General features: G+C 40.3%; 3 protein-coding genes across 9 annotated transcripts; all 3 read right to left on the bottom strand.

The window, feature by feature from the left end:
- Positions 1 to 445: 445 nt before the first annotated feature.
- LOC134353707 (uncharacterized) lies at positions 446 to 32,614 on the bottom strand. The gene is made up of 10 exons (XM_063061993.1): positions 32,131 to 32,614; positions 24,195 to 24,548; positions 22,533 to 22,859; positions 21,302 to 21,418; positions 17,993 to 18,406; positions 16,003 to 16,359; positions 14,468 to 14,779; positions 10,918 to 11,244; positions 8,238 to 8,546; positions 446 to 5,354 (listed from the first exon to the last, which is right to left on the bottom strand). Exons 1-10 carry the CDS (start codon positions 32,201 to 32,203, stop codon positions 5,047 to 5,049), a joined length of 2,898 nt encoding a protein of 965 aa, XP_062918063.1. The 5' UTR covers positions 32,204 to 32,614; the 3' UTR covers positions 446 to 5,046.
- Positions 32,615 to 46,967: 14,353 nt separating this feature from the next.
- Positions 46,968 to 98,351, bottom strand: LOC134353706 (uncharacterized). The gene is made up of 11 exons (XM_063061991.1): positions 97,312 to 98,351; positions 88,451 to 88,807; positions 86,925 to 87,245; positions 85,288 to 85,404; positions 78,101 to 78,523; positions 72,462 to 72,839; positions 69,848 to 70,159; positions 67,200 to 67,523; positions 63,741 to 64,052; positions 55,638 to 55,952; positions 46,968 to 51,407 (listed from the first exon to the last, which is right to left on the bottom strand). Exons 1-10 carry the CDS (start codon positions 97,406 to 97,408, stop codon positions 55,639 to 55,641), a joined length of 2,955 nt encoding a protein of 984 aa, XP_062918061.1. The 5' UTR covers positions 97,409 to 98,351; the 3' UTR covers positions 46,968 to 51,407; position 55,638.
- A 13,260-nt stretch (positions 98,352 to 111,611) lies between these two features.
- LOC134353705 (uncharacterized) lies at positions 111,612 to 178,491 on the bottom strand. 7 transcript variants are annotated; one of them, XM_063061988.1, is made up of 18 exons: positions 178,154 to 178,491; positions 151,209 to 151,550; positions 149,576 to 149,896; positions 148,641 to 148,757; positions 146,471 to 146,911; positions 145,672 to 146,052; positions 143,502 to 143,831; positions 141,080 to 141,409; positions 138,613 to 138,942; positions 136,146 to 136,475; positions 133,679 to 134,008; positions 128,977 to 129,306; positions 127,226 to 127,270; positions 125,364 to 125,414; positions 122,986 to 123,030; positions 121,109 to 121,159; positions 117,850 to 117,880; positions 115,460 to 115,559 (listed from the first exon to the last, which is right to left on the bottom strand). In XM_063061988.1, the coding sequence occupies exons 1-17, from the start codon at positions 178,275 to 178,277 to the stop codon at positions 117,873 to 117,875; spliced, it is 3,906 nt and encodes a 1,301-aa protein (XP_062918058.1). In that variant the 5' UTR covers positions 178,278 to 178,491; the 3' UTR covers positions 115,460 to 115,559; positions 117,850 to 117,872. The 7 variants fall into 7 exon arrangements, with proteins under 7 accessions (XP_062918054.1, XP_062918055.1, XP_062918056.1 ...); XM_063061987.1 differs by having other exon boundaries at positions 115,463 to 115,562; XM_063061984.1 differs by lacking the exon at positions 117,850 to 117,880 and having other exon boundaries at positions 111,612 to 115,562.
- Between the last annotated feature and the right edge of the window lie 59,907 nt (positions 178,492 to 238,398).

The raw sequence follows: 238,398 nt of genomic DNA, 5'->3' as shown, positions 1-238,398 counted from the left end.
ATAGTGGATGCATTAGTGATAATTTTTCAAAACTCGTTAGATTCTGGACTAGTTCCTGAGGATTGGAGGGTGGCTAATGTAACCCCAATTTTTAAAAAAGGAGGGAGAGAGAAACCGGGGAATTATAGACCGGTTAGCCTAACGTCGGTGGTGGGGAAACTGCTGGAGTCAGTTATCAAGGATGTGATAACAGCACATTTGGAAAGCGGTGAAATGATCGGACAAAGTCAGCATGGATTTGTGAAAGGAAAATCATGTCTGACGAATCTCATAGAATTTTTTGAGGATGTAACTAGTAGAGTGGATAGGGGAGAACCAGTGGATGTGGTATATTTGGATTTTCAAAAGGCTTTTGACAAGGTCCCACACAGGAGATTAGTGTGCAAACTTAAAGCACACGGTATTGGGGGTAAGGTATTGGTGTGGGTGGAGAATTGGTTAGCAGACAGGAAGCAAAGAGTGGGAATAAACGGGACCTTTTCAGAATGGCAGGCGGTGACTAGTGGGGTACCGCAAGGCTCAGTGCTGGGACCCCAGTTGTTTACAATATATATTAATGACTTGGATGAGGGAATTAAATGCAGCATCTCCAAGTTTGCGGATGACACGAAGCTGGGTGGCAGTGTTAGCAGTGAGGAGGATGCTAAGAGGATGCAGGGTGACTTGGATAGGTTGGGTGAGTGGGCAAATTCAGGGCAGATGCAATTTAATGTGGATAAATGTGAAGCTATCCACTTTGGTGGCAAAAATAGGAAAACAGATTATTATCTGAATGGTGGCCGATTAGGAAAAGGGGAGGTGCAATGAGACCTGGGTGTCATTATACACCAGTCATTGAAAGTGGGCATGCAGGTACAGCAGGCGGTGAAAAAGGCAAATGGTATGCTGGCATTTATAGCGAGAGGATTTGAATACAGGAGCAGGGAGGTACTACTGCAGTTGTACAAGGCCTTGGTGAGACCACATCTGGAGTATTGTGTGCAGTTTTGGTCCCCTAATCTGAGGAAAGACATCTTTGCCATAGAGGGAGTACAAAGAAGGTTCACCAGATTGATTCCTGGGATGGCAGGACTTTCATATGAAGAAAGACTGGATGAACTGGGCTTGTACTCGTTGGAATTTAGAAGATTGAGGGGGGATCTGATTGAAATGTATAAGATCCTAAAGGGATTGGACAGGCTCGATGCAGGAAGATTGTTCCCGATGTCGGGGAAGTCCAGAACGAGGGGCCACAGTTTGAGGATAGAGGGGAAGCCTTTTAGGACCGAGATTAGGAAAAACTTCTTCACACAGAGAGTGGTGAATCTGTGGAATTCTCTGCCACAGGAAACTGTTGAGGCCAGTTCATTGGCTATATTTAAGAGGGAGTTAGATATGGCCCTTGTGGCTACGGGGGTTAGGGGGTATGGAGGGAAGGCTGGGGCGGGGTTCTGAGTTGGATGATCAGCCATGATCATAATAAATGGCGGTGCAGGCTCGAAGGGCCGAATGGCCTACTCCTGCACCTAGTTTCTATGTTTCTATACCATATTCCTAAAAAAACACTTTTAAAATATTTGCAACTGAAATATTTTATACTATCAAAATATAAGCATTTAATATCTGAACCACCACTATCACATCTTGAAAATCTCATTCTAAACATAAAGGGGAGGAGTCAGATTTCTTTATTCTATACAGCTTTGATGTCATATCATAAGAAGTCCACCATTGACAGGCTAGAGGCATGGAGACTGGATGTTCAAGAGGACATACAAGAAACTGAGTGGGAAATGGCATGCTTACAAGCCCAAAAACAATCTATTAACACAAGAATGAAGTTATTACAATACAAATGGTTAATGAGAACTTATATTATCCTGGTCAAACTGATCTGTTGGTCCCGACATCCCGGACACGTGTTAAATGTTTAGAAGGAAAGAGTACTCTGTTTCACTGTGTGTGGAACTGTCCAAAATTTTTTTAAAAACTGGAAAACAGTTGTTCACACTATATCTGAGATTGTTGGAGTAAAGGTGCCTCACATAGCAAAAATGTGTGTACTACGTATATATCCGCAGAACTTTACTGTTAGTTCAAAACAGTCTATTTTAATTGACTTTGGACTCCTGCAGGCCAGCAGGATGATGGCTTTATGTTGGAACAAAATGGAAAGACCTTCGATACATGTATGGGTGAAGGAGATGGCATCTTGTATTGGAGAGATTGACTTACATAATCAGAGGAAGGGTAGGAGAATTTGAAAATATTTGGAAACCTTTATTGTAGTTTCTTGGACGTCCCGGTGCAGTCATTTTCAAATAGCTGTGTGTTCTTGAGTGCTTCTACGGTTTTTTTTCCTGATGTGTTTTTATTTTATTTCTTTGTTAAATATGTGAAATGTTATATTTCTTTTCCTTTGATGATTGTGAAAAACATGATGATATGTTTCAGTATTTAGTTTATTATTATTGTTTATTTGTATATGTGAAATGTATGTAAAATTCAATAAAAATATTGTTTAAAAAATCAATAGCATTGTATGAAGGTGTGTGTCTCTGCTAATTTTGTTCATTGTGTACACTGGATGAATTCCTCCTTTGATAACTATTAGGAACTAATATACAGTTTTATATTTCTGTAGCACTATTGGTAGATTTTTAATTCTGTATTTCATTTGAATACATAATTTGTTTTTCAGTTTATCTTTTTTTATACCTTTATCTATTTCCATGAAACTTCAGCTAATTGGGGCAGCCACTGAATAGTGCTATATGTACTGTTTTCAATCTGTCCCAATTAACCAAAATCCACTGTGCATAGATGGGTGGGTTATGGAGGGCTATGGTCCCAATGCAGGTCGATTGCAGATTAATAGTCCAGCACAAACTAGATGGGCCAAAGGGTCTGTGCCTGTGTAATAATATTTTATGACCCTATTATTCCATGACATGGGAATATCTGGCCAGCGATTTCTCGAAAGGGAAAGTCTTAAGTATCTGGGATGACAATGAGAACCTCAAAGCCTGATGTATGGAAAATATGGAAATCTGCAGAAGTACAGACAACCTCACAGAATACCTATCCATGCACACAGTGAGCCACCATCTATTGAGTCCGAAATTTGCACAGTGATCTCACTAGCAAACTCAGAACCTGCAAGATTGCAATGGGAGTAGGCACACTTAAACCTAAGGGACTAGCTAGAAGAATAATTTCAGTATGTCATAAAGCATTGTCACTGCATAATACCCTGAAATTTAACTAATTAAACAAAATAAACAATTTCCATTTAAAATTACAACTGTATTTTGATGAGTCCTGTATTACTTATTTCCCTGGATTTAAAAAGAAACTGCTCATCTGTATTCAGACCATAAATACATACTGTATTTTGTACTGCAAGAACTATTCAGTACAGTATATAGACATAGTATTTTAAAACCTTTTCAGTAGATAAACTTTTCCAGATACAAATACTTAGTGTGAAAGGTTAGTTTACATTTTCTATTGGAAAAAAAAAGTGAGACTAAACATGTTCATTGTTAAATCATTGTAAATCGCACTGTGATTTCCAGAAACTGTACCGGAAATCAAACATCAAAAAGAGAAAGCTACAATCCAGATTCCACCATTAATCTAGAATTGTGCTAAATGACTGACAGACTTACGAATCAAATAGCTAAACTAGTATTATTTACATGATAGATACAAATTAAACTAGTAAGATAAAACTTTATCTCCTCTGGAAAGATAGCATTATCTAATTCTTCCCACGTAAGCTTTCTAGCATGAAAATTAATTTTCTAGGGCAGAATTTCATTCCTTCAAACTTGTTAATGGTAAGTTAGAGAATAGCCTTTCTGTTAAATTTAGATTTTTAAGTCTTTTTTTTGTTTTGATACCTCTGTTTTATTTGCTGTGCACAATTGCAAGTTCAATTACAATTTTTTATTTTGATTGTGTAGGGAATACACAGTGTATGCTATATTCATACAGGCCTAAGATCCCTGCACAGTGTGCTTTAATCAATTAAAGATGCTCGTGAGTGGTAAATATTCTCAAGGGTTTCTCCCTGTTTATAAGCTAGCTTAAAAGCATGTTTCATCTGCACACATAACCTGGTCTCTTTGTAAACGACCCCTAAATGAGTCAATTTCATGACACCAAAGTAAATGATGATCTTTCCAGAAGCTTCTATATTGATTGTATTCACTAAAAATCAATGAATGGTTAATACTGTACAACTGAAATGTTGCCAAACATCCATGTGGCACTCACCCACTTCAAGCTCTTGACACTTGGATTTGCACATCAATTTTTTTCTCAATACCTTTGACATAATATTCATATAACTTCCCGACTCTCTTCCAGAAACTATGTATTCAAGTAGTCAAAAAGGACTGTCTCTCTAATGAGCATATGAATTACCTGTAAATAAAAAATTTTACTTAAGTTTCATTTGCCAAGTAACCATTATGTGCTGCCTCTCATTGACTGAGCATTTGACTAGGTTTTGTACCAATGATGAATACAATCTCATAGCTGGAGCAAGTTGGATCTTCAACGAGTTATGCAAACCCACTTGGCAAAACCAGTAAGTGGTTAAAGGAAAAAAGTACGGGAGTCTCAGGACTACACTTGCTCCATCATCGAACAGTTCCCACAACCTATGAACTCACTTCCAAGGGCTTGTCATCTCAAGTTCTCGAGATTCATTGCTTATTTATTATTATTATTCCTTATTTTTCTTTTGTATATCCACAGTTTGTTGTATTTTACACACTGGTTGTCTGTCCTGTTGGGTGCAGTCGTTCATTGATTCTATTATGGTTATTGGATTTATTGAGAATGCCCACAGAAAATGAATCTCAGAGCTGTAAATAGTGACATATTTGTACTTTGATAATAAATTTGCTTTTCAACTTTGAACTGAAAACACTTTAAAGAAGCTTCTAATATAAATTCACAAAGAACTCTGCTCTGCCTCACCACTTACTGTAAGAATTCTGCACTGGAGGTGGTGAAATTATGAACACTGCAAAGTTGTGAAATTACAAAACATACTTAAATCTGTAATGTGAATGTCTTTTCTACAATATCATCGGACGGTGCATGTCGAATTTCACAAATATAAGTTTTTGAATCTCCTGTTAATACAATTGGCAGTTCTGTAATTGTGGAGTACAGTCCATTTTCATTCATTTCCGGTACTTCTACCACTTGCTGATCCTTCAATGTCTTTGATCCTTGTGTCCACACTACATCTATATCCACTGGGCAAAAGTGTTCAATCCTGCAAGTAAGAGTGGCATTTCCACCCATTTTCGGCTGAACAGGAGTACACTTGATTTCTGATACTTCAGGAGGCACAGCTATGGAAATAAGACACAAATATGGAATACAATTAACTGTTCAATAGCTTCATTAATAAGCAGCTAAAATACAGTGGAATCTTGTTAATTGGGTCAACAGTTAATTGGGGCAGCCACATATTTGGGACAAATCTTAAAGAATAAAAACTAAATCCGGAAAATAACCAGGATTCCCTTCATTAACTTGGGACACTATGCTGCTTAACTGGGGCAGGAGACTATTGCTGGACAGTGTCTAAATAATGTCAATCGCGTGCACTGAGTGACCTTTAAACATTACACTGTGCTTAGAGTAAACAGGTTTTAAGTAGAATCAGTTATATATTCTTGTGTTCAAAAAGCAGTGATTTTTGGCACTTACAGTCAACAAGAAATAACCAGCAAAACACTCAGAACTGTTTTGCTCACTGTGGTTTCAAGTATTCAGGCTTGGAGATGCCAGAAACAGCTGGGAGTGAAAATGAAATGATTTCACTTCTTCAACAAGGTACAAATTACAAAGGTATCCACAATCTTCTTGAATGTTACAATGAAAATGAAGATGTGATGGATGCAGTTATCTAAAGCATTGTAGGAAGGCAATCCATTATCTGCACTAGGTGTCAGTGCTGATTTTGTTCATTTACAATCAAGAGAACATGGCAAATGAATTCCTCCATTGATAAATATTTGGAATTGATACTCTGTATATTACTGTACAGGTGTTGGTAGTATTCTAATTTGTTCTGTATTTCATTTAAATACATACATTGTTATTCAGTTAAATGGTAGTTTGTCATTTTTATACTTTGTAACTATTTCCATGAAACTTCAGCTAATTGGGGCAACCGCTTAATTGCACCAAAATGTACTGGTCCCAATGTGTCCCAATTAACTGGAATCCATTGTACTTAATTTATATTAAGAAACTGTACAAACAAAATAAATTAGCTGTATGCAATATCTACTGAAATGAACAAGTCATTCAGCAACCTCTGGCATTCACAATATATCTGACCAAGAATTTCTTAATGTATATGCAATGATACTCTTTCACTTCAAAGTCTGTATTTCTATAGTCTGTGACAATGGAATCTGTACGCAAGCTACAAAATCAGGCTAACTACTAACTACCAAACTTAGAAACTGCCAGCAAATCATTAAAAAGTATAGCTAGTTTATAACATCCTCATAGGACTTGAAAGTTTAATTTGAGAAATATTAAGTTTCCAATAAAAATTAATAAAACAAGTTTTTTCGTATTTTTCTTCCTTTAGGTACTTCCCTTAATCCAAAATGTACAAATTAATCTGCACAGAGGCTGCCTTATATCTGGAATCTGCTGCCACAGAAGGTGGTGGAATCAAACAGGCAAGGCAAAGGAGGATTATATGGTCATAATGTGTGCATACGTAGTCAGTATAGAGAGGCAAAATAGTCGACATGGTTTGTGCATAGTAGGTCATGTCTAAACAGTCTTATAGAAATTTTTGAGGCAGTTACCAGGAAATTTGGTGAATGAAAGTCAAAGGATGTTGTCAACACATACTTTAGCAAGGCCTTTAACAGGATCCCACATGGAAAGTTGGTCAAGAAGGTTCTGGTAGTAGATGTTTGCCTCTCTGAATGGAGGACTGTGCCTTATGGTGTGCCGCTGGGTCTGTTGTTGTTCGATATCTATATTAATGTTTTGAATGATAATGTGGGAAACTAGTTCAGCAATCTTACAGATGACACCAAAACTGGGGTGTAGGAAGGAAGGCTCTTAAGGTTATCAGTGAGATCTAGAACAGCTGAAAAATGGCAAATTGAATTTAATGCAGACAAGTGTGAAGTGCTGCACATTGGGAGGACAAACCAGATTAGGACTTGCACAGTGAATGGTAGGGCAATGAGGAATGCAGCAAAACAAAAGAGATTTGGAAATGGCCTTCATAAATAAGTGTATTGAGTGCAAGAGTTGGGATGTTACAATGAAGTTGTATAAGACACTAGTGAGGCCTAATTTGAAGTATTGTGTGCAGTTCTGGTCACCTATCTACAGGAAAGATATTAATAAGATTGGAAGATTACAAGGATTTTGCCAAAACATGAGCACCTGAATTATAGAGAAAGGTTAAATAGATTAGGACATCATTCCTTGGAGCGTAGGAGAAAGAAGGGAGATTTGGTAGAGGTATACAAAATTATGAGGGGCATAGATAGGGCAGGCTTTTATTCCCTGCTGAGTTTGGATGAGACTAGAACTAGAGGTCATAGATTAAAGGTGAAAGTTTAAATATGTACTAGGACCATGGGGGGGCACTCCTTCACTCAGAGGGTGGTGAAAGTATAGAATGAGCTGCCAGCAGAAGTAGTGTATCCGGGTTTGATTTTATTATTTAACATGCTTGGATAAATATATGGATAGGAGGGCGATGGTCCAGGTACAGGTCAATGGGATTAGGCAGAATAATAGTTCATACTGACTAAATAGGCCAAAGAGCCTGTTTATGTGCTAAAGTGCTCTTTGACTCTAAAAGAATCTGCATGGATGTGGTCAGAAAATGGGCTTACTTGTGTGCTGTACAACTCCATGACAACAATGATTATTATACTTTCTACACAATATATATTTTTACCCTTTACTGAGCAAATGAGTGTGTGTGAAGATTCTTTCATCTGACTAGGCAGACAACTTCTCTGTTGGTTTCTCTGTTCTTGGTTGTCACAGATCTCCACGTGAAGAGCCTCACATTGGATTAGACATTCAAAGACAAGAAGTTTCTTCTAAAAACCCATGAACCGTGATGAACAAAAAAAAACATTCTTCTGAACTTTTTGCAAAAATCCTTATCATCTTCAATGCCTGTTATATGCAATTTTAAAAATATTATTAAAACAGCATTTCTGCAATTCACTCACCTTTCAGGGGAAGTTGCATGTGTTTTTTGAATTCATTTTTAGAATGGTCTTTACACAGAAAGACTAACTCTTTTCCAAAGTCTTCTGCGATCACTACAAAATTAAGGCAACTCTCTATATTGTAAGTCTTCTGAGGGGTACATACAAAATCTGAATGAGTTACTCCTATTTTCACAGGCTCAGCTCCTTTGTACCACTCAAAAGTAAAATCTTTACTTGGAAGATCATACACCCTATAAGACACAGATAAATGATGACCATACGATGGAATCTTTGGCTCGATGTTGAAGTCTGAAAATCTCGGTGCACCTACAATGAAAAGAAATCATATTTAATAGCTACAGAAGACTTGATATGGGCATAATATATTTCCAAGCCTTTTCTTAAGCAATTCTTTGACATTAGGTGTTGGTGACAATGGTAGCAGTTTTGTCTATTTCCACCCATCCTTGAAAAACTGAAGAAAAGTATTAATGCTTTCTCATCATGCCGCTACGTGAAAAGGTAACAGAATTTTGGCTCCACTATAACTGTCTAAACCAAACTTAGCAACAATTAGTGTCTCCATTGGGAACACCAGCTATCAGACTACAAGGAAATCCTAGAATTCTGAGATGCCCTGAAGCCTGATGTTAACATATATAATTGCTGGCTTCATCACTGGGCACACAACTGACTCAAATAGTGGAATAGTGATGAGGGGCAGGTAAGGTCTAATTCATGTCACATTGGTAATGACATACCCATGGAATCAATTGAAAGAAATCAACCAGTGGAAAAAGGCAAAGATTGAATCATTCCATTTAATATCAGCGAATGTATACAGTTTACAGCCTGAAATTCTTACTCTTCACAGACATCCACAAAACAGAAGAAAACATCAAAGAATGAATGACAGAAAAGTGTTAGAACCACAAAGCCCCCTCCCTCCTAATGGCAGCAGCAAAGCATCAACCCTCCCCTTCCCCGTCTTCTCCAGCAGGAAGCATCAGCCCCACCGCCCACCATGCAAGCAACAGCAAGCCCCCAGAGAGACCATGATCTAGAGTTTATCAAAAACTACAGTCCATGACCCAGCACTTCAACATGCCACAGGCTCTCTCTCTCTCACCAACAAGGGAGGAAGAGGTATCACTCCTGTCACAGCAAGAGGTCAGACTAACAGCTCGCTGTTTCGATGTTGCAGTCCCCAGTGCTGTTTATTCGAGCTCACCCAACTTGAGAACCAGCAGACTCTTCCCCCACCACCCCCCCATCAAAAGAGAAAGAGCGAGACAGAAAGAGAAAGACAGGCAGAGTCAGACACAGACAGATAGATAGATCACTCAAGTGCAGTAGCCTCCGACAGCCCTGCTGTCTCTATGTTCTCATCCGTAAAATAAAAATAGACTTAATTTTAGCATAATTATTTGTTAGTATTTTAATATGATTTTTAATGGCCTGCCTCTTTAATTATACTCTATTTATAACTGTTCCCTACTTCAGACAAATTTGACATCATTCAAACTGTCATCAGCTGCCAAGATGGCCTGAGATGTCAAGTACTCGAAATCTGAGACCTGCGTGCAAAATTAAACCCACTGCCTTCTCTGGACAACAACTGGGTGCAGCCAAGTGGGTCCTACAGATGGCAAATTTAGACAGCATGGTCCATGTGAGTGAAAGAAATACATGTTCAAGTCATGTGGCTTCAATATGGTCCCATGCACCTGGTGTGGTCATTTCTAAGCAGTGGAGGTTTAGGAGGTGTAATTAAAGTATTACCAACACTTTATGTGCGTTATTCACATGGGAAGCAGCATTTGCAGGTAGCTAATGATGAAGACAATGGATATTTGTATTGGGTGCCTTGCCTGCAATATCCTGGCTAGTTAGCACAGCACTAATACATCCAGAGAACAATGTTCAATTATACTCCAGACCCAGTCTTGTCAGTGAAGTAGACACCGTATAGAGTCAGATGTACAAATCACCACCGGATATCCAGCTTCTGATTTGCTCTGGTATGCTATTGTATGTACACGCCCAGTTTGGTTGTTTCTGATCAGTAGTGATTCCAGGGTATGAATGGTGGGGCAGATTGTCAATGGTCAGTGAACATCAGAAGGAAGTAGTTAGGTCTTTTTCTTCATCTTCAGTGCTTATATGTATTCAATTTACTCAGACTAAGAGAAAGCAGGAATATAGCATATAGCTGCATATCAACAACTAATTAGGTTTTAATCTTCACAAAAAAACTGAACCATCCCTTTTCAGAATGAAAGGAAAGCAAAGGAAGTACAAAATTGGATAATCACAAGTGACCCTCCCCCCATGTTACAGAATTCACCAATTACTGTTCTGAAACCTGAGATTTGAATTAAAATTTAATCTTAGAATTTACGTGAACAAAATAAGTACTTTTTTCAACTCAAATTTCTTGATGCATGTACAGATAGTGTGGCTATGAATCCTGGACGAACATGATACGCACCCTTCCCTAAGAATAGTGACCCTCCTGTACCATCCTCTTCCACCCCCAGCCCCTGTAGAATGGTGGTTGCACATGTGACATTATAATACTCAAATAGTTCTCAATTAACATTCTCAGAGCAGGTCTTGCAATAAACTCTGGCTGCTACTCTCAATAAAAATCTTCTTTCCGATACCACACTTCAATATACAGAAAATTTTAACTCACCTTTAAGAAACAATTGAAAGCATTGGTTCTGGGGTTTTGCAGACAAATTTGAATGATAAGCTTCAACTCTGAATTCAGCTTGATGATCAGCAGAGCTTGAAATCAACATTAATTTGGTGACTTTGTTGTATAAACCATTTTCACTTTTTAATTCTTCATTAATGATTCCATATTTTGTATTTTCATTTATTCTCACGTTATCTTTGAACCAATCAATTTGAATTTCCTCTGGATAAAACTCCTTTATTTCACAGGCCAAGGTCAATGCCTTCCCAATTTCAGGGTTGACAGGATCACAGGTAATTTCATTTATTTTGGGCGAACATACTATAAAGAGAAATAAGAAAAGCTAAAATACAGCTTAAATTTTGTTTGAGGTAGATGTTCCACAAACTTTTTGGTAACATGTATTTTGAATAGAATTAGTGTTTATAAATTAACAGAATGCCACAGCATGGACTATCAACATTTAGCGATCAATTTAAATGTTCACTCAGGTCTCCCGGTATACCAGAAATTGTCACTTAATATTAACTCCGCAAAGAATGAGAAGTAGTTTCATTCCTTCTTGTTACATTTTAACCATAGAACCATAGAAACTACAGCACAGAAACAGGTCTTTTGGCCCTTCTTGGCTGTGCCGAACCATTTTCTGCCTAGTCCCACTGACATGCACACGGACCATATCCCTCCATACATGGATGGGAGGTGTATCTGTCCAATTTATTCTTAAATGTTAAAAAAGAACCCGCATTTACCACCTCGTTTGGCTGCTCATTCCATACTCCCAACACTCTCTGTGTGAAGAAGCCCCCACTAATGTTCCCTTTAAACTTTTCCCCCCTCACCCTTAACCCATGTCCTCTGGTTTTTTTCTCCCCATGCCTCAGTGGAAAAAGCCTGCTTGCATTCACTCTATCAATACCCATCATAATTTTATATACCTCTATCAAAAATCCCCTCATTCTTCCACGCTCCAGGGAATAAAGTCCTAACCTATTCAACCTTTCTCTGTAACTGAGTTTCTCAAGTCCCGGCAACATCCTTCTCTGCACTCTTTCAACCTTATTTATATTCTTCCTGTAATTTGGTGACCAAAACTGAACACAATACTCCAGATTCGGCCTCACCAATGCCTTATACAACCTCATCATAACATTCCAGCTCTTACACTCAATACTTTGATTAATAAAGGCCAATGTACCAAAAGCTCTCTTTACGACCCTATCTACCTGTGATGCCACTTTTAGGGAATTTTGTATCTGTATTCCCAGATCCCTCTGTTCCACTGCACTCCTCAGTGCCTTACCATTAACCCTGTATGTTCTACCTTGGTTTGTCCTTCCAACATGCAATACCTCACCTCTGTATTAAACTCCATCTGCCATTTTTCAGCCTATTTTTCCAGCTGGTCCAAGTCCCTCTGCAGGCTCTGAAAACCTTCCTCACTGTCTACTACACCTCCAATCTTTGTATCATCAGCAAACTTGCTGATCCAATTTACCACATTATCATCCAGATCATTGATATAGATGACAAATAACAATGGACCCAGCACTGATCCCTGTGGCACACCACTAGTCACAGGCCTCCACTCTGAGAAGCAATTCTCTACTACCACTCTTTGGCTTCTTCCATTGAGCCAATGTCTAATCCAATTTACCACCTCTCCATGTATACCTAGTGACTGAATTTTCCTAACTAACCTCCCATGTGGGACCTTGTCAAACGCCTTTCTGAAGTCCATGTAGACAATACCTAGTGCCTTCCCCTCATCCACTTTCCTGGTTACCTCCTCCAAAAACTCCAATAGATTGGCCAAACATGACCTACCACGCACAAAGCCATGTTGACTCTCCCTAATTAGTCCCTGTCTATCCAAATGCTTGTAGATTCTGTCTCTTAGTACTCCCTCCAATAACTTACCTACTACCGACGTTAAACTTACTGGCCTATAACTTCCCGGATTACTTTTCGATCCTTTTTTAAACAACGGAACAACATGAGCCACTCTCCAATCCTCCGGCACCTCACCTGTAGACAGCAACATTTTAAATATTTCTGCCAGGGCCCCCGCAATTTCAACACTAGTCTCCTTCAAGGTCCGAGGGAACACTCTGTCAAGTCCCGGGGATTTATCCACTTTAATTTTCCTCAAGACAGCAAGGACCTCCTCCTTTTCGATCTGAACAGTTTCCATGATCTCACTACTTGTTTCCCTTAATTCCATAGACTTCATGCCAGTTTCCTTAGTAAATACAGACACAAAAAACCTATTCAAGATCTCCCCCATTTCCTTTGGTTCCGCACATAGCCGACCACTCTGATCTTCAAGAGAACCAATTTTATCCCTTACAATCCTTTTGCTCTTAATATACCTGTAAAAGCTCTTTGGATTATCCTTCACTTTGACTGCCAAGGCAACCTCATATCTTCTTTTAGCCCTCCTGATTTCTTTCTTAAGTATTTTCTTGCACTTCTTATACTCCTCAAGCACCTTATTTACTCCCTGCTTCCTATACATGTCATACAATTCCCTCTTCTTCTTTATCAGAGTTGCAATATCCCTTGAGAACCAAGGTTCCTTATTCCTATTCACTTTGCCTTTAATCCTGACAGGCACATACAAATTCTGCACTCTCAAAATTTCTCCTTTGAAGGCTTCCCACCTACCAGTCACATCCTTGCCAGAGAACAACCTGTCCCAATCCACGCTTTTTAGATCCTTTCTCATTTCTTCAGATTTGGCCTTCTTCCAGTTAAGAACCTCAACCCTAGGACCAGATCTATCTTTGTCCATGATCAAGTTGAAACTAATGTAATCTTTCTAATCAAAAGCCCCATGAGATGTATTTTACAGATCTTTTCAAAAAATAACAAGAATTAATCCAGAATGAATGGGTGCACTACCGTAGGGTGGTTATCAAGACTTTGGAACATTACCTAGCATTATACATCATCAACCAGAATTGCATCTTTAAGATTTTTCAGAAATAGTTAATGCTCAGTCAGGCGATACATACTGAATATCATTATTCGTGTTTTTCAGAAATAGGATTTTTAATATTCCTCGTAATTTTATCATTACCCCGTCCACTTTGAAATTGATCAGTAACAAGTCATTCAGTATTAAGCATTGCTCTTCAATGTAATCTAATTATTTAACAGCAAGATTATTTTTCCATGGCCAAAGGTTCCTACATTGCAAAAGGAACCCGAAATCAAGAGGTACTCCAGAATCTTCAAGAGTCTCTAAGGCACGAAAGAGGCAAGTAAGTGTAAACAGAGTCCTGGCAAGCAGTCTAGCTATATAATTACATCTACTAATTACACTTACTTATTGTCCTACTGTGTTTAGAGTACTATTGTGTTCCCAAGTGTGAGGAACTGGAGCATCTACTTTTCTGACTAGACTCATTGTGCAGGAAAAAGGAATGTTGACTGAAAACTGTGTGAATGCAATGTACAGAATTAAAACATAGATAACTTATAACAAAAAGCTTTATATTGTTTAAATATAGTTAAGTTCATGACAAGAAAATAAACATACCTAAACTTTCAGGAATATATTCCACAAACTTTGGAAGTAAAAGGGTTTTGTGATTAACCTGACATCGGTATTTACTCTCTAAGTCCAATAACGTTGGAGTTACTGTGCAAGTAGTGGTTAATTCATACAATTCGTTGCCAGGATTCTCAATTATTTCAGATGTTTCAAAGTCCATTATCGCCTTCTTATCTTTGAACCACTGGACAGTAATTTCTTTAGGATAAAATGAATGCACGTTGCAAGAAAGAGTCAACTCTTTGTCTATTCTAGGGTTCACTGGGTCACACAGGATGGGATTAAGTGAAGGAAATGCTGCAAAACAGAAATAATTAAAGTTTTTCTAAGTTCATATGTATATTTCATATTCCTGACAAACACACTCAGAATTCAAAACATTTTAACTAAAAAGCACAATGTGCCAGATTATTTTTCAAAATTGTACCAGAGAATCTATAACATCCACTTGAACTGTGAGATCAGTAATGTGCTTAACAGCACAGTCAAAATATGACACTTTCAACTGTATTACTCGTATGTATTTGAATGGTACATGGTAATCTTGAATGTAATTCTAAGGATAGGATATCCTAAACTTTAGAAAAAAATGTGATGGTGTTCAAAAGTGCTAATTAACATATCTTATACATAGTTCAACCAATAAGCAATCTGAATCTGCTTGTAGTGAGCGGCATTAAATTATATCAGAATAAGTAATGAAATAAAACACAAAGAAGGAAGAAATAAACATCCCTGGCATTGCTCCTGCATTTTCTACATTACAATAATTTGTAATGTAGAAAATGCAGGGGCAATTTTGCACATTAATATCCAAGGAATTACAACTGAAAGTAGAGCATACTTAATAATAAAAAAACTAGTTCACTGGAAGGAAGTTAAAGCAGAAAATTCCTGAAATCAAAACCTTCACCTGTTCTATCAGCTAGCTCTTGAGACAGAGATGTTAGAACAGAACTATCTCACAAACTACTGTATGTTCACTACCAGTATCAAGTATTCTTATTTCAGATGTAGAATACACTAGCTGTAGAATACAAAACTAAGGATTTTCCCTATCACAAATCTATAAAATGTGAAATTTGCTTGTGTTTTGTTTATAAGGGCTGAATCAGTGGAACTTGAATCATATGGCGTAATAAAACACACATACAGAATCATGGAAGATTCAGTTAGATTGACATCACAACTTAGCACTTTATTATTTCACCATTTGTCTCTCTTAAATATATTCTAAAGGACTGACGATGTTCTCCCTTTTTAAAAACATAATAAGAATCCCATACAAAGAAAGCTGGAATCACAGGAACACAATTTATAATAACTGGGATTTACACGGATGCCACAGAGATACAAGTAATAAATGATTAAAGTTGAAAGTATTAGTCAGTAAAAAAATACCTCAGTGAAATATCATTTATTGTCTCTGGTTGAAATATCTCGTAGTAATGTTAACAAAGGATAGATGACTATGCATTTTAACAAAAAGTGTACTATCAAGAACTTAGAATCCGAGTTACCTTTTACATCCAGCTTAATACATTTTTCTTCTGGATGTTTCAAACTCACGTGATCCACTTCACAGAAATACTCATCACCATCATCTTCTTGTACTGTTGCTTTAAAGGTCAACATGCTGTAGACACTGTAAGTGTTGCCAGGAAAACTAAACTCTTTCACATTATGAGAATATCGGCCAACAGAGGAAGTTACTTCATCTTCGGTGTCCATCAGGAGTGATTTCTCCCCTTTTATGTTTCTATACCATTTGATTACTAAAGGACGGGGCTTGAAAAAATTTATTGGACATGTCAGCATCACTAAACTGTTATGCTGCACAACATGAGGTATAATTATGTCGGACAATTTAGGAGCAACTAAAGAGAAAAAGAAAGTAAAATCAGTTTAACTTGTATATAACCTCTTTCAGAAAATGTTATAGTATATTTATATCAAATTCATAAAATGAAAAGTCATTTACAATACAGAAATTAAACTGCACATATACTTCAGGCTTGAAATACTTTAACTTTCTTTGCAACATGTCTAGTCCCCATCCAATTTTCCCATTCTAATTTATTCCTATCTTATAAACACAAGATGCTGAAAATCCAGAGAAACACACACAGAACACTGGAGGAACTCAGCAGGTCAGGTAGCATCTATGGAGAGGAATAAAGAGTCGACGTTTTGGACTGAGACCCTTCATCAGGACAGGAAAGAAAGGAGAAAGAAACCAGAATCAGAACCTGACTTTTTCCCCCTTCCTTTACAGTCCTGATGAGGAGTCCCAGTGTGAAACATTGACTGTTTATTCCTCGTTATAGATGCTGCCTGACTTGCTGAGCTCCTCTGACATCCTGTATGCTTCATGCAGTATCTCTAATTTCTCTTTCACATGCCGCAATTTTCAGACTCAGTGGTGCAGCTCTGCATTTCAGGGCAAATTAGCAAAATGATCATCTCATCAAGGACAGTCAAGCAAAAGATTGGTCGTTCAGCCCACAAACCAGTCCCGATGTTCAACTAGTCCTTGAAGTTCACTTTATCTTAGTTTCCAATAATTTACCTTGGTTCCACAACCTGTTCCCAATTTTGTAACTAACTAAATTTCAAAAGTTTTCCTTTGGCTGTAAAATGCTATGACGTTTCCTAACACTGAGAAAATACAGAAATCCTGACAAAATTCTTTAAATTTTAGTTTAACTTTTCAAATTGATCTAGTCCTGACAGCAACTTTTGGAGTGGAAGTGCTTTATGGACTTCAATAGAGGTACTATCTCAGTCCCTATCTAAGGCATTGCTACAATACTTCCTTCATCCTTCTGAGCTTATAGTCCTAGACACATGAAATACTGCAGATGCTGGAGATCTAGAGCAACACACACAATGTGCTGGTGGAGTCAGCATTTATGGATGGGAATAAACAGTCGACATCTCAGCCTGAAACGTTAACTGTTTATTCCCATCCATAGACACTGCCTGACCTGCTGAGGTCCTCCAGCACATTGAGCCTATAGTCCTGGTTCCAGATCCATTTTCGTATATTGTACATTTTAAAAAGTGGAGTAAATTTATTTCCTTATATTATATTTCTTGGTGGCACATATATTATCTATAACTGTGTAAGAATGCCTTTAAATAAATTATTTTACTATACTGGATGTACGTACATAAAACTAATCCATCTGCTAGGCAGAAGATCTATTCTCACATAACTTAATAATACATCATAGCAACTTTCAACAGTAAAAATGTCAACTTTCAAACTCTTTTGAAAGCAGAGTATGCAATTAAAAATGAATAACATGAACTCCATAAGAAAAGTAAAGAACATCAACACAGTAAATTGGAAAATCCAAGATTGTAAATTCCGGGCTCTACAAACAGGTACTTATTGATTTTAATCATAAATGGTAATGGAGATCTAACATTTGCACAAATTAAATATGACATGCCCACAGTCTCCCAATACAGCAATGACTTTATATTGATTCAAAAAATGCTTACTTCCATCAACACGTAAGCAGATATGTTTTTCCTCTGTTCCAGTCGGATGCCACACTCTACATATGACTTCTACTCTGTCATCCATTGTTAGATCAGGATAAACTTCAACAGTGCTAGAAAGGCTGTATGTTCCATCATCATTGTCCTGGAAATTTGGTGTGCGGTGTTTCCAATTAACCAGAGTTTTATTTCCTAGCTCTATTTCTTGTATCCTGTTTTTTCCCCAAAACCTTCCTATCATCTGATATCTTTTGAATTCGCCAATTAATTTCTCCCTAGCGTCACTTTGTGTCTTCAAATACCACCAAACATGAATCTTATTAGGTCGGAATCCAGACACATGGCAAGTGATCTCTGCAAGTTCTTGGTGTATAATTCGAGCTGGCAACTGAATATCTGATAACTTGGGTGGAACTGAGAGAGAAAAAAAAAGAAATATAAACCTGGATTAATCAAAATTATCTTTGACCTCTCTTGAAAATTAATATCAGTTAGGATGAACAAGCTTTAGTGAAGACTCAAGTTTGATTGTCAAATACTATTATTTGATTTCAATCATATTTCATGTTTGCCATCCAGAAGTCAATATTACATGAGGTTGTTAAACAAAATAGGAGCCCATGGTATTACAGAAAAGATGCCAGCATGGATAGAATTTTGACTGGTTGACAGGAGACAAAGAGGAGGAATAAAGGGGCGCCTTCTCTGGTTGGCTGCCAGTGGGAGACTAGTGGTGTTCCACAGGGGTCAGTATTGGGACTGCTTCTTTTCATGTTATATGTCAATGACCTGGATGATAGGATTGATGGCTTAGTAACCAGGTTTGTGAATGATATGAAGGTACATTGAGAGGTAGTGTTGAGAAAGCAGGGAGTTTACAGAAAGACTTAGGCAGATTAGGAGAATGGGCAAAGATGTGGCAGACAGAGCACAGTGCCGAGAAGTCTATTTTGGCAGAAGGATAAAGGCATAGACTATTTTCTAACTGGTGAGCAATTTCAGAAATCAGAGATATAAAGGGACTTGGGAGTCCACATGCAGCACTCCTTAAAGGTTAACTTGCAAGTTGCGTCAACAGTAAAGAAGGCAAATGCAATGTTAACGTTCATTTTGAGAGGGCTAGAATATAAAAAGGAGGATGTAATGCTGAGCCTTTATACAGCAATGGTCTGACTGCATTTGGAGTATTGTGAGAAATTTTAGGCCCCCTATCTAAGGAGTTACTGGTATTGGAAAGGGTCCAGAGGAGGTTTATAAGAATGATCCTGCGAATGAAAAGGATCCCATATGAGGAGCAGATGCTGGCTCTGGGCCTATACCCACTTAGTTTAGAAGAATGAGGGAGATCTCATTGAAACCTATTGAATATTGAAAGGCCTAGACAGAGTGCACATGGAGAGGATGTTTCCTGTAGTGGGGGAGTCGAAGGCCAGAGAACACAGCCTCAGAATACAAGGAATCTCTTTAGAACAGAGATAAGAAAGAATTTCTTTAGCCAGAAGGTGGTGAATCTGTGGAATTCTTCATCAGTGATGGCCATGGAGGCCAAGTTATAGGCTATATTTAAAATAGAATTTGACAGGTTCTCAACTAGTCAGGGCATCAAAGTTCATGGGGAGAAGGCAGGGGAATGGGGTTGAGAAAGATAATATATCAGCCATGATGGAATAGTGAAGCAGACTCAATGGGATGAATGGCTTAATTCTGTTCCTCTGTCTAATGGTCTTAGTTAAATTAGATCAATGCTAGGTGAACTGCAGCCTTATTATGGCTCATTCTGCTAGGATGAGCTTAAAGACAATGCTTAATGATTACAAGCTGCTGTTACATTCCCATGACACCAAATACATAAATGACAATTCCTAAGGTGGCATCAGCATTTCTGACAGATAACGACCAAATCAAGGCCACGTAAAAGGAACATAAATGTATAAACTTAGTGCAAATTTAAATTATGTAGAAAAACAAACACCCTGTAAAAGTGGGACCAAATATAGGGCAATAGCAATGTTCAATAGGGTTCATCAGCCTTGGACGGCAGCCCACTAGGAGAAGGAAAACTCTGATTTTAAACCTCCACTGCCTTGCAGCCATACCCACCCATGGGAAAGGTTTCGGGAGTAAACCCTGAGGAAGAAATCCGGAGCCCTAAGGCAGTTTGATGCTGTCTACAATTTCACTCTGGCAGCCTCCGCGATGACACTGGTGCCAAGCTGTATCAGCACTTGCCCTTCCCTTGAACTACATCAGTGACGTGGAGAGGGGGAACCCACTGCATAGGCAACAGCCGGTTCTTCAAATCTTCCTGCCCAGGCCTGCTCCCTGGAGAGGACACAGTCCACCAGAGGCGCAAACCCATGATCCCCTGGGATCAACGGCTGCCTACTAGCATTGTTCAAAGTTCTGCTGCAGTTCTAAGGTGTGGAAAAAGCATAAAATGTGCCACACAGAAGTGAGGTAACAAAACACAAAATATGAGAAGAGTTCAAAATATGTTTGCTGTTTTAAAATATACATGTGAAATAAAAATAACGCATCTACTGTACATTCACATTCTGCAGTACAGTTTAGAGACAGCACATTGCGCCAGTCTACACAAAGGTTTTTTTGAAGCGTACTTTGTCCAGTTTACATTGGAAGCACTTTGAAACACACTGGTGGCTTTTCCAACTGATCAAAAGGACTGCTCAAAGATCTAAAAAAACTAAGACTTCCTTGTGCTACCAGCAAAATATAAATTCGGCACTAAATAGTAAATTTAAAAACAATAAATCAACATCATTTTCCTCAATGCAGCAGTTAACAAATTAATTTAACAAATAGCAATTTCCTCAATTAACAACTTAATCCTTAGAATTTCCTTCCCATGTAAGTGTTACTCAATTCACATAAGTTCCAAAAGAACTAAGCAGTGGTTATTGGTAACCTCGCTGAATCAGTGAAATAAATTAATTGTACAACAATAAAATGCAAAAGCAACAGTGACATTATGCAGCTTTATAAAGCAAACTATTAGAGTTCAAGAAAAGATTCTACACAAGAAGTTCATGAAAATTATTCAAACTATGAAATAAACTTACAGTAACATTTCACAATTAATTTCAATTCAAAGACTAAACATTCACATTTAGTAATACCAAATGAAATAAATGAAAATCTCAAAACTGTAGCAAGTTCTGTGCAGCACTGGTTAACCAGAAAATTATAAAATCTAGCATAAAAGCATTGTTTTTATTGTGTCCCATCCCAATAATTTAAGTTTCCTCTGAGTCAGTAACTACAAATTCATTACTGATACACAGACATTACCTTTGTACATGTACCACATGTAAAGAAAAATTCCTATTCCTAGTAGCAATACAGAGATGATAATGCTTGCAGTGACGCTTCCAACTATTGCTCTTTTGGATATTCGAATTTCTGCTTCTGTTAAAAAGAAGTGCAAAAGAATTTACAAGATGGTCACTTCAAAGTCTTTTCCTAGCAGCTGTAATCTTTTGTTGAGTATCTAGTCATTAAGGAACAATTTTGAAACATGGAATAATTTAAAGTCCATTAATAAAAGGAAATACCCACAGGAAATAAAGAGAAAGAAAGAAATTTTGTTACTTTCTACCTATGATTCAACTGACAACCCAAGAGCATCTTTCCACCGTTGCCAACTTCCACAATATTTATGAAAGTGAAAGTATTTTGAAATCGAGTAAAATTAACTCTGAAGTTACACAATTGTCAAAAAACTTAATGCCTGATTAAAAAGGATAGTGAAGTTATGGGATGAAAGAAGCAACTGTGAGAAACTTCCCATAAAATGCACAACACTTTGGCAAAATAACTATCAACAATACACATGTATTTAAATTTACTTGCACCTGCGCAAGAGTTCATGGATACATGTAAGCATAAAGATCCACCAAAATAATCTGTGTTAATATTCAGTTTAATCAATGCTATAAAAGCCTTTGAAAATTTTACGTGAAAAGAAATTTTCTTTAAAAAAAAATCAGACTTGTTTTCCAAGTAAATTTTACAACTACAACTACAACCCCAGCCCCAACCTCATTCTGGTCTCACACATAAAACAGACATTCCATTTCAAGATGCCATGAGACAAATTTACCGGGTGGACAACAGAAAATATTCAAGGTTACTGTCAAAGTCTCGAGAAAAAAATGCAATGGCATTTTCTGGAATCTCTGCCCACGATTCCCCAAAGTGGAGAAAGAGCATTCTAGGTGGAAATGAGAACCTTGAACCAGAAGATCATATGAAAATCCAGTACAAATGATGGCAAAGCGTATCTTCTCTCCCCCACAGTGGAAAGTACCTATCCATCCCAATAAGGCAACAAATCCCAAGTTGGCTTATCAGTCACCTAATGAGCTACAGAATCAGAGCCAAGCCAAGACTTCTTGGATCCCAAGAGATGGCCTAAAACAGACAGCAGCAATCCACCAAGGTTACTCTCAATGGGAACTTAACTAAAAGTTCCAAACTTCAAATTTTAATTTTAAAAAAAAGCAAGTGTACTACAGCTAACCTTTCAAAGTCACTGCAGCATTCACAGTGTATGGTTCTGCAAAAGTCTTATGTGTCACACGACATCCGAAACTGCTGCCAATGTCTTCTTTCTGAGGTTCAAACCGAACTTCAGCGGTTACTTTGCATGTTCCATCAGGATTTTTGACTGGTGGGGTAATGCATAGATCTGTTAACAGTTTTGTTTTACTTTGTGATGGACTTGACTGAAACCATTCCACGTTGCTTTCACAAGGATAATATCCATTCAAATGACAACCCAAGAACATCTCGCCACCATTGCCAACTTCCACAACCTTTCTGGAAACAACAGTCACCGTGGGTTGTGCTGTAACACAAAAATTGTACATTAATCTTACAATAGTTCTTCAAAGCTACTGTATACAATAAAAATGGCATTGAACTGTAAGGAAATAAGTTGGAAATCAGTGATTACATCAAACATATATGCCTGGATACACATAGACACCATCAACAAATAGTAGAATTGAGAGGCTAAAATCATTATGAAAGACTTAAGTCTGAAGCTGAGAAATGATTTGATAGGAGAAGGACAAAAGAATGAATGGGTTATATAGAAGAACAATGCAGAAGACAGCTTAGATTAAAACCAGCATCATAGCTATAGCTGGGTCAATAATAATTTGGACACTAACGGTAGCCAATTAATCTCCCTACCAGCATACGACTGAGATGTGGGAGGAAACAAGAGCACCTGGAAGGACCTCTTAGTGTCACAGGGAATACGTGCAATTCCGCAGGATTGAACCCAAGTCACTGTAGCTGTGAGCTGCAGCTCCACTAGATACATGCACCTTTGACAATATAAAATTTCATGACTGCTAATATGCAGGTTTTTAATCTATCCCAATTGCACAGCAAAAAAAGGATTTTTTTTAGCACCTAATTCCGTATCATGTAAAGAAGCAGCTAACATTGCACATTTACTCATAGGTTACATTATCCTTACTCGAGTTGTGTAATTTCTGAATTCCGCACATCTCTTTGGAAATGCTCCCTTCCATGATTGACACTTTTAATGCAGAATTGACTGACACAATAATGAACAGTGCACTATTTGACATATTGTTGCTAATGGAACACATTCTGATGAAAGAGCATTAGTCCAAAACATTTGTTGTTTCTCTCTTCATAAATGCTGTTTTACTGCTTCAACTTTGCTGTTTTGTGGCAGATTTCCAACATCTATATCATTGCTTTTCCATGACTGAAATCCATGACCACATTGATCATATTTTATTTTAAACTTGAATTCATTTGAAATGATGAATGCAAAGATTTTGAACTACTGCAAGTTTGCATTTGAAGTAACTCGATCATTTGCACAAATATGTTGTGTAAAGGATCATCAGCATGTGAGACAACATTTACGTTCAGACCATTATGAAAAATGAGATTAGAAAACACAAGCACAAATTATTCTGCAAAATCAAACTAAGACATCGGCTGTCTTTCAGTTCATAGCTTCTACCTGATATTATTTCCAATAATTTTTGTCCTTAATTAGGATCGCCAATAAATGTAGAACTTTGCTTTCATACTCAGGCAAAACATTGTTTCCAAAAATATTTTCACTAAAATACAAACTTACATATAAGATGCCACTGTATAATTTACAGTTATGTGAAATAAATCAACTTACCTAAAACTTCAAGCTTCATCATCACGAATTCTTTATAATCTGGTGGAATAACAACCTCACACTTGTACTCTCCACTATGTTTCAATGTAACATTTCTCAGTAAAAGTGACATGCTTCCATTTTGAATGGCGTTTGCAGACAGCTCAGCTTCTTCCCATTGAGATGTTATGTTGCCATTAGAATACATAAGGATATTTACTCTTTCAGTACCCTGACTGAAAACCCATAAGATGCCTAAATTCTTTGGGTTCAATGAGATCCCAGCCAGGTTGGCAATTTCACACTGCAGAAGGCTATTTTTGTGAAGGATTACTTCCACTGGACCTTTATTCGTTTTCAGCTTCAAATTTCCTTCTATAAATTTAAGACAAAATATATAACTGAGTGAATTGGACAAAATTGTGCATACATTTATCTTAGCTATTATAGAAAACATTATAGACCATTTATCCAACTATTCCAATATTTAAGTTAATATTTTTGTTATGAAATACTTGTTTTCACATCATGCCTCAGTCCCCAACTTAACTCTGAGTTCCTTCCCATTGTCACATGCCAGTGATAATAAACCGGGTTCTTTTCTTTTGGCGCGTGCGTGTGCGTGTCGGTGCATGATTATGTTTCTTTCATGCCTTTACAAGGCACAGAGAGAGAGAGACTGTGTGGCTCGCCACTCCTCACACAGACATTTCGCAGTATTTTCCCTTTATTTTACAAGGTTGAGTTGCGATCTCAACACACAACCCAGCACGGATGGAAAGCATACTCGGGAGCGGCCCCGACAGGATTTGAACCCGGGAACCTCCATTCCAGGGTCCGGCGCTGATGTCATTGCGCCACCAGCTGGCCAATAATAAACCTGGTTCTAATTCTGATTCGTACAACCAGCTAAGATTCCTGCATTCCTCACTTTCTAGAATCTTGCACTTCTCAATTATAATTCCTCCACTGCTGACAATTGTACCTTAAGCTTCCTATGATCCAAGCTTTGGAAGTCCAAACACAAACATCTCCTTTCTTACCTGAAGACACCTTTTAAAATGGCTTGTGGCTGTTGCACAATAAAAAGACTGAGGCGCTTCTCAAAGCACAATTTGTTTGCTAACACTTTTCTGAGCTGTGCCTTAAAATATTTTACCGCGTATAATTGCAAGATGTTATTTCCCCCTATCCTATCTCTTTTTAACTTCACTATTAATTAGGTCATCACAGTTTCTGATCCAACTCTGAACTCAGGTGAGATTCCAAAGAGTCATTGCAAATCATAAACTAAAGAAAATGGAAGTAACATGACAATGATCATTTCAGGTTATTTTCCACATTAAGGGTGTCAATAAAGTAGATGAGAAGAGGGAAACACAATTTGTGAGCACTGCATCTCAGTACAGCCACTACAAAGGCATTACAATGAAATACCACAGTCTAAAGTCCTGTCAAGAACACAAAAAACAGGAGTTGGAGTTGGCCACCAGTCCCCTCAAAAGTTCCCCTTTTAATATGATCTGGGCAAATCTATGCTGGCCTCAACTCCACTCCCTTGCAAGCTTTCCATAGCCCTCATATACTCAAATGTTTCAGATATTTACATATCTCCACTATATATGATCTGGCCTCTACCACCTTCTGAGTTTCAGAGATTCATTTCACTCAGAAATATCTACACACCTTAATCTGCATACCAACCTCCCCTCAACAGACTATCTGCACTTTTTGCTACCTTGGTAAAGCAGCCAATATAACCAAATACCCCACTCATTCTGAACATTCTCTCTTCTTGCCCCTCCTATCTGACAGAAGCTACAAAAGCCTGAAAGTATGTACCACAAGGTTCAAGGACAGCTTCTATCAGACTAGTACAATGAGATGGAGGTTTGATCTCACAACTGACCTCACCATGGCCTTGCACCATATTGTCTACACTGCACTTTCTTTGTAACTGCAACACTATATTCTCCAGTCTGATACTGCTTTCCCCTTGTACTTTCTTGATGTGCTGATTTGATGTGATGAAACGTGTTGGATGGGATGCAAAACAAAGTTTTTCAGTGTAATTCGGTACACGCAATAATAATAAACCAATTTACCAACAAATCAATGTAAATAACCAACCCCTTATCTTGTACCTCTACCCACTTGTCCATGCACTTCCACAAGTGGAAATGTCTTAACATCCACCCCGTCAAGCACGCCCCCCCAGGATTTTATTCATAAATCTAAGAGCCACATTTCTTTTTTCAAAACTCTAAGGAATACAGACACAAACTGCCCCTCTTCATAGACCACTAAAAGTCTGTGTAACAGCCCTTCAAACACTTCAAGTGGTGGGCTGTTTTAAGAAGAAACATGAGTGACATTGCTACTTTCTTAAAAGAAAATAATATATTGGGTTGAACTCACAATGCATGTATAGAAAAAAAATGTACTGATTATGGCATATTTCCTGTCTATATTTTTATGAATAATTTCTCAAAGTAAAGAAAGCTACAAAGCACAACCTGGCAGTGCTGATCGCTCAGTGCATCATAGATCACCTGCTGGGAAGATAAAATGAACTGTGAGAGGCAACTGCGTAGGCTGGGGCTGCTGGCTGGGTGTAGTGGAGGGGTCGAGTATTGGAGAGACGACTGGAGTTCCGCCTGCAGTGTTTTGCTTTGGATTTTTGCTGGTTTTTCGGAAGACGAAGGCAGTTGGCTAAACAACTAGACTGTGAATGGACGGAGGATGGCAGGAGGAAGTGACAATTTGGGAAGTGAGTTAGAGATGGAAGATGGCGGGAAAGAGGAATGGAGTGTAAAGAGTAAGAAAAGAAAACAGAGGTATGAGCAGTCAAATTCTGAGGGGTCGAGGATGATCGAAAAAGGATAGTAAAAGAATGGAAAGAAGATTAGATTAAAGCAATTATAAAACTGAGCAAATACGGGGCATCTTTCGGGAACTGGAACCTGATTCATGTGACGAAGGTAATTAACAAACTTATAGGCAAAGTCAAAAGAACCAAGGTATTACGAAATGGATCGCTATTAGTGATATGTCGAGATAGTGCTCAGCAAGGCAAAGTGATAAGACTAAATAAAATAGATGGCAAAAAGTACCATGCTCAATACTCGACAATAGAAAGTGGACAAGAGGAGTTATTTCAGGGATACCAACAAAAGTTACTATGGATGAGATTAAACAGAACATAAAAGAAGCAAAGATTATTGAGGCCAAACGTTTGACAGTTACAAGAGAAGGAAAAAAGTACGATAGTTTATCGGTAATGATCAACTTTGATGAAGTGAGATTGCCGACTAAAGTTTATTTAGGGTATATGTGTTATGAAGTCAGAATATATATACCACCGCCTTTAAGATGTTTTAAATGTCAGAAATTTGGGCATATTGCGGCGGTCTGCAGAGGGAAACAAAGATGTGGGAGATGCGCTGGAGAACATGAATACGGGATGTGAGGCGGGAGCTAGGCTGAAATGTTGCAATTGTAGCGAGGAATACAGTTATTAGCAAGAAGGCAGCTGAGATACAATATGTTAAAGTAACTCAAGGGATTAGTTACGCTGAGGCAGTGAAAGGTTTCGCTGAAAAGGAGAAAGTTATTAAGCAAACAAATACAGGGAATAACAGTGAACTGTGAGGGCTGTAATATGATAAATAAGGACACACTGACAATGAATAGAAAAGATTTCATACTGCTTATGGTAGATGCAATTAACTGTTCAGTGCAAACAGACAAAAGAACAGAAAAAATTAAAATTATAGTCAAGTCTGCAGAAAAATATCTTGGTATTACAGGGCTTAGGTGGGAAGCAGTTGAAAAAATGCTGAATGGAGGATCAAACAGATCACAGGCAGGGGAGGCGGGATCTTAATGGCAATATATATTTTGCAATGGAATGCAAGGAGTCTTATGGTAAATGGTCAAGAATTTTAAAAAATGTATCAGAACTTAAGGAAAAACCTCAGATTCTATGTATACAAGAAACATGGTTGAAGCCACAATTAGATTTTGTTTTACAAGGATATACAGCAATTAGGAGGGATAGAAGCAATGGCAATGGTGGAGGAGTAGCAATTATTTATAGCCAGATATAATATAGTCAACACAGGGCAGAAGTACGAATCAATAATAATCAAAATATGGATAGGCAGAGAAAACTTGGTAATAATAAATTATTATAATCCATGTAGAAGACTAAGCAAAGATACATTAAACAAAGTGGGTGGTATAATGCAAGGGAAAATAATAAGGTGTGGGGATTTCAAAGGACACAGTACACTATGGGGATGTAAAAATGTGGATGAAAACAGATTAATGATAGAAGAATTTCTCGATGATGAAAAACTGGCATGTATAAATAATGGAGAAGGTACAAGATATAATATATCCCAAAACACAGAAACTGCAATAGACTTAACATTTATAAGTAGAGAATTAACAGGAATCAGTACTTGGAATGTATTAAAACCAACTACAGTAGGAAGTGATCACTATCCCTTACTCACAAGGATTCAGGTTAAAATAGAACAAAATGTAGGATTTAAGAGTGTAAAGCTGGAAACTGAATGGGAGTGGGAGATATTTCAAAAAAGAAGCGAAGTAAGATGCACAAAGATTTTAGATGAAAATATATCAGATATAGAAGAAATGAATGACAAATTGGTCACAGCAATTATAAATTCGGCAGAAGAAACAATTCCGAAAAGTAAAGGTACAGGAAAGAGGGAAAATGTTCCATGGTGGAATTGTGAATGTAGTAGAAGTATAAAAGCAAGAAATAAAGCATTTAAAATGTTAAAAAGACAACATTCGGTAGAAATATTAATACAATATAAAAGAGCACAAGCAGAAGTTCGGAAAACAATCAGACAAGCAAAGCAAGCATTTCGGAGACAGTATTGTACCAAAATTGGAAGAGAAACTCAACTGTCCGAAATATGGGGCATGATAAGGGATAAGGAAAGTGAATGGTATAAGAAGTAGTAAAGAGATCCTGTGCTAAAAAGTAAGGACAAAATGGCAATTAACAATGTAGAAAAAGCAGCAATATTGGCAAAAGCTTTTGTAAACCTACATAGCTTAGAGAATTTGATGGTCGAGGCTAGACAGCAAAGGGAGAAGAGGCTTAAGCAAAATTCAGAATGACGGACAAAAGAGCAACATCTGAAGAAGTGCTGGATACACCTATTAGCATAACAGAAATAGAAAGAGCCATTACGAATGCACGGCCAACTTCTCCTGGGAAGGATCAAGTATGGGGTATAATGCTGAAGCATTTATCAAGAAGTGCATTTCTAGTTCTACAGAGACTGTTTAATAAAATATGGGAAATAGGTAAACTACCAACTGCATGGAAACATTCTGTTAGTGTTCCAGTATTAAAACCTGGTAAAGATTCATCAGACCCAACAAATTATAGACCAATTGCACTAACTTCACAGCTAGGTAAACTTATGGAACGAATAATAACTGATAGGCTTACATACTTTCTAGAAAAAAGAAATCTTATTTCTCCCTACCAAAGCAGTTTTCGTAAAGGAAGAACTGCAATAGATTCAATAATTAGCTTGGAATCTGAAATTCGGAAGGCTCAAACAAATAAAGAAATGGTCTTGGCGGTATTTTTTGACATAGAAAAGGCATACGATATGCTCTGGAAAGAGGGAGTGTTAATTAAATTGAAAGAACTAGAGGTGGAAGGAAAATTATATAATTGGGTTCTAGACTTTCTTTTTGGTCGAACAAATCAAGTCAAGGTAGAAACAGAATACTCCAGGACATACTTGGTTGAAAATGGAACACCACAAGGTAGTGTCTGCAGTCCATTACAATTTTCCATAGTGATAAATGACATATTTGCACAAGTTGAACATAGTGTAGGGAAATCCGTATATGCAGATGACGGGGCTTTATGGACGAGGGGAAGAAATTAAATTTATATACAAAGGAAAATGCAAGATGCAATAAATAAAGTGGAAGAGTGGGAAAATAAATGGGGTTTCAAATTGGCTACAAGTAAGTCACAAGTGATATGTTTCTCAAGAAGTCACAAACCAGTTTCCGTGAAATTATATGAACAAAAATTAGAGCAGGTAAAGGTGATTCGGTTCCTTCATTTGTTATTTGATGAGAAACTTACATGGAAAAAGCAAATCGAGAATATTACAAACAAATGTAAAAAAATAAATAACTTATTGAGGGGTCTTGCCCGACAGGACTGGGTGCGAGCAGTATATCGCTATTAAATATTTATCAAGCCTTAATGAGGGCTACATTGGATTATGGAATTGTAGCATACATGTCAGCTGCAGAAAGTAATTTAAAAATGCTGGATATGTAGTGGTGCATTCAGAACATCACCTATATCAGCTCTTCAAGTCGAAATGGGGGAAATGCCATTAAGACTTAGAAGAATAAAGCTAATGCTAAATTACTGTGTTAACATCATGGGACATAACTACTCACATCCAGCTAAAGCTATATTGAAAGACTCCTGGGAACATAATAAGTCAAGTTATAATAGCTTTGGATGGATCGGGGGTGCAGCAGCACAAAACTATGGTCTACAGGAAATGGAATATAGCCCTACAGTTCCAGTATCTGATGTTCCTCCATGGCTCTTTACAATGCATACAGGTTTTTATCTGTAAAGAGTCTAACTATGGAATCAAACAGATAGCACACGAATATATAGACTTGCATTTTAGAAATGAACTTGTAATATTTATGTATGGATGGATCAAAAGACCCTCGATCTGGCCACACAGGTATTGCAGTCTACATTCCTCAGTGCAAAACTAATATCAGGAAAAGAACATCAAAACCACTTATCAGTGTATACAACAGAATTAATGGCAATTTTGAGTGCATAATCTTGGATAGAAGAAAATAATATCAAAAAGGCTGTAACCTGTGCAGACGGTTTATCTGCATTAACCTCAATCAAATCAAGAAAATCAGAAAGTAGACAGGATATTTTATGCAAGTTATATACACTGACCAAAACTGGGGTAGAAGTAAGCTTTCTTTGGGTTCCTGCTCATTGTTGAGTGGAGGGTGATGAAAAGGTGGATAATATAGCTAAACAATTGCTCAAATCGTCTATAATAGAGGTCCAGATCCATCTCAGCAAAGCTAAGTCAAGAGCATTATCAAAACACCTATTGAGGAGACATGGCAGAAGCATTGGGAAAGAGTGAAACAGGGAGACAACTGTACAAAATACAGAGGCAAGTCAGATACAAAAGATTGTCAAGTGGATATAGAAAGACAGAAGTGATCATCAGTTGTTTGAGAGTTGGACACACTAGTCTTAATTACACATTACACAAAATGGGGAAACATCCAACTGGGTTGTGTGAACACTGTAATCAACCAGAAACAGTTGAATATGTATTGATAAAATGTAAGAAGTATCAAAAAGAAAGTGAAGATGATAGGAGCGCTTAAGATAACAAAAAAAACTGATGTGGGTATAGAAGACATTTTAAGTGAAAATTCAAGAGAAATCCAGATCTGTATCATGAAGTATCTGAAAGACAGGTTTATTAAATAGAATATAATATAGAATAGAATATGCAATTCTGTTCCCTTCCTGTTTATCCAACGATTGACACTCCAGTCTAGCAGGTGGCGGTAATGCACCTTAAAACTGGTTTGCCAACCACCATAAAACAACACAAGAAGAAGAAGAACTGCGCGGGTTGAAGCGCAGCATAACGAAACACGGTTCTGGGTTCCAGCTCACCGACTCCCCGGCCTCGATTCGGCTCGATTCGGCTCGGCTCGGCTCGGCTCGGCTCGGCTCGGCTCGGCTCGGCTCGGCTCGGCTCGGCTCGGCTCGGCTCGGCCCGGCCCGGCCCGGCCCGGCCTAGCCTGGCCTGCCAGTCATCTCTCTTCCTTCGGCACTCCCCCCACCCCCCCAGCGCAATCCGGTTTTCACCTGAAAGCGGCACCAGGACCATCAGCGCGATCACCGCCGACACGATCCACAATGAACTCCCCGTCCGGCCCATGACCCTCGGTCTTCTACCGTCGGCTGGTTAGCCTTCCTCCCTTCTGCGTTCGTTTCACTTTCGCTCCGGAAAGGGCGGGGGAATCTGCGCCCACAGCGAGAACAGCAGAACCTTCCGTTGAAGGGCAAGCTTTCTCTTCAGAGAGATGGAGTCGTCACCTTTCCGAGAGGGGAGAAAAAGATGCAAAACTTCCTTTCTCAGACACACACACGACCTCCTTTCCTTGGAGAAAGAGACCTTCATCCCAGAGACCAGGTGTCTCCGAAGACACCGAGTGACAACTCTTTTCTTTCCAAAGAGACAGCGAAAAGCAGAGACAATCCTTCTCTCCAGGCTGAAAGAGAGAGGCAATTTCTCTCACTAGATAAAGATAGCTCACCAGCCCAACAGTGAAAAAGTACTGTATAACCCTCCCTGAGACGAAGGAGGGGAGAGGAGGGGGAGGGGGGAGGGGAGAGGAGGGGGAGGGGGGAGGGGAGAGGAGGGGGAGGGGAGAGGAGGGGAGGGGGAGGGGAGAGGAGGGGGAGGGGGGAGGGGAGAAGAGGAGGGGGGAGGGGAGAGGAGGAGGGGAGGGGGAGGGGAGGGGGAGGGGAGAGGAGGGGGAGAGGAGGGGGGGAGGAGGGGGAGAGGAGGGGGGGAGGGGAGAGGGGGGGAGAGGAGGGGGGAGGGGGGGAGGGGAGAGGAGGGGGAGGGGAGAGGAGGGGGAGGGGAGAGGAGGGGCAGGGGAGAGGGGAGAGGAGGGGGGAGGGGGGGAGGGAGGGAGGAGGGGGAGAGGAGGGGGAGGGGGAGCATGGGGGAGGGGAGAGGAGGGAGAAGGAGTGGGAGAGGGGGGAGAGGGGACTGGGAGAGGGGGGAGGAGGGGAGGGGGGAGAGGGGACGGGGAGAGGGGACGGGGAGAGGGAGGAGGGGGAGGGCGAGGGGAGGGAAGAGAGGGGAGGGGGAGAGGGAAGGGAGGGGGAGAAGGGGGGAGGGGGAGGGGAAGAGGAGGGGGGAGGGAGAGAGGAGGGGAGGGGGGGGAGCAGGAGGGAAGAGAGGGGGAGGGGGAGAGGGAGGAGGGAGGGGGAGAAGGAGGGAGGGGGAGAGGGAGGGAGAGGGGAAGGGAGGGGGAGAGGGAGGGGAGGGGTGGAGGGAGAAGGAGGGGAGGGGTGGAGGGAGAAGGAGGGGAGGGGTGGAGGGGGAGGGGGAGCGGGAGGGAAGAGAGGGAGGGGGAGGGGGAGAGGGAGGGGAGGGGGTGAGGGGGGGAGAGGGAGGGGAGGGGGAGAGGTAGGGGAGGGGGAGAGGAGGAGGGAGGGAGAGGGGAAGGGAGGGGGAGGGGAGAGGGAGGGGGAGAAGGAGGGGGGAGGGGGAGAGGGAGGGGAGGGGTGGAGGGGGAGAGGGAGGGGAGGGGTGGAGGGAGAGAGGGAGGGGGAGGGGAGGAGGGAGTGGAGGGGAGAGGGGAGGGGAGAGGGAGGGAGGGGTGGAGGGGGAGAGGGAGGGGAGGGGGAGAGGGAGGGGAGGGGGAGGGGAGGGGGAGAGGGAGAGGGGGAGGGGGAGCGGGAGGGAAGAGAGGGAGGGGGAGGGGGAGAGGGAGGGGAGGGGGAGAGGAGGAGGGGGGAGAGGGAAGGGAGGGGGGAGAGGGAGGGGAGGGGGAGAAGAGGGGGAGGGGAGGGGGGAGAGGGAGGGGAGGGGGAGAGGGAGAGGAGGAGGGAGGGGGAGAGGGAAGGGAGAGGGAGGGGAGGGGTGGAGAGGAAGAGGGAGGGGGGAGGGGAGAGGGAGGGGAGGGGGGAGAGGGGGAGGGGAGGGGGAGAGGAGAGAGGGAGGGAGGGGAGGGGGAGTAGAGGGGGGAGGGGAGGAGGGAGTAGAGGGGGGAGGGGAGGGGGAGAGGGAGGGGAGGAGGGAGTGGAGGGGGAGAGGGAGGGGAGGGGGGAAGCAGAGAGAGAGGGGAGAGGAAGGGAGGGAGAGGGGATGAGATAGAGAGAACATCCTTCCTAAGACAAAGATAGATTTAGTTTTCCTGTACATCTCTGACCCCTCTCTGTAGAGAAAGAGACAGACATTACCGAAAACATCTATCCTGATTCTGATCTTTTCACCAATAGAGAGAGCAAGAGATTTAGATAGATCCCTGGAGAAACAACTTTCCCCAAACAACAAGCATCCTGTCATGAGGTTCTCTGAAGAGAATAAATGTCTCCTTTGGTACATCACCCACTGCACATTAATACAGATATTCATCCTCAGTTGTGACTGACTGATGAAGAGGTATGCACTTCCTAAGTGGTGACTAGCCGTGTACCAATACCAGTGATACCAAACTACCCAGAATCAACTGGTAGCTGATACCCATAGGCACACAATTACATTTGCATCTATCTCCATGATAAATCACAAATCACAAACCTAGGTTGTCAGCTTAATCAGTGATAAATTTTGTACTGAATCTGAAAGAATCCACCTTACCATATGTATGATAAGGAGTTGTTTCTCTGCCTGTGGTAGAAATGGTTAAAACTAGTATCTGATGGGATACTTGACCATTCTGGAACAGCTGGGCTTAAGACTGTTGATGCGTGTTGAGAATAACCTTGGATGATAAGCACAATGCCAGGAACTCCAATTAATAAGATACTAGGCCCCTGGAACCAGGAGGGAGGATGCGTCTGGGGGTAAATTTTGAGCCCTGATAACAGGGAACAAAGAGGACTGTTATACTCGCGCTGAGAGAATAATTGACATGTCTTTTAAGCGATTGATATTGTACTGACCGTGGGATGCTAAACAAAGTTATGTGAAGTTGTTTGTCTTGCTGTATAAATATGAGCTCTGTATAACCTAGAATTCAGAGTTCTGGTGGTGGTGGAGACTTCTGCAGACTCTCCATGATATCATGTTAATAAACTCTTAAAAAGAAACTCGAAGTTCTTTGTTAGTGTTTCCACGACAGAATCGGGTGACAAAAATGGGATCTACATTGAGCAAGATCCGAAGAAAGGCTAACTTAGAGGGCCGAGTTAAATAAGGGACTGCCCTAGCTGAAGTGGGGGTAGAGTCCGGATTAAATTAAGGGGCTGCCCTTGCTGAAAGGGGGGTAGTGCCTGAATGGAACTGTCATGGTCCGGTCCGTGAAGTCTGTATTCCGGTTCACGGTCCAGTCCATAGTCCCTTATTCCAGGGTTTCTGGTTTTCCCCAGTTTCTGTTGTAGGCACATGATTCTCGTTTTGGGGCTGAGACATAAATACCTCTGCAAACCAGGGATTCCCTGCTGGACTGTTCTGCTCCCCTCCTTGTCTTTCCCCCCTTGCTTGACTCTCTGCCTGGATACCCTGCCTGTATACCCCACCTGTATCCCTAAAGTTTTACCGCCGGAACAAGACCGGAGCCTTGTTAGGTCAAGATAAGGAACTGTCTTTCGTTGTGTGGAATTGTCTCTCTGTGTCCACGCCTTCGCTAGGTAGGTCCGGCCATTTGCCATTACCTAGTGTTGGGAACTGTCTCTGTGTCTTCGCCTTCACTAGGTGGGTCCGGCCATTTGCCGCCACCTTGTGTTGAGATCTGTCTTCATGTTCAGCGTTCTGTGTATGAGTCCCGGCCCTATGTCCTGTTCCCAAGGAGGGGTCCCGGCTCTGTGTTCTGTGCTCCCGTCTCTTCTAGCCCAAGGCTCCGTGCTCCTGAAGGCCCTCGTCCAGTCCAGTCCTCTCCGAGTCCTGTCCATGTGCCTTTAACTGTCCTCGTGTCTTGCCCTACTCAGGAGTTCCTCACCCAAGCCATGTCCAGTCCTGTAGCCTTGTCTTGTCCTCACCTAGTTCTGGAGTCCGAGCCCGAGTCAAGTCCCAGATTCTGGGTCCTTGCCCAGTCTCTGGCTCGGAGTCCATACCTCAAGCCTCAAGACCCCAAGCCTGTCTCCGAGCCCCCAGCTTCAAGACCCCAAGCCTCCAGCCTCAAGACCCCAGCCTGTCTCGAAGCCTCAAGACCCCAGCCACGTCCTGTCCTGCAGCCATGTAACGTCTTTGCCTAGTTCGTGCACCCAGTCAGAGACATCCCAGACCCTGGCACCTGGGAGGCAACAAACCATGCGGGTGTCCTTCTCACGTCCACAAAATCTCCTGTCTGCTCCCCTGACTATAGAGTCTCCAATGACAACAGCTCTCTTCTTCTCCGTCCCACCCTTCTTCACCACAGGGTCAGACTCAGTGCCAGAGGCCCTGCCACCGTGGCTCACACCTAGTCGGTCATCCAGGACGATAAACTTATTATTCAGGGGAATGGCTACAGGAGTGCACTGCGCTACCTGTGTACTCACTGTTACGTACCCCGTAAATGGGTTGCCAAACCAGCAGAAATGGACCACTTAGTTGGGAGTCTGGATTACTGGAACTAAGAAAGTTTTATTAAAGAAATAAGTAACACAGTACTCTAATCGTAAGGATATAAATGCAACAGGTTAGCAATGATAAAACACACACGTACACAGAACTAGGGTAGTAGGAATCAAACAAGCTCTATCGCAGTCTAGGGGTAAAATGATCAGTCTCAAGTGACGCAGAGTTCAGTTCAGCTTAGTACAGTTCGCAGTAATCGCTGTTGTGCCGTTGGAGAGAGAGAGGATGATATGCAAATCTGATTCAGACAGACCTTGATGTTCTTCTCAGTTAGATTTCGGGTGAACCCTTTTATGTCTTCTGTGGTCACCGACTGTGACCCCTCCGTTCCGGATACGACCGTTCTTCCGCAGTGAAGCCGGCACCCAGGCAAGGGCGGACACACACACCAGGTTCCCGCCGATCGTACCTTTTCACTCTGTGCATCTATGGTCGGTTCCCGCGACCAGACCTCCAAACTTCCACCAACTTGTGGGGGCACACCGCTGTTCCAGGGTCTTGTTATCTCGTGATCTCGTGGTGTGTGTCTTGCCTTAGCAAACCTGTTCTTTTTATCCTCCTGCTGGGGTATCGCCTGTCCATCAAACTTCAAACAGTTCAGGTTCAAAGCAACCGGTCTGTCAATACTCTTAATTGTGTTTCTCTTCCGTTATCTCTCTCTCCTCTCTCATTAACATTTTGAACGCTTCTCCATTGTCTCCCTTATCTCTCTCATCAGTATCAATCTTCTCATAACTTGGTTTGTTGTCACATCACCTTCACTTTCCCCCCTCTGACTGTCACCCAACCACCTGCTTCTGGCAGCCTAGGTGTGACTACCTCCCTGTAGCTCTCATCTATGACTGCCTCATTCTCCCTTATGAGTTGAAGGTCATCCAGCTGCTGCTCCATATTCCTTACACGGTCTTCCAGATCGCCCAGCCGCATGCACTTCTGGCAGATATGTCTCTGTGGGAGAGGGGAGTTCCCCCAAGACTGCCACATCTCACATGAGAGGCACATCACCGTCTCAGGAGGCATTGTAAAGACTAATTGGGAGCAAGCTCGTCCGCCGCCTCTTTTCGTCAAATCCTCTCGAGTCAAAGCCTCAAATCACTACTCCTTCACTGGCCCACTCACTCACTGGCCGCTTTCAGTATTCTCTCTGATCCTGGAGACGTGCATGTCTCTCCTCCTCTGTCTCTTCTTCTCTCATCTTTTTTTGTCCTGACTCTTTGATCCTGGAGTCATGCATCCCTGGCCTCATCCGATTCTTGTTTTCTCTTCCCGACAACGTTTGGGGTCATCTCTTGACCATAATGTCACCCTTCCCTTTTCACGTGGCATAATTAGGTTGACCATTATTTTACCCTAATGCTGGATAGAAGATACGAAGCAGTAATACCAAAGGATGCTGATTATTCTTGATGATTTGGTTGGCGCTCTCCTAAATGGATGTGATATAGTCACCACTGTCCTTTGACTGCAGCAAAGGATTTTATGAGTGACTCGAAGTACGTCATTACAATAAGATTTAATTATCTCATATTGATGGGTGGCAATTAGATCTGTCCCAATCCAGCACATGCTGATGGTGATTAGCAGAATGTGACCCCTTGAAATAGAGCTGCCCTGCCCTTTTGCTCCGGTAGGTGTTGCTGCTGAGGCTGGCCGTGCGCATGCGTCAGGCTGTCGCGTCCTGATTTCGGTGATGGCTGATTGGGTGTCGCGTGAAAGCTAGCCTGTTGATTTTTGGGGAATGAGCGATTTTATGTGAATATATGTCCCTGAACTTTGCCTGCATTTTGTAAGTTAGCACATTTTAATTCGATTTAGCCAAAAGAAATGCCGCTGTAATGCACTGTTTGCGCTAACTGGAGGTCACAGACAGAGCATGAGAGTTTTAGTATTATGCAGTATAGATTAAGTGCGACGCACACACCTCAACCGAGTATGAGGTCTCCAATGGAATTCGGTTTGCAGACATTGGTAGCAAAACAGGTGGGTCTTCAGCGACAACCTGTGCTACAGACCCCTCGAATTGAATCAGGAGGGAAGAAGCTCCCTGTGTGTATTGATGTTCAGCAGCTGCAGGAAGCCCAAAATCTTGCCTCACAGCAAGAGAAATGTGCGTGGAGCAAATCTGCATGTTACCAGAATACCGGGCTATGGCGTCACCGAGACGCCCGAGAAGTGTGCCCGCATAGTTTATTTTTGCCCCGGCTCACCTGGCATATGGCCAGGCTCACATGGGCAGAGGAGGATGCAGCACGCCATCACTCAACAACGGTATGCCCCAGGAATAACAGTAACTATCGAGAAGATAGCACGAACTTGTTTAGTTTGCCAGCAAAACAATAGAGGAAAGGCGCCCGCTAGATTTGATCACCTGCCACAACCGGAAATGCCTTTTGAAAACCTGCAATTGACTTTGTACATATGCCTGCTGAAAGAGGGTTTTAAGTATTGTGACGGGGTCCTGAATTACCCCTATGAACTGTGCTTTTGAAAGAGAGAGAGAGTATTCTGGAACACAGATACCTTGTTAAAAAGAGAGAGAGAGGCAAAGACTGTTCACAGTTTGTTTACAATTTTGCAAGGGCACTAGCAGCTTCCAAGTTCTTACAGAGAGAGAAGGGAGGAGCTGCTTGATGGACAGTTGGTGTTCAACATACTCGACCAAAACGTTTCCATAAAGGGCTTCCAGACCGTTCGGGCTGACCGGAAGTGCACTGAGAGCGGTAAGCATAAAGGAGGGGGGCTTGCTGTGCTGGTTAATAACAGATGGTGCAATCCTCATCATATTACGATCAAGGAACGTGTTTGTAGCCCGGATATTGAACTTTTTGCTGTTGCACTCCGGCCATATTATTTGCCAAGGGAAATCTCACATGCAATTGTGGTTGTTGTGTACATCCCTCCCTCTGCTAACCCGATGTCGGCATGTAACATCATTTATACCATTGGGCACAGGAGTACATTCAGCCAGAGACTCATTCCATCAGGATGCAGCACTGAGCAACATGGGAAGTCATTCCTGCCTGTAGCCATCAAACGTTGCAGCTCCTCTCACCCTGGGCCACTGGGCTGGTCCTGGACATATTTCTGTCTGGCATGGTTTACATATTATTATTTGATTATTTGTGGTTTTTGTATTGCTATGTTTGTACTCTGTTCTTGGTTGGTGCAACTGTAATGAAACATAATTTCTCTCGGGATCAATAAAGTATGTCTATCTATCTATCTATCTATCTAACATGGTGAGATAAATAGAAGGTCAGTTGTTAGACCTATAGACACATGGTTTTGGACACTGAATGAGCTTTGTTGTGCCCCCAGAAAAGGTGGGTTTTGGAGGATTAATCAGTGGCTCTCGCAGTGTGAAAAGGGTGTGACCGGTGGGGAGTTATTCGTGTGTCCAAACTTCTCCTGGGTTGATAATTCCACCACAGAAGAACGGTCCCCTTTGTGGTAGTCACAGTTGGTGACTTCTAGAGGATTTTGGAGGACATCGGGAAGATTGACGGCGTCAGCTCATCTGAAGACTCAGACCTCTCCCCCTCTCCCTCTTCCTCCATCACTACTCAATACCACGAACTGAACTGAACTTTACTCATCATCGTAAGACTACCTATTTACCATAGACTTGAAGAAGCTTAGTTTTCATATATTTCCACACTTACTTATATATAATCATTGCTGACCTGTTTGATTTATTTGCATTCATATTACTGTATTCCGTAGTTACTAATAAATACCATTAGTTAATAGCAATACTGGTCTCCAAAGTGTTTTCCATTTCTGCTAGTTCTTTAACCCGTCATGGGGTATGTGACAGTATATATTAGCAATAGTAAACGTGTTTTCCAGATGGGCGGAGTCCTATCCAACTAGGAGAGATGATGCAAGAACTGTGGTGAACATATTGATGAAAGAAATTATACCTAGGTTTGGAATTCCCCAAGGGATGAATAGTGACAGGGGAACCCATTTTACAAATAAATTAGTACAGGGACTGAAGGAAGCCTTGGGGTTCCATATGAAATTGTGTATCCGTTACCAGCCTCAGTCCTCGGGTATGGTGAAAAGAGCAAACGGGGGAATAAAAGCAACTTTGACAAAAGTTTGTCAGCAAAACGGTCTCGGATGGCCAGAGGCACTGCCCTCAGTAATGTACACTCTGCAAAATCAGAAGAATAGAAATACAGGACTTAACCCTCATGAAATTTTGATGGGGCGGTCTATGACAACAGGAACTAAGCCTCCCATGACCCCAGAAAAGGCAGCGTTAATATGGAATGATGAGAAGACACTGAAATACGCACAAGCATTGTGTCAGGAGGCGGGGAAATTGTATGAGAGGGTGCGGCAAGTCCAGGCACCTTTAACTGAAGGTAACGTGCATCCATTTAAGCCGGGTGATAAAATATATGTGAGATCAATGAATAAAGATTCTTTCTCTCCCAGGCCCCTACCAAGTGCTCCTGACGACAGCCCGTACAGCCGTTAAGGTGAAGGGGAAACCTGACTGAATACGTGCCAGCAGGTGCAAGTTGCACCACAACGAGGACGAATTAACGCTGAACAAGTGACATCATCCCCGAGAGAAAGGAATGGCGCTGAGAACTGGGAACTAAGTGTTATTGAGAGACTGGAAAAGAAATCTATTCTAACCTGTAGCTCATGTTATATACATAGTGACTGATTATTAACGAAATATATACTCAATAGAGGACTAACATGAAGGAAACAGTGGTAATAATCATATTGGGGGTAGGATTGATTAAGTGCCCAACAGTGCCTGAGGGCAAATACAAAAAATTAGGCAAGTGGAGAAGAAGTTTTGAGCATGTGAAGGAAGGACAGGGTCACCCACACTTATACAATACATAGTGGCAGTTTGCTAATTATACGGCCAACCGCGCAAATTTAACAAACTGTTACGTTTGTATGGCAGTTCCCCATTCTGCACAGAGTCCTGCATATCTAAAACCCCTGCTGGTTGGAAGAGAATCCTCGCTGTGTATATTGGTAGGATTATGGGCCTATACCTTTTCAGGGAGCGAGTCTGCTCGAAATTCTCACAACTCTGTAAAGTATCTGGTCTTGAATAGTCTTGTTATGGGGTAGTACCACCACTAACTTTACAGCACTGCGCTCCCCCTATTGTCTCCAAGCTCTAGCCTCAGATAGTAGGTCCAACACTAGCACTTTGCCAAGAGAGGTATATGTAAAAACACGCGTAGCCCCGGCTCTGGTCCATTTGTGTTCAGGACCAGGGTTAGGATTGTCCTTGAGTGATACCTCCTTCGCACCCCTAATGTAATGGCCCGATCAACCCGACAATGTGACCAGCAGAGTACAGGACAGGTAAAAATTGGACCAACATTACTGTTCACCACCTCTATAGTATATGAATGGCAAAGGGAACATACGGGGTGCCCGGGGTAAGCTGGATTTGTGGGTCTTCTCATTGGCTAGCTATTCTAGTTCTGAACTTATATTGTCTATTATATGGGCATTATTTACTGTAAACTACCAAGGGAGAAATTCTGCTAAAATCTTATTCCACGCAGAAATCCGAAGACCAAGACTAGTTCGTGAGTGTAGGTGGCCTGAGTGAGAAACATTGAGTGGCAGGACTACAGTTTTAACAGAAGTAGACACTCTTCCCAATAGCAGCAGCCAGCCCATTGCCTAGGGAGCCACGGGTACGGCCTAGACCAGATACTGTATGGCCAACCTATGGCGCATTACACCCCAGTGCTAATAATAAAAAAATAAGCCTACTCGTGCGAAAAGTATTAACCAAAAACCAATTTGTAGAAAAAAAATCTAACAGGAATTCAAGTAGCTTAGAGCTAGAAATGGGTTTTACTGAGAATAAATCTAACACTTAGCAATTATTTTTAGTAATTTTATTATTTCATGCACATCTTTTGGCTAATGTTATCTTCCTTCACATTAATTTATTTTCAATTAAAAATGTTCAATGAGTCAAAGTAGGAAAAAAGGACTTTTGTTCTGCAGTCGTTCTATAACTGTTCCATACACGTTTGATACTTGTTTGGGAGCTCAATGTTCAGGGATATTCAATATTCAGGAGGGATAGACATGAAGGAAGGGGAGGTGGGGTGGCATTGCTGGTTAAAGAAGAAATTAACGCAATAGAAGGGAAGGACATAAGCCGGGAAGATGTGGAATCGATATGGGTAGAGCTGCGTAACACTAAGGGGCAGAAGATGCTGGTGGGAGTTGTGTACAGGCCACTTAACAGTAGTAGCGAGGTCGGAGATGGTATTAAACAGGAAATTAGAAATGTGTGCAATAAAGGAACAGCAGTTATAATGGGTGACTTCAATCTACATGTAGATTGGGTGAACCAAATTGGTAAAGGTGCTGAGGAAGAGGATTTCTTGGAATGTATGCGGGATGGTTTTTTGAACCAACATGTCGAGGAACCAACTAGAGAGCAGGCTATTCTGGACTGGGTTTTGAGCAATGAGGAAGGGTTAATTAGCAATCTTGTCGTGAGAGGCCCATTGGGTAAGAGTGACCATAATATGGTGGAATTCTTCATTAAGATGGGGAGTGACATAGTTAATTCAGAAACAAAGGTTCTGAACTTAAAGAAGGGTAAATTTGAAGGTATGAGACATGAATTAGCTAAGATAGACTGGCAAATGACACTTAAAGGATTGACGGTGGATATGCAATGGCAAGCATTTAAAGGTTGCATGGATGAACTACAACAATTGTTCATCCCAGTTTGGCAAAAGAATAAATCAAGGAAGGTAGTGCACCCGTGGCTGACAAGAGAAATTAGGGATAGTATCAATTCCAAAGAAGAAGCATACAAATTAGCCAGAGAAAGTGGCCCACCTGAGGACTGGGAGAAATTCAGAGTTCAGCAGAGGAGGACAAAGGGCTTAATTAGGAAGGGGAAATAAGATTATGAGAGAAAACTGGCAGGGAACATAAAAATGGACTGTAAAAGCTTTTATAGATATGTAAAAAGGAAAAGACTGGTAAAGACAAATGTAGGTCCCCTGCAGACAGAAACAGGTGAATTGATTATGGGGCGCAAGGACATGGCAGACCAATTGAATAATTACTTTGGTTCTGTCTTCACTAAGGAGGACATAAATAATCTTCCAGAAATAGTAGGGGACAGAGGGTCCAGTGAGATGGAGGAATTGAGCGAAATACATGTTAGTAGGGAAGTGGTGTTAGGTAAATTGAAGGGATTGAAGGCAGATAAATCCCCAGGGCCAGATGGTCTGCATCCCAGAGTGCTTAAGGAAGTAGCCCAAGAAATAGTGGATGCAGTAGTGATAATTTTTCAAAACTCGTTAGATTCTGGACTAGTTCCTGAGGATTGGAGGGTGGCTAATGTAACCCCACTTTTTAAAAAAGGAGGGAGAGAGAAACCGGGGAATTATAGACCGGTTAGCCTAACGTCGATGGTGGGGAAACTACTGGAGTCAGTTATCAAGGATGTAATAACAGCGCATTTGGAAAGCGGTGAAATGATCGGACAAAGTCAGCATGGATTTGTGAAAGGAAAATCATGTCTGACGAATCTCATAGAATTTTTTGAGGATGTAACTAGTAGAGTGGATAGGGGAGAACCGGTGGATGTGGTATATTTGGATTTTCAAGAGGCTTTTGACAAGGTCCCACACAAGAGATTAGTGTGCAAACTTAAAGCACACGGTATTGGGGGTAAGGTATTGATGTGGGTGGAAAATTGGTTAGCAGACAGGAAGCAAAGAGTGGGAATAAACGGGACCTTTTCAGAATGGCAGGCGGTGACTAGTGGGGTACCGCAAGGCTCAGTGCTGGGACCCCAGTTGTTTACAATATATATTAATGACTTGGATGAGGGAATTAAATGCAGCATCTCCAAGTTTGCAGATGACACGAAGCTGGATGGCAGTGTTAGCTGTGAGGAGGATGCTAAGAGGATGCAGGGTGACTTGGATAGGTTGGGTGAGTGGGCAAATTCATGGCAGATGCAATTTAATGTGGATAAATGTGAAGTTATCCACTTTGGTGGCAAAAATAGGAAAACAGATTATTATCTGAATGGTGGCCGATTAGGAAAAGGGAAGGTGCAACAAGACCTGGGTGTCATTATACACCAGTCATTGAAAGTGGGCATGCAGGTACAGCAGGCGGTGAAAAAGGCGAATGGTATGCTGGCATTTATAGTGAGAGGATTCGAGTACAGGAGCAGGGAGGTACTACTGCAGTTGTACAAGGCCTTGGTGAGACCACACCTGGAGTATTGTGTGCAGTTTTGGTCCCCTAATCTGAGGAAAGACATCCTTGCCATAGAGGGAGTACAAAGAAGGTTCACCAGATTGATTCCTGGGATGGCAGGACTTTCATATGAAGAAAGACTGGATGAACTGGGCTTGTACTCGTTGGAATTTAGAAGATTGAGGGAGAATCTGATTGAAACGTATAAAATCCTAAAGGGATTGGACAGGCTAGATGCAGGAAGATTGTTCCCGATGTTGGGGAAGTCCAGAACGAGGGGCCACAGTTTAAGGATAGAGGGGAAGCCTTTTAGGACCGAGATTAGGAAAAACTTCTTCACACAGAGAGTGGTGGATCTGTGGAATTCTCTGCCACAGGAAACAGTTGAGGCCAGTTCATTGGCTGTATTTAAGAGGGAGTTAGATATGGCCCTTGTGGCTACGGGGGTCAGGGGGTATGGAGGGAAGGCTGGGGCGGGGATCTGAGTTGGATGATCAGCCATGATCATAATAAATGGCGGTGCAGGCTCGAAGGGCCGAATGGCCTACTCCTGCACCTATTTTCTATGTTTCTATGTTTGATTCTGAAGCACTAGTCGTCTGCACCAGCGGTGCATCACAGGTTTTTGCCAGTTAGTTTACAATTGACATTCTTTCGCTACGGAGTTGTGCTTTGTTCGTCCTTTGTGAACATTTGCAGTTTTGCACTTCTTCGAAAATTAAGCCTTCTTTTTACATTCAGTTACCCATCACAGTGCAAAAGAATAGCAAAAAGTGATTGTAAGCGTGAATTCAATGAACAGGGGAAAATAAGTTCTTATTAATAGCGGGTCTGTCAGGAAAACCGTTGAGTATTGTTTGTGAAAACACTTTTTCACATAATAGAAGACATGATCTTAATAGACACTATAAAACACAACATCAGTCTGAGATAGAAGGAAAACTGAAGCTAGTGCTTGGGTCTGAGTTACGGAAAGAATATGTGATTAAGAAAAAGGAAGAAATCAAAAGAAGACAAAATATATTTGTTAGAAGTTGTTGTGAAAGTTTAGCGATGACAGAAGCGTCCTACGAAATTGCTTTAGCGTTGACCAAAAAATGAAAGTCTTTCTCTGATGGAGAAAAAATTGTTAAGCCTTGTCTCCAAATATTTGCAAGATGTCTTGGTGATAAAAATATCAAAAGGAAGGTAGACGAAATTGCTCTGTCAAAGCAAACAGTTACGAGACGCACCGAAGAACTCTGTCATGATGTATCTGAGCAACTGAAAGACCTTGTCCATGCTTGTACTTCCTTTCCTTTAGCTTTGGACGAATCTGCTGAACTATGTGATGTAGCATAATTAAGCATTTTTATAAGAGGAATTGATGATAATTTTATCGTCTTTGAAGAATTTATCGGTCTTGATTCGCTTCATGGAAAAACAAGAGAATCAGACATTTTTGACAAAGTAAAATCATGCCTAGAAAATCTAGAACTTGATTCTAGTAAACTCAACGGTGTTTGTCATGACGGAGCGCCGTCAATGATAGGTAAAGCCGCTGGGACAACTTTGCTTGACAACTTTTTAGGTCATCTGCTACTAAAATATCACTGCATTACACACTAAGAGCCACTGTGCGGAAAAAACTTTAAATTTGCAGCATGTTATGTTACTGGTTGTGAAATGCATGAATAAAATTAGAGCAAAAGGATTAAACAGACGAGAATTCAGAGAATATTGTGAAATGTTAGGTTTGGAATATGGCGATCTCGTCCTTTGTTGTGAGGTGCTCTGGCTTTCTAGAGGACAGGCTCTGAGTAGATTTTGGAAACTGAAAAATACTGTTCATAATTTTCTAGACGAGAAAAATGAGCTGCCTGAGGAAAGAGCCCTTTTATGTGTTAACAATTGGCTATTTGATTTAGCATTTTTAGTTGATGTTGCCAGCCATCTCAGTGATCTAAATTTGAAACTCCAGGGCAAGAACAAATTGTTTCCTAGCTTAGTAAATGATATCAATGCATTCAAGATAAACTTAAAACTGTTCACCTCTCGGTTAGAAAATGAGGATTTGAGCTAGTTTCCGCACTTAAAAGAGAGCAGAGTGAATGTGCTGAAGATAATGGCAATTTTACAAAATATATTGAAAAAAATCAGTTTATTGCAAGTCATTTTCGTGATTTTGCTAAAGACTGCATACTTGCATTTATAAACCCATTTTCACTTAGTGAACAAAAAATCATGAAGATGCCTAGTAACATACAAATGGAACTTATTTTCTTGAAAACAAATTAATTATTGAACATGAAATTTGATGAGCTTCCCTCAGTCCCAAATGCTTCTGACATGATTAATTTCAGGCGATCATTACCCTGTGAACATTTTCCAGAACAAAATTTGCCCAGAGTTATATCTGTTGTTTCAGAACGATGTACAGATGTGAACAAGCATTTTCAGCCATGAAATTGATTAAAAACAAAACGAGGTTGAGATTGACTGATTCAAACTTGAAGAATTCTCTGTTGCTCTCAGTAACTAATTTAACTCCAAACATTAAAAGCTTGGCAAAATCAAAACAAACTCAAAAATCTCATTAAGTAATGTTTATCTTGTCTTTATATTCAATCAATATGTCATATAAAAATGCTAAATATGTCTATATTAACATTTTTACAAGAATTGAATAGGGGTACAAGAGTTGTATGGCGCATCTGTAGTCGTGTGGAAAAATTGATGCATCGAATGTAAACAGTTGGCCACCCCTGTTCTAGTCCTGTTATAGTCCTACCATCTGATTAAAGACTCATGTAGAATCCAAAAGGGGTAAACATTCACAGTTCATCAAAAAAGAAATATTAGTATTTATAATAAGTTCTCTCAATGACAGATTTAACAATTAGTCATAGATCTGTAAAGCTCAGATTCAGCCACTGAGAATCTGGAGTACTTTCAATTAGCACCATTCTTCTTCTCAGTACTTACATGGGTTGTGTTGCACACAAAGGGAAGGCTCTGGTTTTACAGACACTGTAGAAGACAAGACAGATTTTTGATTTTGTTCTGTACTCTCTTCTAAATACTGCCAAGAGAGTTAATGCACTGCATCAGAGAAATATTGCAACCAATAGGTTGTGGGCTGGACATCGTCCCATATGATTGCTTGATGTGAACTAAGTTAAAACATCAAAAACATACAAATATGTAGCAAAGATTTCAAATAATACAAACATGATGCAATACTTAATTTTAAGTTTAATAATCAAAAGTATATAGCTTTACATGTTGCTGCCCTGAGGATACAACATCCAACTCCATCTATTCTCAGTTCTTCATATAATTCACCAAACAGAAATTTTTCAAAATATTCGTCATCCTTCAGCACCAAATGCATCTGTCCTGAAGAAAGGTCTTGGCCCAAAACTTTGACTGTTTGTTTATTTCCATGGATGTTGCCTGACCTTCTGAGTTCTTCTAGCATTTTCTGTCAGTTGCTTTAGCTCTTAATCATAGTGCATGCATTCTTATGTCTGGCAGGACACTAGTCTGGCTTATATTGGTATTATTATGAATGATGAGCACTGCTCCTAAAAGAGTCAAACTTGATTTCTGGCTGCAAACAAATGAAAATCTAGATTTCCCAAGTGAATTTTAGTAGTTTTAAGGCTTGAACATTACAGTTTTCAGAGATTTCAGGTTCGTGGTTTTTCCCCAGCCTTCCCCTTTGGGTTCATAACAGGAACCCCAACAATGTAACTATGCTGTTTTAGGTCAGGCCCAGGATTTCAAAAGAGTGAAGGATGCAAGGTCTTTCCTCTTATATATTCTCAGGAACCATGTCATTGTTACAGTAGCTGTCCACAACATCCACCAGATTCACTTCCTTTCCTTTCTTGAATATTGGATCAGGCCCTAATGCATGATTCCTTCACTGCCTCACCTCCAATCCTGGTTCCCTCTGCCTTTTACCTCTCCCCTCATGGTTCCCATGATCATCCTCCTTCCTTATCAGATTCCAGCACTGGTAGCCTTTGTGTTCCTACTTATCATTCTCCAGCAACTGTATCCACCTTCACACTCCACACCTCCCTCTTAGCTGTCTGCCTCCATCAATCATGTCTGTCCACTCCACCTTCCCCTTCCTCTACCTGGTTCAATCTGCTTGTCATCTTGATTTTTTTTTGTAATTTATTTTTTAATTAAATTCCATCATCAAACAAACATTTCCATAAGATGTATTTCAGATACTGTACATATATATCATATAATCATATTTGTCACAAATCTCCACATAATATTTATCTGAGGTATACACTTATAAGAAAGGAGAGGAAAGAAAGAACAATCAAAAGATGAAAACTATGTACAGAGTAGGGAGTGATTTTTTTTTAACAACATATTGACTTGTGAGAATAAAAATCAGGCCTATGAGGCGTTATGTAGTTAAACCATATTCTTCAGTATGAATAAAATTGCTCCAAGTTAGGATTAACAGATGCTGTTATCTTCCCCATTTTGTAAATTTCCATTGTAATTTCCATCCATACATTTAAAGTTGGGCTCTCCTGTGACAACCATTTCCTGGTAAGGGTCTTTTTACCAGCCACCAGCAGTACATTAAATATTTATCTCTTTTCAACCATTCTTGAGGTATATACCCAAAGTATATGGTCTTACCCTCTAAGGGTATTTCACATTTAAAGATGTCTTGTAGGGCATTAAGTATCCCAGTCCAATAGTCTTTGATAATGGGGCTTTCCCAGAAAATATGATAATAGTTTTCATTTTGATTTCCACAATTTCTCCAGCAAGCAGGGTGGTTACTATCATAATGAGATTTCTGAGAGGGTGTAATAAACTGCCTGTCATCTTTCAACTCCTTTCTCCCCAGTCAACCAGTCACTTGCCGTTTTCTTACACTGGCATTTCCTCTCTCAGTCCTGATGGAGCGTTCAATAATAAATATCAACAATACAATTCCCTCATCAGATGCTGCTCAACTGACTAGACTCATTCAGCAGTTTGTTTGTTTTTTTTTGCCTCAGTCTTTATTCTTTTGAGTGCCATTTCCATCCTTTTGCAGTGCTTCTGAAGGACCAGTGTATGCAGCCAACACATTAGTTGTAAGATGATTAGCTGTACTGATCTAGAACATTTACAGGTCAGTATCAAAAGTGGATTGAACCTACCCACTGTTTGCTGAAATATTTTAAAAATCTCTCTTTAGACAATTTCTTTCAACTCTGGAACCTGTAATTTTACAAAACAGCTTCTTCTGTTCTGATACATAGTCTCTGTTGTAGTGTCATGGAGAGCCATAGAAAAGTACAGCACAGAAGCAGGCTCTTTGGCCCATCTATTCCATGCTAAACCATCTAAATTGCCTACTGCCATTGACCTGCACTGGGACAATAGCCTTTCATACCGCTCCCATCCATGTACCTATCCAAACTTCTCGTAAATGTTGAAATCAACCTCACATGCACCACTTGTACTAGCAACGTATTCCACACTCTGAGTGAAGAAGTTCCCCCAATAGTCCCCTTAAACTTTTCACCTTTCACTCCCAACCCATGACCTCTAGTTGTTGTCCTACTCAGCATCAGTAGAAAAAAAGCCTGCTTGCATTTACCCTATCTATATGCCTCATAATTTAGTATACCTCAATCAAATCTCTCAATCTTCCATACCTGAAGAAATAAATCCTATCCCATTTAATCTTCCCATATAACTCAGGTCTTCCAGATCCAGCAATGTCCTTGTAAATTTTCTCCGTACTCATTTCAACCTTATTTACAACTTTTCTGTAGGTAAATAACCAAAACTGCACACAGTACCCCAAATTAGCCCTCAACAACTTCAACATATCATCTCATCAGCCGTACTCGGTACTTTGATTTATGAAGGCCGATGTGCCAAAAGCTTTCTTTACAGACCTAGTAACCTGTGATGCCACTTTTAATAAACTATAGACCTGTACAATGGCTTTCTTAGCTACCCCTCTCCCTTGATTTATACCCCTCCAATAGTTTAATCTTTTTCAACTTTACAAAAATAGGGAAAGATTTCTATGATATTTTCAACTTTTATCTTCTCTTTGTAGCCTGGTCTTTATTTTGGGGTCTGTATTAAGTGTTCAAAGTCAGAGCTATCTTTAACATTCAACAACACTGACATTTTTTGAATAAGCTGAACAATCAAGTTAAATACTGTTTTAGAGAATTCTTCCAACAGATTCAACTACATTGCTGAGGATCTTGAGAAACAGCCACTAGCCAAGCCGAGCAAGGACAGCAGATATTAGTATCACAAACATGAGAAAATCTGTAGATATTGGAAATTCAGAGCAATATACATTTCTCCTCTTCATTCCCAGTCCTGATGAAGAGTCTCAGCCTGAAACGTAGACTGTTTACATGCCCGAGTTCCTCCAGCATTTTGTGGGTGTTGCAGCAGATATTAGCAGTGGGGGTTTTTGTGACTGTTCTAAAGTTTCACACCCACATCATGTATATCCACTTTTTAACTCAAGGCTTATTTAATCATCCTAAAAAGGTTCACTGCTTCCATTTATATAGTATTAGATAAACTCTCTGCAAATAATCAATAGATCCGACAGCACCTGTAGAGAAAGAAACAGAGTTAACCTTTCCATTTAATATCCCTTCATCAAAACACAATAAGATTTCCACATCAGTTGACGTGGACAGGCTTCCATTGCGAGTGGGGGAGATTCAAACAAGAGGACATGAGTTAAGAGTTAAAGGGCAAAAGTTTAGGGGTAACATGAGGGGGAACTTCCTTACTCAGAGGGTGGTAGCTGTGTGGAACGAGCTTCCAGCAGAAGTTGAGGCAGGTTCGATGGTGTCACTTAAGGTTAAATTGGATAGCTATATGGACAGGAAAGGAATGGAGGATTACGGGTTGATGCAGGTTGGTGGGACTGGGTAAGAGTAAGAGTTCGGCACGGACTAGAAGGGCCGAGATGGCCTGTTTCCGTGCTGTAATTGTTATATAGTTATGGTTATCATACACTTGTTATCTGGGTTTCTCCCAAAATTCCAAAGCTTTCCTTGTCTGCTTGCCATGCATCAAAACACAAGGTTACTTTTCTTATCTCCAAGCTTTTCTGTTATCATTACATTCAGGATCAAAATCTGGTAAGTTTTCTTGCAGTTAGGACACTACGTGTGAATTATGGGGCCATAGGTAATAGTGACAGCAACAGCCAGCCAGATGAAAACATTAGGACTCAGGACGTTAGGATTCAAGCTTGATAGGGTTCAACCCCATCTCCAGCTTTGGAAGAGTTGCTGCTATCTGTTTTACTTCAATTATATTAAAAAGACCAACTGATGATCTATTATATCCCAAGTTGCCCTAGCTGCCCAAAACAAGAAGGGTGAAACATTCAGTGCTGCATGGGTGTCATAGGTGGGTGTTCCCCAGGAGCTGGCTTATGATCTGACTCCCAATTTACTAGTCTAATTGTACTTTTGTCTTCCATCTTACACCCCACCAATATTTACATCCTTGGTTCATGTTGAGGAAATGCTTACAATTGACTTTAGTTTAAACTTAATGAAAACAGAACGATGGGCAGAATTGTTGTGTGTCCAGGTTGCATTTTTCAGGGATTGCTTGGCACCTAGTTTGTGCTGTGTTAACTAAGTGGTTATCTTTAACTTGAATCTCACTGGTATAGAATCAGCAGGGTGCATTCTTACACAAGAGGAAGAAGGTAGTCATGAGAGACTTATATATGCCTTCCCCTACAACTAATCCCCCCAATCTGCTCTTTGTTGAACTACTTAGCACATCATTGTTACCATTATACTTGCATTAACTATTTTAATATATTCCTAGCTGATTGCTGTTATAACATTCATATCTTCGAAAACTCTGCCATCCTTGCCCTTACTCTTGTCTATCCCGCACTGCCACACTTGCCCATTGTAGAGCCATTCTCCTTTAAAATATTGTGGAATATTGGTAGCTCCAGTTGGCTATTTGGATGTTTGGTCAATTGCTGAGCTTGGCAAATTGTTTGCAAACGTTGTGACTCCGATCGAGAAGCCATCATCAGTGCGCAGTTAAGGGTGTTGTCTCCTCAGAATGCCACCTTATATACTCATCTGGGGCCCAAATGGATCTTGATTAGACGCCATGATCTGGTTGGCTGGTTCAAAACACAGTGAACGGTTTTGCAGTGGAAGATCCTGATTGGCTGGCTAGCTTCAAGGGAGGTCCATTGGAAGTGTTTGCTTCACTGTCCAGATCCCCAGTTTACTGGCAATTCATTAATTGTTGATGTCGTTGTTTCTCTTTTCTCCGTAAGGGTTTATGTACTGGATCTATGCTGATGTCTTTGTTAAACCATAAAACATAGGAGCAGAATTAGGCTATTTGGCCCATAGAGCCGGCTCCACCATTCAATCATTGCTGACCCTTTCTTTTCTCCTCCTCAGCCCCACTCCCTGGCCTTCTCCCCATAACCTTTGATGCCGTGGCCAATCAAGAACCCATCAATTGCCACCATAAATACACCCAAAAACCTGGCCTCTACAGCTGCCTGTAGTAACAAATTCACCACCCTGCAGCTAAAAAAAATTCTCCATATCTCTGTTTTAAATGGGCACCCCTTTATCCTGAGGCTGTGCCCTCTTGTCCTAGACTCCCCCACCATGGGAAACATTGTTTCCTCATCTACTTTGTCTAGGCCTTTCAACATGTGAAAAGTTTCAATGAGATCACCCCTCATCCTTCTAAATTCCAGCGAGTACAGGACCAGATCTATCAAATGTTCCTCATGTGATAACCCCTTGATTTCCGAAATCATCCTTGTGAACCTCCTCTGAATGTTCTCCAATGCCAGCACATTTTTACTTCGATGAGGAGCCCAAAACTGTTCACAATACTGAGGGTGAGGCCTCACCAGTGCCTTATATGGCCTAAGCATCAGATCCCTGCTCTTGTATTCTAGACCTCATGAAATGAATGCTAACATTGCATTTGCCTTCCTCACCACTGACTTAACCTGTAAGTTAATCTTTAGGGTGTTCTGCACAAGGACTCCAAAGTTCCTTTGCATCTCAGATTTTTAGATTTTCTCTGTACTTAGAAAATAGTCTGCACATTTACTTCTTCTATTAAAGTGCATAACCATGCATTTTCCAGCATTGTATTTTATTTGCCACTTTCTTGTCCATGCTCCTAATCTGTCTATGTCCTTCTGCAGCCTTCCTGTTTCCTCAAACTCCTCCACCAATCTTAGTATCATCTGTAAACGTGGCAACAAAGCTATCTATTCCATCATCTAAACCATTGATTAAAATATAAAAAGAAATGGTCCCAACACCAACCCCTGCAGAACACCACTAGTCACTGGCACTCAACCAAAAAAGGATCCTTTTCTTCCCACTTGCTGCCTCTGGCCAATCAGACAATGCTCTAACCATACTAGCAACTTTCTTGTAATACCATGGGCTCTCAATTTGGTAAGCAAGTTTATGTGTGGCACTTTGTCAAAGGCCTTCTGAAAATCCAAATATACAACATCTACAGCATCCCCTTTATCCATCCTACTTGCAATCTCCTCAAAGAATTCCAACAGGTTTGTCAGGCAGGATTTTCCCTCAAGAAAATCATGCTGACTTTGTCCTATCTTGTGCTGTGTCACCAAATACCCCATAACCTCATCTTGAGCAATTGACTCCAACATCTTCCCAGCCCCTGAGGTCATGTTAATGGTCTATAATTTCCCTTCTGTTGCCTCTCTCCTTTCTTAAAGAATGGAGCTGTTGATAGATTCTTCTGTACATAACCACGCTTCAAGAAATACTCATTCTTGTCTTGTTCTTGCTTGAGTCAAGAGTCTGGCTTGGAATGGTATCCATTTTCATTTTCATGAGATGATACTAGCTGGAGTGGGTCATGACTTCTGCTCGCTAGCTGCTGCTTGTGTATCCTTGTCAACAGTTTTCTTCCCGTTTAGCCAGCATAGTACTTGTTGGAGTCAATACACAACATTTGTTCTGTTCGTCACATTTTGTTGCTCTTTGAGTTTGATAGTTTCATCCTCAAAGTTGCAGTCGACAAAGACATTGACATAGATCCAGTATATGAACCCTTACGGAGAAATGAATTGCTAGTAATCTCGGTATCTGGACAGCGAAGCAAACACCTCTAATGGACCTCCCTTGAAGCTAACCAAGCAGAATCTTCTAAACTGTTCACAGGGTTGAACCAGCCAACCAGATCATGACGTCTAATCAATATCCATTCGGACCCCTGAGGAGTACATAAGCCAGCATTCTGAAAAGACAACACCCTAAACTGTGCATTGATGATGGCTTCTCGATTGGAGTCGAAACGTCTATAAACACCTTGTCAAGCTTAGCTATCAAACAATCTTCCAAACAGCCATTCTCATGTTTAATAATCAAATCCTCCAAATTCACTTCCTATTATATAGCACTACCACCTTCAGTTCTGTTCCCCCACTCTGAACTCCTGGTATTCTTTCAATAATAATACTATTAATATTCAAAATCTACATTGGCTACCAACTGCTTCTCAGTCTGGAATTCAGTTTTTACATTTTTGTTACTCTTCTCCATTTTTCAAAATGTCTATTAAAACCATCACTTTTATTCAATTTATGGTCATCTGTCCTTGCATCTCATAATGGGCTTTGGTTAAAATTTAATTTGCTAACACACTTATGAAGGGCCTTGAGACATCTTTGTCCCAAATGGCCTGTATATGCCACTGATGTACTGTTGTTTGGGGAGCTATTTTAGAAGTTGGACTTGATCCTTGGAGGCAACAAGTGGAACAAAATCACATTTACCTCAAAATGTTAAATGAAACTTTTGTTCTATTCTTTTGCTTGTCTCTGAGTGAAATATCGTACATCTGACTTCCAAGTCCTGATCAGATCGTTCTGGAGCAAATTCTATGCTGGTTGTTGAAGAAAAAAGACCACTTGCAGTAATCTGAGGTTGACTATTATTCACAGGTCCTGTGAAGGGTTGTTCTCCTTTGAACCACTTCACTTCAATTTCCAGTGGTACATAATTGGTCAGTGAAACTGTGAAAGTAGCCATTCTGTTTTCCTCCAGATGTGTTGGGTTGCACTTGATTTCAGACACAGTGGGGAAATGTCCTTAAAGTGGAACACAACATGCAAATATAGTCAGTCCCATTGACTAGAGCTGATTGTTCAAATTCTGACAAATAAATTTTCCAAAGTTAAGATAAATATGTTGAATGTAGAAATTTCAAATACTAAAGCTTATACAGTAGACAAGACCGCTATAGATTAAAGCATCTGAGAAAATGATATATCACATATATCCAAGTAAACATTCAAAACGGCACCGTTTGTAGGCTAAATAAATGTCAGCAGGCCTACATAAATCCTTAATCAGGAAGGAATATAGGAGTAGAAAGTGGAAACAACAAAATTTATTCGGTAAAGATATTTTCTAGAGTTTAATAAAAAATTATACACTTTCAGGATGGGCACATAAAAGCATGAATTACTGAGCAGTTGGAAAAGATGTTAACAGTTTACATGGGAAACGAGGTTGGTTGTATTTCTGATGAATAGCCAATAACAAGTGTTAAGAAACATAACTTTTACAATGTAGTATTGAGATGCCTTGAGCAACTCTTATTAGTGATTCTAAATATGACATCTGGACCCTTGTTTCCAATGACATCATACATTTACTGAGAGGAGTAAATGTGGGTAATTGAACAAACTCCAATCCTCAAACGGAATATTTGATCCTATTATACCCAGTAATCTCATAGATGAGGATTTATAAAAGGCAGCTAAGAGTTAACATATTGCTTTGGTTCTGGAGTGTGTATAAGCCAGGTTTGCCAAAATAGCACTCTTCCACCTCCAAGCCCATTAGTAAATCAGATAGGTTTAAAAATGGTCCCATAATTTTTTTTTAAAAGTCCTAAAATTGCTAAGGTGTACTTTGTTCTCAAGGCTACAATAACGTCCCATCTAATTCGTATGTTGGAAGGTTCAAAATTTGAAATGTTGAAAAATTAAGTGAAATATGACACTGATTCAGTCACATGCTCAGCTTTTAACATGGATGTAAAAGTGGACTTGGTTTATTGAGTTATCGGATAATCGGAGCAGCCACTTAGAATCACAGAGCCACAGAACACTACAGCATAGAACCAGGCCCTTCGGCTCATCTAGACCATGCTGATCCATTGATCTGCTTAGTCCCATCGACCTGCACCTGGACCATAACCCTCCATTCCTCTCCCATCCACATACCTATCCAAATTTCTCTTAAATGTTGAAATCGAACCCGCATCCACCACTTGTGCTGACAGCTCATTCCACATTCTCACCACCCTCTCAGTGAAGAAGTTTCACCTTGTGTTCCCCTTAAAAATTTCACCTTTCACCCTTAGCCAATTACCACTAGTTCTAGTCTCACCTAACATCACTGCAAAAAGCCTGCTTGTATTTGCACTATCAATACTACTCATAAATTTTGTATGTCTATCAAATCTCCCCTCAATTTTCTACGTTCTCGGGAATAAAGTCTTAACCTATTTAACCTTCTCCTATAACTCAGGTCCTCAAGTGTTGGCAGTATCCTTGTAAATTTTCTTTGCACTCTTTCAACCTTATTGGGCAGGTGGCCAAGTGGTTAAGGAGTTCGTCAAGGAGTTCTCTCAAGGTTGCTAGTTCGAGCCTCAGCTGTGGTGGTGTGTTTGTGCCCTTGAGCAAGGCACTTAATCACACATTGCTCTAGTCTGTGTGAGCAGTGGCGCCCCGCACTTCTAATCTGCACCTTGTAAGGCATGAAAATGCCTGACGCAGGCCTCTCATGGTCTGAGTCGACGTTCCCCCCAATCTTATTTACATCTTTCCTGTAGGTAGGTGACCAAAACTGCACACAATACTCCAAATTAGACCTCACACTGACATCTTATACAATTTCAACATAATATCCCAATTCCTATACTCAATACATTGATTAATGAAGGCCAATGCTCCAAAAGCTTTCTTTTAAGACTATCTAAATGTGATGCCATTTGCAGGAATTTATGGATCTGTATTCCCAGATTCCTCTGTTCTACTACACTCTTCAGTGCCCTACCGCTCTTCATGTAAGACCGGGTTGGTGCATTCCATTTTTTTCATTCCATTTGCCAGCTGGTCCAGATCCTGCTACATGCTTTGATAGTCTTCCTTGCTGTCCACTACACCCCCTAATCATGGTGTCATCAGCAAAGTGGCTGATCCAGTTTACTGCATTATTATACAGATCATTGATGTAGATGACAAACAACAATAGACCCAGCACTAATCCCTGTGGCACACTACTAGTCAGAGGCTTCCAGTCAGAGAAGCAACCATTTACTACCTCATCATGAATGCCAAGTGACTGAGCCTTCTTGACCAACCTCCCATGCAGCACTTCATCAAAGGCCTCACTAAAGTCCATGTGGACAACGTCCACTGTCTTGCCTTAATCAACTTTACTGGCTTGTTCCTCGAAAAACTCTATAAGATTTGTTAGACACGACCTACCATGCACAAAGCCAGGTTAACTATCCCTAATCAATCCCTATCTATCCAAATACTTATATATCTGGACCTTTAGACCACCTTCCAATAACATTCCCACTACTGATTTTGTGGCGTATTCATAGAGCCTTTCGTAAACAATGGAACAACATTAGCTATCCTCCAATTCTCTGGAACCTCACCCATACCTAAGGATGTTTTAAATATCTCTCCTAGGGTCCCTACAATTTCTGCTCTAGCCTCCCACAGGGTCCAGGGAAATACCTTGTTAGGCCCTGGGGATTTATCCATCCTAACTCGCCTCAAGATAGCAAATACGTCTTCCTCTGTAATCTGTATAGGGTCCAAGACCTCACTGCTGCCTTGCTTCACATCCATAGACTATGCGTCCATCTTCCAATTAAATACAAATGTAAAAAAATATCCATTCAAGATCTCCCCCATCTCTTTTGGTTTCACTTATAGATTACCACTTTCATCCTCCAGAGGACCAGTGTTGGTCCTTTGCTATCCTTTTGGTTTTAATATATCTGAGAAGACCTTAGGATTCTCCTTCACCTTGTCTGCTAGAGAAACCTCGTGCCTTCTTTTAGCCCTCCTGATTTTCTTCTTAAGTGTTCTCTTGCATTTCTTCTACTCCTCAAGAACCTCATTTGTTCCTGCCTGTCTATAACATACCTGCTATGCTCTTCCATTTTTGTCTTAACCAGCACCTGATTATCTTTCGAAAACTGAAGGTTACTAAACCTGTTATCCTTGCCTTTTATTCTGACAGGAACATACAAACTCTGTACTTCCAAAGTTTCACTTTTGAAAGCCTCCCACTTACCAAGTACACCGCAGTCAGAAATAGTCTGTCCCAATTCACACTTGCCAGATCCTCTCTGATACCATCAGAATAGACCTTGCTCCAAATTAGAATCTCAACCTATGGACCAGATCTATCTTTTTGCATATTTATTTTGAAAGCAATGGCATTGTGGTCGCTGGATGCAAAGTGTTCTCGTACACAAACTTCTGTCACCTGCCCTGTCTCATTCCCTAATAGCAAATCAAATATTGCCCACACTCTCATTGGGACTTCTATGTACTAATTAAGGAAACTTTCCTGAACACATTTGACAAATTCTATCCCATCAAGCCTTTATGGAAGTCCCAGTCAATATGTGGAAGGTTAAAATCACCTATTACAACCTCATGTTTCCTGAAAGAGTCAGCAATCTCTCTACAAATTTGCTCTTCTTAAATCCTGTGGAGTGTTGGGTGGTCCATAATATAATCCCATTAATGTGCTCATGCCTTTCTTAATCTTCAGTTCTACGTATAAAGCCTTAGTGACCAAGATCTCCTGTCTGAGCACTACCACGACACCCCTCCCTCCTCTAATCCCTCCTGCTCTATCACATCTGAAACAACTTAACTCCAGAACTGCCAGTCCTGCCCCTCCTGCAACAAAGTCTCACTAATAGCTACAATGTCATAATTCCATGTGCTGATCCATGCCCTAAATTCATCCGCTTTTCTACAATACTCCTTGCATTGAAATATACGCAGATCAGAACATTAGTCCCACCATGTTCAAACTACTGATTCCCAATTTTGTATGTAGGATTTGGAAACTGTTTATTTTAATGCTAGGAGCATTGTAAAAAAGGTGAATGAGCTTGGAGCATGGATTGATACCTGGAAGTATGATGTTGTAGCTATTAGTGAAACATGGTTGCAGGAGGGTGTGATAGAATCAGAGGGACAAGAGGGGGAGGTGTTGCATTGCTTGTCAGAGAGAATATTACAGCGGTGCTCTGGCAGGATAGATTACAGGGCTTGTCTAGGGAGGATTTGGGTGGAATTGAGGAATGGGAAAGGTGTAGTAACACATAGGGGTGTATTATAGACCACCTAATGGGGAGCGAGAATTGGAGGAGCAAATTTGTAAGGAGATAGCAGATATCTGTAGTAAGCACAAGGGTGTCATTGTGGGAGATTTTAATTTTCCACACATAGATTGGGAGCCCATACTGTAAAAGGGCTGGATGGTTTGGAGTTTGTAAAATGTGTGCAGGGTAGTTTTTGGCAACAATACATAGAGGTACCAACTAGAGAATGGGCAGTGTTGGATCTCCTATTAGGGAATGAGATAGGTCAGGTGACGGAATTATATGTTGGGGAGCACTTCGGGTCCAGTGACCACAATGCCATTAGTTTCAATATAGTTATGGAGAAGGATAAGTCTGGACCCAGGTTGAGATTTTTGAGCAGAGAAAGGCTAACTATAAGGAGATGCGAAAGGATTTAGAAGGAGTGGATTAGGACAATTTGTTTTATGGTAAAGATGTAATAGAGAAATGGAGGTCATTGAGGTGAAAGTTTGAGGGTACAGAATCTTTATGTTCCTGTTAGGTTGGAAGGAAAGGTTAAAAGTTTGAGAGAGCCATGGTTTTCAAGGGATATTGGAAACTTGGTTCGGAAAAAGAGAGATATCTACAATAAATATAGGCAGCATGGAGTAAATGAGGTGCTCGAGGAATATAAAGAATGTAAAAAGTATCTTAAGAAAGAAATTCGAAAAGCTAAAAGAAGAGGCGAGGTTGCTTTAGCAAGTAAGGTGAAAATAAATCCAAAGGGTTTCTACAGTTATATTAATAGCAAAAGGATAGTGAGGGATAAAATTGGTCCCTTAGAGAATCGGAATGGACAGCTATGTGTGGAACCAAAAGAGATGGGGGAGATTTTGAACAATTTCTTTTCTTCGGTATTCACTCAGGAGAAGGATATTGAATTGTGTAAGGTAAAGGAAACAGGTAGGGATGTTTTGGAAACTATGATGATTAAAGAAGAGGAAGTATTGGCGCGTTTAAGGAATATAAAAGTTGTAAGTCTCCGGGTCCTGACAGGATATTCCCCAGGACCTTGAGGGAAGTTAGTGTCGAAATAGCAGGGGCTCTGACTGAAATATTTCAGATGTCATTAGAAACGGGAATGGTGCTGGAGGATTGGCGTATTGCTCATGTTGTTCCATTGCTTAAAAAGGGTTCAAAGAGTAAATCTAGCAATTATCCGCCTGTAAGTTTGACAACAGTGGTGGGTAAATTAATGGAAGGTATTCTTAGAGATGGTATATATAACTATCCGGATAGTCAGGGTCTGATTAGGAACAGTCAACATGGATTTGTGCGTGGAAGGTCATGTTTGACAAATTGAATTTTTTGAAGAGGTTACTAGGAAAGTTAACGAGGGTAACGCAGTGGATGTTATCTATATGGACTTCAGTAAGGCCTTTGACAAGGTTCCACATGGAAGGTTAGTTAGGAAGATTCAAATGTTAGGTATTAATATTGAAGTAGTAAAATGGATTCAACATTGGCAGGATGGGAGAGGCCAGAGAGTAGTGGTGGATAACTGCTTGTCAGGTTGGAGGCCGGTGACTGATGGGGTGGTAAATTGGATTAGTAAGAATGCAGATGATACCAAGATAGGTGGCATTGTGGATAATGAAGGAGGCTTTCAAAGCTTGCAGAGAAATTTAGGCCAGTTAGAATAGTGGGCTGAAAGATGGCAAATGGAGTTTAATACTGATGAGTGTGAGGTGCTACATTTTGGGAGGACTAATCAAAATGGGACATACATGGTAAATGATAGGGCATTGAAGAATGCAGTAGAACAGAGTGATCTAGTAATAATGGTGCATAGTTCCCTGAAGATGGAATCTCATGTGGATAGGGTGGTGAAGAAAGCTTTTGATATGCTGGCCTTTATAAATCAGAGCATTGAGTATAGGAGTTGGGATGTAATGTTAAAATTGTACAAGGCATTGGTAAGGCCAAATTTGGAGTACTGTCTACAGTTCTGGTCACCGAATTATAGAAAAGATGTCAACAAAATAGAAAGAGTATAGAGAAGATTTACTATAATGTTACCTGGGTTTCAGCACCTAAATTACAGAGAAAGGTTGAACAAGTTGGGTCTTTATTCTTTGGAGCGTAGAAGGTTGAGGGGGGTGGATAGAGTTGACGTGGATAGGCTTTTTCCATTGAGAGTAGGGGAGATTCAAACAAGAGGACATGAGTTGAGAGGGGGCAAAAGTTTAGGGGTAATGTGAGGGGAAACTTCTTTACTCAGAGAGTGGTAGCTGTGTGGAACGAGCTTCCAGTAAAAGTGGTGGAGGCAGGCTTGATATTGTCATTTAACGTAAAATTGGGAAGGAATGGAAGGTTATGGGCTGAGTGCAGGTCGGTGGGACTAGGTGAGAGTAGGCTTTTGGCACGGACTAGAAAGGCCGAGAAGGCATGTTTCCATGCTGTAATTGTTATATGGTTATATATGATTTACATTTTTCTTCATAACCACTCCACGAACTGTTCTGTGCACCCTGCAACTCTAGTTTAAACCATGCCCCCACCCCCCTGTGCAACATTTGCAAATCTTCCCACTATTTTGGACACTTTCAAAGAACAAAACTCATCAAGAAAAAAGCCAGGAACTTCTTCCTTTATTCGGGGGCACTACGCCACTTATTTGGGGCAGGAGAATGTTGTGGAAGTTTCTAACTGGCGTCAAATGCATGCACTTGTGTGACCATTAGAAGTTACACTGTGCTTGGAGTGAGCTGTTTTTAAGGAGCATCAGTTGAATGTGCTTGTGTTTATAGAGCACTGATTTTTGTCACTGATCATTGGTGAGAAACAAGCAGTAAGACGATTCAGAACCGCTTTGCTTGCTGTGGTTTCGAGTATTCAGGCTTGGAGATACTAGGAACAGCTAGGAGTGAAAATGAAATGATTACACCACTTAACCAAGTTAAGAAAGAAAAAGAGTTTGAAGGTATTGACAATCGTATAACGATAATGAAGATTTGGTGATTGCAGTCATCAATAGCATTGTATGAAGGCAGCCCATTGTCTGCACTGATTTTGTTCATTTATAATCAATCAAAAGAAGCAGCAATGTACACTGGATGAACTACTAGGAACTAATACAGTTTTATAGCACTGTAGTGGTATTGATAGTGTTCTAATTTGTTCTGTATTTCATTTAAATACATAATTTGTTATTCAGTTAAATGGTAGTTTGTCTCTTACTATTTCCATGAAACTTAGGCTAATTGGGCAGCCACTTAACTGGACCAAAATGTACAGGTCTGATGTGTCCCAATTAACTGGACTCAATTGTACTTCAATTCAAAGTCCTTTCTTTTCTGCTATTAATACCTTTACTCAAGTAAAGGTTTATAAACTCACCTGGGCCCATGCTGGAAACAAATATATGAAAACAAATTATGTTATTCAAAAACAATTAGCAGTTGGTTTTTTTACTCTGACAAATTCAGTTCTTGCTAACAAAATTAATAAACGTATAGGGTTTTGCACCAGTTTAACTTACCTGGAAGCGGTAAACGAAACTGCTTTTTAATACCATCAGATGAAAGTCCATTTTTCACCACAATGGCAAATTTCTTATTATAATGCAATGCTGTTGGTATAAACTCCAGACAGGAGGACAAATGATAAGATCCATCCTTTCCCATTATGGGGCTTGAATTTTTTACTCCTTTTAAGAAGGGTTCCTCATCCATTAGCCATTGGGTGGAAATTTCATTGTGAGAAAAACTGGTTACATTACATTTAAGAACAAGAGGCTGGCCATATAATGGATTTTCTGGCTCGAGAATGACATCAGAAAGCTTTGGAATTCCTATTTGAAGAAAAAGCAGACACCGTTTCCAAAAGAACTGACTAAATTTAAAACTAATCAACTGACAATATATAAAAACACTTCAAAACAGCTTTTCTATGTGTTTCAGTCTTACTAAATTGTACTTACTTAATTAGCTGGTAACCAAGAAATGGCTCCCACTTACCAAAGAAATATTTGGAAAGCAAATAAAAATGCAAATGTTGGAATCTGAGAAAAGAATGGAACTGCAGGAAGAACTCAGTTGTCAAGCAGCATGTGCGGAAAGAGAAAATGGTTAACGCTGCAGATGGACAACCCTTCAACAGAACGAAGAAGTAAACAAAGTGGACGTTAGTTGAAACAGCAGAGGAGATGAGGAAGGACAATGGGTGGAACAAACGGGGTGTAATGTTATTACTATTGAATGAATATATGTGTAACACATTGCTAACATTTTGCAGTCTTGGTCCTGTTGATTCATCTGGCTTTCATGCTCAGCAGGCCAGAAAAGAAAATGAAAGAAAGGAAAGGAGTGGGTGAGAGGATGAAGCAGTATTGAAATTACAAATGGCAAGTCCAGATAAAAACAGAAAGAAAAAACAAGTTGACAAAAGTTGGTGGCCAGCCATTTCAATTCTACTTCCCATTCCCATACCTACATGTCAGACCATGGCCTCCTCTACTGCCAGAATGAGATCACACTCAGGCTGGAGGAGCAACATCTTATATTCCGTCTGGGTAACCTCCAACCTGATGGCATGAACATTGAGTTCTCTAACTTATGTTAATTGTCCCCCTTCACCATTCCCCAATCCCGTTTCCCTCTTTCACCTCGTCTCTTTACCTGTTCATCATCTCCCTCTGTGCTCCTCCCCTTTGCCTTTCTTCCATGGTCTTCCAGTATCTATCAGATTCCCCCTTCTCCAGCCTTTTATTTATTTTTTAATCAATCAACTTCCCAACTCTTTACTTTACCCCGCCCCCCCGGCCCCCGGTTTCACCTATCACCTTGTACTTCTTCCTCTCCTCCTCTCCCCCCACCTTCTTGCTCTGACTTCTCATCTTTTTACCAGTTCTGATGTCCCAAAACATTGACTGCTTTCTCTTTTCCATAGACGCTGCCTGGCCTATTGGATGTGGAGGTAGATTGGCCTTCTACATCTGGCCCTTTTATATTGTACATCCAATAGTCCAGCTGAGTTCCTCCACCATTTTGTGTGTGCTAACTAGAGTTGGACAATTCAATATTGAGATTCAACTTGGGTTAGATAGCTGAAACATCTAACGTATTGTCACATGACAAAATTCAGTTCACCTCATTGATGCATACTTATTTTTATCACTGTGTAATGTTCTTTGAATAATATAAAAGGGCCAGACATTGCAGAGAAGTCTTCATACCCAGAATTATGGTTTGAACTTGTCCCACACATTTGTTTATTTTATCCAGATGTAGAAGGCCAATCTACCTCCACATCCAATAGTCCAGCAGCAACGGTAACTGTACCAGGTCCCAAATCTAAAGTAACCCAACCATCTAGCACAGGCACAAATGGAGGCAGAATTTTTACAGGCAGTAAAAACATAAAATTTCTTAAACTTTTTAATGTTTCTAACACCCAGAGTTAATTTAAAAAACTTAATTATACAACATCAAGAATATGAACATAAAACAGTTTAAAGCTTTAAATGGATAATAATTAATAATAGTGTCAAAATGGTTGTTGTGATGCATCTAGTGTGGTAGTGTTTGTCACTCTTACTTTCAGCTTCCACCGCTGGCTCGCAGTCTCGCGAAAAGGATACCCAAATGTGTAAATCTCTCCCTGCCAGTACATGGCCTCTCCAACAGCAAGCCCCAAGCAGTGCCTCCTCATTGCAAACACATGGAAACTGAATTCCTTTTGGACTCGGGCTGAACTACAGAGGATGGGGAGGAGGTCTGGTCCCTGCACACATAGCACGCAGGCCCAGCAGCAAATAGACACGCCTTGGTGCTTGTGAACCAGATCCCCAGCTATAAGTAAATAGCCCCATTGCCTTGTGGGCAGCCTTAGGAGAGACAAAGGCTATGGGAGTAAACCCAGACAGCAAATCCGGAGTGGAGCCCTTAAGGTGGTTGGACAATATTGAACATTCATCCGGCAGCTCCTGCAGCCATACTTGTACAAAATGTATTGTTTCATCGGCTTTCCTTTGGACTACACTGGTGAGGCCAAGAGAGGGATCTTGATGACTGGGCATCTCAGGATCTCCATTATCTTCTGTCCAGGCTTGTGATGATGGTCATCACTCTTTTCCTTCAACAGATGGATGCCAACCAATAACATAAAAAGAAAATAATTGATAGAAGTTCCTTGCCTGCTCTTTAACCCACTTTAAAAAGAATGTGATCTCAGATGCTGAAGCAGGTTGGATCTGACACAGGATTCAAGTGGCAATCCCGTATAATAATGCTAGCGAATCTGAAGCAGTGGCTTGAGTCTCTATTCAAACTCCATGGAGAGATCAGTGATGCAGCAAACTATTCCCCAAAATAGCACCAGGGAACCCTAGCAACACTGAGTTCCACCACAGGAATCTAGCAATAAGGTGAAGCAATTTCCCAGAAAGATGCCAAGGAATCCATGTAACCTCTAAGTTACATCACTGGATTCCATTTGGGGCGCAGTTAAAGAGCAAATCAAATCCCCAGAATAACTGCAGGGTATCATCCTGGGCCCTATTAATAATTCTAAAGCGTCTGCAGCAGCTGGCTAAACTTGTGGTCTTCAAATCAGCCAGTGACTCTTCACCTTCCATTTTTACAATGTGCACTGAATGTTGTTATTTCCAAACAAAACAGCAAACAGTCAACTGGATCAGGGCATCTCTCTTTTGTTTTTACTTAATTACAGAAATTTTTTAATAAATTCTAATTTCTAATAGTTTAAATGCAATTTCTTTCCCAAAATTTGACTGACAAGTAGGAAATTTTACCATAAAGTTTGTATAGCATGATTTACTACATGTGTATTTGTAGTCTTTTAATAAAAACACACACATTTCAGTGTAACAATTTTGTGTTATTAAATGTGTGAAATTTTGACATGTTGATAGCTATAGAAATATGTAGCTCTCTAAAACAGTTTAAATGTAGAAATTAAGAATACATTGAATTCATACCTCCAAGGTGCAAGGTGTGAAAAATCCTTGTAGGTCTGTGAGAAGTTGGAAAATGAAGAGCCTCAACTTTGAAATCAATTTGACGATCTTTTACTGAAATTATGTATTTATATCGACTCTCGCTGTAGAAGAAGCCGGTATTTTTATCTATCTCTGGGGTGGTAGAAATTATTTCATTATCATCAATCCTCTTATCATTTTTGAACCACATAAACATGACATTCTCTGGAAAGAAGCCATAAGCAACGCATAGGAATGTTGCTTCGTTTCCTGGCTCTGGGTATTGTGGTTCAACTGTCATCTTGTCCATTAATGGAGAAGATACTGTAAATATCAAAATAAATTGTTAAGTGAAGTGGTTTTACAACCTACTTAAATAACCCAAACAAAATTATACAAGAAAACAGTCACAATTATCTTGAATTTGAGCTACCAAGATTAGCATTTCAGCATGAAAAAGTATTGGACTTGCATTACTGAGAAACCTTTGGGCTGAGATGAGTCTGTAGCCAGACAAGAGATAGGGAACATGGCAGCTCCATCACATCCATCAGAAGGTGCAGAGTGCAGAATGACATCACATAGAGCCGCTGCCCCTTCTCCCCAGCAATGTCTCTTACTGGCCATAACATTCAGAATGCAACCTTAAGCCACATAATTCAGTGCTAGACAATCATATAGCTGCTGCACATTCCCTAGGTGTCTCTCTCCAGGTAGCTATGAGACCATTTCAACTATTTTAATGCTGCTGCAAAAGTCTAGTTTCTCAAACAGATTTCAAGCACAGCTGAAATTGGGTGTGTGAAGAGTGGGTGCAAGGGTTTTCTCTGTGTCTCACAGAATGGAGCTGCCAATAACACATCCATATACATTCCTACAAACCCATTTTAACTATAATTATTCTACTCGTATTCTCATTCTTGAGAATGTATTGACTCATAAAGCAAGGTGGCAGTGTAGTTTCTCAGTCCACCTCAATCCTAACTCTCTTCTCATATTTTGCCCTGATCAATGTCTCAATCACAAAGCTTAGCTTTTTTTTCTCTGATCCGTTTAAAAAACTCTAATAACGTCTGACAATCTCCTTGTCCCTTTGTATATCACTCCGTACACTTTCACTCTGCTTTACAGACTTGAATTTTCTCCCGGTGCTAAATATTTCCTTTCCCCACTTCCTCTTTTAATTAGAATAAATATATCCCATTTGTCAGTAGAGTGCTTGCTCACTCAATTTAAGTGTACCATGTCTCAACAGAACAATCTCAAAAGAATGCTAAATCCTATGAATCAAGGCCCTTGCTGCCCATACAACTTAAATCATAGATTTAATATGTTATTTGCTTGTACCTGTATCAATTTGATCAAGGATAATATAGAGAACTCAGCTCAAGTATTTAATACCGATAGATTTACATCTAAGTCTAACTGCTTCAATTTTCTCAGCAGAACCACATTCTAAACATATTTCATGTTTGATAAAACCAACAAAGAAAACTGAGCATTCATCCTCCAGTTTTGCCAGCAGTGAATCCAGAACTTAGTATGCATCTGTGCATCAATCTAATAGGTTACCCATTATACTAACAGTAATTGAATTAACAGTTAACTAATTTGTGTTCTACAAGGGTTACTGAAATTTTGCAAACTAAAGATTTTTAAAATTTGTATCAAACAAACCAATGTGCTTGTGAAGCAATAACATTTTACCACATTGCAGATTACCATTATTATGCACTATACCACTCTATACAGGTAGTGGACATCATGTGACTTTCCCTAATCACACAGAAAAAAAATTCACTCCTAAAACTATGCACCTTCAGACAGGGAAGTTATAAATAAAGCCAGCATGGAAGATTCAAGAAGCAAACAAGTCTTCACCCAACTCACATGGTCTTATTGAAACTGGATACAAATCAGAAAAAAAATTGCATTTACGGTCAATCGACTTATAAGCCACCCTAACAAGCTGATAGATCCATAGGGTTAAAGATCAGCTGGATAAAAATGAGGGAGAAAAAAATGGAAGGATATACTATTTTAGATTTAGTGGTAGTGTGTCTGTGTGGATACTCACATGGTATGTTACCAATGGCAAAGGGCCACTGGGCTGATTGCTCCAATTCTACCATGTAGAAGTTTTACTTTATTCTGTAATTGTGATTTTTTAAATTGGCGTAGCTTTAAAAGTTGAAGAGTTAAGTTCCTCATATACCTTTTCCAATTTTGTGTCTACAGTAACATCTAATTATCAAACTTATTCTAGCCAACAACCGAGCAGCCTGCCCGGGATTGGATTTTGACCCTCAAAGATTGCATCCATATCCATATACCTTTCTGCTTTCTTCAAGAAAAAACTCACTGAGATATCTGACTAGATTTCAAGTTGTGAAAATAAAAACTTCGAGTGAAAAGATAATTTTCTGGTCCCATAACAAGTGGCCAATGTTAAACTGTCCAAAGTTAGCTTTTCCAGTTTGACCAGCCATGAAGCTGAAACTAGAACGTATATCGGAATGAACCTGATAGATTATCCATACCACCAACAATAATTTAACAAAAGCTCCTGCATGTATCCATTTATGTTCTCTAATGGCTATTGGAATATTGCAAAATAAAAAGTGTTAATAAATAAAACATTTACTCACTCAATTTAAACAATTTACAGCTAGTTTTCTTGGTGTCTGTCATACTTTCATGCTGGAATTCACACGTCAATAACTTTCCCAAATCTTCTCTTTCGGGAATAAATTTCAAATGACTTGTGCAGCTATAACGGCCATCCTTTCCCAAGATAGCTTCAGATTCAGCATTCATTTCCTCCATTATATTATTATCCATTTTCCAGATAACTTTGATGTTTTTTGGGAAGAAGGAATATATTCGACATGATGCAAAACCAAATTCTTCTACAATTGGGACTTCAGGAACGATTTTTATATCATCACATTTTGGGATTGCTAAGCAGCAAAGAAAGGGAAAAATAAACTGTAAAAGATTGCGACAAACTGCAGGTTTTGTTTAAGAACCAGATTTAGATGGAATCATTAAAAAGAGGATACTGATATACAGTTTGATGGGGCTTTTGTAGCACATTCAATAGATCACTGAATTATTATAGATAGCTGGAGAAATCTGAAGACTCAAGTCCAAACCCTTCATGATACTAGGGAAAATTAAACTCAGGTAATTAAATAAATCTATACTAACCATAAACAGTACAGAATAGGAACATGCCTTTCACTCCACAATCTTGTGCCAATCAAATTTCATAGTCAAATGCCTAACAAAACTAATCCATTCTAACATCATGCCAACCACTGAAGTTAGGCTTACTGGCCTATAATTTCACAGTTTTACCTCTCTCCTTTTTAAAATGTGGAGCGACATTTATGATTTTCCAGTGCTCCAGCACCACTCCAGAAGGGTCTTGCTATTAACAGTGCCCTGTCCCTTTGCATTTGAATTTTCAAATTGAAACACTTCACATTTGGCCAAAGATAAACTCCATCTGCAACTGATCTATATCCCACTGCATCCTTTGCTAGTCAACTATTTTAACCAAAACACTGCCAATTTGCATATCATCTACAAACTTCCTAACCCACCCATCTACGTTTTCATCCAGGTCATTTAGTTATTTGGCCAATAACAGAGGTCTCAGTATGGATCCACACGAATACCAGTCACAGACATTCAGCAAGAATAGGTCCTGTCTACCACTATCCTCTCTCTTCTAGGGGCACATAAATTCAGAATCCAAATGACCAATTCACCATGAATCCCACATATTTATATCTCTTCAATGAACCTCCTCTGAGGGACCTTATCAAATGTCTAAGTAAAATCCATGTAAACAACATCCACAGCTCTATCTTCATCATTTCCTCAAAAAGACTTAATTGAGCTAGTTAGACACAACTTGCACTGCACAAAGCTGTGCTGATTATCCCTCAATATGGTTTTCCAAATGCTCATAAATCCCATCCCTAAGAATCCTCATCAGCAAGTTCTCTATCAGTGATGTGAAATTCTCCTGTCTATTGTTAGCAGGATGATTCCCATTTCCTTTCTTAAATAATGGAACCACATGAGCTACTTGACAATTCTCTGGGACTTCACATGTGGCTAGAGAGGACATGGTCAAGATCCCAGCAATCTCATTGCTTGCCTTCCTTAATAATCTGAGGCATATCCCATCGGGACCTGGGGATTTATCCACCTTAATGTTCTTTGAGAGAACCAATAAACACTTGTTCTTTATCTCAACATGCCCTAGTAAATTAGCATGCTCCACACTGGTGTCCCTACCCTCCTTGTCCTAAAGCTTTGGTATTCCACCTGAACCTAAGATGAATACCTGGATCCATGGAAATAGACAAGCTTTCTTTCAGCCTTATATCATCCAATTCCTTGACTCAGCCCAATTTAGGCTTAAACTTTCACTGAGAGACAATAATTCTAGCCTCAACTACTGCAATGATTTGTGGCCTACCTCTGATTCCTGCATTCAGTAAATATTAGCTTATTTAAAACTATTTCCTGCACCTTAACTCTTGTTCCTTCACCAATAATAATTACTTTTCATTTCCAGACAGCAGTGTCATTGGCAGTCAGGACTTCAGCCACTTAACTTATATACGTTATGGAACTTGCTTCAGAAGCTTCTGAGGCTCTGTGTCATCTTGGTGCTTTACAATTCACCATAAAACCTATCAGATCTTTAGCTTACTCTAGTTATGGAACAATTAAAAGCCTTTGGAAGCATTTCTCTGCAACTCACACATTCCAACAGTTCTGTTAATGTAACAACAAGGGTGGCAAATGACAAGAAGATCAGAAACACAGTAGAATAAAAGTGAAGATGAATTTTCCATTAAAACAGAGGGCACGCTAAAACATTGGTCAGAAATAATCAATAAATTAATAACTGATATAATTATTTCATATTTTAATTATTACCAAGTTAATACTTTATCCCCACACCTTCATCGAGATCTTAAAATATAGATTTATGTTTTTGTTAGCACAAATTAGAGGTCATTGCACGTGACATCTACCTTAATATCTTAAAAAAAATCATACCACAAGAACAATAAATTATTTGGCTATAAAACAAGGAATTTGGTGTTAGTGCTTAAATTAATATGTTTAAACCTCTAGAAGTTCTTTCTGGGCTGATTCCAAGATAACCTAAATATCGTAGTTAAAACAATAGTAAAACATGATACGCAAATATGAACTAATACATTCTGACTGTACCTTTTACGCTTAGTGTAACACCCTTCTGTATTTCTGAACCTGTGGACAGATGTTCAGCTTCACAAATATACTCTGTGTCATGGTCATCCTGAATGGTTGGTATAAAAGCAAGAACACTTAAGATACTGTAAGTATGGTCTTCGTATGTCACCTCATGTAAGGTGTGGGAATACTTGGGAAGATTTGTTTCATTCCCAGCAAAAGATTCTTGAACTCGTGGCACATATTTCACAATTTCTTTCAATTTGTTGTTCTGCTTCTGGTACCAAGTGATAGCCAGTGGTCTTGGTTTAAATCCATCAATTGGACAGGACAATGCAATCAATTCTTCATGAATGATGCAAGGAGGTACTAGAATGTCTGTCATCTTTGGTGCAACTTTTTTTATTGAGAAGGAAAAAAAAGGATAGAATATTTAATGTCATCAGCACACAACATTGTCTTATTTTGCAAAAGATAAAATAAACTGAGAGGTTTATTTATTAATTAGATAAATAAACCTTCAGTTTTTTAAAATCTGTTGCAAATAGAGTATAAATAAAAATACAGCAATTTTAACAGAAGCTGCACCTTTCTGTTAAAATTTACTGCCGAGTACTTCAGGCTTATAAGATTTAACTACAAAAAAGACTGCAAATTTTAAAAAAGATATAGTAATACAAAAAAGTCAAAAGACAAAGAGAAAACATGAGTGAAGATCCAACAACTTCAAAAAATCTGTTACTCTAAGACACTGTATGTGGGGTGATTGATAAGTTTGTGGCCTGAGGTAGAAGGAGTCAATTTTAGAAAACATTGCACTTTTTCAACATAGTCCCCTCCTAAGGTAGAAGGAGATGAGTTATACAGCTCTCGTTACCTGCACATGCAGTTCAACTCTTTGAGTGAAAATGCAGAAAGTTTGGTTAATAACTCATCTCCTTCTACCTTAGGCCATGAACTTATCAATCACTCCTGCTGTGGACACTTTCTGAAGGTCCAGGATTCATATGCTCCACGACCGCTGGACTAAGTGTATAAATGTAGGAGGGGACTATGTTGAAAAATAAATGTGCTAGGTTTTCTAAAATTGATTCCTTCTACCTTAAGCCACGAACTTATCAATCACCCCTCGTACATGGCCATAAATATAGGGCTAAGAAGTTACTGCTAACTTACTTATACAAAACCTGTATTCAACATTATAGCTCTTTTACTATATCTCTTACAAACTTCTACTCTCCAGGGCCTACAATCAAATTGTCATACACAACTGAAACTGCCGCTCTTAAAAAGGATTCATCCAATTATCATCTTCTCCTACCTACTTGCAAACTAAAAGTGTGATACTATCCTGCACAAAAGGTCATGAGAAAGATAACATATGCAACAGTTTTATAGACATAAAAAACATATTAGGTAATGTTGCTTTTTGGAATGAACTGGATAGTAGTTGAATTCAATGCTATTCTTACCTACAGTTTGCAATGCAATTTGAGTGTCTACAACGTGTTAGACTGATAGTTGCAAAGTACAGAAACTTAATTCCCTGTGCCTCTCTCTAATTCTCTCTTGCTGTTCTGGAGTATTTGCAAAATGCTGAATTTAAGTTGATGAGGATTTATTTAAAGTCAGTTCAGTCAGGAAACAATGCAACTGGAAATCTGTATCCTCCCTTTTATCAAGCTTTCCACAATCATTCTCATCAGTTCACTGAGAAAATCTAGCCCATAGAATTGTACTTGGCTTAGTTAAATATTTTGCAAAATAGATCTGAATTCAAATGACATCAAAAACAGAATATCAATGTGAGTATATCATCTCCACCATAATTGCTGAACTAGAAACAACTGAGCAACAGTAGACCTTTGAATCTCTCACCCTTTTAAAAACTCTGCATTCCTATTTTTTCTACAATGGATGACTTCATATTTTTCTGTATTATATTCCATCTGCTATGTCCTTTTTCTTTCACTTAGCCTATGCTATATCTAGCAGAGGCCATTCTGTACCTTCCTAACAACTCACACTGCCACTTCCAGCTTTGTTTCAACAGCTAATTATGGATATATTGCACTGGGTCCCCTCATTCAAATCACTGATATAAATTAGAAATCAGACTTATTATCATTTATTATCACTTATTATATTATCATTATTATCATGACATTTGTTGCTTTGTAGCCGCAGTACTGTGCAGGCATGACAAATGTTGGTCGGCTGATCAAAGTAACAAGATGGTTCGTGGATCATTCAGAAATCTGAAGGCAGAGGGGGGGAGAAAAAACTGATCCTAAAATGTTGTGTCTGTGTCTTCAGGCTCCTGTACTTCTGTTGTGATTGCATCTGGACTTTGGGCCCAGGACAGATCCTCTGAGATGTTGTTGAAACTGTTCACCCTTTCCAGCACTGAGCCCACAGCGAGGATTGGTCCATGTTCTCCCGAAGACTACAATCAATTTGCTGGTCATGCTGATGTTGAGTGCAAGGTTGTTGCTGCTTCACCACTCGACCAGTTGATCTATTTGCTCCTTTATGCTTCATGTCTATTCACATTTTTTGCAATATCTTCAGCTCAGACATTCCTTACAAGAATATTTAAGTAATTCTCCATGTATACAAGACTCTGACCTGTTAAACATTATTTTAAAAATGAACCTTTTAGTGAAAGGTTTTATTCGGAAAATTTAAAATTTACTATTACAACAGGATAACTATCTTTTACTTAAGATTAATCAAGATTGGGAAAGAGAGCTTAATATGATCTTGATAACAGAGGATTGGTTGCGAATTTTGAAGTTGGTCAACTCTTCTTCGATTTGTGCCAGTCATTCTCTAATTCAATTTAAAACTGTACATCGTTATTATTTGATAAAGAAGAGATTGTCTAAGATATTTCCTAATGTAAATAGTCAGTGTGATAGATGTAAAACTGAGATAGCGACATTGACACATATGTTTTGGTCGTGTTCTGTATTGAAACAGTTTTGGAAATCTTATTTTTTCTACAATTTCTAAAGCTTTAAAAATCAATTTACAACCTAATAAATTGACAGTTTTGTTTGGTATAATTCCTCAATATATTCATGGTATTTCTATATCAGACCAACACGTTTGTCACATTATTGGCTAGAAGGGCTATTTTATTAAAATGGAAAGATGCCTCTGCTCCCACTTTGATACAATGGTTCTCTCAGGTGATGTTATGTCTTAGTTTGGAAAAAATTAGAAGTCGAACTTTTGATCCTACATTTGACTTCGAGAAAAGGTGGGGGTCTTTTATCCGTTATTATCATTTGATTTGAGTTAATTAAGATGGTCCTTTTCTGATGCTTGGATATATGGATTTGGTTGACGGAATGATGTCTTTTTTTATGGAAGCTTGTATGGCGTATAGCTCAAACAACAGGAATTCTGCAGATGCTGGAAATTCAAGCAACACACATAAAAGTTGCTGGTGAACGCAGCAGGCCAGGCAGCATCTCTAGGAAGAGGTGCAGTGACGTTTCAGGCCGAGACCCTTCGTCAGGACAGGGTCTCGGCCTGAAATGTCGACTGCACCTCTTCCTAGAGATGCTGCCTGGCCTGCTGCGTTCACCAGCAACTTTTATGGTGTATAGCTCCCAGTTTGTGCTCCAAATGGTTTTCTTTTCCCCCCTTTTTTTGTTATTTGGGTTTTTTTTGTTTTAGTTAGTAGGAGTTCTTTTTTCTTTCTTTCCTTTTTCCAAAAAAAATAGCTTTAACATTTTGATTTTTTTTATTATTATTGATATATTGTTCAGTCTTGTTGATAGTTTAACTCTTATTCTACATATGGATATGTTGTCTTGATTATCTTGATGTATTTTTCTTTGTTGTTGATTTTCAATAACAATTAATAAAAAAGATTTAAAAATGAAAATGAAAATGCTTCATGTCACCATTTGAGACTCTGCCCACGACAATGGTGTCAGCAGTGAATTATAGATTACACTTGAACTGTACCTAGCCAGGCTGTCATGAGTGTGGGGGGAGACGAGCAGTGGGCTAAGCACACCCTCTTGAGGTGCACCTGCGTAGATTGTCAGGAGGAGGAGATATTAAATTATAAACATCTGATGCCCCAGGATTGATCACTAGGACACTGCACTAGTCGGAGCCTCCAAGCCCAAAAATGACCTGCACTCTTTTTCCCCCTCTCTATTACTTAATTCACAATTCATAGATAAACATTGCCTCCAATCGTGTGTGCTGTAATTTTATGTAATAATTGCTCGTTTAGTACAGTACCTATAGAAAGCCTCTCAAAATCCAAGTATACCTGTCCTCCAAATCAGGTGACACTAGTCCTTGTTGGGATACCAGTCAGTGCATATTGTAATAAAATGGATGATAGAAAAATGGAGGGCTATATATGAGAGAAGGCTTAGATTGATCTTAAGAGTAAGTTAAAACATTGTCACAACACATGATGGACTGAAGAGCCTGCCAAGTGCTGTTATGTTCTATGTAATAGCATTTCCTCCTTGCAGACAATCAACACAGGCATACCTCAACTATATGTGCTTAGCCTACTGCTCTAATCCATCTACACTTATGACTGTGACTAGGTACAGCTCAAATGTTATCTCTAAATTTAGTATCACTGTTGAGGGCAGAAACTCAGATGTTGAAAAGGAAGTGTACATGAGTGAGATGAATTGGCTGGTTGAGTGCAGTCACAACAACAACTTTGCACAAAGCATCAGCAAGACAAAGGAACCGATTGCAGCCTTCAGGAAGGGAAAGTCGAGGGAACACTCACTGGTCCTCATTGAACAGTCACTGGTAGAAAGGGTGGGCAGCTTCATGGTCCTGGGTTTCAACAAGTCAGAGGGTCTATCTTGGGCCCAACACATTGTTATAATCATACAGAAGGAATATCAGTGACTCTTCTTCATTAGGAGTCTGAGAAGGTTCAGTAGGCCACCAAAGACTTGCAAATTTCTACACATACTGTATAGAGCATTCTCACTGGTTGCATAACAACCTGACATGGAGCCTCCAATGCCTCCGAAAGAGATCCAGCCAGTTTCTTTGCGGGGATAACCCTCCTCATCGCTGAGGAAATCTTCAAAAGGAATAGTGCCTCAGAAAGGCAGCATCAATCATTAAGGACTCTCACCATCTGGGACATGACCTCTTCACATTACGATCACGGGGATCAGGTAAAGGAATCTGAAGACCCATGCTCCATGGTTTAGGAACAGCTTCTTTCTCTCCGCCATCAGATTTCTCAATAGAACACAAACTCATGAATACTACTTCCTTACTCGTCTTTCACTCCATTTGTTTATTTTGTAACTTGCAGTACTTTTTATTTCATGAATATGCCAGAGATAATAAGCCTGATTCTGAAATTAAACACTGGTAGTGCAGTGCTTACAAAACAGTTAAGAATAAACAAGTGGATGGAGAAATTTGTAACTTCATGTGTTCATTGTAATTTTCTAATCAGAATTATGTTTAATATCACTGGCATACTATGCATTGTGAAATTCAAAAGTAGTGCAAAAAAAGAGAGGACAAAGATACCGATCCAGTCATGATCATTTCATTTTTCGCCCTTCTGAAACCATTCTACAATGAAGTAATTTTACTAATGACAAATATTCAGTTATTTTCATTGCTTTCTTACTTACTTCCTTCAACTTTCAATGTGATGGTCTTAATAATAGGCTTTCTCAAATTGCTACTATGCAAAACTTGAAGTTTAAGAACAGCTTCATTATCTCTCTCAATATCAGGGCAGAAGATAACTTCACACTTCAGACTGGAGGTACCATCACTGTTGTTTGTGACAGCTGACATCTCAAATGCAAAAGCTTCCACTGCACTTTCATAATCTGCAATAAGTCTCTGCTGATCGATCTCCTCAGGTGCTTTCAAGTTCTCAGACGGAGAAGTCCACCGGCAAATGCTATGTTCTGTTCCGCCATTTATTTGTAGAAACCATTGAATAGAAATATTTGAAGGTTTATATCCAGATATCTGACAAGTCAGAACAGTTTCTTCCAAATGTACAATGCGTGGAGGCTGGCTGATATCAGAAACTTTAGGAGGTACTAGAAAAATATTTTAAAAAGTTATTCTTTTTTGCAAGGCAATTTTGTTACTTTAAAGCTATCAGAATAATCATACAACTACACCAAACATCTGCTCACATAAATATCACCAGACAATGCATAGTTTAACACTGCACTAAATAAAAAAGTATGAAACAATTGAGTCTATCCCAATTATGGTGACCTCTAAGTTTAAAAGCAATATAAATATTGACCCACAAGTAGATCAGAGACAAAGATGAAGCCAAAGCAGTGAGAAATGTCAGGACAGAAGGACAGAAGAACTGGAAATGCAGAGGCTATTAATGCACAGTGAAAGATAACACACCACAAGAGTCAAGAAAAGATAGACACAAACAAAAAAAATAATCGGGTCATGTGTGAGAAATATCAGTTGACAGACAAATCAGGCTGATGCAAGCCAAGTCTTAAGGCACAAGCTTCTAAGAGGGGAGAGAGATAGCAAAATAGAGACAAATTTATTGCATGCAAACAGGCATGCTTTAGTGGATTGAGCACAAACAATATAGACAAACCTGTGAGATCAAAAGTTTGGAAGATATTTGTTAGAGTGAGTTTTTTTGGGTAGATAATTCGTTTACACTTAAATGACTTTGGCCACCAGACTTCTATTTGACAAAGTACTGTGGATTGAGTCCACAACAATGCGCTTCCTAAAAAAGGTGTGAATACCAGATGCTTCTGGTGCCGTAGTTTGACTAGATGCTGTAGTTTTGAAGACAGTATTATCTATACTTTATAAATATTAATTGTCTTCTATGTTAGCACATAAAATGACAAATAGATGTATTATGGATTTAACTTGCATTCCTAAAGGCTGTGGAAACCAACCCAGACATGTTAGCGTCGGAAGGAAAGGATGAATTCAGAAGGTGTGATGTTTTGTATGTAGCCTCAAAAGGAAGCATTGTCTATGCATTGCCTATAACTTTTTAGGTAGTGATTGCCTTTGCGTTTAGCATATAAATATCGAGCCCACATTGGGCTAGCAGACCTTTCTACCGAAAGCGCTTCCGTCCGTATGATGCCTGCTGTACCTTGTTTTGTCGAATAAAGAAGCTGCTTTGTATCTACCAGTGACTCTGTATCTCCAGTGATATCATCCACGCTACAACATCTGGTGTCAGGAGTAGGATGCTTCGTGATCCATCGTGTGGCCAGCATTCCTAGCAGTCTAAGTTGGTGAGTATTTTTCTAAAATAACACTCACATTTGGATCTGTTCAGTCGGTGGTGCACGGGTACACAAAGTATCACAAACGCGGAGAGCTGAACTGGTAGATGTAAACGTAGTGTGTACGTGTGCATGTGTGTTTATTTAAGTGAGGAATCTTTGCATGTTAACTTGGTGAGACTTGGACCACCAGTTGCGAAAGGTGGTAACCAACAGTACAGTTCGAGACGCCAGAATAGGGAGGTGCATACTCGTTCGGGGAGCTGCATTTTAGTGTATGCGTTTGCAAGTGTGATGCAAAGGAATACAGCAGGCATCATGAGTTCCGGCACTCAAAAGTGGCAGATTGTGGAATACATACTCTGCGGTTTTATATTTTGTGTACTGTGGGAATTAATGTGGGGATATCTCAGGAAGTGGTTTTACCCAGATAGATCTACCAGAATGGCACCTACTGAGATCAAGCAACGTCAGGTTGAGAACCCTGATGATCTGAGCCAGCCCTTGACCTTGATTATGACTATTCATAAGCCCTTCACCCCCGGGGAGAAACAGAGCATCTTTTCTGAGTTGCCCTCACTTAAAGTCACCTGTGGGAATTCAGAATTCTGGCGCAAGCTCGAGGAAATGGTTGAAATTCACCAGATGCACCCTAAAGATATACACGTGTTAGTGAAAGCGAAGTGCCCGAGGAATATGTGGGACAAGATGGCCCAGGGGGTGCGGGCTGGTACGTGGGCAACTACCAGGAGCGCCAGTAATGAAGAAAGATATCGCTCTTTTAAAGGGGAAGTGAGGCAGCGGCTGGGGGAAGGCAAGAGTAGCTGGGGAACAATAACGGCAGTGATTCAAAAAGCTGACGAGACAGGCATGGGTTATGCAGAATGTAAATATCAAGCATATGAGGAGTATTCAGGGTTGGATAATCCAGGGAGGGATGACCCAGTCTTCCTAAAAATGCTGAAGGAAGGCCTGAGTTCAGCCCAACAGGAAGTTGTAGATTTAGGCATAACGGTGGGGCCCAACTACTCTGCGATAGTTTCGTGGGCCAGTGAGATAGACCAAAGAAAATGCAACAGAAATGATAAAGTGTGTATAGTGGATGCAGCTGCTGTGATGTCCCGGAGAGTTTGTTTTGCTTGCCGGCAGTATTCACTCAAGCATCATCATGTGAAAGCCATTTTCCTTTATAGGAATCCACTTTTCTTCACCATTTGACTAATCGGATCTCATCACACTTTCAACAAATTGCCATGTCCACATTTACAATGAGTACTATCTCCGTAACAAAGCCACTTGAAGAAATTTAGCAAACAGGTTCCCACAAATTACTCATAATTCATTCTGAAATATTTTTGCTTTCCAGAACTAATATTTCTGAAAACTGAAATAAGGAATTTAACAAATAGTCTATTTAAAAATATTCATGAATGCTTTACATTAAAATTATTGAATATGATGCCTGATATACTTGCTCAGCCTCAGCTTGGAAATTATACATTTTATCATATCTAGGATTTCAATCTTTTGCAAAGCATTGTGTTTCCCGGGGTGTATTAGTCACAGTCTGGCCTACCATGAGCTCTTTTTATTCTCTGTGTAACAGCACATTTCCACTTTTTGCAATCAAGGGATTAACTTTGTGCATTGATTTAGCTATGGGGCAGATCTGCTTTTTTTTTCTCTGATCTGTGCAAGTGTGAAACTGTACAAATTAATCAAAATGCAGCAACTCCCATATGTCGTCAGCAGGTGGGGACACAATAATATGGATGCTTTATGTGCATTGCATCCCTAATGCAATAAAATGTTCCAATCGTCTTCACAGAAGCATTATTAAATAAAATGTGACACAGAGCCACATGGAGTAATTGAGGATAATCCTTAGAATGTGGCGACATAGGATTGGAAGGCGTAGAATCCTTGTGGGTAGAGGTAAGAAATTGCAAATGTAAAAACACCTTGACAGGAGTTAAATACAGATCTTCGAACAATAGCCAGGCTGGAGGCTACAAATTACCATGGAAGATAGAGCAGCAAACGCACGTCAAAAGGGCAATGTTACAATAGTCATGGGGGAGCTCAACATGAAGGTAGATTGGGAAAGTCAGGTTGGTGCTGGATCCCAGGAGAGATAACTTGGAGAATGCCGACAAGATGGCCTTTTAAAGCAGCTTTTGGTTGAGCTCACTAGGAAGACTGTTATTCTGGATTGGGTGTTGTATAATGAACCAGTTTTGATAAGGGAGATTCAACTAAAGGAACCCTAGGGAGGCAGTGATAATGTGATAGAATTCACCCTGCAATTTGAGAGGGAGAAGTTAAAGTCAGATGTATCAGTATTAAAGAGGAGTAAAAAGGAATTACAGAGTCATAAGTAAGAAACCAAAGTTGATTGGAAGGGGACAGTCACAGGGATGACTAGAGAGCAGCAATAGCTGGAGTTTCTGGGAGCAATCGGGAAGGTGCAGGAATAGATACATCCTAAAGATGTAGTATTCTAAAGGGAGGATAACATAAAGACGGCTGACAAGGGAGTCAAAGGCAACAAAAAAAAAAGGGCATATAATAAAACAAAAATTAGTGGGAAGTTAGAGGATTGAGAAGCTTTTAAAAAACAACAGAAAGCACCAAAAAAGGCCATATGGAGCAAAAAGATGAAATATTAAGGTAAGCTATATCAAAGGCAAAACCAAACATTTTTCAGATATATACAGAGTAAAAAAAGAGCTGAGAGTAGATATTGGACCACTGGAAAATGATGCTGGAGAGGTAGTAATGGGAGACAACCAAATGGTGGATGAACCAAATAAGTATTTTGCATCAGTCTTAATTGTGGAAGACACTAGACTATGCCAGAAATTTGAGATCATCGGGAGGCAGAAGCGAGCGCAGTTGCTATTACTAGGGAGAAGCTGCTTGAAAATCTGAAATGTCTGAAGGTGGTTCAGTCCCTTGCACCAGCTGCACTACACCCAAGAGTCCTGAAAGAGTAGCTTAAACGATTGTGGCATTAGTAACAATCTTTCATGAAGCAATAGATTTTGGCATAGTTCCAGCGGACTGGAAAACCGCAAACGTCACTCCACTCTTGAAGAAGGGAGAGTGGCAGAAGAAAGGAAACTATAGGCCAGTGAGCCTGACCTCAGTATTTGGGAACATGTTGGAGTTGATTGTTAAGGATGTAGTTTCGGGGTACCTTGAGACACATGATAAAATAGGTCAATGTTAACTTGTTTTCTTAAGGGAAAATCTTGCCTGACAAAACTGTAGGAATTCTTTTTGAGGAAATAAATAGGATAAACAAAGCAAGATCAGTGGATATTGTGTACTTGGGTTTTCTGAAGGCATTTGACAAGGTGCCACACATGACACTGCTTATCAAGATAAAAGCCCAAGGTATTAGAGGAAACACATGGTTAGAGCACTGGCTAATTGGGAGTTTTTTTTTTGATTGGCTGCTGGTGATTAGCAGTGTTCTGCAAGTGTTGGTGTTGTTACCGCTTCTTTCTATGTTGTACATTAATGATTGGAAGATGGAATTGATGCTTTGTGGCCAAGTTTGTGGATCATATGACAATAGGTGGAGGGACAGATAGTGCTGAGGAAGCAGGGAGACTGCAGATGGACTTAGACAGATTGGAAGAATAGGCAAGAAAGTGGCAGATGGAATATAGTGTAGGGAGGTGTATGCTCATGCACTTTGGTAGAAGGAATAAAGGAGTAGACTATTTCCTAAACAGGGAGAAAATTCAAAAATCCAAGGTGAAAAGGGACTTGGGAGTCCTTGTGCAGGATTCCCTAAAGGTTAATTTGCAGTTTGAATTGGTGGTGAGGAAGGCAAATGCAATGTTAGCATTCATCTTGAGAGGACTAGAGTATAAAGGCAAGGATGTAATGCTGATAATTAACATGGCACAGATGAGTCTCCACTTGAAGTATCATTTTAAGAAAGGATGTACTGACATTGGAGAGAGTTCAGAGGAGGTTCACAAGATTGATTCTGGGAATGACAGGCTTATTGTATGAAAGGTATAATTGAAATCCATTGAATATTGAAAGGCCTAGATAGAGTGGATGTGGAGAGGATGTTTCTTGTGGTGGGGGAGTCTAGGACCAGAAGACACAGCCTCAGATTAGAGGGATGTCTGTTTAGAACAGAGATGAGGAGGGATTTCTTTAACCAGAGTGGGAAATCTGTGGAATTCCTTGCCACAGTTGCCTGTGGAGGCCAGGTTATTTGGTGTTTTCAGGTACAGGCTGATAGTTTCCTAATTAGTCAAGGCATAAATGTTACGTGGAGAAGTCAGGACAATGGGGCTGAGAGGGAAATGGATCAGCCATGATAAAATAGCAGAGCAAACTTGATGGGCCATAATTCTACTCTTATGTTCTGTGGTTTTATGGATAGTGGCTAAATCTTGGGCAAATTCATGGCTCTTAAGAAGTATCATAAAGAAGGAAGGCAAATACATTCAGAGAGCAAATTCCAGAACTGTGTAATCAACAGCCAATGGAGGTAACAAGCTTAAAAGTGACACATAAACCTAACTATACAGCATAAAACATAATAGATTTTAGTCAACCTGGTTTCTAAAAGGTAAAATAATGAAAACGGGCCAGGAATGTATCCTTTTTATTTCACATATATTTGTTGTATAGACTTTGTAGCTTTAAATTGAAAAATTCTAAAGTAAACACAAAGTGGCTAATGCACAATACCAAATGTAGTGTTTCATAGCATGGAGAAGTCTAAATTTTACTTTCTAGTAAAAATTATTTTCAGATCAAATTTAATTTAAACTTTAAGATTCTTAATCAAATATACCTATCTTATCAGGTTTCCATGCCTAAATGCTGCAAATAGTGAAGGAGTAACTGGGAATGATTTACGAGGATGATTCCTGGAACGCAGGAGCTAACATATGAGGAGCGTTTGTCGGCTCTTCGACTGTATTCATCAGAGTGTAGAAGAATGAGAGGGGATCTCATAGAAACATTTCGAATGTTGAAAGGGTTGGACAGAGTAGATGTGGAAAGGCTGTTTCCCTTGGTGGGTGAGTCCAGGACAAGAGGCCACAGTCTTAGAATTACAGGGTACCCATTTACAACAGATGAGGAGAAATTTTTTTAGCCAGAGGGTCGTGGACTTATGGAACTCGTTGCCACATAAAGCTGTGGAGGCCCGATCATTGAAGGTGTTTAAGGAGGAGATTGATAGGTATCTAATTAGTCAGGGTATCAAGGGATATGGGGAAAAAGCCGAAAATTGCAACTAATTGGAAGAATAGTTTAGCTCATGGTGGAGTGGCAGAGCAGACTCGATGGGCCGAATGGCCTACTTCCACTCCTTTGTCTTGTGATCTTGTGAACTGCAATGAGGCCTAGAAGGTGAATTGACGACTCATCACAAAGAAATACATTTTAAACAAATGCTTTCCCAGGGATCAGCTAAGAATTACCTGTTCAGTAAGATGCACTTAAGGCAATGGAGTGCATTCCAATAAATGTGTGAGACACAGAAAAGGAGTTAATTATTCATGTTTCTGATGTACTGAAGCATATCTTACCTTTTCTGAAATATCGCAGATACATCACAAATCCAATGATCATGATCAGTGAACATATCAGTACACTAGCAAATACACTGCCAGCTATTATTCCCCCTGGTACAACAACTTCTGGCTCTGTTAAAAAAAAAGCTTTAATAATGAATATTTATATTTTTTTAATTTATTCAAAAATAATGGTTAATCTTAAAGTTGGAAGATTATTTTGGGTTGGAGATTCTTCAGAATTGCATTAACATTAATTTATCTTCCTTTGCCATTGATAATTTAAGCATTTCTTGACTTTACATAAGCTTTAGAATATTATATTTTTTAAAATCACACTACAAAATAACTTTCATAAATGCACAAAACTAGCAAAACCCATTTGATTCATAAATTCTCTTCACAAGAAGAAATTACCTGGTCTGGCTTATATGAGCTTCCAAACCCTCCAAAGTGATTGACTCTTTTTATGTGCCCTCTAAACAAGTACCACAATATGAAAACATTGTAAGCATGAAACAAGTGGACCACCCAGCATCAATATAGGCATCAAAATCAGATGCAGCAAACTAGCTCCCATCTTGCCAATTTTGCAAAGTCCTCCACACAAAAATATGCTCAGTGGGAGATTTCTCTACAGACTAGCTAATAAACAGCCTTACATAATCATGTGCATGTAATTATACGATGCCTGATTATTTGATCACAATCCATTGGTACATCCTGTCCACTATCCTTTAAAGAATCCTTCAATATGAGTCTATTAATTAGCAATGTCTCACTACACAAAGCTAGAACCAAAACAACTAATATCCCAGTTAGTTCAAAAATGACATGATTCAGACAGCTCTCTCAAATGCATTTGATGAATTTGGTCTGTAGCTACGTTTCAGCGTCATAGAAAAAGTACAGGACAGAAATAGGCCCTAATTCTCATCTCGTCCATGCCGAATCATTTAAGATGCCTACTCTCATTGACCTACACCAGGACCATAGCCCTCCATACCCGTACAATCCATGTAACTATCCAAACTTCTCCTAAACAGTGATATCAAGCTTGCATGCACTACTTGTGCTTGGTGGCATTTCATTCCACACTGTCACGCCAAGTGAAGAAGTTTCCTCTCATGTTCCCCTTGAATTTTTCACCCTTAACCCTTGACCTCCCAGCCACCCAAATTTCATATCTTAAGTTTGTCTGGCCTCTACTAAAAAAATAACATCCCCCACAATTAGTACCTTACAAGTTTTTTTTGTTATAAGCTTCCAGTTTGAAGGTTTTTATTATTGTTTTGTGCTCCAAACATGTATACCAAAACAATGTCTTTCAATTTCTAGTTAAAACCTTGTGATTACAAAAGCTGCTAATGGAAGCATGAAACTGCATTTGTATGTTTTGTAAATATCCTTGGGATAAAGAAATGTGCCATGCTTATCTATTCATAATTCCAGATCTAGCAATCTGGTAGAATCTTAATGATCTTCTCAGTCCAGGGACAAATTGGGATGGGCAAAACTTGTCAACATTATCGTTAATGTCCACATCCCATGAACAAAGTAATAAAGTCTCATAACAACATGTTAGCCTTCACTTTATGCCTATATTTTCCATTACAAACTTAATGTGCACATAAAGTAAGCTCAACACTTACCTTTCACACTCAGAGTGGTTTCCAACTTTTCACCATTACGAAGTGATCTGTGTCTCACAAAGCATATGTAAACATTAGAATTATCTTGGAGCGATGGCCGTAACCTCATACGACTAGAAACACTGTAGGTTCCATCATTATTTTTAATTGGGGATCCTGTGCAGAAATGCTTCAAAATCTTTTCTTCTCCATCTTTAGATTTCTTTAACCAGCTCATCTCAATTGTCTTGGGATAAAAACCGGTACTGCTACAATTTACTGACTTTTCAGTACCATTCTCAATTGTGATGGCAGTTGAAGATAATACCACATTTGGTTTGGCTGTAAAGATATAATATAGTCATAATTTAATATTAAATACCTTTTGCATCTATTGAATCAAACAATTACCGCACATGTTAAAATTTTCACAGTTGAAGATAGCTCTTCCTGATAATTAAAGTGTAAAGATGTAGGTTAATCACGTCTTTACTCCCAGAACACAAACTTGTGATTTTGCCATTCCGTAGTTTAATGCACAAAATACCAACCATGTAAATGGTAATATGAAGTTGAGCATGAATATTAAACATCATCTTATCACTGGGCTGGTCATCATCTTAAAGCAGAGTACACCCGAGACACTCTCCAGCACCAGATTTCAATATCTATTGACAGGTTTGTTCCTTCCACACTCATGAATAGAGGTATTCATATAATTATGATACAGCAAGACAAGATTTATTTAATTTGCAGTAGAGAAAGCATTTTATATTTTAGGAAAGCATCTTGCAACAGCATTTCCAAAATCTCATTTTGGAGATAATCTGCAACTATATTAAGAAGTTTACAAGTAAAATAAATGGCAAAACACTGTTTGAAAATGTACCTTGTTGACAGAATTCTAATTGTCAGCACAAAAAAAAGTCAGAGGACATCACCTTGTGCAGATGCTCTGTACATCACTATATTATAGTATAAATTTCACCACCAGTGTTATTTATTAATAATGTTCCAAAATTGCAACTATGGCAACACATTGGTGCAACACTGCTGATTTAGTTAAAGGATTATAAAGATTAGTTTTATTTGTCACTTGTACATACATTGAAACATAGAGTGAAATGCATCACTTGCATCAAATCAAATCAGCGAGGATTGTGCTGGGCAGCCTGCAAGCGTCAGCACATTTCTGTTGCCAACGTAGCATGCTTATAACTCACTAATCCTAATCCTAGTCTTTGAAATGTGGGAGGAAACTAGGGGGAACATACAAACAGTGGTGGAATTTGAACCCTGATCTTACAGCTGGCACACTGCAAAGTGTTGCTCTAACCGCTATGCCATCATGCCGTCCCAGCTATGTGACCATGCATAAAGCCCTCAAAACTTTAAAACTGACTGTTATTTTAAATTTATAGGGGTATCATTAAACTGCTTGCAACTACACGCATAAATATCGGTGAATACCTTCCTTGATCAAATATGCTGCAGCAGTAATTCGACAGTTTGTATAAGGGGAAGAATTCATGCTTTATTATTTTTACCTGAAACAGTCATGGAAGATTTTCCTTCTCCATTCTCTAAGTTAATAGAAACAGTGCAGGTGTAATCTCCTTCTTCATTAAATTGCACAAGTGGAAGAAAAAGAGAAGCAATTCCCTTCTTCAATTCGTTGTCAAATATTTCAGCTCCTTTTCTGTATGGCGTATGCCTGCCTCCAGTGAAATGATATACTTCTTGTCTGTCAGAAGAGTCAGGTTTTTGAAAGAACCACTGAACTGCAACGGTTCTAAGGTCAATTTCCGTGGCCTTGTAACCAGACACACGGCATTCAAGAAGAACATCTTTATTCACAGTGGCTTCCACAATTTTTGTATCCATAGACACTGTTAAGTCACCTTCTGCAATAATTAAGGTCAAAATTATCATTAGTAAGACAATAATTTTCTAATTTATCTTCCAACTGCAGGAAAGTAATTTTAGATTGAGGCCGTTTTTGCCTATCAACATGAAGTTATGCTACATTTTTATTATGAAAGTGCTTAACAACTGACACACTTGACAATAGGCACTCTCACGAGATGACAGGAAATACAACTGGCCTCTACTACCGGCATCTACTGTTAACTAATTATGGTTTTAAAATCCTGAGGAATTTACTAGAACTTTATTTTAAACAATGCATTCCTTCCAATAAACTGAAGAACTATTCCCCCTCTCCTCTCCCTTGACCCTCCCCTCTTTCCTCCCTCTCCTTTGACCCTCTCCCCTTCCATCCCCTCCCCTCCCCTTCCCTCCCACACCCCCACCCCCTTCTCTCCCCCTCCTCCCTCCCCCCTCAAAAATCGACTTATAGATGTGTTTAAAAACGGAATTGATTGGTTACCCAGGGATGTGCTATACTGAGATGTGACATGGGATGTGAATATCAGCAGAAACATGACAAAATACAAATGGATATGATAAATATCAAAGGATCATGGAATTAGAGATATAATACAGAAACGAGCCCTTGTAGCCATCCCCATCTATGCCAACTATGATGCCCATATACATTAATTTTATTTGTCTGCATTAGCCATATGTCCTTCTATGCCTTTCCTATCCAAGAACCTGTGCAAACAACTTTTAAACATTTGGAATTGTACCTGCCTCCACTATCTCCTCAGGCAGTCCATTTTAAATAAATACCAGTCTCCATGTGGAAAATCCTCTCTCAAATCTCCCCCTCAACTTAAACTGACAGTACTTCTAGAGTCCCTGTGCCCTTTTCTACAAGGTCACCTCTTTTTCCTACATTCTAGTGAGAATAAACCAATTTCTTTTTACAGCCTACCATTCCATAGAACACCTGGTGAATCACTTCTGTACCTGCTCGATTGTTGCTCCATCCTTCCTGTAATGAAGTAACCAGAACTGTGTACAATACTCTACTCGAGTAAACTAGCCAATGCTTTGTACAACTGCAGTTTAATGTCCCAATTCTTATACTCAACATCTCAGCCTACAAAAGCAGGCGTACTAAATTCCTTTTTAATTTCATGTGTATTGCCACTTTCAGGGAGCTAATGGATTTACACATCAATGTTTCTCCGGTTATCAATGTTCCTTAACTCCCTTTCATCTACTCTGTGTCCACACAGAAGTTGACCTCTTCAAGTGTATGATCCTCATGCTTGTCTGAATTGAAGTCCATCTGTCACATTCCACCCAACTTTCCAGTTGATCCATATCTCACAATGCAAGATAATAAATCTGGTCTCAACAACAAGTCTAACTATACTATAGGGTCAGGCCAGCACTAGAAGAATGAGAACAAGGGACGAAGAAGAAAAAAATTATTTGGCCAGTTAATGTGCCGTTTAATACTATGTAACTTCAGGTGACTATATGTATCAGCATGAGATCAAATCTTTGCATATATCCCATGTACAGTCAGCCCTCCTTATCCGCGAGGGATTTATTCTGAGACCCCTTGCGGATACCAAAAAACGCAGATGCTCGAGCTCCTTATTCAACCTGTCTAAATGCGGTGGACCTTAGAACCCAGTGGTACCCCGGACCTTATTTAGCCTGTCTAAATGCAGTGGACCTTAGGACCCAGTGGAACCCCGGACCTTATTTAACCTGTCTCAGTACAGTGGACATTAGGGCCCGGTGGCGGAGCTCTGAATCCGCAGTGTTTCTGTTCACGAAAATAATCACGATCACGATTGAAAATAAAGTGGAAATAATGAAGCGATCAGAAAGAGGTGAAACGCCATCGGTCATAGTAAAAGCGTTAGGCTACAATCGGTCAACGATTGGAACAATTTTAAAGGATAAAATGAGAAAGGCCCTGCCCAATTAAAGCTAAAATTATTACTAAGCAACATTGGGTTTTGGGGTTTTGGGTTTTTGATCCTCCACATCAACCCGGCAGGGATGGAGAGCGCTCGGGAGCGGTCTGTCACTGGATCGAACTCAGGAATTTCCGTTCCCAAGGCCGGCGCTGAAACATACGTTTCTTAAGTGTTTTATATGCATAGAAAGGTAAAATATATACTATATACTAAGACAAACGTTTGACTAACTGACGCTAAATAATACCGGATGTACCTGTTCCAACTTACTTAGTAAGAGAACTTCTGTTTTTTTTCGATCCCGATTCATGATAACCTACTCACATCCTCCTGCATACTTTAAATCATCTCTAGATTACTTATAATACCTAAAACAATGTAAATGCTATGTAAAATAGTTGTTATACTGCATTGTTTAGGGAATAATGACAAGAAAAAAAGTCTGTACATGTTCGAACAATAAGTGCTGGAAGAGCACTTCCAGGTTTTCTCGATTTGCGGTTGGTTGAATTCGCGCATGCGGAACTCGAGGATAAGGAGGGCCGACTGTACCTGATACAACACAATATTTCAAATTTATTTGGCTGAAATGTTAAACTACACTTCACTCATCGTTTCACTTTTGGGTAAACAAGTTTGCAGAGCTGAATATGTCCATTTGTCAGCAATTTCACTTCACGGCCTCATATTGGCATCAGATTGAAATGAACACATCAAATTTCACAAAAAAATGTCATATAATTTAATGCTTAGTGGTACAATATATATTTTACCTCACAAATTCAAATTTTCTCCTTTTTCTTAAATATTAGTTCTTACAGTTGTGTTGATTCAATAGCCAAGAAAAAAATCATCAATAGCACGATAGCAATTAAATTTTACAGCATTTTGGTTATGTAAACTTGGACATGTAAAGTAGATTAGAGTCCACAATTGTTCTTCCAAATCTGAAACCTGCAATTGCTTTCAAACACTTTTCCTATTACTACATGGATATTTGTTTGTATCCATGTGATCCACAGAAACAACACGTTGACACAAAATCAAGGCTTCATAACAGAGACACGAGGAAATCTGCAGATGCTGGAATTTCAAGCAACACACATAAAAGTTGCTGGTGAACGCAGCAGGCCAGGCAGCACCTCTAAGAAGAGGTACAGTCGATGTTTCGGGCCGAGACCCTCGGTCAGGACTAACTGAAGGAAGAGCTAGTAAGAGATTTGAAAGTGGGAGGGGAAGGGGGAGATCCAAAATGATAGGAGAAGACAGGAGGGGGAGGGATGGAGCCAAGAGCTGGACAGATGATTGGCAAAAGGGATAGGAGAGGATCATGGGACAGGAGGTCCGGGAAGAGAGACAAGCGGGAGGGGAGAGCCCGGAGGATGGGCAAGGGGTATAGTGAGAGGGACAGAGGGAGAAAAAGGAGAGAGAGAAAAAGAATGTGTGTATATAAATAAATAAATAATGGATAGGATACGAGGGGGAGGTGGGGCATTAGTGGAAGTTTGAGAAGTCAATGTTCATGCCATCAGGTTGTAGGCTACCCAGACAGCATATAAGGTGTTGTTCCTCCAGCAGAGCACCAACATTTAATGTATAGCCTTGTGAATCAGCTTCAGGTACATCGACTTCAACACAGAAACATCTACCTCATAACAATTCCCCCAGCAACTCATTAATAGGTCCAACTCCAGCCATCACTCTCAACCTCACTCCACCACCCAAGATGCCAACTGCAACACCCCATAATCGTCCAAACATAGCTGTTCCAATGTACTCCCAATTATCTCGAGCCACTCTTGGAATCATAGAGCAAGGAAACAGGTTTTAGGTCCACTAAGTCTGTGATTAACTATTCAGCACGCATTGACTCCAATCACATTTGAATCTCTCCACATTCACATCACCCCCACACCCCCCTCCCCAGATTCTGCAATTCACCTGCACACTAGGGGAAACTTATACTAGCCATTTAAACAATCAATTTACCCATTGCTGGGATGTGGGAGAAAACCAGAGTACTCAGGGGAAATTCAGAATATGACAGGAGAATGTGCAAACTCCACAAAGATAGCACTGTGTATCAGGATTGAATCAGGTGTCTCTGAAGCAGCATTCTATTAGCCATACTACTGGTGTCTATGTCCCCGTGGCAATTTGAATCACCCTGAACTCCAAGTGACTGAATCTTCTTGGCCAGCCTCCCATGCAGGAACTTGTCAAAGGTCTTGCAAAAGTCCATGCAGACAATGTCCACTCTTTTCCTTCATCCAGCGTTCCTGGTAACCTCCTCAGAAATCTTTTTAGGATTAGTTAAACATGGCTAACAATACACAAGATCATTTTGACTATCCCTAATCAGTTCCTTCTTGACCAGGCCTCAATATCCCTCAAAAGGCAAAGTTTCCTAAATCTGTTAGCGATGCATTTTATTCTAACAGAAACATACAATCACTGTACCCTCACAATATTTATATATCCTGTCCTTTATAATACCTTCCAATAATTTACCCACTACTACCCTCAGGCTCACTGGCCTATAATTTCCCAGCTTATTCTTATAGCCGTTCTCGGCAATGGTAAGCACTTAAGGAAAGCAAAGAAAGGAAACAAGGACATATTCCCACACATAATGGTTAGATATCACAAGAACAAAAGAGAATAGAAACAAGAGCAGGCCCTTCAATTTTACCCTGGCATTCAACATGCTCATAACTGTTCTATCTCACGTCTAATTTCCTTTTAGGTGCCACGACCTCATAGCCCTCAATCACATGTTCTTTCTAAAATGTTTCCATTTCCTCTTGAAACACCCCCAGTGACCTAGCTTCCACAACCCTCTTCTCCCCATCCACTGTCAAGTTCAAATTTATTGTCATTCAACCATGCACATGTATATCGCCAAATGACAGAACATTCCTCCAGACCAAGGTACACAACACAGTACATATTACACCAAGTAATATTACCACGAGTAAATTAACAATTAATAAGGTGCATACCACTCAAAAATAACCTACTTTTTCTCTTTCCCAGTTGTGACAAATGATCTTTGACCCAAACATTAATGCTTCCTCTTTACGCAGCTATTGAGAATAATTTTGCCATTTTCTCTTTTTATTCTATTACACCATAGATTCTTAAAAGGCTTGACTCATGCTTGCATGTAGTAAGAGACATGTTTGGCAATGCAGCCATACTCCTGAACACAAAACAGATAGATCTGAGAAACTGCAAAGAGAGGGATACAGCGAGAAAAAGAGACTGCTAATATTTGGTATCGCTATATTGTTCCAAGTCTCCAACTCAAATCTTATCTGATACACTCATTCAATGTTAAATAATAAACCAGAAAAAAATGACATTGCCTTTGGGAGGTATAGTACCAATCACCCAAATGTTTTGCTTCCAACTCACATTACAGAAGTGATGCAGTACAGGTTCTTCTAAACACTACAGGCCATTCCTGGGTAACAAACAAGTTCCACTTTTATGCACGTCCTTAAGTCGACTTTGTCCATAAATCAGAAAATACACAAAAATCACTTGATGTGCTAATCATACATCCATAGCATCATAACGAATGGCATCAAAACCACATAAGAATGATAAGAAAGAATAATTATTAAAAGATGAGAGAGAAGAAACTAGTTTTGCCATCCATAGGAATATGTATTCATATACATTAGACTTTTGAATTTAAAATTATGGAAGTCACACAAAGGGGTGTTGTGGATAGTCTGGAGGATTGTCAGATATTACAGCGGGACATTGATAGGATGCAGAGCTGGGCTAAGAAGTGACTTCAATCCAGCTAAGTGTTAAGTTGTTCATTTTGGAAGGTCCAGTTTGAAGACAGAATATAATAGGGTGCATATCCATAAGACTCTCAAAGCTGCGGCGCAGGTTGACAGTGTTGTAAAGAAGGTGTATGGTGAGTTGGCATTCATCAACCATGGGATTGAGTTCGAGAGCCATGAGGTAATATTACAGATATACAAGAGCTTGGTCAGACCCCGCTTGTTCAGTTCTGCTCACCTCACTCAAGATGTGGATACTACAGAGAGAGTGCAGAGGAAACTTACAAGAATGTTGCCTGGATTGGAGGGCATACCTTATGGGAATAGGCTGAGTGTACTTGGCCTTTTCTCTTTGGAGCAACGGAGGATGAGAGGTGACCTGATAGAGGTGCACAAGACGATGAGAGGCATTGATCGTGTAGATAGCCAGAGGCTTTTTCCCAGGGCTGAAATGGCTAACACGAGGGGCATAGTTTTAAGGTGCTTGGAAAAAGGTACGGAGGAGACGTCAGGGGTAAGTTTTTCACACAGAGAGTGATGGGTACACGGAATGCACTGCCAGTGGCAGTGGTAGAAGCGGATACAATAGGGTCTTTTAAGAGCATCTTAGGTACATTGAGCTTAGAAAATTGCAGGGCTATGCACTAGGGAAATTCTAGGCAGTATCTAGATTAGGTAACATGGTTGGCACAACATTGTGGGCCGAAGGGCCTGTAATGTGCGGTAAATTTCTATGCTCTATGTGGGTGCCTGTAAATTAGGCATTCATAACCTGGAAATGCCTGTGTATGTCTTTTGAGCCTGGCACATTCATTAATGTTACTTTTATGAAAGTTAAGAGGTTAAATTGTATCAAGTTGGCTTGGGCTTGGACGATTGATGCATTAGGCTTGGGCTTTGATGTTTGCTTAAAATAATTAAAAAGCATTCGATGAGATAGATAAATCAAGATTGAAAATAACTTTAAAATTAATGTCTGGCCATTCAGGTGATGTCAGAAAACACCGCAGCACCTCACGTATAGTGAAGAATAGCCATCCACCAAAAAGGCATTGAAGTTGAACAGTAAAGAATATGTCAGAACTGCTACCAATAGTCCTTGGACCTCCAGAAAATAAATAAGTCTGGAAATGGAAAATATAGCAAATCTCAGTTAATGGTAACCAGAAACCCGTTGAAAACCCTTTTTGATTCATTAAGGTCTTTCAGGGAAGAAAGTACACACAAATTGATTGTGTGTGTTTCACACAAGCATAGAGCAACTCAAATAAGGATCAATTTCACTGTGAAGAAATGACACAGTATCAGTGTTCCCTTGGTGTCACAAGCACGAAAAAATATCCAATCACAAACAAGCAAATATCTGCAGATGCTGAAAATCCAAGCAACACACACTAAATGTTGGAGGAACTCAGCTGGCCAGGCAGCATTTATGGAAAAGAGTAAACTGTCTACGTTTCAGACCGAGACCCCTCAGCAGGACTGCAGAAAAATAGATGAGGGGTCAGAAGGTGGGGGGAGGGGTGAATAAAGAGCTGGGAAGTTGATTGCTGAAAGAGATACAGGGCTGGAGAAGGGGGAATCTAATAGGAGAGGACAGAAGGCTATGGAAGAAAGAAAAGGGAGAGAAGTACCAGAGGGAGGTGAAAGGCAGGCAAGGAATAAGGTGAGAGAGGGAAAAGGGGATAGGGAATGGTGAAGGTGGTGGGGGTGGGGGGGGAGCCATAACGGGATGTTCGAGAAATCAATGTTTATGCATTTAGACTGGAGGCTACCCAGATGGAATATAAGGTGTAACTACTCCAACCAGAGTTTGGCCTCATAGCGACAGTAGAGGAGACCAGAGATTGACATGTTAGAATGGGAATGGAAAGTGGAATTAAAATGGGTGGCCACTGGGAGATCCCACTTTTCTGTTGGACAGAGCGTAGGTGCTCGGTGAAGCAGTCTCCCAATCTATATCGGGTCTTACTGACATAGAGGAGGCCACACCAGTAGCACCACACAGTAGATGACCCCAACAGACTCACAGGCGAAGCATCGCCTCATCTGGAATGACCTCTGGGGCCCTGAAGGGAGGAGGTATAGGGGTAGGTATAGCACTTGTCCCTCCCCCAACCTGCTAACTGACTCCTCATCGTTTTTTCCTCCAGTCCTGCTGGAAGTGTCTAGGCCCAAAACGTAAATTTGTACTCTTTTCCACAGCCTAGCCTGCTGAGTTCCTCCAGCATTTTGTGTGCTTTGCATGAAAAACATCCAGTCTTGTTGTTTCTTTTTAGTGTGGAGGAAAGGGACAAGAGAATATGAAATAACCTAAGGTATGTGAAAAGCCCAAGTATCTATAGGCCATCCATAAGATATTAGATGCAGACAAGCCTTAATTATCCATGTGAACTTTACAAGCGAGTAAATTTAAATCAGATGACACCATTGGAGCAACTCCTGAGACCTACACTGACCTTGTATTTCTCATGTCTTACTGATCTCCTGGGAAGGGGATGTAAACAACGATACCCAATTCAGTACCTGCCTCTAGTCAATGACCTCGGGGGCACCCAAAATCGGGAAGGGTAAACATATAGAAATATTTCCATACACTTAAAAATATAGAAACCGATATGAGAATCTAATCTGTGATTTAGTGGGAGATTCACTTTGCCTTAATCGTGCCTGTAAATCCCGGAAGTCCATGCAGCAGCCTCGGCATAACCCTCAACCCCGAAGCCTAGATCATTGGATCAGAGACCCCGTCCCTCGTTTTACCTGAAAGTCGGAGCAGAGCCAACAGCGCGACCACCCGGGGTACGAGGCGCGGCGAAAGTTTCCGGGCGCAGGCCATGGCCTCTTTACTTTCCTGCATTTCTCCGTGTGAACGCCTATCGTGGCCACTTCCTTTCTTTCACTTTCGGGAGGGCGAGGCGAGGCGCTGCGCTTGAGCAGTACAGTATAGGTGAGGGTAGAACTTTGCGCCAGCATTTTCATCGACGGCGGGGCGAGAAAGCCGAGGCAACCTGGACATCGATGAGCTTTCATCCCACGGGTCCAGAACACTTAAAACTCAGGATGCCGTGGGACGCTGTCTGCATTACCAGCTTCAGAAGACCGACCATGTCAGAAAGAGCAACAACTCCTGATCAGCGCCCTCCTCATTGGAATACAGTATCTCCCATCGCTGCTCCACTCTCATCCGCTCCCTTTCTGTTCCCATTCCCTCCCCTCAGTTTCAACTCCAGCCTCCCCTCTACCTTATGATGTTTTTTAATAATATATTGATTTTTTTTCAGCAAACCTAGCAAATCAATTGGTGACGTAAGAGGCTGAGACAGGAATTAAAAAATGGTAGATTTGTTTTTCTTGTCGTACGGGCTGAGGTACACTGAAAGCACTTGTCTTGCATACCGTCCATACAAATCAATTCATTACAACAGTGCAAGCTGAAGCAAACCGGTGAAGGAGCTCTGCGTCTCACTTGGCATCTGTAAATGAAAATAGACAGTCGGCGTTCCGGATCGAGACCTATCATCTGGACTGTCCATTTCCCTCAGCTGATGATGCCTGGTCTGCAGTATTCCTCCAACTGGTTGTCTTTCGCTGCAGATACCAGTTTAAATTTGAAGGCTCTTGTGCCTTCATATTTAAACTGAGCCCTGGAACCAGGGCCTGGGGGATTTGAAGGGGTGCACAACAAGCATCACCGGATGAGTCAGATACCTTATTATTTCCAAGTCGCTGAATAGCAGATTAATGTCGTTTTACTGTAGTGAGCTTATTGGAGCTGTAGGTTGACACGTTCCTAGGGTCCTGATAGATGTCATGCTGGAGTATTGGAATAAGTGGATAGTGGCAATATTGGTGTAATTAATAAAACAAGATGCTAGAAATAGTCATTAAGTCAAGCCTCATCGGTGGGAAGAGAAACAGATTTATCATTCAGGTTGAAGGCCCTTCTTCAATGACCCCAGTTTTACACTATGGAAGACCTCACTCACTCTCTCTGCAGCTTACCAACCATCTTTCCTTCCTGTTTCCAATGAAAGATCAATATGGAGCATACTTTTGCTTCTCTTCCACAGATGTCACCTGACCTGTTGAGTATTTCCAGTGTTTTCTGTTTTTATTTTAGTTTTCCATTGTCTGCAATTTGGCTTTAATTAAGATTTTCAGAGTTTGTAACTATATTGGTTTTAATCTTCCCAAATTCCCTGGAATCAAGAAAAGTTCCACTGGGATTGGGAAGCAAAAAAAATCCAACTCCTTATTTCCAAAAGGGAGAGAGATGCAAAGACACAAACTCTGGGCTAGCTTGACATCTGACACAGGGAAGTTACTAAACGGAGAAGCTATTATTAAAATGTTCTAGCACACCCTTAGATAAATGCAGCAATTTTAAGAAAAATCAGCGCGTTTCTGTGAAGGGAAAATTATGTTTTACTAGTTCATTGATCTCTGGATAATGAGGAATTATTTATTTTTATTTCTCTAGAGATACAGTGGGGAACAGGCCCTTCTGGCCCACTGAGCTATGCTGACCACCAATCGGCTGATTTAACCCCTCGCCTAATCACAGGACAATTTACAATGAACTATTAATCTACAACCTCTTTGGCTGTAGGAGGAAACTAGAACACCTGGAGGAAACCCAAGCGCACTTGGGAAGAATATACAAACTTCCTTGCAGAGGACACTGGAATTGAACTCAGAACTCTGATGCCCCAAACTGTAATAGTGCCGTGCTAACTGGAATGCTACTCAATATAAAATATTGTGCTTATACTTTCCAGGACACTTTTTAAGTGTTATTATTGAAAATAAAAGATAATGATGCACGTGGTTATATTGACTTGGATGGAAGATTGGCTGGCTAACAGGAAATTGGGTAGACTACATAATTAGGTTATTTTTCTATTTGGCAAGATACAGAGAGAGGAGTGTTACATGGATTTTTACTTAGGCCTCTGCTTTTCATATAACAGATGAAGGGACTAAAGGTTTAGTTGCTAAATTTGCTTTTGACACAATGAAAGGCACAAAAAAATTGTAAAGAAGTCAAAAAGAGGCTATAAATTGATGCAGATAGATTGTGGTAATTATCAATCTGGCAAATGGAGCACAAAGTTAAAATATTTAAATGTTAATATGAAAAGAAGCATAATGAAAGATTGCAGAGCTGAGGGATAAGTTACTGGATGTGCATGAATCCCAACCAGTTCATATCCAGTTGCAGCAAATTCTGGAAAGCTTACAGAATATTATTGCTTATTAATAGAGAAAATTGCATACATACCAAAGTAGGGAGGTTATGTTTTAGCTAGATGATGCTTTAGTCATCTGGAGTACTTGTACAGTACTGGTCTCATTAATTAAGGGAATATATTGAAATATTGGAAGCAGTTCAGACAAAATTTACTGAACTGATACTGGAATAAGAGGGTTGAAGAAAGGTTAGACAGTCTGAGATAGTATCTGCTGACACTTACAAGGATGGGGGACTTGATTGAAAGAAAGAAAATCCTGAGGGTAATCATAGGATGAATAGAGGTTTCCTCATATGGAAGAATATAAACTATTATATAAATATAAACACAGTTAAAAATAAATGGATGGCTAAATAAAGCTTGTACATGGTGGAAATGCTGCTTTATTTTGCATCCCAGGGTGGGAATTCACCAATCCCTCAAAGTTCTTCGTGATAAATTCTACTCTATTGCTGCAAATTTTACAAAATGAAATAATGGGGCCCATATTGTCTTTGACCTCCACCATCAAACATTAGACAATCTGTCAGTGTCTGTCTCCATTTATCATTCATCTGCCCCAGTCTTTCAATTCCACCACTGCTTCCCTCCCTTACCTGGCACTACCTACCTGTCATTTACACCCCTCAGGTGCACCAATCACTTGGGAGTCCTTTCAGGCCACTCCCCTTACCCTCTCCATGCTGAATGTTGGTGTAGGTTTTCCACCAGAAACGCAGATAATTTCCTTCCTTCCACCGATGCTGCCAAACATGCCGAATTCCTCCAGCAGACTGTATGTTGCTGCACATTCCAGCATCTGCAGTCTCTTGTTCTTCCAATCTGCCAGTGGGTGTTCACATTTTTTTTGCAATTTAAATGTTTCTTAAAAATATGACTCAAGTCTGGAATTAACAACAATGTTGTATTTTAAGTATAATTGATGTAAACTTGATTGGATTATTAACTTGTAAGGAAAATGCATGATCTATTAAAAGAAAACACAAGCATAGTTTATTTTAATGATTACCAGATACTTGAAGGGAGCAATGCAAGAAAACCTTTCCCTCCTGCTTCCCATGCATTTGAGCCCCCAGTGAGTTGTAGCTAGAGCTGGTAGTACATCAACAATGATTTGCTACTTCAAGGGCATTTTACCAGAGACTTGCATTCATGTCATACATTCAGCATACTTAACAAAGAAACGTTGACACTGCTTCACATAAAGTAATATTACATTAAATAAACAAGACTTAGGAGGCTTGAAACAGGTTAGAGTGGTGGAGATGTTTAGGGAAAGAATTTCAGATCTCAAGCCTTACAACTCGGAGGCTCTGAGATCCACAGTTGTGAAATGCTTTCTGAGGCCAGTAATGGCATGCAATGCATTAACTACAGCCTCCCAGATAAGCTTGACCCACTTCAATTGGCCTTACACTGCCAGAACCCATCTCTTTGGCCTTACATTCATCACTAGAACATTTCAATGGTAAACACCTACTTTAGACTATTACTTACTGATTACAACTCTTACTTCTGTACTATAAATCCAAACTCACTAATCTCCAAAATCCAAGATCTGAGGCACAACACCTTCCTTTACAACTGAAGCCTCAACTTCCTGACCAACAGACCACAAGTAGTATGGATAAGCAGCAACACCTCTGTCATGATCATCCTCAACACTCGCACACCACAGCCCCCTACTGTATTCCCTGTACACTCATGATTATGTGGCCAGCTTATGCTCTAACTCCATCTCCTCCAATTATATACAGGCCTTGAACAACAATCCAGTAGCATGCACCACGGTCCGTTTCCGATCAGAACATCACAAGGTGAAAACAGGCGTCAACTCGTGTGCGTTCAATGTTTATGATCTGTAGAGAGAGAAATAGAGTGGCCTGACCCTCATGACGAGGACCACTTACCTGAGGCGGACGCACCTGTTCAAGAATCTCCATCTGCTGCAACACTTCCAGGAACCTATATTAGATCGGGTTGTTTATCTGTCCCACCACAATGATATATACCATCGCCTAATAGCTTAGGGCAAGTGATCAAAGAGGCAGAATAATCCTCTCACTTTGCCAGAGCATTCAGGTAGTCTACCCCGACCTCCATTAGATTTAGTGTTTTTTTTAGTGAGTTCTAATGTTGAAAACATTTTTAAAAAATGAGACTGCTCTTAAAGGGGAATTGGTGAAAAGGGGAGAAATACAGAGAGAGAGAGAGAGAGAGAGAAATTGTTAAAAACAAAGCAAAAGATTGTCATAATGTTGGCAGTTCTTTTCGATGTTTGTGTAAGAGCATAAGTTACGTGCTATGGGTAAAATGAACTGAATCACTCAGTATCAGTGACTATAATTTCAGTGCAGTTCTATAGGCAAAAAGTACATAGTTTTTCTCTTATTTTCAGGAAAGGGAGATGTAGTGGTAGTTAATAGTATTATTCCTATACCATTTCCACATGGGAGGAGTTCACATACTGTACAAGCTTGGATAACAATAAAGTTCAGTTGAGTTTCCTACAGACTGACATCCTGGTGTGCTCTGCACTATCCCTCAATAACAAACACAACAGGTCAGACAGCATCTGGAGTTTAGTGAGCAGTTTTTTTCTTCTTCTTTATTAATCTTTTTATTGATTTGAAGAAAACATATACAGACAAGGGGAGGATTATCTCAAATATATATATCAACAACAATATAAACAAAAGATGAAATAGATACTATCATAATCATACATAGTAATAAGCAAATATGCAATATATAATAAAAAAATGACAACTGATTCTCCTCTTAGCAATTTCTAAAGAGAGGAAAAAAACTTGAAATTTAAAATGAGGGGAAAAAATACCCACTGCACTAAAAAAAAGGACTGGGCAGTCCATTTGGAGAATACAACCAAGAAAAAAGAAGACTTTCTGATCGACTCTAAAACTTTGAAAAAAAATAAAGTAATTGGAAGAGTAATAAATCAAATCAAATGAAAATATAAAAGTTTGCCATATTTGCTCAAATTAAAGGATGTATCAAATGTCCAACTTCTTATTTTCTCTAAACTTAAACAGGACATAATGGAGGAAAGCCAATAAAAGACAGTATGTGGATTAGAATCCTTCCACTTCAATAAAATGGCTCTCCTGGCCAATAAAGTCGAAAAGGCTATCATACGTTGAGCGTAAACAGGAATACAGTATTTCCTGCTTCCAATGGGATAGTCCCAAAAATTGCTGTAAATAAATTAGGTTGTAAATCCAAATCAAAGAATTTTGATAGCGTTTTAAAAACATCTCTCCAAAAATTATCTAGCTTTATAGAAGACCAAGACATACGAGTTAAAGTGGCCACCTCAATATTACATCTATCACAAATAGGATTAATATTGGAAAAAATACGTGCTAGTTTATCCTTTGACATATGAGTCTGATGCACTACCTTGAACTGTATCAAGGAATGATGGGCACAAATAGATGAGTTACTAACAAATGAAAAATATTACTCCATTGATTATCTGAAAATGACTCTTGAAATTCTGATTCCCAAGCACGTTTAATTTTATCATTAGATATAATTTGTGACTTCAATAACTGTTCATAGATTATAGCTATCAACCATTTTTGAAATGGTTTAAACTGAAAGAGAGCATCTGTCAAATTAGGTGGATAAACAGAAGGGTAATTTGGCAACAAACCATGTAAAAAATTCCTAATTTGTAAATATCTAAAAAAGTGTACATTGGATAAATCATATTTATCCACTAACTGAGAAAAAGACATTAAACAATCCCCTAAAAACAAATCTGAAAAAGTTATTATTCCCTTGGTTTTCCAAACTAAAAGGGCCTTATCCAAAATTGTTGGTTTAAAAAAAAAATTAAGATGGATATTACTAGAAAGAATAAAATTATTTAACTCAAAAAATCTATGAAACTGAAACCAAATTCTTAATGTATGTTTAATAATGGGATTAAAATCTTGTCTACTAATCTTAGAAAACTAAAAAGGAAGAGGAGCTCCCAGTAAAGAGGCCAAAGAGAACCCCTTCACCGAGTTTTCCTCCAAATCCAACCATGAAGGACATTCATGTATATCTGAGTAGTGAATCCGAAAAGTAATATATCAAATATTAATTGCCCAGTAATACATTCTAAAATTTGGCAAAGCCATACCACCATCCTTTTTAAATTTCTGCAATGAGGGTTTACTCAATCTAGGATTTTTATTGTTCCAAATATAAGATAAGATTATAAAATCTATTCTGTCAAAGAACGTTTTAGGAACAAAGGAACTGCCTGAAATATATATAAGAATTTCGGTAAAACTATCATTTTAATAGCATTAATTCGACCTATTAATGATAATGTCATAGGCGACCATTTAGAAAGCGTTTGTTTGGTGTATTCAATTAATGGAAAAAAATTATATTTATACAGGTCCTTAAAATTTTTAGTAATTTTAATACCAAGATAGGTAAAGTAATTTTTAGCAATACTAAAAGGTACTTTATGATTTGGATCTGAGTAACTATTAATAGGAAATAACTCACTTTCATGTAAATTTAATTTATACCCAGAAAAACTACTGAATTCAGAAAATACAGGTAACATAGAAGGAATAAATTTCTTAGGATCTGAAATATAAACTAACAGGTCATCTGCACATAATGAAACCTTATGTATTTTGTCCCCTCTCTTAATACCCTAGACAGTATTAGAATCTCTAAGAGCAATAGCAAGGGGTTCTAAAGCCAAGTTAAATAATAAAGGGCAAAGAGGACATCCCTGCTGAGTACCTCTATATAATCTAAAATAGGGAGATTTTTGATTATTAGTTATAACCGCAGCCATAGGGGCATGATAGATCAATTTGATTCGGGAAATAAATCCCGGGCCAAGATTAAATCTTTCCAAAACCTCAAATGAGTAGGACCACTCCACCCTATCAAAGGCTTTCTCTGCATCAAGAGAAACAGCACATTCAGGTTCTTTAGATGGAGAAGAATGAATAATGTTTAATGATCTTTGAATGTTAAAATGTGAATATCTATTTTTAATAAATCCAGTTTGGTCATTGGAAATAACAGTAGGGAAAATACTCTCAAGTCTACTAGCCAAGATCTTCATCTTTTTTAGGAATTAAAGAGATTGAAGCCTCATAGGAAGTTTTCAGTAGAGTCCCAGAGGATATAGAAGCGGCTAAAATTTGACATAAATGAGGTGTAAGTGTATCGGTGAAAGTCATATAAAATTCCACTGTACATTCATCCGGTCCCGGAGCCTTAGCTGATTGGATAGACGATATAGTCCTTGCTATTTCCACTTGTTTAATAGGTGCATCTAATGTATTCATATCTTGAATAGAAACTTTAGGTATATTCAATTTTTGCATTAATCTATTCATAAAAGTAATATTGTCTGAAAATTCTCATTTATAAAGATTAGAGTAGAAATCCATAAATATCTTATTAATTTCATAAGGATCTACTGTTTCATTTCTATCGGGTCTTTGTATTTTAGGGATCTGTCTTCTAGCCATATTTGCTTTTAACTGACCAGCTAATAATTTGCCCGACTTGTCTCTATGTAAATAAAATTGGTGTTTGGATTTAAGAAGTTGCTCTTCAATGGGATAAGTCGAAAGCAAATCATGCTGTGTTTGGAGTTCCACCTTTTCCTTAAAGCGATCTTCATTAGACATTACAGAATAAACCTTTTCTATTTCTTTAATCCTATTAGTAAACAGTAAAAGTTCTGCCTTAGTTTTTCTTCTTAAACCTACTGAGTATGAAATTATCTGTCCCCTAAGAAAAGCTTTCATCGAATCCTAAATAACCAATTTTGACATTCCCTCAGTTGTATTTAATTCAAAAAATAGGGAAATTTGCTCATTAATAAAATTTACAAAGGTTGAATCTTGCAACAATGAAACATTAAGTCTCCACTGAGGTACCTGAATATTATCAGAAAACTTCAAAGTTAGTTTCATAGATGCATAATCCAACAACGCAATCACATCATACGCACACTCAGCAACAGAGGGCACCAATCACGTGTCCAGCAAAATATAATCAATTCTTGAATGTTTGTGGTATACATGTGAAAAAAAGAAATGTCTTTTTCTTTAGGATTTTTAAATCTCCAAATATTCACCAAACCGTATTCTAATAAAAAAGAATTAACAGAAGTCGCAGCTTTATTTGGAAGCGACGGATTGGTGGACGAAATGTCAATCAACAGATTGAGCCAACAGTTAAAGTCACCTCCCATAATCAACTTATATTCATTTAAATTCGGCAACACAGGAAATAGCTTCTTAAAAAATTCAGGACTATCTATATTAGGTGCATATACACACACCAAAGCCACCTTTTAACCACATAACAGACCAGTGACAATTAAATATCTTCCAATTAAATCAGAAACTGTATTAAAATGAACAAAAGGGATTTTAGAATTAATAAAAATAGATACCCCTCTTATTTTATTTACTGAAAGGGAATGAAATAAGGCTCCCTTCCAAAATAAAAAAAAACGATTTTCATCCTGCCTGCCGGCATGAGTCTCCTGCGCAAAAATAATATCCACATGAAGTGTTTTCAATTTCTTAAAAATCTTTCTGCGCTTAATAGGTTGGTTTATACCATTTAAATTCCAAGATATTATGTTAATTTTATTAAGATCCATAATAAAAATTTAATTTAAATATCTTATAAAGTAAACTAATGCGCAGGCATAAACTAAATCTGAAGAAAGGGCGAAACCTGATTCAATCAGAAAGAAAAGCAAGATGATTGACAAAAAGAACCCCTCAGGAATGCCCAGACAAAAAAAACTAGTCTAATTTAACTAATCTAACTAATCACTTTCCTCTCCCGGAAACCAAGAAACCATCCAACAGGCGAACGGCATGCTATTCTAGTAATGTTTAACCCCTGTGAGCAGTTCTGTGCCCCTTATTTAAATGGCCCTGAAAGAAAAGATATGTTTGCACTGGGGAGAGTCCAGAGGAGGTTTATGAGAATATCCTGGAAGTGAACGAAAGGATTAACGCATGTGGAGCATTTGTTGGCACTAGACCCATACTCACTGGTTTAAATGAATGAGGGGAGAATATTGAAAGTCCCAGATAGAGTGATGTGGATTGTATGTTTCATTAGAGTCATAGGACACTACAGCATAGAAACTGACTAGATGGGCCAAAGAATCTATGTCAAAACATTAATCTACAGAGTCCCATTGAACTGTCCCTGGACTATAGCCCTCCATACCCATCATCCATGTACCTGTCCAAATTTCTTTTAGATGTTGAAATCAAACCCACATCCACGACTTGTGCTGGCAGCTCATTCCACACTCCTACCACCCTCTCTGTGAAGAAGTTCCCCCTCATGTTCCCCTTAAACATTTAACCTTTCACACTTAACACATGACCTCTAGTTGTAGTCTCACCTGTCCTCGGTGGAAAGGGTATGCTTGCATTTACGTTATTTACACCTCTCATAATTTTCTATACCTCTATCAAATCTCCCCTCAATCTTCTACGTTCTAGGGAGCAAAGTTCCAGCCTATTCAATCTTTCTGTATAACTCAGGTTTCAAGTCCTGGAACATCCTTGTAAATTTTCTCTACACTCTTTCAATCTGACTTACATCTTTTCTGTAGGCAGGTAATTAATACCATACAGAATACTCAAAATCTGGTGTCTCATACAATTTCAACATAACATCCCAACTTCTGTACTCAAATACATTGATCTATGAAGGTAAATTTGCCAAAAGCTTTCTTTATGATCCTATCTATTAAGGATCTGTATTCCCCAGATTCCTCAGTTCTACAATACTCCTCAGTGCCCTACTGCTGACTGTGTAAAATCTACCCTGGCTACTCCTTCAAAAGTGATGTACCTCACACTGTAGATGTACTGTGGAGAGCATTCTGACAGGCTGCATCACTGTCTGGTATGGGGGCGGGGGCTACTGCACAGGACCGAAAGAAGCTGCAGAGGGTTATAAATTTAGTCGGCTCCATCTTGGGTACTAGCCTACAAAGTACCCAGAACAGCGGTGTCTCAGAAAGGCAGCATCCATTATTAAGGACCCCCAGCACCCAGGGCATGCCCTTTTTCTCTCTGTTACCATCAGGTAGGAGGTACAGAAGCCTAAAGGCACACATTCAGTGATTCAGGATCAGCTTCTTCCCCTCTGCCATCCAATGCCTAAATGGACATTGAACCCTTGAATACTACCCCACTTTTTAAATATATATTATTTCTGTTTTTTGCATGATTTTTAATTGATTCAATATATGTATACTGTATTTTCTTTATTTTTTTCTTCTTCTATATTATATGTTGCATTGAACTGCTGCTGATAAATTAACAAATTTCACAACAGATGCTGGTGATAATAAACCTGATTCTGATCCTGATTCTTGTTTGCGTTTAATTCCCTCTGCCATTTTTCAACCACTTTTCCAACTGGGCCAAATCCTGCTGCAAAATTTGATAGTCTTCCTCACTTCCCCAATCTTGACGTCATCCACAAATTTGCTGATCTAGCTTACCATGTTATTATCCAGATCATTTATACAGCTGTCAAACGACAGGGGGACCAGCACCGATCTCTGCAACACACCACTAGTCACGGGCTTCCAGTCAGAGGCAACCATCTACTACCACCCTCTGGCTTCCCCCATGAAGTTAATGTCTAATCTTACTTACTACCTTATCTTGAATGCCAAATGACTGAACCTTGTTGCCCAACCTCCCATTTGGGAACTTGTCAAAGGCCTTGCTGAAGTCCCCGTAGACAATATCCACTGACTTGCCTTCATCAACTTTCCTGGTAACTTCCTCGACAAATCTTATAATTGGTTAAGCACAACATACCACACACAAAGCCGTGTTGACTATCCCTAATCAGTCCCTGTCTATCCAAATATTTAGATATCCAGTCCCTTTAAATAACTTTACCACTACTGATGTCAGGCACACTGGCCTATAATTTCCTGGGTTATACTTGGAGCCTGTCCTAACAATGCAACAGCATTAGCTTTTCTACAATCCTCCGCCACCCAACTCATGGTAAGATGATTTCAATATCTCCGTTAAGGCCCCTGCAGTTTCGGTGCTAGTCTCCCACAGGGTCGGAGGGAACACCTTGTCAGGCCTTGGGGATTTATCCACCCTAATTTGCCTTACAGGGTCCATGACCTAACTACCGCTTTTCTTCACCTCTACTGACTCTCTGTCCATCTTCCAAGAAAATTCAGATACAATAAAACCCATTTAAGATCTACTCTATCTCTTCCGGCTCCACACACAGATTACAACTCCAGTCGTCCAGAGGACCAGTTTTGTCCATTGCTATCCTTTTGCTCTTAACCTCTGTAGAAGTTCTCAGGAATCTCCTTCTCTTTATTTGCTAGAACAACCATGCCTTTTCATAGCCCTCTTGATTTCCTTCTTATGTGTTGTCTTGCATTTCTTGTACTCAATTACCTCATTTATTGTGACCTGCCTATACCTGCTATGCACCTCCTTTTTCTTAACCAGAACCTTAATATCTCTCAAAACAAGGTTCCCTAAATCTGATATCTATGCTTTTTATTCTGACAGGAGCATACAAACTCTATATTCTCAAAATTCACTTATGAAGGCCTCAAACTTATCAAGTACACCTTTGCCAGGAAACAACGTATCCCAATCCACACTTGTCAGATCCTTTCTGATACCATCAAAATCTTGAACCTCAACATGAGGACCAGATCAAACTTTTTCTATAATTACAACTTAACTCTTTTCATGACAAATCTCCAACATCACAACTTTTAAACAAAGTAAATCTCATTCAATCACTTATCAAAGTATTTGCAAAAGTAATCAGTTCTTCCAGAAAATCAAATTCAGATCCTTTGAATGAAAAATAAACATATACATCCAACTGTTTTAAATACCCATACGTTTTGAAACATTTCATTCCTGTGCTGATTCTTCGATCTTGGGTGGTTTGCCATCTCGTTTCTTGGTTCATTGGATGAAATAGTGGGCCATCCACAGAATGTCGATTCACAATACTTGCACTCAAAAAACCTGACCAAATCTCTTCATATGATTTAACAGACCCAATTACTGTTTACACTGTGGATACTACTCTCTACCGATATCACCTCGCTATAGTCGTAGCTTCTATAACTCTTTTATCGATATCATCTCTCCTCCATGGGTTTCATACTGATGATTTCCCATATGTAGGGTAGAGACACTTAGTACTAATTCCACATTTAACAGTTTTTATCTTTAGTTACTTTCTATAGTTTGCTGCATTTCTGTCACTTGTCCAAGCCTCGCTAGCAACGCCTAGTTCTCGCATTGCCCTTTTTTCAAGTTCTCTTTTTAAAAATTCGGTAATTCTCATCTTCATCCCTCCACAGTTTTCTGACATTACATCTTTGGGCTTAATTAACCTGAGTTACACTTATGTTTCCTGCAGTAGCCTGTGATCTCTCTACTAATTTGCTCCTCTGAATCCCAGACTGTTGGGTGGCCTGCAATATAATCCCATTAACTTGGTCATATATTTCTTCTTCCTCAGGTCTACCCATAAGCCTTCACTAGAAAAGCTATCCAGCCTGTCCTGTATCCTGTACCCAGCAGTATTCTGGGTGACTGTGTCCAGAACGAATGATGCCACAAAGATAGGCACTTCCTGGATGCTAAACAGTAGGTACTGGAATTGCGGTGCCCATGGCTAATACCCCCCTAACCCCGCAGGATAGGATGGCTGCTGCTATCTGAGGTACATGGTACTGCACATACACCAATTCAATAGCCTGAATGAGCAGAAAGGTCCTGAATGATAGTCCAGACATCCCACCTCTCCTGGAAGTTCCGGGAGTCTCCCGTATATTAATAGCAGCTCCCTGCTGCCCGCAAATTATATACAATATCCCGGAAATGAGAGGGAGAGGGAGAGCGGGAGCAGGAGCAAGAACGAGCATGCTGATTGGTCTCTCTTTGTGCTAAGTAGGCCTATCAGTTTTCTCTGTGGGCAGGCTTTACTGTTGACCTCTGTCTCTCCATCAGTTCAGTTTCGTGTCCTGCACCGCCATGGCAAAGTGTTACAAAAAATGAAAATATAAAATGCACTTCACCTCAGACTACACTAAAGTGTACCCCTGCCTAATAGGGGTCAAAAATAATGACAGTGTTGCTTGCTGCACTGTTTCCAACAGTGACTTTTCTATTGCCCGTGGTGGGTTAAATGACTGTAAAAGACATGTTGAGGTGAGTTTAACAGGTGCCATTCGTTTATTAGCATAGCTAACGTTATTTAAACTAGCTGGCTAGCTGTTGAGGAGCTACTCCATTGATGTCCTACGTGGTGAGGCCAAACTCCCTGTAGATGTGCTGAAAGTTGTAATAGAATTAAAAAATGACTCCATGATAATATATAAGTACATACTGTATTTTAATCTCACATTTTCTGCATATACCCAGTTTACAGATTACAGATTAGACAAAATCACTAAACAAAGTATTACATAAGACAGTATAATAAGGATACACCTTATGCTTTTATTTCTTTTAGGGACCACAACGTATTACAGAGAGTAATCGCAGGGAAGGCTGCTCAAGTATTTCACAGTTCTTTTCAGCAGAGCCACATCACAGTACAAGGAAAGTTTGCAAAAGAAATAGAAAAGCTATTTGCATTAGCATTGAGATTGTCAACAAAATGTTCAGCAATATAATATATATATATATATATATATATATATATATATATATATATATATATATATATGTGTGTGTGTGTGTGTGTGTGTGTGTGTGTGTGTGTGTGTGTGTGTATATATATAGTTTCAATATGTGTCAAATAAATTGTTGTGCTCTTTCATAATCAAATGTCCCATATACATGCGCCCTGGAGGTCGACCCGGGGTGGGGGGGGGGAATATGGGAATGGTGGTGCTATCTCCCTCAAATGAGTTTTTGCAGGGTGGGATGTCTGATAGCCTTTCCCCTGTATGGTACAACCAGGCTGTCCTGGCAACTGATACGCATGGCTTTTCTCATGGAGACACTACCAATGGGACAGCCTCAGCATTCAAACCTACAGAGGGTGCACTGAGCAAAGTGTCAGCTGAACTGATGCCTGTTCAGCTGGTGGCCTTGCAAAATCCCATGGCCTTGGACTACCTATTTGCAGTGATGGGTGACAGCTGTGCTGTGATTGGTCAGAAATGCTGCACCTACATCCCCAATGAGTCTGGGAACATTACTCACCTGGCTGATCATATCCAGCATTCAGTAAATAAGATCAGGAAAGTAGGGGTCCAGCTTCATAACTACTACTCCCCAGATGGTTTTTGGAGCACTGGGAGGCTGGTGGACTACTCTCACTGGGTAGTAACTGGTTGATTGTTAGTTTTGGGTATTATTATTATGTTTTGTGTGTAGTATAGCGAGGCGCCCATGAGGGTTATACAAGCCTTTGGGCCGAGCATCAGTGTTGTGGCTTTTGATGGGTAGAATGTTGCAGTGTCTTACCTGTTTATTGAAAGCCGCTGGCCTGTGTGGCTCGCTGGCGTAGAATGGAAGGAGAAACTGAGTTAGTGTTTCAAGCTGATGACTCTTCATCAACACTATAAAATGTTAATGGTAATAAAAAAAATGCAGAGGATGAAAGAGTAAAGGAAACAAAATGGAGGTTCTATGATAGGGAGAAGGCCAGAAGAGATTGAGTGGTACAATTATTGGCAGATTAACTTGACAGACTGCAGTAGTTTTGAGATACAAGAGGAGTGAAGCTATGGTAAGAGATACGGGAGTGTTCCTCTGGGGCCAAGGTGCAAAACACAGTACCAACAGTCATACACAGCACTGGAAGCAGCACACTACCACCGGCTGCAACAGGCAACAGCACAGCATGAGGTCTAGTGCATGTTACAACTGAGGATGCACAGCTCCCCGTGTCTGTCCTGCCAATAAAGCAGTGAATCAGACTTGTAGCATTACATGCTACCAATATCCACCAGGGGCTTGCGATTATAAGAAAAATGACTGAGACAATCACTGGCTGTTAGACTGCACACTGCCTTCATGCACTGATTCCAATGCCTCTCTATAGCAGGCAGCAATATGATCACACCAAATCCAGCCCCTCTGCCAACATGCAACTTGCTGATGGGGTAGACTTGCAGTGCCTGAAGTTCCTTGTGTCCAGCAGTGCCTTGCAATCATTAAAAAAAAAGTTTAAAAAAGGCCTTGTGGATCTTCTGCACTCGAGTGCACTGCCATCTTACTGAAAACATGTCTTTATTACCTACTTATGAAATGACCTTGTAAACAGAATATGTTTGTCAAATTGGAGACAAATGCTAATATCAAACAATAATTCATTTACAAATGCTAGATGTAATTGTTAGGAGGCAGTCACATTCATATACACAAATTATAATTTCTAGAATTCGAATACATTTAATGAAAATATATTTTAAGAGACAATAAAAAATGACATACAATGTACATTCATGCTTTTATTGCCCTACCAGAAATTCATCCAAGATTTTCTCTTCCAATTCTCGTGGTGCAGCCCTCATTTCCTATTCCCATATCTGAATCCAATTTTACTACCAGTTGTTAACCAGCATATAATTCTCAGTGAATGGTATATTTGATCCTTTTCTCACTGAAATTTCCAAGTACCAGATGGCCTACCAAATCCCACTACATCATATTTATCAGCAGTTTCCTTTCTCTCTCTGTAAAAATGAGAGAACTTCAGGACTTGCATACAAGCATAGATTATTCAGTTATAGTGGGGCCACAGCTTTAGTTGATATGATTCTAAGCTTTGGCTAACACATGAAAGTTTAGACATTTTACATATATACTTGTGTAACAAGGCTCAATAATTTTGCTGCCCAAACTGACATAACATATACACGTAAATCTTAAAAATTATGTTAATATAGAACATTTATCTATCACCTTCAAATGTGTTCACATACAGAGAGTCTAATATTTAATTACTGATGGCTAAAGCGCTTTAAAAATGAAAACACCTCTCAGTAAACAGTACACAATTCTTTGATGCAATCAAGCTTTCTGGTGCGATAATGCTGGATTGCAGAAATCCCCTTTCTGGTTTATAATAGTAACATTTAAAGACAGAAAAGGGGTTCTGCATACGACAGGGATTGTTACAACCTAAAATGTTAAAACCTTGTAATAATGAAGGGCTGGCTGAATTCCAACGACCTTAACATTAGTTCTAAAATGTTAAAACCTTGTAATAATGAAGGGCTGAAGATGCAAGCAGGCCAGGCAGTATCTATGGAAAAGAGTAAACAGCTGATGTTTCTGGCTGAGACCTTTCATCAAGAATGGGGAAAAAAAGAGATCCGAGTAAGATGGCTGGGGGAGGGGAGGAAAAAGTACAAAGTGGTAGGAGATGGGTGAAACGGAGTCGGGGAGGGGTGAAGTATAGAGCTGGGGAGTTGGTTGGTGAAAGAGATAAAGGGCTGGAGAAGGGGAAATCAGAAAGGAGAGAACAGAAGACCATAGAAGAAAGGGAAGGGGGAGGAGTACCGGAGGGTGGGGATGGGCAGGTAAGGGGGATAAGGTGAGAAAGGGAAACGGGATTGGGGAATTTCTAAAGGGGGAGGGAGGCAGGAAACAATGAAGGAGGGACAATTACTGGAAGCTTGTAAATCTTTTTTCGAGAATCCTCTTGCCCATGATATTCCTTTAAAACCTTCCATTCCAGGTACTCATCCAAACACTTAAATGTTTTTATTGTACAAGTATCAGACTGTCCCACAGGTCTCTTTGATACTCTTCCCCTCTCACGTTAAACCTGTGCTCTGTATGTTTTTGATTCCTGTGTGCATTGCCCCTTCATTCCTCTCAACAGGTGCTGCCCAGCTTGCTGAGATCCTCTAGCATTTTGTTGTGTTTCTAGAAAATTTACAAAATTGATCAATGCATCTGATCTACCTGATTAGCTGGGGCAAAGGGAGGAGAGAGGCATTGTTCCGTAAATGCACTAATAGTAGTCACACTTTTGTGCAAATGGCATAAGAGCTCAACTTAACTGTAATAAATGATTCATGGATTTGTCCAGCAGATCGACACAATTACATCATAGTGGCTTAATGTGTCAGATCAGACAACTCCTACTGTACATGAGCTCTTGGGACACATCTGGATCCTCAATTAATTTCTCCTTACACCTACAACTAAATCAATGTCTGCCTCACAATTATGCAACTTTTGTGACTTAAATAAACAGTACGTTAACTAAACTGGACTAATTTACCAATCAGAATGGTGAATGGATACTGGATGGTAAACTGCAAAAGAACAATGAAGTTGACAGTAAATTATTTTATTCTCAGTTATAATTGAAGTACAGTCTTCAATTAAAAAGGATTCCATGCTCACTTCTCCAGAAAATACTATATAAATTCAAATTAATATCAAGTCATACTGTTTCATATGTTCTTCCAACTTAAATTCAATTTGAACTTGGATGTGACATTTATCATTTGCTTTTGATGTATAAGTTAGCTCAGTGGTGAAACCGCTAGCATTTTGAAATGGCTTGTTTGTAACAAACTCCTTTTCACAAAAGGATAAGCATGTCTGTACCAGAAGATACGAGCCTCTTCGAGGGCACATCCTTTAACATCGCAAGAAAGAGTTACTGGTTGACCAATTTTAGGACTTTTTGTGGGGCACTTTATTTCTGAAACCTTCTGCCATACATCTGCTGAAAAAAAGAATTTACGAGAAATAACATGAGAACCTTAAAGGCATTTCAAAAATAAAGACATATGTGAGTCAATATATATTACTGCACTTGCAAAGTCCTTATCTTAATTCTTACAAATTCAAATGTTTATACTAAATTACCATTTTCCACCTGAACTACTGCAGTTGGGTGGATATGGAATATCATCCAGATGAAATATCTGCTGTCATGGCATAGAATCATGGAATCATACAGCATAGGAACAGGGCTTTGTCTCAATTCATCAACACTGACCAAGATGCCGGAAGTTAGACACATCTGCCCACATTGAATGTATATCCCTGCAACACTATCTAAAAGCCGGACCACACCGCATCCAATTTCTCATCCAGGCAGTGTACGATGTGCTTCCAAGCCCATCAAACCTGCACACATGGGGCAAGGCAGAGTCATCTGCGTGCCCACTGTGCTCCAAGCGAGGAACCCTGAAGCACATCCTCAGCGGCTGTGCAAGGGCACTTGGTGAGGGACGGTACAGGTGGAGGTATGATCAGGTCCTGAAGACCATCGCTGAAGCCGTCAGCGCAAGAGTTGAGTGGGCGAAGCGGTCTCGACCCTCCAAGCAGACCATTGCCTCTGTCAGAGCTGGGGAGCAGCCAATACCTGCCAAAAGAACATCTGCAGGCATTCTGACCTCTGCAAGGGACTGGTAGCTGTTGGTGGACCTCGAAGGGCAGCTGAAGTTCCCCAACCACATCGCAGCCACCACCCCGTGACCAGACATTGTCCTAGTGTCTGAGTTGACTAAGCAAGTGGTGCTGCTGGAGCTGACAGTCCCATGGGAAGATATCTTGGAAGAGGACTTTGAAAGGAAGCTCTCCAAGTACGCAGGACTGGTCAGCAGCTGTCAGCAGGCTGGATGGAGAGTGAGGTGTCTCCCAGTGGAGGTTGGTTGTAGGAGATTCGTAGCCCATTCTTTAGTTAGAGCCTTCAGCATTTTGGAAATCGAGGGAGAGAGGAAGAGGAGAGCCATCCACAGTACCACCGATGCGGTAGAGAGGGCCTCAAGATGGCTGTGGCTCAAAAGAGGGGAGACATGGAGTCATAAGTAGCTAGCCATCTGGACACAAGCTGGGGTCTGATCAGCCCCAGCTGGGTCACCTGGAGGAGGCTGTATGATGTTGAAAGACCCGAAACACCCGATGATTCCAGGATCATCACTGAAGATGTGTCCAGAAGCATCAATAGATGTACGTACATAGCTATGTACCTGTTCAAATGTCTTTTAGATGTTATTATTTTATCTGCTCCAACACTTCCTCCGGCAGCTTATTTGATATACTATGTATCATTCTCTGCCTCAGGTCCCTTGAAAATGTTTCTCCTCTCACACTTAACATACTTGCTAATTTTCAATACCCTTTGGTGGGAAAAAAGATTTGTGTATTCATCCTAACTATGCCCCATATGATATTAAACACCTCTAAGATCACCTCTCAGTCACTGATACTCCAACAATAAAGTGCTAGTCTGCTCACCCTCTCCCTATAACTCACCTCAATTCTCAACACAGTGGCTCACATGCCAGTTTACCCGTCTTGCCTTGTCAGCATTTCATGATCTGAACCACACTCATTCTCTCCATCCCATTCGCAGGAGAAGAGACATACAGCAATAAAGGAGTTTGGGTGTTAACGCAGATGTCACGAATATGTATCAGATGGAAGTGTGGGATGCATGCTTGGCCAGATTCTTTACAACAGAGTCAGTATTCATTGCCTTGTGGAAGAGAAGGGAAGAGATCCTGTTTTAAAATGGAGGCCTGAAGTGATTACAAGCATGTTCAGGTATGGAAGTTAGCATCAGAATCTACGATAAAAATCCAGTCTAAGTTAGAATATTTGAAAAGTTGACAACATGATAGAGCCTCAAGGGAAAAGTAGTTCGCCAGAAGGTGCTCAAGTGTCTGTTTGGAGATGACTACTTCATTGATATTTACAATATATAATCAGGAGAAACAGTTGGTATACAAATGACGTGAGAAATTTAATTTTGTAAAACTTAATCAGATCTATGTTTGGCTGTTTCAGTGTATTCTTGTTATCATCTACAGAACAGAGGAAGTTTATTGGATATGGGCACCCAAGAAATGAGGCAGCAATCAGACATGTCCATTGAAATGGACTGGAAGCTTGTAGACAACAGCTCAAATTCACCATTCCAAATACTAATGCTTGTCTCATGTGTAATAATCTAAAATTCTACTTTGCCCCAATAATGGATTTCAAGTAAATGAACACTTTACCTTCACTTGTTGCTTCATTGCTGTCATTTTCCTTGACAGCATTGTAAGGGAAAAATAGTAGTTTAATAAAATGCAACATTAGTCAAATCAAATTAGCCCTTAGAAATTTAAAACACTAATTATCTCATCTAACCAGATGTTAAACAACTGTAATTACCTATCCACAGCGATAGGGAAAAAAAACACACCAGTTCAGCCAATGTGAGACTTGATTCGGAGTAAATGGTAAAATTAATATTTTGTTAAATTTAAAATAAATGATCATTGCATCTATAACATTATTGGAATGTGTCACATAAACACACTAGTATGGTGTGCTGCTCTCTGTTACAATTGATGGTGAGGTGGTTGCTGGGGCGAGGGCCTACAAGCAGCTGAGGCTACACCTGGATGACAGACTTGAGTGGAGCACGAACACACAGGCTGCGTCCAAGAAGGGCCAGAGTCGCTTCTACTTCTTGAGGAGACTGAGGTCCTTTGGAGCGTACAGGTTTCTCCTTCACTTCTTCTACCAGTCTGTTGTCGCCAGTACGATCTTCTCTGTGGTGATGTGCTAGGACGATGTCATCAACACGGGCAATGACAGCAGGCTCAATAAACTGTTTAGAAAGGCTGGCTCTTTCATAGGTGTCCAACTAAACACACTACAGGCTGTCAAAAAGGACACTACAGAAAAGCCTGGAAATTCTGGACAATGATTCTCACCCTCTGTACGCCACATTGGCTGAACAGAGGAGAACTTTGGGTAATAGACCAAGACAATAGACAATAGACGATAAGTGCAGGAGTAGGCAATTCGGCCCTTCGAGCCAGCACTGCCATTCACTGTGATCATGGCTGATCATCCACAACCAGTATTCAGTTCCTGCCTTATCCCCATAACCTTTGATTCCACTATCTTTAAGAGTTCTATCCATCTCTTTCTTGAAAGCATCCAGAGACTTGGCCTCCACAGCCTTCTGGGCAGAGCATTCCATATATCCACCAAGACAACCATGCTGCTCCAAAGAACGCGATTATAAAGTCATTCTACCTTTGGCCATTAAGCTCTATAATGAGACAGCCGACAGCCGGGTAAGTGATGAACCCCTCCTGTTAGACTGTTTGAGGTAACTTTTTCCCTTCTAATATTTATATCTGTGCACTTTTAATGCTGCTCTGACACTGCAATTTCCTTTGGGATCAATAAAGTATCTATATCTATCTACTACAACAGGTTCTCCCTCGAAGGCGTAATTTGAATTCTTTCTTTTGAACTTTCTTTCTTTGTGAACCACCTCATATTTGATACAACTCCCATGGTCTGCTTTTGCTGGTGTAAACATTATGCTTGTAATTGATGAAATCAGACATTCTTCTGCAATTTCACGATGACCTGTTTTTGCGTCTTTCCATCTTTATACCACGTTACTTTGATTTTCGCAGGAACACAGCCATTCAAGATGCTAAGTGTTGCAGGCTATTTAGCTTGAAGTAGTTCTGGATCACTTTTAATATCAGATATCTCCTCTCAACTTAAACCAATGCTCCCTAGTTTTTCCATTCCCTTTGATGGGAAAAAAGATTCATGCATTAATCCTGACCTTGCCCATATGATATTATACACCACTAGGATCACCTCTCAGTCTCTGATACACCACAATTAAAGTCCTAGCCTGCTCAGTCTCTCCTTATAACTCACCCCCTTGAGTCCTAGCAACATTCTCAAAAATCTGCTTTGCATTCTTCCCGGCCAATGTTTTATTTTCTATAAGAGAGTAAACAAAGCTGTGCATAATACTCCATGTGCAGCATTACCAACATCTTGTACAACTGTAATGCAATGCCCTAGCACCCTACATTCAATGCTCTGATGAAAGGCCATCATGCCAAATACGCCTTCTTATTTACCTATCTACCTGTTATGTTCTCATAGAGACATTAAAAATATCATATCCACTCTAAACACACTCATCTGGACTATGCTTCTCCTTTCTAGCTATTCTCAACACAGTGGTTCACATACCAGTTTACTCGTCTACCCTCATCAGCATTTCAGGATCTGAACCACACTCATTCCCTCCATCCCATTCATTAGAGAAGAGTGATAGTGATAAGGGAGTTTATTTATCAATGCAGAAGTCACAAATACACATCAGATGAAAGTGTGAGATGCATGCTTGGCAAGATTCTTGACAACAGAGTCAGTACTTATTTCCTTGTGGAAGAGAAGGGAAGTGATCTTGTTTTAAATTTGGAGGCCTAAAGTGATTACAAGCATTTTCATGTCGGGAAGTTGGCACCAGAATCTACCATAAAAATCCAGCCCATGTTAGACTATTTGAAGAGTGGACAACATGACAAAGCCACAAGGGAAAAGTAGCTCACTGTTAGGTGCTCAAGTGTTTGTTTGGAGATGACTACTTCATTGATATTTACTTATACGATCAGGAGAAACAGGAGGTATACAAATTACATGAGAAATTTAGTTTTGTAAAGATTAATCAGATTGTATTTGGCTCTTTCAGTATATTCTTGTCATCATCTAAAGATCAGTGGAAATTTACTGGATATGGACACCCAAGAAATGAAGGCAGCAGACAGACAAGAGCATTGAAATGGACTGGCAGCTTGTATACAACAGCTTAAATTCACCATTCCAAATAGCAATGCACATCTCATGTGCAATAATATAAGATTCTACTTTGACCCAATAATGTGTTTCAAGTAAACCATTTCCAGTTCAGGAACTTCCCAAAACGATTACTTTACCTTTATCTTTTGCTCTACTGCTGCCATTGGTGTGTCGTGGGAGATGAAAGATCTTTGGCTATGTGCCCAGAAACCCGAGTTCTTTGGGCAGAGAGCTTGGAAAAAGTGACGCAATGGACTTTTAACATCATAAAATCAGAAAATTGTTTGTTAGGTCTCCCCTCTCGCTGTGAAACAGGGACATCTCTTTATTCCCTTATTTGGCAGAGAGAGAGAGAGAGAGAGCCTGTGGTATATTGAATTAACTGAACGAGTAGAACTTGGGGTACTGCAAGTCTGTATCTTTATCGATGCTTTGCTGCAAGCTTGAGTGTTCAGTGGAGGGGGCTGATGATTTTTTTGCTGATGGAGGAGGCTTGTGCTTGAGAGTGGGGAGCTGGGGCGGCTTTGGGGTTCTAACATTTAACTGTCATTCATTCTTTGGGGCACTCCTGTTTTCCTGGATGGTTGAGGAAAAAAAAGAATTTCAGGATGTAGATTGTATACATTTCTCTGACATTAAATGTACCTTTTGAAAAGGAGGAACTTCTGGAACCTTTCGTACGGGCAGAGTCAGAGTCTGTAGGTAAAAAAAATGTAGTTTAATAAAAGTTGACATTAGTCAAATCAAATTAGCTCTTGAAATTTAAAACGTTGATCATTTCACCTAACCAGATGTTAAACTGTAATCACCTAGAATTATCTATCCACAGCATTAGGAAAAAAACACACAGTTTCAGTCAATGTGAGGTTTGATATGAAGTAAATGGTTAAATTAAGATCTTGTTAAGTTTAAAATAAATGATCATTGCATCCATAACAACTTTATTGAAATGTGTCACATGAACACACGTGGCTGTGCTGAGGACCTACAAGTACCTGGGGGTGCACCTGGATAACAGACTTGAGTGGAGCACCAGCACAGAGGCTGTGTACAAGAAGGGCCAGGGTCGCCTCTACCTCATGAGAAGACTAAGCTCCTTTGGAGCATGCAGGCCTCCTTTTCACCTGTTCTAACAGTCTGCTGTCGCCATACAATCTTCTATGTGATCGTGTGCTAGAGCAATGGCATCAACACGGGTGATGCCATCAGGCTCAATGAACTGTTCAGAAAGGTTGGCTCTGTCATAGTAGTCTAAATGGACACACGGGAGGCTGTGGTAGAACAATGGACACTACGAAAAATCATGGCAATTCTGGTCAATGATTCTCACTCTCTGTATGGCACCTTAGCTGAACAGAGGAGAATTTTTAGTAATAGACTAAGACAACTGTTCTGTTACAAGAGTGCTATATAAATTCATTCTACCTTCGGCCATTAGGATCAATAATGAGTCAGCCAGCGGCGGGTAGGTAATGACCCCCTCCTGTTAGACTGTTTGAGGTAACTTATTTTTTATTTTTTCTATTTCCATTCTAATATTTTTATCTCTGCACTTTTAATGCTACTCTGACACTGTAAATTCCTTTGGGAACAATTAAGTATCTATATCTATCTACTACAAGACCTCCCTTGAAGGTGTAATTTGAATTATTTCTTTTGAACTTTCTTTCTTTCTACGTGAAACAGCTCACATTTGATACAACACCCATGATCTTTTTTTGCTGGAGTAAACTTTATGCTTGTAATTGATAATTTCAGACCATCTTCTGCAATCTCAGGATGACCTTTTTTTGCGCCTTTCCATCTTTATATCATGTTACTTTGATTTTCTTAGGAAAATAGCCCTTCATGGAGATGCTAAATGTTGCAGGCTTTTTACCTTGAACTAGTTCGGGATCACTTTTAATATCAGATATCTCCTCTCAACTTAATCCTATGCTCTCTTGTTTTCAATTCCCTTTCAAGGGAAAATGATTTGTGCACTCACAATGGAGGTCTAAAGCAATTACAGCCATGTTCAGGCATGGAAGATGGCACCAGAAATCTACCATGAAAATCTAGCCTAGGTTAGAATATTTGAAGAGTGGACCACTGACAGAGCCGAAGGGAAAAGCGCATGACCCTTCGACAAATGCTCATATTTCATCGTAAGTTGCCAAAGAGTCTGGAAATGAGTATCCCACTGATTTTTACTCATCTGATCAGGAGAAATAAGAGGTATACAAACGACAGAAAAAGTTCACTTTTGCAAAGCTTGATCGGATCTGTATTTGGTTCTTTGAGTATACTTTTATCATCCAAAGAACTGTGGAAATTTATTCAATTTGGACACCCAGGAAATGAAGGTGGCAGACTGACAGAGCATTGAAATGGGCTGGCGTCTTGTAGATAACAGCTCAAATTCACCATTCCAAATACTAATGATTGTCTCATGTGTAATAATGTAAAATTCGACATTGACCTAATGATGGACTTCAAGTGAAACATGTCCAGTTCAGGAACTTCAAAATTGAACACTTTACCTTCCTTTTTTTCTTTACTGCTGCCATCTTTCTTAGAGGTATGGTCTGTAGGTAAAAAAGAAAGTGGTTTAAGAAAACCTCAGTTTCGTCAAATCAAATTGGCTATTGTAAATTTCAAACGTTAATTATTTCATCCAACCATATGTTAAACAACTCCAACCACTTAGAATTATTTATTCATGGCATAGGAAAAAAACGCTCCGTTTCAGGCAATATGAGGTTTGATATGAAGTAATTAGTTAAATTAATATTCTATTAAGTTTAAAATAAATGATCATGTCATCTAAAACAACTTTATTGAAATGTGCCACATGAACAGATTGGTGCTCTGCATTGCTCCCTGTTACAATTGATGATGAGGACCTACAAGTACCTGGGGGTGCACCTGGATGACAGACTTGAGTGGAGTGCCAACACAGCGGCTGTGTCCTGGAAGGGCCAGAGTGGCCTCTACCTCTTGAGAAGACTAAGGCCCTTTGGAATATGCTGGCGTCTCTTTCACCTATTCTAACAGGCTAATGTCACCAGTACAATCTTCCATGCAGTGGTGTGCTGGGACAATGGCATCAACATGGATGATGCCAACAGGCTCAATCAACAATAAAATTTAATATCAAATATCTCCTCTTAATGATCCCTAGTTTTTCCATTCCCTTGTTGGGAAAAAGATTCATACATTCATCCTGACTATGCCCATATGATATTATACACCTCTTGGATCACCTCTCAGTTTCCGATACACCACAAATGAAGTCCTAGCCTGCTCCGCCTCTCCCTATAACTCACCCCCTTGAGTCCTGGCAACATTCTCATGAATCTGCTTTGCAATCTTTCCAGCCAATGTTACATTTTCTATAAGAGAGTAAACAAAGCTGTGCACAATACTGCATGTGCAGCATTACCAACATCTTGTATAACTGTAATGCAATGCCCTAGCACCCTACATTCAATGCTCTGATGAAGGGTACCATGCCAAATATGCCTTCTTATTCACATATCAACCCGATATGTTCTCATAGAGACACTAAAAATATCATATCCACTCTAAACACACTCATCTGGACTATGCTTCTCCTTTCTAGCTATTCTCAACACAGTGGCTCACATGCTAGTTTACCCATCTTGCCTCGTCAGCATTTCAGGATCTGAACCACACTCATTCCCTCCATCCCATTCATTAGAGAAGAGTGATAGTGATAAGGGAGTTTATTTATCAATGCAGAAGTCACAAATACACATCAGATGAAAGCGTGGGATGCATGCTCGACAAGATTCTTGACAACAGAGTCAGTATTTATTTCCTTGTGGAAGAGAAAGGAAGTGATCTTGTTTTAAATTGGAGGCCTAAAGTGATTACAAGCATTTTCATGTCGGGAAGTTGGCACCAGAATCTATCATAAAAATCCAGCCCACGTTAGACTATTTGAAGAGTGGACAACATGACAAAGCCACAAGGGAAAAGTAGCTCACTGTTAGGTGCTCAAGTGTTTGTTTGGAGATGACTACTTCATTGATATTTACTTAGGCAATCAGGAGAAACAGGAGGTATACAAATGACATGAGAAATTTAATTTTGTAAAGATTAAACAGATTGTATTTGGCTCTTTCAGTGTATTCTTGTCATCATCTAAAGATCAGTGGAAATTTACTGGATATGGACACCCAAGAAATGAAGGCAGCAGACTGACAAGAGCTTTGAAATGGACTGGCAGCTTGTATACAACAGCTTAAATTCACCATTCTAAATACCAATGCACATCTCATGTGCAATAATATAAGATTCTACTTTGACCCAATAATGTGTTTCAAGTAAACCATGTCCAGTTCAGGAACTTCCGAAAATGATTACTCTACCTTCATCTTTTGCTCTGCTGCCATTGGTGTGTCATGGGAGATGGAAGATCTCTGGCTATGTGCCCAGAGACCCGAGCTATGTGCCCAGAGACCCGAGCTCTTTGGGCAGAGAGCTCGGAAAAAGTGACGCAATGGACTTTTAACATCATAAAATCAGAAAATTGTTTGTTAGGTCTCCCCTCTCGCTGTGAAACAGGGACACCTCTTTTTTCCATTATTTGGCAGAGAGAGAGAGAGAGAGCCTGTGGTATATCGAATTAACTGAACGAGTAGAACTTGGGGTACTGCAAGTCTGTATCTTTATCGATGCTTTGCTGCAAGCTTGAGTGTTCAGTGGAGGGGGCTGATGATTTTTTTGCTAATGGAGGAGGCTTGTGCTTGAGAGTGGGGAGCTGGGGCGGCTTTGGGGTTCTAACATTTAACTGTCATTCATTCTTTGGGGCACTCCTGTTTTCCTGGCTGGTTGAGGAAAAAAAAGAATTTCAGGATGTAGATTATATACATTTCTCTGACATTAAACGTACCTTTTGAAAAGGAGGAACTTCTGGAACCTTCCGTACGGGCAGAGTCAGAGTCTGTAGGTAAAAAAAAATGTAGTTTAATAAAAGTTGACATCAGTCAAATCAAATTAGCTCTTGAAATTTAAAACGTTGATCATTTCACCTAACCAGATGTTAAACTGTAACCACCTAGAATTATCTATCCACAGCATTAGGAAAAAAACACACAGTTTCAGTCAATGTGAGGTTTGATATGAAGTAAATGGTTAAATTAAGATCCTGTTAAGTTTAAAATAAATGATCATTGCATCCATAACAACTTTATTGAAATGTGTCACATGAACACACGTGGCTGTGCTGAGGACCTACAAGTACCTGGGGGTGCACCTGGATAACAGACTTGAGTGGAGCACCAGCACAGAGGCTGTGTACAAGAAGGGCCAGGGTCGCCTCTATCTCATGAGAAGACTAAGCTCCTTTGGAGCATGCAGGCCTCCTTTTCACCTGTTCTAACAGTCTGCTGTCGCCATACAATCTTCTATGTGGTAGTGTGCTAGGGCAATGGCATCAACACGGGTGATGCCATCAGGCTCAATGAACTGTTCAGAAAGGTTGGCTCTGTCATAGTAGTCTAAATGGACACACGGGAGGCTGTGGTAGAACAATGGACACTACGAAAAATCATGGCAATTCTAGACAATGACTCTCACCCTTTGTATGGACCTTGGCTGAATGGAGGAGAATTTTTTAGTAATAGACTAAGACAACTGTTCTGTTACAAGAGTGCTATATAAATTCATTCTACCTTCGGCCATTAGGATCAATAATGAGTCAGCCAGCGGCGGGTAGGTAATGACCCCCTCCTGTTAGACTGTTTGAGGTAACTTATTTTTTATTTTTTCTATTTCCATTCTAATATTTCTTTCTCTGCACTTTTAATGCTACTCTGACACTGTAAATTCCTTTGGGATCAATTAAGTATCTATATCTATCTACTACAAGACCTCCCTTGAAGGTGTAATTTGAATTATTTCTTTTGAACTTTCTTTCTTTCTACGTGAAACAGCTCACATTTGACACAACTGCCATGATTTTTTGCTGGAGTAAACTTTATGCTTGTAATTAATAAATTCAGATCATCTTCTGCAATCTCAGGATGACCTTTTTTTGCGGCTTTCCATCTTTATATCATGTTACTTTGATTTTCTTAGGAAAATAGCCCTTCATGGAGATGCTAAATTTTGCAGGCTTTTTACCTTGAACTAGATCGGGATCACTTTTAATATCAGATATCTCCTCTCAACTTAAACCTATGCTCCCTTGTTTTCCATTCCCTTTAAAGGGAAAATGATTTGTGTACTCACAAAGGAGGCCTAAAGCAAATACAAGCATATTCAGGCATGGAAGATGGCACCAGAATCTACCATGAAAATCTAGCCTAGGTTAGAATATTTGAAGAGTGGACCACTGACAGAGCCGAAGGGAAAAGCACATGATCTTTCTACAAATGCTCATATTTCATCGTAAGGTGCCAAAGAGTCTGGAAATGAGTATCCCACTGATCTTTACTCATCTTTACTCATTTACAAATGACAGAAAATGTTCACTTTGCAAAGCTTAATCCGATCTGTATTTGGTTTTTTGAGTGTACTTTTATTGTCCAAAGAAATGTGGAAATTTATTTGATTTGGGCACCCAGGAAATGAAAGTGGCAGACTGACAGAGAATTGAAATGGGCTGGCGGCTTGTAGACGACAGCTCAAATTCACCATTCCAAATACTAATGATTGTCTCATGTGTAATAATGTAAAATTCTACATTTACCGAATGATGGACTTCAAGTAAAACATGTTCAGTTCAGGAACTTCCCACAATGAACACTTTACCTTCCTCTTTTTCTTTACTGCTGCCATCTTTCTTAGAGGTATGGTCTGTAGGTAAAAAAGAAAGTGGTTTAAGAAAACCTCATATTTGTCAAATCAAATTGGCTCTTGTAAATTTCAAACATTAATTATATCATCCAACCATATGTTAAACAACTCCAACCACTTAGAATTATTTATTCATGGCATAGTGTAAAGAACTGTGTTATAATTTTTTGGATATGGGCACCCAAGGAATGAAGGCTGCAGACTGACAGAGCGTTGAAGTGGAATGGCAGCTTGTATACAACAGCTCAAGTTCACTATTCCAAATACTAATGCTTGTCTCATCTGCAATATAAAATTCTACTTTGACACAATAATGGATTTCAAGTAAAACATGTCCAGTACCATGATTACTTATTGCATGCTAACGGGCCGCAACATTTTACAGAATACTTTCAACTCTTTATGATATTTAAACTCCTGTCAAAGTATTGTTCCAATCATTTCACCAACTGTGCCAGTTAAAAATTACACATTTCACACTGAAGATTTGTCATCAAGTCTGATCACACAGCTGCTAAACATCAGCGATACCCCCTCCCATACTCTCCCCCACCCCCCCATTAAAAGCTGTTCTGCAGCAGAAAGCATCAGCTGAGAGAAATCCATTCCACAATGATTGGAAGATTTTCTCAGTGAAATCGGGTGTATTGGTGCTTCACTGCTTTGTTATTAACTATACATTCCAGCAAAGAACCCTCTAATAATCATTTGCCACTAGCACACAAAGGAATTTTAACTGCGCACAAATTATTGTCACCCTCTACCTAAGTTGGTAAGTTAAGTATATTTTACCATCGTACATAATCACATTCCCTTTTCTGGTTTCTGACTCAATGATGTGTATTATTTTATTTCTTTTAAACAATAAATAACAAAGAAGACTTGGTAGCTTATTATCCTTAGAATAGCTTCAGGTTTACTTCCACTTAAAAATTCAGTGCTGTTGTCACTGGCAACAAAATTGCAGTGCAAGATTTTTGCACACAATGGTCATTACAAATTAGAGGGAACATTGTGTTCTAGTCCTTTTATTTCTGAAAATCTGTAACATTACCAGCCTCTGTTACTCCCCAGCAATGGGCTACACCCAAGCCCTGCACCATTGCACTGGTTAGTTACCTTACTTGATCCAGCACTTTCCAGCGCCAGCCATCAGAGGCACAGTCTGCACACTGTCTCCATGGTTTCCTCTGCACCCGATCTGTGCACTGAGGCGATCACAGTGCTATTCTCACTGAGATGCCAATTCTAAGCACTCACTATATGAAACTGTGGCCAAGATGCTATGCTCTGTGGGATAGCAGCAAATGATATACTGGTGGTCTTATCAGAATGCAGAGTGTCAATCTTATTGAAACGTACAAAACTCTTATCTGTTTGGACAGGGATTAATGTGCAGTTGATGTTTCAACTGACTGATATACCGAGAACAAGGTATCAGTGCCTTGGATATGCAGTTTGGATATGAGAAAAAAATTTCATCATTCAGAGCTGTAAGGAAGCTATGAAGCCATCTTCAAGGCAGAAATTGAAAGATATTGGAAAATAAAGTCTGTGGGGCCAGTATAGGGATATAACACTGCAATAAAAAAAACAAAGCCTGGCATGATCTTATTGATTAGAAAAGCAGCCATGAGAAGCCAAATGGCTTAGCCTACTTCTTATGGTACAATGTGATTGCAGACTCGGTTAGAATGGGTATTCACCTCTTAATTGCAGACAGTAACTGGATGTGACAGACTTGCTTGAAGTTTCAGAATGAAGGATTTGCATCTTGAACTCTTTCCCATGATCACGAGCAGTTGGGTTAAATGTCCAATGGGATGATCGTGAGTAAAAACCACTGGAATCCACTGTACTTTCTTCAGTGACTATTCCTGCTTGTGAGGCATCTTGAATTTTATTATTATCTTTGAACCAGAATATATGATTTCCTTCTGGAAAAAATCCATAAGCCGTGCAGGAAAGTGTTACAGGCTTTCCTATTTCAGGGCAAGGTGGATCCGCCTTAATTTCTGAGATCTTTGGCAATGAAACTAGACATAAAAAAGGAAGAAAAATACTTTAAACCAAATATGCAACTTAAAGAACATTACAATTTAAACCAAAACTGACAAGCATTTCTTAGTAAGTAGTTAAAGACTGAAAACTATTAAAAGCAATGAAAAAAACTATTGTCATGTCTTTCCTGATTTGGATTATTATTTTATTTCTAATTACTGGATCTCACTGCTTTCTTGTGGGTTCTCAGCTGTTGTTGATTGCTCATTATTCTCTTGTTAAGCAATTAGCTTTCATCATCAGGACAGTCATTTTACATTGTTTATATATTTCACTTGGTAGTTGGAAGCACTGGTTATTTGAATCTGTCTTTTGTTGGAATGCTAACATTTTAATTAAAAAATAGAATTATTCAGGAGAGTTCTTTAAACTATCCTTTATCCTTTTAATTGTGTGAAATACTGTCAAACATCCTTGATAAGTATAGTCATAAGGTGGCTAGTTTTGTTCAAATAGTTTTAGTTTTTACAATCAATAGCAATTTAAAGTTTTATACTTTTTCCTCTTAACTATATCTATGTATTAACTTTTATTTCTTTACCTACAAATCAATGAATTCACCCATTTTAATTTACTTTCCTTTTCTAAGGAATTCTCTGTTCAATCAAATCCACCATGTTCACCTTCCTTTGCAGTAATACAATTAGCCTGTAGGATTTGTGACACTTCGTTTGCTGTCTTAGTAAATGGATGCCAAAAAATTACAAGGTATGTCCTAGTACCAACAGTTATCATTAGACATCCATCCTTTATGAATTTATGACTTATTACCTCACCCAATTACTGCTATCTTTGGATCACCAATGATAGATTCAAGTTATTTAACCTCTTCAGCATGTAGGATGATTGCATTTCTTACTCTAATGGCTAGAAATCTATTTTGCTGTATTGGAAAGAGATGAACCCTCCTACTGTATTCCATTGGTTTTCACAAGCTATGGTGTGTTTGAACTTGTAAAAAATTAGAAGTGCGGTTTATGACCCTTCCAATAAATTTGAAAAAACTTAGAGGCCATTTATTCAGCATTTTCATTTGATGTAAGTTGACCATTTCCAAACTTGTTTTATCTCTCTGTACTGCTGGTTCAGAGGTGCGGAGTTGTCGACACTAAGGCTTTCTTCTTTACCATTTTTAAGTTGTTAGTACTGCCCAAGTCTTTAGTTTAGTTGACTAATTCTGTTTAGTTTTTTTTTTGGGATAGGGTTTTAATTTAGTTTTTTTTCTTTTTCATGTTTTTTTTCCAGTTTTTTTTTGCTTTGTATTATTCATTCCTATTCTACACAATTGGGAGTTTTGTCAATTTACACTATTTGGTCTTACAATTATTTATTTTAACTGTAACAATGTATCTCCTACTATTTGTATTATTGCTATGTTATGTTTTCATTCTATGAAATTAATAAAAAGATCGAAAAAGAATTTCAAATTGATTGTAGAAAAAACAAGTTCAGAAACAAAAAAGTAATCTTCTTCTAAAAACGTGTTACTTACTCACTTCACCAGCTACCCAGTGGAGCTGGAAACATGAGCAGATTTTCAAAAGTTGGGGACTAGATATTGCACTTTCTGTAAGTAATTACTTATAGCTTTGAAAACTTTGGAAAAAGACAAAAGATATAATTACTTTATTAATTTCAGTACAATCCGACCCTATTGATTTAGCTTGTTATATTCTTAAATTATCTCAAATTTTTTCCCTTGTGACATTATTACTACCTTGTAACAGTAAGAGAAATATGGCATCGAGACAATGCATTCATTAGAGGAGCCTCCAAATGAAATAAGCATTCTGGATCCTTTCTTGTTGCAAGGCTTAGATAATAGTATACCTGTAATTCTTAGGGTTATTTCTTTCTCTTGCTTGTCGTTAGTGGAGTGGTGCAGTATGCTACATAAGTACTGCAAGTTCTGGTCTTGCTGTATATTTGGCACAATAACTAATACACTAACAATGTTGTAAGTTTTGTCTTCATGCTCCACTTCACTGATGTCATGCTTTGCCTTCAAATTCATCCTGTTGTCATCGTGTACGATTGTCGTGGTGTCCAGCTGCATATTCCATGTGCGGCACTAACAACATCTTGTATGACTGTAATGCAATGCCCCTTCCTCTCACATCCAATGTCCTGCTGAAGGCCAGCATGCCAAATATGTCTTCTTATTCACCTATCTACCCGTCATGTCATGTTCTCAAAGCGACATTAAAAATATCATATCCACTCATTTGGACTATCCTTCTTCTTTCTAGGTATTCTCAATACAGAGGACCACAGGCCAGTTCACCTGTCTTGCCATGTCAGCATTCCAGTATCAGAACCACACATTCCCTACCTCCCATTCACTACAGCTGAAACATACAGTGATAAAGGAGTTTGTTTGTTAATGCGGAAGTCACATATGTTTGAAAGACAAACGTGTGGCCAACATGCTGGGAAAGTTTCTTGACACCAGAATCAGGATTCATCAATTCATGGAAGAAAAGGAAAGTGATTTTGTTTTAAAATTGATTCCTGAAGGGTATACATGCACGTTCAGCCATGGAAGCTGGTACCAGAATCATCCATGGAAATCCAGTCCATGTTAGAATACTTGAAAAGTGGGCCACTAACTGAGCTGAAAGGAAAAGCACATGATCCTTCTACAACTACTCAACGTTCGCCACAACCTGCCGACGTATCTGGAAATGAGCATCTACTTGATCTGTATTCATCTGATCAGGAGGCATACAAATAACAGAAAAAATTTAATTTTGTAAAGCTTAATCAGATCTGTATTTTGCTCTTTGCGTGTATTTTGTCATCATGTAAAGAACTGCGTTGAAATTTATTGGATATGGGCACCCAAGGAATGAAGGCAGCAGACTGAAAGAGCGTTGAAATGGACGGGCAGCTTGTATACAACAGCTCAAATTCACTATTCCAAATACTAATGCTTGTCTCATCTGCAATATAAAATTCTACTTTGACCTAATAATGGATTTCAAGTAAAACATGTCCAGCACCATAATTACTTATTTGCATGCTAACTGGCCCCAACATTTTACACAATACTTTCAACTCAACTCCTCCAGTAAAATTATTGTTCCAATCATTTCACCAACTGTGCCAGTTAAAAATTACACATTTCACACCGAGGATTTGTCATCAAATCTGATCACACAGCTGCTAAACATCAGCGATACCCCCTCCCACACCCATCCTTCCCCACCCCGTTAAACTGCTGTCCTGAAGCAGAAAGCATCAGCTGTGAGAAATCCTTTTCAGAAGATTTTCTCAGTGACATCGGGCGTATTGGTGCTTCACTGCTTTGTGATTAACCATATATTCCAGCAAAGAACCCTCTAATAATCATTTGTTATTAGCGCACAAAGGAATTTTAATTGCGCAGAAATTATTTTCACACTCTACCTCGTTGGTAAGTTAAGTATATCTCACCATCGTACATAATCACATTCCCTTTTCTGGTTTCTGACTCACTGATGTGTATTATTTTATTTCTTTTAAACAATAAATAACAAAGAAGACTTGGTAGCTTATTATCCTTAGAATAGCTTCAGGTTTACTTCCACTTAAAAATTCCATGCTGATGTCACTGGGCAAAAAAATTGCACCGCGCAAGATTTTTCAACAGAATGGTCATTACGAATTAGAGGGAACATTGTGTTCTAGTCCTTTTATTTCTGAAAATCTGTAACATTACCAGCCTCTGTTACTCCCCAGCAATGGGCTACACCCAAGCCCTGCACCATTGCACTGGTTAGTTACCTTACTTGATCCAGCACTTTCCAGTGCCAGCCATCAGAGGCACAGTCTGCACACTGTCTCCACGGCTTCCTCTGCACCCGATCTGTGCACTGAGGCAATCACAGTGCTATTCTCACTGAGATGCCAGTTCTAGGCACTCAGTATATGTAACTGTGGCCAAGATGCTATGCTCTGTGGGATAGCAGCAAATGATGTACTGGTGGTCTTATCAGAATACAGAGTGCCAATCTCATTGAAATGTACAAAACTCTTATCTGTCTGGACAGGAATTAATGTGTAGTTGATGTTTCAATTGGCTGATATACCGAGAAGAAGGTATCAGTGTCTTAACAGTTTGGATATGAGAAAAAAAATCATCATTCAGAGCTGTGAGGAAACTATGAAGCCATCTTCAAGGCAGAATTTGAAAGCTATTGGAAAATAAAGTCTGTGGGGCCAGTACAGGGATATAACACTGCAATAAAAAAAAAACAAAGCCTGGCATGATCGTATTGAATAGAAAAGCAGCCATGAGAAGCCAAATGGCTTAGCCTGCTTCTTATGGTACAATGTGATTGCAGACTTGGTTAGAATGGTATTCACCTCTTAATTGAAGACAGTAACTGGATGTGACAGGCTTGGTTGAAGTTTCAGAATGAAGGAATTGCATCTTGAACTCTTTCCCATGATCACGAGCCGTTGGTTTAAATGTCCAATGGGCTGATCGTGAGTAAAAACCACTGGAATCCACTGTACTTTCTTCAGTGACTATTCCTGCTTGTGAGGCATCTTGAATTTTATTATTATCTTTGAACCAGAATATATGATTTCCTTCTGGAAAAAATCCATAAGCCGTGCAGGAAAGTGTTACAGGCTTTCCTATTTCAGGGCAAGGTGGATCCGCCTTAATTTCTGAGATCTTTGGCAATGAAACTAGACATAAAAAAGGAAGAAAAATAGGTTAAACCAAATATGCAACTTAAAGAACATTACAATTTAAACCAAAACTGACACGCATTTCTAAGTCAGTAGTTAAAGTCTGAACCACACTCCTTCCCTACCTCCCATTCACTAGAGCTGAAACATACAGTGATAAAGGAGTTTGTTTGTTAATGCAGAAGTCACATATGTTTGAAAGACAAACGTTTGGCAAGCATGCTGGGAACGATTCTTGACACCAGAGTCAGAATTCATCACTTCATGGAGGAAAAGGAAAGTGATTTTGTTTTAAAACTGATTCCAGAAGGGTATACATGCATGTTCAGCTGTGGAAGCCGGTACCAGAATCATCCATGGAAATCCAGTCCATGTTAGAATACTTGAAGAGTGGGCCACTGACTGAGCAGAAAGGAAAAGCACATGATCCTTCTACAACTACTTATCATTCGCCATAACCTGCCGATGTACCTGGAAATGAGCATCTCATTGACCTTTATTCATATGATCAGGAGGCATACAAATAACAGAAAAAATCCAATTTTGTAAACCTTAATTAGATCTGTATTTTGCTCTTTGTGTGTATTTTGTCATCATGTAAAGAACTGCATTGAAATTTATTGGATATGGGCACCCAAGGAATGAAGGCAGCAGACTGACAGAGCGTTGAAATGGAATGGCAGCTTGTATAAAACAGCTCAAGTTCACTATTCCAAATACTAATGCTTGTCTCATCTGCAATATAAAATTCTACTTTGACCCAATAATGGATTTCAAGTAAAACATGTCCAGTACCATAATTACTTATTTGCATGCTAACTGGCCCCAACATTTTACACAATACTTACAACTCTTTATGATATTTAAACTCCTCCTGTAAAAGTATTGTTTCAATCATTTCACCAACTGTGCCAGTTAAAAATTACACAGTTCACACCGAGGATTTGTCATCAAATCTGAACATCAGCGATACCCCCTCCCACACCCATCCCTCCCCCGCCCCGTTAAACTGCTGTTCTGCAGCAGAAAGCATCAGCTGAGTGAAATCCTTTCCACAATGATTGAGAAATTTTCTCAGTGACATCGGGCGTATTAGAGCTTCACTGCTTTGTTATTAATCATACATTCCAGCAATAACCATTTGCTACAAATGCAAAAAGGAATTTTAATTGTGCACAAATTATTGTCACCCACTACAACGTTGGTAAGTTAAGTATATTTCACCATCGTACATAATCACATTCCCTTTTCTGGTTTCTGACTCAATGATGTGTATTATTTTATTTCTTTTAAACAATAAATAACAAAGAAGACTTGGTAGCTTATTATCCTTAGAATAGCTTCAGGTTTACTTCCAATTAAAAATTCAATGCTGTTGTCACTGGGCAACAAAATTGCAGTGCAAGATTTTTGCGCACAATGGTCAATACAAATTAGAGGGAACATTGTGCTCTCGTCCTTTTATTTCTGAAAATCTGTAACATTACCAGCCTCTGTTACTCCCCAGCAATGGGCTGCACCCAAGCCCTGCACCATTGCACTGGTTAGTTACCTTACTTGATCCAGCACTTTCCAGTGCCAGCCATCAGAGGCACAGTCTGCACACTGTCTCCACGGCTTCCTCTGCACCCGATCTGTGCACTGAGGCAATCACAGTGCTATTCTCACTGAGATGCCAGTTCTAGGCACTCAGTATATGTAACTGTGGCCAAGATGCTATGCTCTGTGGGATAGCAGCAAATGATGTACTGGTGGTCTTATCAGAATACAGAGTGCCAATCTCATTGAAATGTATAAAACTCTTATCTGTCTGGACAGGAATTAATGTGTAGTTGATGTTTCAATTGGCTGATATACCGAGAAGAAGGTATCAGTGTCTTAACAGTTTGGATATGAGAAAAAAAATCATCATTCAGAGCTGTGAGGAAACTATGAAGCCATCTTCAAGGCAGAATTTGAAAGCTATTGGAAAATAAAGTCTGTGGGGCCAGTACAGGGATATAACACTGCAATAAAAAAAAAACAAAGCCTGGCATGATCGTATTGAATAGAAAAGCAGCCATGAGAAGCCAAATGGCTTAGCCTGCTTCTTATGGTACAATGTGATTGCAGACTTGGTTAGAATGGTATTCACCTCTTAATTGAAGACAGTAACTGGATGTGACAGGCTTGGTTGAAGTTTCAGAATGAAGGAATTGCATCTTGAACTCTTTCCCATGATCACGAGCCGTTGGTTTAAATGTCCAATGGGCTGATCGTGAGTAAAAACCACTGGAATCCACTGTACTTTCTTCAGTGACTATTCCTGCTTGTGAGGCATCTTGAATTTTATTATTATCTTTGAACCAGAATATATGATTTCCTTCTGGAAAAAATCCATAAGCCGTGCAGGAAAGTGTTACAGGCTTTCCTATTTCAGGGCAAGGTGGATCCGCCTTAATTTCTGAGATCTTTGGCAATGAAACTAGACATAAAAAAGGAAGAAAAATAGGTTAAACCAAATATGCAACTTAAAGAACATTACAATTTAAACCAAAACTGACACGCATTTCTAAGTCAGTAGTTAAAGTCTGAACCACACTCCTTCCCTACCTCCCATTCACTAGAGCTGAAACATACAGTGATAAAGGAGTTTGTTTGTTAATGCAGAAGTCACATATGTTTGAAAGACAAACGTTTGGCAAGCATGCTGGGAACGATTCTTGACACCAGAGTCAGAATTCATCACTTCATGGAGGAAAAGGAAAGTGATTTTGTTTTAAAACTGATTCCAGAAGGGTATACATGCATGTTCAGCTGTGGAAGCCGGTACCAGAATCATCCATGGAAATCCAGTCCATGTTAGAATACTTGAAGAGTGGGCCACTGACTGAGCAGAAAGGAAAAGCACATGATCCTTCTACAACTACTTATCATTCGCCATAACCTGCCGATGTACCTGGAAATGAGCATCTCATTGACCTTTATTCATATGATCAGGAGGCATACAAATAACAGAAAAAATCCAATTTTGTAAACCTTAATTAGATCTGTATTTTGCTCTTTGTGTGTATTTTGTCATCATGTAAAGAACTGCATTGAAATTTATTGGATATGGGCACCCAAGGAATGAAGGCAGCAGACTGACAGAGCGTTGAAATGGAATGGCAGCTTGTATAAAACAGCTCAAGTTCACTATTCCAAATACTAATGCTTGTCTCATCTGCAATATAAAATTCTACTTTGACCCAATAATGGATTTCAAGTAAAACATGTCCAGTACCATAATTACTTATTTGCATGCTAACTGGCCCCAACATTTTACACAATACTTACAACTCTTTATGATATTTAAACTCCTCCTGTAAAAGTATTGTTTCAATCATTTCACCAACTGTGCCAGTTAAAAATTACACAGTTCACACCGAGGATTTGTCATCAAATCTGAACATCAGCGATACCCCCTCCCACACCCATCCCTCCCCCGCCCCGTTAAACTGCTGTTCTGCAGCAGAAAGCATCAGCTGAGTGAAATCCTTTCCACAATGATTGAGAAATTTTCTCAGTGACATCGGGCGTATTAGAGCTTCACTGCTTTGTTATTAATCATACATTCCAGCAATAACCATTTGCTACAAATGCAAAAAGGAATTTTAATTGTGCACAAATTATTGTCACCCACTACAACGTTGGTAAGTTAAGTATATTTCACCATCGTACATAATCACATTCCCTTTTCTGGTTTCTGACTCAATGATGTGTATTATTTTATTTCTTTTAAACAATAAATAACAAAGAAGACTTGGTAGCTTATTATCCTTAGAATAGCTTCAGGTTTACTTCCAATTAAAAATTCAATGCTGTTGTCACTGGGCAACAAAATTGCAGTGCAAGATTTTTGCACACAATGGTCAATACAAATTAGAGGGAACATTGTGCTCTCGTCCTTTTATTTCTGAAAATCTGTAACATTACCAGCCTCTGTTACTCCCCAGCAATGGGCTGCACCCAAGCCCTGCACCATTGCACTGGTTAGTTACCTTACTTGATCCAGCACTTTCCAGTGCCAGCCATCAGAGGCACAGTCTGCACACTGTCTCCACGGCTTCCTCTGCACCCGATCTGTGCACTGAGGCAATCACAGTGCTATTCTCACTGAGATGCCAGTTCTAGGCACTCAGTATATGTAACTGTGGCCAAGATGCTATGCTCTGTGGGATAGCAGCAAATGATGTACTGGTGGTCTTATCAGAATACAGAGTGCCAATCTCATTGAAATGTACAAAACTCTTATCTGTCTGGACAGGAATTAATGTGTAGTTGATGTTTCAATTGGCTGATATACCGAGAAGAAGGTATCAGTGTCTTAACAGTTTGGATATGAGAAAAAAAATCATCATTCAGAGCTGTGAGGAAACTATGAAGCCATCTTCAAGGCAGAATTTGAAAGCTATTGGAAAATAAAGTCTGTGGGGCCAGTACAGGGATATAACACTGCAATAAAAAAAAAACAAAGCCTGGCATGATCGTATTGAATAGAAAAGCAGCCATGAGAAGCCAAATGGCTTAGCCTGCTTCTTATGGTACAATGTGATTGCAGACTTGGTTAGAATGGTATTCACCTCTTAATTGAAGACAGTAACTGGATGTGACAGGCTTGGTTGAAGTTTCAGAATGAAGGAATTGCATCTTGAACTCTTTCCCATGATCACGAGCCGTTGGTTTAAATGTCCAATGGGCTGATCGTGAGTAAAAACCACTGGAATCCACTGTACTTTCTTCAGTGACTATTCCTGCTTGTGAGGCATCTTGAATTTTATTATTATCTTTGAACCAGAATATATGATTTCCTTCTGGAAAAAATCCATAAGCCGTGCAGGAAAGTGTTACAGGCTTTCCTATTTCAGGGCAAGGTGGATCCGCCTTAATTTCTGAGATCTTTGGCAATGAAACTAGACATAAAAAAGGAAGAAAAATAGGTTAAACCAAATATGCAACTTAAAGAACATTACAATTTAAACCAAAACTGACACGCATTTCTAAGTCAGTAGTTAAAGTCTGAACCACACTCCTTCCCTACCTCCCATTCACTAGAGCTGAAACATACAGTGATAAAGGAGTTTGTTTGTTAATGCAGAAGTCACATATGTTTGAAAGACAAACGTTTGGCAAGCATGCTGGGAACGATTCTTGACACCAGAGTCAGAATTCATCACTTCATGGAGGAAAAGGAAAGTGATTTTGTTTTAAAACTGATTCCAGAAGGGTATACATGCATGTTCAGCTGTGGAAGCCGGTACCAGAATCATCCATGGAAATCCAGTCCATGTTAGAATACTTGAAGAGTGGGCCACTGACTGAGCAGAAAGGAAAAGCACATGATCCTTCTACAACTACTTATCATTCGCCATAACCTGCCGATGTACCTGGAAATGAGCATCTCATTGACCTTTATTCATATGATCAGGAGGCATACAAATAACAGAAAAAATCCAATTTTGTAAACCTTAATTAGATCTGTATTTTGCTCTTTGTGTGTATTTTGTCATCATGTAAAGAACTGCATTGAAATTTATTGGATATGGGCACCCAAGGAATGAAGGCAGCAGACTGACAGAGCGTTGAAATGGAATGGCAGCTTGTATAAAACAGCTCAAGTTCACTATTCCAAATACTAATGCTTGTCTCATCTGCAATATAAAATTCTACTTTGACCCAATAATGGATTTCAAGTAAAACATGTCCAGTACCATAATTACTTATTTGCATGCTAACTGGCCCCAACATTTTACACAATACTTACAACTCTTTATGATATTTAAACTCCTCCTGTAAAAGTATTGTTTCAATCATTTCACCAACTGTGCCAGTTAAAAATTACACAGTTCACACCGAGGATTTGTCATCAAATCTGAACATCAGCGATACCCCCTCCCACACCCATCCCTCCCCCGCCCCGTTAAACTGCTGTTCTGCAGCAGAAAGCATCAGCTGAGTGAAATCCTTTCCACAATGATTGAGAAATTTTCTCAGTGACATCGGGCGTATTAGAGCTTCACTGCTTTGTTATTAATCATACATTCCAGCAATAACCATTTGCTACAAATGCAAAAAGGAATTTTAATTGTGCACAAATTATTGTCACCCACTACAACGTTGGTAAGTTAAGTATATTTCACCATCGTACATAATCACATTCCCTTTTCTGGTTTCTGACTCAATGATGTGTATTATTTTATTTCTTTTAAACAATAAATAACAAAGAAGACTTGGTAGCTTATTATCCTTAGAATAGCTTCAGGTTTACTTCCAATTAAAAATTCAATGCTGTTGTCACTGGGCAACAAAATTGCAGTGCAAGATTTTTGCGCACAATGGTCAATACAAATTAGAGGGAACATTGTGCTCTCGTCCTTTTATTTCTGAAAATCTGTAACATTACCAGCCTCTGTTACTCCCCAGCAATGGGCTGCACCCAAGCCCTGCACCATTGCACTGGTTAGTTACCTTACTTGATCCAGCACTTTCCAGTGCCAGCCATCAGAGGCACAGTCTGCACACTGTCTCCACGGCTTCCTCTGCACCCGATCTGTGCACTGAGGCAATCACAGTGCTATTCTCACTGAGATGCCAGTTCTAGGCACTCAGTATATGTAACTGTGGCCAAGATGCTATGCTCTGTGGGATAGCAGCAAATGATGTACTGGTGGTCTTATCAGAATACAGAGTGCCAATCTCATTGAAATGTATAAAACTCTTATCTGTCTGGACAGGAATTAATGTGTAGTTGATGTTTCAATTGGCTGATATACCGAGAAGAAGGTATCAGTGTCTTAACAGTTTGGATATGAGAAAAAAAATCATCATTCAGAGCTGTGAGGAAACTATGAAGCCATCTTCAAGGCAGAATTTGAAAGCTATTGGAAAATAAAGTCTGTGGGGCCAGTACAGGGATATAACACTGCAATAAAAAAAAAACAAAGCCTGGCATGATCGTATTGAATAGAAAAGCAGCCATGAGAAGCCAAATGGCTTAGCCTGCTTCTTATGGTACAATGTGATTGCAGACTTGGTTAGAATGGTATTCACCTCTTAATTGAAGACAGTAACTGGATGTGACAGGCTTGGTTGAAGTTTCAGAATGAAGGAATTGCATCTTGAACTCTTTCCCATGATCACGAGCCGTTGGTTTAAATGTCCAATGGGCTGATCGTGAGTAAAAACCACTGGAATCCACTGTACTTTCTTCAGTGACTATTCCTGCTTGTGAGGCATCTTGAATTTTATTATTATCTTTGAACCAGAATATATGATTTCCTTCTGGAAAAAATCCATAAGCCGTGCAGGAAAGTGTTACAGGCTTTCCTATTTCAGGGCAAGGTGGATCCGCCTTAATTTCTGAGATCTTTGGCAATGAAACTAGACATAAAAAAGGAAGAAAAATAGGTTAAACCAAATATGCAACTTAAAGAACATTACAATTTAAACCAAAACTGACACGCATTTCTAAGTCAGTAGTTAAAGTCTGAACCACACTCCTTCCCTACCTCCCATTCACTAGAGCTGAAACATACAGTGATAAAGGAGTTTGTTTGTTAATGCAGAAGTCACATATGTTTGAAAGACAAACGTTTGGCAAGCATGCTGGGAACGATTCTTGACACCAGAGTCAGAATTCATCACTTCATGGAGGAAAAGGAAAGTGATTTTGTTTTAAAACTGATTCCAGAAGGGTATACATGCATGTTCAGCTGTGGAAGCCGGTACCAGAATCATCCATGGAAATCCAGTCCATGTTAGAATACTTGAAGAGTGGGCCACTGACTGAGCAGAAAGGAAAAGCACATGATCCTTCTACAACTACTTATCATTCGCCATAACCTGCCGATGTACCTGGAAATGAGCATCTCATTGACCTTTATTCATATGATCAGGAGGCATACAAATAACAGAAAAAATCCAATTTTGTAAACCTTAATTAGATCTGTATTTTGCTCTTTGTGTGTATTTTGTCATCATGTAAAGAACTGCATTGAAATTTATTGGATATGGGCACCCAAGGAATGAAGGCAGCAGACTGACAGAGCGTTGAAATGGAATGGCAGCTTGTATAAAACAGCTCAAGTTCACTATTCCAAATACTAATGCTTGTCTCATCTGCAATATAAAATTCTACTTTGACCCAATAATGGATTTCAAGTAAAACATGTCCAGTACCATAATTACTTATTTGCATGCTAACTGGCCCCAACATTTTACACAATACTTACAACTCTTTATGATATTTAAACTCCTCCTGTAAAAGTATTGTTTCAATCATTTCACCAACTGTGCCAGTTAAAAATTACACAGTTCACACCGAGGATTTGTCATCAAATCTGAACATCAGCGATACCCCCTCCCACACCCATCCCTCCCCCGCCCCGTTAAACTGCTGTTCTGCAGCAGAAAGCATCAGCTGAGTGAAATCCTTTCCACAATGATTGAGAAATTTTCTCAGTGACATCGGGCGTATTAGAGCTTCACTGCTTTGTTATTAATCATACATTCCAGCAATAACCATTTGCTACAAATGCAAAAAGGAATTTTAATTGTGCACAAATTATTGTCACCCACTACAACGTTGGTAAGTTAAGTATATTTCACCATCGTACATAATCACATTCCCTTTTCTGGTTTCTGACTCAATGATGTGTATTATTTTATTTCTTTTAAACAATAAATAACAAAGAAGACTTGGTAGCTTATTATCCTTAGAATAGCTTCAGGTTTACTTCCAATTAAAAATTCAATGCTGTTGTCACTGGGCAACAAAATTGCAGTGCAAGATTTTTGCACACAATGGTCAATACAAATTAGAGGGAACATTGTGCTCTCGTCCTTTTATTTCTGAAAATCTGTAACATTACCAGCCTCTGTTACTCCCCAGCAATGGGCTGCACCCAAGCCCTGCACCATTGCACTGGTTAGTTACCTTACTTGATCCAGCACTTTCCAGTGCCAGCCATCAGAGGCACAGTCTGCACACTGTCTCCACGGCTTCCTCTGCACCCGATCTGTGCACTGAGGCAATCACAGTGCTATTCTCACTGAGATGCCAGTTCTAGGCACTCAGTATATGTAACTGTGGCCAAGATGCTATGCTCTGTGGGATAGCAGCAAATGATGTACTGGTGGTCTTATCAGAATACAGAGTGCCAATCTCATTGAAATGTATAAAACTCTTATCTGTCTGGACAGGAATTAATGTGTAGTTGATGTTTCAATTGGCTGATATACCGAGAAGAAGGTATCAGTGTCTTAACAGTTTGGATATGAGAAAAAAAATCATCACTCATAGCTGTGAGGAAGCTATGAAGCCATCTTCAAGGTAGAAATTGAAAGATATTGGAAAATAAAGTCTGTGGGGCCAGTACAGGGATATAACACTGCAATTAAAAAAAAACAAAGCCTGGCATGATCTTATTGAATAGAAAAGCAGCCATGAGACTTTGTTAGAGTGGGTATTCACCTCTTAATTGCAGACAGTAACTGGATGTGACAGACTTGCTTGAAGTTTCAGAATGAAGGAATTGCATCTTGAACTCTTTCCCATGATCACGAGCCGTTGGGTTAAATGTCCAATGGGATGATCGTGAGTACAAACCACTGGAATCCACTGTACTTTCTTCAGTGACTATTCCTGCTTGTGATGCATCTTCAATTTTACTATCATCTTTGAACCAGAATATCTGATTTCCTTCTGGATAAAATCCATAAGCCGTGCAGGAAAGTTTTAAAGGCTTTCCTATTTCAGGGCAAGGTGGATCTGCCTTAATTTCTGAGATCTTTGGCAATGAAACTAGACATAAAAAAGGAAGAAAAATAGGTTAAACCAAATATGCAACTTAACATTACAATTTAAACCAAAACTGACAAGCATTTCTTAGTAAGTAGTTAAAGACTGAAAACTATTAAAAGCAATGAAAAAAACTATTGTCATGTCTTTCCTGATTTGGATTATTATTTTATTTCTAATTACTGGATCTCACTGCTTTCTTGTGGGTTCTCAGCTGTTGTTGATTGCTCATTAGTCTCTTGTTAAGCAATTAGCTTTCATCATCAGGACAGTCATTTTACATTGTTTATATATTTCACTTGGTAGTTGGAAGCACTGGTTATTTGAATCTGTCTTTTGTTGGAATGCTAACATTTTAATTAAAAAATAGAATTATTCAGGAGAGCTCTTTAAACTATCCTTTATCCTTTTAATTGTGTGAAATACTGTCAAACATCCTTGATAAGTATAGTCATAAGGTGGCTAGTTTTGTTCAAATAGTTTTAGTTTTTACAATCAATAGCAATTTAAAGTTTTATACTTTTTCCTCTTAACTATATCTATGTATTAACTTTTATTTCTTTACCTACAAATCAATGAATTCACCCATTTTAATTTACTTTCCTTTTCTAAGGAATTCTCTGTTCAATCAAATCCACCATGTTCACCTTCCTTTGCAGTAATACAATTAGCCTGTAGGATTTGTGACACTTCGTTTGCTGTCTTAGTAAATGGATGCCAAAAAATTACAAGGTATGTCCTAGTACCAACAGTTATCATTAGACATCCATCCTTTATGAATTTATGACTTATTACCTCACCCAATTACTGCTATCTTTGGATTACCAATGATAGATTCAAGTTATTTAACCTCTTCAGCATGTAGGATGATTGCATTTCTTACTCTAATGGCTAGAAATCTATTTTGCTGTATTGGAAAGAGATGAACCCTCCTACTGTATTCCATTGGTTTTCACAAGCTATGGTGTGTTTGAACTTGTAAAAAATTAGAAGTGCGGTTTATGACCCTTCCAATAAATTTGAAAAAACTTAGAGGCCATTTATTCAGCATTTTCATTTGATGTAAGTTGACCATTTCCAAACTTGTTTTATCTCTCTGTACTGCTGGTTCAGAGGTGCGGAGTTGTCGACACTAAGGCTTTCTTCTTTACCATTTTTAAGTTGTTAGTACTGCCCAAGTCTTTAGTTTAGTTGACTAATTCTGTTTAGTTTTTTTTTTGGGATAGGGTTTTAATTTAGTTTTTTTTCTTTTTCATGTTTTTTTTCCAGTTTTTTTTTTGCTTTGTATTATTCATTCCTATTCTACACAATTGGGAGTTTTGTCAATTTACACTATTTGGTCTTACAATTATTTATTTTAACTGTAACAATGTATCTCCTACTATTTGTATTATTGCTATGTTATGTTTTCATTCTATGAAATTAATAAAAAGATCGAAAAAGAATTTCAAATTGATTGTAGAAAAAACAAGTTCAGAAACAAAAAAGTAATCTTCTTCTAAAAACGTGTTACTTACTCACTTCACCAGCTACCCAGTGGAGCTGGAAACATGAGCAGATTTTCAAAAGTTGGGCACTTTCTGTAAGTAATTACTTATAGCTTTGAAAACTTTGGAAAAAGACAAAAGATATAATTACTTTATTAATTTCAGTACAATCCGACCCTATTGATTTAGCTTGTTATATTCTTAAATTATCTCAAATTTTTTCCCTTGTGACATTATTACTACCTTGTAACAGTAAGAGAAATATGGCATCGAGACAATGCATTCATTAGAGGAGCCTCCAAATGAAATAAGCATTCTGGATCCTTTCTTGTTGCAAGGCTTAGATAATAGTATACCTGTAATTCTTAGGGTTATTTCTTTCTCTTGCTTGTCGTTAGTGGAGTGGTGCAGTATGCTACATAAGTACTGCGAGTTCTGGTCTTGCTGTATATTTGGCACAATAACTAATACACTAACAATGCTGTAAGTTTTGTCTTCATGCTCCACTTCACTGATGTGATGCTTTGCCTTCAAATTCATCCTTTTGTCATCGCGTATGATTGTCGTGTTGTCCAGCTGCAACCGGCCAAGTTCTTCCAAATCTTTATTCTTTCTCTTTTGTTGCCATATAATACTTAATGGTCTTGGTTTAAATCCACTGACTGAACAAGACAAAGCCACAGGTTCCTTGTCTTTGATGAGAGGTGGCGTCAAAATGTTTAAAACCTTAGGTGGCACTTAGAAAAGAGAAAATGAAAAATTAATCTCACAAACTGAAATGCAAAGAAAGAAAAAAATACTGAATTGTTTTAAATGCTTAATGACTGAGTCCACCTGATGAAGAACTGTATTCAACATAACTATCCATATCATTGACATAAGAGATTCTACTGGTGCTGGAAATCTAGAGCAAAACATGCAAAATGCTGGAGAAGCTCAGCAGGTCAGGCAATATCTATGGAGGGCAAAACAGCTGATGTTTTGGGCCGTGACCCGTCAGTACTCTTCACCATAGTTGCTGCCTGACCTGCTGAGTTCCTCCAGAATTTTGTGTATCCACGTCAATGTCAAATACCATATATGTTAATGAAAGACATTCAAAATGGAGCCACAAAAGACAGCAATTAATAATTAAAGAAAATGTTTGCAATTTACCTCCTTTAACATCTAGTGTCAGTGTCTTAGTTATAGGCTCTTTAAGTGCTTGATGTTGAACTTGGATACTTAACTCCGCCCCATCATCTTGAGAAATATCTGGATATATTCCGACACTGACTTCTACACTGCAAATCTTTCGTGTGTTAATTTTAAATTCAGAAATCTGTGGTCTAAAGGATGCATCTTTGTCATCTGACTGAATGAGGATTTTCGTTTCATTACAATCTGGTCCATTTGTTGATATATACTGACAGCAGTTTATTTTCCCATCTTTGTTGCTCCAATTCAGAAGCTGACATTTATCATTCTGCTTCCTCTTTGCGTAGATCACAATTGTAATCTCATAAGGTCGAAATGAGCTAACCATCCAAGTGACTACGCTTTCTTCAAGATGTTTCAAAACTTGATATTCACTGCATCCAGTAATTTTTGGAGGAACTAGTCAAAACAAAATAAGTAATTAATGCTTAACAATGTAAATGTACTTTCTTGCATCCTCAGATTTTATTGCCTTTCTGGAATTACAGAAATAAGACACAACTAGTGTAAACAGACAAGGTCAGAATTTCCATTAGTTTGTACCATTATTATTCAGCACATTACGGCTTAAAATAGTGAAACGAACAAAAATTGATTCCAGTGGAATTAAGGGTATTTTAAAAAATTAAATAATTTGCTTATTCCAAAACACTGGAATGCTATTTATTTATTTATTTATTTAATTTCTTACGTCCAAGGGAGTAAAAATCTTAATGTTGTATCTCCATCACAATGTACAAGCAATGAAGAGGGACAATATGGGAGGAAATTGCCCTAACATTAAAATTGTATACATGATTGTTTTGTATACATGCATGTACAGTCAAATATGCAATCAGATCAATGTGGATTGATAAATTTAACTACTGATTTCAGATTTCTGTTAATTGCTTCCGTTGGTGAACTTTAAAGCAGGTTCTTAAAGAAATCTAGGTAGGAAAAACCTAGAAAATTCATCACTTAGCACAGTTTATTTCTTAAATATGTGAACATATTTTTTTCTCTACCCACCAAATTCCTCTGCAGATAAAGCATTTCACAAACAAGAGAAAATCTGCAGATGCTGATAATCCAAGCAACACACACAAAATCGTGGAAAACTCAGCAGGCCAGGCAGCATCCATGGAAAAAGGTAAACAAGCAATGTTGTGGGCTGAGACTCTTCATCAATCCTGAAGAAGGGTTTCAGGCTGAGACTTTGTCTATTTACTCTTCTCTATAGATGCTGCTAGCCTGCTGAGTTCCTCCAGCATTTTCTGTGTGTTCCTTCATGCTCATTTCATGTCAAGAGCAAATTCAGCAAATGCAGTGACAAAAAAAAAAGGATAAGAACCCATGAAATGGGCCACATTTAGTGGTGCTCCACATTGTGCTATTAAAACAGTGCCCGATGACAGGTGAACCTGGAGGAAATTCAACTACTTTCCTAGGGTAGAAGCTTATTGGGGAAATCAATCTACATTATCCAAAAGGAATTTTTGAAAATTGAATGATGTAATTTATTGCATCATAAAAATGAACTGTGCATCAATTCCAAATTCAAATGTGTTTAAAGGGAAATATAATTATTAAAAAAAAATCAAAATTAAATGGAGGTTGCACCGAGAGTATCAAATTCCATTCAATGGAGAAACACCAAGCAAGACTTTCTGTTGAACACCAATGGAGGAGTACAATTACTGCAGATTAGCTGTAATCAAAGCAAAAAGATCATCACTTCCCAATTTGGGGACGAGATACAAGAAACACTCAAAGAATCAGAACAGCCATACAAATTCACAGCCAGCAACCCAGGTTCAATGCTAACCTCTGGCACTACCTGTGTGGAGTTTCCACACTGGCCATGATGCAGGAATTTCCTCCAGGTGCTTTGGTTTCCTTCCGCATCAACAAAAAAATATGCAGGCCAATAGGTGAATGAAATCTGTGAATTTCTCCAAGTGTAGGTGAATGGTAGAACCTGGGGGGAGCTAGTGAGAAATTGGGGAAAATAAAATGGGATTTTGTAAACCAGTGTTTGATAGCTGGCATGGACACTGAGCCAAATGGCCAGTTTCTTAGCTGCATCTTCTATGACTCAATGCACAAACTGCAACACACCAAAATGATTTCACTGTCTTCATATTACCTGCTCGAAATCTCCACCAACAAGCAAGTAGTCCTGCAGCAAACGGGAAACATAACACAAATCCTCCTACAAATGCAGCTCCCACTGCTGCTGTTGAAGCTGATTCAGGCTCTGAAACTTAGAAAACCAAAACAAAAATATGAGCATTTAGACACACTAATAAACTTCATCATCTTGAGACACTTACAAGTTTTTGCAAATTATAAATCACCATTCATAAACCCCGTAAAGATTTTCAAGAAATTGAAACCATAATTGTGCAACTTATTTTCACTTTAAGTCATGTTCTGGGAATTCCATTCTGTAGTTTTGTTATTTTTCATATAATCTGGAATAAGTGGTGGGCTCAGAATTACCAGTATCCCAACTTTTGACTAAACTTATTTGCAAATGACATCAGTTGCAAGTTGTGCTGTTGAATATTAAAATAGAAAGATTAAAAACTAGCCCTGGGTAAGGGTGGTGACAGAAGGCTAGAACGATGCCTGCAAACCTGTCTCAATTATTTTTGGGACATATTAGAAGAATATCTAACCCACTGGTGAAGACAGAGGCAGAAGGGCAGGGCCCCTCTTACTCAACCAAATCAAGCACAGGAAAGATAGACAGTGGTGTGCAGAAAATGAAATTGTACGATAAAGGTCAAAACTAATTACTCATGGCATGGAAAGAATCAGCAGTTGCATTGGCACAAACAGTTAAATGATTCAATGAGCAAGTTACTAACAGGCAGTCACCAAGAGTCTCTGTAGAAATTCAAAATGTGCCAGCCTACTGTTTATTTGCAGGCATGACTCAACTTCTCAGCCAATATCTTTATGTGGTGAAATAACAAACAATGAAACTTTGATTTAAATCAGTGGAACATTTTTAAAAAACATTGTTACAAATATTGCTACATAGTATCCCCAATTTATTCAAAGTATGGAACATACCTTCAACCGTGAGTTTCACCTTTTGTGAAAGTTCGTCTGGAAGGGACTGATGTCTCACTGTACACTTGTATACATTACCATCATCATTCAGAGTTGGTTCAATTCTAATATTACTGGAAACATTAAACGTTCCATCATTATTAGAAACTGCAGCTCCAGTGCAGACATGTCTTTCCAATCTCTCAGTTTTCCCTCTGGATCTCTTTTCCCAGAAGATTTCATGCTTCTGAGGATAAAATTCCGTAGCATCACACCAGACAGATTTCTCTGTACCATTCAGAATGGTAATGTGTTGCGTGGATAGAAGCACCTTTGGCTTAGCTGTATTAAAAGGCAAATCCAACCTTAAGTCAGATAGGATGAAGTGTATTATCATAAATATCTAAAGCCAAGTCTAAGATATTGCTATGTTTACATAAACAAAATGTACCACTTTCCTTCCTTCAATTATTGCTCCAAAACACAGGATTTCCCTTTACTATTACTCCTGAAAGATAATTGGCTTGTTCAACATTCAATGCAGTTCCATGAGAGAGTTTTTAAATTAGTTATTCCTTCTGATCCAGAGTCTCCAAATAATAAATTAACAGACAGTGGAGAGGTGCATAGGTAATTCTGCAGAGATTATATGCATTATGGATAGTGTAGACAATTGCCAAAGGATATGGCAGGATATAGATCAGTTATAGACATGGGCACAGAAATGGCAGGTAGAGTTTAATACAGCTAAGTAATAAGTTTTACAATTTGGAAACTCAAATATGAAGGGATAGTACACTTTTAATGGCAAAATCTTTAACAACATTGATCTACAGAGGGATTTTGTGACCCAAGGCCACAGTCTCTTAAAACAGCACAGGTTGATAGGGTGGTAAGGAAGTACATGGCTCACTTGTCTTTATTAGTTGAGGCATTGAGGTCAAGAGTTGATAAGTTACTTTTGCAGCTTTATAAAACTCTGCTTATGCCACATCTAGAGCACTGCTTCCAGTTCTGGTTGTCCCCATAATAGGAATAGAGTGGAGGGTTTGAAGAGGGTACATAAGTGGGATGTTGCCTCAGAAAAAGAGCATGGGCTACAAGGAGAGGATGGACAAACTTGGAGCAACACACAACGTGCTTGGTCAGGCAGCATCTATGAAGGGAAATGGACAGTCGATGTTTCAGATTAAAACCATTCAAATGAACTAGGGTTGCTTTCCCTGGAGTGTCAAGGTGAGGGAAAACCTGATGGAAATTTATAAGATTATGAGAGGCAAAGATAGAAAAGACAGCTATTGTCTTTATCCCAGGGTCAAAGTGCCTAAAGCTGAGAGGGAGCAAGTTTAAAGATGATGTGAGCAGCAGGTTTTCTTTCTTTTAAAAAGAGACAGAGAGCAGTGGGTGCCTGCAATGCACTGCCAGAGGGGGCAGCAGAGGCAGATGTGACAGATGCATTTAAAAAGCTCTGAGATAGGCACATGAATGTGCAGAGAGTTGAGGGGTAAGGACATTGTGTAGACAGAAGGGATTACTTAACTTCCTAGCTAATTACTAGTTTAATTAGTTTGGCACAACATCATGGGCCAAATGGCTTATTCCTATGCTGTGCTGTTCTCTGTTCACAACAGGTAATGTTTTAGAAATCTCTTACCCAAGACCACAATTTGTGAACTCTTTTCCACTCTGTCAGGAGTGACAAGTACAACACAAATGTATTCTCCTGCTTCATTTAATTGGATATTTGGAAGATAAAGTGAAGCATCTCCTTTCCGTAATTCAGTTTCAAATATTTTGGCTCCGTGTCGTTTAGCCATAGCATCTCCTGCATTAAAGATATAGATTTCTTTCCTTTGGGATCCATACAACCACTTAACACCTACGTTTGATAGGTCAAGAAGTGGCGTTCCAAAATCGGTAACTTTACATTCCAAGGTAATGTCCGTATTCAATAATACATTATTTGGACTTCTAAAAATGGTCATATCCAACGATTCTAAATGCAAACAGAAAAATGAGGTAAGTTTATCTTCAATCACATATTACAAATAGAAATTAAACAGATCCAAGTTACAGTGCAAGTTATGGCATTCTTTCTAGCAAAATCACAAGTCAGTAAGTTGTTCAACTCCAGGATCACAGATTGATTTGTGGATTGAAGTGGATGCTGTATTGTTTGAAATCACAGATTTCAGATGAGTCACTAAACCTTCAGCAACGTAATATGAAGATACAAAATTCCTCATCAATATTAAATAAGTCCCTCAGCACTAACTTGAACATAAACTTTAGTCAACATTACTAACATCTCAGGTTAGTAAAGGTTAAATAATGCGTTGTGTCTCAGACGTTAGTAACAGTGCATACTCTTTAAAAGGTACTTCCTTAATTGTAAAGTTTATTTTGGGTACATTGTTATAGGAATGACACCATTAAGCTGGGAAGAATGCAGAAAAAATGTATAAGTATGTTGCTAGAGAAACCTCTTTTCACTGGGAGTCTCTGTAAATGCAGCTCGATAGCCCCTCAATAACAGCCACTGGACTCCACAGCAAAGAAACCACCTTTCTCAGGCTCCGTACGTATAGGGTGTATACGACTTTGGTCCCGCCAAACCCATGAGGTTGGGATGTCTTGCCCACCTAAACTCTGGTTTGTGTGAATGCTGTGAGATTTACTGACACCACATCGCCCCCCTCGCCATCCCCCAGGCAATCGCTGTTGGCAAGAAATAATAGACCATACACTGCATACAATTACAATGAAGTATAATTAACAATGTTAACTTAACCTAACAGTTATTAAAGTAAACAAAACAAAAAATGGCCCATCATAACTAAACAGTCAATTGTGCACAGAAGTTGGAGCTCATCTTGCAGTTGTCTACTTCAAGCACTGGACCCTCGGCTGAGTGAAAACACACGCCGCCTTCCAAATGTCGCTCGAAATTCACCTCGAACAAACGGGATCTCCAACAGAAGTATTGGTCCTTCCTCCTTCAACCCATTCATCTGCACAAAGCACCTTGTGCAACAGGGACAGCATCCTCAGCCATCTTTCCTCCTGTCTTCTCTCAGTTCTTGCCAAAAAGACCTCAACCAACACCATTGCCCTTCAAAAAAAACCTCTCCACACATCGTTCTCGAGAACCTCCCAATTCCACCATCCTGATTGGCTGACACCACATTGCTAAGGTCAACAACAAACTCCCTTATCTCAGCTCAAACCCAAACAGGCTGAAAGCAGAACAGACTGCTCTATAGAACTGCTGAAATGGAATATCTACAGCATAGCTGGTCGCACAGTGACATCAGCGCCGGACTCCGGAGCGAAGGTTCCTCAGTTTGAATCCAGTCGGGCACGCTTTCCATCCGTGCTGTGTTGAGTGTCGAGCTTGTAACTTGGCCTCGTAAAAAAAACTGTGCTGTGAGAAGGCCGTGGGGGACCACTCACAGAATCTTTCCTCCAAGACAACCACTTGGAAAAAAACTGGTCACCGAGGCTCTGGCAATGTATTGCACACACAAAAGAAAACAGCATAGTAGTAAAAATGTTAACCAGGGCATTACACTCTCCCCCCACCGAAAATAGTCATGTCCTCATGACTTTGAAACTTATCAACCTGTCATTAACAACACAGTTTTCAAAGGAATTTCGTGGTGTCAGGACCTCCAATCCATTTGTGAATGGTAGTGATATATCTCACTGGGGGAAGGATGCAACACTCTGTTTCCCCAGTGCATCATAAGCCAGCCTATCTAAAGGCGTCCGAACTCTGAAACCTCTGTATCCCATCTTCAGCTCCTCCAGCTTCAACCACTTCTTGTGACCCTTCCTGTCTACTACAGGATGCCTCCCCATCTGTCCTCATGTCTTTCAGCAGCTCAGATCCCCCTGCTCCATGACCAATTTAACTTCCATCAGTTTAGGCTGGTGAAGCTGAACATCCCTCCACTGGTGCTAACCGGCAAGACCTCTCGGAAAGGGGTGTCCTCAGTCGCTCCAATAGTGTGGCAAGTATTCCTGGTGTAACCAATATCAGACTCATCTGTAGAAAATACATCTTGGCATCCCAACATCTTCACAGTTAACTTTCTTTTCCATTCCTTGGCCGCACCAGCAAATTTGGGGGATCCTGTTACTCTAGCTCCTCCTCCAGGACATAGCATGACAGATTTAAACTGGATGCAACACACAGTTCCTTGTTTCTGTCCATCATCCTGCTTAGGAGAAACTTTCAGCCTCTCAAAAGCAGCTCTGAGCACAGGGTGAATGGACAAGGTTTTCAATAAGTTCTCTCCAGTTCTCTCCTAGCATGCTCCCAGGAGCCTTCTCACAATGGCAGCATTTGTTCCCACTAGAATGGAAGCTCCAGCCCTTTCAACTGGATCCGGGCAGACCAACGCTGGTGTGTCAATAGTCTTAGTTACTCCAACATCTGCTTCCGAAAACTCCAGCTTCAACGAGAAGTGACCATCGTATGGGTACTCATCAACACAAACCTCCGAATGTCAAGGGCACTGAGTGGTGTCAAAGGTAAATGTGTCAAATACTGCTTGTAAAACGATTTATAAAGCAAAGTAACTTGAGAACCTGTGTCAAGTATGGCTCCAGCATAAACACCTTCAATCCGTTATGGATACAACAGAGCTTGATACCACTGAACCTTCAGGAATAGTGTTTGATACTTTAGCATTTCTCTTAATAAACTGACAGGAATGTTTCCTCTCTGAAATGTCAGCCCATTCCTTTACTGGGTCCCTCCATTTTAATTTTTTTCTTCTCTGTTTGCTTAACCGCTGATTTACTTTCCTAAGATTTTCTTGTCCTTCACACTCCCGTTTGAACTGTCCATCTTCTCCACAGTTGTAACAGAAAACACTGGTCACTTCCCTGGTCACGGGACACCGCTCAGCAGCAGCCTTCACCTTGGTACGTCCCACCAGTGGGTCTGACTTCTTATCGGCCTAGTCAGGCTTGGTGGCAGCACCAACTGATATCATCCGAAATACCTCGGCCCTCAGATCTTTCCCGACATCCTACAAAACCCTGTTTGTGTGGCATCAGGGGTCACTTTAGCGCCAGAGGCTACTACCAAAGACTGTGCCCCACTGACAGAGGCCTCCCACTCCTCCACTGCATTTTCCTCCTCTCTTCTATGAGTAATTCAGTAAAAGATGGAGAATGCCACATCTTGTGGGTCATTTGAATATGTAGAGCAATTATGTCATGTGACAATGTGCCCTTCACAACTTGCTCCAGCAATCAATTTCTCTCAGACAGGTGAATGCCCCCTTTGTGGCACAAACAGTGCAGCAGCTTCCCCAACCTGAAAATGTAGGCAGACAACTTGTCTCCTTCCTCCTGGAGCGTGTCTTTAAACTTCTTCCTAAGATCGGCTGTACTTCCAGCAGTGCCAAAAGCATCTTTCAGAGCTTGCAGATAATTAGCTGATGTGGCCAATGGATTTTCTGCCTTGAAGAACCTCACCATATCAGCCGCTGGCCCCTTTGAACTCTCTACCAATCTCTATTCATCTGGGCTGCGGGTGTCCACCCTGCTCAGAACACAAGCATCAGATACGGGCAGTATCTCTGAATTGCACCAGCGCTTAATCCCTGCGCTGTCCACAATCATGTATCTTAATCACTTTCCCGGACAGTAGTTAAAGACAGGCTTAAACACAAACCCACTTAATCAATTCTCAGGGCAATCACACTATGTTCAATGAATTCAATCTAGGATGATAGCCCCGGCAACGAAACCCCTTTTTGCTGGGCTCCTCTGGAAACTCAGCTTCTTGGCCCCTTGCTAACAGTCACTGGACTTCGCGCAAGGAAACCATCTTTCTCAGGCTCCGTACGTCTAGGGTGTATGCAACTTTGGTCCTGCTAAACCCATGAGATTGGGATATCTCACTCACCCAAACCCCAGTTTGTGTGAATACTGTGTGATTTACTGCCCCCCACCCCCTCGTCGTTGCCAAGAAATAACAGACCGTACACTGCATACAATTACAAGGAATACATAATTAAGAATGTTAACTTAAGCTAACCATCATTAAAGAAAAAAAACAAAAGGGTCCATCATAACTAAACAGTCAAATGTGCACATAAGTAGGAGCTCATCTTGCAGTTGTCTAACTCACGTGCTGGACCCTTAGTCTGCGTGAAAGGACACACCACCTTCCAAATGTCGCTCGAAATCCATCTCAAACAAATGGGTTCTCCCACGGGAGGATTGGGCCTTCCTCTTTGAAACCATTGATCTGCACAAAGCACCTTGTGCAACAGGGACAGCATCCTCAGCCATCTTCCCTCCTGTCTGCTCCCAGCTCCCGCCAAAAAGAGGTCGACCCACACCTGTGCCCCTCAAAAAAAATCCTCTTTGCCCAGCGTTCTCTAGAACCTTCTCCCAATTCCACCATCCTGATTGGCTGACACCACATTCCTAAGTTGAAGAGCAAAGCCCCTTATTTCAGCCCATACCCAAAAAAGGCTGACAGCAGAACAGACTGCTTACAGAACTGCTAAGATGAAATATCTACAGCACAGCAATTAAAAACTTAACAGGGTGTTACCCCAGTAGATGTGGGTCTGAGGCTATAGGGGGAGGTTGACCAAGTTAAGACTTTATTTCTTGGAACCAAAGAGACTGAGAGGAGCCTTATGGAGGTGGACAAAATCATGAGGGCTATGGATATGGTGAATGCCATACCTTGGTCTTGGTCTTTCTCCCAAGGAAAGGGAATCAGAGAGAAAGACATAGGTTTAAGATGGGAAGGGAGAGATTTAAAAGGGACCTGAGGGGCAACTTCTTCACAGAGTCAGGTGTATATGGAACAAGCGGACAGAAGTTGTTAAGGCAGGTACAATAACAATTTAAATACATTTTGAACGGGTTCATGGATAGAAAATGTATAAGGGATACAAACCAAACACAGGCAAATGGGATGAGCTATGATGGGCATCTTGGCACAAGATGGACTGAAGGACATGTTTCTATACTATATGGCTGCCGTATAGCAACGTGCCAGAAGCCACACAGGTTTCCACTGCCATCGGAAGGTAGATCATTCCAATGAAATGGTTCGTAAGCCGAAATGTCGTAAAGTGAAGAAGCAAGTACCATTTATTAATATGGGAAACATTTTTGAGCGTTTCCAGACCCAAAAAATAACCTACCAAATCATGCCAAATAACACATAAAACCTAAAGTAACAGTAACATATAGTAAAAGCAGGAATGATATGATAAATACACAGCCTATATAAAATAGAAATACTTTTTGCAATAATTGAAGCACAGTCTAGCACAGTGAAAATCTCACGCATGTGCTCTTGGTGGAAGCACTCTCTCCAGTAACCTTTAAGCTATTAGGCTGCCAAATCATACTAAATGACACAAAATACACAACCTATATAAAGTAGAAATAATGTATGTACAGTGTAGTTTCACGTACAGGAATCGGGATGGTGTTTTAGGCTGAGTCGTCGGAAGTTGGGGTGGTGGGAGGTAGAGGAATCTGGGGTGTCATATCATCGTAGTCTATTTCCAATAGGGCAGCCAGGTCATCTTCTATGTCTGCCCGCCTCGATGTTGAAGGTCGAGGTTCGTCGTCTGCTGTGGCTGATGTGCAAGGCTTGAAAAACGAGTGTACTTGACTGCTGAGCCTCGCGCATTTTTAGATCATACAGTTCTTTGTAAGCACTCAAAACATCCTGCAAACCTGCCCTAAACCTATGTGCCCTTTCAAAATTAAAGTCAGATTTTTCTGCAATCATTGCAGTGCTGTCAATTGCAGCGAAAATCTCATGCAACTGCTTCACGTTCAGTCCTTGGACGACTTCATTTTCGCTACTGCGTTCCATTTCGATTGTTATCCTTTCCTCTTGCAATTGCATCCGCTCTTCATCTGTCAATTCTTGGTCATGGGATGCCAAAACCTCTTCAACATCATCTTCGTCAACTTCCACAAACCCAGCCTCCTTAGCCAAGCTCACTAATGTCGTATTTATTGTTGATGGTTCAAAGCCTTTAAAATTGTTCACTGCTTCGGGACTGCTACGTACCCCGTAACTGGTTTGCCAAACCAGCAGAAATGGACCACTTAGTTGGAGTCTGGATTACCGGAACTAAGAAAGTGTTATTAAAGAAATAAGTAACACAGTACTCTAATCCTAAGGATATAAATGCAACAGGTTAGCAATGATAAAACACGCATGTACACAGAACTAGGAAAATAGGAATCAATCAAGCTCTATCGCAGTCTAGGGGTAAAATGATCAGTCTCAAGTGACGCAGAGTTCAATTCAGCTTAGTACAGTTCGCAGTAATCGCTGTTGTGCTGTTGGAGAGAGAGAGAGAGAGAGAGAATATGCAAATTCTGATTCAAACAGACCTTTGCTCTTCGCAGTTAGCTTTTGGGCGAACCCTTTTATGTCTTCTGTGGTCACCAACTGTGACCCCTCCGTTCCGGATACGACTGCTCTTCCACGGTGAACCTGGCACCCAGGCAAGGGCGGACACACACACCAGGTTCCCGCCGATCGTACCTTTTCACCCTGTGCGTCAATGGTGGGTCCCACGACCAGACCTCCAAACTCCACCAACTTGTGGGGGCACACCGCTTTTCCAGGGTCTCGTTATCTCGTGATCTCGTGGTTATCTGTCTTGCCTTAGCGAACCTGTTCTTTTTAACCCCCTGCTGGGGTATCGCCTGTCCATCAAACTTCAAACAGTTCAGGTTCAAAGCAACCAGTCTGTCAATACTCGGAACTGTGTCTCTTTTCGTTAATCTCTCTCCTCTCTCATTAACATTTTGAACGTTTCTGCATTTGTCTCTCTTATTTCTCTCATCAGCATCAATCTTCTGATAACTTGGTTTTTCGTTACACCCCTACCCTTCAAAGGATTTTTACCAGGGTAAAAATTATAGGCATGAATACATTATTAGATACACACTAATATACAGGGTCATCAGTTATTCAGCTAATACAGAGAACCTTAAGTTGTCAACACCTTGACAGACAGTCAGCCATCACCCTTCCGTTCCTTTTATATGTGTTATTTTAATAATCCTCTAAGACCAGGCTCCAACTTAGCAAACTTCATAGTGGCCAAAAACACTAATGGGTTGTGATCAGTGTAAATTCTCAATGGTTTCTGTCGCGGACAAAGATAACAAAGGTCGTCCCACACAAACTTAGCATTCTTTGGCAAGAGCTTAGTAAGAGGGAGGGTAATATCTGCAAAGTTTTTGCAAAACTTCCGATAGTACTCCACCATCCCCAAGAACCATCTCAGGGCTCTCTTGTCTGTCAGGGTGGGGACTTCAGAGATAGCCCGCACCTTAGCCTGCATTGGTGCCAGCTGCCCCTGTCTTACCACAAATCCCAGATAAGTGATCTTTCCGTGGCCGAATTCACTATTTGCGAGGTTCACTGTCAAGTTGGCTTCAAACAGGTTTTTAAACAGCTCCTCCCACGTGTCACTCCAGACCACTAAATCGCCAATATACGCTTCTGCGTTCTTTAGCCATTTTGTCACTGAATTAATCATCCTATAGGGGTGTTGCTCACTAGGCTGACCTGATGTGACAACAACACCATGTCCTGGCTCTTTGCATCGCCTTGGGACATCCGGACATACATGTGCGTGCCGGTTAATTAGCTTTATCAATGGCTTGCTCTGTTTGGGGGTTAAGGGAGAGAACTCATCAGCAAAGTTGGCCAAAACAATAGACTTCTCCCATCTGGTCGGCACCATACTTATCTTTTCAAAATGGGTTTTCCCCTTATCAGGTGGCACCCTAGCCTCATTAATTTTCATGATGACACCAACAACTAGATCTGTTTTCTGATTGTGGTAAGCTTTTAACATGTTAAAAGCCTGTAACTGTGTTAGCTCACGTCTACAATAGTCAATAGCATCCTTCCTCCTGTGCGGCCAGTAAGACTCTTTCACGATTCTATCGACTGTCTTCCTCACACCAAAATGTCCACCGAGGGATATCTTGTGGGCCAGGTTAAAAATCTCATCCCCATAAATTTTTGGCACCACCCCCCATTCCTCATCTGCGGGCACGGTACTTGGTCTCCATTTCCTCCTTTGTACTCCCTCCTTCACATAATAGCCCACTGGCTCCCTTTTTAATTCTGCTTTGGAGACAGCCGTCTCCGTCAAAACGATCAGCTCCTCGTCTCGCTCCTGTGCCTGTATAAATTCCTTCCTTGCTAACGATAAGTCTACCTTAACTTCCGTTTCACTACGCTGCTTCTCACTTTCTAACCCCTCCTGGCACAAGGCTGGTAAAAACGTCTCAGCTAAATCTATATTCACTTTGGCAGCCTTTCTGGACATGCGTCGAGTCACTGCGCAAACGGGATAAGCCTGTGAGTCCGTGGGCGGGGCCTCAATGCTGGCAGGCTGGCTTGTCAATCTTACTGCTGGGTACACCTCTCTGCCGGCGAGGTCATTACCGAGTAAGACCTCCACGTCTTCCATCGGTAGTTCGGGCCTCACCCTGATCGTGACCGGTCTGGACACCAAGTCGCTTTTTAGGTGTATCTGGTGCAAAGGTACTGCTTCAGTCCCTTTCCCAATGCCTTTTTTCACCCTGATCTCCCCAGTCTGGGTCTCTGAACTAAAGTCTAACACACTCTTTAATATCAATGACTGACAAGCTCCAGAGTCTCTCCAGATCCGTACTGGAACTGGGTTTAATCCCTCCTTCACCAACACCAATCTGGCCGAGATAAACCCCTAGCACCCTTCCTGAACTTTATCAGACCTCTTCTCCCCTAGCGGTTTGTTTACCAGCTCAATACAGCCAGTCGGAACCATCGTTTTTCCTTTCCCCGTCTCCTTCTTTGGGGCAAAGCACCTGGATGCAAAGTGTCCGGCTTTCCCACAATTATAGCATACGACCCCAGGAGACTTCCTACCAAACTGCTCCCGGTCAACCTTATCCCTCTCACTAGTCCCCGGCTTACTTTCTGACTTTTCTGGCGGACTCTCCCCACCCTCTTGACTACCCTTCTGGTAGCCTTTACTCGGGGTAAACTTCGCTTTGTGCGTTAACACGTATTCATCCGCTAACTTAGCAGTTGCGACTAAGGTGTCTGCCTCTTTCTCATCTAGGTAGGGTCTCATACCTTCAGGGACACAACCTTTAAACTGCTCAATCAGTATTAGCTGTAGCAGTCTGTCATAATCCCCACTGACCCCTTTCAAGGCGCACCAACGCTCACAATACATCTGCATCTCACGGGCAAACTAAATACATGCAGCCCCACTGCTTCCTCGCATTCCGGAACCTCTGCCGGTATGCCTCCGGGACCAACTCCTAAATCCTGAGTATCGCCTCTTTCACCACATCATACCTCTGGGCATCTTCTGCGGACAAGGCCGAGTAAGCTTGTTGAGCCTTCCCTTTAAGTACGCTCTGAAGCAAAACAGCCCACTTATCCCTCGGCCAGCCCTGACTTGCAGCAATTTTTTCGAAATGGAGAAAGTACCGATCAACATCGGCCTCCTCAAATGGGGGAACCAGCCTAACCTCCTGGGTCGCCCTGAACCCTCCACCTTGGTTCGGCAAGGGCCACTGCGCTAGCGTCATCCTTAACTTCTCCAGCTCAAATTCCCTTTCCCTCTGTTTCTCCCTCTCTTCTCGCTCTAACTGCCTGTCCCTCTCTTCTCGCTCCAATTGCCTGTCCCTCTCCTCTCGCTCCAGCTGTTTTATTCTCTCTTCGTGTTCTAACTGCCTGTCCCTTTCTTCTCGCTCCAGCTGTTTTACCTGGAACTCGTGCTCAAGTCTCAATTTTCCCATTTGCAGCTGTACTGCTTCTCCACCAGGATTGCCCATAGATACCACCTCCAGCTCCCCTTGGGGAAACACACCTTTAGATACATAGTGCTCTATGATAGCTCTGTGCATCTCCGCTCTACTCATTGTCGACTTCCCCTTAAAAAGATTCAACCGTTTGGCCACAGTTGCCACTTCCGCTTTCCTGGCATCCTCTAATGCCTCCAAGGTTGGCGCCTTTAGAAATTCCTCAATCTCCATTTCTGCTGTTTGCCCTTTCTTTCTTTCGGGAATTTTAACCCAATCAATTTACCCAGTCCCAAATTTGGCGTTCAAAATCGCGGACGAGATCCCCACTTACATTACGTACCCCGTAACTGGGTTGCCAAACCAGCAGAAATGGACCACTTAGTTGGAGTCTGAATTACTGGAACTAAGCAAGTTTTATTAAAGAAATAAGCAACACAGTACTCTAATCCTAAGGATATAAATGCAACAGGTTAGCAATGATAAAACACACATGTACACAGAACTAGGAAAATAGGAATCAATCAAGCTCTATCGCAGTCTAGGGGTAAAATGATCAGTCTCAAGTGACGCAGAGTTCAGTTCAGCTTAGTACAGTTCGCAGTAATCGCTGTTGTGCTGTTGGAGAGAGAGAGAGAGAATATGCAAATTCTGATTCAAACAGACCTTTGCTCTTCGCAGTTAGCTTTCGGGCGAACCCTTTTACTGTCCTCTGCGGTCACCGACTGTGACCCCTCTGTTCCGGATACGACCGTTCTTCCGTGGTGAACCCGGCACCCAGGCAAGGGCGGACACACACACCAGGTTCCCGCCGATCGTACCTTTTCACCCTGTGCGTCAATGGTGGGTCCCGCGACCAGACCTCCAAAATCCACCAACATGTGGGGGCACACCGCTTTTCCAGGGTCTCGTTATCTCGTGGCGTCTGTCTTGCCTTAGCGAACCTGTTCCTTTTATCCCCCTGCTGGGGTATCGCCTGTCCATCAAATTTCAAACAGTTCAGGTTCAAAGCAACCGGTCTGTCAAAACTCGGAACTGTATCTCTTTTCGTTAATCTCTCTCCTGATCAATCTTCTGATAACTTGGTTTTTCATCACAGGACATAGTTTCCTCCAAACACCATCGAGACTGTTAGCCTATCAAGAGCATCTCCAATGTTGGCGATTGCCAGTTTTATATTGTAGTCTTTCCAGATCTCTCGCAAAGATTCTTCGGAGTTGTCCTCTCTGTCAATAGCACTTACTTAAGTGTAACACCCTTACGAGCTCTTTTAGGCTTTTCTGATACCTTCGAACTCATCTTGCTAACGGATGCACAAAATAAATCAAGATAAAGCACGTGTTTAAGCAATGGCAGCTAGAATGCAGTTCTGGGGGAGGAGCTTGGCTGCTCGGGGCGTGCGCTGCTTTTTTTCTCGTATGCTGCCATTTTTCATGCACTGCTTTTTTCATAACAGCGGTAAAACCTTCTGTTAGTGAAAACAGGGTACTAATGTAGGTCTTTCGTAACAGTGAGGTTTCGTAAAGCAAATGTTCGAAAAGCGGGGAACACCTATATTTAAATCAGCCTTGGGCTACAGCACAGGTCCCATCTTTGCTTTATTTGATAGTCATCTTACTGAACTACACCCCTGCAATACAGGAGGGATGCATTCCTAGAGAGCTATTCAAAATGCTATTTTCCATAATGTCTGGGAAGTTTTTACTCTCTGCCCCGCTGGTTGCCCGATCTGTAGACAAGAGAATGTAGATTGTATTGTAGACAGAAGTGAAGGTTGCTGTTGTAATTATTTCTGTTACCCAAACTGTATAATATGGGAGCTTTGCTAAGCCAGAGTCAATTTAACAGTTGCTTACCTCAGTGCTGTACTGTGGATAAGATTTTCTATTTGAAACAAAAAGGTATTTTTAATGCCAATCCGAAAGAAAACGTCATTTTTGTTAACATATAAATCTCAGATAACCTGGCATCCTCGGGACTTTGGTGGTGCAAGCCTCACAGATGTTCTAAATTATTGGATGCCCGTCTATTAACATGAAAGCAATTCCATTTCTTTGTTTCACATGTTACACAGTATTAAAATATTTTTCCAAAGAAAGAGTACGGGGAATAGAACCCAAGCAATTTCAGATTGACGATGGGTATCCCAACACTTTCTCACATTGGATCCCCAGCTTTGGCCACATAACACAAACTAACTCACACTCTTTAGAGTGTAGATGGTGCACAAGCATTAGGATTTCTGAACAACTGCGTGCAGCCTTTTCAATTCTAAATGTAATAGTAATTGGTAATCCTTGCATTTATATAGTGAAATAATGGAAAGATATTCCCAAGGTATTCTGAAGGAGTGATTTTGTTCCAAATTCAATACATGAAATCACAGAAAACATACAAATGACTTAGAATCTTAAATTAAGTCATTGGCTACTTTCTCAAATCATCCAAAAGGACCCCAACGTTGATGTGGTTTGGAGATTCATGTGCCTTAATGACCTGGAGAACTACAGCAGCTGAAGTCAGGGTTTTAAGCATTGGCTATTTGTTGGATCAGCCATGTTATACAGGTCAAAGGGTAGAAGCCAGACTAAGAGTGGTCCACTGATCCTCCAGGTTCAGGGGTTCAGCTCAGGGCTAACAACCTTGACTGATCAAACAAAACTGTTTGAAACAGCAATGAAGAATCCTTGGATTGCGACAGTATTCCTGAGACTCCAGCTGGGACTTGCATGACTGACAGTAAACAGAGATGAAGCTACTGACACGATGAAGGAAGCCCTGAACACTACCAGAGATGGAGGACTTTCATTGCTGCCCAAAACGCCAGTGGTGTGACATGCAAAAGAAGATCTTCTTTTACTCAAATAAAGTAAAACCTCCCAAAAAAAATTTTAAGTACTACTTTATTTTTAGATTATTTTCTGATTTTCAGATTTGCCATGGTCTCAGTCCACCCCTTCTGTACTTTTCTATAAACCCACCAACCCTCTGAAATATTAACACTTAAACACTTCCCATGTCTCCCTAATTTTTTGAGATAATTCTAATGTGAGCACTTCAGCAGCTGAAAATGCAACCACTATCCATGCAGTGAGTAAACTTGCAAATGATTTAGAGCCAAAATTGAAGAGCTGGAGATATTTCAGAGGGTATGGGGTTGCGAAAGAGTAGAATAAGAGACAGAGCATCTTGAGAAAAAGAAAATGGTGCAAAATTAAAGTTTTAATGAGAATTCCTCACCCTTTACCAGTTAAAACAGGGAAATCAGTTAGAGTCCAGTGACTTTGGGAGTAGGCTAAAGCCAGGGTCAAATCTGGAAGGAGTATAATACCTCCAGTCCAACTAACCAAGCTGTCAAAGCAAGCACCTCCTACTCCACCTGGGTAGAGTTTGCAGGTACCACATTGGCCTCAACAATACCTCAGAAGTACAGGGGTTGCAAGTTAGCTTCAACCCCAAGGAATTGCCAAAGAAGGGGTAAGAACGGGCAGAGAGGGGAGAGGAATTCATCAAGACAAGCTACAACAAACAAAAACCACTTCACAATCCAATCTGGAATTATGACAAATTTTGACTGGTGTCAACCAAATCCATAAGAGGCTCAATTATATAAATTTAACAAACATAACTGAAATAATAACCTGAACATCCTATTTTAGAGGAGGAAAACATTTTTATGGGTGGGGCACTCTAGTTAGAGCGTAGTTTAAAATGTATAATCATACCACAAAAGAAATATCACAAACAAGAGAAAATCTGCAGATGCTGGAAATCCAAGTAACACACTAATTGCTGGAGGTACTCAGCAGGCCAGGCAGCAACCATGCAAATGAATACAGTCAACGCTCTTGCTGAATGGTCTCGGCCCAAAACATCGACTGCACTTTAATCCCTAACCGGGTTGGCCTGCTGAGTTCCTCCAGCATTTTGTGTGTATTGCCACAAAATAAATAACCCATCTGCATTTTACTTGAAAGAATTGACAATAAACACACTCATAGGCGGCCTTAGCTATGTTTCACCCGTTTCAACTGAAATGGGCCCCATGCTCCCAGGGGCCTCCGACTGACATGCAAAAATTTAATGCACAGTTCCCAGACGCCACAATATTCTCCTGCTATTGCCAGCTGAACCACCAGTGGGCGCTCGCTGACTGACATCTGAGGGAGAGGAAGGAACATCGACTCAGACCATGAGAGGCCTGCGCCGGGCATCTTCATGCCTTACAATGCGCAAGTTGGAAGTCTGTGTGGGCGCCACTCCTCACACAGGGCAATGTGTGGCTTGCTCAAGAGCCTTGCTCAAAGGACACAAACACGCTGCCACAGCTGAGGCTCCAACTAGCAACCTTCAGATCAGTAGACGAACACCTTAACCACTTGGCCACGTGCCCAACACATCTGACATCTGAGAAATACATTAAAATATTTACTTCACTTGTAAACATTGCTCCTAGCAAAGAAGGCTACTTTTCAATGAGACGAAAATGAAACGCTCCTATCCTAGTGGTGTTGAAAAATGGAAAAAATTAGACAAAACAAAACGTCTAAATAGTCTCTCAAAAGTTACATCTTTCTTTGGTCCAGCATCTGTGAAAGGCCCGCCGACTGCAGTTGCTGCTGCACCATCGCCACAGCATGGGGCTGCAGTGCCAAGTGACAGTGTAAGCGGTACAGGAGATGTTGATAATCAGAGCAATGGAAATGAGAAGAACAATTCTCCTCAAACAGATGGTGATAGTGATGACCAAACTTTGTTTGATGAACAAGCACCACAGCATGATGACAGTCCTACAACTGAGACAGGTGAGGGAGATGCCGCCACCAGCACACCAAACAGAGAGAAAGCCCCACTAACATTCACAGAGACCGATCCAGCACATTGGCCAAAGCATATTACTAGTGACCAATGGATTGACATTGTTAGCAGAAGTCCCGTTCAGTTGGAGGACATTGATTATCCACAGAGCTGTCATTTTACCAAGGACAGATATCTTATGAAGATGAAAAATGGAGAAACCATTAGTAGGTCATGGTTAGTGTACTCAGAATCATCTGATTCAATTTTCTGTTTTTGCTGTACCCTATTTGACAAGCGAAATCACAGTCTCACTTGTGGAGGTTTCAGAGTGTGGGAGCGACTCACTCTCACACTCCAGGATCATGAGAAGTCAAATGCGCACTGTGCCAACATGGATAGCCGGCGTGAGCTGGAAACGCGCTTAAGAACGCACAGTGCCATTGACAGCACGTATCAAGAAATGCAAAGGCTGGAAAAAAAACACTGGAATGATGTAATGAAGAAGTTCATTGCCATAGTCTGTCACCTTGCAGAATGAAACCTTGATTTCCGTGGCCACAATTCCACCCTACATGAACCAAATAATGGGAACTTTCTAGGTCTGGTGGAGCTGCTTGCTGAGTTCGACTCAGTGATGAACGAACATGTCAGATGAGCAGAGAAAAAAGAGATTGCTGACCACTACATGGGGAAAACCATACAAAATGAGTTAATCACACTTACTGGAGACAAGACACTGGAAGCGATAACAGAGAGAGTAAAACAATCATGTTACTACTCAGTGATAATGGACAGCACCACTGACGCTGCACACATAGAGCAGCTCTCTGTGACACTGCGCATTGTCACATGCCAAGTAAATGTCGGAGCTACTGTTAGTGAGCATTTTGTCGGTTTCCTACCAGTGTTTGACACAACAGGTGCAGGCCTAACGAACATTTTCTTAACGCATATGGAGAAGTTAGGATTAGATATTTCAAAATGCAGGGGGCATGCATATGATAACGGGATCAATATGTGGAGGAAAATAGCGGGGTGCAGAAGAGGGTGCTAGATATTGACAAAAAGCTCTGTTCATGCTATGCGTCAGCCATAGCCTAAAACTAGTCATTGTCGATGCTGCAAAATCAACAGTGGAGTCTGTGAGCTTCTTGGGGGTGCTGCAACATCTATACACACAGAGGGGAGGAGAAGATAGTGGCGCGACGCGGCGCATGCGGCTGCTCCGAATTGATATCGTATTTCTTAAATAGGGGCTGCGCACAATCCTGATTTGATGAGACGGACGTGAGAAGCACAGAGGAACACCTGGAGAAACTTCTGAAATACTTGTTTCACTGCTGCTGCTACTGTGCGATCGAGAATCCCGGAGGGGAAGGCCCCAAATCCTTGGCTTTGCTTATTGCCTGTTGCCGGGGTCAAAGAGCTCGGCAGAGATGGTGCTCCGTGCTCGGTGTCGGAGTGCTGGTTGGAGGCTCGAAATCTTCAGAGGGACTCAGAGTCAGACTGTGGTCAGGTGCTTCCAGGATGCTGTATCGGCAAGCTTGTGGTGCTGGCAGCTCATGGCAGGGAGAGTTTCTCCCTTCAACTGTCTGTGTGAGATGATGTGACTTTCGAGAGACTTTGAGTTTTTTTTTACCGTGCCCATGGTCTGTTCTTCATCAAATTACGGTATTGCTTTGCACTGTTGTAACTATATGTTATAATTATGTGGTTTTTGTCAGTTTTTTTTAGTCTTGATTTGTCTTGTGTTTCTGTGGTATCATTCTGGAGGAACAAATTGTATCATTTCTTAATGCATGTATTACTAAATGACAATAAAAGATGACTGTAGGGGGACGTCACGTGATGACGTGGGATTGAGATGTATGAATCCATCTCTCCTGTAAAAAATCAGCAAAGTACCGTTTAAACAAAGAGAAGTTAATAAATACTTTCCGAAAACTACTTATAAACTTCTCAAGACTATTTTACGATATGCCTCGTAAATTGCAACAGAAGAAGTCTCCTGTTGTGAAGTCACCATGAGACGGGAAGAAATAAAGGCCTACTGCAGCGATGGAACCTCGGACTCGGGTTGGACCTCCTTTTGAGGAGACACATTTTATCTCTGGCGAAGAAGAACAGGGAGCAATGGCGGCGGTAGCGGTCCCTGGGAAGAAGATGCTGGACTTGCGCATGCGCAGACAAGTAGGCATGCGCAAATCGATACAACTCAAACTACAAGAACTGACGGCCACTGCAAGCGAAAGTGACTCAGAGTCAGAATTGGATTCCGCAGAGAACACAGATGAAGAAGAGGAGGAAGAACTGGAAGCGACTAAAGTAAAGGATATGATGGAGACATAAAAGAGGCTTTATTGCAAGTAATGATTGAATTAAAAGGATGAAAAATAGAGATTAGAAACATGAAGCTGAGCTATGATAAAGCTATGAAAAGACAGGAGAAAATGGATAAGAAACTTCAAAAGTTGGAAAGAACAATAGAACATATTAACGACAGAGTGGAAAAAACAGAAAATGATACGCTTGTCTGGAAAACGGAAAGAAATTGACTGTTGGAAAAAGTGGACGTGCTGGAAAATTTTAGTAGACGAAATAATATTAAGATTGTTGATCTTAAAGAAGGTACAGAGGGAGACAATCCAACAGAATTTTTTCAAAGATGGATCCCGGAAACTTTGCAAATGAAAGAGGGAGACCGATCAATTGAAATTGAATGGGCACGTAGAGCTCTAAGACCAAAACCAGAAGATGACCAATATCCACGATCAATTTTAGTAAAATGTTTAAGATTTCAAGACAAAGAAAGGATTCTACAGGTGGCTGCCCAAGCTGCCAAGAACAGAAAAGGGCCATTGATGATAGAAGGGAACAAAATTTTTTTCTACCCTGACATAAGTTATGAACTTTTGAAGAGAAGAAAGAAATTTAATCCAGTGAAAAAAGTCCTATGGGATCATGGTTATCAATTTGTACTGCGTTATCCTGCAACCTTGAAGATTTTTTGGCTGGCGGAGAAAAAAGATTTTTTGACGATTACCAGAAAGCGGAGGAGTTTGTGCGAGATTCTTCGAAGATACAAGAACAAACCCAAGGGAGTGAGATGGATTAAAGATGAAGATTTGGTCAAGGAATAGACTTGGTGGATTCTTAAAGGCGAAAGAATATATAAGTATATTATTAATTATATGATAGAGGGGAAGAAAGGTTAAAGTTTGAAGAATATTAGTTGGGAATAGTGACATTAATTTTTCTATATATATACAATTTTTTTGTTATGGGGGAGCTGGAAGAAATACTGACCAACCGCTACGGAATTCATGTGTGCAAGCGTGGCTATAGCCATGACCTGCAAAATGGAGGGGGGTAGTGTTGTGCTTTTTTTTCATTCACAACATTAGTACGGGGGTATTTTGTTATTTTTCTTTTTGTGTTATATCTATCTTTAATTTCTTTCTTTTTGCCTGGATGATTGGGAGGGAAACACATAGCAACATGGTGAAGTTTAAAGAGATTCCCCAAGGAACTATGAGAGTTAAGATGTTAAGTAATGCTTTAGATTGGAGTAACTTTGTTAAGAATAATGACTAATTTATTGAATTTTTTGACTTTTAATGTTAATAGGCTTAATGGACCGGTGAAAAGAAAAGAATCTTAACACATATTTAAGAAAATGAAGGAAGATTTAGCCTTCTTGCAGGAAACACATCTAACAGAAGCAGACCATCAGAAATTAAAGAGAGATTGGGTGGGTAGTGTTGTTGCAGCTTCATTTAATTCAAAAGCGAGGGGAGTAGCAATTAGAATACAATTAGAATACAGTTACCAATTAGAATACAAAATGTAATAATCGATTCTGCGAGGAGATATATGATTATACACTGACAACTTTTTTCCGAATTATAGACTGTCATGAATACTTATGCACCAAATGAAAATGATACAAAATTTATACAAGAACCTTTTTTGAACTTGGCTGATGCACATGAAAAAATATTAATAGGAGGAAATTTTAATTTTTGCCTAGACCCAGTCTTAGGTAGATCAACTAAGGCTGTTACAAAATCGAAGGTAGTAAAACTAACTTTATCATTGATGAAAGATTTAAATTTGATTGATAAATGGAGAAGCATCAATCCCAAAGAAAGAGACTATTCGTTCTATTCTAATAGACACAAAACTTACTCAAGGATAGATTTTTTCCTATTATCAATCAATATTCAACACAGAGTGAAAAATATGGAATATAAAGCAAGAATATTGTCAGATCACTCTCCTTTATTAATGATAATAATAATGACTGATATGGAAGAAGTGACTTATAGATGGAGATTTAATTCAACATTATTTAAACGTCAACATTGTTGTGATTTTATGAAAAAACAGATCCAATTTTTTTTGGATACAAACTCTCATTCAGTGGATGATAAATTTATACTATGGGATGCGATGAAAGCATACTTGAGGGGTCAGATAATAAGTCATACATCTAAAATTAAGAAAGAATATATGGCAGAACTAGATCAATTGGAAAAAGAGATTACTCTCACAGTGGTGGGGCATTGGAAACAAGGGTGGACCCAAATGCAAGACACTTCTTGTGAGGTTACTTGGGTTTAGTTTATTGTACGATACCAGGAGAGCAAGACAGAAGCAGGAATAGCGAACAGGATAAGGACTGAGGACTACGACTAGGCTGGGACCAAGGGTCTGGGCTTGGACTCGGAAACGGCTCCCAGAACTAGAGGAGACATGAAGAGGTTAGAGTACCTGGGTCTTGCCTCGGGCTCGGACCCAAGAACCAGGAATGGGTATGACTTGGGCTAGGGAGAGGAGGAACATGGAAAACAGAGCCTCGGTCACAGGAGAGCAGGTACATGGAACCATGGACACATACACAGAACAGAGAGCCGGGACCCCTCCTTGAGTACAGGACATAGGGCTGGGACTCGCACACAGAACAGAGAGCCGGGACCCCTCCTTGGGTACAGGACATAGGGCTGGGACTCGCACACAGAACAGAGAGCCGGGACCCCTCCTTGGGTACAGGACATAGGGCTGGGACTCGCACACAGAACAGAGAGCCGGGACCCCTCCTTGGGTACAGGACATAGGGCTGGGACTCATGACCCTCCGTGGGGCAACGGCAAGACAGCCTGACTTACCCCACGGAGGCGAGGACAAGACACAAGACATGACCCCCCCGCAGGGCAACGGCAAGACAGCCTGACTTACCCCAGGGGACAAGGACAAGACAAGACACGACTCCCCGTGGGGCAATGGCAAGACGGCCTGACTTACCCCATGGAGGCGAGGACAGGACAGGAGAAGACATGACTCCCCGCGGGGCAACGGCAAGACGGCCAGACTTACCCCATGGAGGTGAGGACAAGACAAGACAAGATCAACACGAATGAACACCAGACAGTACCTATCTAGCTCTGGTGATGGAACTAGACTAAAGTGCAGGCGGGGGCTGCAGACGAGGGCTAGAGGCCAGAGGGGCAGAGAAGGGATTCAGACAAGGGGGTAGGACAGGAATCACAGACCACCAGGGCCAGGACTAGACTCAGAACTGGGAAGCCGCCAGGGCCAGGACTTGACATGATACTTGAACGCCGCCAGGGCCAGGACTTGACATGATACTTGAACGCCGCCAGGGCCAGGATTTGACATGATACTTGAATCCCGCCAGGGCCAGGACTTGACGTCGTACTTGAATGCCGCCAGGGCCAGGACTTGACATGGTACTAGGACGCCGCCGGAGCCAGGACGTGGACGTGGTACTTGGACGCCGCCAGGGCCAGGACTTGACATGATACTTGAACGCCGCCAGGGCCAGGATTTGACATGATACTTGAATCCCGCCAGGGCCAGGACTTGACGTCGTACTTGAATGCCGCCAGGGCCAGGACTTGGACGTGGTACTAGGACGCCACCGGAGCCAGGACGTGGACGTGGTACTTGGACGCCGCCAAAGCCAGGACCTGGCATGGTACTTGGACGCCGCCAGGGCCAGGACTTGACGTGGTACTAGGACGCCGCCGGAGCCAGGACGTGGACGTGGTACTTGAATGCCGCCAGGGCCAGGACTTGACATGATACTTGAATCCCGCCAGGGCCAGGACCTGGCGTGGTACTTGAATGCCGCCAGGGCCAGGACGTGGACGTGGTACTTGGACGCCGCCAGGGCCAGGACTTGACGTGGTACTTGAACGCCGCCAGGGCCAGGATGTGGACGTGGTACTTGGACGCCGCCGGAGCCAGGATGTGGACGTGGTACTTGAACGCCGCCGGAGCCAGGATGTGGACGTGGTACTTGGACGCCGCCGGAGCCAGGACGTGGCGTGGTACTTGGACGCCGCCAAAGCCAGGACCTGGCGTGGTACTTGGATGCTGCCAGGGCCAGGACTTGACGTGGTACTTGAACGCCGCCAGGGCCAGGACGTGGACGTGGTACTAGGATGCCGCCGGAGCCAGGACGTGGACGTGGTACTTGGATGCCGCCCGGAGCCAGGACATGGACGTGGTACTTGGATGCCGCCCGGAGCCAGGACGTGGTGCTTGGAACCTCCGGGTAGCGCCGAGCTCTTGACTCGGCCTGAGAACAGTAGACAGCGGTTCTTGATTCTCTCTGACGGGTTAACTGATGGACCCACCTTGATGAGGAAACTTTGCAGGCTCACTTTGGCGAGGTAGCTGGACAGGGTTGCTCCAGTGAGGAAAGGCAGATTACCGACACTCGCTGCGGGCGGAGACAAGGCTTGCTCCGGCCAGATGACATTGGCACACCGTGACTTTGCAGACTTTGAAGACGCTCCCACACCGAACGGCTGAAAGCCGGAGACTATAAACTACCGGTTCAGCCGAGGGTTAATTCCTTCTAATCACCAAAGTCGAGGGCACGGGAAAACAGGGAATCAATGGTCCAGATCGTAACATAAACAAGGTAAATTTAAAGGGACCCGATCCGGACCATGACAATTGCAAAATTAGAAAAAGAATCTCAAAGACATATGACTGAAGAAAAACGAAGGCAACTTGTCAATAAGAAGTTACAATATAATACGCTTCAGACATATAGAATGGAAAAAGCAATCACGAGAACTAAGCAAAGGTATTATGAGTTAGGTGAGAGAGCACACAAAATTTTTGCTTGGCAGTTGAAAACAGAACAGGCTTCCAAAACGATAAAATGCAATTAGAACAAGTGCAAATAAAATTACTTATAAACCTTTAGAAATTAATGAAACCTCCAAAAGTTTCTATTCTGAATTATATGAATCGGAATCACAAAATGATGTTAATGAGATAGAAAGGTTTTTTATCACAAGTAACTCTTCAAAAATTGAATTTGGAAGAACAGAAGGGATTAGATATGCCTTTTACATTAAAAGAGGTTGAAGAAGCGTTAGGATCACTTTGAAGTAATAAATCTCCAGGAGAGGATGGTTTTCCACCTGAATTTTATGGAGTTAATACGTCAAGCGGAAAAAATACATGAACTCCCAGAATCTTTCTCAGCAGTGATTGTAATAGTATTGCCAAAAAAAAGATAGAGATCCTTTAAAACCAGCATCATATAGGCCTATTTCTTTATTGAACACGGATTATAAAATAATAGCAAAAATTTTATCGAATAGATTATCAAAATATTTACCAAAATTAATACATATGGACTAAACAGGATTTATCAAAAATAGACAATTGGCAGATAATGTAACTCGGCTACTCAGTATAATCCATTTGGCACAAAAAAGGGAGGAGATGAGTATAGTAGTAGCCTTGGATGCAGAAAAAGCATTTGATAGATTGGAATGGGATATTTTATTTAAAGTATTAGAAAAATATGGGTTAGAAACACCTTTTATAAACTGGATTAAAACTTTAAATACTAACCCTAATGCTAAAGTAGTGACAAATAGTCAAATTTCAACACCATTCCCGTTAAAAAGGTCAACCAGACAAGGTTGTCCATTATCACCTGCTTTATTTGTATTGGCAATAGAACCATTAGCAGAACTAATTAGAATTGATTCTGATATTGAGGGTTTTAGAGTTAATCAGGAGGAATATAAAATTAATCTATTTGCTGATGATGTTTTGATTTACTTAACAAACCCACAGCATTCGTTATGTAAATTATCTTCTAGATTGGATGAATATGGGAAACTATCAGGGTATAAAATAAATTGGAATAAAAGTGAAATTTTATCTCTTACTAAAGGAGACTATAGCCAATGTCGATTAGTAACCCAATTTAGGTGGCCGGTAAATGGTATAAAGTATTCAGGTATAAGACTTGATAATGATGTAAAGAATTTATATAAATTTAATTATTTACCACTATTGAAAAAAATTCAAGAAGATCTTGACAAATGGATGATACTACCAATAACATTAGTGGGTAGAGTCAACGTTGTAAAATTGAATATATTTCCTAGATTACAGTATTTGTTTCAAACATTACCAATACAATTGCCACAGAAATTTTTTCAAGAGTTAAATAAATGTGTGAGAAAATTTCTTTGGAAAGGTAACATGTCAAGAATATCATTGGAAAAATTGATATGGAAATTTGAGTTAGGAGGGTTACAACTTCCAAACTTTAAGAATTATTATAAAGCAAATCAACTTAGATTTATTGCATCTTTCTTTGATGAACATAAACCGGCATGGATTAGAATAGAATTAGATAAAATAGGAGAAAATACACCTGAAGATTTTATATATAAATGGGAATCTAAATGGATACGGGAAAAGAAAGAATCTCCTATATTAAAAGATTTGATTGATCTATGGAATAAGATAAACATTGATAATAAAATAAAGAAATCTTTATTAGCAAGGAGGCCTTTGATGCAAAACAGACTTATTCCTTTTACGATGGATAATCAACTTTTATATAGTTGGTACCAAAAAGGGATTAGATCTATAGGAGACTGTTATGAACGAGGTATATTGATGTTATTTGAACAATTAATGAATAAATATAAAATATCAAATAACACTTTCTTTTGTTACCTTCAATTAAGGGCTTATTTAAAAGACAAACTGGGTCAAACAATGTTTTTGCCAAAACCCAATGAAATTGAAATTTTAATTCAAAAAGGAAAAATTTTTAAAATTATTTCTTTTATGTATAATTTGATACAAAAACAGACAATTAAACAAGGAATCCACAAGTCAAAACAAAAATGGGAAACAGATCTGAATATTAATATCGATGAAACAAATGGTCAAGACTGTGTCTTGACAGCATGACAAATACAATAAACATTCTACTTAGATTAGTACAATATAATTTTTTACACCAATTATATATTACACTGCAAAAAATAAATAGATTAAATTCAAACTTATCTGATCAATGCTTTTGGTGTAATCAAGAAATTGGTACTTTCTTACGTTCTATTTGGTCTTGTTCCAAAATTCAACCTTTTTGGATAAATTTAAGAGTTTTATTGGAACAAATTACTGGAACTCAACTTCCACATAACCCTATATTATTTCTATTAGGTGATATTGAAGGGATAAAACCAAAACTTAAACTGAATAAATATCAGAAAGAATTTATAAAAATTGCATTGGCGGTAGTCAAGGAGGCTATAGCAGTTACTTGGAAATCAGATTCGTATTTAGGTATGGATCGTTGGAATAATGAAATTTCTAGTTGTATTCCACTCGAAAAAATTACTTATAATTTAAGAGATAAATATGACACATTTTTGAATATTTGGCACCCATATTTACAAAAGATAGGATGGCATATTTAGTTGCTCCGATGATAAAGATGTTGGTCCCTTGGGGAAAGTAATAAATAAATATACTAAATTTATTTTGAATCCCATGGAGCATGTGGAAACTTTCCAATATCTAGGCAGGTCTTCTTTCTTCTTTCTTTTTCTTTTTTTTCAGGTAGGGATATATATCGGGGGTAGGGTTAAGGGGAGGGAGGAGGGTAGATATTATCATTCTATGTAATCATTTCGAAAATTAAAAAAGATGACTGCGTGTCCTCATAATCTAATCTATTCAGCTCATCGACACAGAGATGGGAGCTTTTCAAGAACGTGCCACAGATGACCATCAAGGCCATATCCAACACACGATGGGAGTGCCGCGTGGAAAGTGTGAAAGTCCTGCGCGACCAGCTTCCCGATGTTGGCAATGTGCTCCTGTCACTGATTGAACATGCCACACAGAAAGGTGACAGTGAAACCACATCTGCAGCCAGAGGCCTAGAACAGGAGATCGTGTCATGGAAATTCACGCTGACTGTTATCATCTGGTACAACGTTTTACATGAGGTGAGTCAAGTCAGCAAGCTGCTCCACAGCTCACAAGTGGGAATTGATCTGCTACAGCGCGAGGTGGAATATGTTCTGAAATTTCTAAAGGAATACAGAGAGAACGGCCTTTCATCCACCCTAACAGATGCCAGAGACATAGCTGAAGAGGTAGGGATGTCAATGGTCTTTCCAATCGCACGAATCAGAAAACTAGAATGCCAGTTCCAGTACGAGCCCCCAAAGTGCAGATCTTTCCCTGACAGTGGCACCCGAGGAACGGTACCAGAGAGAACTTTTCCTTCCACTGGTGGACTCTGCCATCACAGGCATTAGTGAGCACTTCAAGCTGATGGAGTCATTTTACAGTCTGTTTGGCTTCATTTATGGAAGAGAGGAAATTAAAAAAGCCATCCAAAGTCGCACACTGAAAGACAGCTGCGTAAACATGGAGAGAGGACACTTGGTAATGTGGATGCTGAGGACCTTTTGCGCGAGGTTTCGGCTGCTGTCAGTGCCGTGCTTGCAAAAGAAACCACTGGCTTGCAGATTCTGAGCTACATTTACAGCAACAATCTGGTTGAAATGTATCCTAACCTCACCATTGCTCTAAGACTCATGCTGACAGAGCCTGTGACTGCAGCGAGCGGAGAGAGAAGATTTTCGAGGTAAAGCTCATCAAAACGCATCTGAGGACAACTATGCTCCAGGAGCGTCTGTCAGCTCTTGCTCAGATATCAACTGAGCATGAAATAACAAGATCGCTGGACAAGGATGAGCTCATTCTCAGCAGTCAAGCACAGGAGGGTGGTGAAGTTCTAGTGGTAAGTCTTTTAACACATTTTTAGCAGAAATAAAGTTTATAATTAAAGTAATAAAATAAACCATGAATTTCACTCAAAATCTGTATAGGCGATTAGGCGGTGTTTCCACAAATCGTAGTGTCAGTGTCTTTCTCTCTCTCTCTCTCGCGCGCGCGCACACACACACACACACACACACACACACACACACACACACACACACACACACACACACACACACACACTCCTGTTCGCGCTCCAGGCCTTACGGAGCTGTCCGTGGTGCTGAAAGAGCGCGAGACGCAGTTTTGTTATAAACATCCAGTAGTTAACTTTCAGACAATGTTCATTGAATAAATAAAGTGTGAATTTTCATTAAATATGACATTGCTTTTCTTATTAATTTAATTTGAGGGAAATTGTTTAAGCTGTTCTTATGTCAGCTGATACCTAACACATAGTTGCTGAAAAGGGCGAGGCTTCTCCAAAGCAAAAAATGTCATTGTTTCAGTTTTTAATTAAGAGAATTGTTTGGATTATGTTGAGCTGTGTGTCCATTATGCTGAAAGTGCATATAATGCATCAACGTTTAAGTCCGAAATTATACTATTATTGATGCAAACCAACTTGAATATTCGATTTTTTCCTTTCTTTTTTTTTGAGAAGCGGGGGTAGGGCCCCACATTAACTCTTGAAACGGGCCCGCAGATGCTTAAGGCCGCCTATGAACAGACTACAAAAGTTTTAAGCTTTTTTGTACGATTCTCGAGAATGTTCTTTTAAAGGAAACCTTAGCCAGACTCCATTTTATGCCCCGCCGTTTAAATCTGCTTTACCCAGAGGAGAGGAGTAACCGCACTCTGACACCTTACCTGCCGCAGGGGTGAACCACACAACAATCAGAAACAACACCAGGGGTCCCGAAGCCCCTGACCACCGGTATCGCCGCGACCTCGCCCAAGCGCGGCTGGAAGAAAAACCCAGCTTCGCCGCCATTTCAGATGGAAAAACAACTGTTTTCACTTTCGTATTCTTCACGTGGTTTGTTCGGGTAAATACCCATCATCATAGAATATGTTTTAATTTAACCATACTGTCTTGTCAAGCACCGTCTCCGCAAGACTGGCCGTATACATTGCATTGCCCTTAATGTTGTAAGAACGTATCGAAAACTGAGGCTGCAGTCTTACAGAGGTGGGCGGAAAGCGGTGTCCAGGAAACGAGGCTGCGGGGTGACGGTGACCCTGCTCATCCTCGGAGAGAGAGAGAATCATTCAGCGCTTCGGGAGGCGGCGACTGCTGCCGATCCAGCGCCTCTCATGCTCGACCCTTTACCAAAATAAAACCTGTGACCAGAGCCCGCCAGGGACCCCTCCGTTCCGTGATGGGAATTTTTAACATTAGCTGGCGCTGAGACCTTTCTACTGGCAATCCGTAACCAATCTACCCAGTCTGGCTCTTGTTCTTCATTTGTTTGCCTGCACTTGACCTATCTAAATACATGACTATAAAATGCATTCTGTTATTTTTGCAACCTGAATATACTTATTTATGGAATGATATGTCTGGATGGCTTCCAAACAAAATCTTTTCACTACATCTTGGTGTTGGTGTTATTGTCACATACCAATACCAGTGGTAGCAATCATGCTGTTGATAAAACTCAAGGGTGTCTGATGTTCAGCAACACTGTAGCCCTGCTGGTACCATATTCTGGCTCTCTAGTCAAGTCTTGGGAGCTCCCAAGTGCAGGCATGAAATACGTAAAGGAAATCAAGTGGTGAAACCTTTCATACTTCATGTGTCTGTTAGATGACAAGCAAATCTGTCTTCCTTTGGGTTTTTTTTGTTCTGAGAGAAAACAAATAAAAGTGGAGATACTGGAACACAAAACAAACAACATTTGCAGAAAGAGAAATCACTTAATATTTTGGGTCAGGAATGAGATTCCTTGCCAAAGTTGAAGGATGAGGAATGTATAAACATCATCTGGTGTTGATGTAGTTTTGCACAACAACCTTGCTCTCAATATCAGTAAGACCAAGGAATTGACTGTGGACCTCAGGAAGGGGAAGGATGAAGAACACACTCCAGTCCTCGTGGAGGGGTCAGCAGTGGAAATGGTAGGTGGTTTCAAGTTTCTAGATGTCAACAACTCTGAAGATCTATCTTTGGCCCAACGTATTGATGTAAATAAGAAGAAAGCATGCCAGTGGCTATATTTCATTAGGAGTTTAAGGAAAATTTTTAATGTCACAAAGACTTGAGAAAATGTCTACTGATATGTGCTGGAGAGCATTCTGACTGGTTACTTCACAGTCTGGTATGGAGGTGCCAAAACACAGGATCAGGAAAAGCTGCAGAGGGTTGTAAACTCAGCCTGCTCCATCATGGGCACTAGCCTCCTCACCATCGACGACATAAGACCATAAGATGTAGCAGCATGATTAGGCCATTTGGCCCATGAAGTCTGCTCTGCCATTTTATCATGGCTGATCCATTTCCCTCTCAGTCCCAAACTATAAGACCCTGGGACATCTTCAAAAGGTGGTGCCTCAAAGAGGTGACCTCCATCGTTAAGGACTCCCACCACCCAGGACAGTCCCTCTTATCATTACTACCACCAGGGGGCAGGTGGAGAAGCCTGAAGCCACAAACTCAGTTTCAGGAACAGCTTCTTCCACTCAGCCATCTGAATTCCAGATTGGGCTGAGGAAGTAGAATATGTGCAGGAGCAGCCTGTGCCCCAAACATCTCCATGCAGCATAGAATGGCACGGAGAGCATATGTGAGAGATGGCTCATATTGTATGGGATTAACTCCCAAGAGGGGTTTCAGTGCCGGTGTGTAATAACAATTCCATCTGAATGAGATTCAGCCTAATCAGGCCTGACCAATCATGAACCCCCTGAACACCTAGTATTGTCATGCCATGTCAATGTCATTTGTACACTCTCGTATTGATACACAACATGAGAGAATAGAAGTAACAATAGTTTATTTTCTTTGAGCAAGAGTATTGGGAAATCATGAATACAAGAGATTCTGTAGATACTGGTAATCTTAAGCAACACACACAAAATGCTGGAGGACATCAGCAAGTCAGACAGCATCTATAGAAGGCAATAAGCATTACATGTTTTGGCTTTGAATGAAGGGTCTCATCATAAAACATTGATTGTACATTATATTCTCCTCTACAGATGCTGCCTGACTTGCTGATTTCTTACCACAAATTGAGAAATTGCATTTTTATAGTAATAAACAGAAGAGATTCTGCAGATGCTGGAAATCCAGAGCAACACACAAAATGCTGGAGGAACTTAGCACTTTCACAGTACCTTTTCTGATCATACAAAATAGTATCGCAGCTAATACAATACTTGAGATCTTTAGTCACTACAATGTTATGGAAGGAAATAGTTGATTTTTTTCACTCTGTGCTTTACCGTTCAGATCACGAATTTAATTATTGGACAAGCTTAATTAGTAAAGAACAACATGATGCTCTGAATCTTGGCTAAATTTGTTTCGGGATTAATTGTAAAATATATTTGAATAAATGTACAATTTCAGCCTTAACCTCTCAGAAGGAAAATAATCTGAATGAGAACGAAATGATTAATTCTACACTGGCATACTGAGTGCATCAATAGCCTTGTTTTTTAAAAAAATTATAGTACTGAAATGAAATAGAAGCATAGAAACATAGAAAATAGGTGCAGGAGTAGGCCATTCGGCCCTTCGAGCCTGCACCGCCATTTATTATGATCATGGCTGATCATCCAACTCAGAACCCGCCCCAGCCTTCCCTCCATACCCCCTGACCCCTGTAGCCACAAGGGCCATATCCAACTCCCTCTTAAACATAGCCAATGAACTGGCCTCAACAGTTTGCTGTGGCAGAGAATTCCACAGATTCACCACTCTCTGTGTGAAGAAGTTTTTCCTAATCTCGGTCCTAAAAGGCTTCCCCTCTATCCTCAAACTGTGACCCCTCATTCTGGACTTCCCCAACATCAGGAACAATCTTCCTGCATCTAGCCTGTCCAATCCCTTTAGGATCTTATACGTTTCAATCAGATCCCCCCTCAATCTTCTAAATTCCAACGAGTACAAGCCCAGTTCATCCAGTCTTTCTTCATATGAAAGTCCTGCCATCCCAGGAATCAATCTGGTGAACCTTCTTTGTACTCCCTCTATGGCAAAGATGTCTTTCCTCAGATTAGGGGACAAAAACTGCACACAATACTCCAGGTGTGGTCTCACCAAGGCCTTGTACAACTGCAGTAGTACCTCCCTGCTCCTGTATTCGAATCCTCTCGCTATAAATGCCAGCATACCATTCACCTTTTTCACCGCCTGCTGTACCTGCATGCCCACTTTCAATGACTGGTGTATAATGACACCCAGGTCTCGTTGCACCTCCCCTTTTCCTAATCGGCCACCATTCAGATAATAATCTGTTTTCCTATTTTTGCCACCAAAGTGGATAACTTCACATTTATCCACATTAAATTGCATCTGCCATGAGTTTGCCCACTCACCCAACCTATCCAAGTCACCCTGCATCCTCTTAGCATCCTCCTCACTGCTAACACTGCCACCCAGCTTCGTGTCATCCGCAAACTTGGAGATGCTGCATTTAATTCCCTCATCCAAGTCATTAATATATATTGTAAACAACTGGGGTCCCAGCACTGAGCCTTGCGGTACCCCACTAGTCACCGCCTGCCATTCTGAAAAGGTCCCGTTTATTCCCACTCTTTGCTTCCTGTCTGCTAACCAATTCTCCACCCACACCAATACCTTACCCCCAATACCGTGTGCTTTAAGTTTGCACACTAATCTCCTGTGTGGGACCTTGTCAAAAGCCTTTTGAAAATCCAAATATACCACATCCACTGGTTCTCCCCTATCCACTCTACTAGTTACATCCTCAAAAAATTCTATGAGATTCGTCAGACATGATTTTCCTTTCACAAATCCATGCTGACTTTGTCCGATCATTTCTCCGCTTTCCAAATGTGCTGTTATCACATCCTTGATAACTGACTCCAGCAGTTTCCCCACCACCGACGTTAGGCTAACCAGTCTATAATTCCCCGGTTTCTCTCTCCCTCCTTTTTTAAAAATTGGGGTTACATTAGCCACCCTCCAATCCTCAGGAACTAGTCCAGAATCTAATGAGTTTTGAAAAATTATCACTAATGCATCCACTATTTCTTGGGCTACTTCCTTAAGCACTCTAGGATGCAGACCATCTGGCCCTGGTTATTTATCTGCCTTCAATCCCTTCAATTTACCTAACACCATTTCCCTACTAACATGTATTTCACTCAGTTCCTCCATCTCACTGGACCCTCTGTGAAGATTATTTATGTTCTCCTTAGTGAAGACAGAACCAAAGTAATTATTCAATTGGTCTGCCATGTCCTTGCGCCCCATAATCAATTCACCTGTTTCTGTCTGCAGGGGACCTACATTTGTCTTTACCAGTCTTTTCCTTTTTACATATCTATAAAAGCTTTTACAGTCCGTTTTTATGTTCTCTGCCAGTTTTCTCTCATAATCTTTTTTCCCCTTCCTAATTAAGCCCTTTGTCCTCCTCTGCTGAACTCTGAATTTCTCCCAGTCCTCAGGTGAGCCACTTTCTCTGGCTAATTTGTATGCTACTTCTTTGGAATTGATACTATCCCTAATTTCTCTTGTCAGCCACGGGTGCACTACCTTCCTTGATTTATTCTTTTGCCAAACTGGGATGAACAATTGTTGTAGTTCATCCATGCAACCTTTAAATGCTTGCCATTGCATATCCACAGTCAATTCTTTAAGTGTCATTTGCCAGTCTATCTTAGCTAATTCACGTCTCATACCTTCAAAGTTACCCCTCTTTAAGTTCAGAACCTTTGTTTCTGAATTAACTATGTCACTCTCCATATTAATGAAGAATTCCACCATATTATGGTCACTCTTACCCAAGGGGCCTCTCACGACAAGATCGCTAATTAACCCTTCCTCATTGCTCAAAACCCAGTCCAGAATAGCCTGCTCTCTAGTTGGTTCCTCGACATGTTGGTTCAAAAAACCATCCCGCATACATTTCAAGAAATCCTCTTCCTCAGCACCTTTACCAATTTGGCTCACCCAGTCTACATGTAGATTGAAGTCACCCATTATAACTGCTGTTCCTTTATTGCACACATTTCTAATTTCCTGTTTAATACCATCTCCGACCTCACTACTACTGTTAGGTGGCCAGCATCTTCTGCCCCTTAGTGTTACGCAGCTCTACCCATATCGATTCCACATCTTCCCGGCATATGTCCTTCCTTTCTATTGCGTTAATCTCTTCTTTAACCAGCAACGCCACCCCACCTCCCCTTCCTTCATGTCTATCCCTCCTGAATATTGAATATCCCTGAACGTTGAGCTCCCATCCCTGGTCACCCTGGAGCCATGTCTCTGTGATCCCAACTATATCATAATCATTAATAACAATCTGCACTTTCAATTCATCCACCTTATTACGAATGCTCCTTGCATTGACACATAAAGCCTTCAGGCGCTCTTTTACAACTCTCTTAGCCCTTGTACAATTATGTTGAAAAGTGGCCCTTTTTAATGCTTGCCCTGGATTTGTCGGCCTGCCACTTTTACTTTTCTCCTTTGTACTTTTTGCTTCTACGCTCACTTTACACCCCTCTGTCTCTCTGCACTGGTTCCCATCCCTCTGTTGTGAACTAACCTCCTCACGCCTAGCCTCTTTAATTTGATTCCCACCCCCCAACCATTCTAGTTTAAAGTCACCTCAGTAGCCCCCGCTAATCTCCCTGCCAGGATATTGGTCCCCCTAGGATTCAAGTGTAACCCGTCCTTTTTGTACAGGTCACGCCTGCGCCAAAAGAGGTCCCAATGATCCAAAAACTTGAATCCCTGCCCCCTGCTCCAATCCCTCAGCCACGCATTTATCCTCCACCTCATCGCATTCCTACTCTCACTGTCGCGTGGCAAAGGCAGTAATCCCGAGATTACTACCTCAATAACAATTGTTAGACTGTTTGAAAATGTTCTGAGGAAAGGATATTACTTTGGAGTCATCTGACTTGCACATTTTGGCTTTTATGTCTCTTATGGCCAGAAGGACGCTCTTGCTCAAATGGAAAGATGCGGCCCCTCCTATTCACGCCCAATGGTTTATATTTGCTTATATTTTTATATAATTAGCTATATAATGTAATTTTTCAATGAATTTTCCAACAATTACAGTACAGTTGGCAATGAATTTTTCTAGAAACTTTTGAGGTTCATTTGGAAATGTCATACAACTTGAATTTGGATATTTTATTAGTTAACAGTTATCAGCACAATTTCTGTTACCTTGTCTGGTATAAGAAGACCATTATTACTTTTTAGTCTAGTCTTTTCTTTGAACTTTCAACGCTTCTTCTTGTTCTTCTTTGCTATTATAACATTTAATAAAACAATAGTAAGCATCAAGTTCTATGCTTCATTCTTGTTTTCCGAAGAACCTTTAAATTGCTTAAACATCGGGATCCAACAGCTTGGTGGAGCCAGCAGGATGTTTTCGGAAATTTAAGGGGTAGAATAATCCCAGATGAAGGGAAATATTTTGCTCCACACATGTGATCTTCCTCTTACTTTCCTAACCGTCAGAGAAATCTCATTCTTGCTTCAATACAGCATCTAAACAAAGGAAATTTAGGATAAAGTTAAACAGGTACAAAATTAAATTTGGTTGCAAATCTAGTGATTAAAAAATGGAAGTAACAATTAAAGTGTTCTGCATAACAAAAATTGTTACAAGCTGGAAGAGTATCAATAAAATTAAAATTATTACAAGCTTGTTGATTGCTAATAAAATTATCATCAGATCATTAAGTTGACAAATTAAGCGTTATGTGCAGCAAAGCAATGTCCAAAGTAGTGCAACCCACGACAGAAAAAGGAACTGATCCCCCAGTCGTTAGGTGTGAACAGATGACTGAGAGTTAGGGTTCTTACCTGTACAAAATATTTCAAATTGACAAGATTAATGAAGAAATCAGAGTGAAATATGCTGTCAGTGTTGAGTCTCATGAAATTTGGCTGCTTGGTAAATATTTTAAAAATCATGAGTAAAACCTTGGGAATGCTTGAGGGAAAGAAAAAAAAACTACATGGGTGTTATCACAGTTAAATGAGAAATGAACATGCTGAGTTGGAAGATCAAATATGTGGTTTTAAAAGTGAACACGTTGAGTCAGAAGACTGAACATGTAAGTTAACAGAATAAGTGGAAAAGGAAAAGGAAAACTGATGAACTACAGAAACTGCCTGACAGAGACAGTAAAAATTCTAAGGAGCAAATCTTAGAATTAACTGAACGAGTGAAAGAACTACGGACTAAGTGTAATTGCATGAAAGTGCATTGCATGGAGCTTCAAGATAAAATGAAGCAGTGTCAGAAAATCCAGCAGAGACCTCAAGTGGAGTGATGCTCCTCCTTGGAAAACACTCTCGATATTGGACAGTCTTATCAGGCAATGCCACATGCCCAACTTAGGGGAACTAGGAGATGGAAATTGCATTGATTCTACAGAGACCTAAGGTGACACAAGTGAAGATGGCAATAATGGAACAATAGGTTAGCCAACCATATAATGACTTGACCCAATAAAGACCAAGGAAGTGATAAATCATCAACCAGCTGAATCAGAAAAGATTGATAGATGGTCCAAAGAGTTTTCACATCCTAAAAAAGGAGGTTTAAAGTCTTGGGCTGAATTTCAATGTATTAAGAACCTATACAACACCCATATGATTGGAGAAAGGTGGTTGAGTGCAAGCAGAAGACTTTTGAAAGCATTTCTGAATATGAGTAACACTACAGAACAGTGTGGTTGAGTTACTCAGGAGTTAATAAGAAGTTAACCATCCCCTAATGGATGATCCACCAACAATTTTCAATGCCTTCAAGCCATCGTACAAGTGATTTACAATTATCAATGTGGCCAGTGGATTCTGGTTTCTACCACTGGCATAGGAATGTCAGCCATAGTTGGCTTTTACACTTCATGGACAACACTATCCCACTCACTACCACATGGCTCTGAGACAACATCTTAGGGACTTACCTGCCATAAATTTGACTATCATACAGTATGTACATGATGAACTAATTGCATTTGACAATGCAGACCAAGATGAACATGAAGTGTTTTATTTGCTTGATTTATCCTCCAAAGGTTCACAAAGCAAATTTGGACAAGGCACAATTGCAACGATATGAAGCAATTTATTTGGGGCAGAAAGTTTCAAAAGTTCAAAGTAAAATTTATTATGAGAGTACATACATTTCACCATGTACTACCCCGAGATTCTTTTTTTTGTGGGCATACTCAGAAAATCTATAGAACAGTAACTGTAAACAGGATGAATGAAAAACAAACAGTGCAAATGCAAATATAAATAAATAGCAATAAATAACAAGAGCATGAAATAACAAGATAAAGAGTCCTTAAAGTGAGATCATTGGTTGTGGGAACATCAGATGTAGAATGAGTATAGTTACCCTCTTTTGTCAAGAGCCTGAAGCTTGAGGGGTAGTAACTGTTCTTGAACCCAGGGGCACTGATGGCAGCAGCTGGAAAAGTACATGGCCTGGGGTGGTGAGGATCTTTGATGATGGATGCTGCTTTTCTTACAATGTTACATGTAGATGTGCTCAATGGTTGGGAGGGTTTTACCCATGATGCTCTGGGCTGAATTCATGACTTTTCGTAAGATTTCCCTCTCAGAAACATTGGTGTTCCTCTACCAGGTCATAACGCAGCCAGTCAGTACATCACACCACACATCTATTGTCAAGGTTTTTGAGCACATGCCAAATCTCCGCAGACTCCGAAGGAAGTAGAGGCACTGTCACGCTTTCTTTGTAATTACAATTATATGATGGCTCCAGGATTGGTCCTCTGAGATAGTGACAGCCATGAATTTAATGTTTCTGACACTCTCCACCTCTGCTCCTCCAATGAATTCTGGCTAATGGAACCTCTGGTTTCCTTCTCCTGAAGTCCACTATCAGTTCCTTAGTTTTGCTGACATTGAGTAAGAGGTTGTAGTTATGACACCACACCGCCAAATTTTCAATCTCCCTCCTGCAAAGGCCAGCAAATCTGCAAATGCCTACAACAATCCAGCAACTGTGATAATTTCTGGGTTTGTGTAACTACAGCAGAGCATGGGTTGATTCATCTCCTGAGATTGGACTACCTCTCAACATCTGTTGAAGGGGAGAAACTGCTTAGATGATCGTGTGACTCTGAATGAAGAACAACTGGAAGCTTTTCAAATTTTAATGGTGACATGATTTACAGGTCCTGCATTAGGAGTCCCTGATATGTGTAAACTGTTTATCCTGTACGTCAAGGGGAAACATGGCTGCATGATGGCAGTCATAGCTCAAGAACATGGAGACCTGCAGCATCATTCTGGTTATTGCTCTGCCAAATTGGATAATGTAGTATTAGGATGGAGTTCAGGTTTATGAGTAGCGTAGGCAAACTATCTGGAAGTCATGGCTGTTTCTCGCTTTGTGCTCAATCAACATTTAAATGTTCAATGTCTTCACTTAGTACATACATTACTGACAATGAGTCAGGCCTTTCAAGTAACAGCTGCTCAGTGGTCTAAATGATCAACTGCTCTTGACTCACTTAATATCATCATCAAGTGAGAAAGTCCAGTGGATCCAGCTACACTGTTACATTGGGTAAAGAGGGCTATAATGACTATGACTGTGCAAGCATAATAATAGTAGTATTAGTATAGTATAGTACAGCACAGTACAAGCCCTTCGGCCCACAATGTTGTGCCGACCCTCAAACACTGCCTCCCATACAACCCTCCACCTTAAATTCCTCCATATACCTGTCTAGTAGTCTCTTAAATTTCACTAGTATATCTGCCTCCACCACTGACTCAGGCAGTGCATTCCATGCATCAACCACTCTCTGAGTGAAAAAACGTTCCTCTAATACCCCCTTCAACTTCCCACCCCTAACCTTAAAGCCATGTCCTCTTGTATTGAGCAGTGCTGCCCTGGGGAAGAGGCACTGGCTATCCACTCTATCTATTCCTCTTAATATCTTGTATACCTCTATCATGTCTCCTCTCGTCCTCCTTCTCTTGAAAGAGTAAAGCCCTAGCTCCCTTAATCTCTGATCATAGTCCATGCTCTCTAAAGCAGGCAGCATCCTGGTAAATCTCCTCTGTACCCTTTACAATGCTTCCACATCCTTCCTATAGTGAGGCGACCAGAACTGGACACAGTGCTCCAAGTGTGGCCTAACCAGAGTTTTATAGAGCTGCATCATTACCTCACGAATCTTCAACAATGCTCTACACTGTCTACACCACCACCAACATTTGTGTCATCTGCAAACTTGCCAACCCACCCTTCTACCCCCTCATCCAGGTCGTTAATAAAAGTCATGAAAAGTAGAGGTCCCAGAACAGATCCTTGTGGGACACCACTAGTCACAACTCTCCAATTCGAATGTACTCCCTTCACTACGACCTTCTGCCTTCTGCAGGCAAGTCAATTCTGAATCCACCTGGCCAAACATCCCTGGATCCCATGCCTTCTGACTTTCTGAATAAGCCTACCATGTGGAACCTTGTCAAATGCCTTACTAAAATCGATATATATCACATCCACTGCACTACCCTCATCTATATGCCTGGTCACCTCCTCAAAGAACTCTATCAGGCTTGTTAGACACAATCTGCCCTTCACAAAGCCATGCTGACTGTCCCTGATCAGGCCATGATTCTCTAAATGCCCATAGATCCTATCTCTAAGAATCTTTTCCAACAGCTTTCCCACCACAGACGTAAGGCTCACTGGTCTATAATTACCCGGACTATCCCTACTACCTTTTTTGAACAAGGGGACAACATTCGCCTCCCTCCAATTCTCCAGTACCATTCCCTTGGACAACGAGGACATAAAGTTCCTAGCCAGAGGCTCAGCAATCTCTTCTCTCACCTCGTGGAGCAGCCTGGGGAATATTCCATCAGGCCCCGGGGACTTATCCGTCCTAATGTATTTTAACATCTCCACCACCTCCTCTCCCTTAATATCAACATGCTCCAGAACATCAACATCACTCATATTGTCCTCACTGTCATCAAGTTCACTCTCATTGGTGAATACCGTATTCATTGAGGACCTTGCTCACTTCCACTGCCTCCAGGCACATCTTCCCACCTTTATCTCTAATTGGTCCTACCTTCACTCCTGTCATCCTTTTCTTCTTAACATAATTGAAGAACGCCTTGGGGTTTTCCTTTACCCCACTCGCCAAGGCCTTCTCATGCCCCCTTCTTGCTCTTCTCAGCCCCTTCTTCAGCTCCTTTCTTGCTTCCCTATATTCCTCAATAGACCCATCTGATCCTTGCTTCCTAAACCTCATGTATGCTGCCTTCTTCCACCTGACTAGATTTTCCATCTCACTTGTCACCCATGGTTCCTTCACCCTACCATTCTTTATCTTCCTCACCGGGACAAATTTATCCCTAACATCCTGCAAGAGATCTCTAAACATCAACCACATGTCCATAGTACATTTCCCCGCAAAAACATCATCCCAATTCACACCCGTAAGTTCTAGCTTTATAGCCTCATAATTTCCCCTTCCCCAATTAAAAATTTTCCTGTCCACTCTGACTCCATCCTTTTCCATGATAATGCTGAAGGGAGTGGAGGTCACTGTCTCGCAGATGCTCACCCATTGAGAGATCTGTGACCTGACCCGGTTCGTTACCTAATACTCCATCTAGTATGGCATTCCCCCTAGTCGGCCTGTCAACGTACTGTGACAGGAATCTGTCCTGGACACACTTAACAAACTCTGCCCCATCCAAACTTTTGGAACTAATCGGGTGCTAATCAATATCAGAGAAGTTAAAGTCACCCATGATAACAATCCGGTTATGTTTGCACCTTTCCAAAGTCTGCCTCCCAATCTGCTCCTTGGTATCTCTGCTGCTACCAAGGGGCCTATAGTATTCTCCCAATAGCGTAACTGCTCTCTTCCCGTTCCTGACTTCCACCCATACTAACTCAAAAGAGAATCCTGCTACATTACCCACCCTTTCTGTAGCTGTAATAGTATCCCTGACCAGTAATGCCACCCCTCCTCCCCTTTTCCCCCCTCGCTATCCCTTTTAAAGCACTGAAATCCAGGAATATTGAGAATCCATTCCTGCCCTGGTGCCACCCAAGTCCCTGTAATGCCCACTACATCATAATTCCATGTATGTACCCAAGCTCTCAGTTCATCACCTTTGTTCCTGATGCTTCTTGCTTTGAAGTACACACACTTTAGCCCATCTACCTTCTTACCTTTACACCCTTTATTCTGCTTCTCTTTCCTCAAAGCCTCTCTGTGTGTTAGATCTGGCTTTACTCCATGCACTTCTTTCACTGCTCTATCGCGCTGGGTCCCATCCCTCTCGCAAATTAGTTTAAACCCTCTCGAACCATGCTAGCAAACCTACCTGCAAGGATATTGCTCCCCCTCGAGTTCAGGTGCAACCCATCCAATCTGTACAGGTCCTACCTTCCCCAGAATAGATCCTAATGATCCAAAAATCTAAAACCCTGCTCCCTGCACCAACTCCTCAGCCACGTATTCAACTGCCATCTACTCCAATTCTTACCATCACTGTCACATAGCACTGGCAGCAATACTGAGAACGCCACCCTTGAGGTCCTGTTCTTCAGCCTTCTGCCGAGTTCCCAAAACTCACACTTCAGGACCTCATCCCTCTTCCTGCCTATGTCATTGGTGTCAACATGTATCATGACTTCTGGTTGCTTTCCCTCTCTTACCAGGATGTCATGCACCCAGTCAGAGACATCCCAGACCCTGGCACCCGGGAGGCAACAAACCATGTGGGTGTCCTTCTCACGTCCACAAAATCTCCTGCCTGCTGCCCTGACTATAGAGTCTCCAATGCCGACAGCTCTCCTCTTCTCCGTCCCACCCTTCTGCACCACAGGGTCAGACTCAGTGCCAGAGGCCCTGCCACCGTGGCTCACACCTGGTTGGTCGTCCCCACCAACAGTATCCAGGACAGTAAGCTTATGGCTACAGGGGTGCTCTGCACTACCTGTCTACTCACCTTCGCTTCCCCCCTCTGACTGTCACCCAATGACCTGCTTCCGACAGCCTAGGTGTGACTACCTCCCTGTAGCTCTCATCTATGACTGCCTCATTCTCCTTTATGAGTCGAAGGTCATCCAGCTGCTGCTTCAGATTCCTTACACAGTCTTCCAGATCGCCCAGCCGCATGCACTTCTGGCAGATGTGACTCTGCGGGATTGGGGTGCTCCCCCAAGACTGCCACATCTCACATGAGAGGCACTGTAATGCAGCGTTTGCGCTAAATGGAGGTCACAAACAGACAGACAGAGCATGAGAGTTTTAGTAGTATATAAATAGATAAATAAAGTGCGAGGCACACACCTCAGCCGAGAATGAGGTCTCCAACGGAAATTGGTTTGTAGACATGGTAGCAAAACAGGTGGGCCTTCAGCGACAACCTATGCTACAGACCCCTCGGATTGAATCAGGAGGGAAGGAGCTCCCAGTGTGTATTGATGTTCAGCAGCTGCAGGAAGCCCAAAATCTTGCCTCACAGCAAGAGAAATGTGCGTGGAGCAAATCTGCAAGTTACCAGAATACCGGGCTATGGTGTCACCCAGACGGCCGAGAAGTGTGCCTGCATAGTTTATTTTTGCCCCAGGCTTGCCTGGCACATGGTCAGGCTCACATGGGCAAAGGAGAGATGCAGCACATCATCACTTAACAATGGTACGCCCCAGGAATAACAGTAACTATCGAGAACGTAGCATGAACTTGTTTAGTTTGCCAGCAAAACAATAGAGGAAAGACGCCTGCTAGATTTGATCACCTGCCACAACTGGAAATGCCTTTTGAAAACCTGCAAATTGACATTGTACATAAAGAGGGTTTAAGTATTGTGACGGGGTCCTGAATTACCCCTATGAACTGTGCTTTTTAAAGAGAGAGAGAGATTTGTAGAACACAGACACATTGTTTAAAAGAGAGAGAAAGAAAGAGAGAGAGAGGCAAAGACTGCTCACAGTTTGCTTACACTTTTGCAAGGACATGAGCTGCTTCCAAGTTCTTACAGAGAGAGAGAAGGAAGGAGCTGCTTGATGGACAGTTGGTGTTCAACATGGAGAGATAAATAGAAGGTCGGCTGTTAGACCTATGGACACATGGTTTTGGACACTGAATGCGCTTTCTTGTGCCCACAGAAAAGATAGGTTTTGGAGGACCGATCAGGCGGATTGATCAGTGGCTCTTGCAGTGTGAAAGGGGTGTGACCGGTGGGGAGTTATTCGTGTGTCCAATCTTTGCCTGGGTTGACAATTTCACCACAGAAGAAAGGTTCCCTTTGTTGTGGTCACAGTCGGTGACTTCTAGAGGATTTCGGAGGACAACGGGAAGATCGACGGAGTCAGCTCATCTGAAAACTCAAACCTCTCTCACTCTCTCTCTCTCCATCACTACATAACACAATACCACGAACTGAACTGAACTTTACTCATCATCGCAAGACTATCTGTTTACCCCTAGACTTGAAGAAGCTTAGTTTTCATATATTTCCACACTTACTTATTTATAATCATTGCTAACCTGTTTGATTTATCTGCAGTTATATTACTGTATTGCGTAGTTACTAATAAATACCATTAGATAATAGCAATACTGGACTTCAAAGTGTTTTCCATTTCTGCTGGTTCTTTAACCCGTCACGGGGTACGTGACAGTATATATTAGTAAAAGTAGACATGTTTTCCAGATGGGCGGAGTCCTATCCAACTAGGAGAGATGATGCAAGAACTGTGGTGAAGATATTGATGAAAGAAATTATACCTAGGTTTGGAATTCCACTAGGGATGAATATTGACAGGGGAACCCATTTTACAAATAAATTAGTACAGGGACTGAAAGAAGCCTTGGGGTTCCATATGAAATTGTGTATCCGTTACCAGCCTCAGTCCTCGGGTATGGTGGAAAGAGCAAATGGGGGAATAAAAGCAACTTTGACAGAAGTTTGTCAGCAAAATGGTCTTGGATGTCCAGAGGCACTGCCCTCAGTAATGTACACTCTGTAAAATCAGAAGAATAGAAATACAGGACTTAACCCTCATGAAATTTTGATGGGGCGGCCAGTGACAACAGGAACTAAGCCTCCTATGACCCCAGAAAAGGCAGCGTTAATATGGAATGATGAGAAGACACTGAAATACGCACAAGCATTGTGTCAGGAGGCGGGGAAATTATATGAGAGGGTGCGGCAAGTCCAGGCACCTTTAACTGAAGGTAACGTGCATCCATTTAAGCCGGGAGATAAAATATATGTGAGATCAATGAATAAAGATTCTTTCTCTCCCAGGCCCCTACTTAGTGCTCCTGACGACCCGTACAGCCGTTAAGGTGAAGGGGAAACCTGACTGAATACGTGCCAGCAGGTGCAAGTTGCACCACAACGAGGACGAAATAAACGCTGAACAAGTGACATCTTCCCCGACAGAAAGGAATGGCGCTGAGAACTAAGAACCAAGTGTTATTGAGAGACTGGAAAAGAAATCTAGTCTAACCTGTAGCTCATGTTATATACATAGTGACTGATTATTAACGAAATATATACTCAATAGAGGACTAACATGAAGGAAACAGTGGTAATAATCATATTGGGGGTAGGATTGATTAAGTGCCCAACAGTGCCTGAGGGCAAATACAAAAAATTAGGGAAGTGGAGAAGAAGTTTTGAGCATGTGAAGGAAGGACAGGGTCACCCACACTTATACAATACATAGTGGCAGTTTGCTAATTATACGGCCAACCGCGCAAATTTAACAAACTGTTATGTTTGTATGGCAGTTCCCCATTCTGCACAGAGTCCTGCATATCTAAAACCCCTGCCGGTTGGAAGAGAATCCTCGCTGTGTATATTGGTAGGATTATGGGCCTATACCTTTTCAGGCAGCGAGTCTGCTCGAAACTCTCACAACTCTGTAAAGTATCTGGTCTTGAATAGTCTTGTTATGGGGTAGTACCACCACTAAATTTACAGCACTGTGCTCCCCCTATTGTCTCCAAGCTCTAGCCTCAGATAATAGTTCCAACGCTAGCACTTTGTCAAGAGAGGTATATGTAAAAACACGCGTAGCCCCGGCTCCGGTCCATTTGTGTTCAGGACCAGGGTTAGAATTGTCCTTGTGTGATACCTCCTTCGCACCCCTAATGCAGTGGCCCGATCGACCCGACAATGTGACCAGCAGAGTACTGGACAGGTAAAAATTGGACCAACATTAATGTTCACCGCCTCTATAGTATATGAATGGCAAAGGGAATATATGGGGTGCCCGGAGTAAGCTGGTTTTGTGGGTCTTCTCATTGGCCAGCTGTTCTAGTTCTGAACTTATATTGTCTATTATACTTTATATTTTATTGTCGCCAAACAATTGGTACTAGAACGTACAATCATCACAGCGATATTTGATTCTGCGCTTCACACTCCCTAGATTACAAATATTAAATATTAAAGATATTAAAAATAGTTAAAATTAGTAAATATTAAAAATTTAAATTATAAATCATAAATAGAAAATAGAAAAATGGGAAGTAAGGTAGTGCAAAAAAACCGCGAGGCAGGTCCGGATATTTGGAGGGTACGGCCCAGATCTGGGTCAGGATCCATTCAGCAGTCTTATCACCCGGAATACCCGGACCGTCTTGGGCATTATATTATATGGGCATTATTTACTCTACCCTACGAGGGGAGAAATTCTGCTAAAATCTTATTCCCCGCAGAAATCCGAAGACCAAGACTAGTTCGTGAGTGTACGTGGTCTGCGTGAGAAACATTGAGTGGCGGGACTATAGTTGTAACAGAGGTAGACAATTTTCCCAATAGCAGTAGCAGCCCATTGCCTAGGGAGCCACGGATACGCCCTAGACCAGATACTGTATGGCCAACCTATGGCGCATTGCACCCCAGTGATAATAATAAAAAAAATAAGCCTACTCATGCAATAAGTACTAACCAAAAACCGATTTGTAGAAAAAAATCTATAACAGGAATTCAAGTAGCTTAGAGCTAGAAATGGGTTTTACTGAAAATAAATCTAAAACTTAGCAATTATTTTTAGCGATTTTATTATTTCGTGCACATCTTTTGGGGAATGTTATCTTCTTTCACATAAATTTATTTTCAATTTAAAAATGTTCAATGAGTCAAACTAGGAAAGAAGGACTTTTGTTCTGCAGTCGTTCTATAACTGTTCCATACACGTTTGATACTTGTTTGATTCTGAAGCACTAGTCGTCTGCACCAGCGGTGCATCACAGGTTTTTGCCAGTCAGTTTACAATTGACATTCTTTCGCTACGGAGTTGTGCTTTGTTCATCCTTTGTGAACATTTGCAGTTTTGTACTTTTTCGAAAATTAAGCCTTGTTTATACATTCCGTGACCGATCACAAAGCAAAAGAAAAGCAGAAAGTGATTGTAAGCGTGAATTCAGTGAACAGTGGGAAAATAAGTTCTTATTTATAGTGGATCCGTCCGGAAAACTGTTGGGTATTGTTTGTGAAAACACTTTCTCACATAATAGAAGACATGATCTTAATAGACACTATAAAACACAACATCAGACTGAAATAGAAGGAAAACTGAAGCTAGTGCTTGGGTCTGAGTTACGGAAAGAATATGTGATTAAGAAAAAGGAAGAAATCAAAAGAAGACAAAATATATTTGTCAAAAGTTGTTGTTAAAGTTTGGCGATGACAGAAGCGTCCTACGAAATTGCTTTAGCGTTGACCAAAAAACGAAAGTCTTTCTCTCATGGAGAAGAAATTGTTAAGCCTCGTCTCCAAATATTTGCAAGATGACTTGGTGACAAAAATATCGAAAGGAAGGTAGACGAAATTGCTCTGTCAAAGCAAACAGTTACGAGACGCACCGAAGAACTCTGTCATGATGTATCTGAGCAACTGAAAGACCTTGTCCATGCTTGTACTTCCTTTCCTTTAGCTTTGGACGAATCTGCTGACATATGTGATGTAGCATAATTAAGCATTTTTATGAGAGGAATTGATGATAATTTTAGTGTCTTCGAAGAACTTATCGGTCTTGAGTCGTTTCATGGAAAAACAAAAGAATCATACATTTTTGACAAAGTAAAATCATGCCTAGAAAATCTAGAACTAGATTCTAGTAAACTCATCGGTGTTTGTTCTGATTGAGTGCCGTCAATGATAGGTAAAGCCGCTGGGACAACTTTGCTTGAAAACTTTTTAGGTCATCCCCTACTAAAATATCACTGCATTACACACCAAGAATCATTGTGCGGAAAACTTTAAACTTGCAGCATGTTATGTTACTGGTTGTGAAATGCATGAATAAAATTAGAGCAAAAGGATTAAACAGACGAGAATTCAGAGAATATTGTAGAATGTTAGATTTGGAATATAGCGATCTCGTCCTTTGTTGTGAGGTGCTCTGGCTTTCTAGAGGACAGGTTCTGAGTAGATTTTGGAAACTGAAAAATACTGTTCATAATTTTCTAGAAGAGAAAAATGAGCTGCCTGAGGAAAGAGCCCTCTTAAATGATAATAATTGGCTATTTGATTTAGCATTTTTAGTTGATGTTGCCAGCCATCTCAGTGATCTAAATTTGAAACTCCAGGGCAAGAACAAATTGTTTCCTAGCTTAGTAAATGATATCAATGCATTCAAGATGAAGATAAAACTGTTCACCTCTCAGTTAGAAAATGAGGATTAGAGCCAGTTTCCGCACTTAAAAGAGCAGAGTGAATGTGCTGAAGATAATGGCAATTTTACAAAATATATTGAAAAAATCAGTTTATTGCAAGTCATTTCCATGATTTTGCTAAAGAAGAAGACTGCATACTTGCATTTATAAACCCATTTTCACTGAGTGAACAAAAAATCATGAAGATGCCTAGTAACATACAAATGGAACTTATTTTCTTGAAAACAAATTCATTATTGAACATGAAATTTGATGAGCTTCCCTCAGTCCCAAATACTTCTGACATGATTAATTTCTGGCGATCATTACCCTGTTAACATCTTCCAAAACTAAGAAAATTTGCCCAGAGTTATATCTGTTGTTTCAGAACGATGTACAGATGTGAACAAGCATTTTCAGCCATGAAATTGTTTAAAAACAAAACGAGGTTGCGATTGACTGATTCAAACTTGAAGAATTCTCTGCTGCTCTCAGTAACTAATTTAACTCCAAACATTAAAAGCTTGGCAAAATCAAAACAGACTCAAAAATCTCATTAAGGTAAGTAATGTTTATCGTTACTTTATATTAAATCAATATATCATGTAAAATGCTAAATATGTCTATATTAACACTTTTACAAGAATTGAATAGGGGTACAAGAGTTGTATGGTGCATCTGTACTCGTGTGTGAAAAAATTGATGCATGGAATGTAAACAGTTGGCCACCCCTGTTCTAGTCCTGTTATATTTCGTCCTACCATCTGATTAAAGACTGATGCAGTCACTCATGTAGAATCCAAAAGGGGTAAACATTCACAGTTCATCAAAAAAGAAATATTAGTATTTACAGTAAGTTCTCTCAATGACAGATTTAACAATTAGTCATAGATCTGTAAAGCTCAGATTCAGCCACTGAGATTCTGGAGTACTTTCAATTAGCACCATTCTTCTTCTCAGTACTTACATGGGTTGTGTTGCACACAAAGGGAAGACTCTGGTTTTACAGACACTGTAGAAGACAAGACAGATATTTGATTTTGTTCTGCACTCTCTTCTAGATACTGCCAAGAGAGCTAATGCACTGCATCAGAGAAATATTGCAACCAATAGGTTGTGGGCTGGACATCGTCCCATATGATTGCTTGATGTGAACTAAGTTAAAACTTCAAAATCATCCAAATATGTAGCAAAGATTTCAAATAATACAAACATGATGCAATACTTAATTTTAAGTTAAATAATCAAAAGTATATAGCTTTACATGTTGCTGCCCTGAGGATACAACATCCAACTCCATCCATCCTCAGTTCTTCATATAACTCACCAAACAGAAATCTTTTTCAAAATATTCTTCATCCTTCAGCACCAAATGCATCAGTCTTGAAGAAAGGTCTTGGTCCAAAACTTTGACTGTTTGTTCATTTACATGGATGCTGTCTGACCTTCTGCGTTCTTCCAACATTTTGTGTCAGTTGCTTTAGGTCTTAATCATAGTGCATGCATTCTTATGTCTGGCAGGATATAGCCTGGCTTGTATTGCTATTATTGTGAATGATGAGCACTGCTCCTAAGAGTCAAACTTGATTCCTGGTTGCAACCAAATGAAAATCTAGATTTCATAAGTGAATTTTAGTAGTGGTTTTAAGTCTTTGAACATTACAGTTTTCAGAGATTTCAGGTTCGTGGTTTTTCGCCAGCCTTCTCCTTTGGGTTCGTATCAGGAACCCCAACAATGTAACTATGCTGTTTTTGGTCAGGCCCAGGATTTCAAAAGAGTGAAGGATGCAAGGTCTTTTCTCTTATATCTTCTCAGGAACCATGTCATTGTTATAGTAGCTGTACACAATATCCACCAAATTCACTTCCTTTCCCTTCTTGAATATTGGATCAGGCCCAAATGCATGATTCCTTCACTGCCTCACCTCCAATCCTGATTCCCTCTGCCTTTCACCTCTCCCCTCATGGTTCCCATGATCATCCTCCTTCCTTATCAGATTCCAGCACTGGTAGCCTTTGTATTCCTACTTATCGTTCTCCAGCAACTGTATCCATCTTCGCTCTCCACACCTCCCTCTTAGCTGTCTGCCTCCATCAATCATGTTGGTCCACTCCACCTTCCCCTTCCTCTACCTGGCTCAATCTGCCTGTCATCTTGATTTTTTTTTTTGTAATTTATTTTTTCATTAAATTTCATCATCAAACAAACATTTCCATAAGATTTATTTCAGATACTGTACATATATATCATATAATCATATTTGTCACAAATCTTCACATAATGTTTATCTGAGGTACACACTTATAAGAAAGGAGAGGAAAGAAAGAACAATCAAAAGAAGAAAACTATGTACAGAGTAGGGAGTGATTTTTTTTAACAACATATTCATTGACTTGTGAGAATAAAATCAGGCCTATGAGGTGTTATGTAGTTAAACCATATATTTCAGTATGAATAATATTGCTCCAACTTGTGATTAACAGATGCTGTTATCTTCTCCATTTTGTAAATTTCCATTGTAATTTCCACCCATACATTTAAAGTTGGGCTCTCCTGTGACAACCATTTCCTGGTAAGGGTCTTTTTACCAGCCACCAGCAGTATATTCATTAAATATTTATCTCTTTTCAACCATTCTTGAGGTATATCCCCAAAGTATATGGTCTTACTCTCTAAGGGTATTTCACATTAAAAGATGTTTTGTAGGGCATTATGTATCCCACTCGAATAGTCTCTGATAACGGGGCATTCCCAGAAAATATGATAATGGTTTTTTTTGATTTCCACAATTTCTCCAGCAGGCAGGGTGGTTACTATCATAATGGGATTTCTGAGAGGGTGTAATAAACTGCCTGTCATCTTTCAACTCCCTTCTCCCCAGTCAACGAATCACTTGCCCTCTTCTTATTTTTTACACTGGATATTTCCTCTCTCAGTCCTGATGGAGCGTTCAATAATAAATATCAACAATACCTTTCCCTCATCAGATGCTGCTCAACTGACTAGACTCATCCAGCAGTTTGATGGTTTTTTTTTGCCTCAGTCTTTATTCTTTTGAGTGCCATTTCCATCCTTTTGCAGTGCTTCTGAAGGACCAGTGTATGCAGCCAACACATTAGTTGTAAGATGATTAGCTGTACTGATCTAGAACATTTACCGCTCTCCTTTAGAACACTGCCTCTCTCCTTTCTTAAAGAGTGGAGTTGTTGATCGATGCTTCTGTAGAGAACCACGCTTCAAGAAATTCTCGTTCTTGTCTTGTTCTTGCTTGAGTCAAGAGTCTGGCTTGGAATGGTATCCATTTTCATTTTCATGAGATGATACTAGCTGGAGTGGGTCATGACTTCTGCTCGCTAGCTGCTGCTTGTATATCCTTGTCAACAGTTTTCTTCCCGTTTAGCCAGCATAGTACTTGTTGGAGTCACTACACTACATTTTCTAGATAACATTTGTTCTGTTCGTCACATTTTGTTGCTCTTTGAGTGTTGATAGTTTCATCCTCAAAGTTGCAGTCGACAAAGACATTGATATAGATCCGGTATATGAACCCTTACGGAGAAATGAATTGCTAGTAATCTCGGTATCTGGACAGCGAAGCAAACACCTCTAATGGACCTCCCTTGAAGCTAACCAAGCAGAATCTTCTAAACTGTTCACAGGGTTGAACCAGCCAACCAGATCATGACGTCTAATCAATATCCATTCGGACCCCTGAGGAGTACATAAGCCGGCATTCTGAGAAGACAACACCCTAAACTGCGCATTGATGATGGCTTCTTGATTGGAGTCGAAACGTCTGTAAACATCTTATCAAGCTTAGCGATCAAACAATCTTCCAAACAGCCATTCTCATGTTTGATAATCAAATCCTCCAAATTACTTCCTATTATACAGCACTACCACCTTCAGTTCTGTTCCTCCACTCCGAACTCCTGGTCATCTTTCAATAATAATACTATTAATATTCAAAATCTACATTGGCTATCAACCGCTTCTCAGTCTGGAATTCAGTTTTTACATTTCTGTTACTCTTCTCCATTTTTCAAAATGTCTCTTAAAACCTATAGCTTTAACTCAATTTATGGTCATCTGTCCTTGCATCTCATAATGGGCTTTGGTTAAAATTTAATTTGCTAACACACTTATGAAGGGCCTTGAGACATCTTTGTCCCAAATGGCCTGTATATGCCACTGATGTACTGTTGTTTGGGGAGCTATTTTAGAAGTCGGACTTGATCCTTGGAGGCAACAAGTGGAACAAAATCACATTTACCTCAAAATGTTAAATGAAACTTTTGTTCTATTCTTTTGCTTGTCTCTGAGTGAAATATCGTACATCTGACTTCCAAGTCCCGATCAGATCGTTCTGGAGCAAATTCTATGCTGGTTGTTGAAGAAAAAAGACCACTTGCAGTAATCTGAGGTTGACTATTATTCACAGGTCCTGTGAAGGGTTGTTCTCCTTTGAACCACTTCACTCCAATTTCCAGTGGTACATAATTGGTCAGTGAAACTGTGAAAGTAGCCATTCTGTTTTCCTCCAGATGTGTTGGGTTGCACTTGATTTCAGACACAGTGGGGAAATGACATTCAAGTGGAACACAACATGCAAATATACTCAGTCCCATTGACTAGAGCTGATTGTTCATCTCAAAATTCTGTCAAATAAATTTTCCAAAGATAAAATATAAGTTTAATGTAGAAATTTCAAATACTAAAGCTTATACAGTAGACAAGACCACTATAGATTAAAGCATCTGAGAAAACGATGTACAGGTTTCCCCCGCCATCCGAAGGTAGAGTGTTCCTATGAAATGATTCCTAAGCCAAAATGTCGTAATGCGAAGAAGCAATTACCATTTATTTATATGGGAAAATTTTGTGAGCGTTCGTTGACCCAAAAATAACCTACCAAAGCATGCCAAATAACACATAAAACCTAAAATAACAGTAACATATAGTAAAAGCAGGAATGATATGATAAATACATAGCCTATATAAAGTAGAAATACTTTTCCACAATTACTACTGAATTGTTCTCCGGAGTGAAAATCTCACTCAAGCGCCGTCGGCAGAAAATCTCACGCAAGCGCTGTTGGCAAAAACACGTGCAAGCGCTCTCCAGTAATCTTTAAACTATGAAGCTGCCAAATCATACCAGATAACATGTAATAATACACAGCCGATATGAAGTAGAAATAACGTATGTACAGTGTCGTATCACTTACGGGAATCGGGACAGGTCCGAGCACACTGATGATGGTGTGTTAGACTGAGTCGTCGCAGTTTGGGTGGTGCAGTGGCCCCCACTCTCCGGGCTGCCGACCGATACATTGCCGCGAAGAACGCAGGGGTCCAGCGGTAGCCGGGAGGTACACAGCACATCTTTAAGAAAAAAGCCGAAACAAACATGCTAATTAATTAGGTGCCGCCCTTAATTGTCGGCCCAGATCAATGCCGATTTCCGATTGCGTCGTCTCTGATCTGGGCCGACAATTACGTGTCGGCGGCACCTAATTAATTAGCATGTTTAGTTCGGCTTTTTTCTTAAAGATGTGCTGTGTGCCTCCCGGCTACCTTTGCATTCTCCACGAATCGGTATCTGTCCATGGCCTGGGGGCTGGGGTGGTGGGACACTGGGGTGTCATCTCGTCGTCTGTTTCCATTAGAGCAGGCAGCTCATCTTCTCCTATCTCTGCCCGCCTCGATGTCGAAGGTCGAGGTTCGTCATCTGCTGTGGCTGATGTGGAAGGCTTGCTTGACTGCTGAGCCTCGCGCATTTTTCTATCACACAGTTTTTTAATAAGGACTCAGACCATCCTGCAAATATCCCCTAAACGGATGTACCCTTTCAAAATTAAAGTAGTACTTTATCATTACTCATTCGGTTTTGATTGTTATCCTTTTTTCTTGCAATTGCATCAGCTCTTCATCTGTCAGTTCTTGGTGATGGGATGCCAAAACCTCTTCAACATCATCTTCGTCAACTTCCACAAGCCAAGCTCACGTTGTCCTTACTTCGTTCACCACGATCAAGACGCTTATTTATGTCCAGTTTTACCGTAAGTAAAACACCCTTACGAGCTCTTTCAGGCTTTTCCGATACCATAGAACTCATCTTGCATACGGCTGCTCACAGGCTCGTGTTTAAGCAATGCCGGCAAGAATCCGGGGGAAAGCGGCTGCTTGGGGCGCGCTGCCTTTTATTGCACGCTGATTTTTTATCGCGTGCTGAATTTTTTTTTCGTAACAGTGAAAACACCTTCTGAAAGCAAAGATAGGGTACTAATGTAGGTCTTTCGTAACAGTGAGGTTTCGTAAAGCGAACGTTCGAAAAGTGGGGCACACCTTATCACGTATATTCAAGTAAACATTCAAAACGGCACCATTTAAAGGCTAAATAAATGTCAGCAGGCCTACAGAAATCCTTAATTAGGAAGGAATATAGGAGTAGAAAGTGGAAACAACAGAATTTATTAGGTAAAGATATTTTCTAGAGTTTAATAAAAAATTATACACTTTCAGGATGGGCAAATAAAAGCATGAATTACTGAGCAGTCGGAAAAGATGTTAACAGTTCACATGGGAAACTAGGTTGGTTGTGTTTCTGATGAATAGCCAATAACAAGTGTTAAGAAACATAACTTTTACAATGTAGTATTGAGATGCCTTGAGCAACTCTTGTTAGTGATTCTAAATATGACATCTGGACCCTTGTTTCCAATGACATCATACATTTACTGAGAGGAGTAAATGTGGGTAATTGAACAAACTCCAATCCTCAAACGGAATATTTGATCCTATTATACCCAGTAATCCTATAGATGAGGATTTACAAAAGGCAGCTAAGAGTTAACATATTGCTTTGGTTCTGGAGTGTGTATAAGCCAGGTTTGCCAAAATAGCACTCTTCCACCTCCAAGCCCATTAGTAAATCAGATAGGTTTAAAAATGGTCCCATAATTTTTTTTTTAAAAGTCCTAAAATTGCTAAGGCGTACTCTGTTCTCAAAGCTACAATAATGTCCCATCTAATTTGTAAGTTGGAGGTTTCAAAATTTGAAATGTTGAAAAATTAAGTGAAATATGACGCTGATTCAGTCACATGCTCAGCTTTTAACATGGATGTAAAAGTGGACTTGGTTTATTGAGTTATCGGGTAATCGGAGCAGCCACTTAGAATCACAGAGCCACAGAACACTACAGCATAGAACCAGGCCCTTCAGCTCATCTAGACCATGCTGATCCATTGATCTGCTTAGTCCCATCGACCTGCACCTGGACCATAACTCTCCATTCCTCTCCCATCCAGATACCTATCCAAATTTCTCTTAAATGTTGAAATCGAACCTGCATCCACCACTTGTGCTGACAGCTCATTCCACATTCTCACCACCCTCTCAGTGAAGAAGTTTCACCTTGTGTTCCCCTTAACAATTTCACCTTTCACCCTTAACCAATTACAACTGTGAATAGGAATGAGGAATAAGGAACCTTGGTTCTCAAGGGATATTGCAACTCTGATAAAGAAGAAGAGGGAGTTGTATGACATGTATAGGAAACAGGGAGTAAATAAGGTGATTGAGGAGTATAAGAAGTGCAAGAAAATACTTAAGAAAGAAATCAGGAGGGCTAAAAGAAGACATGAGGTTGCCTTGGCAGTCAAAGTGAAGGATAATCCAAAGAACTTTTACAGGTATATTAAGAGCAAAAGGATTCTAAGGGATAAAATTGGTCCTCTTGAAGATCAGAGTGGTCGGCTATGTGCGGAACCAAAGGAAATGGGGGAGATCTTAAATAGGTTTTTTGCGTCTGTATTTACCAAGGAAACTGGCATGAAGTCTATGGAATTAAGGGAAACAAGTAGTGAGATCATGGAAACTGTACAGATTGAAAAGGAGGAGGTGCTTGCTGTCTTGAGGAAAATTAAAGTGGATAAATCCCCGGGACCTGACAGGGTGTTCCCTCGGACCTTGAAGGAGACTAGTGTTGAAATTGCGGGGGCCCTGGCAGAAATATTTAAAATGTTGCTGTCTACAGGTGAGGTGCCGGAGGATTGGAGAGTGTCTCATCTTGTTCCGTTGTTTAAAAAAGGATCGAAAAGTAATCCGGGAAATTATAGGCCGGTAAGTTTAACGTCGGTAGTAGGTAAGTTATTGGAGGGAGTACTAAGAAACAGAATCTACAAGCATTTGGATAGACAGGGACTAATTAGGGAGAGTCAACATGGCTTTGAGCGTGGTAGGTCATGTTTGACCAATCTATTGGAGTTTTTCAAGGAGGTTAACAGGAAAGTGGATGAAGGGAAGGCAGTGGATATTGTCTACATGGACTTCAGTAAGGCCTTTGACAAGGTCCCACATGGGAGGTTAGTTAGGAAAATTCAGTCGCTAGGTGTACATGGAGAGGTGGTAAATTGGATTAGACATTGGCTCAATGGAAGAAGCCAAAGAGTGGTAGTAGAGAATTGCTTCTCCGAGTGGAGGCCTGTGACTAGTGGTGTGCCACAGGGATCAGTGCTGGGTCCATTGTTATTTGTCATGTATATCAATGATCTGGATGATAATGTGGTAAATTGGATCAGCAAATTTGCTGATGATACAAAGATTGGAGGTGTAGTAGACAGTGAGGAAGATTTTCAGAGCCTGCAGAAGGACTTGGACCAGCTGGAAAAATGGGCTGTAAAATGGCAGATGGAATTTAATACAGACAAGTGTGAGGTATTACACGTTGGAAGGACAAACCAAGGTAGAACATACAGCGTTAATGGTAAGGCACCGAGGAGTGCAGTAGAACAGAGGGATCTGGGAATATAGATACAAAATTCCCTGAAAGTGGCGTCACAGATAGATAGGGTCGTAAAGAGAGCTTTTGGTACATTGGCCTTTATTAATCAAAGTGTTGAGTATAAGAGCTGGAATGTTATGATGAGGTTGTATAAGTCATTGATGAGGCCGAATCTGGAGTATTGTGTTCAGTTTTGGTCACCAAATTACAGGAAGGATATAAATAAGGTTGAAAGAGTGCAGAGAAGGTTTACAAGGATGTTGCCGGGACTTGAGAAACTCAGTTACAGAGAAAGGTTGAATAGGTTAGGACTTTATTCCTTGGAGCATAGAAGAATGAAGAGAGATTTGATAGAGGTATATAAATTATGATGGGTATAGATAGAATGAATGCAAGCACGCTTTTTCCACTGAGACAAGGGGAGAAAAAAACCAGAGGACATGGGTTAAGGGTGATGGGGGAAAAGTTTAAAGGGAACATTAGTGGGGGCTTCTTCACACAGAGTGGTGGGAGTATGGAATGAGCTGCCAGACGAGGTGGTAAATGCGGGTTCTTTTTTAACATTTAAGAATAAATTGGACAGATACATGGATGGGAGGTGTATGGAGGGATATGGTCTGTGTGCAGGTCAGTGGGACTAGGCAGATAATGGTTCGGCACAGCCAAGAAGGGCCAAAAGACCTGTTTCTGTGCTGTAGTTTTTTCTATAGTTTCTATGGTTTTTTTCCCACTAGTTCTAGTCCCACCTAACCTCACTGGAAAAAGCCTGCTTGTATTTACACTATCAATACTATTCATAATTTTCTGTATCTCTATCAAATCTCCCCTCAATTTTCTACGTTCTAGGGAATAAAGTCTTAACCTATTTAACCTTCTCCTATAACTCATGTCCTCAAGTGCAGGCAGCATCCTTGTAAATTTTCTTTGCACTCTTTCAATCTTATTTACATCTTTCCTATAGGTAGGTGACCAAAACTGCACACAATACTCCAAATTAGACCTCACCAACATCTTATACAATTTCAACATAATATCCCAATTCCTATACTCAATACATTGATTAATGAAGGCCAATGCTCCAAAAGCTTTCTTTACAACTCTATCTAAATGTGATGCCATTTGCTGGGATATATGGATCTGTATTCCCAGATTCCTCTGTTCTACCACACTCTTTAGTACCCTACCACTTATCAGGTAAGACTTACCCAGGTTGGTGATCCCAAAGGGCAACACCTCACACTTGTCTGCATTAAATTCCATTTGTCAGCTGGTCCAGATCCCGCTACATGCTTTGATAGTCTTCCTTGCTGTCCACTACACCCCCTAATCATGGTGTCATCGGCAAAGTGGCTGATCCAGTTTACTGCATTATTATACAGATCATTGATGTAGATGACAAACAACAATAGACCCAGCACTAATCCCTGTGGCACACTACTAGTCATAGGCTTCCAGTCAGAGAAGCAACCATTTACTACCTCATCATGAATGCCAAGCGACTGAGCCTTCTTGACCAACCTCCCATGCAGCACTTCATCAAAGGCCTCACTAAAGTCCATGTGGACAACCTCCACTACCTTGCCTTAATCAACTTTACTGGCTTGTTCCTCGAAAAACTCTATAAAATTGGTTAGACACAACCTACCATGCACAAAGCCATGTTGACTATCCCTAATCAATCCCTATCTATCCAAATACTTATATATCTGGACCTTTAGACCACCTTCCAATAACATTCCCACTACTGATTTTGTGGCTTATCCTGAGAGCCTTTCGTAAACAATGGAACAACATTAACTGTCCTCCAATTCTCTGGAACCTCATCCGTACCTAAGGATGTTTTAAATATCTCTCCTAGGGTCCCTACAATTTCTGCTCTAGCCTCCCACAGGGTCCAGGGAAATACCTTGTTAGGCCCCGGGGATTTATCCATCCTAACTTGCCTCAAGATAGCAAATACGTCTTCCTCTGTAATCTGTATAGGGTCCAAGACCTCGCTGCTGCTTTGCCTCACATCTATAGACTATGTGTCCATCTTCCAATTAAATACAAATGTAAAAAAATACCCATTCAAGATCTCCCCCATCTCTTTTGGTTTCACTTATAGATTACCACTTTCATCTTCCAGAGGAGCAATGTTGGTCCTTTGCTATCCTTTTGGTTTTAATATATCTGAGAAGACCTTAGGCTTCACCTTGTCTGCTAGAGAAACCTCATGCCTTCTTTTAGCCCTCCTGATTTTCTTCTTAAGTGTTCTCTTGCATTTCTTCTACTCCTCAAGAACCTCATTTGTTCCTGCCTGTCTATAACATACCTGCTATGCTCTTCCATTTTTGTCTTAACCAGCACCTGATTATCTTTCGAAAACTGAAGGTTACTAAACCTGTTATCCTTGCCTTTTATTCTGACAGGAACGTAAAAACTCTGTACTTCCAAAGTTTCACTTTTGAAAGCCTCCCACTTACCAAGTACACCGCAGTCAGACAACAGTCTGTCCTAATTCACACTTGCCAGATCCTTTCTGATACCATCAGAATAGACCTTTCTCCAAATTAGAATCTCAACCTATGGACCAGATCTATCTTTTTGCATATTTATTTTGAAAGCAATGGCATTGTGGTCGCTGGATGCAAAGTGTTCTCGTACACAAACTTCTGTCACCTGCCCTGTCTCATTTCCTAATAGCAAATCAAATATTGCACACACTCTCATTGGGACTTCTATGTACTAATTAAGGAAATTTTCCTGAACACATTTGACAAATTCTATCCCATCAAGCCCCTTTACAGTATGGGAGTCCCAGTCAATATGTGGAAGGGTAAAATCACCTATTACAACTTCATGCAGCATTTCTAGGAAGAGGTACAGTCGACGTTTCGGGCCGAGACCCTTCGTCAGGACTAACTGAAAGAAGAGCTAGTAAGAGATTTGAAAGTGGAAGGGGGAGAGGGAGATTCAACATGATAGGAGAAGACAGGAGGGGGAGGGATGGAGCCAAGAGCTGGACGGGTGATTGGCAAAAGGGATATGAGAGAATCATGGGACAGGAGGCCCCGGGAAAAGGAAAAGGGGGAGGGGGGGAAACCCAGAGGATGGGCAAGGGGTATAGTCAGAGGGACAGAGGGAGAAAAAGGAGAAAGAGAAAGAATGTGTGTATATTGTTACGTACCCCGTAACTGGGTTGCCAAACCAGCAGAAATGGATCACTCAGTTGGAGTCTGGATTACTAAAACTAAGAAAGTTTTATTAAAGGAACAAGCAACACAGTACTCTAATCAAAAGGATAATAAATGCAACAGTTCAGCAATGATAAACACACATGTACACAGAATTAAGATAACAGGATCAATCAAGCTCTATCGTTGTCTAGGGGTAAATGACCAGTTTCAAAGTGACGCAAAGTTCAGTTCAATTTAGTTCAGTTCAGTTCGCAGTAATCTCTGACGTGGGAGATGGACAGTGTGGGGGAAAGAGAGAGAGAGCAAAACGAATGAATATTCAAAAACGGCTTCCACACAGACCTTCGCAGTCAGCTTTCGGGCGAGTCCTTTGTGATGTCATCTGAGGTCACCGACCATGACCCCCTCCGTTTCCAGATATGATCGTTTCTCTGCGGTGAACCCGGTACCCAGGCAAGGGTGGACACACACCAGGTTCCCGCCGATCGTGCTTTTCCACCCTGTGCATCTATGGCCTGGTCCCGCAACCGGCCTTCCAAAACTTCCCATCGACTTGTGAGAGACGCACCGCTTCCAGGGTCTCGTTACCTCGGGTGTCGTGTGTGTCTTGCCTTAGCGAACCTGTCCCTTTTTATCCCCCTGCTGGGGTATCGCCTGTCCATCACTTCAGACAGTTCAGGGTTCAAAGGGGGGACCGATCTTGACAGCTCTCCTTCCGTTACTCTCTCCCATCCCTTCGTTAACATCTCCAAATGCTGCTCCATTGTTTTCCTTATCTCTCTCTCTCCTGAAGAAAGGTGGCAGATCAACTGCTGATCCCACTGGTGCCAGCACAGGACAGCTAACATCTTAATCTATGTGTATTCTTGTCACAGTATAAATAAATAATGGATGGGGTACGAGGGGGAGGTGGGGCATTAGCGGAAGTTAGAGAAGTCAATGTTCATGCCATCAGGTTGGAGGCTACCCAGAAGGAATACAAGGTGTTGTTCCTCCAACCTCCAATCTTTGCAAGATGAAGCCACACTCAAGTTGGAGGAACAACACCTTATATTCCGTCTCGGTAGCCTCCAACCTGATGGCATGAACATTGACTTCTCTAACTTCCGCTAATGCCCCACCTCCCCCTCGTAACCCATCCGTTATTTATTTATATACACACATTCTTTCTCTCTCTCTCCTTTTTCTCCCTCTGTCCTTCTGACTATACCCCTTGCCCATTCTCTGGGTTTCTCCCCCCCTCCACCTTTTCCTTCTCCCTGGGCCTCCTGTCCCATGATCCTCTCATATCCCTTTTGCCAATCACCTGTCCAGCTCTTGGCTCCATCCCTCCCCCTCCTGTCTTCTCCTATCATTTTGTATATCCCCCTCCCCCTCCCACTTTCAAATCTCTTACTAGCTCTTCTTTCAGTTAGTCCTGACGAAGGGTCTCGGCCCGAAACGTCGACTGTACCTCTTCCTAGAGATGCTGTCTGGCCTGCTGCGTTCACCAGCAACTTTGATGTGTGTTGCTTGAATTTCTAGCATCTGCAGAATTCCTCGTGTTTACGTATTACAACTTCATGTTTCCTGTAAAAGTCAGCAATCTCTCTCCAAATTTGCTCCTCTTAAATCCTGTGGAGTGTTGGGTGGTTCATAATACATTCCCATTAAAGTGCTCATGCCTTTCTTAATCTTCAGTTCTACTCATAAAGCCTCACTGAACAAGATCTCCTGTCTGAGCACTACCACGACACCCCTCCCTCCTCTAATCCCTCCTGCTCTATCACATCTGAAGCAACTTAACTCCAGACCATTGACCTACCAGTCCTGCCCCTCCTGCAACAAAGTCTCACTAATAGCTACAATGTCATAATTCCATGTGCTGATCCATGCCTTAAATTCATCCGCTTTTCTACAATACTCCTTGCATTGAAATATACACAGATCAGAACATTAGTCCCACCATGTTCAAACTTCTGATTCCCAATTTTGTATGTAGGATTTAGAAACTGTTTATTTTAATGCTAGGAGCATTGTAAGAAAGGTGGATGAGCTTAGAGCATGGATTGATACCTGGAAGTATGATGTTGTAGCTGTTAGTGAAACATGGTTGCAGGAGGGACGTGATTGGCAACTAAATATTCCTGGATTTCATTGCTTCAGGTGTGATAGAATCGGAGGAACAAGAGGGGGAGGTGTTGCATTGCTTGTCAGAGAGAATATTACAGCGGTGCTCTGGCAGAATAGATTAGAGGGCTCGTCTAATGAGGGTATTTGGGTGGAATTGAGGAATGGGAAAGGGGTAGTCACACTTATAGGGGTGTATTATAGACCACCTAATGGGGAGCGAGAATTGGAGGAGCAAATTTGTAAGGAGAGGGCAGATATCTGTAGCAAGCACAAGGTTGTCATCGTGGGAGATTTTAATTTTCCACACATAGACTGGGAAGCCCATACTGTAAAAGTACTGGATGGTTTGGAGTTTGTAAAATGTGTGCAGGATAGTTTTTGGCAGCAATACATAGAGGTACCAACTAGAGAATGGGCAGTGTTGGATCTCCTATTAGGGAATGAGATAGGTCAGGTGACGGAATTATATGTTGGGGAGCACTTCGGGTCCAGTGACCACAATGCCATTAGTTTCAATATAGTTATGGAGAAGGATAAGTCTGGACCCAGGTTGAGATTTTTGAGCAGAGAAAGGCTAACTATAAGGAGATGCGAAAGGATTTAGAAGGAGTGGATTAGGACAATTTGTTTTATGGTAAAGATGTAATAGAGAAATGGAGGTCATTTAAAGGTGAAATTTTGAGGGTACAGAAGCTTTATGTTCCTATTAGGTTGAAAGGAAAGGTTAAAAGTTTGAGAGAGCCATGGTTTTCAAGGGATATTGGAAACTTGGTTCGGAAAAAGAGAGATACCTACAATAAATATAGGCAGCATGGAGTAAATGAGGTACTCGAGGAATATAAAGAATGTAAGAAGAATCTTAAGAAAGAAATTAGAAAAGCTAAAAGAAGATATGAGGTTGCTTTGGCAAGTAAGGTGAAAATAAATCCAAAGGGTTTCTACAGTTATATTAATAGCAAAAGGATAGTGAGGGATAAAATTGGTCCCTTAGAGAATCAGAGTGGACAGCTATATGTGGAACCAAAAGAGATGGGGGAGATTGTGAACAATTTCTTTTGTTCGGCATTCACTAAGGCAGTGGTCCCCGACCACCGGGCCGCAAAGCATGTGCTACTGGGCCCCGAGGAAACGATATGATTTGGCGATATGCAACGATATGAGTCAGCTGCACCTTTCCTCATTCCCTGTCACGCCCACTGTTGAACTTGAATGCATGCGAGGTCATCAGTCGGTCGTTAACTTGATGAGTTAAAAACAAACATCGATTGAGAGTTTCTTTGGAAGAGATGGTAGGGGACATAAAAGGCCTAACGATGGTGATAACGCAGAGAATGCAAAAAAAATGAAAGCTTCCTTCAATAGAAAATATGACGAGTCATACATAAAATATGGCTTTATTGCGACCGGTGACTTGCACGCTCCAAGCCCCCTGTGTGTGATCTGTAGAGACAAGCTGTCAAATGAGGCAATGAAGCCCTCAAAACTGTTTCAGCACCTTGACTCCAAGCACTCTGCACTTAAAAACAAACCCGTTGAGTTTTTTGAGCGGAAAAAACGTGAGCAAGCGGGACAGAACCAAGTGCTGAGAGCCACCGCCTCCACAAATGCTGCTGCTCTGAGAGCATCGTACTTAGTGGCTAGCCGTATTGCTAAGGCTAGGAAGCCTTTCACTGTTGGTGAAGAATTGATTCTGCCTGCTGCCAAGGACATGTGCCGTGAACTGTTGGGAGAAGCTGCAGCTAACAAGATGGCACAGGTTTCTCTTTCAGTTACCACAGTTTCAAGGAGAATCGATGACATAGTGGAGGACATCGAAACACAGCTGCTGGAATGGCTTAACGAGTCTGGTTTCACTACCCAAGTGAAAGAGGTTGCTCCTGACTGCCAGTCTACACACTGTGTCACACCCACAGGGAAATGCCGGCTAGCCGAAAAATGTCACCTGATCTTAACAGCGTATTGAGTGACATTGTTGAAGTTATCAATCACATCAAAGTAAAAGCCCTGAATCTACGTCTGTTTGAGCAGCTTTGCGAGGAAATGGATGCAGAGCACAAACGCCTTCTCTTACACACTGAAGTCAGGTGGCTATCAAGCGGGAGAGCCCTGGCCCAGGATTTTTGAGTTAAGAGAGCAGCTACAGAGATTTCTTTCAGGAAAAAAGTCACCACTGGCAGCACACTTCAGTGACGAGGAGTGGATGGCAAAACTCGCTTATCTGTGTGACATCTTCAACCTGCTCAATGAACTCAATTTGTCACTTCAGGGGAGAATGACAAACTGTCTTCAAGTTGGCAGATAAAGTGCCTGCTTTCACAGCCAAACTGGAACTGTGGGGTTGGCGAGTGGATAGGGGCATATTTGACATGTTCCCAACATTAGCTGGGATTTTAGGAGAGGCTGAGGCTGCACCGTCCTTCTCACAGCTGGTGCGCGATCATCTATCTTTGCTGTCAACAGAATTCGAGTGTTACTTCCCAACTGCAAATGACTCAAGACGTGAAAAGGAATGGGTCTATGACCCATTTGTGAATGTCCCCGGTGAATCATCCATGTCAGCGCCGGAAGAAGATCAACTCTTCGAGCTTGCAAATGATAGTCGGCTGAAAAGTATGTTTGACATAACATCTCTGCCGGCATTCTGGATCAAAGTCAAGGCTGAATATACTGAGATAGCCACGAAAGCACTGAAAACATTGCTTCCATTTCCAACATCATATCTCTGCGAAGCGGAGTTTTCTGCAATGAATGCAATGAAAACTAAATTGCAGAATAGACTGGACATAAGGAACCCCCTTATAATTGACTTATCACTATATTCATGCATGGAAAATATGCTGTGTGTTTAATATTAAATTCGCTAGGTAAACCCTTTTAGAAATGAAATTGAGTGTATTAACCATTGATAAGTGACTTATAGTTGACTTATCACCTATATTCTGGTCGTGATTAACACGGCCTCCCCCCACGTCAGCGGGTCCGCAAGAATATTGTCAATATTAAACCGGTCCGCGGTGCAAAAAGGGTTGGGTCCCCTGCACTAGGAGAAGGATATTGAATTGTGTAAGGTAAGGGAAACAGGTAGGGAAGTTATGGAAACTATGATGATTAAAGAAGAGGAAGTATTGGCGCTTTTAAGGAGTATAAAAGTGGATAAGTCTCCGGGTCCTGAAAGGATATTCCCTAGGACCTTGAGGGAAGTTGGTGTAGAAATAGCAGGGGCTCTGACAGAAATATTTCAAATGTCATTAGAAACGGAAATGGTGCCGGAGGATTGGCATCTTGCTCATGTTGTTCCATTGTTTAAAAAGGGTTCTAAGAGTAAACCTAGCAATTATCTGCCTGTAAGTTTGACGTCAGTGGTGGGTAAATTAATGAAAAGTATTCTTGGGGATGGTATGTATAATTATCTGGATAGTCAGGGTCTGATGAGGAATAGTCAACATGGATTTGTGCGTGGAAGGTCAAGTTTGACAAATCTTATTGAATTTTTTGAAGAGGTTACTAGGAAAGTTGATGAAGGTAAAGCGGTGGATGTTGTCTATATGGACCAGTAAGGCCTTTGACAAGGTTCCACAGGGAAAGTTAGTTAAGAAGGTTCAATCATTAGGTATTAATATTGAAGTAGTAAAATGGATTCAACAGTAGCTGGATGGGAGACGCCAGAGAGTAGTGGTGGATAACTGTTTGTCAGGTTGAAGGCCGGTGACTGATGGGGTGGTAAATTGGATTAGTAAATATGCAGATGATACTAAGATAGGTGGTGGTGTGGATAATGAAGTAGGCTTTCAAAGCTTGCAGAGAGATTTAGGCCAGTTAGAAGACTGGGCTGAAAGATGGCAAATGGAGTTTAATACTGATAAGTGTGAGGTGCTACAATTTGGTAGGACTAATCAAAATAGGACAGACATGGTAAATGGTAGGGCATTGAAGAATGCAGTAGAACAGAGGGATCTAGGAATAATGGTGCATAGTTTCCTGAAGATGGAATCTCATGTGGATAGGGTAGTGAAGAAAGCTTTTGGTATGCTGGCCTTTATAAATCAGAGCATTGAGTATAGGTATTGGGATGTAATGTTAAAATTGTACAAGGCATTGGTAAGGCCAAATTTGGAGTACTGTGTACAGTTCTGGTCACCAAATTATAGGAAAGATCTCAACAAACTGGAGAGAGTATAGAGAAGATTTACTAGAATGTTACCTGGGTTTCAGCACCTAAGTTAGAGAGAAAGGTTGAACAAGTTGGGTCTTTATTCTCTGGAGCATAGAAGGTTGAGGGGGGATTTGATAGACGTATTTAGAATTATAAGGGGGTTAGATAGAGTTGACGTGGATAGGCTTTTTCCATTGAGAGTAGGGGAGATTCAAACAAGAGGACATGAGTTGAGAGTTAGGGGGCAAAGGTTTAGGGGTAACATGAGGGGGAACTTCTTTACTCAGAGAGTGGTAGCTGTGTGGAACGAGCTTCCAGTAAAAGTGGTAGAGGCAGGCTTGATATTGTCATTTAACGTAAAATTGGGAAGGAATGGAAGGTTATGGGCTGAGTGCAGGTCGGTGGGACTAGGTGAGAGTAGGCTTTTGGCACGGACTAGAAGGGCCGAGAAGGCATGTTTCCATGCTGTAATTGTTATATGGTTATATATGATTTACATTTTTCTTCATAACCACTCCACGAACTGTTCTGTGCACCCTGCAACTCTAGTTTAAACCATGCCCCCACCCCCCTGTGCAACATTTGCAAATCTTCCCACTATTTTGGACACTTTCAAAGAACAAAACTCATCAAGAAAAAAGCCAGGAACTTCTTCCTTTATTCGGGGGCACTACGCCACTTATTTGGGGCAGGAGAATGTTGTGGAAGTTTCTAACTGGCGTCAAATGCATGCACTTGTGTGACCATTAGAAGTTACACTGTGCTTGGAGTGAGCTGTTTTTAAGGAGCATCAGTTGAATGTGCTTGTGTTTATAGAGCACTGATTTTTGTCACTGATCATTGGTGAGAAACAAGCAGTAAGACGATTCAGAACCGCTTTGCTTGCTGTGGTTTCGAGTATTCAGGCTTGGAGATACTAGGAACAGCTAGGAGTGAAAATGAAATGATTACGCCACTTAACCAAATTAAGAATGAAAAAGAGTTTGAAGGTATTGACAATCTTACAATGAAAATGAAGATTTGGTGGATGCAGTCATCAGTAGCATTGAATGAAGGCAGCCCATTGTCTGCACTGATATTGTTCATTTATAATCAATCAAAAGAAGCAGCAATGTACACTGGACAAACTATTAGGAACTAATACAGTTTTATAGTTTATTGATAGTGTTCTAATTTGTTCTGTATTTCATTTGAATACATAATTTGTTATTCAGTTAAATGGCAGTTTGTCTCTTTTACATCTTTTTAACTATTTCCGTGAAACTTAGGCTAATTGGGCAGCCACTTAATTGGGCCAAAATGTACAGGTCTGATGTGTCCCAATTAACTGGACTCAATTGTACTTCAATTCAAAGTCCTTTCTTTTCTGCGTTTAATACTTTTACTCAAGTAAAGGTTTATAAACTCACCTGGGCCCATGCTGGAAACAAATATATGAAAACAAATTATGTTATTCAAAAACAATTAGCAGTTGGTTTTTTTTTACTCTGATAAATTCAGTTCTTGCTAACAAAATTAATAAACGTATAGGGTTTTGCACCAGTTTAACGCACCTGGAAGCGATAAACAAAACTGCATTTTAATACCATCAGATGAAAGTCCATTTTTCATCACAATGGCAAAATTCTTATTATAATGCAATGCTGTTGGTATAAACTGCAGACAGGAGCACGAATGATAAGATCCATCCTTTTCCATTACGGGGCTTGAACTTTTTACTCCTTTTAAGAAGGGTTCCTCATCCATTAGCCATTGGGTGGAAATTTCATTGTGAGAAAAACTGGTTACATTACATTTAAGAACAAGAGGCTGGCCATATAATGGATTTTCTGGCTTGAGAATGACATCAGAAAGCTTTGGAATTCCTATTTGAAGAAAAAGCAGACACCGTTTACTTACTGCTTTTGCTCTATATTATAGAGTTCATTTAAGCAACCCTGCCTTCTCCCATACAAATACTATTGTAATCAGATGAAATTTTATTGAAGAATAAAATTACCAGAATTCCAGGGAAGGAAAAACACTATTATATTCTGATTTAGGTACACTTTTGGGCTGTTAATCTGAAGTTCCCAAAAGAAGTGATTAAATTTAAAACTGAGCTACTTACAATATTTAAAAACACTTCAAAACAGTTTTTCTATGTGTTTTAGTCTTACTACATTGTACTTACTTAATTAGCTGGTAATCAAGAAATGGCTCCCACTTACCAAAGAAATATTTGGAAAGCAAATAAAAATGCAAATGTTGGAATCTGAAAAAAGAATGGAACTGCAGGAAGAACTCAGTTGTCAAGCAGCATGTGCGGAAAGAGAAAATGGTTAACGCTGCAGATGGACAACCCTTCAACAGAACGAAGAAGTAAACAAAGTGGACATTAGTTTAAACAGCAGAGGAGATGAGGAAGGACAATGGGTGGAACAAACGGGGTGTAATGTTATTACTATTGAATGAATATATGTGTAACACATTGCTAACATTTTGCAGTCTTGGTCCTGTTGATTCACCTGGCTTTCATGCTGAGCAGGCCAGAAAAGAAAATGAAAGAAAGGAAAGGAGTGGGTGAGAGGATGAAGCAGTATTGAAATTACAAATGGCAAGTCCTGATACAAACAGAAAGAAAAAACAAGTTAACAAAAGTTGGTGGCCAACCATTTCAATTTTACTTCCCATTCCCATACCTACATGTCAGACCATGGCCTCCTCTACTGCCAGAATGAGATCACACTCAGGTTGGAGGAGCAACATTTTATATTCAGTCTGGGTAGCCTCCAACCTGATGGCATGAAAATTGATTTCTCGAAGTTATGTTAATTGTCCCCCTTCACCATTCCCCAATCCCGTTTCCCTCTTTCACCTCGTCTCTTTACCTGTCCATCATCTCCCTCTGTGCTCCTCCCCTTTCCCTTTCTTCCATGGTCTTCCACTATCTATCAGATTCCCCCTTCTCCAGCCTTTTATCATTTTTATCAATCAACTTCCCAACTCTTTACTTTACCCCCCCATTCCCAGTTTCACCTATCACCTTGTACTTCTTCCTCTCCTCCTCTCCCCCTACCTTCTTGCTCTGACTTCTCATCTTTTTACCAGTTCTGATGTCCTGAAACATTGACTGCTTTCTCTTTTCCATAGACGCTGCCTGGCCTATTGGATGTGGAGGTAGATTGGCCTTCTACATCTGGCCCTTTTATATTGTACATCCAATAGTCCAGCTGAGTTCCTCCACCATTTTGTGTGTGCTAACTAGAGCTGGACAATTCAATATTGAGATTCAACTTGGGTTAGATAGCTGAAACATCTAACGTATTGTCACATGACAAAATTCAGTTCACCTCATTGATGCAACTTATTTTTATCACTGTGTAATATTCTTTGTATAATATAAAAGGGCCAGATATTGCAGAGAATTCTTCATACCCAGAATCATGGTTTGAACTTGTCCCACACATTTGTTTATTTTATCGAGATGTAGAAGGCCAATCTACCTCCACATCCAATAGTCCAGCAGTAACGGTAACTGTACCAGGTTCCAAACCTAAAGCAACCCCAACCAACTACAATGGGCACAAATCGAGGCAGAATTTTTACAGGCAGTAAAAGCATAAAATTTCTTAAACTTTTTAATGTTTCTAACACCCAAAGTTAATTAAAAATTTAATAATACAGCATCAAGAATATTAACATAAAACAGTTTAAAGCTTTAAATGGATAATAATTAATAATAGTGTCAAAATAGTTGTAGTAATGCATCTAGTGTGGTAGTGTTTGTCACTCTCACTCTCAGCTTCCACCACTGGCTCGCAGTCTCACGAAAAGGACACCCAAATGTGTAAATCTCTCCCTGCCAGTACATGGCCTCTCCAACAGCAAGCCCCAAGCAGTGCCTCCTCATTGCAAACACATGGAAACTGAACTGCTTTTGGACTCAGGCTGAACTACAGAGGATGGGGAGGAAGTCTGGTCCCTGCACACATAGCACGGAGGCCCAGCAGCATATAGACACGCCTTGGTGCTCGTGAACCAGATCCCCAGCTATAGGTAAATAACCCCAATATCTTGTGGGCGGCCTCAGGAGAGACAAAGGCTGCGGGAGTAAACCCAGACAGCAAATCCGGAGTGGAGCCCTTAAGGTGGCTGGACGATATTGAACATTCTTCTGGCAGCTCCTGCAGCCATACTTGTGCAAAATGTATTGTTTCATCAGCGTTCCTTTGGACTACACTGGTGAGGCCAAGAGAGGGATCTTGATGACTGGGCATCTCAGGATCTCCACATCTTCTGCCCAGGCTTGTGATGACGGTCATCATCACTCTTTGTCCTTCAAGACAGATGGATGCCAATCAGTAACATCAAAACGAAATAATTGATAGAAGTTCCTTGCCTGCTCTTTAACCCATATTAAAAAGAATGTGATCTCAGATGCTGAAGCAGGTTGGATCTGACACAGGATTCAAGTGGCAATCCCCTATAATAATGCTAGTGAATCTGAAGCAGTGGCTTGAGTCTCTATTCAAACTCCATGGAGAGATCAGTGATGCAGCAAACTATTCCCCAAAATAGCACCAGGGAGCCCTAGCAACACTGAGTTCCACCACAGGAATCCAGCAATAAGGTGAAGCAATTTCCCAGAAAGATGCCAAGGAATCCATGTAACCTCTAAGTTACATCACTGGATTCCATTTGGAGTGCAGTGAAAGAACAAATCAAATCCCCAGAATAACTGCAGGGTATCATACTGGGCCGCATTAGTAATTCTAAGGCGTGTGCAGCAGCTGGCTAAACTTGTGGTCTTCAAATCAGCCAGTGACTCTTCACCTTCCATTTTTACAATGTGCACTGAATGTTGTTATTTCCAAACAAAACAGCAAACAGTCAGTTGGATCTGGGCATCTCTCTTTTGTTTTACTCAATTACAGAAATATTTTAATAATTCTAATTTCTAATAGCTTAAATGCAAATTCTTTCCCAAAATTTGACTGACAAGTAGGGAATTTTACCATAAAGTTTGTATTGCATGATTTACTATATGTGTATTTGCAGTCTTTAAAAAAAACACACACATTTCAGTGTAACAATTTTGTGGTATTAAATGTGTGAAATTTTGACATGTTAATAGCCATAGAAATATGTAGCTCCCTAAAATAGTATAAGTGCGGAAATTAAGAATACATTGAATTCATACCTCCAAGGCGCAATGTGTGAGAAATCCTTGTAGGTCTATGAGAAGGTGGAAAATGATGAGCCTCAACTTTGAAATCAATTTGACGATCTTCTACTGAAATTATCCATTTCTATCGACTCTCACTGCAGAAGAAGCCGGTATTTTTATCTATCTCTGGGGTGGTAGAAATTATTTCATTATCATCAATCCTCTTATCATTTTTGAACCACATAAACATGACATTCTCTGGAAAGAAGTGTTAAGCAACGCATAGGAATGTTGCTTCGTTTCCTGGCTCTGGGTATTGTGGTTCATCTGTCATGTTGTCCATTAATGGAGAAGATACTGTAAATATCAAGATAAATTGTTAAGTGAAGTGGTTTTACAACCACTTAAATAACCCAAACAAAGTTATGCAAGAAAACAGTTACAATTATCTTCAATTTGAGCTACCAAGATTAACACTTCAGCATGGAAAAGTATTGGACTTGCGTTACTGTGAAACCTTTGGGCTGAGATGAGTCTGTAGCCAGACAAGAGATAGGAAACATGGCAGCTCCATCACATCCATCAGAAGATGTAGAATGCAGAATGATATCACATAGAGCCGCTGCCCGTTCTCCCCAGCAATGTCTCTTACTGACCATAACATTCAGAATGCAACTTAAGCCACATAATTCAGTGCTAGACAATCATATAGCTGCTGCACATTCCCTTGGTGTCTCTTTCCAGGTAGCTATGAGACCATTTCAACTATTTTAATGCTGCTGCAAAAGTCTAGTTTCTCAAAGAGATTTCAAGCACAGCAGAAATTGGGTACGTGAAGGGTGGGTGCAGGGGTTTTCTCTGTGTCCCCAACAGAATGGAGCTGCCAATAACACATCCATATACATTCCTATAATAACCCATTTTAACTATAATTATTCTACTCGCAGTCTCATTTTTGAGAATGTATTGACTCATAAAGCAAGGTGGCAGTGTAGTTTCTCAGTCCACATCAATCCAAACTCTCTTCTCATATTTTGCCCTGATCAATGTCTCAATCACAAAGCTTAGCTTTTTTATCTCTGATCTGTTTAAAAAACTCTAATAACTTCCGACAATCTCCTTGTCCCTTTGTATACCACTCCGTACACTTTCACTCTGCTCTACAGACTTGAATTTTCTCCCAGTGCTAAATATTTCCTTTCCCCACTTCCTCTTTTAATTAGAATAAATATATTCCATTTGTCAGTAGAGTGCTTGCTCACTCAATTTAAGTGTACCATGTCTCAACAGAACAATCTCTTTTTTTTTAATCTTTTTATTGAATAAGTATACAAAAAAGGTAAGCCATATAAACATTAATACAATGTTAAAGTATAATAAAATTCCAAAAGATAACAATACCAAAAAGAAAATACTACAAACAATGTAATTTAAGCATAAGAAACCAAGATAACATAATAGTATACTAGATTTTATATATATCAATGGAAAAAAAGAAAAAAAAAACCCCAAAAAAAAAACCCACCGTGCAACTAACTAAAAGCAAAGCAAAGCAATGGGCTAACTTGAAACCAAACAGAGTTAAACTTAAAATCACGTCCTCAATCCCGACCTCCATTAAAACAGTGAAAAAAAAACAAGAAGGGTAAATATTACATTAAATGAAAATATCGAATAAAAGGTCCCCAAATCTGTTCAAATTTAAATGAAGAATCATAAAGGTTACTTCTAATTTTCTCCAGATTCAAACATAAAATCGTCTGAGAAAACCAAAAAAAGGTAGTTGGAGCATTAAGCTCTTTCCAATGTTGTAAAATACATCTTTTCGCCATTAAAGTAAGAAATGCAATCATTCTACGGGCTGAAGGGGAAAGATTACTAGAAATTTTAGGTAGTCCAAAGATAGCAGTAATAGGGTGAGGAGAGATATCTATATTTAATACCTTAGAAATAATATTGAAAATATCTCTCCAAAAAGTTTCCAAAGTAGGGCAAGACCAAAACATATGAGTTAAAGAGGCTATCTGCCCCGAGCATCTATCACAGAAAGGATTAATATGCGAGTAAAAACGCGCTAACTTATCTTTGGACATATGTGCTCTATGCACCACTTTAAATTGAATTAGGGAATGTTTAGCACAAATAGAGGAAGTATTAACTAATTGTAAAATCTGCCCCCAATCATCCACAGAAATGGTAAGCCCCAATTCCTGTTCCCAATCTACCCTAATCTTATCAAATGGAGCTTTCCTGAGTTTCATAATAATATTATAAATCATAGCCGATGCACCTTTCTGACATGGATTAAGGTTAATTATCGAATCTAAAATATATATAGGAGGAAGCATTGGAAAGGAAGGAAGTATAGTACTTAGAAAATTTCTAACTTGTAAATATCTAAAAAAATGTATTCTTGATAGGTTATATTTATTAGATAATTGTTCAAAAGACATAAGGGAACCATCTAAAAATAAATCCAAAAACCGTAAAATACCCTTAGCCTTCCAAGTTTGAAAAGCGCGATCCGTAAAAGAGGGAGGAAAAAATATGTTACCTAAAATAGGAATCGCTAACCCGAATTGATTAAGATCAAAAAATTTTCTGAATTGAAACCAAATACGCAAAGCATATTTAACGATCGGGTTAGAGACCTGCTTAAGGCGTTTCGAATCAAAAGGAAGAGATGAACCTAAAATAGAACCAAGTGTATAACCCTGAACAGATTGTAATTCCAATGCTACCCATTTAGGAATAGATAGTATATCCCGGTCAAGTAACCAAAATTTCATATGTCGAATATTAATAGCCCAATAATAAAATCTAAAGTTAGGTAATGCTAAACCTCCATCTCTCTTAGCTTTCTGTAAATGTATTTTACCCAGTCTCGGATTCTTATTCTGCCAAATAAATGAAGAAATTTTAGAGTCGACTTTATCAAAAAAAGATTTAGGAACGAAAATTGGTAATGCCTGAAACACATATAAAAATTTTGGCAAAAAAAACATCTTAACTGCATTAATACGACCAATCAAAGTTAAATATAAAGGAAACCATTTACATGAAAGTTGAGCAATATGGTCTATTAATGGTAAAAAGTTAGTCTTAAATAAATCTTTATGTTTACAAGTAATTTTAATCCCAAGATATGAAAGGTAATTATTAATCAATTTAAATGGAAATTTATAATATAAGGGAAGATGTTTATTAATCGGAAAAAGTTCACTCTTACTAAGATTTAATTTATAACCTGAGAAAAGACCAAATTGTGCTAATAACTCTAAAACAGCAGGAATAGATCTCTCAGGATTAGAAATATATAAAAGTAAATCATCAGCATAGAGTGATAATTTATGGGACTTTAATCCCCGAGTTATCCCAGTAATATTTGAAGATTCTCGAATAGCAATTGCAAGAGGTTCTAATGCAATATCAAATAATAGGGGACTAAGAGGACAGCCTTGTCGAGTACCACGAAAGAGAGGAAAAAAAGGTGAGTTTAAAGAGTTAGTACGAACCGAGGCTACAGGGGAGTGATATAACAGTTTAATCCAGGATATAAATTTCAGGCTAAAATTAAACATTTCAAGCACCTTAAATAAATAAGGCCATTCTACTCTATCAAAAGCTTTCTCGGCATCTAAAGAAATAACACACTCAGGAACATTTTGTGAGGGAGTATAAACGATATTTAACAATGTACGAATATTATAAAAAGAGTAACGACCTTTAATAAAACCCGTTTGGTCTTCCGAAATAATAGAAGGAAGTACTTTTTCTAGTCTATTTGCTAATAACTTAGAAAAAACTTTAGAATCAACATTTAATAAAGATATTGGTCTATAAGATGCACATTGAGCAGGGTCTTTATCCTTCTTTAGTATTAAAGAAATTGATGCTCTATTAAAAGATTCCGGAAGTTTACCAAGTTTCAAAGAAGCCTCAAAAACCTTATAGAGCCAAGGAATCAATAAAGAAGCAAAACATTTATAAAATTCAACGGTAAACCCATCAGGGCCAGGAGCTTTCCCCAGATTCATAGAAAAAATAACATTCTTAATCTCATCCATTGTAATGGAAGTATCTAATAAAGAAGACATATCCTGTGAAATCTGAGGAAAGTCTAACTTATCTAAAAAATCATTCATATATTTAGAATCTCGAGGAGACTCTGATTGATATAAAGAAGAATAAAAATCACAAAAGGTTTGATTAATCCCCACATGATCCAATATCAATCGATCATTTTGGTTATAAATCTGATTGATTTGAGATTTAACATAATTAGATTTCAATTGATTAGAAGAACAATCTCAAAAGAATGCTAAATCCTATGAATCAAGGCCCTTGCTGCCCATACAACTTAAATCATAGATTTAATATGTTATTTGCTTGTACCTGTATCAAATTGATCAAGGATAATATAGAGAACTCAGCTCAAGTATATAATACCGATAGATATACATCTAAATCTAACTTCTTAAATTCTCTCAGCAGAACCACATTCCAAACATATTTCATGTTTGATAAAACCAACAAAGAAAACTGAGCATTCTTCCTCCAGTTTTGCCAGCAGTGAATCCAGAACTTAGTATGCATCTGTGCATCAATCTAATAGGTTACGCATTCCAATAACAGTAATTAAATTAACAAAGTTAACTAATTTGTGTTCTGCAAAGGTTACTGAAATTTTGCAAACTAAAGACTTTCAAAATTTGTATCAAACAAACCAATGTGTTTTTGAAGCAATAACATTTTACCACATTGCAGATTACCATTATTATGCACTATACCACTCTATACAGGTAGTGGACCAACTGTTCATCATATGACTTTCCCTAATCACACAGAAAAGAAATCCACTCCTAAAACTATGCACCTTCAGACAGGGAAGTTATAAATAAAGCCAGCACGGAAGATTCAAGAAGCAAACAAGTCTTCACCCAACTCACATGGTCTTATTGAAACTGGATACAAATCAGAACAAAAGTTGCATTTATGGTCAATAGACTTATAAGCCACTCTAACAACCTGATAGATCCATAGGGTTAAAGATCAGCTCGATAAAAAAGAAATGTAAGGATATAGTATTTTAGATTTAGTGGTAGTGTGTCTGTGTGGATGCTCACATGGTATGTTACCAATGGCAAAGGGCCACTGGGCTGATTGCCCCAATTCTACCATGTAGAAGTTTTACTTTATTCTGTAATTGTGATTTTTAAAATTGCATGGCTTTAAAGGTTGAAGAGTTAAATCCCTCATATACCTTTTCCAACTTTGTCTCTATAGTAACATCAAATTATCAAACTTATTCTAGCCAACAACTGAGCAGCCTGCCCGGGATTGGATTTTGACCCTCAAAGATTGCATCCTTATCCAAATACATTTCTGCTTTCTTCAAAAAAAAACTCACTGAGATATCTGACTAGATTTCAAGTTGTGAAAGTAAAAACTTTGAGTGAAAAGATCATTTTCTGATCCTGTAACAAGTGGCCAATGTTAAACTGTCCAAAGTTAGCTTTTCCAGTTTGACCAGCCATGAAGCTGAAACTAGAACCTATATCGGAATGAACCTGATAGGTTATCCATACCACCAACAATAATTTAACAAAAGCTCCTGCATGTATCCATTTATGTTCTCTAATGGCTATTGGAATATTGCAAAATAAAAAGTGTTAATAAATAAAACATTTACTCACTCAATTTAAACAATTTACAGCTAGTTTTCTTGGTGTCTGTCATACTTTCATGCTGGAATTCACACGTTAATAACTTTCCCATGTTACAACAGTCTGATCCCTTGTTAAAGTCTCTGTTAACCAAGGTCTTAACCTCTGCTAATTACACTACCCAGCTAAGTGGTTCAGTGTATGTCCTTCACAACGGCATCCTTTATCAGGGAGAGGAGCCAGGCAACAGGAGGTTAGTGGTGCCAAGTCGTTGCTGGTCCCTTATACTACACCTTGCACATACCATTCCCTGGGCAGGATACTTAGGTCACCGTAAGACATATCTCAGGCTGGCCTCTCGGTTCTTTTGGCCTTCAATGTACACTGATGTGCAGACATATTGCAAAACGTGCCCAGAGTGTCAAAAACCCAGTGCTGTTCGTAAATCAGACCAAGCACCCCTCCAATCCATGCCAGTGATTACCACCCCATTTAAGCGAATTTCAATGGACATTGTGGGGCCCCTGGAAAAATGCTCAGCAGGATATCAGCACATTCTGGTTGTATGTGATTATGCCACACGATTCCCTGAAGCTTTCCCTCTCCGGTCAGTAACCACTCCACAACTGATCACAAGATGAGTAATTAGGGAACATAACCCTTGACCCAATTAAAGATGTTATCCTCCACCATTAGCACACCTGTGGAGCAGCTCTGTTTCAGACCCAGTGACTATTACTGCCGGGGATGAGTGTTTTACTGAGTGTGCCATGTGCCGTCCGTAATCAGTGACGGGCCTTCGTCACATTTCTCTTTCAGGAATAAATTTCAAATGACTGGTGCAGCTATAACAGCCATCCTTTCCCAAGATAGCTTCATGTTCAGCATTCGTTTCCTCCAGTATATTATTATCCATTTTCCAGATAACTTTGATGTTTTTTGGGAAGAAGGAATATATTCGGCATGATGCAAAACCAAATTCTTCTATTTTAAAAAGGATATAGTAATACAAAAAAGTCAAAAGACAAAGAGAAAACATGAGTGAAGATCCAACTTCAAAAAATCTGTTAAACTAAGACATTGCATGAGGGGTGATTGATAAGTTCGTGGCCTAAGGTAAAAGGAGTCAATTTTAGAAAGCCTAGCACATTTATTTTTCAACATAGTCCCCTCCTATATTTACACACTCAGTCCGGCGGTGGTGGAGCATACGGAACTTGGACCTCCTGAGCAGTTCAGTATAGCTGAGGGTGGAACCCTCACTCCCCCGGGTCGCGCTGTGCCACCATTTTCATCGCCGAGGCAACCTGGACATTGATGAGCTTTCATCCCACGGGTCCAGAACACTTAAAACTCAGGATGCCGTGGGACGCTGTCTGCATTACTGCGCAGACACTAATGACTGCGCAGCTTCGGAAGACCGACCATGTCAGAAAGAGCAACAACTCCTGATCAGCGCCCTCCTCATTGGAATACAGCATCTCCCATCGCTGCTCCACTCTCATCCGCTCCCTTTCTGTTCCCATTCCCTCCCCACAGTTTCAACTCCCGCCTCCCCTCTGCCTTATGATGTTATTTAATAATATATTGATTTTTTTTCAGCAAACCTAGCAAATCAATTGGTGACGTAAGAGGCTGAGACTTCGGAACAAAAAAAAATGGTAGATTTGTTTTTCTTGTCGTACGGGCTGAGGTATACTGAAAGCACTTGTCTTGCATACCGTCCATACAAATCAATTCATTACAACAGTGCAAGATGAAGCAAACCGGTGAAGGAGCTCTGCGTCTCACTTGGCATCTGTAAATGAAAATAGACAGTCGGCGTTCCGGATCGAGACCTATCATCTGGACTGTCCATTTCCCTCAGCTGATGATGCCTGGTCTGCAGTATTCCTCCAATTGGTTGTTTTTCGCTGCAGATACCAGTTTAAATTTGAAGGCTCTTGTGCCTTCATATTTAAACTGAGCCCTGGAACCAGGGCCTGGGGGATTTGAAGGGGTGCACAGCAAGCATCACCGGATGAGTCAGATACCTTAATATTTCCAAGTCGCTGAATAGCAGATTAATGTCGTTTTACTGTAGTGAGCTTATTGGAGCTGTAGGTTGACACGTTCCTAGGGTCCTGATAGATGTCATGCTGGAGTATTGGAATAAGTGGATAGTGGCAATATTGGTGTAATTAATAAAACAAGATGCTAGAAATAGTCATTAAGTCAAGCCTCATCGGTGGGAAGAGAAACAGATTTATCATTTAGGTTGAAGGCCCTTCTTCAATGACCCCAGTTTTACACCATGGAAGACCTCACCCACTCTCTCTGCAGCTTACCAACCATCTTTCCTTCCTGTTTCCAATGAAAGATCAATATGGAGCATACTTTTGCTTCTCTTCCACAGATGTCAGCTGACCTGTTGAGTATTTCCAGTGTTTTCTCTTTTTATTTTATTTTTCCATTGTCTGCAATTTGGCTTTAATTAAGATTTTCAGAGATTGTAACTATATTGGTTTTAATTTTCCCAAATTCCCTGGAATCAAGAAAAGTTCCATTGGGTTTGAGAAGCAAAAAAAATCCAACTCCTTATTTCCAAAAGGGAGAGAGATGCAAAGACACAAACTCTGGGCTAGCTTAACATCTGACACAGGGAAGTTACTAAACGGAGAAGCTATTATTAAAATGTTCTAGCACACCCTTAGATAAATGCAGCAATTTTAAGAAAAGTCAGCGTGTTTCTGTGAAGGGAAAATTATGTTTTACTAGTTCATTGATCTCTGGATAATGAGGAATTATTTATTTTTATTTCTCTAGAGATACAGTGGGGAACAGGCCCTTCTGGCCCACTGAGCTATGCTGACCAGCAATCCGCTGATTTAACCCCTCGCCTAATCACAGGACAATTTACAATGAACTATTAATCTACAACCTCTTTGGCTGTAGGAGGAAACTAGAACACCTGGAGGAAACCCATGCGCACTTGGGAAGAATATACAAACTTCCTTGCAGAGGACACCGGAATTGAACTCAGAACTCTGATGCCCCAAGCTGTAATAGTGCTGTGCTAACTGCAATGCTACTCGATATACAAAATTGTGCTTATACTTTCCAGGACACTTTTTAAGTGTTATTATTGAAAATAAAAAATAATAATGCACGTAGTTATATTGACTTGGATGGAAGATTGGCTGGCTAACAGGAAATTGGGTAGACTACGTAATTAGGTTATTTTTCTAATTGGCAAGATACAAAGAGAGGAGTGTTACATGGATTTTTACTGAGGCCTCTGCTTTTCATATAACAGATGAAGGGACTAAAGGTTTAGTTGCTAAATTTGCTTTTGACACAATGAAAGGCACAAAAAAAATCATTGTGAAGAGGTCAAAAAGAGGCTACAAATTGATGCAAATAGATTAAGTGGTAATTACTAATCTGGCAAATGGAGCACAAAGTTAAAATATTTAAATGTTAGTATGAAAAGAAGCATAATGAGAGATTGCAGAGCTGAGGGATAAATTACTGGATGTGCATGAATCCCAAAAAGTTCGTATCCAGTTACAGCAAATTCTGGAAAGCTTACAAAATATTATTGCTTATTAATAGAGAAAATTGCATACCAAAGTAGGGAGGTTATGTTGTAGCTAGATGATGCTTTAGTCATCTGGTGTACTTGTACAGTATTGGGATCCTTAGTTAAAGGAATATATTGAAATATTGGAAGCAGTTCAGACAAAATTTACTAAACTGATACTGGAATAAGAGGGTTGAAGTAAGGTTGGACAGTCTGAGATAGTATCTGCTGACACTTACAATAATGGGGGACTTGATTGAAAGAAAGAAAATCCTGAGGGTAGTCATAGGATGAATGGAGGTTTCCTCATATGGAAGAATATAAACTATTATATAAATATAAACACAGTTAAAAATAAATGGATGGCTAAATAGAGCTTGTACATGGTGGAAATGCTGCTTTATTTTGCATCCCAGGCTGGGAATTCACCAATCCCTCAAAGTTGCCAGCCTCTGGTTCTTCATGATACTGTATTGCTGCAAATTTTACAAAATGAAATAATGGGGCCAACATTGTCTTTGACCTCCACCATCAAACATTAGACAATCTGTCAGTGTCTGTCTCCATTTATCATTCATCTGCCCCAGTCTTTCAATTCCACCACTGCTTCCCTCCCTTACCTGGCACTACCTACCTGTCATTTACACCCCTCAGGTGCACCAATCACTTGGGAGTCCTTTCAGGCCACTCCCCCTTACCCTCTCCATGCTGAATGTTGGTGTAGGTTTTCCACCAGAAACGTAGATAATTTCCTTCCTTCCACCGATGCTGCCAAACATGCCGAATTCCTCCAGCAGACTGTATGTTGCTGCACATTCCAGCATCTGCAGTCTCTTGTTCTTCCAATCTGCCAGTGGGTGTTGACATTTTTTTTGCAATTTAAATGTTTCTTAAAAATATGGCTTAAGTCTGGAATTAACAACAATGTTGTAATTTAAGTATAATTGATGTAAACTCGATTGGATCATTAACTTGTAAGGAAAATGCATGATATATTAAAAGAAAACACGAGCATAGTTTATTTTAATGATTACCAGATACTTGAAGGGTGCAAGAAAACCTTTCCCTCCTGCTTCCCATGCATTTGAGCCCCCAGTGAGTTGTAGCTAGAGCTGGTGGTACATCAACAATGATTTGCTACTTCAAGGGCCTTTTACCAGAGACTTGCATTCATGTCATACATTCAGCATACCTCCCAAAGTACTTAACAAAGAAACGTTGACACTGCTTCACATAAAGTAATATTACATCAAATAAACAAGAGTTAGGAAGCTTGAAACAGGTTGGAGTGGTGGAGATGTTTAGGGTAAGAATTTCAGATCTCAAGCCTTACAACTCGGAGGCTCTGAGATCCACAGTTGTGAAATGCTTTCTGAGGCTAGTTATGGCATGCAATGCATTAACTACAGCCTCCCAGATAAATCTGATCCACTGCAATTGGCCTTGCACTGCCAGATGCCATCTCTTTGGCCCCACATTCATCACTAGAGCATTTCAATGGTAAACACCTACTTTAGACTATTACTTACTGATTACAACTCTTTCTTCTATACTATGATTCCAAACTCACTAATCTCCAATCTCCAAGATCTGAGATAAAACACCTTCCTTTACAACTGAAGCCTCAACTTCCTGACCAACAGACCACAAGTAGTAAGGATAGGCAGCAACAACTCTGCCATGATCATCCTCAACACTCGCACACCACAGCCCCCTACTGTATCCCCTGTACACTCATGATTATGTGGCCAGCTTATGCTCTAACTCCATCTCCTCCATTTATATACAGGCATTGAACAACAATCCAGTAGCATGTACCACGGTCCGTTTGCGATCAGAGCATCACAAGGTGAAAACAGGCGTGAACTCGTGTGCCTTCAGTGTTTACGATCTGTAGAGAGAGAAATAGAGTGACCTAATCATCATGACCAGGATCACTTACCTGAGGCTGATGCACCTGTTCAAGAATCTCCATCTGCTGCAACACTTCCAGGAACCTATATTAGATCGGGTTGTTTATCTGTCCCACCACAATGATATATATCATCGCCTAATAGCTTAGGGCAAGTGATCAAAGAGGCAGAATAATCCTTTCACTTTGCCAGAGCATTCAGGTAGTCTACCCCAACCTCCATTAGACTTAGTGGCTTTTTTTAAAGAGTTGTAAAGTTGAAAACATTTCAAAAAAATGAGACTGCTCTTAAAGGGGAATTGGTGAAAAAGGGAGAAATACAGAGAGAGAGAGAGAGAGAGAGATAAATTGTTAAAAACAAAGCAAAAGATTGTCATAATGTTGGCAGTTCTTTTCGATGTTTGTGTAAGGAGCATAAGTTACGTGCTATGGGTAAAATGAACTGAATCACTCAGTATCAGTGACTATAATTTCAATGCAGTTCTATAGGCAAAAAGTACTTATTTTTTCTCTTTTTATCAAGAAGGGGGGATGTAGTGGTAGTTAATAGTATTATTCCTATACCATTTCCACATGGGAGGAGTTCACATACTGTACAAGCTTGGATAACAATAAAGTTCAGTTGAGTATCCTACAGACTGACATCCTGGTGTGCTCTGCACTATCCCTCAATAACAAACACAACAGGTCAGACAGCATCTGGAGTTTGTGAGCAGTTTTGTGCCCCTTATTTAAACGGCCCTGAAAGAAAAGATATGTTTGCACTGGGGAGAGTCCAGAGGAGGTTCATGAGAATATCTTGGGAGTGAACAAAAGGATTAATGCATGAGAATATTGAAAGTCCCAGATAGAGTGATGTGGATTGTATGTTTCATTAGAGTCATAGGACACTACAGCATAGAAACTGACTAGATAGGCCAAAGAATCTATGTCAAAACATTAATCTACAGAGTCCCATTGAACTGTCCCTGGACCATAGCCCTCCATACCCATTATCCATGTACCTGTCCAAATTTCTTTTGGATGTTGAAATCAAACCCACATCCACGACTTCTGCTGGCAGCTCATTCCACACTCCTACCACCCTCTCTGTGAATAAGTTCTCCCTCATGTTCCCCTTAAACATTTAACCTTTCACACTTAACACATGACCTCTAGTTGTAGTCTCACCTGACCTCAGTGGAAAAGGTATGCTTGCATTTACGTTATTTATACGTCTCATAATTTTCTATAACTCTATCAAATCTCCCCTCAATCTTCTACGTTCTAGGGAACAGAATTCCAGCCTATTCAATCTTTCTGTATATCTCAGGTCCTCAAGTCCTGGAACATCCTTGTTAATCTTCTCTACACTCTTTCCATCTTACTTACATCTTTTCTGTTGGCAGTTAATTAATACTGCACAGAATACTCCAAATCTGGTGTCTCATACAATTCCAGCATAACATCCCAACTCCTGTACTCAAATACATTGATCTATGAAGGTAAATGTGCCAAAAGCTTTCTTTATGACCCTATCTATTAAGGATCTGTATTCCCCAGATTCCTCAGTTCTACAATACTCCTCAGTGCCCTACTGCTGACTGTGTAAAATCTACCCTGGCTACTCCTTCAAAAGTGATGTACCTCACACTGTAGATGTACTGTGGAGAGCATTCTGACAGGCTGCATCACTGTCTGGTATGGGGGCGGGAGCTACTGCACAGGACCGAAAGAAGCTGCAGAGGGTTAGAAACATAGAAAATAGGTGCAGGAGTAGGCCATTCGGCCCTTTGAGCCTGCACCACCATTTATTATGATCATGGCTGATCATCCAACTCAGAACCCAGCCTTCCCTCCATACCCCCTGACCCCTGTAGCCACAAGGGCCATATCTAACTTCCTTTTAAACATAGCTAATGAACTGGCCTCAACAGTTTGCTGTGGCAGAGAATTCCACAGATTCACCACTCTCTGTGTGAAGAAGTTTTTCCTAACCTCGGTCCTAAAAGGCTTCCCCTCTATCCTCAAACTGTGACCCCTCGTTCTAGACCTCCCCAACATCGGGAACAATCTTCCCGCATCTAGCCTGTCCAATCCCTTTAGGATCTTATATGTTTCAATCAGATCCCCCCTCAATCTTCTAAATTCCAACGAGTACAAGCCCAGTTCATCCAGTCTTTCTTCATATGAAAGACCTGCCATCCCAGGAATCAATCTGGTGAACCTTCTTTGTACTCCCTCTATGGCAAAGATGTCTTTCCTCAGATTAGGGGACCAAAACTGCACACAATACTCCAGGTGTGGTCTCACCAAGGCCTTGTACAACTGCAGTAGTACCTCCCTGCTCCTGTACTCGAATCCTCTCGCTATAAATGCCAGCATACCGTTCGCCTTTTTCACCGCCTGCTGTACCTGCATGCCCACTTTCAATGACTGGTGTATAATGACACCCAGGTCTCGTTGCACCTCCCCTTTTCCTAATCGGCCACCATTCAGATAATAATCTGTTTTCCTATTTTTGCCACCAAAGTGGATAACTTCACATTTATCCACATTAAATTGCATCTGCCATGAGTTTGCCCACTCACCCAACCTATCCAAGTCACCCTGCATCCTCTTAGCATCCTCCTCACTGCTAACACTGCCACCCAGCTTCGTGTCATCCGCAAACTTGGAGATGCTGCATTTAATTCCCTCATCCAAGTCATTAATATATATTGTAAACAACTGGGGTCCCAGCACTGAGCCTTGCGGTACCCCACTAGTCACCGCCTGCCATTCTGAAAAGGTCCCGTTTATTCCCACTCTTTGCTTCCTGTCTGCTAACCAATTCTCCACCCACACCAATACCTTACTCCCAAAATTTAGTTGTAAATTTAGTAGTCGGCTCCATCTTGGGTTCTAGCCTACAAAGTTCCCAGGACAGTGGTGTCTCAGAAAAGCAGCATCCATTATTAAGGACCCCCAGCACCCAGGGCATGCCTTTTTCTCCCTGTTACCATCAGGTAGGAGGTACAGAAGCCTAAAGGCATACATTCAGTGATTCAGGATCAGCTTCTTCCCCTCTGCCGTCCAATGCCTAAATGGACATTGAACCCTTGAATATTATCTCACTTTTTATATATATATTATTTCTGTTTTTTTGCATGATTTTTAACTGATTTAATATATGTATACTGTATTTTATTTATTATTATTTTTTCTTCTTCTATATTCTGTATTGCATTGAACTGCTGCTGCTAAATTACAAATTTCACAACACATGCTGGTGATAATAAACCTGATTCTGATTCTGATTCTTGTTTGCGTTTAATTCCTTCCGCCATTTTTCAACCACTTTTCTAACTGGGCCAAACCCTGGTGCAAACTTTGATAGTCTTCCTCACTTCCCCAATCTTGATGTCATCCATAAATTTGCTGATCTAGCTTACCATGTTATTATCCAGATCATTGATATAGATGTCAAACGACAGGGGGACCAGCACCGATCCCTGCAACACACCACTAGTCACGGGCTTCCAGTCAAAGAGGCAACCTGTCATGGTCTGGTCCATGAAATCCACATTCCGGTTCATGGTCCGGTCCGTGGACTCAGGACTCCGGGTCTTCCAGCTATCCCTTGTTTGAATTAATCATAGGCACCTGATTCCCATCTTTAGGCTTGCAATATAAGTAGCCTTGGGATTGAGTGTGGACTGCTGGTTTGTCTTATCAGTCCCTCTTGGAGCAACCTGTTGATGGAAGGCGAGTGAAACCATTTGTGATCTCTAGGCCTGGTTGGAGGACCACTGCTTCATGGAGCCATGTTGCCACTTGTTGGAGTGGTCTTTGAGGTATGGATTTGGCTGTTTCCTGGGCCAGCTGAGTGGCTGCCAGCCACTCTGAGCTAGGTAGGGATCTGGCTGTTTCTGTAGCCAGCTGAGGTTGCTGGCTGAACTGAAACTTGGAGCTTCCCTGGAGCAGAGATAGAACAGTCTGTTGTTCTTTGGTGTTTGTCTCTTGTCCTTGCTTCTGTGGGCTGAACCAGGCTGTTTTGCTGTTGTCCTGCAGGGGGATATGTCTTGTCTTTGCCTCTGTTGGTTAAGTCTGGCTGTCCTGCTGTTACCCAACTGGTGGACCTGTCCCACCTTAGTGTGGAGATTAAGTGGAGCCCTGGCTTGTCTTAGGGCAAGTCCTGGCTCTGTTTATGTTCTGTCCTGTCTCATGTTAGTGCTGTGTTAATGGTGAGTCCTGGCTTTTTGAAGGACAAGTCCCAGCTCTGTTTGTTCAGTTCCCAGTTGGTCTCCAGTTCCAGCCTCTGAGTTATCAGCCTCTGCATTTCAAGATGGTGATCCTGTGCCCAAGCTCCAGCTCTGAGAACCCAGGCTGCGAGGATCCTGCGCCCAAGCTCCAGCTCAGAGAACCCAGGCTGCAAGCTATGTCATGTCTTTGCCTGTTTCTGGGGTCTGAGCCCAAGGCAAGACCCAAGTTCTGGGTCCTTGTCCAATCACAGGCTTGGAGTCCAAGCCTTTTCTCCTAGTCCATAGTTCCTAGTCCTGGTCCCGCTTTCCCTCGCCCAAGTCTGTGTTCTTGTCCCTGCTCCTTGCCTGAATCCTGTCACGTCCTGACTCTAGTCAAGTCCTGTTCCTTGTACTTCAGTGTCTGTGTCTTGCATTTGGGTCCATTCCCTGCACCCCTTATGCGACACAACCATCTTCTACCATCCTCTGGCATCCCCCATGAAGCTAATGTTTAATCTAATTTACTAACTCATCATGAATGCCGAATGACTGAACCTTGTTGCCCAACCTCCCATTTGGGAACTTGTCAAAGACCTTGCTGGAGTCCCCATAGACAATATCCACCGACTTGCCTTCATCAACCTTCCTGGTAACTTCCTCGACAAACCTTGTAATTAGTTAAGCACAACATACCACACAAAGCTGTGTTGACTATCCCTGTCTATCCAAATACTTAGATATCCGGTCCTTTCAAATAACTTTACAACTAATGTCAGGCCCACTGGCCTATAATTTCCTGGCTTAAACTTGGAGCCTGTCCTAACAATGCAACAGCATTAGCTTTTCTACAATCCTCCGCCACCCAACTCATGGTAAGATAATTCAATATCTCTGTTAAGGCCCCTGCAGTTTTGGTACTAGTTTCCCACAGGGTCCGAGGGAACACCTTGTCAGGTCTTGGGGATTTATCCACTTTAATTTGCCTTACAGGGTCCATGACCTAACTACTGCTTTTCTTCACCTCAACTGACTGTCCATCTTCCAAGAAAATACAGATACAATAAAACCCATTTCAGATCTACTGTCTCTTTCGGCTCCACACATAGATTACAACTCCAGTCATCCAGAGAACCAGTTTTGTCCATTGCTATCCTTTTGCTCTTAATATCTGTAGAAGTTCTTGGGAATCTCCCTCCCTTTATTTGCTAGAGGAACCATGCCTTTTCATAGCCCTCTTGATTTCCTCCTTGTGTTGTCTTGCATTTCCTGTACTCAATTACCTTATTTATTGTGACCTGCCTATACCTGCTATGCACCTCCTTTTTCTTAACCAGAACCCTAATATCTCTCAAAACAAGGTTCCCTAAATCTGATATCTATTCTTTTTATTCTGACAGGAGCATACAAACTCTATATTCTCAAAATTCACTTATGAAGGCCTCAAACTTATCAAGTACACCTTTGCCAGGAAACAACGTATCCCAATCCACACTTGTCAGATCCTTTCTGATACCATCAAAATTGGCCTTTAGATAATACAATCAAAATTTTGAACCTCAACCAGAGGACCAGATCAATCCTTTTCTATAATTACAACTTAACTCCTTTCATGACAAACCTCCAACATCACAACTTTTAAACAAAGTAAATCTCATTCAATCACTTATCAAAGTATTTGCAAAAATTCAGTTCCTGAAAATCTACTCTGATATCATCTTGCTACAGTATAGTCATAGCTTCAATAAGTCTTTTATCAATTTCATCTCTCCTCCATGGGTTTCAAACTGATGATTTCCCATACGTAGGGTAGAGACACTAACTACTAATTCCACTTTTAACAGTTTTTATCTTTAGTTACTTTCTAGTTTGCTGCATTTCTGTCAGTTGTCCAAGCCTCGCTAGCAATGCCTAGTTCTCGCATTGCTCTTTTTTCAAGTTCTCATTTAAAATATTTGGTAAATCTCATCTTCATCCCTCCACAGTTTTCTGACATTACATCTTTGGGCTTAATTAACCTGAGTTACACTGTTTCCTGCAGCATCCTGTGGTCTCTCTACTAATTTGCTCCTCTGAATCCCAGAGGCTGTTGCGTGATCTACAATATAATCCCATTAACAGTCATATATTTCTTCTTCCTCAGGCTATCCAGCCTGTCCTGTACCCTGTACCCAGCAGTATTCTGGGCGACTGTGTCCAGAGTAAAGGATGCCACGAAGATGGGCACTTCCTGGATGCTAAACAGTAGGTACTGGAATTGCGGTGCCCATGGCTAATACTCCCCTAACCCTGCAGGATAGGATGGCTGCTGCTATCTGGGGTACATGGTACTGCACATACACCACCTCAACAGCTTGAATAAGCAGAAAGGTCCTGGATGATGGTCTTTCCACTGTCTGGTACAACCAGGCTGTCCTGGCAACTGATACGCATGGCTTCTCTCATAGAGACACTACCAATGGGACAGCCTCAGCATTCAAACCTACAGAGGGTGCACTGAGCAAAGTGTCAGCTGAACTGATGCCTGTTCAGCTGG

Source organism: Mobula hypostoma, chromosome 11, assembly GCF_963921235.1.
Source record: "Mobula hypostoma chromosome 11, sMobHyp1.1, whole genome shotgun sequence".
Lineage (NCBI taxonomy): Eukaryota > Metazoa > Chordata > Chondrichthyes > Myliobatiformes > Myliobatidae > Mobula > Mobula hypostoma.
The sequence above is the reverse complement of the archived record's forward strand: the minus strand, read 5'-3'. Positions and strand labels throughout refer to the sequence as shown.

Excerpts from the sequence above, each read along its gene's own strand:
- LOC134353705 (XM_063061984.1), bottom strand. The coding sequence starts at position 178,277 with ATGGCGGCGAAGCTGGGTTTTTCTTCCAGCCGCGCTTGGGCGAGGTCG. Across the intron at positions 148,758-149,575 it reads GGTGAAACTCACGGTTGAAG|TTTCAGAGCCTGAATCAGCT; the intron begins GTATGTTCCATA and ends TGGTTTTCTAAG. Across the intron at positions 127,271-128,976 it reads TTACTGTCTGCAATTAAGAG|ACCATACCTCTAAGAAAGAT; the intron begins GTGAATACCCAT and ends TTTTACCTACAG.
- LOC134353707 (XM_063061993.1), bottom strand. The coding sequence starts at position 32,203 with ATGGGCCGGACGGGGAGTTCATTGTGGATCGTGTCGGCGGTGATCGCG. Across the intron at positions 8,547-10,917 it reads CTTTCAATTGTTTCTTAAAG|GTGCACCGAGATTTTCAGAC; the intron begins GTGAGTTAAAAT and ends TTTTCATTGTAG. Across the intron at positions 5,355-8,237 it reads CATGCAACTTCCCCTGAAAG|CTGTGCCTCCTGAAGTATCA; the intron begins GTGAGTGAATTG and ends TTATTTCCATAG.
- LOC134353706 (XM_063061991.1), bottom strand. The coding sequence starts at position 97,408 with ATGCAGGAAAGTAAAGAGGCCATGGCCTGCGCCCGGAAACTTTCGCCG. Across the intron at positions 78,524-85,287 it reads TCTGCGATATTTCAGAAAAG|TACCTCCTAAAGTTTCTGAT; the intron begins GTAAGATATGCT and ends ATATTTTTCTAG. Across the intron at positions 72,840-78,100 it reads CACATTGAAAGTTGAAGGAA|TTGCACCAAAGATGACAGAC; the intron begins GTAAGTAAGAAA and ends CAATAAAAAAAG.